At 37.5% G+C, this 221,993-nt stretch overlaps 1 protein-coding gene across 7 annotated transcripts; it reads left to right on the top strand.

Annotated features, from left to right (window-relative positions):
* Positions 1-10,588: 10,588 nt before the first annotated feature.
* Positions 10,589-189,637, top strand: RAPGEF2 (Rap guanine nucleotide exchange factor 2). 7 transcript variants are annotated; one of them, XM_027747966.2, is made up of 30 exons: positions 10,589-10,991; positions 61,771-61,841; positions 65,435-65,491; positions 79,989-80,072; positions 98,228-98,303; positions 99,448-99,615; positions 102,323-102,340; positions 142,695-142,826; positions 151,706-151,883; positions 153,595-153,731; positions 154,255-154,413; positions 156,082-156,234; positions 156,601-156,765; positions 159,733-159,840; positions 159,927-160,130; positions 160,229-160,337; positions 162,524-162,770; positions 167,176-167,333; positions 171,825-172,065; positions 172,311-172,694; positions 174,256-174,467; positions 174,548-174,671; positions 175,267-175,290; positions 176,346-176,569; positions 177,229-177,417; positions 179,143-179,295; positions 181,293-181,518; positions 183,106-183,665; positions 186,046-186,351; positions 187,529-189,637. In XM_027747966.2, exons 1-30 carry the CDS (start codon positions 10,923-10,925, stop codon positions 187,552-187,554), a joined length of 4,962 nt encoding a protein of 1,653 aa, XP_027603767.1. In that variant the 5' UTR covers positions 10,589-10,922; the 3' UTR covers positions 187,555-189,637. The 7 variants fall into 7 exon arrangements, with proteins under 7 accessions (XP_027603767.1, XP_027603768.1, XP_039244066.1 ...); XM_027747967.2 differs by lacking the exon at positions 102,323-102,340; XM_039388131.1 differs by lacking the exons at positions 10,589-10,991; positions 61,771-61,841; positions 65,435-65,491; ... (2 more) ...; positions 99,448-99,615; positions 102,323-102,340 and adding exons at positions 118,729-118,902; positions 119,410-119,789.
* Positions 189,638-221,993: the final 32,356 nt, after the last annotated feature.

The raw sequence follows: 221,993 nt of genomic DNA, 5'->3' as shown, positions 1-221,993 counted from the left end.
AGGAACTCCCTTCCACTGAAAGTTCTTGTAATATTGTAACTCATCTGAGTGAGGGGGCTGAAATAAGCTGTAGCTATAAATTACTTCTTTATAATTATATATTTGCACTGAGCTTTTACTGGCATGACCACATTGACATGCTTTACCTTGCACAGACAAGCCAGTGGAAGTTTCAAGTGCTGAGCAGCACACATGATCTGGCTAGGGCCAAGATCACTCTGTGAAATGTGGTTTCTAAACTAGGTTGGCAAGACCTTGAAAGCTGTGTAAAAATCAGTTTTAAAGGTCTTTGTAAACCTTGGTGAGCCTTAGGGCCCACATAGGTAGCTGGAAAAATTGGCTTGGAAAACAGTAGCCAACTTGGCCCCATAAAGAATAGTTAATAGCGCTGTGAGATGGTGAGGCACTTCTGAATAAACCAGCAGGGGCTGACTGGTGGGAGACTACAGACACGAGGGTTTGCTTCATAGACATACACCTACTTTATGCTTTCTGGGGAAATAGATTGAGAATAGCCTGTCTAGCTCAAGTCGTGAGAAGGGTAAAGCTTGATAGGCTAAAGCAAGTGTATATTTTAATTGCGTTCCATCTTCCCTATTTTTGAGTTAGCTTTGCTTTCTTTCAGATTATTTTTTTCATTGAGTAAATAATTGGATAGTTATGTCCATTGAATGAAGGACTATGCAGCATCTCAGGAAAGAGGTTGAAAGTTAGTAACTGAAGTCTCTGGTGCGTCAGAAAGAATCACACACTTGTGCTGCATAGAGGAGACTGAAAGAGTGGAATGGTATAAACTAGTCATGCTTTTTTAACCCCAGAAAGGGTGTCTTACTTGTTTTTCAGAATAATTCTACATGCGATATTATCTCTCTCTTGTTTTTCTGCTAAAGGTATCTGGCCCCACAAATTTCTTTGGAGGAAAGGGAAATGTGAGTTATTTTCTAGTTTTATGATCTCTATACAGTGCTTCAGGTAAATTCAGGGAAATGATGGGCAGATAAATTAATCAAAGTTATTTTATGGGGAATTACAACTGGAACAAGTTATCACAGCCTGCAGTGTCAGCTATCCTATTTCACTTTATAATTGTGCAAGCGAGTACATCTAGACCAATTAAGCATTTTCAGTTGCGTACAAAAGAGTTGCAAATGTCTGCTAGAGGATGGAGATATGATATAATTTAACTTTAAACATTTGGGTTTAAGGTTAAGAGATGCTTTTGGAGGGCTATGACATACCTGCATGGTTTTGAAGATAAGACATACATACGCACATTGCAAAACCACGAGGTATTTAAGTTAATAGCTCAAACCTACGTCATGCTTTGAATATCTTCAGTACTTTTATTTCTCTTTAAAATTTACAAAAACAAAGATCTGCAAGTACTGCAGAATGGTTTCAGGCCACTTGTGGTCCAGTTTTTGTCAAATGCCATCACATCTCCTTCCACCTACAAACCCCTTTCTATTTCCCACAAGATTACCCTTGGAACCATTGTGTTTGAGGCTCCCACAAAGCAAAGTGCAACTTGATTCCCATGTGCACAGATCTTTTAAAATCTAACCGCAGTAGGAAAATACTTTGCCTAAGCTTCAGTGTTGGACTTCTACTTGAAATGAACTGAATATCTGTACCATTATTGATGGTTTCAAAAAAAAATGTGGTATTTTTGCTTGAAAGGCCCCTCTTTGCACTTTGAAAATGTGCTGATGTGTGTTTTTAATCAATTGTACTTACATTGCCCAGGAGTATCAACCGAGTATCTCACTCAGAGATTTACATATCAGGTGAGCAGGACCCTCACTGAAAGTGTATTCATGATGAGTATGGGTTAAAGACTACAGGTACTTCAAATAAAACTTCGGAAAATCTATTTGAAAATAAAAAATATCCATGCAAATACTTAACTTCTGGACCATTGGTAGTATTTTTGGAACACAAGGGACCCAGAAAAATTAATTAAAGATAAAATTTTCTCTTGTACTCTTCTGCTCGATAGCAAGAATAATCTAACTTCATACCCGAATGTAATAGTAATGTGAAGGCTTGAGGCAAAATTGTTAGCTACTCACATCAATGGAATGAAGTTATACAGCTCACTTCCACCTGAGAGAAGAACTATTTTAACAGTTTGTGCTTCACTAACAAGACACAGATGTCACCATCGGGCAAACAGGGGCAAGATTGTTTTGTGGTTCGTCATGCGCCTCTTCCCAAGGGCACAGCTGAGTGCAAGTTAGAGCCGTCTCTCTCTTCTGGGAGTCTCAAACAGGGCATCATTTTTTTTTTGCTAGAGACCATCCTCTGCTGCAGCACTCTGAGAACTCCCTGCAAGCCCATCAAGGATCAGAGACAAGGAGAGGGTCTTTAGCAGTTTTAAACTAGCAGGATTTTGTTGGTTTCACTGAAATACAGGGACTTTAATCAGATGAGGACCTGGACTGTAAAATGAAGGTATGCTGAAGCAGGAGAAATGATCTACCCTAGATTTTCTCCCGCTGCAGAATCTGCTTCCTCATGTGAATACTACTCGTGCACAAACAAGAGCATGTGGATGCCAATCTCCACCCTCCAGTTTATTTGCAGGAGGGTACTTCTGAAGTATTTCAAGACTTCCTTATCACAAGGACTAAATACACAGAACAGTCTCCATGCCAGATAGCTTGAACTGAAGGAAGAAAAAATTAAGTATGGATAGCAGGAGTGTGCTTACTGTGGCAATGCACAGGGCTCTCATCATGCCAGTCAGGTGCCAGCATATGTCAGCAGACCTCTAGGTGGCTAATAGCACACACACACAAAAAAATATTCCTGGCAAAGAGCTTCTCCTGACAAAATCCTTAAATGTTCATGTGTTTTTCGAAAGTTTACATATTCCAGAGGGTCACTTGATTTGCCACAAATCATTAATTTCAACTACCTCTTTTTTACAATTACTTCCCACATTTCAGTTTCTCTTCCTGACCTAGAAAACACATTTACAAGATATACTTGGTTGGTTACAGATCTTCATCAGCCACTTCCCTCTGCTAGTTGCTCTGCTAAGCACAGCAACAACGACAAAGGCTTTTTCTTTTTCTTTTAAAAATATGTTTTAGAAAGGAAAAGTGAACCAGACATTGTGTTCTTATGTTTTTCCAGCAGTGATACAAGAAGGCAATGGTGGATGTTCTCAGCACGAATCAGTTGTTACAGGAGTAGGAAGATAGTGTTTATCACAGCTAGCTGCTGAATGTTTGAAGAGTATTATGAGTATCTATTGCATAAATGAAACAAATAGCAAAATTAACACAAAAACCCTGGGGAAAAGTGATAATTTGTTGCTCTGTGTCTTAGATCCAGGTAACACAAGGAATATATTGTGTAAACTTCTACCTCAGACTGCTTATGAGCGCAGTAATGCTTATTTTTGTCTATTCCTTCATGTCTCTATTTTTGTATTACTGGAGGATTTCTTGCTCCAACTGAATTTAATGCTTGAATTTATCATTATGTATTTGTACAGAAGCTGAAGTTTATGGTGGAAATAGGGATCTCTTTGTATTAAATTCATTACAAAAATAAAGAAATAGTCTTAATTTTCACTGCTGACATTAACAGTGATTGTAGAGCCTATGTGAAAAAAAAATTGGTCATTACAGTGTTTTGAACCTGAACTATTTATTTTTTCCTATGATCTGTTTATTAAGAGTATTCTTTGACTACAAGTGCAGTGCAGAGCTCTGCACATACAAGGTCAGGCATATTGTTATTAAATTGTCCAGAATTATCAGGAAAATTCCATGATAAGCTTAGATCACCTTGGCAGCTTAACTGAGTGTCCATCTACATGGAATATGCTTTCTTTGGATAAGGTAAAATTAGATTTTAAAGCTCTTTTATTCCAGATACTGGATGATTTCTTCTTGGAAGAATAGATGGAACATAAATCAATGGAGTGTGGTATTAGTGATTTGTAAGTAAAAAAACTATCAACTTTTATAGAATTCACTGAACTTAAAGCTGATCCTAACCATTTAAGTTGGTACCTAGTACTTGTCACATTATGATATAGGTGTGAATATGCTTTGCCAGGATATGTATGTACAGCAGAGGAACATTCAGTTAAGCACACACCCACACATCCCCATATGCTTTGAACAGATCTAAACGGTGACTGAAAGATGAAGAAGGCTGAGCCACATAAACATTATACACAATGACTATTAATTTCAAAGCAAGGCAGTAATTTATGGAGGTTGTTAGGAAGCAATGTAAATACAAATGCTCTTCTAATAAGCACCAGTAGCATCATGTTGGAACATATTTGTGATTCACTATATTGTATTAAAGCAAGCAGGAAAGAGTGTGGATGATCTCCATGGAAGATGGTGACAAGACTGAAGAGGAGAAAGCTGACAGGAATGCAGCATTCGGGGACTCAGTCCAAGGAATAGTTCTAGCATGGGCTGACTTAGCAGTGCAGTAAGCAGTGCTTGGTAGTTGAGCGAGGGCAGGCAATATCTGGAATAATTAATCAATAATTCATTATGGAAAAATGCTACCAGCTGTAAACTTAATTTGTAGAATAATGCCCTGCAGTAATGCCAAAAGTTATAAATATATTAATATTTTTTGAAACAGCTAGTACGAACTGAAGCCAAATGCTTTAATCATATTTAATATATAATAAAGCTGACCTAAAAAAAAAATAAAATAATAGGTTTCTGATGGCAGTCAGTGAAAACTAGGCAGTTAGTATAGAATCCTAATACTGAAAATAGCACATTTGGAGTGAAAGGTCTTAATAACAATCTTAACAATTTTGTCTCTTATAAATATTTAATATCTTTGTGCAGGAATAAAATTCCTACCTTGTATGTGTTTCATTTTCCTTGCAGAGTTTTACATATTTTATTTATTATTCTGCATGATCTATTAGATAACTTTATCATCTAGTGTTTTATGAGAAGCAATATGGTTGGATATTAATGATCATCTAGCTATATATCGTTAATATGTATGAGTCAAATTCTTTTAAAGACTTGGCCAGCTTTGAATAAATAGTAGTTCTGTGTAGATTTGACTTTTAGACAATTTCTCCTTTTGATAGTTTGGCACAATCATGTAATGTTTGGGTTGAAGAAACTTCAAAAGATTATTTTAAACAAGTCAAGTGCAGCCATTTCAGAAAGAGTAAGTTTGTATTTTCTTTTAGGAAATATATTGGTTTAAAAGCAAAACACTGAAATGTAAGCTTTGGCTTTAATTTGTTTAGTAATGAAAATTTCAAAGACAACAAATAAGAATGAAATTTTTTTTCCTTATTTGGGATGCCATTTACTGAAATATACTATGAGAAATATATGTGACACCAAATATTTAGATCACGAAACTCTTATAATATACATTCAACAGCTGAAATTGTTCCTATGTATATCCTGCCTATACTAGGTCATGGACGACTATTTGGAAAGGAGTAGAGTGCATTTTTTAACCCATATATAATTCAGAAAGTGTCATCTATCTAAAATGACACTGAGCTTAGTCTCTCTGATACCTTTGCCACTGTGTAGCAGCTGCAATTCGAGAACTCCCACAAGGCACCTTTCCATGCTGGCAGCCTGTTTCAGAGCACACCAGCACCTATGTGCCAACTTCCTGCTGTGTGCTTTGCATCTTCCCACTGAACCAGCCTCTCTACCACACGTCCCGATAATGACAAAAGATCCTATTTGACTATTTCCGTGTCTGTAGTTAATTTTCTGTTTAAAAAAAAAAAATGCTGCTACTGTTATTAGTAACAGCACTTTGCAGCACTTTCTCTGTCTCAGAATACTTTACCCGAGAAGTTTAGTTGCTACTTTTGTGTCTCTTTTCACAGAAGGAGAAGCTGGAGATGTTGACATGAGGCCTGGAGCCTAGCTTCCCAGTGGAAGTACCAGCATAGAAGACTCACAACCATCTCCTATCATCACTTTCACTCCTGAGAGACAAGGGCCAGACCTGTAGCATGGTCGCAAACACAAATGAAGCTTGTGTAGATGTACCTGAGCTTCAGAAATACAGGCTCAACCTTCAGGAGTTCCTGTTAATTTGCTCAGTGTTCACACAGGGTGTAGCATAGGGGCTACCATCAATTGCTATGCCTCCTGGGTGCTGCTGCAATACAGATATCAGCCACCTTTCTTTTTCTCAGGGTACCTTTATCAGTAAAGCTGAAGAGAACACTGTGTGGGCTGTGAATTCCTCTCCAAGATCATGTAAATACTTGGATGGTTTGTGCTGGTCCCTGAGCTGTTGATGCTAGTATTAAACTAACTAACTAAAGCCGGTTTGCATACATTTGCAGCTACAGCAGAAGTTAAATGATAAATATTCCCAAATGTAGCTATGCAAATAGTGCCAAATTCTGAATAAATACATGAAATGTATTATAGTAGTAAAAAAATCCTTCTCTTTTTCCTTTAAGAAAAAACAAAGGATGATTTTTCCTTTATGGCACAGACCAAGTTCTCTTTTATAAACTTTAGAATTTCATGCATCTTATGAGTACAAAAGGACTGTAAAACTATGTTAAACATTCAAGGATTATTTTAGTATGGACCGTGTTAAGCTACTGATATCTTTCTATTCTACCCTCTGATTCAGGGGCACACAGTAGTTGTAACTAGAGGATGTTGTGTAAAAAATTAACAGACAAAACCACCCACCCAAACAAACAAATCCACATGTCCTTCATCATACTGTAAAAGATGCTAAAAACTGGAATTGCAAATGGTAGCAATCCCATCCATGTATAAATCCCAAAAAGGAGAGAGATAGCATTCTTGAGTATACACCTTGAGTATTGTGTTCAGTTCTGGGCCCCTCAGTTCAGAAAGGATATTGAGGTGCTGGAGCGGGTCCAGAGAAGAGCAACAAGGCTGGTGAAGGGACTGGAGCATAAGTCCTATGGGGAGAGACTGAGGGAGCTGGGGTTGTTTAGCCTGGAGAAGAGGAGGCTCAGAGGTGACCTCATCACCGTCTATAACTACCTGAGGGAAGTCTTAGCCATGTGGGGGTTGGTCTCTTCTCTCAGGCACTCAGCAATAGGACAAGGGGGCACGGGCTTAAGCTCCGCCAGGGGGAATTTAAGTTGGATATCAGGAGAAAATTCTTTACAGAGAGCGTAATCAGGCATTGGAATGGGCTGCCCAGAGAGGTGGTGGATTCACCATCCCGGGAGATTTTTAAACGCAGATTGGACGTGGCACTGAGTGCCATGATCTAGTAAATGGACTGGATTTGGACCAAGGGTTGGACTCGATGATCTCGGAGGTCTTTTCCAACCCAATCGATTCTATGATTCTATGATTCTATGATTCTTGGAAATGGTGCCACCCCTAAAGACAGACCATAGAGGTTAATCTTGTTCAAAGGAAATTGTCTCCTCTTGGTAGTGGCCTTACTTGTGCCTAAAATAATTCATCTCTGACTTAAAAGCCAATAAAATTAGCTTCAGCCCAGGCTGAAGGGAATGGCTGCTGTTCTGGTCAGCTCCAGAGGGGTTCACTGGGCTGATACCTCCATTCCTCTATAACAGTCTACCTCCATGAATGGTTATGGAAGTATTTTTTTATGGTTGCTGAGAAGAGAGAGAGCTGGGAAGGAGACATGCAGCTCTGAGGGCTGGAGTTTGGCGGCATGAATCTGCTTCAGCTGCCATGCCGTCTCAAGAAGATAGATGAAAATGAGTACTTATCCAAAGAAAGGGGAGAAAAGGACATCTCGGGGCTTATAACCATGATGACTGTATATAATTTACTAAACTCTCTCAAAGAGGCAATGTTTTGTTTCCCTACCAAGGCAGAGAGGCCTGTCCTGAGAAAACCAAGTGTTTAACTGTGGGTGACTAATAACTGGTGTAATGAATTAAAACCTGTATGACTAAGTCAAGTGCAAGCCTTTCAAAGTGTATCTTCTTAAAAATGAGGTTTAGCAAATGAACGAAGAGCTCCCAGAAATACTGAATTTGTTTCCTTGGCATTTCAGTAATTGTTTGACCTGACCATTTCAAATTACCACTTGAAGGAAACAGAGATATTCAGGAAGGCAGGTACTCTGTATTTCCAAGAAAAAATACTTTTCTAAAATAACATAGTGCTTAGTTATAACTATCCAAAAGGATATTATGCTGAGCTGTCATATTTTGAGTTGCAGCCTTTTCATACTGCTGAAATATCAGTACTATATGTACTGCATGTATATATAGTTAACTCTTGGTTTCCTTGTGTAATATGGAGTCGAAAACCTGTATAATGTACTAACATGACCAGAAAAACACTGTCACATACTCCTACCCCTCGAGAAAAATCCATTGTTAATAAGGCTAGATATGTAGACTGAGGAATAACCAAAAAGAAAAATGAATGGTATGGCATGTCATGGTATATATATGTATTTTAAAACATACTGATTTATTGTTAAAATTGGAAAACAGGAGGACAGTGAGACTATGAGAATATTGAATTTGCAAAAACATTTGACACTGTAAATTATATTTTTTTGAGTATTTGCATGAAAAATAGGGTTTCCAGTGATAATTGGATATTTTCTCTAACATTTACTGTCCTTACTCTGTATCTTGATGATTATTTACTGATTTGTTTATTTTTTTTTTCTATTCTGAAAAAACTAGACTAATTTCAGCTAGGAAAAAACCAGCATAAAGGACAGACTAGTATCCACCATGGAGGATATGAATAATCAGAAGCATTTTCATTATACAAATTTGTTGCTTACAGACACTAAAAAGGTGCTAACGCAATGCATCTTTAAATATTATTAAGAAGTCGTTGAGTGTATTTGTACATAGTCCTCTAGCTTTCATTCATTTCCATTTATAACAATTCACGTACCATGTGATAAGCCTTTGACATACATCTATAACCATTGAGATTCGTCACACTGAGCTGAGTACTATCAGAACTCCCAGATCCCATTGGCTGAAGTTAAACATCCCTATGAATCACAGCTATTGTGTTACCAGACAGCACGGCAAAAAATTAACCAGAGCAAAACACTTCACTTGATGCTGTTACAGCTAATAGGTCTGAAATGAAAGATAATTGCATATTAAAATAGAGTGGGTAGCTCTGTTTTGATGTAGAGATATAAAGATGTCAGGCAAGCTAGTTTGTAGCAGGAGGGAATGGGTGCCCTGGAGTGATTGAGGATTGAAGCCCAGGAGAGCATTCCTCACATTCCTGTGGCACTCGCCCTATACATATGCCCCACAAAAAAAGGGAACTTCAGCACTCCGTGTTGGTAAACTCAGCTTTGGAAAAGCTGACACTTTTCTATAGCTGCAGGCTTGATTAATTTGAAGAAATTATACCCTCTGAATGATGAACACGAGGCATATTAAAACTGTTATTTTTTAGGGCAAAGGACATTACATTATCAATCTGTTAGTTAGGAAAAAAATCCCCCCAAAGGACTACTAATAAGCTCCAACAAGCAAGATGTAGAGAATGTGGAGCCCTCCTTAGTATTTTGCCATAATCTCCCCAGAATGATTGGTATTACTGCAAAAATATTTTGCTGACACATATGAGTGGGATTAGCCCGAAAAGCTATCTTTGTTAATGAGCCATATCTAGAAATTCAGTAGGTTTAGAAGATTAGTCTGAAGACAGAGCATTTTTGAGAGCCACGTATGTCTAAAAGTGTAAGATTTTGTCTCCTGAGACCAGCAGTGTATGTTTTATAAGGAAAAGATGGTTATCCCTGGGACTTTTCACAAATAAAAAAATCAAATAAAGATGACACTACCTTACTTGGGATTGAAATGTGACTGCTAGTGACTGGGAGTTAAACAGATTTATTAGTGTTGACATTATTTACATTGCGTGATCCGTATCAGTGAAGGGTACACATCGCTTGTGAAGGCAAATACATTAATAGTATTACCCTGCTGCTAATGGCACGTTAATAATACTTCCATGATTCGCGTTTGTCAAGCTGCTGCTGAGACGTGCTCAGTATCATGGTAAACAAAGAAAATCAGCCATGTTGCGAGACCCCTTATTCTTTAAAAACTTAAGTTCACGTGAGAAGAATCCGCTGCTAGATAATCCCCAGAAAATTGATAAAATAAAGATTTCACATCCCTTCCTCGTTTTTATCCCATATAACAATGACAGAGGGGACAGCCGGCTGGTACGGACTACTTTTGAGAAGTGTGACAACAGGTGGGCTCCCAGAAGTCACTAGATACAGCAGATCGAGTCTTTATTTATAGTTTTTGTTTCAGTGTCCAGCTTGCTCAGCACCAGGATCCATCTACAGGATGCACGGCCAAAGCTATGGTGATGTGCGTGTCTTAGGACGATGGCGGCAGCCGGTCAGACTTCTTTTTTTTTTTTTTTTTCCGGTTGTTAAAACCAGGAAGGATGTTTTCCCAGGGGGAGGATGCTGAACTACTGCCGCTGAATGAGACCCCGCCGGCCGCGACCCCCAGCACCCCGCCCCACCCTCCCTGCTCCGTCCCTGCTCCGTCCCGCCTCCACCCGCCCCCCGCCGCTCCGCCTCCCCGAGCCAGCAACTTCCCCGTCGCCGAGGCGGGCGCGGAGCCCCCAATCAGCCCGGATGGGAGGAGGAGGAAGAGGAGGGAGGCGGCGAGGACGGTGCCCAGGGGGATGCGGCGGAGCGGGCCGGCGGGAGGCGTAGAGCCGGGTCGAGAGGGAGCGCCGAGCCCTTGTCGCCGCCGCTGCCACCGGCGGGGCTCGGCCGCCGCCTCCAGCTCCGGGCGGCGGCGCTGCTGAGCCCGCGGTGCCTCCGCGCCGCCTCCCAGCTCCTCGCCCAGCGCCCCGGCTGCGCAGCGCCAGGCCCCGGCCGGCCCTCCCCCATCGCCTCCCCGGGCGGCGGCGGCGGCGGCGGCGGGAGGCAGGAGGGGCGCGATGGCGTCCTACGTGGATAACAGCTTCCGCCAGGCGGTGATGAAGAACCCGGCGGAGCGCAGCCCCCAGGTAGGCGCCCCTTCCCCGCAGACCCCGCGGACCCGCGCTCGGGGCGGTGGTGGCGGGGCCGCTCCGCCCGCCCCGCGCAGCCCCGGCCGGGCAGCCCGGGAGCGCCACGGCCGCGCTCCCCCAGGAGCGCAGCTGCTCCCGAGAGGGGTGCTCCCCCCGCCAGCCCCATTGAGCTCCCTAGCGCTGAATTCCCGGCCGGCAGCTCCCGGGAAGGGCGCGCGTTAACGCGACAACTTTCCTTCTACTCACTAATTTTGGGGGAAGAAGAGGGATAAACGCCAGCTGGGTTTGTTTTGAAGGTTGCTTCCGGTAAAAAGAAAAATGCACTTAGAGTATAATTTTTCGTTTGGCTTTTTCTTTTCGTGTGTGTTTTGTTATTGCCCCGGAGTACGCTGTGGCTCCGGATTTGAATTCAATCCCTACTTTTACATAGCTGGCTAGAGCTGGCAGCGCTGTTTCATAATGTAAGGGCTGAGGTCAGTGGTATTCTTGGCAAGTCCTTGCTCTCCAAAGTAGGGTGAAATCCTTACACAATGGCACCAGGCAGGAATTTTTTAGATACCTGCGCCGGGCTCCTGGAGCCCTCTTTGTCAGAGGAGTGTGTGAGTTTAAGCTGTTTGTAAGCGTAGTTGCACTTAGAGAGGCTGAGAAAGGTTAAGCTGGGGACCGGCGTGCGTACAGAAACATTTTGACTTAACATGACCTGAAAAACAAGTAAACTGAATGAGTTCCTTCTGCTGCCGAACGCTTGCTGCAGTGGCTGTTGCTGCCAACTGTCTAAAGACTAATAAGCTTTACACTGATCCCCACATCAAGCTGCGGTTCAATAGCTAATGATACAAGGAGTTACTTTGCTTGGAGTTGTAATGCCATCTGTCCTATTTTCTAAAGGCTTGTCCTGCTCTCTGAGCAGTCCCTGTATTCGGGTTTTGGGGAAGAAATGTTACTGATTGTTTTGGCAGGCGTCTCACTGGCTGGGGATGATTTCAAATTGGGGTCAAAGAGAAAACCTTGACTTTCGGTCACCACCCATAAGTCATTCCTCCTACTATAGATACGTCATTGTGGTAATGTTATTTTTATCCTCATGCTCGTGGAATATGTGTGAGAAAATAAAACTTCTCATGGAAAAACATACTGACTGCATAGGCATTGTATGTAGTGTGTCTTTGGCAAATCTTTTTTTTAAATTCTATTTTACAGGAAAAAAGAAAGCTGCTTCTGGAACTTGCTTTTGTGGTGCTAAAGTTGTTTCTCTGTCCTTGTTTGACCTTTCCAAAAATGTCTGTTTGCCTTCTGTGCTGGACCCAGCCCTTCAGTGTGTTGTGAAAGCTGAAGGAGGCCAAGTGTGCTCTCCTGGGGAAGACAGTCTCTGCAAACTTGAAGCGAGGTCACTTGTGTTGGTAGAGGTGTAAATTCCAGCTGGGGGAGCCTACCAGCAATGTCCAGCCTCAGGAGATGGTTATCAAAGGATGATTGGATGTTCAGGAGTAGTGAGGCTGGCAGATGCTCAGAAACTAGTTGATCAGGTTGTGGGGCCACCAGCCTGGGCTGGGGGGGCAGTGCTTTCCCTGTGGCATGGTCTGTGCCATGTGAACTGTTAAACTTTCTCGTGCCATTGCCAGTTGGCCTTGCTGTCTAGAAGGGATAATAAACAAACAAAAAAGGCAGAAAGTAAGAAATGACGCAGTGAAGAATCCAGCCTGAATGAAGGGATAAAGCCTATGTGAAGGGCACAGGGCAGAGAGCTAAATCGGGAACACCAGGGCTGCGTTAATGCTGTAAAACTTCCCGAATCAGCAGACTGGCAGCCTGCTGTGGCAATCACGGCAGGAAAAGAAGCCCACCCTTAAATCCATGAAACTGACACTGGCCCAAAATAATCCACAAATAATACCAAATTTGTGGGAAACATGATGTGTTTTTAGCACTGGAAATACTTGAAACTGGTAGTCAGGCGTGCCTTCCTGTTGCTGCTGGGGAGAGCAGGGCTTGCAGCAGAAAACTTGGTTGATATTTTTGTGAATAACTCATGTTGAATTGTGTATGTTAAAGAGTTTTCTGATGTTGGTTCTCTGTTCTGGAAGTTTGATTTTATTTTACAGTAGTATTGGAATTTGAAAGGAATATGCTTATGCATATCATCTTTCATTGTTAAGTAAAAGGAAAAAAAATATAGAAAGGTACCAAGACCTTGCTTCTCCTTCCTCCCTTAAAGTAACTTTTTATTGTCTCTTTACTTGTATTTTCCTGTCCTTGCAATGCTATCTCATAAAGATAGTTATTTAATTTTGGCTTTTGGGAAGTCATGAGGTTTCTTTAAAGTTGAGAGAGAGTTGGAAAGAAAAAATATATTTATCATATTCATGTCAGTACAGGAAATAGCAAGAGAAGTATGTTAGTAGCATATTTGCTGCTTACTTGCATTAACAAACTCTTTGGGGCTCAGCTTCTCCCAAATCACGATGAAGTAAATATCTGTTTGACATTACTATTCACCCTGGATTGTCAGGGTGCAAATTTGGCACAATGCCTTCACTGCAGGCTCAGAGGAAAGGAGTGACAGTACGATAGCCACTGTGTATGGCTTTGAGAACTACTAAGTCTGATACACATTGTTGGAGAAAGCAAACTTAACTTGGTATGAACTTCTGTAGTGCAAAAATCTCTTGGTAATTTTGGACTGGACTGATTTTTTTTTTTTTCCAAATAGGTAAACAGTGTATTCTGCAATTGCTTTGGTAAATTCTTAACTTTGTATCTCTTTGGTGTATCCTCCTTTACAGAGTTTTCCTGAATTTTGTGAATTGCAACTCAATATTCTGTTGGCTCAAGAAACTAATAAATAATTAAAAAAAAGAATATGTGTATGACCTACTCTTTAACATGCCTGTTGTGTAACAGAGCTCTCCTCTTTAATTGGTGTATTAAACTATTCATTTTCTCTTTGAAGCCGTGAACTAGGAAGTTAATTTAACTACTTTGGGGAATCTAACTTTTAAATGTTCATAAATTACAAATGGTTTTCTGCCCTTAAGCTGTGAGTAATAGCAATCTATTTTTTTTCTCCGAATGTTGTCTTACGTGGACTGTTATAGCTTTAAGTCTTTTCAAAACAAATTCTTATTGGCATCATAGGCCAACTTAGTAAGCATGCAGTTTTATACTGGTGTAGCTTAATCTGAAAAAATAGGGCTGCTTTTGTTTTCAAACAAGAGAAACCGAGCCCTAATCTTTCTTTATGCTAACAACTCATTTGCATGGTATGGTATGTGAACAGCTAGTTACTTCAGAAACTCTGCATACTAGTTCACTGTTTTTATGCCATGTCGTGACGTCTGCAGAAAAGAAAATTTTTTAATGTGTGACTTCATATATGTTAGATGCCTGAGGTTTTCCTCTGGAAACTGCCGGTGTGGTACATTGAGGCAATTCAGTACAGCAGTAACGAGTAGCAGAGATATAACAGCATCAGACCACATCTTGAGGGCAGACGGGAGAACTGTACAGTAGCCCTTAGTTTGATACTAGTGCGTCATTTAATGTCAGAAGACATCTAAACAGGATGCTGTTGTTAAGCAGATACTCCCTTCTTGAACACTTGAGAGGAACAATGGTTTAATTATAGGATGTACCTATGCGTTTTCCAAATAAACTTTCAGCTTGTTCCCCAGTTGTGTTATTTTTATACTTGTAACCAGTGATAGCATGATTGTGTGCAATCTTCAGATAAGCCAGAAATGAACATTTCCTTCTTGCTATAGTGATCTCTTAGCAAATGAATACAAGGCCTTGTAGTTTAATGGGATCATAGAAACTAAGCGTTTTATGTACGAGTCTAGCAAAAGAATTTAGTCTTTAAATTCAGGCCGATCATGGTCTTTATACCAAATACACCAGAAGACTAAAATGATCTTTTTTCAGAAGAGCTTGTTTGGGATTTCTTTCTTTTGGAAAACAAAAATATTTTGGAGCTTGAGCATTACTTTCAGATTTTCTTCACTGTCAGCATGCTAGCATGTTACCATCTTTTTGAGGCTAGCATTTGAAGAGGAGGGTAACCCCTGTTATCACGCTGCTAACAGCAGTATAATGCTGAGAACTGATTTTGTTGCTAAATTCTCCTGCTGGTTCTTGGAAGCCCTGAAGAGCGAAGGACTGTGACAGCTGATGCCTGGTATTTGGCTGCATTGCATTGTTATAATGTCTTTCCATAATACATCTCAGAGCTTTGTAATGTGGTTATTCAGGGGTAGCCTTAGCTTGCAAGGCTTGACATTCTGTTTCTTTGAGGGGAGCCCATTTGACCAACAGAATTAGATTTCTGACTGCACTTCCTGTGGTAACGTTCAGGCTTTCTGCTGTCTGCAGTGACTAGTTCTGAATTGGGGCATGAGCCTGTTACGTTTTGTGTTAACGTTGGGATCAATGTTAGTAATACAGCTTAATGAAGAAATGTTGCTAGTTCTTGGTCCAGGCTTCTCTCTTGCTTGGCAGTCAGTGGGCTTGAAGTAAAATTGCTGTCATAAAGTCATCTGTAAGGGTAGTTGACCTGACCAAAAAAAAAAAACACCAACCCTTTAGATGCTTGGAAACTTGTTCAAAATAGCTAACATCCCCTGAATGTGTCTGATGAACTTTAAGTTAAGTGATGTCTCTTGGGGTGTAAGTAGGGCAGGAGGATACTTGTGTCTGAAAAAGAAGTTATAACAGACACAAGTATCTAGAGACCTTTATCCTTGGGGTTTTTCTTGTTGTGTTTCAGCACTAAACTGGGAACATAAAATCCAAAGTAACTACTGGGAAAAAGTGATACCTTTCCCTGACAAAGCAAATAATGTATTTGTTTAGTACAGAAATAATATCACAGAATGTATTTTTGAAGTAAGTGTACTTTTTTTCCTCTTAATGTTTTTTCTCAAGCTAGTATTGCTATGCAGCATAATTTCATGTGCAACAAACTTAATTGTGTGAATATATCTTTTTGTGGCTGATAACGAAAACTGAAACCCTTTGCATAGCTCAGATTTTCTTGTGACCTCTCTAATCTCAGTCTGTTAAAACAGTCCTGGAATGTTTGATTCTGAACTTCCACTGTCAGTTTTCATGTCCTTCCCAAAAGTAAGGGTATGTGCTGCAATGGGCTGCTCAGTATCCTGTTTGTTTTGAAAGAAACTATGTTTATTTCCCAGTCTTTCTGATGGGAGGTGTGTGTGTGCATTTTCCCATAGCCATTCATATCTTTGTTGCCAAGAACTTTGAGAAGGGCAAGAGTATTGAATTTTTAATTTCTTTTGCAATAGTTCTTCCCTGTCATAGGGCTAGTACTTTCTGCATTTGTAGATTCTGTAGTGCTGTATCTTTTGCCAACACATGCAAAGACCTTGGTATGATCAGGAAGCCTTCACCTATAGCATAGAAATAGCCAATTTGAAGTCTTATCCTAAACACTTGTCTGCTTTCTCATTACATCATAAGATTGCAGCTCAGTTAGCTGTACGTATCTCAGCAAGTTTGAAACTTGGAAAGTGAGCGTTTAACTGTAGCACTGATAAGCTCTATGTAATTTCCTACTTGATTAATTATCTGCTTCATAGAGTTTGCTTATGATTTCTGCCCTGCTGTGGCTGCAGAAGTGTTTGCACTGGGTTTGGGCTGGGTATGTTCCTGTGAGCATGTTTTTGACAGCCTTTGTGGACAGAGTTACCTTCCTGCACTTAAAAATTGGGAGGCTTTCGTTTCCTAGGGAAGTTACTGAAGTGAGCAGTGCTGGGCCCAAAGCCCGGGGATCTTCTACTAAGCCCAGGCTTTTTTGTCCACTTGCCTCTTAACGTGCTGTTCAGACATAAGAGCACGTGTCTGTACCCTCTGTTATGCCAAAAGGCCAGTTCCCTCCCACCCATCCTCACCCACCCCTCTGGTGAGTCGGGCCCAGTGGTGCTGCTGGGGAGCCTACGGTGGAGGATGATTATTGTAAAGCGATATTGATTGGCATGGATAGGCTTGCTCTTCTGCCAAAAGTAGCAATAAGCAAAATCATCTATTGAACTTCTAAAACCAAAAAGGCTAATATATCTTTCTTGGGTGTAAAAGTGTAGGTCAGCAAAGGTAAGGAACACACAAGCATTTTCCCCAAATCGTGTTTTTCTTTAGTAGGAGGATAGAGTATTCTGTGGGTTATCAGGTTATTCACAAAGAACCATTAGGAAAAAAAAAGATAATTTAAATGTAATCTCCAAAGATGATTAATTTATTTTATGCTTATTACAATAGAGCTTAGCTAAGGTTTTTTTAAGAAGTTATTGTTTCTTGAACTCCATTGTTTTAAAAAAATCTGTATGTTTAGAAGTTTTTAAAGGTCTATGCTTATGCAAATTACTAGTAGCTACTAATTAATTCTGTTGAATAACTGATGTGATTTTAATAATTTTTTTAATCGGCATGTTACTACTTAATCTGTTAGCATGTTTCAAGAATAACTATATGTACACTGAACAGTCATTGTAAGAACTTCGACTTCCTCGTTGAGGGTTTTTTGTATCCTCATGAGAAAATGTATTTTGGCTTGTGTTTTGGGAACTTTCCCACAGTAGGAGATCTAATTTTTGTGAGGTATTGTTTGGGGATTCAAAAGGAGCGCTGGCAGAAAGATAGCTCCACAAAGATGCTTTGTGGAGGGCAGCTGAGCCTGCACGCCTTGTTTGCTGCAGCCAGTGTTGCAGATTTAATTTGCTGGATATATTTTGCGTGAAGGAGTGTATTTGAATAAGTCTCAAAATGGAAGTGGTTCTCTGCTTCCCTTTTCCTGAAGCTGGTGAAGTTAACCACTCTTCTTGAAAAGGGAGAGAGAAGAGCCCTACTGCAATGCTTTCCTTACAGCTTTGTTTTGCAGTTAAAATCAGCTGTTTCTTCTCTCTGGGTATCTCTGTTACGCCCATATAGCTGTAGATGTGTTTCTCTGTGTGTCTCTGTCTTCTCTGACCTGAGTAAGAGTGATTCAATATTTGATTTAGAACAGTTCTAAAGAATTCTAATCAACAATAATGAGCAGCATGTATATAATTACCTGAGCAAAACACTGAAGGCATAAGAAAAGGTTGAAATATTTAAATTGGGGGGAGGGAGAGTGGGAGGCACAAGTTTACTTTTCAGGATTGATAAAGGTTGAAGGAATATTCTTATATTAATATTTCTGTGGAAAGCATAACTTACCTATTTTTCTCTTATTTGTATGTATTCTGATAAACACCAACACAATGAAAATGCATTTGGTATCAGTGTAAATTACCTGGGAATGGGTAGTAAGTTTCATGAAAGACGCATTTCTGGAGATGCCTGTTGTTGACTGTCTTTACCAGGCTGTTTGTTTGCTTGCTTTTTGTATGTCTTAAAATAAACTTGTCTTAATAAATAAAAACTTTTATTACATAGTTTTTTGGTTTTTTTTCCCAGTTTGCATTTGCAGTTCTGTATTTTTAAGGATACTCTTGTATCCCATCCTTATTTTACTTTTATGGTCATTGGGGAAAAACTAAAAACTAAAAATGACTGAAAACTTAGAGGGGTGAGATAAAAAGTTGCACAAATGAGGTTTGTAAGCAGTTGATGGGATATACAAGGCTAAAACACCAATACAGATGGAAGAAGCTTCTGCTTGAGATTTGACTTGCTGAAACCAAAGGCTAAATCTTTCGTGGTACATCATACTTCTTTAGCAGAAAAGTTTGTTTAAGAGCTTTGTTTCCCATGCTGATGTTGTCAGCTGCCTCATTTGTGCCAATCCAACTGTTTCTGAGGCTATAATATACACCGAATAAGTGGTACAATCTTGTTAACTGAACAAAAGAGATGGTATGTGAGAGTTTTTGCTTTCTAAAATCTACATGACTCAGTCTGGTTTAGATTATGGCTTCAAATGTTTGTGTTGGTGCAGCTGAAGGTGTGAAGACTTATGCTACAAGATTGAGAATAAATGATTATGGTTGTGTGTAGGAACCTCTGAAATAGCTTAACCTTCTCCAGAGAGTATATGGTGCTCCATTTTCAAACACTGTCTAGAAGTATAAAACAAAAGTTAACCTGGATGGAATATTATGACATTATTTATTCTTGATGCGTTTACTAAAATGGGAATGTTTTTTTAACTTATTAGGCATATGGGCAAGATGCTTCTTGAGAGAGGTTTTCCCTTTTTGTTTGTTATGAGGATTAACGTAAAAGGAAACTTTTGTAAAATGTAAGGGCTTTTTCCCCATTAGAATATAGCAATGGTAAGAAATCTGGGTAGTGATGCTACCCTTGCATGCACTGAATTGGGTGGATGAATTGCTAAGGTAAGGCCTGATATATTTTTTTCGTATTGCTAATACTGAATCTTGGCTGTATTTACATTGCTTTGTTGTACGGTACCTGAAAATTGGATGCCGGTGGGCTCTCTTCCCATGCTGGGGGCAAAAAAAGTGACAATTTTATTGGCATGCAAGTTAAGAGGCATACACATTTTTCCATTTGGTATGTGAAATCTGTTGGGACATACTTAAAATATGTACTCTCTATTGTTTTTGTTTTGACTTTGAGGTAAGTGCTTAATCTTGAGAGGAAACCATTCCCTCGCCTGCACAAAACAGTTTCTCAAAATACATAACCTTGCTGAAATCAGTTACCTATTGCATGTGAGTAGCCAGTGCTCATTTGAATGGTTGTGTGGACCTCTGCTATTTGTCAAAAGGCACATCAGAATACACAGCATATATGTATGTGGCAGTAAATATTTAGATGCATTTTGAGCTGAGAGAAAGGGGCTTGTCTGTGCAATGTTACATCTTCTTTGTGTCCCTTGTCAGTGTTGCTGTGGGTGTTCCAAGTGTCTTCCTTCATCAGTGCTGCAGGACAAGCAGGCTGGCGCTGCCAGAACACAGGACCACATTGCTTACTCATACAGTTTTTGAAGGTGCCATAGGTATAGTAACAAAAAAGATGAACTTTTATTTAAATAGTGATGTCAATATTTGTAAGTGGTGGCATTTTACTGGTTTTATGTGTGATGGTACTTAGTGTTGAAATAGCTTTGAACTTTATAAGCTAGCAACTGCAAAATGATAATGTAGTTGTTCTTATCTCAACCTGTGATCTTTACCTTTTGTGTCTCCAATTCCCCTTCCAGTCCTGCCACGGTGGAAGGGAGAGGTGGAAGTGGGCAGTGAGCGAGTAGCGTGTGGTGGTTCGGAGTGTTTCACTGGGAACACTAAATCGGAAAATACTTTTGCTAAACCACGACAGAAGCTCTGCCTGCAGAATCATTCCTCAACTCTAGAGGAACCACAGTCTCCAAAAAGAGTCAAAAACTGGAAGAGAAAAGCAAGTGCTGGGTACTGCTGAAGCAGAATGTGAGGCAAAGGTGTTTTAAGTGGTTGGGGTTTTTATCCCAGTTGCTAAATTGATAACAAGATGCTGACAGCTGAAGTGATGTAGTTGATCTCGACACACATTGTGATTTCTAATGACCAACAGCTTCTCCAGTGGAGACAGTAAGTGGCCCATCGATTGAAATGATATTATCTTAAGAAAGACAATAAATGGGGGTGTAGTTCATGGAGGATGCTCTGAGTATGAAGCAAGAAATAAGATTTTGCACTGGTTAAGGATGAGTGCTGTTCAGGTGGTGTCTCTCTCTAAACTCTATTAGTGCAGTAGCTAAGTAGCTTGAATGTATTTGCTGCTAAGGAGGTAGCGAGCAGATGGTGAACACTCCCAGTGAGGCAGTTTTCACTCTGAGTTATGGGGAGGTAGTTGTGAGGGTTTCAGTCTGAGTTGCATTTCATGTTCTCCATTGATCCTATGGTACACATTGCTAGATAGTGCATCAAATTTGTTATGGGTCTTCAATGAATTTGTTATACAAAACACAAAAGATCAGACCCCATGTGAATAGCACACAGTGGTCTGATTTGAAGACTGAAGTATTTCACATGTGCCATAGATACAGAAACACAAGTGGCTCTGCCATCTACATGCTTACCAGGAAGAGGCGCCTGCTGGAATGAGGGTAATTGAGTTTCCGTCCTTGTCACAGCTTCTCCGTTACTGCTGAAAGCTGCTAATTAGCACCAATGACTTGTTTTAATTCCTGATGATTTAGCTGGAAAATGCCAACTCCTTGGTTGTAGGCCACTGAACAACTATCAGATGGCGACACAATTCCAGCTCAGCTGTTGAAAATGGTTTGAGGTAACAACGGCAGGGGAAGGATGATAGTTGTTGCAGTGTTGTGAGTATTTGTGGAGGTGGAAGAGAGGAGTATATTCCATTATTGCTGTATTTTAGACAGCCATCTATTTTAATGCTAGTAGCTTATATTTTACCAGACTGAGTATTGATGGATAGCTGATCTCCACTGTTCCTAAATCCTCTTTAAGAAGCTTGTATGACTCTTTAATTTAAGATGACTTTTAGAGGAATATATTGCTTTAGTAGTTGAAAACTTCTGGACTACTGCGTATTGCTGGAAAATATGATTGACATGATGCACAACATGATGGTGTAGAAATGCTTTGTTAGCTCTGTAAAGTAGTTCTAAGGACCCAGAGCAAAGAAAATTGAGTTTTGGGGTAGGATACTTCTTTTTGATCTGTGGGAGAAGATGGTATGTTTTTATATGTCCAGGCAAATTAGAGATCCTTTTTTAATTTCTCCCTTCTTGTACTCATTCTTTGTACCTAGTCTTGTGCTATGATTTAACCTGTCTTATTAATTTGTTGTCTTGTAGTTTTTCCCTTTCTAAACCCCCATTAGTAGTGCTTTGTTGAATTTTGTGCCTTAAAGTCATCACTTGAGGTACTTTTCTTCCAAGGAGAGCACTTAGGAAGAGCTGTGTGATTTCGTCTAACACTTTCTGTCACATGTATTTATTTCTGAGTGGGAAAGAAACTCCTTTTTATTTATGAATTGCAATACAGTGTACTTGATGCAAGTTATTTTTCACTTTTAAAACAAAACGTACAAATACTCCAAGTATGTCATCATCAGAATTGGCATATGCCTAATTTCTACTTTTCTTAGGTTGATAAATTAGCATTGCTGTTTAAGGTCTCATGTTCTTATGTAAATGAATATGCTGTGTGAATTCACAACTAAAGAGAAAATAATGGCACCTTCTTACAGTCTATCTTGGCTTGATATTAAATGAACATTTATTCATGACGAAAGTAACACAGTTTATAGTGACACAACCTCTATAAATCCAGTTGGATTTGCTGTTGACACTGGCCCACGTTCCAGTATGTGAGTTACCTTACATTTCTTTTGAACAAAGGGGGTTTGTTCGAAACAGGTGCTCTAATGGTTACCCTGGCCTTTATAAATAGCTTTTAGGTGAAGTATTACTTCTGCTAACCATGGGTAACTTCACAAGGCATCTTGGTTTATTGTGTGAGGTTTCCATTTTATAAAAAAAAAAACAAAACCCACAGCTACAGCTTTGTGATGTTTGCTGCCTCATACGTTGCTGTTTATTTTTAGAGCACGCTTATCGCAATTTGTCAGCCAAATATTGGCCTGTCACCTCTGCAGTTAGATAGCTGCTGAAATGCCATTCTCAGGATGACTTTACGTACTCTGGTTGTTCCAGTGTAATCTTAGGTTCAGTAGGAAATAACGTATCTAGAACTTGCCAACTTTGCGAAACACATAAAACAGTAGAAGACACGTTATGTTAAGTTTTGCAACCATACCATAATGTGTTAAACAAATCACTGTTATAAAATGGTTTGGAGAGTCTATAATAAGTTGCCTGAGTCTGTCGAAAGGTTTGAGTGTTGTTTATGAACACTAGAGAAGAGTATTTCTAAATCGTTTGTAAAATGAACCAGGAGATAACAAAGAAATAGCAGGGCCAGTATCTAGGCTGCTAAGACATAGCTACTTGCACACTGTGCATTGCTTTAGGAAAACTGTGTCACAATTTCTTTTAAGGAAAAAGGAAAGTTCTGCTTTATACAAGTGACATTTGATATCTTACTTGATTTCTTTTCCTGTTTCTTCTATTTATAGATGTCTTCAGTTTGGGATTTATCTGAAAGCTAAGGTCAGGAAGTGCCTTCCTCCAAAAATGCTACTTGTTGTGGTTTTCTGGCATGTCCTCTCTCCTCTCCTTCCCAAAAGGAACTGTACGGAAAGTATTCTTCCACAATGAAACACAGATCCTTAGCTCTGCAGTATCATGCTGTGACTGTGGCATATGCTGGTTCACCTCCAAAAATGAAACTATTTAAAATAATTTCTTGGTGTCCACATCAGTTATATGACTGATTAAAATGCAAAAGACAGTAATCACCTCAGTTTCAATTATTTCTTCTTTTAATAGAGTCTACACCTGGGTTGGAATGTGGAGGCAGAGGCACTTAGCCTGTATCCTATTTGGTAGGACTTACTTCCCACGTAGATTTTTTTTTTTTACATAAAGATACATATATACTTGGGGGAGATGCTTATCTGTTTCATGCTTCTACCAACCATGTGAGGTCATGGAGGATCTTAAGTGTGAAAGGTCTCTCCCACCTTGAAGGTGATGAGAATAACAAGTAAATGGTCATTAAATGCATAATAATTTTTGCTAGTTCTAGTGTATGGAAGAGGTTCTCCCCAATTTACAAACAAAAGGCTTACCCACTTAAACTAGTCCTCAGGGAATACAACAGTCCTGAGGGCAGCAAAGATGTGGGAATGCAATGAAGGCTTTTGACTAAATAACTGGTTTTGTCTTAGTCAGGGTTCAGTGGAAGGTCTTAAATCTAGGATTGATTTCTCACAAACAGCCCTGTTTAGTCATTAAAGTTTGTGCTATTGTTTATGCAGCAGTACAACTGAACTTGTATGCTTGTGGTATAACCACTTAGCAAGCACGTACCGTACAGTACATTTGAGGAATAACTATTGCTATAAGGAATTCAAAATGAAGTTTTATGTGAAGACATGATTAAAATCTATAACTTAACAACTCTAAAACATCAGAATGGACATTTGTCTTTCAAGATGGATATGTGGGTTTGTATTTTTTTTAAGAAGAAAATGACAAAATAGTGTCTGTAAGTAGTTAAAAGGGACAAAGTAGTGTTTGTAAAAGAAAGACCTTGTTGTCCTGTAGATGATCTATGATTGCCTGCAGTGACAGACCATCAAACGTGGTGATCTGCAGGCAGCACAACGGTGTTCAGCAGCAGCTTCTTGATGTTGAGTCATTTCAGCCAATTCCAACTCTAAGGATAGCGTGGCCCTGCAATACCTGCATTGCAGCTGCTCTGGAAGGATAACCTGCTCAGAGTATACTTACAAAACTTGGAGATGCTGCAATCATGAGTCATTTAGAAAATTTTAGTTAGGAGCCTGCTGCTTAGGGACAACCCCCCCTAGCTTTTAAAATAGATTCCAACTTAATTAAGTTAAAAATTCTTTACTTTGATAATATTAAAAGGAAATTATTCTTAGGGAATTAATTCGCTATTTCAGTTAATTTTCTCAGGAGAAGATAATCTTCTGTGAAGATCTTGTGTGTGTGTTTTTTTGTTTGTTTGGTTGGTTGGTTTGGTTTGGTTTCTTGTTTGTTTTTGGTTTATTCTTTTGGGGGGGGTTGTAATTAAACTAAACCCAAACTAACAAACCAACAAACAAACAAAAAAGGAAAAAAAAAAGAAAACCCACAAACCCACAAAAGGGATCTGTGTGTGTAAATAGGTGATGTGTGAAACAAGCTGGTAACCAGAAGATTGTCTTCAGATCTGAGACAGATAAAGAACATAGTGAGAAGCTTCCAGGTATGTGTAAGATAGTGACCTGATAAAAAGCCAGATAGAGAAAAAATGTTGCACTAGTTAATACAGCATCCCCCACATAGCGGGTTGTCTTTTGTGTGTTTCAGCTTGCATATTATACTACCATCACCTGATTCTGTTTCTTGAATGAGCAGAAGGCTTTCTTTCCTTTCTCCAACTGAGAATCTCCCAGTTACTGTCAACTGTAAATTTTTAAATTTTTTCCCCCTTGGTTACTCTTCTCATTCTACTGTTTATTCACTCTGCTCTTCTCATTCTCTTCACAGTTGCAGGCTTTCTGTGTGCGGAACTTTGTTTCTGATTGGTTTGTGCTGCTAGGATTCAGCTTTCTAAAATTCCGAAATTATTCACTTTGGTGTTGAACAATGCAAGAAAAATGCTTTAAGGGGTAAAAGGAATTCAGTGTGTCATAATCACTAAAGCATACTTGCTGCTTGTGGACAGATTCCTTCTCCAACCTAAAAAAACCACCTCTTTTATAAATCCCATATAGCGACAAAATCTGAAGGATGAGTTAGCAATTGCACTGACATCTCGTAGTATGGTGAAACTGAAAAAAAACCCCTAGGATTAATTTTTTCTTGGCTTGTTACTTATGACATTTCTATTTTAATCAATATGCTTTCTATTTAATCAATGTGGTTAACATTTGCTTTTTATTAAAAAATAAAGTTCCTGGTAACAACAACATGATACTGAAATGACACACTTTGGAAATGTTTTCTGACTGTATTTATGCTAAAAAATATTCTATTCAAACATCTGTTTACACTTGGATAAAATTAAGAAAATGACCTTTCTCTCCCATGGGGTGCATGTGGTTTGTTTGGTTTTGTCTTATTTTGTGTTATGAATAAATGCATTAAGGCAACTGAAACTAATATGGCTACACTGAAATGGTATCACTTGATAGCATGGAATGCTTGAAACAGTGGGAATATGCTTTATATGTTCAGTTGTGGAGGGTCTTCTGTTATTTAGTTCTCACGATGCTGTCTTTAGTTAGTGTGAGTTACAGTTACTATTAACACGGATCTAACATTTCATAGTCATTCTCAGTTTCAACAAATAAAGTATGGCTTTAAGAAAGGAAACAAAACTTCTCCACTTTGCGTAGGATAAATGACTGTAAGAATGAGGATGTACTTTCCAAATCAGTATTTCATATTTGGAGTTGTGGGTAGCAGTTTGCCAGTCTTTCCCCATGTTTGTTAAAGAGATAATTTGGAAAATCAACGGGCAAGTAAATTATTCAAATACTATGCCAGCTTTAAAAATATAGATGGCATGCAGAATTAAGTATTAATTAATATCTTTTAGTGGAACCCTGAAGGTATTTAGTTGGATTTCTAAGTAGTTCTAAGAAATAAAGCTTTATCTTTGCATTTTCTGTGAACTGCTGCTTGTTTGGCATTTGACAGAGTAGCAGTGGGAAAAATTGTGGATCTGGATACTAAGAAATGCTTTTATAGTCAATGTAAACCTAGAATGTGAGTTAAAGATATATTTTTACACGAGTAAGCAAATATTCTAATGCCAGACTGCTTTGCTGTCTGCTGTCATTAGAACTGGGACAGCAAGCAGAAGACTTGAGCGCTTTTTTCCAGATAATTTGGCTTTTTATAAATAAACTCTGGTGTGGATTTTTGTGTCCAGCTCCTTTGAGTATCTCTGGAAGTTATAGTACTTCCAGTGATAGCAGTGTTGAGAAAAAAACTTTTTTGATGTTTCTGCATTATGACTTCTGTAATTGCTATCCTGTGGACCACTGAAAGATATTGCCTGTTTCTTAAGGAAGATCTTAAGGCTTTTCAGGTGATGGGACTGCAGGCAGGCTGCTGTTTGTAGGAACCTTAGAGCCATTTATATTAGCTGAGTCATTAAAAAATTAATTTTAAAGTACTTCAGTAGCTTTATCTAACCCTGTCTCTCTGCCACCTATGTGCACTTACTTTTAACACTCTGGAGAAAATTACTTTTGCAGATCTTATAGCTCCTTGAGGGTGACAAAAGATGTTTCTGATGCCCTGCAGTTTGACTTGGTAGGTGAATGTGTAAGGATCACAGTCCTCAGGAGCTAATTCAGTTACAATGTATGTTTACATAGGTTATTGGGTCTCCATGGTTAGCCTATAAAAATATACAAAATTGTGAGGATGAGATAAAAACTTTCACCAGTCAACCTTTATAGTAAAGAAAATGATTACTGGTGAAACTGTCTTTGCAATCTGGAAGACTTAAGCAGACTTTCATTAGAGAGTCTACAGTTTCAGGTAACTTTGACCCTTTTTGCAGGTAGAGGAGGGGAGAGAATGTTTTGTCATAGTTATGCTGGTTGTATCAAGGTGTACATGTAGACATGGGTATTCCTCATGGAAGTGGATGTTTTTCTCTTGCCTAGATGATGTGCTGTGCACTGACCTGAGCACCACTGTGCTGCTGTCTATGGAAGGCTTTTATTGAAAGAACTATCTACAATTCCCCCCCCCCCCTTCAGAATGAAGAGAGCATCCTATAACTCTGTAAAATGTATTTTGTATACAATTACTGTTTTTTCATGTTAACGTGACCTTTTCTTCCTCCATTATCCAAACCCGAGAAAGATAATTTGGTATCAATATTTTGTGCCGTTTCTCTTAAGAGGAACTTAGTGTAGCTTATTTGGGGGGAATTTTGTATGCAAAATTAATATGATGTCCAGCCTGAAAGTGTGTGTTGGATTCTATAATATGAACAAGTGCTAATATTTAACAATAATATGGGCAGTAATTACTCTCTTGGATAACTTGGAAATATTAGCTGCAGGCATTTTAAAATGTTAATGACCTTCAGCCCACCAGTCCAGACAGTTTCTGAAGGCTGAGGAAGTTGTTGAATAATGAAGTGCAGTGATGTTCGCCAGAAGCAGCCTAGCAGCCAACAGAGTAGGTACTACTTTATGTGACATTTTAACATGTAGTAGATGAATATTAACCACTTTACCAGAACAATGTCTTTTTAAGAGGTTAGTGGTTTTTAAAGACTAAGCCCCAGGTGAGTAGTACAGGAAAAGGAATGAAATAGAAGAGGGTAGAAGGTCAGAGTATGTGGTGCATGTTTCCAGGTAGCTTCTTTTTCTCCCTCTGTTAACTGTCCCCTCCAGCACTTGGCACTTGATCTGTGGTTCTTTAGAAAGTCATATTGTTTCATTTACCGTAGTGGCAGAAGAAACTAACTTTCAGAGGAAGGTTATATAAGGAGAAGTAGTGGACTTGAGTTTATAGTGACTCAGCCTGTATTTTTGCTTAAATACAACTGAGATAAGTTTTAAAGTAACTTCATTAATTTTAATTTACAGAAACAAGTATGTGAATATCTTTTATTGAAAAAAAATATGTGAAGGGCTTCTTCAATGTGACCAGGCTTTTAGTTTATTTCTATTTTGTTGTTTGTTTTTTTTTCTCCACTCTTCATTCAGATTGAGGTAGAAATGTGCCTTAACTCTAATCGGATTTGAGCATCTCCTTGATTTAAATGAACTGTATTGGCAAGGCTGTTCATGCACTGATTTAATAGGCTCTAATGTCATATATAGATTGCATACTGTAGTTTGTGGAAGTTTCTTGTATGTGGACTGGGATCTCAGAAGGAAGAGCAATGTCAGTGATGTTCTCCTGTACAGTGGTACCAGTCTAACTTATGCTCTGATCAGTTTTTATACTAGCAAAAATGCTTTTGGTCGTGTCATATCACCAGATACTCATTTTGTTCTGAGAAGTGACATAAACTGTACTGGCAAAGCACCTTTTGTAGATGTCTCTGCTCGTGTCAGCTAGGTTTGACTGCTTTGCAGGCTGTTATTTTTGTAGACCTGTCTGGAGACAGAGAGGGTGTAGGTGTGATAATAACAGCTTTCATTTTAATAAAATTTAGTAAATTTTTTGTAGTCTCCTTGCTCTCTTTCTGTACAAGTACTACTTCACTAATGAATTAAATAACTCTTAAGCTAACTGATCTGCAGGTGTTTCTAAATTTTTGGATCCTGTGACGTCGATAGATGTTTCATCTCGCTGCTGCTGTTCATAAGGGAAACTGACACAATTCTCTAACTTTTTCCAGTAGACTACAAACACACAGTGCGACTCACTACTAACACTGTACAGAGAGAAAAAAGTGTAAGAGAAGTGTGCTAAGGTGACAAAAATTGCTGTATGAAACTACTAGGCAGGCTGACTTTAAAGTAAAGGTTGGACTAATGACTCTTTCAGGAGTATGAGCAGGAACGTGGGTTGACTGGGTCTTTTGTAGTATTATTTCTGATTTTACTAACCTGGCATATCTTTTAAAAATAAGTGCTCCTGTTGTAAGGGGAGAGAGGGGAACCCATAGATCTGTGATTGTATGGTTGAGGAGGATAAAATTTTCCTATGGGGATACCAGATACACTTCTAGTAAATTAATAAGGTAAGCAACCTTTCTGTACTTTTATGCTTGGCTACTAAACAGTTCTTGCAGAGAGAAAATTGGGGACTAGTTAACCTTTTTGTCCCTGTTTCATTGACAATATAGTATCTGTAAATACAGGTTTAAAGTATTTAAATACTTTAATTTTTTTGTTGCTTAAAACCTGGTTGTACTAATTTGAAATTGAAAACAACACTGCTAATGTTAAATTAAAGAAGCAAGAGCTTCCAATTTCAGAGAAGTGTCCTTACATGGATTGCCTACATTCTTTTTTTCTTGACTTAAAACTGGGCAAACCAAAAGAAAACTGAAGGAAATGATTGGTGCTGGCATTGGTGGATACACTGCTAGCACAACTTCAAAACAGAGGCAACATTCAAAATTAATACATGAAATAAGACTTTTAAGTTCAAAGTAGGAAGAAAGTAAATAACACTTCAAGATCTCCATTATCTCCGGTTTGTTCTTTTACAGTAAAGCTTATAGCTCTCTTATTTCTGCACAGAAGCATTCTAAAACCTGACAAAGACTCGACCTTTTGTTGCTATTGGAAATGCAATATATTTACTCCTTGGTATTTAAGACAGCCAAGCATTTATTTGACTTTAAATGATCTTGAAGTGTTAGGAGTAGCATCTGTATTTGTGTTTGGGGTGCTCTTGTTCTCTCAAAAGCTATATTGTATGCAAGAAACTGAAATAAAAATCATGGCACGATGTTGTTAAACACATAAATACCTTAAATAAACTTTTCTTTCTTAATTCTTGGTTCGACACTGTACTGGAGAGAGAGGTTTTATTTTGGTAATCTGAAAACAGATCCGTTTCCATCATAGCTAAATGGTAATTTGAGGGACAATACTGCCTGTGTAAACTATGGAGGCAAAAAATAGACTTCCAGTAGTCGTAAGACTTGCTTGTTTTTCACAGCTGCGTTGTTGCTCATAGGAAGGTTTGCAGTTTGTTTAATTAAAGCTTGCTCTGTAAACAGTGGAAAAAATATAACTTTTTTTAACCTGATGGTGCCTTTTTTTATGTGCTTTGAAAACTGACATGCCAAATTTCACAGGAAAAACATTTGCCTGTTTTCTACACCTGCAGTTAAGAAGCAACTCCTTCAAGTAGTCATAATCTAGATTTACCAGATTTAAAAGTGAATCATTTTAGCACTTTTGACAGCATGCATTTAACAGCACGTGTTGTGCGTAGCAAAGAGAGCAGCAAGTAGATGGAGTGGCCCATCAGCAGCTGCCAAAACTGTACATTGGATTTAAGCCATAGCTATTAATCATTTCTTCTATGAAAAGGAAAAAAATGCATCAAAAGCCTTCAGGGCATTGGGAGGGGACATTCCTCCCCTCTGCTAAGCAGAGAAATATACTTTATTTAGTCATACAGCAGCTGCTTAAGTAGTCTGAGCTAGTGGAGTTGACTTTGTGTTTCACTTCTGTGAATTTCATTTTTTGCAAATGTGCTTATAAAACGTTTTTTGGAAAATGCAACCGAGACCATCAGGATTAATTTATTGTCTTTTAAACAAAGCTGCAAAGATGTCATCTATTAAATTTTCTTTCTGTGTTTCCACAGAACAGAAAGGGAGGGCATGAACCCATGAACCAAAATTGCTTCTACTGCTTCTTTTTTTCTTTAGGACCCAAAAAAATCATAGGATTTGGAAGGGACCTTTAAAGGTCATCTAGTCCAGCCCCACTGCAGTGAGCAGGGACATCTTCAATTAGATCATGTTGCTCAGAGCCCCGTCCAACCTGACCTGGAATGTTTCCAGGGATGGGGCATCCACTACCTCTCTGGGCAACCTGTGCAGTGATTCACCTACCTCATAATAAAAAAAAATTCTTTTTGTATCCACAAGATAACGCTGTAGTATTTCTAAGTTATAAATTTTGCAACACTTGAAATTACTAGGACAACATCCTTTACTCATGTGCTGTTGCTAACAAAGCATAAGTTGTGCTGGACTGAAAGTAGAAACTCTAGAAATGGGCACGTTGGTAGAATCTGAAGAAAATGTTTTTGTTCAGATTTATGTCAGCTACCCATACCGCCTGACTTGCTCAGATTTAAAGGGATGTATCTTGCAAAACCCCCGCAGTGAGTCACAAACATTTTTATCTTAGGAAACTTTGAATTTCCATTTCAGGAAGCGGAATATAAATAACCTTCTGTAAGAAGACCAAAAATTCTTTAGATAATATAGAATTTTAATAGTAGATATTAGATGGCTGATATTTTCAAGACCAAGATCAGTCCAGTCTGAGTCAATGGTATTTATGCAGTTTTCAAAATAATTAAAAAAAAGTTAAATGTTTTTCTAGATCACTGATGCTAAAATAATCACAAAGCCTGAAGATGGATATAGCTATAGACAGTCTTTGCTTTGATTTTCTTCTTTAAAATTTTGAATTAGGGATTTTGAAAGGGGGATAGTGTTATTAAAAAAAATAATAAATGCCTTAATATGTACCAGTATTTCTCATTTATACTTGCATCGGTAGAAGCTGTACTTTCAGTCTGCGTAGACTGAAAATTAAAGCTACTTTTGGGTCCAGTAAGGAATGGCTGCCTCTCAGTAGTCAAAAATGTCACATCTGTTGCATCATGATTTAAAGAAATCTCTACATCTTCTGATACAGATCACAACTCCAGAAAAATTCCTGCTCTGCTGTAGTGTGTAGCTCTTAAATCACTTTTATGAACTTACATATTTGCTTGAGTGCTACAAGGGGTGGTATTTCACACAAGACAAGACACCTTAAAATTTTTCAAATAAATTTTACGGATAGAATACTGATTTGGCAGCAGCAAAATGAGAAGAGAGATGCCATTCCTTCAATGAGATGTAGTTTTGTTGGGCATCCGCAGATGAAAACATGCACATATATTCAGACTGAGGGAGGGGAGTGTCGACCAGGTAAGAAGTTGGAAAATGGAATCTTGGAGCTGGTGGCAGAGACAAACCTACTTCTGAGAGATCAGGCATCTGTTGGTAAATGATGCTACAGCTTGTTTTTGAAATGAGTAGGAGTGGTACAAACCCATTTTATTTGGCAGTGCTGGCTTTCAAGGCCTTTTCAGCCTTCTTCTACAGATTCCTTGTTTTGCTTTGACAGTGGCTGGAGAGGAATCTTAATGAGGAAGAATCCTAAATTAGTACTAAAGTGTGCAAGGAGGAATGTTGCTGGTATCTCTTTTGGTCCCAACCCTCCTCATGTTTTTTGTGTTCTGAACTGTTCAGCAATTATGCTGTCAGGGATGCTAACGGATTGACAGCTACGCTTTGCATATTGGACAAATGAATGACGGAAAAAAAATGGTCTTTGTGGCTTCAGGAGAGGCCTGATTTGTGTTGGGTGGAATATATGCAATTTTATGCTGTTACTTAAAATGCAGAATTTAATTGAAAGAAATAATGTCAGCTCACTTGTGTAGCAAGTAGGAAGGAAGTAAACACTGTAAAATAAGTATCCTTGTGTTCTAGGCTTATAAACTTCCCATAATATATTAATACTATTACCTCATAATAGCCATCTCATTGAGGTAGATTTTTTGTGATACTCCCATTGTCTCAACTCTTAAAGAAGCTAGAGTGTAATATTGTGGGAGAAAAATTTGTAAAACTTTAAGATTATACTATAATTGAACATCAAGTTAACACGTCTCCACAGAAGACAAAGTTCTTTTTGCCTGCTAGAGTGAAAGACTTAGCACTGTCCTTGTTGATACTGACCTGATGATAAAGGCCTTTCTTATTGCACCTTCCCTATATTTGAGAATTTTAGGAGGTTTACCTGAAATTTCTGTAGTATTGAAATGTTTTTTTGTATGTGTTTCATACTTCTGTCATTCTCCCAGATGCAAGAATTTCCAAGGGGAACCATCTGGGTAAACAGAGCTCTTGAAATGCCAGTGTCTCTTTGCACTGGAAAGCCTGTGCTACATCCTAAAAGTGCATTTTTGATGTGCACAACCTTGATACTCCATGTACATATGTTCAGAAATATTTTAAATACATTGAAGTACATAGACTCCCTTGCAATTTCTATGTATGTAAGCTTCAGGTTGACTAAAAACCTTTACTGGCTAATTAATTTGAAAGAATACTGAAGGATTTCTTCTAAGTACTTGTAAAAATGATTCTTAAGCTCTATGGTATGATTAGGCCACTGTGTTATAACACAGTGTTGTTAGGAAACAGGATTTGTATACGATTTTTGTGGGGTAATTAAATGAGGCATAAAAATATAGCCTTCTCCAGTCCTGACCTTGTGAATTCTTTTAGCTTGCAGTCCTGTTATTTTAGTTGAGATGTTGTAATGCTTAAACTTGGTGATATGAACTATATACTTTGCTCAGATGCTTTCCACCAGTAAAATAGTGGTTCCTGAGTATAGAAATTTTATATGTATTTGTTGGCATCTGCCATCTATCACCTTAATCTCTGAACTCCTTTTTCCCAAAAGCTGTCTTTTAAGGAATGTGTTTTCCCTCTGCTTTTGTAGTCCATTGTGGATTTTGTGGGCAATGACCTACAGGGATTTATAATAAGATGCCTTAAGTCTGTAGTTTGATTTCATGGCCTTGCTTTATACAAAATATTGTAAAAATAAATTCTTGATTTGAACTGAATGAGGAAGTAAGTTTTTTACCCCAGACAAAACATGTATGTAATGCATACTGTCCAAGGGAACTTAAGAGTTCATTAAAGGTCAGTAGTCAGATATCTTCACTTCTTGTCTTTCCTTGTCGTGAAAATATTTCCATGTTTCTGTGGCATGTCTAAAAATAGTGATTACATCCCCATATTTTTGTGCAATTCCAAACAAAAATGCATCCTGTTGATGATATAAAAGATATCCAGTGGAGATGTTTGCAAATGGGAACTCTTTCTGTTTTTTAGTGATAAAGACCTGTCTTTCAAGAAGGATGAATTCTTTTACTCTGTTCTTTCAGTTTAATTCTTTAAACCTTAGAATGCTGTATAATCCAAATGCCAAATGAAGAATAATATAATGGAAGACATTTTTCTGAATTGCTTCCTCTGGGAAAACAAATAATAATGATGCATGAGGAAGACTGGGGTGGTAAGAATGTTGGCAAAAGATGTAATCCTGAAACACTGGAAAGCTGACTGTAACATCAGGATGGGCACAAGTTTGTTATGAGGTATTAGGATTGCCCTGGAATCTTAGTGTTGCAAAACTGTTGATGTGTGTTGTAGTGTAGTAAGGAGGGTGAAACATCCTTCTAACAGCAACATTTCAGTATATCAGACCGTATCTGTTACAGATATATAGGTCTAACATGTATCTGTTACAGTATACGTGTTTCCAGCATACCTGTTGGAACAGCATGGGTGGAGAAAAATTAATTTTTATGGAGTAAACCGAAAATGACCACTGATTCCTGTTCTCACTGGAATGAGTTGCTGTCAAACACAGTTGTGCTGGTCTGTAACCCTTCCTGAAGGCAGCCTTCAACCCTAATGAGGGGAGTGGTGGAAGAAGGTGTTTAGAGAATTAATGAAAATGGGGAAGGAAGACAAATGGAATCAGAATATCCAGAAACCATGTTTCTAATGAGATATTGCACAGAGAATGTTTCCTGCAGGAGGACATATTAAACCACGGTGACTCACTAGTGGCTTGGTTGCACAAGGTGGCCAAGGCTGTGCTTGTACATGTGCTTGTGGAGGATGTGCCAGTTGATGCAGTGGGTAATTTCTCTGATTCAGTTTTACAGCACAGCTGCTGTGTGGGACCAACTCCTGTGTGCAATTATTGCTATATTTTTGAAGTGCAAATGCATGGGATTCATCTTTGATTGTGGAATCAAAGGAAGGTTAGAGATAATAAATGGTATTTGTTTGGTAATGAGAGAAGTGTTGTTTCCCAAATCAATTTAAGCTTTTCTTTTAAGCAATTGTAATCTTTTGTTTGTTACAGCAAATGACAACTTTTACATAACAGAAAAAGATAGTGTACAGAAATTATCCTAACACTAAATAAATATGTTCAAGTATGATCTCATTCAGTTTCCTAAATGCATTTTGTCCTTACCTAAAGGAGCAGCTAGTGGAGCTGGGGAGTGTGATACCACTGAACATTAACCTCCCAGAAAGTGCAACAGGGCAGGTTTCTCCCTGCCTGCACCTCTTGAAGCTTTTTTACCTGTAGCAGGAGTTACTGTTAAATGAACAAAAACATTTGGGATTTTTCAGATCACAGTGAAACTTGGGGAAAAAGTGGGGTAATATGTTTATTTTAGAAGTGCTAATTCCGGGTAATGGGACTCATCTTTCAGTAGCTATGCAAAGGATAAGCAATATGCTCTTAATGTAAATATTTTTAAAGCTGGGTTCACTGTGCACATGATTTAATGCTGAAAAATGAGTTTAATACAGGAAATCTTGTTTGGGTGACACTGGAAGGATAGCAAAGGAATGTATTTCAGTTTGTTTGTCAGAGCTCTTTTTGAGCCTCCTTGTCAGATATGGATAACTCTGACTGTCAGGATTTGGTTTTTTTTTTCTTGAAAGTGTTGTGACTGCTGTTTTCCCATTATGTTTTTGTATTGAGTTTCTTCTTTTTGAATACCATTTTAAATTGGTACTCCATGCCATAATTATGGAGTGCCCCTTTATATTCTAGATTCACAGATTCTTAGAATAATGTCATTGGAGAATTTTGAGTCAGCATTTTCCTTTCTGTACTCATACCAGGGTACGATTGTTTGGTGTATTAATTGGGCATATGAAGAAAACATATGGAGAAGGCTGAAGTTCTGTTGAAATGATGCTGGAGTATACTGCATGCCTGATATATAGGTCTAACAATGACTACTCAGAAGGCTTTCAGGGGAGCCACCTGAATGATTTGAACCCTGTTAGAGACTTGGATTTTGCTGTTTTTTCCCTTAGCGCTTACTTTGAGGGGGAGATCCCTAATTAGCATAAAAACACATACAAAGTGTTCTTTGTAGCACTGAATATGGGAAGACCACAAGTTAAACTGGAGAAATTTGTAATCTGAATAACTAGGAAAATGTTAGTTGTCAGTAAGTGCTTGAGGCAGGGGATTGTTGGTGTTCGAGCAGATTCCCTTGCTTGAAATCATAGATCTGTGCTATTCTAGTGGATGTAGAAGTTCTAAGTATGCTCCTGTACGTGGTGGTATGTGATCTGCTGCCTATGGGAGCCTGGGCTGGTGGTTCTGCATTTAAAACTGATGAATGGCACACTGCGAATGCTAGCTATTACTCTTTCTGGAGTGTGCTGAGGTATTTGGCATGATTTAGTTGCAGTCCAGCTTTTTGCCATTAAAACATTTAATGAAGATGAGAAACTGTGCTTGGTGTAGGTTATCTTTATGTTCTCCGGTTAAAAAAAAAATCTCATAAACTAGGAAGGTCTCTATACTTGCCTGGATAAGCTGGTGTCTGGACTTAGTGACTGACTCTGAGTTATATTTCTTCTGCATTTCTCACTTTGGATCAATAGGCTCAGTGCTTTTAACAAATCAGGGCCTTTATTAGCAGCTTTATTTTAAATGTGACTTTATCTATACTAGGTTTTCTAAGTTTTAAATTGTGTGTGTAGTCTCATTTGTAGGCACAGAACTTTGAATTTACAGCTTCCCGTTCTCCCTTCTTTCAAAGGAACCTGTTTATAATTCAACAAAGCAAACATCTTGCCAATGTTTTTTGAGTTGTATAACTGCTGTAGAGCATGAGAACTAAAGAGCTGAGGAAATAAAGTTGCTGTTCTCCTAACTCTATTTCGTTTTTCCCTTCACTCATTTCTTATGAATGAGAGAACTAAATTGAAGACTTAATTGACAGCAAATATATTCAATAGGAAAAAAAAATTAAAGGATACATTGGAGAAGTAATATTTTCATCTTTAAAGAAAATACTGAGGATTTTCCTTTCTCGTTGGTTGCTGTAAGTTTAATGAATGCTGAACGGTGCCAAAGTTACTTGTAAGGCAACCCTGCTTCCCCTGTGATCTCAGGTGCTTATCAAAAAGGATGCAGCTGAGTATATAACTTGGTTTTGCTTTAGTTGTGTTTAACCAAATGTTTCTAAGTAATGATTTAACCCAAGTTTATGAACAAATTGATACCTTTGTGCCTCTGTTCAGAAAGCTAGTTGTTATGTGGGTGGCTTAATTTTTTCTCAGTAGTGGAGGCCTGTGCAATACTGATCCATTCCTCTCTCTTTCATCTTTTTAACATAGCTTGATGCAAGCTGGAGATGCTCAGCTAGGAAACAGGAGTTTAACACAACTTTGACCATTTTAAGTTGTTCTGAGTCACCTTGAATAGCCCAGAGCTGGTGGGAGGAGGAGGGAAAGTGGGAGAAATAATACTTTGTACCACCCAAATTGTGCAATGAGTTATCGCTGCATGTGGTTTCTGAGAAATTCAAAGTTGTTGGTCTCCAGAAGATGAAGCTTTAATTATACCCTCTGAAATGTTGCTTGCCCTTATTCTTTTCAGAATTCTGGTCAAGGTTTTCTGTCCCGTATTATTCCAACTTTAGAACTCTTTTCACAATTGCAAATGAACTTTTATATGAAATGTCTTACAAAGTTGGTGTCAGTTAGAATTGCAGGAGAAGGAGAATAATATGCTTGGCACATAGAGTGAATCTTGACTCTGGCAGCTGATGAATAATGGGGAAAAAAAGGGCATTTTAACCTTGAAATATGCTTGTCGGAAGAGTCTTATAATAGGAATTATTAAGTGGAAGTGGAAAAAAACCGCTTACAGATAACAGATTCAGTCAAGATAGCTCTACTGCATGCAGTGAAGTTTTTGCTTCTCTTTCAACTGTTTTAATTCAGTAATCTGTGCAGTCTATGTAACTTTTCTTGCTGACAAACATCAGGTAGGCATGTTTATTATAATGCGGCATTTTGAAAGCTTTAATGGCAAGAAGAGTTCATTCACCTGTTTGTAACTCGTGGTATTCAGAATGTAGGTGAAGGCTGAAAAGGAACTCTGTCTCAGAGGTATGCAAGAGCTATAATTTTTCTGATTCAGCTCATGGAAGAAAATGATCTACGGTTAATCTTGTCACCTTCCTCCTCCTCCTCATTAGGGTGCCGAAAGATAGGCAGGATAATAGGGAAAGGATGTGTGCCAGACCTGGATGAGTATCAAAGATAGATTCAAGGGAACTCAACTTACTGGTTTGAGAGTCCTGAAACCAATTACCGTGCCTGGGCTGGTACTAAAGAATGAGGAACTGGAGATACCACTCTCCTTAGTAGTATGAACTTCATAAGTGTCAAATTGACACCTCAGTGTAATCCCAGGTGTCTGTCACTTATTCATCTGCATGCCTTGTTTCTTAAGGTGAAAACAAGTGGCTCATCTTGGGACAGATACTGGGCAGGGACTTGAGAGAAGTGAGTGATACCACTCACCAGTACCAGTATTGCCCTCGGTGAGTTACACAAACTTCCTAGCTAATCTGTTGAGTTACGTTTACTATTCCAAACAGCAAAGTATGCAACTATAACTCCTCTGTGCAAGGCAGGGCACCAGTCTGCCTCCTAATAGTAGGAAATTAATGACTTAATTTCCCCCCCCGCCCCCAAATTGCTCTTCTAAAGCAGGCTGGGATACTGAGCTTGAATGAAAAAACCCTTGTTAGTATTTCAGTCATGGTGTTTTTTGTGGGTGGTTGGTTTTTTTTTTTAAGCTTTTAAATAACTCCCAATACTACAAATAGTTGAATAACACTTCTTGGTAACCATAAAAGTTGAACTCTTTGACTTGGTAAACTGGGCACATACTCTCTTTATTCCTTTTTATTTTATGGCAAGGATAATCATCATCTTAAAAGCCTAACATCCTAATTATCAAGGTAATAAATGGTTGAAGTAGCTGTAACCCAATGATGCAAGCCATTGTATTGTCTCCTACAGGTGTTTTCTCATAAAGGGCAGATGGCTGATATGTTACTGACTCCTCAGGGACAGCAAATTAGGAGAAGGCAAATACAGTTTACTGCTTCTAGAAAATAAATTTAACTCCATGTAATTTCATTCTTTTAAAGATTTCTCCTTGTTTTTGTCCTTGACTTTTAAAAGGTTTGTGTAGCCTTCATTAAAGGCAAAATTAAAAAAGAATACAGAACTTTGGTCTTGCGTATTAAAATTATGGTTATTCTTAAAGAAATTGAATGTTCAAGTACATAATGTTGAAGATAGTGAACCAATTTTCATTTAATAAAATACATGTAATGTATCTGTCATTTTTAGGGTTCTAGGTTGAGTGCAAAACCTTGAATTAGTTGAGCAGTCAAGTTTCCTTTTTATGGAGGACGTTGAACATCTTTTTCAAATCACCATTTCTCAGAGTATACTCCTACAAAATAAGACTACGTAAACATTTGTGTAGCGAGTGCTTGGGGGTTGGACGTCGTGAAGAGGAGAGGTGGAAGGAAAGCTGTGGCTCCCTTAATTTGCTGGTATTGTGATACCTTTGGGATATAAAAAGTCAGGAGAACAGTATAGTTCATGATCTTTGCTATCTTTGCTGTGGCAGAAATGCTCAGATGGGTTGTACCACTATAGCTATCCTCCTGAAGAGTTTGTTTTGCTGTCAGGAAGGTGATATTTCCTTATGCAGTAAGGAAGACGCTTCCTTTATCCCCATTGATTTGTGTTTGTGCTGCAGCTGACTTGCTCCAATTATTCTCTCTGTTTTAAGTAGGTGTGGGGTTTTCTTGTTGTTGTTAATTTGTTTTTTTTTTTTTTTTTTTTTTTTGTTATTATGGTGATGCTTTCGTCATCAGTAACTCATACATAACAAGGCAACCTCAGTATGTATGATAGATGATTTTGCCTATTTTATGGAGATAGTGTTGGAGTATGAAAAAAAATCAAAACTGGAGGAGGAGGAGTTGCTTTGTACTGGAACACAAGAAATACCTATATTAAAAACTATCCAGAAGTCACCTGGCAGCTATAGATGTGGACAACTTGAAATATTTCTTTCTAATGAGAATGTTGTGCATGGCCTTGTTACAGAAAACAGTCTTACAAGAAGACTTCTAGATACTCAGTTCAGTCATGTTATGTATGGTACCTCATACAGATTATAAATGTAGTGCTGCTATGGCTTCTCTGGTATTCAGTTAAAATAGACTCAATATACTCTTGCTGTGCTTTGAGCATATGCTAAAGCAATAATGTTTTTTTCTTTAGTCTAATGCAACTTCTGTCAACTTGATCTGAAACTAGACAAATACCTCTTTGTTGTTTATGGTATATGAAGCTTCATAAGCATTGTAGTGTTCTCTTTTTACTATGGCATCTTTTTTTAATTGGTGAAATGTGTGCAGTGGGCAATTGGGAAGACAAACTAAATTATTAAAGAATGCACTTTTGAAATTTTGTCCAGGATTTTTTCCAAAAATAATAATACAGTTTTTCAGGAAAAAGATAAGTGTCGAATAAATATTATGTTAAGATAACTTTCTAATATCAAGACTCTTAACACATTGCTGTAAAAGTTAATGTGTTTGACTACAAGCTATCTGATGAGCTTGTATAGCTACTGCATGCTTTTGATACGTCTGCAGCTATTTCATCATTGAAATCCTTTAATTGATTGGTACTCCAATGTTATCTTTTTCGAGAAGAATTGGAAAAATACACTTGTTGCTGAAAAATGGCTTGAACTTAAATAAACCTGTGTTGTATCATGTACGTGTGTATAGCATGTCCTCTTGAAAGCCAGTAAGTGACTTAGCCTGGTTTCAAATGGGATTTTTTATTATAGTTTGAGATGTATGTAGATTGTGATTCAGCACAAAAATGATTTTTCCAAGGGTTTCGGCCACGACTAAAAGACCACTAGATCATCAGTAGTCTCGGGTTTTGTGAATTGCTGCAGAGTTTGATTTTGAATCTAGGCTTGTTCCTGTGTTTGAATTTTGTGGTAGGGATGAGTGTGTGTGGAGGCAGCACAATTTGCTGTTAACAGTCTCTAATGCTTTTCTTTAATAGAAATATGCAAGTTAGTTATCTGAAGAATAGTTTAAAGCGCTTGGTAAATACTGAGTTTCACTTTGTTACTGTTGATGGAACAGCAGTAAGTCACTAATTGATGATAGACAGAAAGAGTCTCTAATTGATGCTGGAAGCTTGTGGCACTATTGAGTGTAACAATAGGGGTTTCCTGATAGCAAGTACAAAAGAGAAAGTTTCCTCCAAAATAACTCATGGAAACTTTTGAGATTAAAAAGCAAAACAGAGTTGTGTTCAGAGCTGTTGTTCCTTTATTTATAATGACTTCACTAAATTATAAGTACATTCAGGGACTGTTGGATTGTGCTTTTAGTCAGTCAGAACTGCTTACTGTTTTCGTTCTGACTGCAACATGTTTCCTCCTCAAGTGGTTCTGACAATTATTCTCCTTACCCCTAGTTTTAGTTCCACGCTCCCCCCCACCGCCCCCATGTTTCTGAGGGCTTAAGTGTCTTTCAAATCCATGAAGAAAACCCAAAACTTAATTCAAATTTGCCACAGTGATATGAAGCTTAGTATAGAAAAACCACTGAAGACTGTATATGGCTCAAAGTACCTGCAGATTGGATTGGAGTGTGATATATGGTAAACCTGTCCTAAGGTCATGCTCCTAATAAAATGTACTCCCATATTGGTTGACTGGTAACACAGGCTTTTACACTATGCTTCTTCTACATCCTCCTTGAAAATTTGAGGTATGACTAAAATACAAGTCAATATGTACACATAGACCTTCCAGCTACAAGAATCTTAATGAAAACTCGGATTTACATCTTCCCGCAGATGTTTTTAAAGTATTACTGGATGTACAGTATGTGAAAGATCTGTAATCTGATAAATGAATGTTAAAACACTGAGCCAGTTCCACTGTTCAGTGGTTTCTGTCATTACATTTCGGGTTTGTCTTTTGTCAGTAAGCTGGAGGTGACTTGTATAAACTATTGTGTTTCTTTTCTGTTCATCTTTTTGGTCCTTTATTTTTTTTTAAGATAGTGGTCCTCTCAATTCAAAGAAAGGAAAAAAAATACACCTTGACCCTTGCTTCTAATCTTCTCATGTAACCGATGGACTGCTGAAACAATAGCAGTTACATCTGATACTACAACATCTTATTTATAGATGGAAGCAGCTGCATCCTCTGCCTTTGCATGCAAGAAGACCCATTGTTTTCAAGTCGCCAGGTTAATGAGACTGTGGGAAAATGGAGGCCTACTCTAAAAGCATTATTAAAGATAATTAGATAACAAAAAAGGAAGGGAAGATGTGGCTGGTGCGACTTGCTCTTAAACTTGAATTAGGTGTGATGTAAACACAGGAGTTGTCAGTGCTGACAACATAAGCTCTAGTATAGCCTTGAGTTTACTCATGATTCTTATATTGTACTTGGCTCATTAAAAATACCAATTTCCCCAGGCCTGAAATTTCTGGTGACTGACATTAAATAAGTTCAAATAAGTTCAGTTTGTAGGGAAAAGCCCATGCCCTGTTATACTTCTTTGCCACCACTGAAACCTTTCTACTTTCATGCTCCCCCTGGTGGGTTGTCTGCTTGGGTGTCGTTTATCTGCAGGTACCTCTTGTACAATCCTCGCTGGGTCACTGGGGCAGGGAATTGCTAAGGATGCAGCAGGGAGTGGGTGGCACTGTCTGGTGGTACAGTTTTCATCTAGGAAATGTTCCTCTGAGATCTGTGACCAGCTGGCTGACCTCTGAATCTGGATTTTGGGAGCTCTAATAGGTTGTTAATCCCTCTGTTGTCATCCTCGTTTTTCCCCCTCTGTTGGATGCCCTAAGTGGAAGGAATGACTTCCATCTTCATGGTAGAGCTCTCCCAGGGTGAGGAAAGCATCTGAGCTTCGTTATAGGTCCCTGGAAGTCTGTGGATGAGCAGCCAAGGTCCTCTTTTTCTGTCATGTTTCTGCCAGGTGTTCAGTGATGTCAGTTTAAAGGCTGCAACCTGTGAAGCACAGAATACAACTCAGGCCAGTGCTTTCTCCCCTCGTGCAGAACATGCTTTTAGAGGCTTTAAGGTGTTTCCCATCTAGTTCATGATGTGTGAATAATAAAAATATAAATTGCTAAATATAAAATATAGGATGATAGTAGCATTAGGGTTGAGCATTTTTCAGTGCAAGCTAAAGAGTGTTAAATTGGTTTAAAGTATTTCATGTGAAATATTCTTTTTCTAAAGCACATACCTTTAAAATTTGTGCAAGTGGCAGTCTCTGACTAAATAATGAAGTATGTGTTAAGTCCAATCAACATCCAGGAACTCTGGTGTCTTCTGTAGTATACTTGTAACGTATAGCTTTCATCTTTCGAAATCTATCTGGTTCTGGTGTAAGTGATAAGAGTTGCTGAATTCACTGGTAAGCGAACTGAATGTTTTTTTACCAATCTATAAGAAAACCAATAGCCCCTGAAATTTCCAGTTTGAATTGTCTTATTTCAGGTTCTGTGTTATTGAATTTCACTCTACCACCTTCTGTTGAACTGGGATTTGGGAGACTGACATGTGATGCTTGCTTGCAGGCGATCATCTAGTCTGGGTACCTCAAGACCTTTTCTCATCAGCTAACTTGATCTCATCAGCTTTTTTTTAAGCTTAATAAGTTTGTGTTCTAGAGTTGACACTAGTTGGTTTTCTTTCCCTATAAAGTGGTTATAAATTTTATTTATAATATCATTCAGTTTTGGCTTTAGTTTACTGATTGGTTATGCTGTGTACTGATATTATGCTGTTTATGTACTGATTAGTTATGCTGTTCCAAGAGAGAGGATTTTTTGTGGGGAGGGGGTGGGAGTTGGGTAAGACTTCTTTTTCTTTTGTCATCCATTCTTGAATTTTAAAGGTAGTTAAAAGCAAAGGACTTGTTTTACTGGTCAGCTTGTTACTTGGCTTATATTGTAATGAGTTTATAGTAATTTTTGCTCTTGATTTAAGTCATCTGGAGAGCTTAGTTTGTTAAATGAGACTTTTATTTTAAAAGTCAGCAAGGTAATATCTCTTTCCTCTGGAACATATTTTTATAAGAAATCATTATTAGGGAGATGTTTTGCAGTGTTTAGGTCTCTTGACCCTTCTTATCTTGTTGAAAATCTAGCTTCAGTAATCTTTTAGTATTAGACTGCTTTGTTGCACAGATTCTTTGGTAAATAGATTAATCTCTGGGTCTTGTGACTATTAATCTTGCTCTGCTGCTTAAGTTTGTTGAGGGATTTCTAGTAATTAGGACATCTTTGTGCTTGGTCTCAAAACAGTTACTGTTTTTTTTCTGGGATTCTAATGGTGAAGTAGGAAACAGTGGAGACAACCAGATGTATTAGCAGTTAAGAGATTATTTGGTTACTTTTGCTTTTCATGTTGCATAAAAAGCTTATAAATATTTAAGTAGTTTTTGCAAGACACTGACCTGAGACAGAACCTTCTAAAACCATATTAACTGTGGGATTCAGCGTTGGTATGTTCATGTAGGAGACATTAAAAGAATAAAATCATTTCTTTAAAGAAGTGCAGGCGCTTTATTGCCTTTTCTGATACTTCATTATGGTTGCTTGTAAACTGTGAACTACAGCAAGGCTAAATCAAGAATATTAATGTCAAAATGTATTTCTACAGTAATGTAATTCTTGTCGAATAGCGCCTAGGACTTCAGACAATCACATGGTCCCTTCTTGCTGGAAGTTCGTGCTTATCAATAGAGCTTTTTTGATTTACCTCCTCATAACTTTCATTAATAAAACATTCTGAAGAAAAATGTTGACACCGGGGCAGTGGAATACTTCTTGTGAAAAAATCTTGTGTATATTTTGTTGCAAGACTAACTTCAGTATATTGATTCCAGTTATTTAATTTTCAACATTTTACTGTTGATTCAGGCTATTTTGGGGTGCTTTCCAGTATTAAGTGAATAGAGAATACAGAAAAGTTGCGCATGATGTTGCTTAGTCAGGATATTTGTGTTCTTTGTGTAAATGCTCTACCTATAACCCTTTTTCCATATGTGATGCATGTTGTTGTTTTCAGTGAAGCATGCACTCAGCAACAAAGCACTTTCCGGGAGTTAAGCTGGACATATGTGAGCCATCTCAGTGTTACAAGTGCATTCTGAGGCTTTCCTCTTCTGGCTTGAGGTCAGAAATAAAACTTACTCTTGGTAATAGTCATATTAAGGACTCAAACAGCAGGCTGTTAAAGTGAATGGAATGAAATGAACCAGAAGGGCAATAAGAGCTTTTTTTTTTGTTATTTTAATTTGCTTAAGAGAATGAGATTACAACCAGAAAATCGTCTTGTCAGACAGCCAGATATTACTTCTTGGTCTTCTCTTGCCAAATGCTCCAGCTTCCCCCTCCCTGAACCCTCTGCCAGCTCACCATGAGAGCCAGCAGTGAAATCCTGGGCTAGTCCTTTTTGTTGTTTGTTGGGCAAAATGTCACCTAAGCATTGCTTTTTTACAAGATCTGAGAATTTGGATAAGCTGCGTTTACTTAAAAACTAGCAAAGCTCCATTTTTCTTGAGGTCACCTTTTGTTTGTAACATACGAGAGTATATTTATAACTTGAAAGTGAGCAGGATGCTCTGATTTGCTAACATAGAACTCACTTTTAGTTACTGAACTAAGGGAAACCTGGTATTAAATATTAACTTTAATTTAGAAAACCTGGAAAAGCTGATGTTTCAAGTCACTTGTGTTGGTATGAAGTACTTGACAGGTTTGTTTTTTTTTTAATTACATTTTTAAAGAGTTATTCTGTGAGTGTAAGAATCTGTGTAAATATTTGTTTCCAAGTGTTTGTTCCCAACTTGTGCCTTCCTTGTGCTTCCCAGCCCTTAATCTTGTTGCTTCCAGTTAATTTGCATTTCTTCATTATTTCTCTCTGTTGTAAACCTTTCCAGCTATCAAGTAAGTTTAAAACTAGCCAATGGGCTTGTAAGTGATGAAAATTGAGATATATACAGGTTGTGTACAAAGGCAGTATTTGTTTCTCTTGCCCTGACCCTCGAGAATTCTAAATCACAGCAAAAATAAGACCAGTTGGCCTTAGATAAATTCCCATAATTATCAAGTGAGGGCATACCAATGCCAAAAGATGATCAGCTATTGCCAAAGTCTCAAAAGGAGAAATGTTTAAGGATCTATTATACAACATTGCTGCTCAGAAAATCCTTTATTCCAATGTTTAAAATAGAAAAATGATGTAATTAATTCCCAAAGCACTTCAAAGTAACTCCAGAAAACCAATTCCAGAAAGCACAGAGCAAAGTTAACCTGTCTTTCTTGCAGTAGCCTGAGTGTAGCATTGTCCTGTCACCTCCCTGCACCCTCACTGTTGTGACCATTCTCCCAAATGCCAAAGGAACACCTTGCCTGACACCCCCAGCATCCTCATGATACAGTTAAGGATATGTTGTTGACCCTAAACTGCCTGGAATTATCAGCTGGTTCACTGAAGGGCAAATGGTCTTTTCACATATTTTGTGGCTAACTGTGCTCCATATGTGTCCTGTAGCTAATCTCAAGTAGCCACCCTCTTACTTCTTACTCAGCTTGTACCTTCTGTAAGTTCACAGTGCAAGTTAATAATTTCAGAGAGTATGTGTTCTTGCATTAAATCTTGAGCTTAGAGTCTTTTCACGTGCCGTTGGAAAGAAAATTAAGATATCCTTGGAAGGAAAGTGCTCTGTAATTTCAGGTTATTTGGGTAGAAATTTATGATTTCCTGATACTCTGAAATGAAAATGGAGTTTTAAATGCTTAAACCCTTGCCCTAAACCAAAAGCATCAAAACACAAACCAAGGAATTTGCTGTTCTTGACTTTTAAATTACCTTGTAAGTCTTAAAAAAAAAAAAAAAGGACAACACAAAGGGAAAAGGGAAGTGCAAGTCACTGGCACAAAAGTGCAGAACTTGACCCCTGGGTGAGACAACTGTTCAGAACCAGCTAAATCATCACTGTAACATTGGGAAATCTCCTCTGGCAAAACTCGGTGTGGAAACTTGAGGAGCAACTGTCTTTGTCTGTCAGCGTGGTCTTTCATCTGTACAGTTACCCACCCGAGCAGAGCTGGCAGAAGGGAGGACACAGTACATGTGCTGCGTCAGTAAATAGCTTGCAATTGTAAAACAGTCTCTGGGAGGTTGCAAAAAGGTCTTCCCAATCCTCTGGGACAGAATTTCAGTTTAGCAGGGTACTTGTGAGTGTAGGTTTCCCCACGCTGCATGTAAGTGACCAATTAGTATTTGGCCATGGTGGAATCAAATTGCAGATAGCTGAAATCTGTTGCTTGTGACAGTGACCCACAGCCAAATCTTGCCTTATTTTTAGTCTGTTCAATTGAGGGAGGATAAATATAAAACACAAGCAGTGCAGTCTTGGTGTTCTGCACTCAAAGAAGGAAAGGAAGCTGCAAGGTCCCCTATTTGAGAACAGACTTAAAGTATTTACAAAATTTTCAAGAAGATTATTGCGTTGCTGATTGTTTTCATATATGCAGCCAGCTTATGCTCTTGTTCTAGAGTGCTTGGCTGCTTCTTGTAACTTCACAAGTGCCAAAAAGCTTTAGTTAAAAGTGCAGCTGGAAACTACGTAGAACTTTTACCAGATTTTGCAGGATTTGGCTCGCCGTTAAATGTGTGGGGTCTTGGAGCTGCTGCTGCATTCATTCAGACTTTTTCTAGTATCTGAGACTGCCAAGGGAGGTGACAAGTTCTTTCCTCCCCTGGTAGGTTCTTTTAGAGCTGTTTTTCCTCTAGCAACTGCTTCGAGACCTCTGATTCATTTCTCTGCTGACCAGCAATCCTGTGTCTCCCAGCTGGGGCTAAATGCTGGTATTAGTGAAACTGTAGAAGGGAATGCAGTAGAAATGTAATGAATTAATTTCTTTGAATTAAGAATGAAGAAAAAAGCATATGTATTTGCCAGTCTACAGCAATTGATAGGTTCACAAAGGAGCAAAACCCCTCAGTTTTGAAAAAGTCAAACTTTTGAAATGGGTTAAAAATACTGCTGAGAGAGGTAAGGTGGAGGGGTTAATGTGACAAGGTAGAACCTTATGTTGTCAGAAGCCCTCAGCTGTAATGCATGGGTCTTGTATGTAGAAACAATAACTTTATAATCTGAAAACACTTTAGTTGTATTGTGTTGTGGATGAAAAGTTTACGGTCTGATTACTGTTTTTCAAACTGGACAATTTGCTGAGACTACTGACCACTTGTAGATTAAATAGATAAAATCTGACACACAAGCCACTCTTTGTGTTGGACACTAGAAATAATAATCATGATCTGTGTTAAATGTAACTTAGAATGTTGTTTTAAAAGGAAAGAGTCTCAACCCTTACAGGCTTCCCTGTTGGTTGTTATCTGGATCACCCAGGCTGTGATGATCTTTCAAAGAGAGGTCAGGTCCTGCAGGCACACTCTGAGGAAACCTAGTGATGATGCAGAGATAGTGTAACTACTGGGCTTTATTTCTTGAGGGCAGTGAACAGGATCCAGAGACACCTTGGATTTCCACAGAGCTAGTTTTGATCCAGTTCTGTTGCTCCTGAGACAATTTCCTGGGGATCTACCTTCTGCATCTCACTCTCCAGAGTTACTGTGGGTTATTTCATTGGCAGAGAAATGCCGTCTAAATGTAGTGGAGACTGTTGTGGGTATTGCCTGACTCCTGACTTAATGAGCCCTTCCCAGTGGGGTTGGAGAGCAGAAACAGTGATTAGCTCTATTGGTACCAGCAGACAGCCACTGAAGACCAGAGCTAATAGCAAGCCTGCCTGTTCCTTGTGCTGAACAGCGCAGGTGTGGTGTCCTGGTGCCTCACCCTCCCAGCCCTCTGCAGCTCGGGAGCCAGTTGACTTCAGTCACCATTACCAGCTTTTCTAGGACTCTTCTTGTTTTAGTCATACTGTCATTAATGATCCCTCTGCCTCTTTGCCTAAAGCTTAGGAGTACTGATGTGCGTAGTGTGCATCCACATATCCCAACAGATGCTACTGGAAGCTCCTGGCTACCACCTGGCTGGCTCCTGGAGGAGGTGGCAGTGCTTCTGCATGGGTCTCCCATTTTTTTTGTCATCAAACATCACTATAGACCATTGTATCTTTAAGAAACATCCACTGCTGTTTAAAATCACGTTTGTTGCTCCTATATTCTTGTGTCATACTAGGAAAAAGAAGTGGAAAGGTGTTGTCTCTTCCATGTTTTAGGACATTTGAGGACTGTGCAAGCAACTGATTAACAGTGGTCATATTAGTACAATCTTAGGAATGCTTAGATACCGATGTGGTGTTTAAACCTGCTTAGAGTTGGGTTTCTAATTGCAAGGGCTTCTGTGGGACACTGAAAGTGGCACTCTGATGGCAGGGATTGCACCTATTGTCCACCTGGGTGCTTTTGGGAGGGGTGTGATATTTCACTGCCATTCTTTACCTGAGTTCTTTTTGGAGTTGCTTTTAATGTTAAAAGTGAGTTGTCAGACTCAGTAGGAAGTTACTAACTCAGAAGATAAGCAGTAATCTCTGATGAGAAATGTGCATACTTTTCGTGTCTGAATTTGGAGACAACACATGATTTTAAGCTGCTGTGAAGGTATGCATTCAGTGTTTAAGAACAAATGTTTGCTTGTGAGTTGATAAGCAGTATCTTGTTAAGGTTTGGTAAATTGATGGCTGTCATATGCTTAGTTTAAGTTAGTTTGCAAATCAACTGGTAGGTTTTCCCATATTAAGAATTGCTTTAAAAGTTTATCAACAGTGATGCTTAAGATCTAGGCAAAAATACTCTCTTATGAAACCAATGGTATGTATTTTATTATACATGAGGAATGCAATGTTATATCTCTAACTCTTTTTTAACTTGCACTGAGCAAAGCACGTGACATATGGTCCTACTCTGGAAAGACTATAGAAAAACCTGTTTCTCTTTAATACAGGTTGGATTAAGATTCTGAGAGACTGCCTGATGTTGTCCTGTGGACAGGGTTTTCATGTGTTGATGTGTTTGGTTTCTCAATCTCACAGCACTTGCTGTTGGTCCTCTGGCAACTGTACCACCTGCTAACTTGTAAATGTCCGTCCTTGTTGGGGCTGGTAGCAGGGAGGAACCAGGATAACAAATGGAGGGACATTCTTGAATGTCAGTAAAAAAAAAAGAAGTCAGTTGTGACATGACAGCCAGATATCTCACTCCTAGTTATTAGAAATTAAACTCTAGTTCAGTAGACAGTTTGTAGGCCAGCTGTGAGCTGTCACTGCTATTGTGATGCCTTGTGTTCTTAACTAGCAAACCCCTGGTCACAAAGAAATAACTGTCAGTATCTCTATCTCTTTATGGTTATTGGTAAAGTTACTGAACAAAAAATACAGAACCAACCAAGCAGGAAATGGAGTCAGTGTCAGATCAGTTTTATTCACAGCCTCTAGCCTCAACTTCACATGCTCGTGTGTGTGATACTGAGTGAAAATCATGTCCGTATGACCAGCTCTGTAACTTGTGATACAAATGCAGTATTTTAAGGTATGCAGTTGGCAATTTGACAAACAATATAGGTGTTGGGTCTTGGTGTTGAGCTGTCTGATGCGTGGAACTGGAATTAGATCTGATGGATGGCTTCAGCAGGCGTGATGAGATAAAAAGGATTTCAGAGTGCTGAGAAAGAGCTATCCGGAGCTGCTAATGACAAATATTAGAGAAGGGTGTTTCCAGATTTGCTCCTATGGTTTAACAGTACAGCCAAACCAGTTGAATGGCTTGTTCCCTCCTGAAGGGATTTTCAGGGGCTGGCAGAGCATTCCAGCAAAGTTTCGCCATGTGACTTCTCTTGTATTCTTTAAACTTGTGTGCTCTTCCTGATGGTTTTCCTTTGTGGATGTAGTGCCAGGTAAGACTGAATCAAGACACTCAAGTCCTTTCCTGTAAGGGCAGTGGTCTTTTACTTAAGTTGAAGCTGCTCTGTGTCACTTCACCTTAATAGGCAGAGCAGATGGGCTGAACCCAGCTCATCTGTCTGCTTTGCCACCCAGCCAGGGTGGTCCCACGTGCCCTTTGTCATGTGGGCTGGCTGTGGGTGTGTACATGACTTCTGCTTGTTGGACTTGGACCATTAAAGAGTCAGAGCATTAGCCTGAGCCACAGAGGAGGCAGCTTTGGCAAGTGGAGTTTGCTCACTAAGGCGTCAGATGCTCCCCCAGTGCCCAAGAGAAAGGCCAACCCATTCAGTAATGGAAGGACTTGCTTGCTTTTTCCCTCCAGTTTTCTGGTCCTCAGAGCTGCATTTAGGTTGCAGGGTGGTAACCTGAGAGGGGCTGTGCTTTACCACCACCACGATGCTACAGAAGCTTGAACTCTGTGGATGTTTGCTCATTTGATGTGCAAATTTCTTAGGTGGTTGGTGTTCTGCTTCTTAGAGTGCAAAAAACTGAAGTCAGATCAGAGCAGCATCCCCAAAAAGCCTATCTGAAATATGGAAATTGATTCATCCTCAAGTAGTATTTAAAAAAACAAACCCCAAACTTGTGTTGCCTTCAGAATCCTACCATTGCTCATAGGAAGTAAAAAAAACCCACTACAACAAAACCTAAACAAACAAAAAAAAACAAACCCAAAAGATATTAATTTGGAGTTATTAAATGCACTCTGTTTCAGGAAATACTGGAGCTAATAAATAAATTCAGGCTTGGAGATTTTTCTGTTTGACTCCTTTTCAAAGAGAAGTAATCCCAGCACTAGGAGGATGTGACCACCAGCAGCGTTTGAGATGAATTTTTGGGTGAGGAATGATTTGACATGCAAATATGTTCTTCAGTATGATCATTTGCCTGATAGTCTGGGAATAATTTTCATGTGACCTACTGTTGTTGTTTCAAATAAAATTAATATCTGTTGGAATAAATGCTCAGAAATATGCTAGAAATTCAGCTGCTCAAAAAAATCATCTTGTGTGTTTAACTGTTGGGAAAATTGTATCTGCCTAAATGAATCTTAATGCTTTCTTTAAGCACATGAATATAAAATATATATATTGGGGTATTAACCTTTGGAATTAGTTATGGTATAATATTTTCTTTCCCTTCCTCATGGTTTTATTGTATCTACCTTTATTCATAAATATGAAGAAACTGAGCAACATTATTCCTCCTAACCCCCCCTCCAAAACTGTTGAAAGCAGAAAGAAGCGGTGCAGTTTTACTTCAGCAAATACGGGCTGTTGCCTTGGTGGTTGGAAAGATGAACTTTATTTTTTTGCTTTGTGTTTTTGCTTTGGTTGGTTATAAGCCAGCAATATAAAATGATTGTAAGCCAGCCACAGAAAACAAGTCACTGTATTTTCTGTTGATTATAGTACTACTGAGATATTTCTGTAGTAAGATCTGGCAGAGCTCAGCTTCCAACGCGTGCTGGTTCCTTTTGTTTCTGGATGTGAGTTGTCATGGTAATAAGCCAGGAGCTGCAATGTGGAGCTCCTCATCTGCTCAACCCTGGCTCAATGGTGACTGTTTGTGACAAGTAACCTCTGGAGGGATGGTCAGGGACTCCTCTGGCAGGGGCTTCTAGAAAATCCCAGTTTACAAAAGTGGAGGTGTCTCTGATACTCTGAGTGGTTCTGTAAATCAGGGTATTGCTAGCTAGGTTGGGATTGAATTGTGTCTGGGAACTGATTTTTTTTGACCAGAAAGTGGGGTCAAACATACTCAGTATGTTTCTGGGTAGTTTTGGGGTTTAGTTTTGGTTGACAAGGGGAAAAAGTGCATAAAGCAGAGAGTGGAGCATGGTGACATTCAGCACTTGGGACAGTGCTGAAATGCCCAATTCATTGCTGGGCTGCACCCTCCCAACAGCACAAGGATGTCTGTTTCAAGGTCTTGCTTTAAAAGCAAGGTATAATACAATTATATCCGAGAAGTTAGATGAAATACAAGCAGTCAGGACTGTTAGAGCTTCAGATGCAGACAGATGATCACAGGTGATTTGTGCAGAGGTGGCTTACTGGGTTACCCCTTCATTAGCTCAGGAACACTGATGCCTTATCCTGTTACTGAATTTATGGTTTGTTTGCTTTGAAATCTGTAGAGTAAAAAAAAAAATTGTAAAAATTGTAAAAAAACAAACAAACAAACAAACAAACCAGGAAAAATATCTGAGAATTGTCATACCTTAATCTTGCCCTCACAGCTCTCGAGGAATCCTCTAAGCACAGCTAACTACTCACCCTATTTTTGGAAGGCAACCTTACCTGATATACTGTGGTCTCCTTTTCCTGGCCACCTTGTTTACTCTTTCTGATGTTACTCTCTAGGCTGAGGTCCTGTAAAATGCTTCTGCTATCACAACTTGGTACCAAGTAAGAATTTTTCGCTGTTTACTACAGGACATTTGTGTATCACTTTCATTTTCCCCTGTTTTATTCTTTGTTCCTTATTTTGTCTACTACAAGTAGTTGTTTAAAAATAAGCACCACTGTATTAGTAGCTGATACATTTGTTAGTGCAAGATTGATTTTCTTTTAGTAGGATATTTGGTCTTATTTCATATAGCTAATGAAAAATGTGGGAAAAATAACCCTGGCTCAAAAGAATTAGAGACTCTTCTTAGCATTAAAAAAAGAAAAAAAGGAAACTCCTGTAGGAACTGGCATAACTCTCCAACAAAAGATATGAATATTTGTGCAATGAATGTGCAAATGAACAGATACGATACAAGCCTCCAACTGTTGGCTGTAAATATTGAAAAGGTGCAAAAAGGTAATTACCTATATTTTTAATGGTAAATAACTTAAGTACCTTTCATAATTATGAAATGCGCAGCCAGTAGGAGATTTTTTTGTAGTGAAACCGTTTTGTTTGCTTTTGGACATGCAGCCAAGATTTGGATTTTTGACTACAGAATATCAGTTTTTGTGTTAAGCATTCAATTGTCTGACTTCTGAGAGTCTGGAAAGCAGAAAAGAAAGGCATTGCACTACCCTGTAATTTCATATGCTCATTAGTTTGTTTGTGGATTTCTATGACATGGCAGGCTTTAATTTCCCATCTACCCTTTCCATGTTCATCCCCTTCTTATGAGATGATTATAATAATGAGTGTCTTAATTTTTTTTTGCTTTATTCTGCTAAAAGCTTATGAACAGCAGGATAGGTTGAATCAAGTGTACTACTCTTGAGACTGTTAAAAGTTGGGTAGTGTGGGTGGGTCATTGCACCTTCCAACTCATTGTTGTCCACTTCCAATTAGGAAAAATTCTAAAATGCAAAAATGAATATATGTAATAAAATTATATTTTGAGGAAAACTCTTTAAAAAGAAAATAATTCACAAAAGAAAAAAAGTATATTTGAAAGACAGGAAGACTGATTTCAAGACTCCATTGAAACAACTTATTTCTCTGCAACTATTTTACTGTGATCCCACCCACAACCCATAACAAATGTCCCCACCCTCCCCATGGTAGAGCTAAAAATAGCAATTTTTGTGTGCCAGCGAGTCTTAACAAGATGACTACAATATTCCTTTCCTACTGCCTAGAGGAAGTGAAGACTTGGGTAGGCTTGATGGGCCTGTAAGCTGCTCTTCTGATGAAGGCCAGTTCTCAAGCTTAATCATGCCTGATTGCTGTGGAGTGATGTTCTGTCATGAATTTCCTGAAATATAATGCATGAGACAAATGCATACAGGTTTAACATGGTAACATTTTTCAGAACTTGATCGACCACTAACACGTTTGGCTGCGGTTCAGATAACTAATTTGGCATTTGATGACTCTAACAGACCTCTAAATTTCAAAGTTGTTTTGAAATCCCAGTCAGCTGTTTGGGGCATGAGTAAGAAGGTATTTGTTTTTAGACGCTCCTCAGTTTCAAATGGTCTAATAATTGTCTTGGAGAGCTGTGGTTTTGAGGTAAATCAAGCTGTTGCCTGAAATGGGCAGTTATGGAAAGGTGGACTAGGCTGGTGGCTGACAAACTGGGGACAGCAGAGCTACTCTACTACAATAGGTTGTCTTCTTACCTGTGTACCTAGCTTTGCACCTGTGTACAATGCATGTCGTTTTTGCTTCTCATCCCTCCACTACATTTTTCATATGCCAAGCAAAAGAAAAGGAAGAAATTATAATGGCAGTGTGATGTGGTGGATGGTACTTATCAGAGCAGTTCTGCTGAGCTGAGTGCCCTGTGTCTGTGTTGTGAACAATGAGTTTCCATTCTTGCAGCTTGTCTGGGAGCTAATGGTGCTGCTCCTTGGTAAGGGGAGGGCTGTACTATGCTGAATGGTGACTGGATAGGTCTGGTTTGCTCTTGGCAGGAAAACAGAAGCTCCACAGGTGTAGATAAGGACAAATAGGATTTGAAACTGTGCTTAAAACTGATTCTTCTTCAACCCTACTGTGAGATCATTGAAAAGGTAGCATCACCCACTGCTGTAGGTTTTCTGTTTGAAGAATCAGCCTGCAGTATTAAAAATGTCAAGTTTGACAAAAGGGAGTGCTAATTGACTGTTATACGAAACTGATAGACCAAGCTTTGCACCCTAGATTATGCTTAAACACTGAATGTATTAAGAAGGCATACTTTTTTCCTACATTTGGGAGTTTCATTAGTCTTGATAGCTTGCAGTTTCAAAATAGGCTCCTATAAAGGAAAGTGGTTGTTTCAGGTAGATTTTTCAAAAGTAAAGTACATAACCTGTATTTATCCTTAAAATGTGGCCCATGGGATTTCATTCACGGAAGTACCGATTTGGGCCATTAAACATATATATTTTCACTTAAATATTTCATTTCTTTCTGTGTAGCTGCCAAGTCAGTATCAAGTCAAAAAGTTGTTTCCAATAACTTTGGCTTTAGGGTTTTTCTAAGCCACAGATCTCTATGTACAATAGTAAGAATGGCTTGCAGAGATATGTTGTTGTACCTTACAGTGAAATAAAAAAGAACAATTTATCTTGAATTGGTAATGTAATAGGTTGTATCCTGGCAGACTTCCTGTGTGGCAGCTCCCACTCCCACCTGTATTTGAAGGTCCTGATGTAAGAAAAAGAATGTAAAAAATTTGTAGCATGTGACAAACACTTCATTTTAATCTCTTCAGCAAATTTGTCTTGGTATGGCTCAGTGATAAGTGCATATGTACCTGGGCATGCTCCTGCACAGCAGTTAGGATTCTGTTCAGGTTTTTTTCCACTGCTGGGACACTGGAGGTGAAGATGAAGTTTTCATCTTGATTGTGTGTATGGCAATGATTTTGATATCATCCATACTGGATTTTTGTGTCACAGTGTAGGTCAGTTATTGTGGTTTTGCTCCTGTCTTTTGGCAGGTTAGTATTTCCAAATGTGATCTCACCCTTAGGTAACCATTTAGTCACCCTTAGGTCTTGCCTTCAGAGAGGGTTTTGGCTGGGGTAACTGACATACTCCCCCAATGCTGCCCTGCCTTGCCTGCAGGGCTTGCTGACTCTGGAGGCAGTAACTTGTGTCATCTTCTGAGCTGCTGTTAGTGAGAGCCTGGCATTTTAGTGTGAACCAGATGTGAACAAACATACTTGGGAGTGGCCATGTCTCTTCTGTGGAAATGGAAACTTTTGTTTAAGCCAGATGGGGTTGATGCTGCTGTAGTCCAGTCTTCCTTTTGGTGATGCCGGCACTGCTTTGGCCTCAGTGAACCAGTACAGGCAGGCAGACAGGCCAGTGCTAAATCAATGCTAGAAGAAAAAAAGAAAATATAAGTGCTTGGTATAGCTACCTGAGTGGCTGAGAGTCAAATGGTTTCAGGTACTGAGTGTGTGAAGAAAAGGGGAAAAGACAGGATCCTATCACTGCAAGGAAAGATAGACAGGACTTCAGCAACTTGGGTTTGGATTGTGGCTTCATTGCTCAAGAAGAAGGAAAAAACTTGACATTGCTGCCTTGTTAGGACATCACAATTTGGGGAGTTCCCACTTTGAGCTAAAATAAGTGTTTAGTCAACCATATAGAAATGACAAATGCCTCTCTTTTTGTGAGCAGTTTCATGGTCTGTTTAAACCCATCGAAGACTTTGAGGTCCCACCTTTTCCCCGCTGCATGAGTGGTTGCCTTCAAGACAATGAATTAAGGAATTAGCTTTTGTTTTATTTTTGCCCTTTGATATAAAAGAAACCAAACTATTAAAAGATGAAAGCTGCTGTCTTATTTGCCACTTCACAGAAATGAGTGGATTTCTTACTCACAGAGCAATGAATTTCTCAGCATTTTGCTTAACTGTGGCAAGGATGAATAACTGAGTTGGGCCTGTAGTTTCACACCTTCATGCAAACCAAGACTGAAACCAGTGTTTAAGTTTTTCAGTCCAAAATAGAAATTTTTCACATCTCTATTATCTTACTAAAGTAAAAATTTCTTCCTTTAGCCATTCTGGTTTTTTTGCCAAAATAGGTTTGAAGCACAAATCAAATGGATAGAAATGACTGGGCATAAACATATGCAGACTTTTATTAGAATGGAGAGCAGAGGTAAGGTTGCAGACCAATATGTTTCTACCGATCTAATTGAAGTTGAGCTGTGTTAAAACTTGAGTCTCTGTTTTGTTTCAAAGTACAGTCAGAACTTTAAAGTGAGCCATCTGACACCACGGAAACAAGCAAATTAAGAAATGACACTGAATTAAACAAATTTTGTGCTGCTCCACACACAGCAACCAAAGCATATGACTTTGGCTGTAGTACAGATTTAAGTGGAGGTTATATTTCATGAAGTCTTTTATCTTTCATTTAAATAAAACCTTGCTTTAAAAGCTGTACTAATTTGTGCTATTCGTTTTGGTTTTGGAGTTTGCATTGAGCTGTTTTTTCAAACTGTTGCCTCAATCTTTGTATAGAACTTGATTCTTGTAGCAACATCAGCTGAGCCCTTGCATGGCTTTTGCTGTTTTTTTTTTCCTTTCAATTCTGCTGGCTGGATAGAACTAGAACTAGATCCTGTGTGCTTTTGTGTAAGTAGTCTTTACTGTAGCAGAATATTCAGCCAGTTGTAGTGGAGATGATTATCTTTGCTCCTCTTGACATTTTAAAACTCTTATAAAGTTATATTTTAAAAAAATGAGGGGAGAAACTGTAGAGAATGACTTTCTCTGAGGTTCGGTCTGCCACCTTGTGGTCATTTGAGTACGTGGCTTGTAAAAGCGGCGTCCAGAAAAGTATCAGCCTGCTGCTGTCACCTGCCTGTTTTTATATATCCTGCTAGAGGCAGGTTTCAGGGACACTGTGAGCTAGCGGGAATGTTTGTGTAAGTCACAGTGGGGCTGAATTTAACTGCTGCTTTAAGGGTTTTGCTCAACTAGCCGGCATAAATCACATAGGCAGGTTACATCCTTGAAAGACAAAGTTCTTTGCCTGAGAGTTTTAGACGTTTAGCTTTTGTCAAGTGTCTAGTATATAAAAATCAAAAACTTTCATAGCTTACATGCCTAATTTTATGTGTGTGTGTGTTTTTTGTGAAATGATCTTCAGGCATTTAGAATCTGCTTAGGACATTACAACGCTTGGCACAAATATTTTTGAAGGACTCTTGAATTCTGTCAGTTCACTTTTAATTAAGAAGTTAAAGCAGCTGTCTGTGTTTGATATTGAGTATTTTTGCTAAGTAAACAAAGCATATTTTTTTCTGAGATAAATGGAAAGCTGAGGTGTCCTAATGACAATAACTCGATATTCTGATTTTATTTTTTCTTAAATTGCTTTCCTGCTCTTTAATGCTGCAGACTGATTGGAAGCATGCAGTGCCTTCTGACAATATATGGATATATATTTGCTGTTTTGACTCTACTGCAGTTTTCCCTACCTTGCACTGTTATGGAGAAGTTGACTGAAAGGAGTGTTCCTGGTTATTTTTTACTTCAGTTTCAATGCCAAACCTTTGGTGCTAGAGGGAGCTGTTACCTGACAGACACCCTCTGGAAAGATACAGCTTAATGAATGAGCAGCAGCTCGCTTTGCCATTTTTTGAAACAGCCAGTGCATGTCAGCCGAGATGTTATAATGGCTATTTACTTTGATACGACCCAACTGCTGAAGCTACTGGACTGTTTTCTTGCTGCTTTTTTTGCAAATTAAAAAAAAAAGCCTCTCACCTTAGTTCTCTCAGTGATGAGATATCTCTAACCAGCAACCAAGATTTTTTTAGTTGTGGTTTCCCCTACCCCCCTTGCCCCTCCTATTTATTAAAGATCTTTAGGTGTTTAGATCTTTAATGTCCCTTTCAACCCAAACCATTCTATGGTTCTCTGACTCCCTTCAATGATTTAATTAGTTCCCTCTGCATTGAGTCACTTCAGCTGCATTTATCTAGGAACATAACCTACATTCATTAGTGCTTTATATATTTGTAGGGTCTCTAGGTTTGTGTCATCCATCAGTTTTGGAAACCAAATGTCTTTTAGGTCTGTGGATCCTGTAAGCTACATCTGTTCTGGGAATACTTTACAGCGGATAAAATCTCTGCCACTTCTGAGAAACCTTAGTGCAAGCGGGTGGCAGAAAGGTTACTCTCCTGTCTCATCTTGTTGTTAGACAGACTTGCAGGAAATGAGTTAAAGTAACACCTTCTGGCCAGACTCTTTTCCATCTAATGTGCTGCTACGAGCATCTAATCCTCAGTGCTCCACTCCCAACTTGCCATGGTAGCTGGTGCCTTGTGCTGCACAGTCCACACGTCTGGATGAGCAGCAGTGGTGCCATGGAGACTGTCTGGCTTGCATCTTGCCCTGCTGCCTGCACAGGGCTCCTGGGAGCTTCTACTCACCTTCAGCCTGTCTAGCAAGTGAGCAGGTCACTGACTACAGCACACATGTCTTTTCACACACTTCTATTAATACTAAAAAAAAAACAAAAACAAAAAAACCAAAAAAAACCAAAAAAAAACCCAAGAAGGCAAGCAATGACTGTATTTTCTTTTCAAAGCCTTCTATGTGCAAGGTCCCTCCATCCCAAACCATGCATAATTACTTGTGTCTTTTTTGTGCCCTTTGCTCCTCACAGGACCAAGGCCTCTAGAGAGCAAGGGAACAGAAGGACCAGAATAGAAGTGAAATTGCAGTATTTTGGCTTGTGTGTTTCTTCTTCTTTTTCAAACTGAATATTTGCCTTTTCATTGTGAGAAAAAGTGTTTGATACCGAATGAGAGACATCTATTTAGCCTTAACCATTGAGTGTAACTCCTGGTATCCTTTCTGACATGTTACCATGGTTTTAACAAGTACAGCAACATTTCTACACTTAATGTGTTTAAATGGATTTTATTTTTATTTTTCTTTCTTAAATTCAAGTTCTCTGTGTGACTTCAGTCCTAACATCTTGGCTCAAATACCACATCTAGCATTCTGTCATTGTATCTGAAAACAAGTATTTCTTGCACTTTGTGGTCAGTTTTAAATACACAAATATTTCACAGTGATCAAATATTTCATAAATTTCTAGCTTAGTTATATTCCATTACTTGAAAACATCTTCTTAGAGTAAATTATGAGAGTTGTATTGGTGTTAGTTTATTCTGAACTTTGTCAACCTCAGCAAGTGGTTGTGAACCATTACTCTTGATTTTCAGTGAGTAATGGATAATACTTTGTCTCTCAACTAGCAAATTCAAGAAAAGAAAAAGGATGATGAAACAGTATGAAATCCATGGTCTAAAGTTAAATCACTCTAGAGGTTGTGGGCTGTACTGAAGTTTTCTCATAAGTCCTGTAGTTATTTTAAATATAAATTGAGCAAAGCCTCTAGCCTGACATTGGTGTTTCCCTTGTTGCATCTTAGGAAGTTTTAGTCTTTGATGCTCTTTTTATCTCTTTGTTAATGTTTTGTGAGCTGGGTATTGGAGGTCCACAACAGTGAAAGTAACATTTTACCATGTAACTGGGATTGCATTTTTGATTTTTTTTTTTATTATTATCTCGTGCCAATAATTTTCTGCTCATGCCAGTTTTTTTCATGTCTAAGATTATGACACATCTTCCATTTGAAGAAGATACAATTTTAAAATATCTCTGTACAATGGAGTATTTTGTTAGGCTGTTTTGTACTTTTTTCTTTTCCCCTGAACAGGAAAAGACCTATTTCTTATGACCTTGCTTTATGAAATAAATGAAGGTTTTTGGGTATATTGGCCTTGGAAAGCAGAACAGTGGTAGTTGCAAAGTAGCTCTCTTGTAATTCTGGATTAGACTTGTTTTCTAGACAATGAATAATGACAGTAGAAGCAGAAAGGTTTCTGTATTTGGTATGGATGTGGTATGATTCTCCCCCATGTCAGGTTCCAACATGTAATCAAAGGTTTTCCTGCAATTTGCCTTTAACCTCCTGAAAATGTTCCTATTACCCCAGCAGGAGAGCTTTGGATGTTTTCAAAAAATTTTGAAGAGGTATTTTAATAGCTTGTACTGAACTGAAAATCCTAATAATGTTTTCCTTATGTTTGTAGGACTTGGAGATTGTTTATTCGTATTTACATGGAATGGAAGCTTTGTCGAATCTGAGAGAGCATCAGCTAAGGTATGATACTTTGTCATTAAAAAACACATGTTAATGCACTAAGAAAGCAAAGGAACAGTAATTTTGCTAACTGTGTATTACCTCTTGTGCACCCTACCTCAAACTGAAAAGCTGACTTTCACTGCATCCATTTCTTCCCCTCTTTATTGTCCTAACACTTTCCCCTTGTATGTGTGCATATACATCTCTATTTGTTCCTTCCTATTTATGTCTATTGTGGATGCATTTGTTTTCTTTTCAAATTTTCAGACTAGAAGTAAATGCTTTACGTACAGAGTATAAGGTCCAGTTCTGATTGAAAGGTTATATATAGACGAAATTATTTATGTAATATAATAATCACGAGAGTGGAGTCTGTTATTCATCTTCTGTTTCAGTGTGTGCTTGCTTTTGCATGGAAGTTTTAGACAAATTGGGTACAGCGCGTGCTGTACCCAATGATACTTAGTAAAAATATCTAATAAAGGTCATCCACATTTTTTTTACTAAAATGCTTCATGAAGCAAATGACCTCAAGTAAAAACTTTCACATGAACTCCTGATTTTTTTTTTTTTGTAAAGACTTGAGTTTGTTTGATTTTTATGTAATTGTTTCAGTTGTCCTCACATAAACATCTTACAGCAGAGGTTTCTAAGAGTATTTAGGTAGGCATTGATGTGAAGCTGACAGAATGCAGAAGGAGGCCAACACATCTTCTGTATGCTCTGTGAGGTGAGAGGGTGAATTACTGCTGTTTTGCATCCTGGTGTATGCCAACATTTGCCACCTCTGAAAATGCTGATGCAGCTTTGACTTGATTAACGCTGGTTTAGGTTCTAATTTCTGGCCTTTTGCTTTGTCATTCTGTGAGCCCACGTTCCCAAGCCAATATTCTGTAATTTGGAAAAAATAGAAGGCGGGGTTTTCTTTCTTCCAAAATGATCAAGACACATTTTGCAATATGAATGTTGACTTCAAAGAAGTCTCTGTAATTACTTTGCTTTGAAAGGAGTCCGTGGTCATATTCAGCTAAAGTATTTTGTGTTATGTTATTATGTGCAAGACTTTTAGCACATGAGGTTTTACATAGCTGGAGTTGAACTGGTGTTGTTTACAAAGATCAAAGTGTGCACATATGGTTGCGTGGTATGTTGGTATGTGCTTCTTGGCTTCCTGTGCAGAATGAGGTTCCTGCTGAGGAATGTGTGGAACTCGCTCTCCCAGCATAGTGAATTCCTCAGAGAGAGCTTCTGTTTACAGTACCATACATGGAAAAGGCTGGGCTCCTGGCAGATGTTGAACTGAAAGCTTTTATAGTATCCTTTAGGATACAACTCTTCTTTTGGCAGTGGAATGCCATAAAACCCTCTGAGATTCTTTAAAACCTAGTGTGTTAAATGTGGCCTCTAGTAGTAAATAACTTACCACATGGCTTGCTGGTGATCTCATATTGAATTTATTATATTTATTTAGGAAGCGGACAAAGATCACATTTGAGCGATTGAGCAAGAATTGGCCACCAGTATTGACCAGAACTAATTCAATTTTTCAAATACTTGAGGAAGCATTCTAGTCTGTGCTACTTGGTGACTGTAATTTCTAACTGTACCACTGTAACACAAGAATTGAAACGCTTGGCTACCTTCTGTAAGAGGCATTTTTTTCCTCTATTACTGTACTAATAATGGGACCAAAATGCTGTAATACTCAGTGGCAGTGGTGAACTTGCGTGACTTTATCAAGAATGTGCTTCCTTCTGTCCCAATTCAGAGGGGAACAAAACTTGCTTGTTAAAGTGATTCTGTTTCCTCTAACTCCTACTCTTAGATGGCCCATTGCCTTGCATCATTTCAGACCAGTAGGGCACGGACTATCCTTGAGCAGTATTTTAATTTTTAAATCTGACTCCTAACAATGACTCTTTTTTTGGTATCTTCTCACCAGTAACTTCATGTCTGTACTCCCCTTCCCTCTTAAAACAGAGGATCAGAGAGAAGATGAGGGCTCAGGAGGTAGAAGCAGACAGTAGCTTTTCAGTGTCTGTAAAAGATTTTGACAAGACCCAATTTTATGGTGGAGAGCAGTGTCTGAAAAGAGGTGGTTCTGTGGTTCAAAAAGTTTTTTGCTGTGCCAGGAAGCAGGAAGATTTTTCATTAGCTGAAATTGATATGCAATACATAATACTTAATTATATACAGTACAGACATTGCCTGGAAGAAAAGTTCTCAAAGATGGCCCAAAGAGTAGATCTAAAATAATGGGGTTGGAAGAAAGGCTGTGGTAATAAAACTTGATTCCTAATTTGTATCTATACCTATATAGATATTTTATTAGCAAACAGAATTACAATCTCAATTTTCTGTTAACAATTTATGAATAGTCAGGATACCACTATAAGCCTGCCAGTTCTGGACAGAAAAAGCATTATTTCTTTGTGGGCTGAATTAATATATAAAAATCCTGCAAGAGGTGAGTGCTAAGGTGACTTTTGTAGCAGTCTGTTGCCTATTGAAATGAATGATCTAGGAAGTGGCAAAGAGATGCCTTTTTTAAATGTTACATCAAGCCCAGACTAACTCTTCCAGGCCTCAAATCAACTTTTTTGAGAGTTTTTGCCTTAGCAGTAATTTTTGAGTGCTTTTGTCTGCTTACAACATCATTGCATTGGTACACTGAGATTCTGAGGATGAATTGTGTGAGGAAAGAAAATTTACTTCCAAAATTTAAATATAGTTACTTGTTTGAATGTTCACATGAGCCTCTTAGGCAAATCTCTGTCTGACTGTCTGTCAAATAGCCTTGGGGTTTGCAGTCTGCCAAGGCCAAGGGAGGCAGAGGGATTTGTTTCCTTCCCCTTCCCACCCTGTCTCCCAAGTAATTTGCAGGGCTGTTTCCTTAAGACAATAGACAGAAATGGCATATTGATTTTTTTTTTTACACCAAATTAACATTAGATTTCCTAATATGTGGTAAGTTCTATTATAGTTTCCCTCTATTATGCCACATTTGTCAGGGAGACAGTGAATGCAAAAGTACTTTAATCCTCCCCTCTAGACAGAGGATTTCTCTGCAGGAAATTCTCTCTACTTTGAGCCCTCTGGGATTTCAGCATTAAAATCTCATGGTAATTTTCAAGTTGCTCAATTTTAGCAAAATGAGAAGCATTGATTTACCATGCAATATAATTTCTTGTTTTATCTATTGAGCCTGTCTTGAAAATGGGAGCAGTTTTTATATTGTTTTATTTCTGATGAGTGTTGCATATAATACATTTCCATCCACTTCTAAAATTCAGAATTGTTTTTTATAAAGCAACTTTATCACATCGCTTTATAAAATGAGATCAGTATAATTTTATCCATTTTTATAGAATTTTTTTAATAGGAACAGTTACATCTAATGTCCTAAATCAAATCTGATCTTGGATGAACTAATAACTTTAATGCTTATATTTAACAATTTGTTTTCTTAAATTATGAATCAGCTTAGCTTTAAATTGATGGTTAGTTTCTGCTAGTGGTGGAGGCACATGGAAATGCTGAGTAACTTCAGAAAGTGAAGTCTTTGTGACATTGATAAGAATTGTAACTACAAGTGACTTCTTCTCTTTCAGAATGATGTGTGAAACTGTTAGATATGAAAGGCATGAAGCGAATGAAGTTCTGTACTAGTAAGTATTTCTGCTTCCTTTTGTAGAATATTTAAAGAATTAATTAATTTTAAAGTGAGTTGAGGACAGTGATTGATGCCAAATCCCTTGCCCAGTGCACAGTGTGTAAATATAAATAATCCACTTCATTTTCATCATCAAAGAGTGGAGAAATTTGCTGGTGCCAGGGAGAGAGCTAACAGTGGCTCTTGCTCAGTGGTGCATGTTGTATTAAATTTATATAAAATTAGAGGGTGTGGGATGTCTTCTCATTAGTTGTCATTTTGTTTTACTTCAGTTTTGTGAAAGTAGTAGTGATCAGCTTTTTGTGCTAGAGGTGCCAAATTGACACATATAATGTGGTTTATAATTAGCAGGGATGTGCTCTAATGTCAACTCAGATTTGCTGTAGAGATCTGAGAATTGCGATTGCTTCATTTATGCAAACAATTTATTTATTGTATTTTAACTTACTGCCCTCTAAACCAGACTCTAAATGCATATTGTTTCTGGGTTATCTGGTGTTATTTGAATATTTAAGCATACAAAAACCCTGTATGGTTTCTTTAATATATGTGTAATTTTTCCTGTATTGACCATCATGAAGATGATGTGATTGAACAAACTTTAATACTAAACCTTGACAATTCAGCAAAGTTAAATTAAGGTCTAATGAAACCCAGTAATGTTATGTATGGGAAATGCACAAGGTAAAAATCCATAGGTGGATAGATAAAATCTATAGGTGGATAGATAAGTTTAATTAGACCAGTACAATCTTTATTCATTTTACAGACTAATTTGCTAGAGACCGTTGTGCTGGTGATTTGTCCTTTTCTAGGCAGTCTCTTATGTGTAACAGAGTTTCTGTTTAGACCCAGTATATTTTGGCTCATTCTAACCACTGACTTAAATTTAAATTTAAATTATATGCTGAATTAATCAATACTGCTAGTTAACCATATACTTAATACAAGCAAAAGTTACAGGAAATATGTGCCTGAAAAAAGAAAATTCACAAACAGAACTAACTGTGAAATCTAGGTTAACTTGAAGTGCTTTTTGCACTTCTTTTGGACTGATTTCCTTTGTCACTCCTTTCATGTGACTTCATCTTCACTTTGGTTGTTTGCCTGTCATTCATATTTACTTGCTTCTTGACATTTTTTCCCCATGACTTATTCAGTAGATTTAATAGGCAGTTTGGCAGTTTCTGGATAGAGATGCTAATGTAAAATGTGCTTGCACTAGTGTTTTACATTTCTCATTTAATCTTTAATGGGCTAAACCTGAAAGTTAACACTGAATATTTTGTATTTAAAAAAAATTAAAAATTCAATATTTTGAAGCCAGAAATATACGTTCTGTTACTCTGAGTAACAGAACGTACAGGTTTTTTTTAATAAACGATTTGAGATCTACCTGGTAAGAAAATCCCATGGAACCTGCAGTCTTTTTTCAGTGTTCTATTTTTAGAATAATAAACTTGGAGGAATCCTTTTTTTGTTTCTCAAACTCAACCTATGTGTTGAAGATGTATTCTTCTAAAAAACAGAATTCCAATTTTACAGGGTACATGTTTGGAAAAATTCTTTGAGTACTGCGGGAGATAAGCAAACTGATAGCCAGGCCAGAATCAACCCACTCTGTTATGAGCTATACGAAATGAGTTTGAAACATGGAACCTGGCCACGTTTTGTTGAACATACCAGAATTTATTATTTGAAGCTCTTATTTTGATCATGAAGGCTGAAGTTTTAAAAAAGCATTATATTTGAACTTTTTAAATTGTTTGTTAAATTACAACCTTATTTTTCTCCCAGTGATGGTATGTTTGCAGTGAAATCTGAATTGGGTGCTACATCTATTAAAATAGCTGCGACTGTTGGAGTTGTTAATTGACCTGTGTGTGTGACCTCCCTGAGGCACAACTTAATGTCTCAATGTAGAAAAGCTAAATCTTTATCCCTAAGTGCTAACATGCAAACTAATACTGTTGCTTTGTTTATTTGATCAAAACTTTCTCATTGTAAAAATTGTTTTTGTCTGCATTGTTAGCTGTATGTATAAAGAGGTAAGTTTCTATTGCGTGTATACAATGCTGAAAATAATTATCTGCATTCCTTACAAACACAGTAATTATTTTATCCTACATTAAAAAAAAGTAGTTAATTTTCATGCTATCTCTATAGATTTTTTTTTTTTGACCAAAGGGGTAAAATAGGGCACGTTGTTTAAAATTGGCTCATCTCATCTGCATTTACTTTACTATACATGGTAGTGACAAATTCTCAAACCCTACGGCCATCTCACTGTTTAAATGGAAACTGGGTTATTAGAAGTGGCAGTTCAGCTTGAGTTATTCTTCATTTGCCAGTCATCCTACTACTTGCATTTGATGGGAAGTTAATGATAAAAGGGCTCAAAAACCTGCAAAGCAAAATTTCAGAGTTGGGGTTTGCTTGACACGCATATTTGTTCTGATTTTTTTTTAATCTACTTCTCATTAAAAAAATATTTATTTTGGTCATTTGATACATATTTTCTCAGTAGTTCAAAAGAAAAAAAGTTCTATTTTCATGTCTGCAGGATAGTAATTGTAGATGTCTCCAACAGTAAGTTTCCAATTAGCTTTTTCTTTGGGAAGCAAAGTTTTAGCAGATTTGTAGAGGGTGTTTATACCTCTTGACAGTTGAACAAAATTTTTCAGATCAAAATTTAAATGTTTGGTATGATGGCAGAGAGCAGTCTTTGGCAGTAGATGCTTTTCCCTTAAGGAAATGAATGGGTCTCTAATAAATGCAGTACCTCTTTTTCCTCCTCATTTTTCATGAAAGAGCTGTATGTGTTTTTCAGCCCTGCTTTTTGATATTTGTCTGTATGCATCAGTGGTGTTTGGCTTACTCTTTCCATAAGGAAGTAGTATATGTCTTTAGACTTTACTTATTTTCTTCCCTAAGGATATTGAATTAGCAGAAAATATTTCAAGGTTTGATGACCTGCAGTCCAAAGTCATTCAATAATAAAACCTCATGTGTTTCTGAATTTCCGGGCTGTAGTACATGTTTTTGTGATCACATTCCCTGTAATTTCTGAGCAATTGAACCTGGAATTAACTTAGGTACTGCTTGTATTGTTTTTTAAAAATACAGAGGAAACTCCAATCCCAGGTTATCGTAAAGTTGTCCTAGTTTAAGAGATCCTTCAGAGGAAAGCCTGATAGAATATATGCTCCTACCTTCCACATGTCCCTAGTTAGAAAATATGTATTTTGGATTTAAGCTCTGATCAGTAAAAAATTTCTCACTCTGCCGCATTTTAGTAGTAGGCTATTGGTTTTGATTGTGTTGATTCTTAGAAAAGGACAAGTGTTTAAAGAAGAGTAGTTATCTCTTGGATATCTTGAGCTGAATTTCAGTGTTAATTTCTATGGCTAAAAAAAGCTCTTGTCTAATGCCAACGTGTTTGTGTGCTTTTATGTCATTCAGTTGTGCAGCCTTTAATGAAATTCAGCGTGGGGAATAAAAAAGTAAAAGTTGTACATGTAAACTGGAGATTGGAGAGAAAAAATCTTCTGTAAAACTGAGTAATTACTACAGAGAGTGTCCACAGCTGAAACAAGAAATAACAAGTTTGTTAATTTCTAAATTACTAACAATGGTAGGCAAGTGTGTGGCAAAAAGCTGTATTCGTACAATTCTGTTTTGTCTTGCTTTTTTCCTCATTCTTCACTTGTCATACGATCTGGGATGAAAAACATCCACTTCTGTTAAGACTGTAGTGAATATATGGGAGGTGGAGTGCGGAGACAAAAGGGGATGAGAATTAAAGAATGCTCATCTTTTTTGATATTTCCATGACTAGAACTAAATTCTCAGGCCCAGTAGCAGTAATATCACCATCCAGTCTTAGCCAAGTTTTCTGAATTACATCACCATGGCAAATCACAAGACCCAAACACATTGGGTTTGGGTTAGCCATACTTGGCCCAACTATCAAAACCTGAAACAAATGAAATATGGAAAGGAAATAAAAGAGCACAACTTTTTAGTAGCTGCTCAAATACCTATTGTTTTTTTAGATGAAAATGTTAGTCTCTTTCATGAGGTAGAGCATGAAAATGCTGGAGGGCATGAACTTTGTGTAGCTTAGGGACAGGTTGTGTTAGATCATCTCCCGAGGGCACGTGGGTGAGATGCCCTCAGGGCAGTTACTGGCAGGGAACTTGCAGAATTTGCTCAGGAGGATGCTCTTCCCAGGGAAGAGACATGCTGTCATCCATCCAGGTATCGTGCATTACACAGAAAGTCGTGGGGATTTTGGATGTATCTATAAAATATCTGTGTGTGCCTTAGCTAAGCAGCTGTAGGTCTGTGTAATCAACATAGAGTAGTTCTGTGCAAGGACAGTTGAGAAATAGATCTATGAGTAGTCTTTAAGAGTGTGAATCTAGGAGTCAGACTTTAAGTCTGACAATAAAAGTGACATTTATTGAATTCATAGTTCTTTCACAGTAGCATATTGTCCTGAAGACCCTCAAGAGGATAGAAACAGTGCATATAAACCAACAGAAAGTTATGCCAATGTTGCTGTACATTTCTGCGTAGCCCGACTTAATTGTACAACGATGTGACAAAAATGAGTTTAAAGCACCTTCTTTAGCTATTACTGCATGATTTTTAAACAGAACAGCTTTGCTGAGACCACCACCTTACTGAAATTGTATTGAGTGCTTGTATGTTCTGTAGGTGTTCAAGAAATTTTATGATGTTAGTATCATAAAAACTAGTTATTCTATACAGATATAATGTATGTGGTCTATAGCTATATATGTTTATATCTTACAGGTATAAAGCTTAAGTCCTAAAAGACTGCAGAAAGTAATTGCTAGAGAAATGTATGAGGATTAATCTGGTGTTTCCACTAGTGGTATTCCAAATTGTCAGTAAAATTAATACCAGTAAAATTAATTCCTTAATACTTTAACCAGAATTTCTGAGTTTTGGACAGAATGCACCTTTTTGTGGGGGCTTGTGTCATATTTCTGCAGTTGCTGTCCTTGTTTACTGAATATTCTTGACTTCACAGAACCCCTATGAAAGATTTCTTCCTTGGTCTTATTTAAAATGCACTGAATAGACGTAGTAAACTCAGAGTATGTCTTCTTCAGAGAAGCAGAAATAAAACAGAGCTGAGAGTGTGGAGTTTGTTTGGTCATAGATTGGACTCAATCTCGGAGGTCTTTTCCAGCCTGATTGATTCTGTGATACAGGTACCCAAGAAGGCCAATGGCATCCTGGCTTGGATCAGCAATAGTGTGGCTGGAAGGACCAGGGCAGTGATGGCTTCCCTGTACTCAACACTGGTGAGGCCGCGCCTTGAAGCCTGGAGAAAAGGAGGTTCAAGTAGATCTTATTGTTCTCTACAGCTACCCGAAAGGATGTTGTAGCAGAGTGGAGATCGGTCTCTTCCATGTAAGAAGTGATAGGACAAGAGGAAATGGCCTCAAGTTGTGCTGGGGAGGTTTACATTGGCTATCAGGAAAGATTTCTTTACAGAAATGGTTGTCAAGCACTCACACAGTCTGCCCAGGGAAGTGGTTGGGTCACCATCTGTGAAGGTATTTAAAAGACATTGTAGATGTGGTGCTTGGTGACATGATTTAACGGTGAATATAACAGTCCTGGGTTAATGGTTGGACTTCATCATTGTAAAGGTCTTTTCCAACCTAAATTATTCTAGAGTTGCTGGGTCAGTATCTGAATTTTCAGGTATATATATGTATAAAATATATTCATATATTCATACTGCTTGTACATCCATAGGTTTCTGTGGAAATCCTGCAGCACTATATTTAATAATGCAAAGAACTGCTGCAGCAGGGCTGGTCTCTTCTTCCTTTTTTTTTTCTTCTTTGTCCTGAAAGTATTCCTAAAGGTGTATTGCACCTTCTGCTAGTTGGACAGTTGCCAAAGTAGCATTGGGATACTGCCAGTTCTGCACTGCAGTAAATCAGGAACCTGAATTCATATGTTGTATTGTGAATGAATTTTCTGTGGGAAATTTCTTAGGCAATGTGTATCATTAAAACAAACACATTCAAGGACCTGACAGTTGTCTCTGTATAAACAGACACTGAATCAAGGCTTCTTAGTAGTGTCAGTGATCAATGTTAATCTGTTGGCTTTGCATAGCCAGTTCCAAATTTCTGTTACTGTTTGACCTGATTTTGAGACTTCTTTGAATGACACCTGAAGTAATGTTTTTGCACCTTCTTCACTGTAAATGCTTCACTAAAACCTATCGTATTTTTGTTGTTGCTGTAATTCTGAGAATAAAAGCTTTGATTTTGGAGAAATACTAGGAGGCGGTAAGATATAAGAACAGATTTGTCTGTCTTGACCACAGAGTATTTTAGATCCAAGATCATTTTATTTTACTACTTCCGTAATTTTTTTTTCTTATAATTTAGGAGACTATAATTTTGTTTTCAATTTCTCTTCTGCTATCAAGGGATAATTCACTGTACAAGTTTAGGATCAAGATTTCAGTGACAGTAGGTCAATTAGCTTGTGTGTGTTTGTTTGCATAATATATTTATTGATTGCCTGTTTAATCACCTGTCTTAGACTGACAGGCATTACTGACACTGCAATAATCTTTAATTTGACTGAATTTTCTGTTTTATTTTTATTGATTTTATAAGTGGAAAAGAATACAAATAAATTTAATATTCTAAAGAAAAATATACTTCTGATTATTTGTTTTCAGAATACTGAGTAATTGCTTTCCGTGGTTCATTCTTTTTCATTTCCCATTCTTTCTACCAGGAGACGAGACACCAGTTTTCATCTTGTGTCCACTAATAAAAGATAATCATGGACATCAGTTGAAATATGCACTTTAAGATGCTTGTTTAGTGAAAATCAGAAGTTCTAAATTCTTAGTTAGCAGTTTTATTACTGAATATATTTTAACTTCGTCTTATATTTATTCTAATAATATTCTAATCTTCACTCTAATTATGACTTCAATGTGTTCGTATAACAAAAAAGTATTTGAAAATTGTGGCTGATGCATCAAGTACCAATCTCTTTTATTTCAGTGTTTGGGATATACCTGCTAATGTCATCAAGAGCATCTAAAGTGCTCTGACAGATGTCAGGTAACTGCTTAACTGGCTTAATAAGGAGGATTATAAGGATTATAGACAGTGCTGACAATGTTAATAAATGGTTCTCTGGCTGTTCTGGGTGTTAAAATACTACAGTGCTAGTGGGCAGGATCTTGAGGCAATGAGAAATCTACCTGAAAGAATGGTTCAATTTAGGCATGCTTGACGTTCCAAGGCACTTCAGGGCTAATGTTTAATTGTGGCAATGGTTATTCAATTAAAATGATAAACTACCTGTAGCTTTCAGCAGGCAGAAGTTAACCAAAATGAGCAAAGAGAAACAGACAGATTAATCTGCTGGAACAATATCCTGTGGAACATAAGCTTGCAGAGCAATGTTCTTTGTGATTTCTTCTTGTGTTGTGCTTAAATGCCTGAAAGAGGTCCCAGTTCTGACATGTCAAGTTTTCATTGTTTCTCCCTCTCACAGGTGGAGATCTGGGAGCATGAATAATGTCTTTGGAATTACTCTGTGCTTACTTTCTGAAATTTATTCAACTTTGAACAGCATTGAGTATGATTACATGATAATGTAATCTTCTTGGTACATCTTGCTTTGTAATATATGTTCTTTTGTCAGAACAGTACAAATGTTGTAGTTTGTAGCATGACGGTACTATATCCAGTTTAAATATAAGTCTTGAATGAATCCTTTAGTGGTTGGAATTTTAAAGAATTATTGTCTCCATAAATCAAACCAGCTCTTTCACAACCAAGAAATTGTTCTTGCTGATTTCATGACCTTTTTATGAAGTAGCTTGAAAAATAGCTCTGAATGGAAAGTAATTCTGGATGCTGATGTTCGAGTTATGTTAGGGGTCCTTCCAGCATCTGGTGTTGCTGGACCATTCAGTCCAGCGTTGGAGGGAGAATGGCACCTCCATTGTTTTAAGTCTCAGGATAGACACAACCCCTGTAAAAGGAATATTAAGCAGTAATTATATGGAAGTAATTTCCATGCTTGTTTCCATTGAGACCTGCATGCTGCTTAGCTTTTTTCAAGTACTGTTTTAAAGGAGGTGGCTGAAAAAACAATGAACAGAAGGTGGTCGGAGCAGCAAAGACTTCTGTTCAGCATATGCTTTTAAGTCCAGGTACTGAATTTTGCACTGAAGAGAGGTCTTATTTTACTGAATTAAAGCATGCCTGACAACAGTCATCACAAAGACCTGCAAATTCTTGCCACTGTGCTTACTTACGATGTTCATTATCTAGTTGAAGTAAAGGCACATGGTAAGCATGTGCTGAATGATTAGTTATTCCAGAGGTTTTAGTAGTTCTGCGTCTCATTTTGGTGGAGAATGAGAATTAAATGGATTGCATTTGTTAAAATCTAACTACTTCTAAAGAAATTTTAAAGGAAAGTGATGCATCAGGACTTGTTAGGGTAGAGTAAGACACTACAGATGGTGTAGATATTTGAGATTTATTTGGCCTTTCAACAGGTTGACTTAAATCTTTACTGTAGCTGACTATTTTGGAGGGTCTTTCTGCATCTTATGGGATCAGGAAATCTGAAAGCTAAAACTGGAACATCTGTCCTACTGTAGAGAGATGCCTTATAGAATCCATAAGTGTAAGGAACACGTGTTGAAACAAGTTATTTCATGTGCATAATTTCTTTGATATACTGTTAATATTTAATTCAGATACATAGTTTAAAATGTATAGTTACAAATGTGCAAGCGCTGCTGATTGCTTTATATTGAAATAAAATAATTAGAATTAGAAAATAAAGCTTTGGTTTTAAGTAGTATATATGTACCTAATTGGGGATCTGGGAATAACAAGCTACCCCTTCTAGTGGAATGAATAGATCATAGCATGAAGAGTTTGATACAAGTGCTGAAGACTTTGAGAAAACCTGCAAGCTTTGTGAGTCTTGGAAGTCTGGAGGTTTATAACTACTTCGTGATTTTTGAACTTTGAGTGCCTCTGAGGTCTCACAGAACAGTCATATGCTAGCAAATGTGAAGACCTAAGTCTAAAAAGACTGTCTAACCTTATTAGTGGTGACAACCTAGTGATGTCATCAGCTGTTGCATAATTATGTAATTGATGTTTCCAGACAGAACAGTTAGTGACAGCTATGAAATTATTTTGCATAGTTCTGTCTTCAGGTTTTTGTGTCATTTTCAAAGCACAGAGGTGTGCTGTCTGGCTGGAGGCTGTAGTTTCATTAAAGGACTACATCAGGGAAGCTGGGGAGGGAAACACAATGGGAAGACATTGCAATCCGGTTTATGGGTTTCTGTTTCTAGCTCCTGAATTACTGTAAATCAAATTCTCTGACATTCTGGGAAATTATATATAGATTTCCCAGGAAATCCACTGCTCTCAAAAGTGCTATAATACAAGAGTCAAGATTTCAGGTCAAGCTTCATTCAGATTTCATACAGCTGAAGTGCACATTATGAATAAAACCTGCATATTGGTGAGTATTTGGTATTGGCTTTCAGTTGCTACTAGAACCTGAGTATTCTGAAAACTTTATCAGTAGGTAGCTCTATCATATTACTTATAAGAGAAGAATACTCTTGGTACTCGAGTACTTTTTTTGTTGTCTTCACAGAGCACGGATCTTATTTTCAGGACAGAATGACTACATGTATTGATTTAATTCTTCTTACTACCCCTTAATGTGTGACTTTTGGGTTAACTTCATTCTGATTCTCTGCAGGATAAATTGCCTGTGTCATCTTACTTTCTCGGTAATAAATCTTGTTTTCTGTAACTTGGGAAAGTGGATAGCTTTGCTACATTCAGTAGGCAACTTTTAACAGTCCTAGGTTTCATCCCAATGAATATCCAGAACAGTAATTGAGCTGAAACCCCCCCAAACAAACAACGAAAACCAAACAACCCAACTCCCTCTACCCCCCAAAGAGCAACCCCCCCCCCCCCTTCCCACAGTCTTAGGTACTTGAAGGAGTGTATTCTGTCACTTAAGCCCAACAGGTGAAGTAAAATCTTGCCTGCAAAGAAGAACTCTGATTGCCTGCTTGGAAATGTGCATGTGTCAGTAATTCCTGATTTCAGTTATTTCCACTCCTCCTGTGCATGTAACTCTACAAAACTGGAGGGAGGATGGGGAGACAAATTCAAAGCTAGGTAGAGGTGCTACTTATCTGGGTTGGATGAGCTTTGCTTTCAGCCTGATGTGAATCACAGAATCATTTAGATTGGAAAAGAGCTCTTAGATCATTGAGTCCAACCATTAACCCAACACTGCACGGTCTACCACTAAATTACATCCACATCTGGGTGTTTTTCAAATACCTGCAGGGATGACAACTCAACTACTTCACTGGGAAGCTTGTTCCAGTGCTTGACAACCCTTTCAATATCCAATCTAAACCTTTCCTAGCACAACTTAAAGCTGACTCTTGTCCTGTGGCTTGTTGCCTGGGAGAAGAGGTCAACCCACACCTTGCTACAACCTCCCTTCAGATAGTTGTAGAGAGTGATAAGGTCCCAGGTAGTTGTAGAGAGTGATAAGGTCCCTTTTGAGCCTCCTTTTCTCCAGGCTGAACGACCCCAGCTCTCTCAGCCACTCTTCATAAGACTTGTGTTCCAGACCCCTCATCAGCTTTGTTGCTTTTGTGGAGCTTTCACTGCTCTTCCAGTGAGAGCTGCTGCTTCAGTGGTTGCGGTGATGATGGACAGCAGTGGTGTCCTTACTAAACTAGTCATTAGAAAGATCTTACCTGATCAGATGTCTTTCCTTTCTACATCAACCTGACTGATAGATGCTACTGGACCCTCCCCTCAACTGTACTAGGCTGAAAAACCCCCAGTGTCCCTATAAGGATGCCTTTGGGGGAAAGTCATCAGCATCTATCCTGCTTCAGCTAATTCTGGATCAAATGAAGTTAATACCGTCTTGCAAATCCAGTCAGGGATGTGTCCTGTCCACGATAAAAGCCTTTTAAGCACAATTTGCTGTTTTCTCTATGACAGAAGAAGTATCTATAGGACAAAAATAGTTTCTAAATTCTTCTGTGGGCTGCCATGGGTAGGCAGTATTCTGGCACTGGAAGAAAACTTTATAATTGCGCTTATTCTCTAGAGTTTTGATGTTTAAAACAAAATGTGAAATGTGATTCCAAAGAAAACTTTTCAAATGTGAGTGTTCTCTATTGGGTAAAATGATATTTGCATGAGTCCTCAGGTGGATTGAAGAAGTGCTTTTGTAATTCAGCATCCCCTTCTATAGTTTCTTCTGTCTTTCATTACAGGCACAAAAGTCTTGTAGAATGCAAATGCGTTGTTAATGAACAAATGTCAAGCATAGTACAGAAAACATAGAAGCTTGATTGAAAGCTACACGATATTTGAATAAGATTGTAGAAAGCCCAGAATCCTTAAAATGAAAGAACTGCATGTGTTTCTTGTAACAGTACTGTCTAGCAAAAGCTGGCTGCCAAATGGCTTTTTTGAGGCTTAATTGTAATCAACTGCGAGTGTAGCAAGTGTTGAAAAGTGCAGGAGTTATATATTGTTTTCATATGAAAGGAATAGATCAGTGTTTAATTTACCTTTTTTTTTTTTTTTTTTTTTTTTGAGGGAAGCATGTGTGTTCTGGAGGAAGGAAAGTGTTTGCTATACGTGTGCGATTTTTTCAGATGTTTTGCTCGAGACTATATAAAGACACTACTGGTTGTAAAAATGAAGAGAATTAAAACCCTCTCAGTGTTCTTTGCTCTTAAAGACTGTCTTGGAAATATTTATGATGTTTTGGCTGGCAGTGAAAGTTTTAAAAGAATACAGTGTATTTCAGGGAAGATACCTTGAATATAGACACTTTATGTACTAATCTTCCACAGTTGTGACACAGCAATATTGAAGATTGTTTTTTCTGTTTAGATAATTAAAGGGTTGAGTTCAGGAGATATGCATGATGCAAATTCCTTAGAGCTTATAAGTTCTCAAATGTCACTGTAAAAATAAAAACATTTTTGAAGCACATATAAAACAAAGGGAAAATAAATTCCATCAGGTGGTATTCCTAAGGTTTTATTTATTGTTTTATTCAGTGCTTTCAGCTGTCAAATGAGGAGATGCTTCTTTTGGTTCTGTATAAAGTAGATAAAGTATGATGCTCATGATAGATAAGTGAGGAGCAAAAACTTTTGAAGAGCCAGCTTGCAGAGAAAGAAAATTAACCTGTGAACTGAGAAAAAAAAAATAAAACTGAGTTGGATGATTAACTGAATGAAATGTCATGCTGTGTGTGATCAAATAAGAAAAAATTAAACCACTTCAGTTAAATGTATAATAATTCTGGCTGTTTGTTAAATGATTCAAAGGTAGGTTCAAAAGTAGCATTAAGAATTTGAATATTGAACATATTGCCTGGTGCTTGTGAAAGCCAGTAGCTTTGAAGTAAAAAGATTTCCTATGAGAAGAGATAACTAAAGCCCCTTACATGTAGGTGTTTATTATTACAAATAATAAGAAGTTAATCAACTCTTAAAAGGAGGGAAATAAAAGATTATATATTAGTAGATTTCTACAAAAGTGAAAATATTTTCTGTTGGCTTAATTTTTTTTTCTGCTTCAGTTCTTTTATAATTGGAAATGGCTTTCTGGAAGTATAAACAGATCTTCTAGATGACTTTTGCTTTAGAGTTATAAAGCCTGTGACCCCAGGTTCTTATCTATCAGACTATGCTTTTATACTTGGTCCTATGTGGGGCATACTTCAGAAAAGGCAGCTTGGAGCACTTCAACTATATGGAACAAAATGTTGTTTCAACTGTGGGACTATGATATTGCTTGATTTTCTGTTGTCTGTCGGTATAAAGAAGTATTCCTGAAATCATCATTTTAAAGATGTTAAGTTTTCACTGATCTGGTGTGTGTAGCTGACCAGTGTGGCATCACTGGTCGGGTTATTGTCTGGTAGAAAAGAAATACGAGCTCCATCATCTTATTTAGCTCTTTTGTTCTTGACCATAGATTGTGTCCTTAATTTCCTCTGTTAATTCTGTGTGTTTCTGATGTTTGTCCTTTCCCTCATGCTTTTATTATACAGTGCAAGATGAAAATGGAGCCCATTTTTAGACTGGATGGTTTGCTGGTTTGCTGTCAGCTGTTTTAGACCGGCTTCCTCCCTCTCTTGTTTTCAGGACTGCTTTATATGTACTTCTTAAATTGAAGTTCTTCAACTGAAAAGCACACTGCTAACATGTACATTGCGTACTTAGATTTAAGATTAGGTTTAATACTAGGCTGTCATCATCATTACAAGATGTGGGCTGTTCTTTCTTGAAGTTAGGCCTAATTGTTTCTAAAGACTTGAGACATGTAATTTAAAAAAAATGAAGGTATTACAAATTAATTAAGTAATCTGCATCTCTTAGTGGCACTAGGGTGGTTTTCAGATAAGAATGCTCACGCAGTTCATAATGACATACTTGAATTCAATTAATGAGTTTCTCTGGAAGAAGCAGGAGTGTTAAAAACTGAAGTAAAGTAGAGAGATTCTCAGTATTGACTATTAAAATGGACCAAGACTTCTACTGCAGCTATTTCTAGTAACCTTAATCTATTTTATTTTCCTGTCCAAACATTATTTGAATTTATCCAAGAAGAGTCTAAGCATATAAAAAGGGTTTTGTATTACTCAAGGAGCAAGATCTGAATCTACAGTAGAATGAACTGGCCTGGATGATGAAGTTCTCGTCCAGTTCTTCTATGTCATGAAGAGAGGGGAAAAGAAATTTTTTGTCCCTTTAATTGGGAATTTAGTGTTGTGCCAGGAAGAGACATTAAAGGGACAGTGCATAGTAGTAGCAGATAATGATGACTAACAAATCTAATACAAGTTTATCATCTGTGAATGTTTCCACTGGTCTCTTATATTGTGGGAAGGTAAGCTGATGTCAAAAGGCAAATTTCTGTCTTGAAGAAAGGTTTTAAGAGGAGATGGCTAGGATTGGGAAAGGAAGTCTTATTTATAGAGAGAAAGAGGCTACAGTTCTTTTCAGCAAGAGGAAAGTAATACATTCAACAGAATACAGTACAATATGTTTACTGTAGCTTGACTTAATTTTAAACACTTTGTTATATTTAATTGGACTTCTGCTGTTATCAAATGGATAGATATATGCTTTTAAAAAGTGAAGTAAATGAAATGAGACATTCTTATAATGTATATATTTGCAGATGGAAATTAGAATAATTTTACGGAATTGTTTTATAAATGATTGAACTGGGGCTTCCATAGTTTTGAGCATTTTTGCCTCTTAGTTCTTTGTAGTGCAAATTTGGTACTGCTTGCTGAGAGTAATTTAAATCAAGTGTTTTGAACTGTGTCTTTTTTTTTTTTTTTCCTTCCAGCCCTGATGATATTGGTAGCTGTTGGTATATCCTGCTGTCTGGTTCAGTCTTCATTAAAGAATCTATGTTTCTTCCAAGGAGCAGGTATGTCAGCTATGAATGTACTGCATTCTATATTTTAAACATAAATCATGAGATGTGGAAAATTTTTAGAATTAAAAGGCAGTATCTTATTCTTAATAACACACAGAAGAACACACATAAGCACACTTTTCCTGCCTTTACTGACTGTGGTAACTGTTTTATGCCCATATTTAAAATTGAAAGCATTGTGGACAGAGTACAACCATGCAAAAATGTTGTACAGATGCTGTCAATTTAAAAAGTAAAACAACTGTTTTTAAAAAGTAAAAAAATGATAAAATGGAGTGAAGTACTGAGGAGTCTGTTCCTGTGAGTAGTCAAAGTAATAATAGGATGCACTAGAACTTGTGATGTTTTCCTGAGGCTTTACTTACTGTGCACAAGTCTTTGGTGCATGTTTTAGTATATGCTTAGATCATGTTACTGCAGGTTAGTTGCTTCTTTTTAAGACTGTGCTTCATGCAAATGGATTTGCCATGAAGAGTGGTATTTTACATGGAAAAAAAAGTTTGAGTGTCAGACTCTCAAATGTATATTGCTTCAGTAAAAAAAATTAATTATTTTGAGCTATGGGAAAAATGCAAGTGATTGCAAGGATTTTACACTAACGAAGCTGAACTTGATCATTTTAGCAGAAGCAGAGCAGAATCACTTTAAGATCCTGGTTATGTGCATATTCATTTAGACTGCTCTAAAAGGCTTCTTTGAAGCAAGTGGCATGTAGTAAAATTTGTGAAAGGCAGAATGAAAGAATGACCTGTCTCTATATGGTATCATGATAATGAAAGTACTGGAAACTTTTTAACCATTTTAAACAGTGGAAAACCACTTTAGAGCTAGTATTGGTTGGCACATGAAAAATTAGATCTTGGTATCTGCCTTTCAGTGGATGAGCAGTGCTAGTCTTGGGACTTCCATTTGGTAATGGTAGTTCTTGGTGCAGTCAAGTGCCTTGCGTTTGTAAAAGGAGAGCAGCACTGCTGATAAAATGGTATATGTGATGTGCCATCAAATAGATGATGTTAAAATTGCAAAACTGGTTATTATAAAAAGTATCACAACAGATTAGAGGATCCCTGCTGCTGGCAGAGTGAAAGTGTCATCCATAAACAGGCACTGCCAGAAACAAAGCTGCTACCTTTAGGTATCAGGAGAAAGGATATATAATAGCTGAATTAAGGTAGGGTGATTGTATATAGTCTGTGGCAAGAATCTTCCTTTGAAATACAGCAATGTTTGTGCCTCCACACACTTCTGGACACTTGCAGAGAGGTGAGATGAACAATGAGCTTAAGATTCTTCCTGGAAGAATGAACGGAAAATTTCAGATCCTCTGACACTAAGCAGAGCATTTAAGGGCTGTTCACAGAGAGAAATTCAGAAATTACATCTGGTGGAACAGTGTCTGAGATCTTTGTGAAGTACAAGCATGGAATTTGACATTAGGATAAGTTTCTTAGTTGTGGATGAAGTCAAGTAGATGTCAAAGTTAGTGTCTTGGGAAGTGAATGCAAGAGAGACAATTTGTTAATTAAGCAAGCTAACATAAATCTCTGAAAGCAAAATTAAGTAACTTTAATTACAAAGATAGAAAGTATTTCTGGAGAGTAAAATCAGAGTTATTCTAGTGAGGGGCTTTGTGCTCAGAAGCTTTAGTCATCAAAGGGTAGGTGAGGGCCTTTAAATTTAGGACAAGGTTAATCAGGATTTTTTCTTTGTAAATGAGTAAATTGGAATATCAGGGCCTTAGGCTAATCCATGAATAAGAAATTTGGGAAAAGTGAGAGGGCACTTAGGTTAAATTTCTGATTTGGAATACTGGTGGGTAATAAGTGATTTATTGATTTATTTATTTAATAAAGCAAAGCTTGAGAAGGAAACTAAGTTTTTCAGCTTTACTTACGCTACCAGTGAGTTGCTCAGACAGAAATAGTAAACTGCTCAGATATACATACTTGGCAGAAGAGACAGATTAGCAGGAATGCTAAAGTAAAATTTTCTGTGCTCTAGAAAAAAGGGAGAGACCTACTGAAAAGGCTGCTGTCCAGAAGGAATTGATAGAGTGGTATTTTGAAATCTGAAGAGTAGTGTTAAAAGTGGGCAAAAGACAGTTACTGGATAACTTCTTAAGCTGACTGTTTACATATACAAGGAGCAACAATTTCAAGAGCCTTTTTGAGCATTGCATAATTTGTGAGTCTTGCTGTCATCTTGTTACAACGAACTGGCAATGCTTTAGCAAATGGAGCACATCCTCATTCATCACTGACATCAAGTAATAGGAAGAGACTTAAACATTGCAAAGTAGAGATCATCTAATTTTGATCTTGTTTGGCTAAAACATTGTCATTTGAGTAAACTAAATTTGCAGTAGTAAATTCATATGTGCACTATTTTAGTGTGTTTTTTTTGCAGATTAATCCATTTTGTCTTTGCCCATCTAAAAAGCCACTAGGAAATTATTTTGCAACATGTGAAGCTTGTGAGATATTAGGATGGAGCTGAGCTGTCTGTGTAGGAGCAAGGAAATATCTAGAAAGCAAAAAATGTATTCCTATCTCCAGATCTGATTGACACAGAAAATTCTCATTTCTCTAACTTTTTTTTTCCCTGAGCTAAGAGTTCATGCCTAAGCATCACCATCCAAAACTCATAATTTTTTTCCCCATTTTAAAAATATTCTCTTTTTTTTGACAGCCTGCCCCATGCACCTGTAGTAAATCCCTTTGGACAAGTTCTCTGGGCTGCGTCCTGCCAATCCTGCTCAGTTTGTGAGCTTCTCCTTGCCTGTCCTCCTGACTCTCTCAAGCTTGACTTCATTAAATGGTGGCTGGGCAGTAGCTGACCAAATTTAAAACAAGATACATGTTGTCGTCCCCCCTGTCCCAGCCCCCGAAGCTGTCTAAAAGCATAAGAAATGACAGCCCCCCTGCTTTCCCAGTGTCATGGTTTAGGAATGCCACTCCCTAATTTGATGCCTCTCCCCCCTGAGACTCTCCCAAACCAGACTCTGCTAATTCCCCTCCCCTTCTGGTGGGAGACACAAAGGGTAGAGATTCTGAGATGAGATAAGAACAATTTACTGGAAACAGCAATGAGATACCCCCCCCAGCAGTAACAGCAACAATACTAATAACAGTGTGTAAAAGAGAGAGGGTGATTTACATGCAAAATGCTTACCAAGCATTGAACAATGGCAGGTGGACCCCATGCCCACCATGTTTTTTAGGACTGTAGGAGAGAGTCCCTTCCCCCACCCATGAAGTAAGATGGTGTTGCATAACACAATGTCTTGGCCATGCCCACACAGCTCCAGGCTCTGCCCCCTCACAACTAATGTGAAAGGTTCACCCTGTCCTTGGCCGAAACTAGGACACCCACTCAAACCAGGAATAAAAAATAGTATAGCAATCCAAAATTAAGCAGTTTTGTAATGTATGATATATGGTCAAATAGCTGCTAGTTGAAATAGTTTGAAATCAGTGTCAGAGCTGCCAATTTTTGCCAAAATTTTATAATGTACTAGGTGACTTGTAAAATTACTTGTGACTAGCTACTTGACAAGTCTTTAATTTCAAATAAAAAAAAAAAGAGTTTCAAAATGGAATATTGGAATACCCGAAGTCTTAATTTGAGTAACTTGCTTTGGAAACTTTAGCATCTGAACCATGTCTGTTTTTTGAAAATAACATGAGTTGAATTTTATTTCTCTGTTGCCATATAGCTTAACTTGTATTTGTTCAAATGCCAAACCATCTGTTAGCAAATAGTGTTCATAAGATAAGGCTGGATTTTATTATCTTAACATATTATTTTGGGAAAATATGCAATCTACAGTTTTCAAGAATTTTGACCTGAACAATTAAAGCTGTCATATTTTTGGTGACATAAAGTAAAGCTTAATCTTGCTCTCCTGTTTAATTTCTGTAAATTGCAACAATGACATTTATTTGGATAGGGAAAATTATCCTTCTCCCTCCCCTCCCCCAATTTTACTATTAACATTTTTCAGACTTATTCCTTTACTTTAACATATCAGACACATTATGGTTAAACTAAACATTCTATAATGCTTCCCTCCCACCATGACCACCAAACTAGCACACATTAACACTCAGTCCCCTCAGCATTTCCCCATAGCATCTGTACCCTGAAGCAGTTCACGTGGTAGAATGAGGTTTGTGTATAAAGTCCAGAAAATAAATGAACAGAAAATACCATTCACTGAGGGTTGTCCTGGCTCTTCTGTGTTTTCACATGGCCACTGACAGCAACAATGTGACAGTTCCTCAAAATATCTTTTTGAATGGCCTCCCGCATCCCTTGGCCTGCTCCATGCTCTCACCACATTTGGTCATCTGCTTGGATTTTCTGTGTGGTTTTTGTACCAGAACTTTGCTTCTAATGTAAATTCTACTGGGTTTTTTTATATTACTTAAATGGGACCTGCAGTACAAAAAGGTCTCCTAGATCTCCCACAGCTAACCTCATGCTTGCCCTTGGCCTCCATGACCAGAGGATGCAACTAACTCTTTGCAGCAGCAAAATACAGAATTGCTGGGCATTCTTTCTCAAACCAATAGGCTCTGGTACTTGGGTTTTTCTGCTTTTTTCCTAAAATGGTTCTGAGACCATCTGGGTAGTGTGTGCTGTGCTGCTGAGGCATACTGCAATGCTGACTTGACCTGTGCAAACCTGGCTTTACACTTGTCTTTAATGACTCGCTCATCTACACTGTTCCCTTGCTGTAGCCTCTTCTTTTTTTTCTTTGCCTCCATACCCAGTCATTTCTCCCCTCACCGCTTCCTATGGCAATTGAGAACTGCTTTCCTTTCAGCAAGTTCAAAAATTTTATGTACAAGAGCAATTATTTAAGCTTTTTTTCTCTAATTAAAAGATTAAGTTTTGAAGGTGAGAGAACATCTGGTTTTTACTATTCTCAAAATAAAAAGGGATGTATCTGTATAAATATTGATTATTTAGCCCTCTGGTCTTTCCTATGCTAAAACAACTTATAAAATGGATTGGAATATTTAATTGTACTGGAGACTCATTGAAGAAATTATGGACTTGTTCTGAATGTGTGTAAAGCAATATCAAAACTCAGTTTGTGCAGAAATTTTTTGTCTTCATCCAAGTGTATCCTGATTAACTTATGAAAATAACCTTCCAGAAGAAATTTTGTTGGGGATTTTGGCAGGTTTTTTTGACAGGTGATGAATGTGAGTGTAATGGTACTGGAGCAGAGCCCTTGATTATCTACATACATTTTTATGGCTTTATGTATCTGGAACCTACTTCCTAATTTTTGTGATGTCTGGGTCATACTGTTTTGTGTGGTTTACGTACATCTTATGGGGTGTTTATATTTTGAATACACAACTGCCTTTGATCAGTCTTTTCAGTGAATAAAATTACACTGGTAGCTTTAATCATTGCGATAAAATCCTTCCCTTGGTAAATGATTAATCTATTTGAAACTTAGTGTTTTTTAAAATGGCTGTTGCTGATGGAAACCTATGAGATAGCAGAACGACTGGGATTTTAACTGAAAGAGGGTGATGAATGTACACAAATATGATCTGACCATCCGCCTTGAATTTGTTGATCTCCTGTTGGTATCATGGTCGTTGTTATCAGTGAAGCACAACGCTTGCTCATATGTGTCACTGTAGCCTTCCTCATGAGCAGCTGGAACTGCCATGGTTCTGTCCTTGAACTAAGCTCCCTGAGGGCTGGCCAGAAGGGAGGGCATGCAGGGAGTATTTCAAACTCTCTGAATCTGATTTCATCACTTAAAACACAGTCAACTCTGACTGTAGCTGAATTAGCTGAGCCATAAATTGATGGACCTTTGTCTTGTGATGTCACCTGCTATTTCAGCGATGTTTGTGATGCAGCACACAGGCTACTTGTACCAGTCATGTCACCTGAAATTGTCCTTACAGTTTGAAAAAATTTGTGTACTTTTTTTTTTTTAAATATGAATACTTAAAATTATTTTTACAGTTAATTTTTCTTTTATCCCATCCATCTGCTGTTCTGCTGAGTTATTGAAGAATTCATTGAGATTTGAAACTGGTTATTTTCCAAGTGTACTGCCAGTATCTGAAGTGCTGGGAAATAGGAGACAGTTCCTAAATGATGAGATTACCTGGTATCTGGCATTGTTCCTGTCATATTTCAGTGCTACTGGAATTTTGGTTTTGCAGAGCTGATAAAATATGAGAGACTTAATCTATTACGCTGGCAACTTTTGAAAATAAAAATAGAAATTTAGTGTAGTGTGTCCAGCGCTACCAGGCTTTCTTCCAAGTTTGTAATGAGGAGATGAGAAGGTAACAATGAAGCAGAAAGTGTCAAATGACCCGAATAAGTTTTAAGTGAGCCTTAGTAATTCTGATTCCTCTTAAAGTGAGGGAGGCTTTTAGGAAGGGAAATGCTCATGGTAGGAGAAAAGCCAGTTTCAGAAGCTCTCACAAATGCAAACCTTATACTAGTTTCTAGATGTATATACTAGAGCTACAGACTTCTATCTCTTTCCACACAAAAGACATGATGATGGACTCGAGATGACCTGGATCACCTGCTGGTGCTCAGGTGCATTTGTGGAATGTTCAGTACAATTTCTTAGGTTTTCTATAGGAGAGACACCGTGAATTGATAGTGCAGAGCTTGTAGATTCAAGAATTCTTTTTCTGGTTGTTTTTTCATTGTTCCGCACATGGTAATTGTAAGCTCAGTCAAGACGGCATTTCTTGCCACTGTTGCCACTTTTAAAATAAGTAAATAAGGTAGACTTTTCTTATGTTGTACTTTATTCATATCAATGGAATTTATCTTTCCTATTGAAACTGAGGTTGTGTAAAAGTACTTAGTTAAAGGTATCTACTTTAATGACAAAATTACACTTATGAATTTGTGATGTGGAACATAAAAACAAAGTACGTTACATTGTAAATCCAGACCACTGCTTTTATGGGGAGTTTTGCCTGTGAACCAATTTAGGTTATTTTTGCATTTGCTACACAGAATAAGTATAATGAAAATTTTTCAGTGGGGTATAGCTAATGCCAACGAAAAGCAAAAACTGAGATAGATTTTTTTCTGTGTAAGCATGAATGTATCTTAATAGCTCAGAGTAACTGAAAAGAACCTTAAGGAAAAATTAAGGAGAAGGGTTTAACAAACTAGATTTATGGGGGATAGTCTTTGAGCGGAAAGAAAGCAGAGGAAAGGAGAGAATCCTTTAAGGTAGCTGATAGAGGCAATACAAAGTTTGTCATCTATGAATGATACCAACTCTCACATCCCATTTCTTTAAATGTTAGAAAGTTGGCTAATTATGGCTAAAAATTGAGAGTTCTTTTTGAGAAACTAAGGAGGGGAAAATTCTCTGTGTAATAAAGTAAGTGGTTATTAAATGTGAGACCTGTTATAGTGGGATATTCACTACTGCTTACATTGCTAATTAAAGGTATCTATCAGAAGAAAGTTGTTGCTTTCAGAATTGATATGGCAACTGGTAAGATGACCTGTTATGTAATCTGTTCCTTCTGATTGAAGGTTACCTCTGATTCAATTTAATAATATTTAAGGTTTTGAATTTTAGTACAAACCTGCGAAACATCCACTCCCTCCTCAGTTACTTGAGAAAACTGCATTATAAGGTTCTTGCTGAGGTCAAAAGGAAGTCCATGTTAGTTTTATGTGCTCTCGGAGTCTCCGGACAAGTTTTATAAGTGTAATGAACTGAAGTAATCTGGTCATTGCTTACCTCAAAATAACAAAATGAACAGTGTGCAAAAATAGCATAAAGAATACCAAAAAGAGAGAAGTACCACCATGTGGAGAAAGGGGACAGAGAGCATTGCTTTTTCTTTACCTCTTGTGAAACTCAGATGATTTTCGGTGAAGGACAATCTTGGTAAGCTGAAGTAATGACCTTTACTTATGTACTTGGAGGACTGTGGAAAAAGTGGAAGGAATCAGAAGTATTGTTTTTGTTTTTAGGTTGATTCCGCTACAAATGATCTTTTCTACAGTATTGAATAACATTTTATTAAAGACTTGAAAATGTCTCAGTTTCAAGTGATGCTAAAATTTTCAAATGTTTCTGAAAAACAAATTCAGGGATACAAGACATAAAGTCAAGTGAGGGAGAATTTATTTTCAAATTATAATATAAATAGCTAAAACAAAATTGTCAGTACTACTCCACTGTTTTACTTTGTTTATTCATTTACAAACTTACAAATTTGTCTTTAATATATCTGTTTTGTTCTAATAGATTTATATAAACTACTAATTGAGGTCATGTGTTTAACTCTCCATGTGAGTGAATTGGTTGTATTGACTGAGTTCAGCATATAAATGCATGTGGAAAATGTCAATATACATGGTCTTATTTCACTACTAAAAATCTAGATGACATGCCAGGTTGTTTTATTTTATTTATGTAAAGAAGCTAAAAATTTGTAATATCTTAGTTATGAAGGTCTATAGGGGGACTTAAAAATGCCTATTCTATATTTTTCAATGTAAAAAACCCCTCATTTAGAATCTAACATCTGAAGTCTTTGTATGACATTGGAAAAATACTCCTCTGTTTTAGTGAATTTCATGAATGTTAATAAGCCAAACTGTGTTCACACGAGGTCTTGCCTCTTAAGTAATGTTTTCCAACAACTTCTTATTCTTTGAGACCATTATGTAGCTCTTGTGATGTCACAGTAATCTCCATGGCAACACAGACGTCATTAGCAAGAAGCATAAGCAAAGCTGTCTTTATTCAAACCATTTATTTATTTATTTTTTTAAGGAACAACAAAAAAAAGTAGGTTAGGAAAAAACCTTTCATCTTTGAATGTTTTCTGAGATAAAATAATACGAGAACTTCTAATTTAAAAATAAGTATAATTTTTCCCAAAGAAAGACCTTTTTTCAGCTGTTCTGATGAAGTACCTGCCTTCTGTCTTTCTGTGCTAGAGATGAAGCAAAACAGAACTGCTGCAACAAGCTAAATTTTGTTGTTGCCTCTACTAGGAGGTTCCAGTTGTCCAGTTTTGTTTCTTTATTTTGTGTATATAGTTTATGAATACAGATCTTGAATTCAACAGGAGAATGTCATCAACTCATTTATTTTTTTTATATATGAAGATTTCATATGTCTAAATGAAAGGGTCCTAGAAGAATTTTAAGTGGTATTCTAGTCTAAAAAGTATTCAGGATCACCTCTTGATATAAAGGCTCTGAGCATCTACCTTTGTTACAGTAAATTTGCAAAACAATTTTTTATTCTTAACAGTACTTTTTCAGATTGGGTTTTTAACCGTGTTTCAGCTTAATGTTTTAGTTTTAATGTTGCATTATGAGAAGATAAAGTGAGAAGGAACAAATGTGAATCTTTACACAATTATTTAATTTTTTTTAACCTAAACTGGTCAAACTTGCTACCATACTCAGTCTTATAACCAGGTAAAATTTTAAAATTAACCACACTTCTCAAAACTTTCCCTTTTCTAAAAGGAAAACTGTATGAAGATCATAAGGCATATGTTTCAGGGGTTGAATGAAGGGATTTTCTGGAGGTTTACTTCCAGAGAATCTCACTAATTTCAAATTATTCACTGTGGGTTTTCAGGAACTTCTTTTGAAGTGCTTGCAGTAGTCAACTCTAAATTAACAGATTAATGCAACCTCTGATCTGTGTTGCATTTGCATAAGAAATAAATCCCTATGAGTATTATGTAGATACAGCACTATAGTCTGTCATCTCTAAGGATGCTAACTAAATGTGTTCAAAATACTAAAGAAGTTTACTAAAGCTTTCAGCTGGAGTTCAGATGAGCTTTCACACACTTTTAGTGGTTTTTTCACACACAAAATTTAAAACATTAATTTACTATAAATGTGCTTATTCTATGATTTTAGTATGGTCTGGTTAGTCGTCAGGCATTCTCTCTGTCTGGCTTGCTGGGTTCTTCCCACCTGTACACCCTCCTGCTGCAGCACCAGGGTTATTGCCCTATGAGAGATTCCTCTTCTCCCAGAGGCAGCAGGCGGTTTGGGTCCCAAGTCAAGCAAGGATCTACAGTGATGTTTGAGGCTTTTGTCTCTTGTGAAACACTCCTCCCAAAGTATTATTAAGTGGTGTGTACTTAGCTGTGATGTTGCAAGTGAGTCCCTTCGCTGACACATGAACTGTTGTATCTGAGACTGTAAACATCTACGCTATCATGTGACACTGGATAAGTCTAATCATCCTTATCCGTGGTATGCAGTGAGCTCATGTCTCCAGGATTTGCAAGTAGTGACAGGTCTGAAAATGCCTCTTCAACTTATATTCCACTTGCCAGCATTTCAGTTTTCCTTTTAGCTGAAAAGCATTTCTGTGCAGCAGCTTTTTGCTCTTGTTGGAAAAACCTGCTATAAATAATATGTAGAAAAAATAATATGTAGAAAAAATAATATGTAGAAAAAATAATATGTAGAAAAATAATATGGAGAAAAATAATATGTAGAGAAAAATAATATGTAGACAAAATATGTAGAAAATACGTAGAGAAAATACGTAGAGAAAATACGTAGAGAAAATACGTAGAGAAAATACGTAGAGAAAATACGTAGAGAAAATACGTAGAGAAAATACGTAGAGAAAATACGTAGAGAAAATACGTAGAGAAAATACGTAGAGAAAATACGTAGAGAAAATACGTAGAGAAAATACGTAGAGAAAATACGTAGAGAAAATACGTAGAGAAAATACAATAACATTGAGAATCTAGTGATTATTGTGATATGAAGATGACCACCACATTTGAATTAAGAATGTTAGTTATTACAAATCAAAAGCAGTTTGGGTTTCACTTGCATCTTTACTTGCTTTTTCTAAAAGACAGACGCTAGTTCACATGAGAATTGGAGAAGTCAGCCTATATTATCAGCTAATTTCATGTTCCGTATAATGATCTCCCGTTTTTAGTTGACAAACTCTTGATTTCATAGTTTCCAGTGTGCAGTTTTAAGTGTGGGGAAACCCGCTGCTGCCTTCCCTCCTCGCATCATCCCCAGTGGAGAGCTGTTTGCATTGAAGTGGCTCTGCGTGCATGAAAGGCTCTGCCTTTTTTTCTGAGGGGTCAGGAAATGGCCATGCCAAATTTAGTTTTCGTCAGAACGCTTAAGCATTCCTCTGGGAATGTCTTATGCATGTATACGAGCTTTTAAATTGTTACTTTCTTCTTTTTCATCCCTGGCAAGGATGAGTTGGGTGGAGGTCAGCACACTGATGTGAAACCCATCTAAACCCAACTTGGCTAGAAAAAACCATATTGAGGTACTCATGTTTTTCGTTCTAATCTGGACATACCAAAGTGAAATGTGATGTTTTTTAATAAAAAACCATACATGAGAAGGAACTTGACTGAAACCCCTATTATCTCCCTAAATGGCAAATAGAAAATAGTCCCCATTTTTTCCCCCATCCAGACATCTACTAAATACTGCTCTATATTTCATCCAAGAATTCGGTGTGACTAGTTTGCTTTAGAACTAAATCTAACACATTTTGATGTTGTTCTAAGTTAAATGTTGATTATTACATTAGACTTGATTTTGGGATTTGTCAGAGACCAGACATTCTCCTTATGTTTGCTTCTCAGTCATCAGAAAATGCAGTGATGGAAAGCAAGTGCCTGTCATGGCTGAGGTCATGGCACTGCTGTGGCAAGTGGTGTGTGCAGGTGGGACATGCAGCAAATGATCCATCTGAAGGAACGGAGACTCCTCTCTGCTCTGAGATTGAGAAGTGGAGGGTAGAGGGAAGATGGGAAATGCAGTAGAGAGTACTTGTATGTAAACGGTGATGGTAGTAATAGCATTTTTAGGATGAGGGCTACCTAAAAGCAAATGAAGACACTTCAGCTTACATAACTTCAAATTCTAAATATGCTTCATGCAATACCTCTGTATTTCACTTTGGTAGTTTTCTATGATTCTCCTAAATGTAGATGTCAACTGAAGCAATGTCATTTTCACAAAAAGAGCTTGGATGTATTGGGTTTATATAACTTAAGATTTGGTTTTATCATGAATTTATTAAAATCTTGAGAAAGTGAACTCAACTATGCACAGACTTGTGCTTACAGATATATTTATATATAGTCTTGAAGAGATAAGGATTGATTTTAGTGAAGATGGGAGAGGGATAATGTTTACTTTAATCTCCATGTATGTTTAGATGTTCTGCATTGGCAAATATTGCACAGCAGTAATCTTAAACCCATTGGATATACCATTTGAAAACTTCAGAACAAAGAAAGTTTTTGAATATCTGTTTTCTAGGGTTTTGGCATAAATCATTACAATATTCATGCATTACATTTCTACTTTAATTAGATTGTAAATTTTTTTATCAAAAAAATCAAAATCTCTATAGAACTTATTTCCTTGCATACAGGTACTCTAGAAAATTCTAAGAACTTGAGTAACAAGAAAAATGTGTTACTTGTATTTTTCCTTTTGTTAGAACATGTCTAAATAGAACATGCTTTTTGATTGAGAGGAACTGCCAATTAAATAGGTTTTATTTTCAACCAGCAACTTTGTTCAAAATATTGCATTTACATGGACATGAAACTATAACAATATTTTGCACTTAAAAATGTGTTGAAGTATGTGTATGATAGAGATGACCATACTTTGTGGAACTTTCTTTTTGGGACTTAAATGTGGTTTTACTAAAACTTTAAGCTAATGCAACATGGTGAATATCAAAAGAAATCAAAGTGAAGACTACATTATAGAGGAAACCCTAAATTTTTGTACGTCCTTTTTGCAAAATAGTTGTCACTAGTGAAATTGAGTTTTCTCTGAGTGATCTTTGATTTTTAAGAGGAAGGAGGTAAAGGACTTCACACTGAAAACCTGTTTCTTGATGTTCATTGTCAGTGGAGTTTTCTTCAGATTCTACATCACTTTTGGTGAATATGTTTGCATTCCAGTGCTGAGAAATAACTTTCCATTTGGGAACTGGATTGATGTGAAAGCAGGAATGTGGAGGCCCAGGTTGAGGGGACAGGGTAGAATGCTGATAGGGAAATGTTCCCTCTTCAGTAGCTGCTGCCTTCCCTGCGAGCTTTGAAAAGAGCATCTGTATGTGTGTGTACAAGTATGTCTGGGGACCTGGGGGAATGGATGGGTCGTGTCTGGAGAAAACTGCCTTGTCCTCCAGTATCATGATGATAATAGAAAGAATTGAACGAGTTGCCCTCAATATCTGCAAGTTTTTGGCTGACTCTATTTGTAGGTGCTTATAAAAATTCGTGTGTTGCCTGTGACCGTAGATGTTTAATTTAATTGAAGTACTTTATTGTTTTGTTTTATTAGTAAATTTATTAAATTTGAAGGGGAATAAATGCAGACAGTGATCCTAAATTATTCTCATGGTTTTTGTTAACCACTGACATATTTGTACTATTGTATTTTTATAATAGTAAAGTGGTTTGTTTTAATAAAAACTGAAAGTGTAAACTTGGGAAACATGGAAACCCTTAACTTTCACTTAAAACTCGTCTTCTGTTAACAAGAATGTTGAAAACTGTAATGCATCTGTTCTTTAGCTAGCTGTGTATGTTTTGAGTATAATGAGTTATAAGCTGAGATACAGATGTAGTAAAGTATACTTATGGAGAAGGGAACTGTCATCTATGGTCAATGTAAATTCAATTTAAAAATGCTTTAGAATTGAAATTGTGAATGACTGATATGAATTAAAATATCTGCTTTTAATACACAGAGTGAGAAAAAGGGTTTTTTTTAGTATTAATGAACTTCTTTGGAAATAATGCTTTTGAATAATCAAGTGGAAAATTAGACTTGTCAATCGTTTAAGGGAATAGTGTAGTTAGGGAGCAGTTGCTTGGGGAAAACACCTGTCTACTCTAAAATGGATTCCTGTAAATAACATTGTTTTGTATATCATTGTTAGGGGTTTTTGTTGTTGTTGTTGTTTGTTTTTGTTTTATTTGCAGTAGATTTATAGTCACATCATACAATTCAATATGTAATACAAGTATTGTGATAGAAAAGGACTCCAGAAGTGAATTTACCTCTAGGACAGGTACTGAGGAGAGCATCTGTGAAGTTTAATACTTGGGGAACCTCAAGTCAGAGCTTATGTGGTAGCAGGGAAGAAAAGTGTTAGAAAAGCTGCTGCAAAACAAGGTTCTTTGGGAAATTTAGGTGAGGCAGCAATGCCCTGACCAGGGAACCCTTCTGACTTTCTAAATTACTGTTATAACCTGTGCATCCCATATTGACAGCTACAATTGGAAAGATAACTTTAAACTGCTTTAACCTCCTTTGGTGAAATTCTCTTATGCACATCACTGATCTAGAGAAAATAGTTGCAAATCTAGGATTCTTTCAGGTATATCACAGACTTAGTTGAAACAAGCTATATTTAGAAGTTGAAATTAATAAGGTTTAGGTAGGAAGATGTATTAAGACAATTCTGATTTAAGTGACACAACTAAATGTGAAGTGTATATTATGTAAAATTCTTTACTGCATTTTAAAAACAAAAATGGGGTTTAAACTTAAGCTTTAGAGTGGGGTCATATATCCACAAGCTTATCTCACTCTACAGTAAGGGAAGGAGTAAATTTGTCAAATCCCTGGTCCATTGAAACTTGCTAATAAAGGCTTTCTACACTGTATTTTGGCTAACCAGTACTCATGTAGACTATGTGTTTTGTGAGAAATCTGGGTAGTCATACTCACTTCCTATGGGAAGTCTGGCATCAAAATTTTGTAAAGAACATTGTCTATTCAAAGTTACTGAAATAGAGCTGATATTATAAAGATAATGTCAGCCCTTCCACTGAAACTTTATTTGGTGCTACTGTTCCTGTGTGATACCTAACATCCCTCAAGCCAGCTTGCATGGTGGCTTGTGGTCCCTTGAATGAAGTTCTTCTCCTGGTATTTCAAGGAATCACAGAATGATTTGGGTTGGAAGGGACCCTAAAGATCAGCTGGTTCTAAATCCCTTGCCATGGACAGGGACATCTTCTACTAGACCAGGCTTCTCAGAGCCCCATCCAACCTGGTCTGGAACACTTCAAGGGACGGGAGTCCACAACTTCTGTGGGCAGCCTGTTCCAGTGCCTCAGTGTTCTGATCATGAAGAATTTTATAAAAGGCTTTTCAGCTTGGGCTTTTTTATCGACTCAGTAAACAGACTGTATTAGGTGTTGGGTATTTGCTTCTTCTTACTGCTTGCTGATGTGTTAAATAACTTGTTTTCAATAAAATCAAGTTTGTTTAGTGGCTTCCTCTACTGAGTGGCTAGTTACCACAGCTGGGGATTTCAGGTAGAATGCCACTGAAGTCCTTTTTTGTTGGTCTTTTATTTTTGCTCATGTGAAACTCTGACAAATTAATTCAGTTATGATGTTTGTCATCAGTCTTAGGAATTGAAACGGCAGGATTGGCAATGCTTTAAGATCCCAGTAGTTTCTCAGGGTTTCTCAGAGTTGCGTGTCACACAAAAACCTGTATTGAAGTGTGATTCTGCAGCAGATGGCATGCAATACTGTGATGGATGTTCTACCACAGTCAGAGATGGACACTTCCGAAGTTTCCAGGTATAGTGGACAATGACAAGAGAGTTCCCTAATTTTCACTGATTAGGTGAATTCCTCACTGGTGATGAATTTTCAACAGAGATTGGAAATCAGGAGGTTTAGCTGGTGTGGCAGTCTGAGAACTGCAACACTTGAAAGGTCATTTAACTTTCTTATGCCTTGATTTATTTGTCTTCTTTCCTACAATACTTCACAAAGATTAGAGAGTTTATTTGCAGCCTGAAGTGCCTTGTGATCTTTGGTCAAAGATAATATATACATGTGATGCACTGTCTGCTCTGATAAATTTCATGCTGTCATAGGAATCTGAGCAGTACAACAATGACATGGTTATTTGCTGTGAGAACCATCGTGTTACTGGGGACAGAAATCGAGAATTTTTTTTTATACTAACTGAATGCATGCCTTCTATCTTAATATGTTGACTGCCTGTTCCCTGGTGCTGAAGAGTAAAATCCAAACAAGTTATTCAAGAATAGAGAAGCACATCCAAAACACAGCTTTTTGTTTTTACTGTGTTTTCTAAAGCTTGAAACTTTTGCATGTCAGCAGTGATTAGCAACAAGCAGAAGTTTTAAAGTTGATACTTACAGTCAGCAATAGAGGAAGAAGAAATGGTGGAGTGTTTATATGTTTTTTTTGTTGAAATGAGTACTTGCTGTGAGACTAGAAAAATGGGTCGGCAAAAAAAAATACAGCAATAAGTGTTTTCTAAGTGGTAAGAATATTTGTGTTTGTTTCCAATTAGAATATCAAATAAATTGACTTCCTAATCACCATTTTTTGCATTGCTGTTTTTTGCTTTCTCTCCTTCTCCTTTCTGTTTTTAAGGAAAAACTGTGTGTATGGATCCAGTTATTGACCAAAATATAAGTTTTCCACTTTTGCAAAAGTCTAATGAGTCAATATAATGGCTTCATTTTCTCATGTCCTTAAGAGGAGTTGAAATTGTATAAAATTCAAGATGATATTGTAGAGTAAAGAACCCTGTGTTTTGTTGCTGGACTATAGGAGAAAGCATGTGTTTGCCTCTAGGAAAATAAGCATTTTGTCCAGAGACTTCTTTATTGAATGTTTCTTTTCAAGAAGCTTAGTATTCTGGAAAATTTTTTCTATTGTAGAAGTCCCATGTACCATTAAATGCGATTATTATTTTGATGAATAAGCACAGCTGGCATTTCTTTTCAATATCTGACTGCCTTCTTTTTGAGCCTATAAATGTGCTGTTGTCAAGAGATTAGCCTTTGGGGTAGCGAGTTAAGTTGTTCATTTCTACTAATCGCCAGGCGGGGCAGGAGCATAGATATGAACTGGCTAGATATACTGTTCTGAATGGGATGTGAAATAAAGCTTAAAAAAGTTACCTCTCACAAACATTGTTGCTTCATTGTGTTACCATGACTGTGCATTACAGGATCTGTTAAAATTCAGATTTTACCATTTTACTGAGTCTGGTTTGTTTTTCAAACTGTTGCCCTGTGGACTTCAGATAGGAAGGTTTCCCATGTCTGTTGCACGGTGCCAATTGAAGAAAGGGAGAGGCTAAATAGTTATATTGGCCTCTTTGCAAACTGTAGCGTAGGTTGGTTACAGCAAACTACAAGCTGGGTCCTGAAGTTCCACTCATTTTGTTGTCTATCCTGCCCTCCAGTCTGCGATGGGAAAGGTCTGGCATTGACCTGGCATTCCTACCCAGAGGAGGAATCACATATCCCATAAACAAACTTTAACTGGCTGCCTTTCTTTTACTCCGATGGTGTAGGATTAAGGATCTAACTCTAAAGGTTCTGTATTTCACTGAATTATGTACTGGTTCTCTGCACTCCACCTTTATATCTGCATTTTGAGGATTCTTTGCAGTGAAACCTGCAGGTGCACACATTCATTAATACAGGCAGGGTACTCCAGAAACTAAAATTAAAAAACCTTTCTGTTTTATCCTGCAGGAAACAAAATAGTATCATGTTTAATTATTGCATTGCAGTGGGAATGTGTCATGAAAGGGCAAAACAACCTTTTGTCCTCATCTATGCAGTTTGGGAATACACTCATGTTCCTTATTTTATTATTTTAAGTGGAAAAGAGTTAATTGAAGTTGATCAACCTTTTAATTATTTTCTTGGTCTTCCAGCTAGCTTTCGTTATAGAAATGCAGATAGCTTAGGTAACTTAATACTGTAATGTCAGAAGATACGAGATCAAACTCTGTAATGTAGTTCAGAATCAACTATGCCTCTTCAGTAGACAGCTCTTGATTGACACTTGTTTTAGTGTTAATAGACTTATTTAGCAAATACTCTTAGGGAACTATGTAAATACAAAATAGTTCTTAATTAACTAATTAAGAACCCAAAGACACTGTCGAAGGACATACGCATGAAACTTGTATTGTACAGAGGTATGTACATTTTTTCTCTGCTTTGCAATATCTGGATAAGATGTAAATATGCTTATGAATTGTGCTATAGCTCAGATCTCTTTTATAATTGAAATATTTATGTTCTTCAGTTTTGGCAAGCGTTCTGCTGGGAGCATGAGGCGTGGATGTGAATGCATTGTTCTAGAGCCCTCTGAAATGATTGTGGTAAGAACGTTTTCACTCAGTTGCTTTCAAATTGTATAGACTAGCTTTAGTAACACTTCAGTTTCCAATACAACTTAGAGTTTTCTCTTTCGCATGTGATCATTTAATAAATATAAGATTTCATACGTAACTTTCTTGCCATTCTTTGCTTACATGCTTACATTGTTTGAGTGATAAAAGCAGCCATTCACACAGCTACAACCAACTAAATTGTATGCTTTTAGAGAACGAAACTGGGACAACAAACTGTTCCCTGTACTTGTGAGTTACACAAACTGGTAACAAACAAGTAACCTAATCCCTTCTACAGCCCTCAAGTTATACCACGTTTCCTGACCTTCTGCAAGTTTTACAGAAACTGTCATTTTTTAGGAAAAAGTGTTTAATATCACAGTCTATATTTAAGCCATCTCTATAAGGCTTAGATAATTGTCATACCTGTATTATGAACTGATCTGTTAATAAAAAATTTAGCCTGTTGATTCTGTATTTGTTCAGATACAAATACAGATGAGGCATCCTGAGCTGGCAGGAGCCTCAAAGATGATGCTGTTCTGCCACTGGACTACAGCAGATGTTGCTAGCAAAATAACCTTCCCTTCACCCAGTAAAGTTGGCAGAATTGAAAAATGTTCAAATTTAGTCTGAGAATATATTTAATTCAATCAAACATTAATTACTTAAACTAATGTGCAATTAATACTTTAAAGCATCTCTGCTTATCTATAATAATAAAGCAGCGCAAAAACCCTGACAAACCTACAAACTCTTCTGGTATTTTGCTAGCACAAGAAAACTATAGTTTTACAAGAAATCTGTAAAAGTAAATATAACAACAATATTAATGGTTTTCTTTCTGCAAGATATTGAGTGGTGAAATGTTTGTATTTGTGCAAGTGTAAGAAGAGGGTGAGAAAGGGAGAATTTTTCTTCTGCCCTTTTAGAAAAGTGTTCATACTCAGTGATGCTGTTCATACTCATGTTGATATATTTATTTTTTTTTAGTAGTGGTTTCACTCTTAGTGCTGAAAATGCAGGAAATTCAAAACTAGCTGCTGTTTTTTGGAAGTAGGATTTGTTGTTTCAAACAAGAAACATTTTTATTTTTTGTGGAAAATGACACCCCCTCTTGCATCTACTGTAGGTTGATTATATGGAAGAAAGCGAGGCATATTTTCAGCGTCAAGCATCTCACAGGCAGTCTCGAAGAAGGTTTAGGAAAATCAACCAGAAAGGGGAACGACAAACAATTATTGATACTGTTGACCCTTATCCTGTGGGGAAGCCACCTTTACCTAGAGGTTACCATACGGTAAGCTATCTGTATTTATTGTTCACAAAAGAATAGAAACATGAAAATTACTGAAAATAACACAATCAAAATGGCTAAACTTGCTGGTATCTTTAAAGTGTGCTTCTGTAGGGAGCTTTCCCCTTAAAATAATGTGTTTGGCTCCATCAGTAATGAACATGTGTGGAGCTTGCATCTTAGTTCAGAGGTGAACGTGTGTTTCTGACCGTGAATGTCATGTATTGTTTTTTCCAGTCATTATGGGAAACTGTGAAAGCAATTCTGTTCTCATTTCCTTTTTCTCTTAAGTTACAGTAGCATTAGTTTAATGTACTATGTTAAAAGGTCAGTTAGTGAAGCACTCATTGTATATGATAACAGGTGTTGCCTGAAAAGGGCTGTGCTGCATTGCAGTACACCAAATCCTTTGATTAGATCTCTCATTTCTTTTTGGTATCCAGAACTTAAATGTTAAATTTAAATTAACTTATGCTGGTGTCAGCCCTTTATACTTGGGTTTTAGTGAGCTACAGAGTTGGCCTGTCATCAAAGAAATAATTTGGTCATTTTACTTGATTGCTTTTTTTGGGGGGGGGAAATCTGTACATGTTGAAAGTTTCCAGACTTTCTCTTGAGATGAAAATAAACTAATAATTAAAACTTATTCTATAAAATTTTTTATATGGGTTTTAAACTGAGAAAAACTCTATTAGATTAATATGTTTGCTTGGTATTGATTTCAACTGTGAGGAAAATACTGGAAAAGCTGTTTGTCTTTGACTATTATTTATTTCTTTAAGACTCTAAATCTGCTAGAACCGTAAAGGCATGGGAATAAATAAATTTGTGCATATTTAATCTCATTGAGTTCGCTGGGCTGAATTTTTCACAATGTAACCATATACATATAAATTTGTAGTATTAGAGCTTTAGTTTTTAAATACTTCAGTTTTTAAAATACTGTCTTTGATACAGGGCAGTTGTAGGCGTTTTCAATTTTTCCTTCATCCTTATTCCTTGACTTGTTTGCCAGTTCACTGTATATTCAGTGTGTGTCTGTAAGCGTGTAGATGTTTGATTACATCTGCTAATTATACAGGCTTTTCTTCATGAGTTGAATAATTACATTTTATGCCAACAATTTGGTTTTGTTTATACAACAGCTTTTAATGGTTTAATTTTCAGTGCAGTTTTAATTGCCTCCAAATTTAATGTGGATTAAGCCAGTTCATTTGGTTTGAAGATAAAACATTTTACTGACCTGTTATTTGCAAAAAAAAAAAAATAAAAATAATTGCGGTATTGTACTTTATAGGAGTTACAGGAAGAATTGCTTTTGTCCATATTATTTAGATGTGTATATTGTGCTTAGCAAGCAGTTGTAGTGTGATCTGTACCTACCTCTAGAAGGGCAATGTTTAGATTACACAGTGCCATTTGCATTCACAGGAGCTTGCCTGTTGTATAAATTTCACTTTAGGTACGCCTGATGAGTTTTTGTAAGCTTAACTGGTACTAAGAGCAAAAGTCCATCATGTGCCGTTCTGTTGTGCAAGTTCATAATGGCTTTGTGTATGTGTTTGGAAATTCATTGCGAGCAAGATTTCATGTTGAGTTGGAAGAGATTGCCAAATAAACTCTGAAATTTTCAGCAGTTACAGTCAAATGTTGCTTTTCAAAGTGTAATATGATGCATATGACCGATCTTATTATTTTTTTTCAAAGCAAATTGAGTCAAATAAGCTCAAATGAGTTTTAAAATGTAGTCAAGACTCTTCACGCTGGTCCATTTCCTCCTATTTTTACAGTATTTGGTGATCTTGTAGACGTTATTCTCTCATTCACTTCTACTAGCAATGTTATTTCTGTTGTTTTATCCATACATTTACAGGCTACATTGTTTTTTCTCCATTGTTATTTTATGTCCCTTGACCTTGGTTTTTTTTGGTCTTAATTTCTTGAAAAATTGACTGAGAAAAGCAGGATTTTTTTCGAAACACATAGTAATTTGAAACATAGCACATATCCTGTGGACTTATTGCCTATACATTCTTTCACCAACATCTGTCAGGGTGTCATCTTTGTTACTACTTCTTAATTTTGGATAAATAAAGAAAGAAGTATTTAAAAAACCCCCAGAGGTTCAGATATTGTAGTAAATAATGTGTTAAAGTCAAATTGAAAGAGGCTTAATATGATGCATTTGTTTTCAGGTTTGCTCTTCCACGTGGGTGTGTTCTAGTTTAGGTGTTATGTACATAAGATTCAAAGTAATAAAACCATTTTGATAACATCCTCAAAGTCTTCACAATGTATAATTTTCTTATATTTTGTTTTACCCTAAATCCATAGTTAGCATGTGGAATTATTGTTTTTATTGTTGATAAATTATTATGCTTTATTTGCAGTAATCTCTGAATGCTTTTCTTCAGAAATTTCAAACAGTATTTTCTGAAGAAAGTTTTCTATATCTTCATGAAAACATAGAGCAAAATGTAAACCTTAAATGCAGATGCATGGCTGTACTTTCCAAGAATTAAAAATGAAATGCAGTGCTCTCAGTTGTGGCATGGCTTTCTGCAATAGAAACAACTTGTGGAGGATGGTGGACCCTCTTTAACAGAATTTTAACATTATCTTCATAGTGGTGGAATGTACTATGGCATGTCTGATAATGTTCATCTTTTCCTTTCCTCCTATATGGCATTCATTTCATTTTGGCTCACAGGAATGCACTAAACCTCAGGTATTGTAACTTACTGTGTATGGTCCACTAACAATTTACTTGTGGGTTTGCAGTGTGGTATCATAATACTGATGCTACGTTATGACTAAAATTGCCTCATAGCCTTTGCTTTGTTAGTTCAACAATCTCGCTATCATATAAAAATACAAATGTAAACACGAAATTTACTGACAGCACAATGTCTCTTGCCCAGCTTGATCGACCTTCCTTGCTTTGATGTCCTGTGATTTGTAGGAAATGAGAAGTATAAGCAAAGGGTATATATAAAATATTTAGTGTTTGACAGACATTTTACTTAAGTATCTCTTTCATGATACAGAGGACTTAAAAAATTGGCCCCCATAACACTTCAGTATGTCAGTTGAGGGAAATGGAGTGTGACAAGATGAGCACTAAAGAAGCAACAAAAAGGATTTGTCATGGTTTTTCTTGCTTGTCTTCCGTTCTGATGTGTACTGACTCAGTAAGAAGAGGCTGGATTTTGTAGACTCCTAGCAAAGTATGCATAAATGGCTATTATTTGAAAGACGACCTTGCCAAGCTAGGGAGAAGAATGTGCCTGAATAAATCAAGCATCTTGGAATGGTACCAAACCAAACAAAATATAGAAGCTTTTCCTGATATCAGACCTCAAATACACTCAAAGTAATATGAAGATCTGAGTGGCATCTTTTAAACTTAACTGGCATTTGCAGTTGCATTTGTCAATGCCAAAGGGAATAAATAGTGAGCATCCATTAAACACAATGTTTGATAAGAATGTGTCTTGTCAAACTGTTAAATGTCCCCACTGTTATGCTTGAGAAATCTCTTGTGATAGAGCTGAAAGCAAATTAAAACTACTTTTTAGCTTAAAAATTCTCCCTTTCCTCAAACATTGCTTTGGTCAATTCTTCTGCTATTTTATCAGGAAATGTGTTTAATTTAAAAGGTCCTCCTGTGTCACATTGTCAGATTCCTTTATCTAAAACACTTAAGAGGGTTCAAATTTCAATATGTTTCCAGTATCATAGACGAGTGATTTCTAGGCTGAAATTTGCTCTTTCTTCAATATGTATATTACCATCAGTGCTCCCCAGTTTTTCAGTGGCACGATCCGAAGTAACCTGTGGTTAGTGAAATACTGTGTTTAGGAGTGATATTGTACTACTTAGATTATGATAGGCATTTGAAATACTTCATAGTGTTTTAATAACTTACTGTAATTTTTGAAGGATCATTTGAAGTGAAATCTGACGCTGAATATCATACTTAGGCATGTTACTTTTGGAACAAGCATTGCTGATTTCTAGGGTAAGGAAAACAGAAACTTCATAGTATATGGAAATAAAAATGTGTTTTATCAGCCTGATAAAATTGCATCCTTTTTACCACCTTTTGTAGTTTGGTAAAATTTATCAGTTCTTTTTAAGGAAAGAAAAAAATACTGACGAGTTTGAGTTGCTCTCACTTGAATCTAGAAAATTTTTCCTGGTGCTTCTCAAGTGTGAGAAATTGTCTTTAACTAGATTAGTATTAACACCTCCTTACTTAATAGTAGAAATTGGATTTTAACTTCTGAGTGTGGATTTTATTTCTGTGTGTATCTTTACTTCAGGCTACTTCATTTTTTCATACAAAGCCCTTGTTTAAAGCAACTTGACTGAATCGAGTGTAGACCCATTCTCCTGAGGACCTACATGGCTTTTTTCCTGCCTTTAGACTGTTTGTTGTTTGTTTTGTTTTGATTTTAAAACTTTAAAATTAAATAGTCATCTGAGGAGTGAATTTAAAAAAGGGCAGATTTCCTTGTAATATCTTACTACCAGTAAACTTTGTGGCTGCTTCAGTACATCTGTGAAAAATTAGTCATGCTCGGTCTGAGTGTTGCTAAGCTGGTTATTCTGTATATAATGCATGACATATTCAGTGTAAATTAATACAAGTTCATAAAGGAAAAATAACTTTGTCCAAAATAAGATGCTGTTCTTCAGTGGTGTAGAGTAGTAATTTGTAACTCCCTGGTTTGTGATAGTCTATGTCTGTCTAAACTTGGTATGTAAACTGTGATGTGGGCTTTAGTCTGTACTGTAGTCTTTACTTTGCTAAAGGCAAAGTATCAAAGCTTACTGGTGTATAGTTAAAGATACGCAGGTAGACCTGCAAGTATAATGCTGAAGCACCTGCAGAGAGCGCTGAACAGTAGGATTATGTGTGGTGTTTTACTCTGTGATAATCTGTCTAGATTTGAATTAGTTAACAGGCTTATGAAATTTGCTGCTAGTGCATTCTCAGCCAGGCTTGCTAAAGCCAGCTGCTGAAATCCCTGCAAAAGGGATCTCTGCCTTTAGTAGCCTTTCTTATCCCATTCAGCTTGAGATTCACGTGAGGTGACAATCCGTTTATCCGGTGTCGGAAAGAAAAGAGTGGTAGGCATGGAGCCATCAATAACCCTGGCTTCCACTCCAGTTACAAGGATGTAACAATTTTATCCTCATGCACTGTTTTGAGACAGCTGTCGTGAGATGTGTTTAGGGCAGACAAGTCTTCCTTCTGGATTTTATTTGAAGGAGTTGACTGAAAATGTAAATGAGAAGAGGTCTGGAAATGAAACCATGTCTAATGTTACTGAGTCAAGTCTTGTCTGCAGCCATGACTCCCTGAAAAATTAAGTGTAAGGGTTTTCCTAGCTTTTTTTTTTTTGATGTGTGTTATTTTAAAAAAACATTAGAGCCTGCTCATTTAGTAGCAAATTGCAGAAAACTTCCTGCCCCTATCTTCTTTTAAAATTAATAGTGCAAAGCATTGACAAAGTAGCCTTTTTTCCTGATACCATTTCGATTCATATTGTCTGCCAAGAGTCTAAAGTTCCTGGGTTGAAAATTTATGTTCAGATTGTTCTATGAAACAAATTTGCCTTTTCCTTTGTCTGCAAAATTACATTACAAAGCTACTGTGTATCATGTCACATTTAGGAAGGATTTAAAAACTCATGAATTTTAATTTTTTTGGCTGAATTTGATGCAAAACTGTGTTTGTTTCCCTTTCTTCACTGTGTTTGGCTGCTGAAGTCATGTGGAAGTTTCCAAAATGACAAGCAGTGTTTTTTGGTGGTTAACATAGTAGATGAGAATTCAAAAAAGCTGATTCAATTTTACCCCTTGGTTATAGATGTCCAGTATAATTTGGGATGAGGCTTAATGTTAAAAAATAGCCTAATACCATTGCTTCTCTACATGGTTTTTTTATGTTGCATGTTGTAAAATACATACTGCTGGATGTCTTTCCATGGTCCACACTACATATGATCATCAAATACCTTATATGTGCTTGCTTCTCAAGAGTATGGTCTTTGCAGTAGTTTGATATAGTGTTTTCTTGTTAAGGCATTATAAATTGATAATAAGTTCAATAGTACATTGATGCCAATGTAATAGTGTACTTAGTCATATTTATTACATGTAGAATTTCAGTTGTTTTAGTTTGAATCAGTAGGAACAGTTGTCAGATACCCAGTCACAAGAAATCAGTTTAAAGGAACACTGTCAGTCTTTTAAGCCTGTAAATAGCTGCAACTTTTAATGTTCCTGATGATTTTTGGGATCATCTAGAACTTTCATTCTAATACAAGATCACTTAATAAAACAAAAAGCAAAGAACAGACTCAGTCATGAGTATTCACATTAACAAGAAGAAGAGCTTTCTTTTAGTAAAAAAAAAATCAAACCACATCTAAGAAAATTATTTGATAGGGCAGCGAACAAGAAGGTGTGGACACATTGAAAACTTGACTTCGTAAAAAGGTATAAAGGATATGGAAAGGTTGGAGGGAAAAACAATTTTCTAAGCATCCTTGACCTTGGAAGTATTACATTTATCAAGTCTGTTTACAAAGGCAAAAAAATGCACAGAGAAACAAATTACTGAGGTCAGGTACGCTTGGTCGTCAGAAATGTTTGGAGCACAGGATGTTTGAAGGTTTTGGCTTTAGAGACTCATATGAGTTATGGCAGCTGAATCAATTTAAATAGATTCAATTTTTGAACTTGCTGGTAACCGAGTTTCCTCAAGATAGAGGAAGAATGTGAAGAGCAAGGAGGAAGGAAGTTGAATAGATTCTGCTGTGTGCCTTATGCAAAATCAAAGCAAAAAGGTTACCTGACTTCAATAGAAATCGAACTGAACTCATTCTGTTCTTTGTTATAAAACAAATTAATTTAAGTAATGTCAAGAGAAAAATGATAATTCAAAACATAATTGTATGCATACCTAAATTTGCAGTGTACTGCTGATGGGAAGTAGCATGGTATGCAAAGGTGTTTTAAACATGTTAGCATCATTAATGTGTGCTTGTTTGCTCAAACAAATTTGTCTCTATTAATAACAAAATAGTATAAAATAATTTATTTAATATTTCTAATGTTTATCATGAAAATAAATTATATAGTGTATTGATTGTTCCGTTAATGAAAGAAAGGGCCTAGTTCTTAACATTGCCAAGCGCAAGTGTCCTTTTACCAGACGGATATTTGTTTAGTTGCTTTTCATCTACAAAATTCAGTGTGCAATTTCAAAAACACACAAATTATTCTGTGATGGTGATAATCTAGTCCTGATTTGGAGTGAAGTCAATGTGTGCATCATACTAGGAAGTAATACAAAATTACTGTATTTGTAGTATTTGAACACATCTAGTACCATTAATTCCTGAAGTGTGTGACTGTGTTATATATGTAGGTGTATTTTGAAGTGAGACACTACAAAAATTGTGGGGTAATTTTATCTGAAATGTGAAATGTCTGAGATGATTTGGATGGTTCCCATTAACCATTTTTTTGTATGGAAGTTGGATGTTTCTTTATGGGAACATCCACTGGTAATGCTGTAAGGACAATAAGTAATTCCCATCCCTGTGTTCTGTGTCTTATGGCAAAGCACAACCTTTTTAGCTGCACAGCTTCCTTCCTTCATCCATGCTCTGAGGGACTATTACTGTTTCAAATTATATGTTGTGTATTATTGTTAATATATGAGCAATGCTATAGTTTTATTTTGTGTAGCACCTGAAGCAAAACAAAATTGTTAGTTCATCATCCTTCTAGTAATGACTACTGGCAAGCTAATGCAAAATTAATGACATGCAGTGTGTTATTTACTCAACTTGCAGCTTCTGTTAGAGTTGTCTATTTTTATATATTACATCATCCTTGCTGCAGAACTCTTAGATCCATTGGGATTTACTGTTCTTCCATTCCCTTTGGAAGGGTTCACATTGATGTCATAACTGGATTTGTAATTGTGATTAGATTTGAAAACTCAGAGAAACATTGAAGCTATGCAGTATTTTCTGGAACTGAAGTGTCAGTAATATTTCTTTCTTTTTTTTAGACACATTAATGACACTGGGTCCTATTTACAGCTTGTAGAGTTGCCAGTACTTTATGACCACACACACATGAAATTTTGGTTAATAATAGCATAGGTTTTCCAGAGTAGCATGCTTTTATTGCTGTTACTGACTTTATATTATATAAAAGGTTGTTTGTCTGAGATGTAGATTATAAAACTAAATATGAGGTTTATTGTCAAAGCAGAAAGTTGTTCATGCAGCACAAAAATTGATTTTTCATAGCTTTTCTAAACTGATCATTGCATAATGTAACTAAATACAAATGTTGATTTTTCCACCACTTAAACTTGATTAGAGCTGAGGAAAATTATAAAAACTAACATATATGTGTGTTCTTAAATATTTTTAAAAGGAATATTCTCCTTAGGATAAGGTTGTTCAGGTAGGAACAATGTCTGCATATAAAGTACATATGGGGAAATGGGATCTACCTATGCATTATATTTGTAGAATACCAAATACAGATCCTTTCAAGTCTGGTATTTGTATACAGATAGACATCATGAGTGATAGTCCTAATGTGGATATTTGCCCACTAAAGGATGGAAAGAAGCTGTCAAGCAATTTCTTTTCCCGAGCATCTGAGCCACTGCTATGTGAACTGAGCTTTACATAGTGACTTCAAGATAAAATTATTAGTATTAGGTGTCAGTCTTTCCAGAAAAGGTTCTGTTTCTGAGTACTTTTAATAATGCCTTGTATTTGACTTGACTAATTTCAAATTATCAGTTTGCTGAGTGACTTTCAAAGCTCTAAAAAGCTAAAAAAATTAGTAGTTAAAATATCCTGAGCAACTAACAAAGTATGTGCAGAATTGAAACATGGGAAAAATAAAATGTCCAAGTTTCAAGAAGGCCAATGGCATCCTGGCTTGTATCAGAAATAGTGTTGCCAGCAGGACCAGGGCAGTGATCATCCCCCTGTACTGGGCACTGGTGAGGCCACACCTCAAATTCTGTGTTCTGTTTTGGGTCTCTCGCTACAAAGAGGACATTGAGGCGCTGGAGCACATCCAGTGTGTGATGTGTAAACCCTTTTTTACTGAATTGAGTAGATGTGTGTATTACAGTGCCCTAGCTACATCCTACTGAGTGTAAATGCTATTATCCATGCTTGCATCTTTTGTTAGGTGACAGTTCAGTTCAGGAGAGCTAACAAGTCCTAAGTAAAGCAGAGTACACACAAGGTTTTGTGTGTAAGTTCTTTACCTCTTCTTCACCTTTTTTTGTTTGTTTGTTTTTGTTGTTGTTGGGGAGTTTTTTGTTGGTTTTTTTTTGTTTTGTTTTGTTTTGTTTTATGAAAAAAAACTTCTCTTGTTTTATGTTAAGTGTAGTTAAAGTGTTAGTATTCTGTTGTGTGAGTAATGGTGTCATGGTTTGAGACCCCCAAAAATCCAATTTCCGAGTCCAAACCCCCCCCTCCCACAACTCACTCCAGTGTGAGGGGGTCTTCCAGACACAACACAAGACTCAGTATGGGGGAAAGGGAATTATATTACAATTATTACACAAAAAATATTATAATACATTTATAGACATAATCCTAACTATCTCTCCTATGATAAAGCAATATTTACATTGGATCTAATCTCTCCCTCCAATAAAAGTCCAGAAGGGAAGAAGGAAAGATCCTTTCCACTTTCAGGGCAGAAGTCGTAGTTGGAGTTGTAGCTGGATCTCTCTCTCCATTACACACAAAGGGGTCTCCTCTCACCCCTCTCAACCTTTCGACTCCAAACGAAGGTCTCTCTCCCCCGTGGACTGCGATAACCGTGACAAGGGTTCACTTCACCACGTCATATCGTGAAGTGCAGGATTCTTCATGACAGTCCCTTCCTCAGGGGATTTAAGCTCCCCCTGAGTCAGAACATTTAGGGCAGCTTTCAGTTCAGTCCTTGCCCTAAGTGTTCTATCAGAACTCCTCTGCTCTGTCTCGAAACTGCCAGCCTGGCAGCAGCGGGAGCGCAGAACAAGGCCACTTCCCCCGCATTCTGTCCGGACGTCCTGGTCCAGCTTCCAGGATGTCTTGAGCTTCTCAGCTCCTCTCTCCGGTGCTGCTGCATCACAAGACTCCCCTCAAGTAGGAGTCCACCCCCTCCTCCTAGGAGGGGTCTCAAAGGGGTTTTGATTCTTACCCCAAAACTGTCTCTGAGCTTTCTTTTTCTCTCTCTCTCTCTCTCTCTCTCTCTCTCTCTCTCTCTCTCTCTCTCTCTCTCTCTCTCTTTCTCCATCAGACATCTCTGTGTCTCTCTGCTTAGCTGCATGCCATCTTTGCTGCTTGTTTCTTATCTTCTTGGCCTTCTGCTCACTGCTCCTCCACCGCTGCTTTCAGTATCTCTGGCTGTCCACTCACAGCAAGGAAACTTCCCCCAGCTCTTAGTTACAGAGCTCGGTCCAGTTTTACACTGTTTCCGAGTTTCTGCAACCCCAGTCAGGGGGCTGGGGGGCCGTGGCCCCCAGCGGGGCTCCTGGCCCCTCTCTCTCTCCTCATGGCTTCAGAACGTGGCTACTTCTCCTCCAACTACATCATCATCCTTCTTTTCCCCTCTGGTGTGATATGTTTAAATTTTGCAGGGGCGCTGATTGGGTCAACATCAAGACACCACCCCCTCGGGGATTACCATTTTTTTAACTCCAGGGGGAAAACCAATTTTTTTCCCCACCACAAATGAGTACTGGGAGCTGGGCTTTGGGTTTGAGTGGTTAGTCTTAATTCTGAATTTTCAGACAGTAAAGTTTTGACATGTATCTGGAACAGCTGGCAAAGACCATCTTAAAAGTAAGCATTCTGACACCAATCTTGGAATATAAAACAGTGTAGAACCAAATTGTCAGGGAGAGTCAATCTGGTAGGTGCACTTCTACCTGTTTTTATTTAGCACTTCTGTATCTAGGTAACTGATCTTGTAATTGCAAGGAAAAAGTGTAAAACATTTGCAAAATGGGATGTCCATTAGGTGGTGGTAGTTGGCTTCCTGATTGATTTGGGAAGAGGAGAGAGAAAGGCATTTCTTAGAACTTTATGTTAGGTTCTCTTTATTTTAAGGATATAATATCATGGTTTGACTTTTTTCCTATATAAAAACAAATTGGCTCATTTTGCTTGATAATTATTTTTAAAATAAAGGGCAACTGAAATTACATGGGGTTTGTTACTTATGAAAGTGAAAAGTCTGGATAGATTATTTCTGTACAGTTGCCATAGGCCCTACACAAAACTTTCAGGATATGTTAGTGTATTGTGCATTACACAAGAGAGGATATGCAGGGGCACGAGAAGAGAGTTCTCCCAAAAGAAAATGATCTTTCACTGGTAAACTGTCTTCAGTGTTGATTTTAATTGGAAACCCCTGGAGTAGGCTCTTTGGAGAGTCTCCTTGCATGCGACTGTGACTGGAGACTAAAGCACAAGTTATTTCCTTCCAACAGATAATTGAAGTGAATGAAAATTTTCTGTAACTACTACCAACCCTTTCAAAATTAAACTTCCTCATAACACGAGAGATAAATAATAAGTTGCTCTAGGAGATGTCCAAGTAAACATTAAAGCAGATGGCAGAAAGGACTTAACAACAGATAAGGTATAAAAAAGACACATAATGTCCACCATTATGTGGGGCACTGAGAAACCTATGGTGGTTTTCTGCTGGTCCCATCTATGTCTGCACCTTGAACACAGTGATGAGAATTTCAGATTCTCCCTTAAAGCTTCTAAGTGAGTTCAAGGATAACTCTTAGAAACCATATCATGTTAACTTAGAACAGAAATATTGCCCCTCCGCTACCACTGAAGTCACCCAATGAATAAACAACAAAACCCAACAGAAGACCAGCTAGCATTTATAGAAGATTGAAAAAGATGTTTGTTTTTAATTCATTAATATTTCACATTGAAACATTAAATAATGATTCCCCTGCCTGGGCTGGTCTCAGGTATGTTCAGTTCTGTGCCAGAACTATCATCCTTGTGATTCAAACATGTCAGCATATTTCAGGAACAGTGGTTTCAATGGTGGTACTAATGACCATAACAATATAGAATTTGTATGGTTGATTAACCTCAGAAAAGTCCCTGAGATTTATTCTTACATTTTAACAGTGCAGTAGTAGGACACACATGAAAGAGGTATATGTTTATCCAGCTTCCATGAAATTTTCCTACGCTATTACACAGCAAAGAACGTGAAATCTTAGGGTTGCCTCACATGAGTGAAGAACTTGTGTCCCTGGATTCCTGCTGTGAAATTGGTATGGGCACAATGATATGTGAGGTTTTTTGTGGGCAATTTTTCTGTTTGTTTTTCCTCCAAGATAGTTGGCTGATTTGTATCTCAGTAGTAAACCTTGTCCCCAGGAGGTATGGATGACAAAGTGTTGTTTGGATGTGATAGAGAACTTGCTTGTCCTGAATGCCTGATATCATGATTCTTGACCTTACAAATGTGTTTTCTTTTTTATTTTCTTGTGTTTTTTCACAGTTTAAAAACAGAAAGCACTTCTGCATGTTCTCCAATTTAATTAACACACACATTAAATCTCGTCCTTACACCAAAGTGAGAAAATTTTGTGAGTGTTGGGAAAAACTTCCATCTATCCTCACAGAATGCATTTTTTCCACTGCTGAAGTACTGAAACTATTAAGACAATGAAACTAATCTGTGACCATTCTGCAAATTGAAATCATTAATACCTCAAATTTCAATGTCTAATTTTCAACATTTAATAATGATAATTTATAGTTTTAAAGCCATGTTAATATGCATTAAACTTTGTTTGTGTAAGTAAAAATGCTTTACTTTGTGTAAAAACCACATCACATAAAATGACTTCACAAACATACATATTATATATGATTTTGATCTAGCCTGTAAAATATGCTATGCAAGACCTTATAAGTGTTTCAGGAACACAAAAGATACAGTTATCTTTTTCTTTTTTCTTTTTTTCTTCCTAAAAACATTGTTAGAGTTAAAGCATAAATAAATATGGAGAGAGAAAAGTTTGTGCTCTGGTACTGTGGTGAGCCTTTGCTCAAGTCAGTTTTGTAAGCTAATTTAGATATTCTGGAAATGGGAGATCTTGTCACATTTGGGATGAGTATCTATCAGTAATAGGTTTTCTTCATGTCTGTTTCAACATAATTGTCGTACATAAGAGAATTCAATGGCAACTATTTTAGATGAATGCTACAACTTGCTCCCATTTTAAGATGGATGGCATGCAAACAGTTTGCTGTACTGAAAACAGAGCTAGACACAGAAGGTGTCAAATGAGTCTGCTGTCAAAGGGATGATTGGCAGTCTATGGCACATCCACCCAGCTGAGGCACCAGCCTGACTGCTCTGGGCTTGTCATTATTTTAAAGATCCGGATTATAGATTCATCTGCAGCAGCAGCAGCTCAACAGAAGGGCATTTGTTCAAATGGTCTGTAACATTAGTAAATGTGTTACCAAAGCTGCATACACTACTGCATTGTAACTGTTGCTTTGGTGTTGCCAGTTGTGCAGTGAACATCGCTAGAATGATGTTAATACCGCAGCTTTATGAATAAAGAAAATAACTTGGTGAATACTATTACTTTATCTGGGTGTTTTGACCAAAGTGGTGTTTTAGTACCTTGGAGAACATATTTAGTAATTTTCTTTTATTCAACAGTTTTATTTAAAGTTCTCAAAGTTCTTGAGAAAATACCGATAGGACAGGTGTGCCTAGACCATCCCATGTCTGCATTATGCTGATAAATATGAACTTGCTTGCATGAAATTGGGTCATGTGGCCAGAGATTTAAATTGTTGGCAGTAAATTTGTCTGAATACATTAGAATAAGACTTATATATTGTACGGGGCATTTAAATGTATCATGGCATTTTGAATGAATTATTATTCTGGGTTTTTAGTGGTTTCAGTTGGTGTTTCTAAATCTGATGGGATCATGAGATTGCTAAATAACAATCTCTCTCATAAAGTTGATGGGAGGGAGAGAACATCAGCATTATAAAATTCAGAACATGCCCCTGGGAGCTTAACAGTTTTGTGTCCAATAGCCTTGAGCTTAAATTTAAGTTTTAAGCCCCCACTTCTTTCCAAGTGAGGAGGGTGGGGGAAAGAGAAGATAGTTCTGCCTTATTTTCCTAAAATTATGTACTCCATTCTTGCACTCTGCAATTTAGCTGTCTGTTAGTCCACCTACACAGCTGTGTAATATCTGTGTAATTGTCCCTTCACTGTAAGTGTTTTTTCTAGCTACTGGAGTCATGGACTGGCAGTAAATTTGGTGACCTTAGAGTGCACTGTTGGTGTTTGCCCAAGTTTTTTAACATGAAGGAAATGATACTTTACATTGTGTTTAAGGGGAAGGGGAAAATGTGCTGATAATTACTGGTTTTGAGGTACTTCGGGAAAAGAATGGAGGATGGTTTCTGTGTATGTAATCTGTATTAAAAATTAAGTACTCCTGTAAATAGTTGTGAGTTAAGATGACTGCCCGAAACTGAAGAATTGAGGTAATCTGTTATTGCAGCATTTGTCATTAACCTAAAAAGGTTTAATACTCCAAGCATTGTTGACACTGCTTAGGAGAATAATATCCATTTGAGATTATGTCCCAGAATGTAAAATATTTGAGAGCCATTACAGTCAGATGATACATGCTGTTGAGATCTCTACCAATTTTTACCTTGAATTCAGAACTACTGTTTATGAATCCCAAAACCTATGGGTAGTCCAAGGATGTCCAAACATCTGTAGCTACCTTTGAAAGGTTTTTCAGTGTTCTTGTCTGGAACTCCTAAAGAGATACTAGATTTCTTTATATAAATACAGTATTTTGAAAGCAGCAGGGATAGCTCAACTTGTGCAATTTTTCCACATCAGGTTTATTAACATCTCACTTTAATAGTGTAGAAGTGTTTGCAAAAATGTCTTGCTTTTTTTCAAACTTTTAAGTCTAAGCAAGGAGTTCTTACATGGGTTTTGAAAAACACATGAACCCAAAGTTGCACATAGGTTTTTTATGAAGTATGGGATCCATCCTAAGGTGATGAGGAAGCTGGTGAAAGAGCTCGCCAAGCCACTGTCCATCATTTACCAACAGTCCTGGCTCACTGGGGAGGTCCCAGATGACTGGAAGTTGGTGAATGTCACACCAGTCCACAAAAAGGAGGACCCGGGAAACTACAGGCCTGCCAGCCTGACCTCAGTGCCTAGCAAGGTTATGAAGCAGATCATCCTTAGTGCAATCACACAACACCTGCAGGATGGACAAGGGATCAGACCCAGTCAGCATGGGTTTAGGAAGGGCAGGTCCTGTCTGACCAACCTGATCTCCTTTTATGACCAGGTGACCCACCTGCTGGATGAGGGGAAGGCTGCAGATGTGTCTATCTGGACTTCAGCAAAGCCTTTGACACCGTCTCCCACAGCATACTCCTGGAAAAGCTGGCAGCCCAGGGCTTGGACAGGGGCACCCTGTGCTGGGTTAGGAACTGACTGGAGGGCCGGGCCCAGAGAGTGGTGGTGAACGGGGCTGCGTCCAGATGGCGGCCGGTCACTAGTGGTGTCCCCCAGGGATCAGTGTTGGGCCCAGTCCTGTTTAATATCTTTATTGATGATCTGGATAGGGGGATTGAGTGTACCACTAGCAAATTTGCAGATGACACCCGAGCTGGGGGGGAGTGTTGATCTGCTGGAAGGCAGGAGGGCTCTTCAGAAGGACCTGGACAAGCTGGAGAGATGGTCTGATTCCAACGGGATGAGGTTCAACAAGGCCAAGTGCTGGGTCCTGCACTTTGGCCACAACAACCCCATGGGGACAGAGTGGCTGGAGAGCAACCAGGCAGAAAGGGACCTGGGAGTTTGGATTAACAGCAGCTGAACATGAGCCAGCAGTGTGCCCAGGTGGCCAAGAGGGCCAATGGCATCCTGGCCTGTATCAGGAACAGTGTGGCCAGCAGGACCAGGGAAGTGATTCTTCCCCTGTACTCAGCACTGATGAGGCCACACCTGGAGTACTGTGTCCGGTTCTGGGCCCCTCAGTTCAGGAAGGATATTGAGGTGCTGGAGCAGGTCCAGAGAAGAGCAACAAGGCTGCTGAAGGGACTCAAGCACAAGTCCTATGAGGAGAGGCTGAGGGAGCTGGGGTTGTTTAGCCTGGAGAAGAGGAATCTCAGGAGAGACCTCATCACTCTCTGCAACTACCTAAAAGGAGGTTGTAGACAGGTGGGGCTTGGTCTCTTCTCCCAGATAACCAGCAGTAGGACAAGAGGGCATGGTCTTAAGCTCTGACAGGGGAGGTTTAGGTTGGATATTAGGAAAAAATTTTTTACAGAGAGAGTAATCAGACATTGGAATGGGCTGCCCAAGGAGGTGTTGGATTCACTGTCCCTGGAGGTTTTTAAGCTGAGATTGGATGTGGCACGGAGTGCCATGGTCTAGTAACCACAGTGGTGTTGGATCAAGGGTTGAACTTGATGATCTCGGAGGTCTTTTCCAACCCAGTTGATTCTATGAGTGTGATTTATACGTGTTCGTGAAATTTTCCAGGATATATTGTTCTGATTTAAATACCATTAATTCTTCCCTGTAACCTATAACAATTCACTGTACTTCTGCTTTAATTATTTCTTATGAAATTTAATTTGTATCTAATTATTTTGTGAACTGATAATGGACAGTACATATGATTACACTACACCACTCTACTTGGAAATGGTGGTATTGAGGAGGAAGGAGTTGGGAAATGGAATTGACCATTAGTTTATTGAAATTGTTTTGACTTACAAATTGTTTGTGAGTGGTGTTTTCTTCACCTAATTACATAAATGTCACTTTTCACATTTTGAATGTAAAGTAAAGTAGCTTTTCTTCTATTTTGGAAACCACAAAGTTTTTGTCACTCTTGATGCATGTGAATATCAATTAGGCTTTGTCAAGTTGATAAAAATTTTTGCAATCATGTACAAAGTACTGACTTGATTTACTAACAGATGAGTAAAGGTGTTATAGTATTGACCAGCATAAGTAGTAAGAAAGTGTTTCATATGAAATGGATTCAGTCGTGTTTTCATGTTACTCTTGAAGGCTTATGCCACAGAAACCTGGACTAGATTCTGGTTGGAAATATCAACTGATACAGAGTGGGATGCATGTTGATAGTTATGTGTGTGATGAAGTTCAGAAAGTGGTGTGCTGCCTTCCTGTGCTGGGAAGACATTTCACTTTTGGCAGAACTTAATTTTTTTTCCTGACATGAGTATGAAATACCACACTCAAATTCTGCTCATGGTGTTAACTGCAAGGCCACTGAATCAGACTCAAGAGGTTTTTAATTACTTTGTCAACAAGTAGTATTTTTTAATTTTGTACTAGAGAGGGTTTGCCATAGCTTCCTAGAATGCATAACTTCTGTTACTTCTGATCAACACTTTATCAGAAAATTGATTGTACTCACCAGTAAACTGTTTTACAAGGTTTAAGCATAATTTAGCAATTTAAAATCATCTGTTAGTTTCAGTGGCACATTGCAAAGACTTTTTAAAATCCTAAACTAATTGTTATAATTGAATAATTTAAAGAATAACTTATCTTTTAGAATATACTACAAGACCAAGAGTACAAGTGTCATAAAACTCTCCTAAATGTAAATATATTCAATTTAAAATGTATGCTGTGTATGAAACAATTTTCATAGAATAACTGTGCAAAAAATAGATTAGAATATTTCAGGGTGTTTTCTGGCTTTACTAAAATTAATTTCCACTAATTTTTATAGCTTCATTTACTAGCAGTCATTGTCAGGAGTGAAAGAAATCAATGTGTAATCAACTAAACTCATTATTAGTGGACATGTAATTTGATGGAAGGCAGCTGCAGATTTTATGACATAGTATTCTGTAGTATCCATTTTTTTCCCCTGTGTATTTATACCTGTGTAACAACTGTTAAGTCTTTTTTCTTTTGTTGTCCTTGTTAAAAACAGACAACAACAACTTTGAAGTTATTTTTAGGCCAGGTGGTCTCTGCTTTTAAAGAATGTGTTGTGAAGGTGTTATAGAGAACTTTACTAAAGATGAAGCCTGATGGAAGAGTACCATGTTCCTGGCTTGGTCAGTCCTCTGTCAAGTGGTACAAACTCATGACTCTCAAGAGGTACATTGTATAGTACTAAGTTTGTTTATTGCTTGAGCATGGTCCCTGATTGCGTTTCATTTTGGCTCCTCTGTAGTGTGATTTTGCTTGTATAATATGAGAAGTGGTGTAGTGTAAATGGGAGTGACTGGGGAAATTTCTAAGTTTAAGACATAGTTACAGTCTGAGTGGAGAATTATAAACGCCATATGTGTGTCAATCTCTTCCACAACCTGTATCCCCATGTGTTTTCAGTGGAAACTTTATATTCACTGTGCAAGGAGAAGCAGGTGCTGTATTCAGAAAGACATGAAATGGTGTGTTAAAAGGTTCTGGATATTTACCTCCCAAAGCCCGTGAATGGATGTCTGTGGCCTGTGTAGTAGCGAAGCTGCTGAAAATCTGAGAGAGCTCATCAAGTGCACTGTTTATAAATACGTGATAACAATGTTTACAGCTCTGCAGGAGCACTCTTTTGCAGGGGGTGGAAAGGGAGGTGATGTCTCTGCTTTAGCATTGTCTTCTTGAAAAGTCGTGTTCAGTTCAGGATTTGGCGAGGTAAACGTGGGTCCTCATTCCCACCCTGACTTCAGTGATATTCTTAGGAGCCAGCAGCAAACGGATCCCTCCCCTCTGGGGATGCCTTGATCTTCCGAGGCTGATACCAGACACAGGCAGGAGCTTGCTGTTTTATCTGCATTGTCCATCTCTACCTTAATGAGTGAAACAGTTAAGTATCGGAGGGGGCGAGCCTCAAGGAATGTGTCTTCCATTTAACTGGAATATTTCGGTGGATAAAAGGAGAGGGAGGGAGAGGAAGAGAGAGAGAGAGAGAAATGCACTTACATCACTCGAACTGCATTGAGTGTGTGCCTGTGTGCAGGTTAAGAGACAGACTTCAGTGTCTTTGCTTTCTGCAGGAAGCAGCAATGCCGTTTGTATCCTAAGAGGAATTTTTTATTTAGAAAAGGAAGCATTCTTTCTACCCAGGAAATGGCTTTCCTTGTGCGTTGCTATGCCAACTGCCTGCAGCCATGGTCTTCCAAAGTAAGCACAATAACGTAATTATATTGGCGTATTGCATTCAGACTCATGATTCTCTGGGTTTTTGTGTGTAATTGTGTTGTATTTTAGTTGCTGACTCTTTGGGCGGTAGAAGTGCTTGTCTTGATTGCGAGGAACAGGCATCATAGAATTAAATGTCCATCAATGTCATGCTGCTGAGATTAATTGTGCAAACTTGGTTAGCTGAGTGAACAGAGATCACTGGTCACTACTCTGTCAGCATCATTAGCAGTCAGGGGAGGAGGTCCCTATTCGTGTGCGCTGCCCTGATTTTGGGGGAGTGGAGGGTAGTGGTGGTGGGGAGGGGGGGAGGCTGCATGTGTGAGTGTGTGTGATTGCAAATGAAACAGGAGTATTAACAATGCTTGGCTGAGTGCTGGAGGCTGATTCCTGCACCCTGACTAATATAATACTGTATTAAGCCTTTTTGAGGGAGCCTCTGTGCAGTCAGCCATTTTAGCTTTTTTCCTCTTTTTTTTTTTTTTTTAGCTTCCCATTCCTCAGGCTCAGGGAATGATTTTCTTCCTCTGAATGGATACTGGATATGTAGGGTTTCATCAGGCTCTGTACATCCTGACATGCTTAGACTTTCAGTGTTACAAAAATGGAGACTAACGCTGTCATTCGGGTTGCTGCTCTGCACTACAAGTGCGAGGAGGGGTTTGAGCTTACCAGTGGTGACACTTTTAGCTCCAGCTTGGCTTCACCCCCTCCGCCTCTTTTTAATTTAATGCTGTAGAGGGTGACTTGCCATCCATAAGAAATTGGTACATGATGTGTAAATTCAGTTCAGCTTATGTTTCTTCATTATGAAACCACTTGCAATCCCAGCTAACCATGGAGTTATGGGCCAGCAGGAGAAACACTCAGTAAGTATTGCAAATTCTGTTTGTTCTATCAATAACCTGTCACAGGCAAACTGCATGGAGATTGAAACTGCTTGTCGTCCTGCTCATGGGCTTTCTTGCTTGTGAATTTAACAGTGGGTTTGGAGGGAAAGCTGTACCTGTGGCATTAGGGTCGGTGGCTGTATTTAAAATTGTTTTTAGCTTTGAAAAGACAACTCTGTAGGTTCTTTTTGAATGTTAAATGTACTGAAAAAATGCTGACATACTTTCATTGGGCAGGAAGCTGTGAGCATTCAGTTAAAATCCCTATGCATTTGTTAAAACTTTAAAGAAATATGTAAGCTGTATAACAAGTGATATAACTGTAGGTGTTGATAAGAATAGATTTATTCTGTCTAGTGTATGGTACTAGTGCACTGTTGCCTTGTAGCATGGCGTTTAACATCTGTGATACACTTATGCTGAAATTGCAGAAACTGTTAGTAAAACATGGAATGAACAAAAGGCATAAGTACTGATGCTTTCTAATTGATCCCATGAGTCAGCTACACCTTTGTCATGCTTTAATCCCATAGGCTGCCTGTGTTTATTGTTTGGGAAAAATGCATTCATAAGCAGAAGAGCAGACATTATTTAAGAAGGCCTCAGGTGTCAGGAATTAGAAATTTAGGTTTTGCATGACAAAAAGGTTCTGTAAGTTTTATAAGAATCTATAGATTCTTATTGCTCAGTTAAAATGTTTAAATCTTCATGCTGGATTTTATATGGCTCACTATAATTTTAATCTTACAATTTGTTTCTTGAAAATATATTTATATATATATATGTTCTGTGCATACTCTGTGTTAGAATGTGCATGGGCATGTGTACAGTGTGTTCTGAATATACAGCTAAGAATTGGAAATATTGGGAAGAGGTGATAGCAGAAACTTTTTGAAGGAGGAACATTTTTTCCAAGAATTCAGTTCTAATGGTGTAGAAATACAGAAAGTAATCTAGCAATGTTTCAGAATGTGTCCACTGGATTTTTCTTATGCAAGTATCAAACATATCACAGTTTCTTGTTGTAGACTTTTGTTCCTTTCCCTTTTTAATTACATTCTAAGTATAAGGGAGTTCATGTTACCAAACCATTTGGTGTTCATGAAATATTTAGAACTGAATCTAAAAAAAGAAAAAAAAATCTCCTTCTGAAACTCAAGTACCGAAAAAGGGGAAATAGAATAGTATATCTTGAATTTGCAAATAGGAATAAAATGAGAAAACTGCATGTGTATTGATTTTTCCTGATCTTTCTACTCTTGAAAGAATGTTGATGAAAAGTTCTGGATTGACTAGGGTAACACAGCAAGTCTAAGTGATATGAAATAACTGCTTATATACAAAGGAAAAAATTAAACTAGCACAAGCTGTCATATTTTAGTTGTATTACTTTGAATTACTTAAATCACAGAGATGGACCAAAATTTAGGAGTAGTAAAATGGAAAAGGTCAAGGTATTGCTTTACAAAAAGTTAGTTTACCTTAAGAAATGTCCCCATCTATGCAAGAGAAAGAAATCATGCTTTGACATAGGGCTGGCATGCAGTTGCAGATTTTGCAATAAGCAAAAAACATAGTTTAGAGATTATATAGAAGTTTAAACTGTTAGTACACAATGTAGCTCAACAAAACCCACCATTTTGGCAATGAAACTTTTCATGCTTGTTCATCAGGTAGATGTTATTTCCCTTGGAAAGTGGAACTGAAATTGTTGGTAGAGAGGGAAGGGAAGCTTGGAGTTTCAAGGTATACAGACTTTGTCTTGCTTTGCCTAAATGGAAAACTTACTGAATTCATTATTTCTGGTAACTAGTTATTTTCATGTTATTATGTTCCCAGAATCCTAAATATTTTATTGATATCTGACTCAATCTTTTTTCAAGGAAAGAGGCTTAATTACTTCTCTGACATCCCCACGGTTTGATTTGCTGGGACAATCTAAAACTGAATGCAAAAATCTCCTGTGCAAGGTTTCACAAAGTTCTGTGAATTAGTTTTAGTTAATGCTGTTATATCTTAATTTCACACTATTTTAGTCAGGGAATGAGGTATAAGGTTTAAATCTACTGTTCTGCGAAAATGGTATGCAAACTGACCATTATGTTAATCATGGTGAAAACGGAGAGAGGAGGAGTAAAAAAACTCTCTTGCATTTCCTATATTGTTTAATATAAAAAATAAAATCAGTGGCATCAATCAATTGTACTGGTCTTACATGCCTCATATTTCGTAAATTGAAAGAGTTTGAAGCTACAGATACCTGTCTGAAAGTGAAGCGGATCTGTGGGTGATGTTCCTTGATACACAACTGTTGTCATCTGTTTAACAGGGAGGAAAGATATGCTCTGGGTGAAAGATGGCAGAAAAATGAAAGCTAGATTGTTGCAAAAATAGTTCTGCTTAGTTCTTTTATTTAATGTACTTAACCAGATTTCATGTAATTCATGGAATCTTAGAATGGTTTGGGTTGGAAGGGATGTTAAAGATCATCTAATTCCAACTCCCCTGCCATGTGGGCAGGGACACCTTCCACTAGACCAGGTTGCTGAAAGCCCCATCCAACCTGTCCTTGAACACTTCAAGGGATGGGGCATCCAGCACTTCTCTGGGCTTCTTCAGTAGGTTCATTCTGTTTGGCTGTGTCCTTGTTGGTTATAAGAGTCCTCTCAACTAGTTTTGTAGTGCTTTTGCTATAATTTTCCTAATCTTAAATTTTAGGAAGATGAATGATGTATCAATAAACGTTGCTTTGTGGATGTTGAAACAACAATCTCTTGAAAAGCTTTACACATTCCATCTTATATCTACTTTATTATGTGAAAACAATCACATGAAGGTCTAGAGCGTAAAGGTTCCTGTGATAGGCTTGGACCTTTTAAAGTGTTAGCTTTCTATCTAATTTCTCCTTTTCATCTTTGTACATGTTGTTTGTAGGAACTTTTCTCAAGGTCAACTAAAAACAAAATTAAAAAATTGACAGGTATAATGGCTTTTAAAAATGTGACTTGAGATACATAGTTCTTTTATGACTGTTTAATGATTAACAACTCATGAATTGCAGAGTACATTGGAGTGACTTATGGACAATCTGTAAGAAAGTGTAAGTTCTATTTTTACTTTGGCTGTAATAGAAATAAAGTCTGCTCATAAAGGATAAGTTTCACTTCCAACCCAGTGACTCTTCTTTAGTGATCATGAAGGTACTGCAGTCTTTTGATGTGCTTGACCTGTCTTGAATTACTGAAAAATATTGAAAGCAATATCTCAAATTTTTGGGTTGTTCTTACCATATTTTAGTTCACAAAAATTTGTGACTCTCACTCCTAGAAAAGAGAGGGAAATAAGTGGTATTTTGAGGAAAAGTCTTGAGTGAGAATTGTTCAAATATGGTTATTTTAGTTTGATGTATAGTAAGTGTGCTGGTTGGCGTACTTTCCTAAGAAGTGTAGACCTATACAAAATAAATATAATTTTCTATTACTGGAAGAGATCATCGGTATTTTTTTATAAAAAATGTAACCTGATACAGTTATTTGTCCTTTGAGTTAGCATCACACATCACTAATAAGACATGGGAAAGAGACGTGGTGTTGTGATCAGGTGGCTACAGTTGGTAAGCTTTTATAAATTTGTATAAATATATCTGAAAAAAAATAGATTTATGAAAAAACTCTGGCTAGGTAGTAGTAACCTGTTAGCTGCTGTAGCTGCTGGTGGGTTGTGATTTTGTTCATCTTAATGGATTATGTTGCACTGGGACTTGATACAGGCTTTCTTCTTTTGTTGTTAGGCACCTTTATTTTTAGCAGAAACCAGATTTCTAGTTTGGCCCTTTCTGATTATTCCTTTCCTTTTAATTTGTGTATTTTGAAGAAAAGTTATCTTCTCTGAAGACCAATAAGGGGTGACTGCAAGATTCATCTCAAGATGGATAGCTCTAATCTAATGAGCAGCTGTTTGATATTTTGGGCTAGTTTCATTGCTCAAAAGGCTAGTTTGTGTTTATGGTGTAGTATTCGAGTTTTACTTAGAAAACAAAAGCATAAATATTTTTCTTTTCTGTGATTTTTTAAGATGCTTGTAACTACAGCGTTCATGCAATTCATTAAAGGATTGTGGGGGAGGCATCTTAATTTTTCAGGTAGGTCTGCTGAAGGAAATCTTTGGCAAAACATAAGGACAGAATTTTGAGAACTTAAGATGCTTATTTCTCAGCATAGGTAGATCTTACAAAATCCATTCTTTGAATTCTTACTTACTTGAATTTTTGTGTATTGTCGCAGTTCAGGCACCCGCACCCTAATGATCATATAAAACATTGGTTTTAAGGGACTTGTCTGGCATACTACCTGAGATCTGTGGTATACCCTGGCTAAATTCCTATTCTCCAGGATAACATTTAACTGCAAATTTTTCCAAAAGCTTATAAATGGCAGAATTTAGGTCATTTCATAGGAATGACAGTGTGACTGCATTTAGAGACCTGGAGAGATGGCAATGAAAGTATCCTTGGCAAATAGAAGATATCCTGCTATCTTTCTGTTATGGTTTCAAGGCCTGGGGATTGCACAACATATTTAAAGGTGAGAAAGAAAAGAAAAAAAAAAAAAGAAAACCCTCTAAACCACAACCAAAAAGGCTACCATCTATATGTATATTCTGCGTGTGTGCAAAATATTGTTTTCTCTACCTTCTCAAGAAGTAGCTAAAATTTCTTCAGGTCAGCATGGACAGTTGGTAAAGAAGATTGCACGGTAGGGCATTTTTTAGCAAATTTATGGGGTAGGAGAGTTTCAGGCCTCACAATGAGAACTGGGAAATTAACATGATCGGTATTACGGCTCTGGTTTGTGTTCTGAAGTGGCCAAATCTGTTGGAGTGTTTGCACAGTGCTATTTATGATGGTACATACTGAAATGTGGTATTTATAGTCACAATGCAGATGTGAACCTGAAAAGGAAAGTCAGCTTCTTCCAAAATGCTATTTCGAGACCGACAGACTAAAGCTATTTATTATTCCTGAGTTGTTGGCACTCCTGCCTGATCTTCAGATGTACTGAAATCTAGCTGAAATTGAGTGCTGCTGATATGCAACAATTAAAAAAAAAGAGAAAATCATCCAAGCAACCAAAAATCCCAAACATCAAAAGAAGCAAAAAATCCTAAATCCCTTAAGTTACAGTTGGTTTGCTCCCAATTCTATGAGTTAATAAAGACATAGGAATAAGAGAAACTTTAAAAAGCAGAAGATAATGTGTTGTTGTTAAGTAGCATAAGTTAAAAATACCATGGAATTCATATGCATGTTGAGTAGCATGAAGTTCATTGTAACTAGAAACAAGCACTAAGGGAATCCTATGCCTCAGTATCTCAAGTTGATTATTCCACCTGCAAAATAATTGCACTCCCTTGCTAAATACTGGCTCAAGGGTTTTATATACTTATGCTGGTACTTAAACAATTTCCAAGTGATGTAAACTTAACAGTTTACCAAATGAGACTGTAAAAATATTCCAGTACAATGAAGTAAATTAGGTTTTTGGAAACTTCATTTTTAATTATCTAAGGCAGGGGATCTCAGATAGTGATATGCAAAGAAATATGTAGTTTATAAGAGGATTAGAAAATGCTGTCAGATGTGCTGATTGTTTTTACAGTCATGATTGTCGCTGCTGCTGGTACTACCAGTATGCAAAAGTGAGGGGAAGTGTCTCAAGTTCTGTATCTGCTGCTGAGATGACCTGAAGCTTATCTGCAAAATACTTGATAACTTCACAGGTGGTCTGTAAAATCAATGAAATATCAAGAGATAACCAAAATGATTTGAGAATTTTATAAACATTTAGGCTATATTCAGACCATCAGCAATCTGGAACAATGATGCTGATGCTGAAAACTCTTAAATATAATTTTTTTAAGGTTATTTAAAGTTTGTTTTTCTTCAACTATCTTATATATTTTTTATTTCTTGTTGTATTCTAGGCTTTAAATTGTTACAAATTAGCCCTTAATAGCATCCTTGATGTTTGAAACACTGAACTAATTTTACTAACCCCCTTCAGGAATACACAGTAGTGTGATTTTTGTTTGACTGAAAAAGAGATAAGATTTTCAAGTTCTCAGGATTATTTTATTAAAGTCTGATTTTTGTTTTTGATATCTTAGTTGCAACAGCAGATCTGCTGCCAGACTAGTAATTCTTTTCACTTACTATTCTGATGAATTCTTGTTAGCATTTTCTAAACTTCAAAATTAATAGAAATAATACTACTAGAAAGAAAAAACCCAAACCCTTTGATAGGGTATTTCAGGAGTTTGTGCAGGTGAGTGTAATACTAAACCATTTTTTCCCAATATTCTTTATTGCCAATGGATGAGAAATAGAGTTAATATTAAGTATTTGAGAAACATGAAATATTAATGTCTTGAGATTTACCCTTGACCAAAGAACCTTGTACATGTCACATTTCATTTTCAATATTGTATTTAAGAATCTGGTAGCTGTAGTGCAACAGAGGTGTGGGATGACCCCTGCAGGTCTGCAGTGTTTTTAGGATTCTAACCTCTGCATCCTAAACCTATCAATCTGTTACTGAAATGTTACTGGCTCTTGTATGGTATCCCAGAATTGAATGGTTGGTGGTTATTCCAGTTTTGTCAGGTTGCCAGTAGTCTTTGCTGTTCATTTTGAGGTGGTGATGATTCAGCTGAAAACCATGGGATGCATAAACTGTGCTGAAGGGGTCTCTGCTCAGTGGGTTACTTGTGAAAGCTGAACCTGTGCCCAGAAGCTGGAAATTTATAGGAGTGTTTATCATTCCTTCCAAACCCCTTGTTTGTATGGGGATATGAGAAGGGCGGATCAAGGACAACAGATTGCAATGCTTTTACGTGAGTGATGTTGAAGGCAAATAGCTTTACATTATAATAGCACCTGACACAAATAGTGCTGCTACTTAGTCCCTAATACATCTGAGATGTACAGGTAGAGCTATTGCCTTATTTTATGTTATTTTTTGCTTGGGAAGGATTGAGAATCACAACATTTGGTGAAATAACTGGAAGATAGGAAATTTTGTGTATATGTTGGTTCTAATTTACTCTTGTGATGCTGGACTTGGTTATTAGACTAGCAAGATTCTGGTAATTCTGGTAGCAAGAGTGTGGTCCTTTTGGGCAAAAGGCTGCATCTGTCTTTTTGGGTTGCTCTTGCTGCAAATGTGAAGCTTGCTACCATGAACCAGTGTTACAGTGTTTAGCTAACCTGGCATTCTCTACTTGACCTAAACCTTAAGCTGCTCAAAAAGCTAAAAATAAGGGCATCAGTCTTTTTTTTGATCACTGGTCTCCATTGCAAATGTTGGAACAGAAAATCCTGGCATATTTAGTTCCATTTTCGTGAAAAGTGAAAAAGGATTTTCCTGAATGGGGAGTAACCTGCTAAACCTCCCAGCTTGGGGTGGGTAGTTTTCTAGCCTGAGTTACAGGCAGTCAAGTTGATGTTTCCTGTAATGTGCTGTTCCTACCGACGCCTGTCTGGAACACCTTAAAAAGGCATCAAATAATTTGATCTGCTACAAATTTCAATAGTTCCAGTCCTTTATAGTGTATGCAGTGTGACTACCCTTCCTTAAATTCATATGGACTTTCTAATTTTCCTTATATTTCTTCTGAGTTCCAGTTTAGTGACTACTGTAATTGACAACAGAAAGCTCTGAACCATTTGACAAAATGTGAAGATTTTTACTTTGAATGTGAAGATGGTTGTGACTCCCTACACTCAAATGTATCCATATCTCCATGGTATTTGCATCTCTTAAACGGAGGTGACAATTCTCCTTTGGTCTGGGAATATGCAAACTGGTTTAACACTAACCTTCTCTTTCAGTCCCAGTTTCTCAGTTGGATCAAGAGCCAGTTGCTTTTCAAAACAGAGGAAAAGAAGGCTTGTGAGTTAGAATACAAAGAAGTGCGAAGTATTACATTATAGCTATGTTTAGTATCTTAATAACCTAACAAATGCTGTGGCAATCATAAAATATAGCTTCATGTAGCCCATGTAACTTTCTACATGTAGGTTACTTATTTCAGCTCTCCTGGTCTGGTGACCAAATGCCAACTTTTAGTAACTGTAATGCATCCTCTTGGTAACTGCAGTTACCTGATCTTCAGAGGTATAGGGACAGCCAGCAACGATGTTGTAAACCCAGACAATAACACAGTGGTCAAATTCCTCAACCTGTGATTTCTTTAACTCAATCTATAAATATTGCCTTGTTTTATCTGACTGCAGCCTGTCAGCTTGCTTGCTTACAGCAGTAGATGCTGTCTGCTGGGTCATTTGGACAAACAGACCAGGTAGGATTTATTAGTTTATGGCTTGACTCCAAACTATGACCTTGAAAGTAAGAAAAATGGATTCAAGCTTTCTTCTTTTTTTCCTCTTCTGAAGAATGATTTCATAAAAATGATGTTTTGCTATTTTGTAGGTCTCCCTTTGTGTGTGTAGTCATGTTGGCTTGTTTTATAGTTAAAAATAGGCTTTTACTGTTCTGTGCTGCCGTTATTCCTGCAGAGGCAGGAGAATGGGAGCTGGGTTGTGCTCTTAGGACTTCATCCATAGTATTGTTTCCTCAATGCCCTTCTGCTGCTGTGTGCATGCCAGCCTGCTGAATGCTGTAGGAGTTGCATGAGTGTCAGGAAGGTCTAACACGGGATGATTTGAAAGAGAATAGGAATGCCTGAAAAAGACAATATGGCTGTAGAACTGGACTATAAATTTGATATTGGTAGTGGGATCAATGGCTTGAAAATGAGGTGATGAAGGACATTGTACCTGAATGTATTTGGCCATGGTTGGAAAAAAAAATATTTTTGGAAATCTAAACTGATTTTTGGGAATTATTTCTTAGTCAGCTAAGAAATATCCTAGGTTTGCTGAACCATCAGCCCTGTTCTCAACCCAATTGCATTTTTTGGGTTCTGGATTTGTTGGGGTTTTTTTTATTTTGTTTTTCTTACATGTAAGGAGCTAAAGGTTCTTCAAAACATGCACTGTACACTCTTTGCCTTTGCTGCTTCACTGATCAAGGTACAGCTTGACCTCTAAAACTTAATGTATTCCTGATAACAAGCTAGGAAAAAAAGCAGCCCATATTTTCCAAATACTTGGCAGGCTCTTTAGTTTTCTAGATTGCTCAGGAAAGAGCCAGATGTTAGACTTGGATGTGCCTTCCTGGCGTCTTTGCATTTCAGTCTTGACCCACATCACCAGTGGATTTTCAGCTAGGTTTTTTGACCTTTGAATAAGAAGCTGGCTGTAGAGGGGTTTTGTTTGAAATACACATAAATAATGTAGAAGGATCTTTTTTATATTGTCCTTGCTTTTAACAAACCAAGAGGAAAATGAAAATGCATGGATTTATGGATTTTGAAGCCTTTGTAAAATGTGGTACTTAAATAATTAACTCTGTCTGGAAATGGTGGTTCCCTGGATTTTTTCCTTTTTAAGGCAACAGAGAAGACTCATACTAATTCCTTTAAAAGTGAAACTGTTCACAGCTGTACATGCAGACTAAAAACCAAACTAAAATGAAAACAGTATTAGTTTCTTTTAATAACTGTGAAAGTCTGTATGCTAGTGTACCTCTCTTTGCCTGCTGATGTTTGACTTCTGCAGACATTTTCTGTTGTCTGACTCCAGGAGTTTCTGTCCTGTTCAGTCTTGCTTGTTTTTAAATTAGTAGGTTCTTACAGTTGATAAAATTGTTGTCGTTGTTGTTGGGATTTTTTCCAGTTTTGTGAGAAGATTAGAGACTTCTTGCATTTCAGGGCAAAGGATTTTGGAAATTTCCATTTAGCAGAGATTTTCCAAGGTCCCTGAATACAGCTACTTTTCCTATAAATGAGTACTAAAGTGTAATTTCACAAACAGTGGCATGCATCTCAGCAGCAGGATACAGAAAATCTAGTTATTTACTTCTTTCCTGTTAAAGGAAGAGGTTGTTTAGACACTTAAATGTCACTCCTACACCTGCAACTTCCAGTAGTATTGTACATTACTATTCTTTCTGTGATGATGGTACCCAGGGAAAACTAAATTTAGGAATACCTGAATTAGAGTAATATGATTTTTTTTTTTTAATTTTAAGTGGAGGCTCAGTGTTCCAACTGGGATTTTATTCAGTTAAGTATCCAGAGATAACATGTTTAATGCAGTAATGACTAAAATGTCTACCACTTTTATGAAAGAAAGTAACTTTCTAAATCTCTTGCACCATGTGTTATAGCAAAGTCCACTGTAATGCTGCCGTGAATCTGTGGTTGATTTGACTCAGATTATCTGGTTATTGCAAGGTGACCTAATGCAGTAGGTGATGTAAATGCACACATCCTGAGTCTCTAAAGCTTATCTTCTGTTAGGTGGGAGAAAAAAGATGAATGTCACTAATTGTATCTATAGAATCAGCTTCAGTTATTGGCCCTAGTATTTCAAGCTGATTTCTGTATTGCTTATTTTTCTGCAGCTTGTCAATCTGTAATGTAAAATCTTTTCCTAAATAAACACCACTGAAATATTTCATGGTGCCAGTAGAATATATAAGTTGCTACATGGATTGTGTTTTTAGTATGCTGTTGACTCAAGGCAGGAATATAAGGGATGCTTTAAACTCTGTTTGCACATCTGCACAGACACAAATAGATAAATTTCTGGAAGTGACATCTGAATGTCAGCATTTTGAACAGAATAACATGGGGCTTCAATTGACAATGCCTCCTTACTCTAAAGCAGCCCTGATTTTAGCAGGTTCCATATGGAACCTTCTTGTTTTGCTTGTCTTGTATGTTGTTGTGGACATTTGTAAAAATTAGGTGATTAAAAAAAAAAAAAGGTGGGAGGCTAGTGGAACTTGACATTAGATGTTATAGTTTTGAGTAAGTGCCACTGGGACTACAAAGAAAAGGTCTACAGGTTGTTTCAAAATTCAGTGGAGATACTATTAATATAAAAGATTCTTCTATGTTGATATTTGTAAATAATTTTAAATGGCTTTGCACAGTGGTTGCTGCACTGTGCTCCAGAATTCAGAGAACATCTTAGCATTTCCTAAAAGGTCCTTAACAAAAAAGAAGAAAAATGGTCCTTTACTTTTTCCCTTCCTATGATCACAGTGAGCACAACTAGTAGGTCTTTTGCCCCAACTAGTAAATATTTATACTAGTTCAAAGAAGTTGGGATCTTGTTCTGTGTGACAGAATAGAAACTATGAAGGTATTAGAAATGCACGATGGCACATACAGTTTTAAAAGCTTGTGTCAGTGTGAAAAATTTTCATTAGTTTTCTTTGACTACCATGTGAGGAAAAGTGTAAAATAATGTAGCAAGCAAAGCCAGGGCTGTTACAGCAACATTCACTGCTGCTGTATTGCCATTGCATGAGTACAGTTGCACTTTCAAAACTCATAAAGTACTAAAGCTGTTTGACTAGTAGTCATGTTAGTATAGTGTTAAAATATCATAGATATGGTAAAATCATACTATTTGAAGATTTTGCGACATTAATCATGTATAAAGGGAAATGCTTGTCATTTAAAAATATTTTGAGTTCTTGTTGCTGTGCTATTTTTACATTATCCAGAAAATTAGCAAGACTACCTATATTGCTCTGTAGTGCAAATATGAAACCTTTTTACTCTCTGTGTGAAGTATTATCTGTAAAGATCTTTTTAAGTAATATTTTTTTTAATTCACCTTACTTTGAAATTTACATCATCCCCATTTTTAAGCAAAATCAATTGCCTCTTATTTGCCCAACTTTTTTTTTTAATTTTGTGTCGTTGCTTTAAAATGCTCACTATTATGCAATTAGCAATCTCAAAACATTGATTATGGTAATACATTTTTGCTTTATATTAAAGAATGCTACAATCAGATTATTCTTGAAAACAAGATTTAGCAAGTGCTTTGTCAACTTGTGTGTTGAGATATTCATCTTGTAATGTTGCAGTTCTTTTTTTGTTGTTGTTGTTTTTTGGTTGGTTGGTTTGTTTTGTGGGGTTTTTTTGTTTGTTTGTTTGAGGTGAAGCAAAATATGCACCTTTCATTGTCAGACAGGGAAAACAGAGGAAACTTACACCCACTTTTCTCCTAAACTACTCCTTGATGCTATAAAGCAAAGATAATGCTTTAGTTAAAACTCCAAGGGTGGCATTGACATGGCTGCAACCATCAGACTTCAAACAAAATTTTCATTTAATTCCTTGTTAATAGTCCTGTCTCTCTTTAAATTTTCATCACATATTCCTTCGGTTAATCTGGTATTTTATAGAGACAAGACTCAGTCTACAAATGGAAATCTCCAATTTTTGCATCTGTACAGAGTAGCTCCCTATATATCTATATCTTTAAAAAATTTGCCTTGGAAGTGTACAGAATACTTAAGTGTCTACAAAGAAGCAACCGAGAAGAAAATGTTGTTATGTTGATCATGTTGATTTTTGTCTTTTTTCCTCCTTTAGTTAGTCTACTTCTGAATGATAAGTATATAAAAGAACAGACACACTTCAGATTCTTTTGCTTGAAGGAGTGACATGGATCTGGAAGGGAGTTTCTGGGTCACTGCTGTTACACACTGTTGTGCAGCACACTCATAACTTGGCCCAGCTTCAGTTTGAAAGCCGCCTCTGCCACAGATCCTGTGGAGTCTGGTTTCTAGAATCTCTGTGGTTCATTAGAAAGCAACCTTTTTTCGGCTTCCTGCTCATTAGGCTTCACACCTGTATTGCCTTTTACTGGAGATATTTCTTTTCCCTCCTTTCTATTTCTGGATAGTGCTCATACCCGCTCTCAGTGGGGGCTGAAAAAGCCCTGCTCTTCCTGCACTTTCTCAAATATTGTTTTTTCTTCTTATAGTCCTGATAGTTCTTCTCTCACTCTATGTGAGAGAAGCCCATCTTTATTTAAAACATACAGCTGGGACTGTGTGCAACTTTTCCAAATAAGGTCCCTGCTGGGGTCATGGAAAAGAGCCCAGAACTGTATTTCTGAAGGATTCATGCTGTGATCTCATTGGGTTCTCCTTCTGCTGCATCACCTGAACAATTCAGTCACCTTCTAATCAGCTGATACATGGAAACCTTTTCACAGTCATTTCTGACAGGGAAGTTCCCAGGCTCTTTGTTTTTGTCTTAAGTACATGCTTTCATATCATCATCTACTGCATTGTGTTTCTTTTACTCCAAGTAGGAGTCATCATATGCTCACAGAAGTGTCCTGCTTATCTCTTCTATCAACAGTGTTTTATTGCACTGTGACACCAGCAGGTTTTATCAGCACCTTTGGTTTTTTCCCTCCACTTGGAAAGAGGGGAGTTCTAAGATATTTTCTATATCCATAATTTTTCATATCCCATCTTTAAAAAAATAACACTTACTTGAGTAGCCCTTAAATTAATTTATTCTAGAATCAGTTCACTTTGGTTTCTTTTACTGTTGTAAGTTAGTTCAGTGCAGTAAAATTCAGTGCTGTAGTTCAGTAGTAAACTGCAGTAGTTCACATTGACTGTTCATTACAGTTCAAAATTGAGCTATCACTTCGTGAATGTTTGAAAAACTTAATCAAGTTTTGGTAGATTGGCTAGAATGCTGTAATCATGAAGTATTCTGTGATCAGGTATAAAAAAAAAACCCAACAGCAACACATGATGTAAGAATGCTCTACTGATGGGAGAGCTTCAACGGTTGGAATTGTAGACATATCATAGATCTTTGCTTTAAACCATTTAAGATATGCCCAGAATATATGTTTTCACCTTTAGGTTAAACTCTCTACTTCTTTGTAGTGGTTTCCAATTCTGAGTGCTGCCTTAAAGCTGAAAATAAAATCTTTCTGCAGCTGCCATAGTTTTACCCCTGCTGATGTAATTGCTTTTTATCATCTCTTGTGTCCACTTGTGAGACTGCTACATAAGAAACACCAAATGAGTCTATATGTGGGGTATACATGAGCATTCTGTTATTTATTTAAAATATTCTGTAGGATTGAGAACATCTTGCTTGAAAATGTTTGAATTAACATTTCCTGTAAACATATGTGCCTACATAAAGTGTTCTTGAACTTTTTTTGCTTTTACATCCTTAGGCGTAAATCTTTTGTCTGGTTTCCTGTGGAAACAAAGTTTGTTACAAAGTTCTCTGTTCCTTCCTCTCCCACAGTTACTTGTAACAGGCCAAAGAGTTCAAAATGTAACCTTACAAGCCTCCAGAAGCCCTGAAAACGGGCCATTTCGTTTCAACCCAGCAGCAGTTCTCAGCATATTAAGCACCCAAACAGCCACAAGAGGAAGTATTTAGAAATATTTAGCTGTGGGAAAAACATCAACTGGAGCATGCATTTTGTTAGTATGAAAATCAGTTATTCCCAGGAGAGAGATCTCTGCAAAGCCAGGCTCTATTATTTTTTTCGTCCATGTCTATTGCTATTAAATAATATGGAACTTTTACTGAAGTTCAGTGATCAAACTGTGTTTTGTACCCTCCTACCCTAGAGATATTGAAATGCCTCAGAACAGCCTTTCCTTCATTCCAAACAGCAGTCATCAGTGAGTGCCTGTCCCTACTTGTCAGTTTTAATTATGTAGATTTCCACAGGATGAATTCCCTTCCCAACCTTATTCAGTGTTTTTGGGAAGCTATTAGTTTGTGTGAGGGTGTGGGCTGTGCAGGCTCTGTTGGGGCTCTTAAATGCAAGTGCTTGGTGAGACAGTGGGATGCTACCAAGAGTGGTAGGGTATGTCTTTGGACATGTGCAGACATAATACACCAGAATAGAGATTCTGCTATTCACAGTAGTTCAAAGAATGGGATCTGATCTAAATCTGGAATAAATTTATTTATTTATGAAATAAAATAATACAAAATACCAGATACTTAATGAAAAATAGGAAGCAAATCTGAGAATCCTACATAATCCCTTCTGCAAAGTGTCACCATGTTTCTCCATGTGATTGAGGTTGTCAAAGAGTTGTCGGTATTTAAATGTATATCTGCAGTCAAAAGTTGTAGAGATCTTTCTAGCTCGATCCCTGTAGCAGAACTGCTGTGACTTTAAAACCACCACAGAGTCCATATTTTAAAATTACTGAATTATCTATCCTTTGTTGCCCAGTTAAGAAGTTACATTTTTACAAAGCATTTTTTTGACTGACATAGACTTCTGAGTAAAGTTCTAAATAAAAATATTTTGATCATGCAGATTTGTTCCATTCATTGTAAATGTGTTATAATAGTTTGAGTTCAGAATTTCAGAAACCTGAGAAAAACTTTGGAAAATCGTTCAGTATGATTTAGTTCCATCCTGTAGTTTTTTCCTTTGTATTTATGATTCAGTGGCACTGTAAATACCTGGATGATACAATTTTTCTTTTTTTATTTTCCCCACATGTTGTCAATAAATTGACATTTGTGTTTGCTGAAGGAATAATGTTTGTCAGATTCCCTGAAGTAAGACACTTGAATATAAAATGCTACATTAAATCTCCAATTCAAACACTGTCGAAAGAACAAATACTAACATATTTGGTCATACAACAGAGAAGGTAGTTAAATTAGGTAAGAATGGGTGCGTTTCACTGATGCATTTCTTTTCCTTTAAAAAGTGTTGTCCCTGGGAGCTTTTTCATTCCCCAGGCACCCATTTAAATTTCACCACCTCTGTCCCTCTGCAGAAGTCAATAATCCTTCAAGCAAAGGATTCAATGCATTAAGTGCTCATAGGATTAGCTGCTGAGAGCTATGAGTAAGTGGCAGTCGGTGTGTGTTTTGTAAGGGGAAACAAAATGAAGTTCCTGTGCCTTCACTCTGTCTTGCTCTCTCCCTGAGACCAGCAGCTCACGTTGCATTAGCTTGAACCTCTGAATAATTTTCTTTTTTTGGGGTGGAGGGAGGGTGGCTAGCCCTAGCAAAGTATCAGTGGAGGAAAGTATTAAGAAATTACCAGAAAAGATCCTTATAATACCTTCTTTTATTACTTTTAGAGGTGTTCTGCTTGGGCTTTGTATATAAACAACTGCTAAACAGCAATAGTATCAAAATGCAATATTTTCAGAACGTGGGTTGTGCCTTGTGTTGTACTCAAGATGAAGAAAATATTTAAGAGTAGATCTTCATGAAGTTTGAACCACAGCTTCACAGAAAGATGTCTGAGGAAAATGTAGAGATTTGAAATACAAGGTATTATTGTCTAAAGTGAACAGTTATACAGAAGACATAATTCAAGTCAGTAGGTTTTTATTTAAGTCTTACAGAAGTTTTTGTAGAATATATATAGAAGCTTCTTAATCTTTTACACCCCTAGGTACAAGGAAATCCTTCTTCTGCGTGAATTGCATCCTAATTTGAACTGTATATAGATTACACTTTTATTTTAAATTTAATTCTCCACTGGACACGTCAGCCTGCATCATGTCTGCAGACAGAATTGATAAAAATCACTTTATTATTCAGTAATTACTTACATTGACTGCTGTGTTTAAAATCACTCAACCTTAAAAATGTTTTCCTTGATGTCTCCCTTGGTTAGTGAAAGAATTACGTTTAAATAGTATGTTGGTGAATAGCCACCATAATTAGAAATATTTCTTCTTTCAATCATTAAATACCATAAAAAATATATATGTATATATATATAAACGTGTATAGCTTTAAAATACAGACAACAGACTTACAAACATTTAATATAAAAATGTACATCTATATAAAACAGTGAAATAAAATGTTAATAATTTGATAGGATACTGAAGAATACTGCCTTGGTGATCTACACTTTTGTAGTGCAATAAAAATTTTAGAACTTCTGTCTTGGTGGGGAAAAAAAATGAGAAAGACTAAGGCACAGTATTGATTTTATTTGTCTGCTGTTCTTCTTCCTTCACAAAAAGATACAGAATCCCAAAATAACTTCGTTGTAATTTACTTAGTTATATTTAGGGGACTAAGTGTGTCATCTGTAGAATGAAAATACTTTTTTATTATGGTGGCTTTTGTTTTATTAGTAAAGAGTTACTACAAAATAAGTGCTCATGTGCTTTGAGGTTAAAGAGTCAGTGTTTGCTTGTGTTTCTTTAATTTCAGAAAGTGGAAATAGAGGCTATAAAGGTGATATTTTGTGTTGTATTATGTCTACTGTACTTGCTTAGCCTGTCTCAGTGGCACTTAATTACCTATAAGAGCATTCATTGGGAATTGCATAACAGAATGTTACACCTTTGCTCTCTTTAATCTCGTCTTTTTGCAGATCTACTTCAGTCACTTTGCAGGCTTTATAAATTTTTCATGAAGTGCTGAGCAGCCTTCAATAGAGGACCTTGTTTATAAAATGGTTACTGATATGTTTGCTGTAAAAGGAGTAGTATATTGAAGCTCTCTAACCAGAATTCTTCTGGTAATTGAAAATTACATTCTTGTGTCTGTCTCTCACATTGTTGCATTTATACTTGTTTTCACTGCATTTAAAAAACAAAACACCAAATGAAAAGAAAACCAACCAAAACCCAAAACCACAAACCCCAAAACAAAACAAAAAACCCCAAGAAGTAGGAATACTATTTAAATAAAGAAAGGGGTTTGGTATAGTTTCACTTAATTTTTGTCTGTTCTCATTACTTTTTATGCTATACCAAGGATTTTGATTTCTTGTCCAGTAAATATTCTGAAAATGTATTTAATTTTTTTAAAATACTGTATCATTAGGATAAGCCCAGTGATTTCTGAGTAGAAGGTGCGATAGAGGTTGCCTTTTGTTATACAGAAAGGCATGCTGTAGGGTAGGAGAAAATCATGACGTTCTTAAAATAGAAGGAACATATTCAGAGCAAAGTAATTGTTAGTTTTGCATGCATAAAGTGATGACTCACTTTGAGGGTGGAAGTAATAAAATGCTGCTTTTAAGATAGGAAGATATGATAGGGTTTAAGGTATTGTAGAGTTCAAAAGCAATATACGTCTTTGTCCTTAAGATAGTTTCACATAATTGTTCAAGTTTTCATTTGTTTTAGGGTTTTCAAGAAGTAAAAACGTGGAGTTCCCAGAGGTACTGTTTTTCCTCTGGTTTCTATCCATGTGTGTAAACTGTATGGATGTGCGTATGTACATGCTTATGCTTGCTTTTATGTTTACAAAATACCGTTTTGACTACTCTCAAATTAAGATTAGTGCTTTGGTGGAAACTATTTTATCAGTTCTTGTTTTGTATTAACAACTTTTGTCCCCTGTTACACTTGATTAGATCTACATATATCACCTTAATGTTTGTCTCTTATGAAGGTTGTCCTGAGAGTAGGTCATCAGGACAGTTTTCTGACCCTTTTAATGACTATTAATTATTTAATGTAGGGTACATTTAATGTCTTTTGAAACTATATTTACTGAAAAATAATCATGCCCTAATTTTTCTAAATTACCCTGTCATGTTTTTACTCTATCTGCTAGTTCCTTCTGATGCTGTGACTCCGAGTGTTCAGTAATGAAGTTAAATATTGTATGTGTTGGCTTCAGCAAAGCTGTAGTTTAGTGTGGTCGCAGAAAAATAAGCGCTTGTTATGTAAAATAGACAAGTTGCTTTTGATCCTTGTTACTTTGAATGACTCCTTAAATCTAGCCATCATTTAATGAAAATGGAAGACAAGATAAAAATGAGTATTCAGTTTTGATGCCATTTGTGGTGTTGTCAGTCTGTAATAGGTGATGTTTCTGAGGCAAAGGGTGTGTCATGCTTCCTCATATTGCTCATGGTCTGGTTGATAAAGCCTGTGCTAGATCTAGCCAGTATGTGCTTCAAAACATTGCAAGAAAACCTTTAGCTTTCTTGTTATACTAAATACTAAACGGTAGAATAGAGTGATAGCTGAATACAAGGACAGGAGTGACAGGTGTAGCTGGTATTGGTTTAATGTGGTAGGGTTTTGGATAGCAGGGGGCTACAGGGGTGACTTTTGTGAGAAGCTGCCAGAAGCTTCCCCTATTCCTGAAGGAGTCAATGCCAGCCGGCTCCAAGATGGACTTGTCACTGGCCATGGCTGAGCTCATCAGCAACAGTGGTAGTTCCTCTGGGATAACATAGTTCCAAAAAGTAGGAAAAGAAAAACAGTGCAATTGCAACCAGAGAAGGCAGGAGTGAGAATGTGTGATAGAAACACCCTGCAGACACCAAGGCCAGTGCAGAAGGAGAAAGAGGAGGTGTGCCAGGTACCTCAACAGAGATTTCCCTACAGCCCATGGTGCAGACCAGGGTGAGGCAGCTGTGCCCCTGCAGCCCACAGAGGTCCTGCAGACATCCACCTGCACCCCATGAAGGAGCCTCATGCCAAAGCTGGTGGATGCCTGAAGGAGGCTGTGACCCTGTGGGAAACACGTACTGAAGCAGGCTCCTGGCAGGACTTGTGACCCCACAGGGGACCCATGCTGGGGCAGTTTATTCCTGAAGGACTGCACTCCATGCAAGGGACCCACGATGAAGCGGAACATAAAGAACTGCAGCATGTGGGAAGGGCTCACCTTGGAGAAGTTCATGGAGGACTGCCTCCTTTGGAAGGGGAAGAGTGTGAGGAGTCCTCCCTGCAAGGAGGAAGGAGCAGCAGAGACAACTTTTGATGGTAACCTGATGTTACCGGGGACTGTAACCCCATTCCCTGTTCCTTTGCACCACTGTGGGGGGAGGATGTAGAGAATTTGTGAGTGAAGTTGAGCCCAGGAAGAAGGGTAGGGTGAGGGGAAGGTGTTAAGATTTGGTTTTATTTCTCATTATCCTACTGTGATTTGATTACTAATAAATTCAATTAATTTGTCCCCAGATTGAGTTTGTTTTGCCCGTGACAGTAAGTGGTGGGTGATCTCTTCCTTCCTTATCTAGACCCACGAGCCTTTTGTTGTATTTTCTCTCCCCTGTCCAGCTGAGGAGGGGAGTGACAGAGCAACTTTGGTGGGAGCCTAGTGTCCAGCCAGGGTCAACCCTCCACACTTTAGTAGAAGACTTAAGCACATGTGGGTTTTCATTGTCATCAGTGCTTTACTTTTTCCCCCCATTGTGTTCAATGCAAGTATTAAATATTTTAAATAGCAGTATGTCAATAAGATAGAAATGCATGTATTTCTCACACCATATCTCATTGAGTTTACAGTTTAAATGTATCAGCTTATTTAATTTTTGTATTTATTTTTTTCCTCATGCAGCCTTTTGCCTTAACTTTGGGGGTAGGGCAGTCAAAGTGGATGCCGCTTTCGGGCATGTAGCAGAGAGATGTAGTATTCTGCAAAGATGTGAGCATGTGCTTTCTGCTTGTAAATAGTCCTATTTGATTAGGATCAAAGTGATGAGTTAGGTTGCCTAAAGTAAAATGCCTGCTTCTGATCTTCTGTCACCACTTGGCAAGTCCAGCTCGTGCAGCATGGCTTTGACTTGAGGAGTTACTCTGAAACCAGTAATCACCAAGCTTTCAGCTGATTGTCTACAGCCAAAAAAATTCTGAAGGCTTGCTTTTATTAGCAACGTATTCCATCAGTTATTGTGCAATCCCTGCTTCTTCCTTTTGCCTGTGCAGTAACAAAACATAAATTCTTGCTGTTCATTTAAAACACTAAGTGCAGTCATTATATTAAACATAGCTTGATTTTATTTTTTAACATACTAAGTGGATTTGCTTTGATGTGAGGTTCTTTTAAAATTTTTAGTGCATTGATAAAAAATAAATGTCATTGTTAATGACATGAAGATATTTGCAGGGCACTATGAAAAATTGAATGAGTTTGGCTGGATGTAAGACTGTATTCATATACAGCTCTCTGTGGAGTTAATATTTATTTGGGACTGAACTACTTTGTTGTAAAAAGTAAAACTCTCAAAATATTATATTTTTAAGTTATTAAATGTGTGAATTTGAGATAATTGGTGCATGTATCTTAAAATAATGTGTAGGATTTCTACTTGGAAATAAACCTAGACTGCTTTAATTATGAGAGATTGTACTTTTGAAGTAGGCATCGACACATTGCAGAAGCTATGGCAGCTCATTTCCTATGCATTCTACCTATGGAATGTATAGTTATTTGTAGAATGGCTCAAATAATGAGAAAAAACAGATGCATAGTGGCCTGAGTATCAATATATATGGTTCAGTTTTGTGATAATGCAAACTTACAGACTGCAAAGTGAAGTAGCAAAGACAACAGATACTATAATGCACTCCCTTAGTGCCCTGTTTTCTCCTTCTGGTACATCATCAAAAGTGGTGAGCATAACTAGATTTTTCTGGAGGCAGCATCCATGGCTGTATGTATTAGGGTATTGCTTTTGTTAATTGCCCTCTCTTTGTTGATGAAGATCAACTCCAGCTCTGGGCTTACTGAAGCATTTTAGTATTATTAGTGTCTGGTTTCTGGTTTTAACCCCTCTTTCAGGTAAAATACTAAGAAAGAATGTTTAAAATGTAGCCATTTTTATTATCATTGATATAGTCATGCCGTGATAAGGAAGAAATCCGTTTCAGATATATTAGAGTAGGAAATGCCAGTCAGTCTAAATAAGACTAAGGTTTTCAGTTGTCTGTACTTTTCATGGCAAATCTTAAAGCCAGGGTTCTTTCAGGTCATGCTCCATGAACAAACTTAAGGCAAATAGCAGTATCTTTGGCTGTCATGCTCCATGAACAAACTTAAGGCAAATCGTTCAGTATCTTTGGCTGTACAGAGCTAATAATTTTCTCAAACACGCTCTCTTGTGACTTGGAGATGACTTTTTTCATAACCTTTTATCCTGATCATCTTATTCTTCCTTAACGCTGAATGAACTCTTATTTCCATTTCCATCCAGGAAGAACGGTAATAGCACCAAGGTAGCATTCATAATTGACATGGATGGACATACTGCATATGACATTTTTCATACAAACACAATTCCTTAAGATGAAAGTATCTACCTTGTCTGAGTTGAAACAAATTAATGAGCAAAGCTGGTTTTTTTTAATTATTGAAGAATTTATTGCACAGCAAAACTGATACATTGACATACTTTTATTAACTAGCTGTGGGATGCAGGCTTCTTGGGGAGAGGAGTGATTTGCCCCTGAAATAGCATTTAAATATTTCTTCAGACAGCAGATATTTTCCTTTGTCATTTCTGCAATCTGGCAGTGTTTGCAGTTCTTAAAGATCTTCATGGGAGCTGTGTGCCTAAAGCAATAGTGAAAATACACATCACAAATCTTGATGAATGATTGTTCAGTGATCAAATACACAGTCTTGATTCATTCTTCAGCACTGCATGTGAGCAAACTCACTTCAGGATTGTAGCTCTTTATAATTGTATCAGTCTTCCCGCATTTCCTATTTGCTGTCATATTATTTGGCTCAAAGTATAATGGATAGCTCAGTGACTTGGATTTTACTTGTCTCTAATGTACTTTGTCAACATGAGAAACAAAATATACCAAATCCAGAGCAGTGCTTTTTTATTTTTTTTAAAGTATGTGACTTAACTGTTAATTTTAATTCTACAGGAAACTATTGATATTGTAAGTTGCACAATATTCATATGCATTTTAATTCTACTCAAACCCTATAGCAAGATACGGAAGAGTTTTGGCATATTGCTTCACTAGTGTTTGTCCTCAGATACATTTTTCTTAAATCTCTTATATTTGCAACAATTTGCTGACCTCTGCATGAGTTTAAAAAGCTGCAAACCTCAAAATTTTTATGCTGCATTCTCAAGCCCCAGTGTTTTTCTTAATACACTTGGTACTGGCAGAGGGTAAAGTGACATATATGATTTGAATTAATTTTACTGTGTATCTCCTTCAAATTGTAATGATGCTTTTTTTACTCCACCTGTAGCTTCCTGCAGATTTCACAAAGCTGCACCTTACTGACAGTCTCCACCCACAGGTGACCCACGTTTCATCTAGTCACTCAGGATGTAGCATCACTAGTGATTCAGGAAGCAGCAGCCTTTCTGATATCTACCAGGTAAGACTGAAATGGATGCTGATTGGTGCAATTACCAACAGTTTTGCTGTTAATAGCTAAATGCCCATGCTGTTGCCTATTGTCAGTTTTTGTCTGAAGAAGTACTTGGTAGACTTCAAAAAACTAACTTTTGTTTGAATTGTAGTAATTTCAGGGGTTTATCCACCATGTATTAGTCTGATGTTTGAAAACTCCTCGAGTAATCTGCAGCACAGCAACATGACATGTCACTGTAGTTTGTTAGGATCTGAGTCAGCCACGTAGAGATTTAGTGTTTCGCATATCAGGATTGTGCTTCATGAATTTGTTAGTAATTTGAGTGGAGGAAATCTTCCTGAACTTCAGCATGGAGAACCAGTATGGCTTCTCCAGCAGATGTCCATAAAGGGACCTAAAAAGGGACCTAAAAGGCAAAGGAATTCTGTTCCTGACTCCAGCACTTCACCTCCTCTTTTTGTCTGTCTGATTGGCTAAATTTTTAACAGCAGCTGTGATGTCTACAGATCAAAACTATAGATGTAGGGCCTTGTGAAGTGAGCGATTTTCTTCTTGATCCTGTATTTTGTATTTCTTAGATGTGTTGGCTTCATAGTGTAGAACTATTCAGTGATGGGGAAAAATAAACACACAGTGAGCAACCTGTGCTGACCTGACTTCAGGGGCATATTTCAGTTTCTCCGCCTTGTACAAACCTGATGGCAACATCTTAGCAGTGCATTCTCTCCTGGCCATCCTCAGAAAGATGGGTAGGTTGAACTGGTGACACTTTATTTAAAGTTACACTTCTAAGAGGTAAAGCTTAGGTAGAGGTAGAGCTCATTGTGAAGCTCTGTGCTATTTTTTTGGAACAACTTGATTTTGAAGAGATTTACTGTGAAACTGATCCAGAGTTTAAATTTAAATTGGAAAATAAAATCTAAAGTGAAATAAAATGAGGAAGTCTGCATTTTTCACTTGATGTTTACTGTTCTTGAAATGTTATAGCAGGATCTGTCTTGATAAGGAGAGTATACCAATTTGTTATTCTGAAAATAAGGCATCAAGTCCAATTAAAATATATTTCTATCAAAATAATAATAAATTAATGAGACCACTTCTACATGAAGTACTGTTTACTAGAAGAGGAATAATGATTGTTTGGGATGCTTCTATAATTGCCAGTATAGTCATTTAAATGATGGGAAATGCATCTATACAAATACATACAAATTCAGTTGTGATCATAGTTGTAGGATGTAGTCTGCTTCAGGTGAATAAGCTTATAGGTTTTTTTTTGTGGAAGAAGATAAGCTATAAAAAGGTCCCAGTTCAATTTAGACAGTTAATTGCAATAATGCAATGGTTTATTTTTGTGAAAAGTGTCAAATTAACTGCACTTCAGGCATAGCATATGTCAGTCAAGTAGGTTTGTCAGAATTTCTTCTGAAGACAGGATTACTTAGAGACAGGATTTATGTTTATACTGTGAGAGTGAAGATGATGTAAAATCAGCTTTTTTCTTCCAGTCTTTTATAGAGTTTCATCCCTTTCATTGCAAAGATTTTCACTTTAACATAAAAATAACAAGTACCTCTAGAGACACAGTCGTAGGTGGCATGTAGTTACAGCCATACTTTAGATAAGTTGGAAGTAAATTTTTTGCAAAGACTTTTAGCAAAACTTTCATAACTGTGAAAAGGATCATTGAATTTCTGTGCAATTAAAGAACCCCAACCAAACAGTATAATAAACAACTATAGAAACTTCAGAGAAATACTGGTCAATGACTCCTGTAAGTTTTATTGGCAATAATGGAATCAACAGAATGGTTGATGTTTGGAGGGAGTTAATGAATTACTGAAATATTTACACAGAGAAAATTTACTTCTTAAACATTCTTTTAAACTTAATTTACAAACATAATCCATTCTTGGTGATCTTCAAAATATTATCCAGTTTCTTCAATGAATTACAATTAATACCTCATTTAAAGGTGTCTTGGCACAGATGTATTGAGAACCATGTAATTGCACAATGTCAAAGTAAGTTTTAAAATAACCTATGTCCATATCAACATCAAGAAATATGACCATACATGTTTTTGTCTTAATACACATACTTGAGGAAACGTTTATTAAGAAAATTGTAAGTTCAGGTGTGGAAAGTGATAAGGTTCTTAAATTCTTGAATTTAACTTAATGGTACCACGTATTGTTTGACTTGATTTCTCGAATTGTGGTAAATCATTAATTTCTGGCCTCGATTTCAGTCATAATGAATGTAATGTAGCAATGTTAAGGTATGTTTAAGTATTGCCAAAAAAACCCCAATCCCAAAACAAAATAAAATGGCTGTAATTTGAGTTCTCTAGGTCAGGTTAAGGATTAAATAAGCAGAAATTATTTTTTTTTTAAACTAAGAGATTGGATCAGTCATTCTCTCTCAGTTGTTTGCCTTTTAATTCTCTCCCAAGTGTTTATTCAAAAAGAGCAAACCATAACCACGTCATCAACGTGGTTTTTTTTTTTTTGCTTCAAATTCAGTAGATCTTAGGCAAAGCTCATGATCATTGTTCCTCTGATTCTTATGTTCTGTATCTAATGGCATTTTTCTGTTCAGTGGAGTGGACTTCTGTTCATTATGGCTAAGTAGAAGCAATGATTTAGAAAGATTACCGTCTTGCCTTCCAACTGTTAAATAAATGTGGGGTTCTTTAAAATTTACTGTTATTTAGATCTTTACTGTTGAAATCCGAGGTAATGATATGTCATGTTTTGCATCCTAGTAAGTTTTAGTTCTGTAGCCTTAAGAGCAGCTGCTTGCAGTGAAAACACGTTCATGGCCTCTTAAGATTTTTTTTTTTTAATAAATCATGATGCTGAATCTTCAGATGCTTTCAACATTGAACTGAGAATACTTCCTTTTAAATATTAATGCGGTATCTAAATTTGTTTGTCAAACGTTGCACATGAAAGAACTTCTTTTAGGATAAGAAGCACTTACCAAAATAAAATAAACCTTTATGTTTACCCCACCCAAGTCTCAAAAACATTTCAGGTGCCAACTAATAAGGTCCTTAAATATTGTTACTTTTATTTTAGGAAATAAGTTCATTAAGTGACAAACTCTATAGGGTGACTTGAGAGGAAGGGGATGCTGAATGTTTGTAGATTGTGTGCTGGCTTGTACTTGCCAAGAACAATACTTTGATTCTGTCTTGTATTGACTTGGCAAAGTGAATCATTCACTGCTGCTTCTCAGGTATGGCTGCTCCCTCTTGACTCTCAGGCTTAGGTAATACTTCCTATATGAAAGCATATACCTGTTCCTATATGCTCCTAAATGGTTCCTATACCTGTTCCTATGTTCCTGGTTGGAGAGGGAGGAGATTTAAGCTCATGAACTTGTGTTATTCCCCCCACCCTGTTTTGGAAAGGCGTTGCTGTGTTGGCTCAGCTCTTTGCCAGCCTTTCTTTGCCTTATCCTGTCCTCAGACCAGTGGCTTCCTGCCACCTCTGTGTGCCCTCTGGCATCTGCTTAGATACCACTGGCAGTACAGGAAACCAGGAACATCCTTTCTGAGACCCTCCCAGGATATGTGTATTGCTTAGAAATTTTCAAGATGTCAGCTTTGCTTTCTCATGAGTCTGATAAGGTAGCTCCTAGAAGAAAGGTCCACTCTCCAGAAAGTCTTCCTGAGGGAGCCCAGACTTTTTTCTCTCTCAAACCAGAGTGTCCATGGAGCCTGCCCCTGAGTCACTGTATGCAAAATAAAGAGATTTTACCTGAAGATAAAGTCAGTCTTTCTGACTGTATCAGCCTCTGAAATGCAGCTTGGGTAAATTATGTCCTGTGAGCTGCCTCCTCCTGCCCCCACCGTTTCAACTAAGTCCTCTCCAGTACCTTATCGCTCCTGGTAAATTTAGGTCCTCTTAATCTATCCTGCAGCTCATAGCCAAGGAGTACCTTTCAGAGTCCTTGTTGTGTATGCCTGTGGTCTTGGCGAACAATGCCCCGTTCTGAGAAAGCAGCAATTAGTTGGTGATAGGGTAGGATGCTGTTCCTGGTGTGCATTGTCTGGATTGTTACACCTTTTCATCTTTAGTGAAGAAAACTGCTCAGGCTGACTTCTATGACAGATGTGGGCTGCTGTGTTGTAATTTTTTGGTAGACATTGAAAGAACATTCATGGAGAGTGCTGTAAAAATCTTGGACTAAAGGAGTTTTAAGGTATTTCATGGCCATTTGCACTCATGTCAACAGAGTATGAAAAAATCATTACCTTAGATTTATGTATGATTTGTGTATATGTAATAATTATAGTTGACTGTAGTACATATAAGTATTTAATAAATACATATTATAATTACATGAATTGAATTCCATCTTAATTTCTTGATATTGTAAACTTTTACTCAGCCTTCTGAAAAGTAATATAAAGCAAAACCCCAGCCATGGTTTCTCTCTGTGGAGAAGCTGGATCCAATGTGTCTGTGTGACAGGAGGGAATGTTTCAAGCTAATGAGACTTTTACAAGTGATTTCATGAGACAGACAGAGACAGTGTTCTTGGTGTTTTGTATCAGTACAGGCTTAAAAATTAGAAAGTAAAAAATGTTTTTCCTAATAAACATTCTTAATTTCATTTTTTAGTTTATTTTTTAGCCCTTAAACTACAATGGTTTAAAAGTAATGAAGAAGTGGATTTTTTGAGCTAAGCATGGCTGCTTTCTCTGTTAGCTTCATGAGACTGAAGTACTGCACCAGGCAATGAACATATTTCTGGTTTGTGCAAGAAGTTTCTTCTATTCTTGCTTTTTAAATTTTTAAATTGTTTTAGGTCTCTGGTGTTTTGCGTAGTTGGAGATTTTGGATTGTTAATTTAGGTGGTAACAGTAGTCACAAAGGGAATTTATTCTTCAAAATGATGCGATGTTTCCTAAAGAAAGTAGTTAAAATAAAAATAAAAAAGGTTGAAATAGTCTGTTTAAAATACTAAGAAATCAGTAGTTAGTGTGGTTATTTTACTTCTTTTCTAGGTTTTTTTCTTTATATTATTATCATCTAGAAACTTTTTCCCCAAAGTGAAAAGAAAACTATGAAGGCCGCCTAAAACAGAGCCAGTCATCTTGTAAGCACTTCTCCAAGTCTCCTCGCTTTCTTTCCCCTACTAAGGGTGATGTGTGTGTGCTAAAACAGTTGTTACACTGGGGTGAGAGTTACTTAATTGTGTAAAGGTATGGATCCCCCTTGACCTCTTCTAATCTATTTCTCAAGAAACCCAAAAATTCATTGGAGAAAGAAATGAGCAGTAAATTAGGTCATCTTCTTTAGCTGCTCACGTAGTCCATCACCTCTCTCATTATGCCCATCTTCATGACGCCTCTGAAAAATGAAAGACCAGCAGAGTTGGGATTAATCAGTTTCCTCTCACGCCAGTCTAAAGGGACCAGCAGAGTCCCTGTTTCCCCCGTCTGCCCAGTTTGACCTAGGAGAAATGAATACGAGTTCTCTTTTTTTTTTAATCCTCCTCCCCTCCACCCCAGTCAGTTAAGGAACCAAAGGCTAACCGAGAACTTATACAGGGCTCCTTTATTTTACATATTTTCCCAGTTATTTCACAGTATTTGTTTAATTAATTATCACTCAAATCTGGAGGTGTGTTTGGACTTCAAGAACCTTAGCAGTTAGAGCAACCATTTTTTTATTGTTGCAATATTAGCCTTTATAGACACTACTTAATATTGGGCAGATTGTCCTTGGGTATCAAATGTGAAATAGCCCTTCAACTCAAGCTTGAAAATGTCTGTCTTAGTCTCTTGATCTCTCGTTGGTGATGTGACAAATAAAATATTAGGCTGTCACTATTGTGAGATTCCTTTGAAGCTTCAGAAATTTTCTTCGCAGTTGGAAAGATGACGTGAGAAATTTACTATCACAGTTGGTATTCAGACTTTGGAGAAACATTGTTTTGTACTTCAAGCTGCAACCAGCATTTTTCTTGCATGCTATCTCTTTAGATTTATTAAAGTGAAGCTAATTTCTCTTATTTCCCAAGAAACAAAGTACAACATGCATCCAGGAAAGGAAATTCTGAGGTGTACTTCATCCATGATTAAATGCTCTGAAAAACTCTAAGTCTCATGATTGACTGTAGTACAAATTCTGTTGGATGTTCATCTCGTTGTTCTGGTTTTCGGCTGCTGAGCTAATAAGGAGCTAATTGAGGTTTCCCCTTTAGTCTTAGATAGATGCAAGGCTATTGCTTCTTAACTAAGGGTTCCTGTGCAGACATACTTGATTTTTCTCACACATGAGGGAGTGCAGAAATACTCAGAGCAGACCGGTTATGAAGTTTCACGTGTCAGCAAGAGGACCTTGAATACTTAATGTCATATGTGATGCTACTAAGCAAAATAAAAACTATTTGTGGTGGTTTTGTAACAAAACTGATACAAAACTTTTTGCGTGTATAAACACAAGGAGTCCTTGTGGAATGAGGGTTTTTTGTTTTGGGTTGGTTTGGGGGTTTTTTACTGCTGTGAAAACATATTGCCTATGAGAAAAGGCTAAGTTTATCTTCCTTTGCTAACTTTTGGGTAATCATAGCATTTTCAGAAAGGTGCTTGAAAAAAGGTAATTTTTTTTTTTCAAAAGATATTTATAAAGGTGTCTTAAATTAATAAACTCCATTACTTTGTAGATTGTTACATTCAATACTGAGCTGCTTTGTTGGAATGGTTTGTATTTTTTGATAGCTAGTAGGTTAGAAATAGTTGCTTCTCATTCACCAATAGCTTTAGTTGTCAAAAAAAGAAAAAAAAGCTCTGTAAAAGGTGATCATCTTCAGGAAATGCTTGTAGCCTTTAGTAGTATTTTCAATATTATTCTGAGTACAAAGTTACATTTAATTCGGTGTGAGGATTTGTTTTAAATAGCATCAACTTTTCTTGATAAAAGAGCTTCAACTTTTTTTATTTTTGTTGCTCTAAGACAGTGAAATAACTTGTCTTTTAATTATCAAATTTTGTACAATATGTGGAAATTTCTCATGTATGTTAGCATTGTGTGACTAAATTGAGTTCTGCATTCATTTTACTAATGTGCTTTTGAGAGAGCTTAACCTGGGCAGGTAGGAGGGGCACTTATTAGTAATGGGAAGGTTTGCAAAATTGACTGTGAATCAGTCCCACTGTCACTGGAATTTTCACTATTGGAAACTTCACATTCTGACAGATTGGTGTCATAAGCTGTGTATCTACTGACTCATCACCACTAACTTTTCCACCAGTCACTTTTGATGAAGGCTATTTTGAAAGAGTAGTTACAGCAACTGTTTCAAATGTATCATAGGGAACATGCATGTTAAACAGAGTAAGACTGCTAATGAAAATACTGCTTTTGGTGCTATCATTTTGCTGATTTGTTTGTATGCCAGTAGTATCTTTCCTTATTCTGCTTAAAAAATGAGCATTTTTCTTAACAACAGCAAAAAAAAAAAAAAAAGCTAAACCAAAAAAGCCACAAAAAAACCCCAAACCACCACCAACAAAAGAAACCAAACCCGAAACCACAAAGTGAGAATAATTTGAATATTGTGTAGATATTGTTATCATGCTTGTTCCATTAACAAGGCCCCGTTACAAAGCCGGTGTTGTGCTGTAGGACAGAAGCATTTAAGACTCTCAGTAGCAGCCCTGATCCATCTCCAGCCATATGTTACCATTCATAAGGTGGCTGTTTTAGTGGCATTAAAGTAACAGATGTCAGCCACAGCTAGTGAGGCAGGGATAGGGAAGATGATTCTACGAAATTACCAATGCAATTTGTCTTACCTTCTCTGTATTTGAGAGTGACCTAGTTTTGTGGGTTGTCTTTTTTACAAGAGTGAGAGACAGATCGATCAAACAAGCTTCAGTAACCGTGTTTGTCCCATGTATTATTTTTAAAGCAGTCGTGAATGCATCATGTGTGTCTCAGAAACAAACCATCCCTTCAAGGCCTGTGAAAATGGATTTCTCAAGCCTTGGTTTAAAACTTGCTCATTAGAAGCTTGCATTTCCTTAAAAATTGTGATAGCTGAGCCTCGGCAGCTGCCATGGTATTAAATCAGGTTCTGAGAAAAAGCAGCTTTATCAGCTGTGACAGACAAATGTTTGTGGGATTTATTAAGTGTTTGGTCTTCAAACTGAGTCATTAAAGTATATTTACCTTTAGGTGCTATACTAACGACCTCAGGCTATATCTGGACTATGTTTTCATTCATTTTAATACAATATAAAGGAGGTTAAATCTGTGTAGTCCATCTGTGGTGTTTAAGCAATGATTTTGCATTTTTTTCTGCATCTGTAAATTCTTAGGCAGTTTATCAGCAAATGAAAGCCATATTTAACTATGTTCAACTGGAATTGTAAAAGAAAAATATGGTCCTACATTACTGGGAGGTAACAAAATTCCTGTAGCATTTCGATGCTGTACTTATTTCCCAAAGCTGTCTGTTTAAAATTACATCGTGTTGGGGTGGGGACAGAAACTGTCTAATGAACTGTTTATTGAAAAAATTATGTTCAACTAATATTTCAAGAAATTGTTGGTTGAAATATGTCATCCATCCCCCCCAAGTCCTCCTGATTAAATAACGTCTGTTGAATTCTTTTTATGTGTGACTGATTGAAACGAATGTTAAAAGCTCTGTTTAAACACCGTGAGTTTGGTAGATTAATCTTTAGTTGTTCTAAAAAAAGATATGTGAAGAAAAAAGTAATATAAAAAATATTGGATGAATTTGAGTGATCTGTTGGATGGCAGATTTCTGTACATTTAACTATAAATCTGTAACAGAACACATTTGAATTTTTTTTGGTGTTTGTTTTTTTTTTTAATTGTTTATACATGTATTAGGCTACAGAAAGTGAAGCAGGTGATATGGATCTCAGTGGATTGCCAGAGACAGCAGTGGATTCTGAAGATGATGATGATGAAGAAGACATTGAAAGGGCATCGGATCCTTTGATGAGTAGGGATATTGTTAGAGACTGCTTGGAGAAAGACCCAATAGACAGGACAGATGATGATATTGGTAAGTATTGCAATGTGTGAAATACTGTTAAACATATTCTCCTTCACCCCCAAAAGAATTAGTTTTTGAGCTTGAGGTTTTATTTTTATAATTGGCTTTTGTAGTTGGTAAGTTTAGTGTTTATTATTATTATATATTATTACAGTTATTATCTGTAAGGAGATTCATAAATGCCATAATTTCAGCTAGTGAACAAAGAAGAAGAGGAAAATGCACATAATATGGGTGAAGCCTATTACTTGCTTGCCCTTTTGATCTCAAGCATCAGCTTCTAATTGATATCAGAACAGGTTTATGAAATAAACATCATTGTGAACTGGAAAATAGTTAGACAGAACCTTGGCAAAGTCAACATTAACATCAACACTGCTTATCAGGGTGTATTTTGTAACTGTAAGTTGTGGTGATGTGATTGGACATTTGTGATAAACATTGGAACTGTTAAGACCTGAGCATAAATATGCCTCTAATCAAACTAATTTGCTATGTTAGCATACAGGTAAATACATTGAAAGCAAAGCAGAACTAGAATTTAAATTCAAATCTAATCTGTTTCACTGGGGAGATTTGATTTTTTTCTTTTATTGAAGTATGACTAAATGATGATTAAGGTTGATTATCAGATGATTAAGGGACTAGAGCGTCTTCTATATGAGGAAGATCTAAGAGAGCTGGGACTGTTCAGCTTGGAGAAGACTCAGAGATCTCATTAATGCATACAAATACCTGGAGTGAGGGTGTAAATATGACAGCCAGACTCTTCTCAGTGGTGCCTAGTGAGAAGACAAGAGGCACAAATGGGAACACAGGAGGCTCTATTTGAATACAAGGAAATGCTTTTTTTAGCTGTGACTGAGCACTGGCAGAGGTTGCCTGGAGAGGTGTTAGTGTTCCTCCGTAAAGATATTCAAAAGATATTCGGAAACGTTCCTGTGCAAGTGGCTGTAGGTGGCTCTGCTTGAGCAGGCAGGTTTGACCAGATGATCTTCAGAGATCCCTTCTAACTGCAAACTTTCTGTGATTTAGGAAAAAGATGGGGTCCTATTGAACCCTTTTAGTAGATGTTTTAGATCAAACTGGATGCAAAAATGTTCTTAGGGCATATACTCATTCAGCAGGACTGCTAAGTAAAATTGAGTACTGTAGTTATGAACAATATAAAAAATGAAAATGCAAGAAGTATGTTGTTGAATACAAGTGCAACTCAATGGCATGCAGAAGTCAGAGCAGCAGTAGTCACCTTTAAGACAGTAATCCTATCTGGTCCGTCTGAGAGGAACTTTGTGAAACCACCAGATAATGATCAAGTACAATTTACTGTTAGGTCTAACCTAGGAGGGGATGGCTTTACCAAACAACTTGCTCAGTTTGTCTTACTGTGTTTTATATAGTCCTGTCCTAGTCTTAAGGGAGTTATTATGCTGACTGGAGTATTACAAATATCATTGGTTGTATTCAGAGCTCTTGGTTACATTACAATTCTTCCATTATGCTTTTACTTTGCAGGGCTTCTACTGATGATATGACCAGCCAGTCTGTGTCTACAAAATACCCAGTAATTAAAACAGGCCACTGTACATGATTTATTAGGATACAGAAACGATTGTGCAGCATTTTAGCTTAAGTAGCCTCAGGCATCTTGCTGAAGAACTATCTTTACAGTGCTTTGTTGTTTTGACATGCACGACTCAGTGGGCTTTTTCTCCTTCAGAACAACTACTGGAATTCATGCATCAATTGCCTGCTTTTGCCAACATGACAATGTCAGTGAGGAGAGAGCTCTGTGCTGTAATGGTGTTTGCAGTTGTGGAGAGAGCAGGAACTATTGTACTAAACGATGGAGAAGAGGTCAGTAGAAGTTGCTTTTGACTCTCCTATTATACCAAACATCCCAGATTCCACAGGGTTAAAGTCCTCCTTTGTTGCTTTAAAAAAAAAAAAAGGTAACATTGATCAGGTAAATCAAGCCTCTTTTTGTTGTGGATTAGTCTGAAAGCTTTTGTTTAAGCACTCACACATTTCTTATGCAATAAAAACATAATAAAACATTCTCAATACTGTACAAAATGCTTCCTGCCTATCTGAGCTGATCTGGGAAGTTTATTTCAGTGTTTAAGTGGTGTTTTAAAACCTTCTTTCTTTTTTTCCCCACATTCTTACATTGCTTCTTAATATTAAAGATAAACTTAAGACCTCAGGTTTCTTGAGCTTGAAATACTGTACATTTAAGGCAAACTAGGTTATAATTTTTTCAATAGGTGCTAAAAATAACTTTTGCTTTAGAAAAGTTGTGAATCTTGTATTTATAGAGTATGATAATACAATATTAAGTGACTTGGTCTTCATGTATCCTGCAACGTTTGATTTGTAGCTGGATTCCTGGTCAGTCATTTTGAATGGCTCTGTGGAGGTTACGTATCCTGATGGAAGAACAGAGATACTGTGCATGGGGAACAGTTTTGGTGTTTCCCCTACCATGGAAAAGGAATATATGAAAGGAGTGATGAGAACCAAAGTGGATGACTGCCAGGTAGAGTGTCGGACTGTAATACATGCAAATTCACAAACATTTGGGTGTGATGCAACTCAGTAAAGAGACAGAGTTTTATTTTAAAATGAATATATATAAAATCTCCAGTGGGTAACCCTGGACACTAGTTGGGTGATATGGCTCCTGCATTTCCCCACCATCTGGGAAATTGAGTTATCTTCTTCTGGATAGGGATCATTTTGGGTGAGGAGGTTTGCCTACATGCTTTCTTCAGAACTTGAGGCCCATCAACCCGTTCCACGCATTGCTTCCAGTGTTCCCATAGTAGGATCTTAAGGTCTGTTAGCCATTTACAGGCTCTTTTACTTCTACAGCTAATAACTCTTCCTTACTCGACTCAGCTACTGAATATTAGGTAATACAAATTCTCCCATGGTTTGAGTGAAAAATCTACTTTCAGCTAATCTGGCCTTTCAAGGAAAAAGCCTTGATGTTTGCTATAATAGTAGCAGTCAGATGTAAGGAATGCTTCTCATGGCATACTGGCCCTAATCTGGGTATGTGGTATGGGTATGCTATTTGCTTATTCCCATCCAGAAAATAATAGCTGAGCCTTGGCCAAATTAAGCATTCTACTTGGTCCTGATGGCTAATTAACTTCAAGAAGATGACCTTTGGAATGGGTGTAAATGTATTAATGAAGTCACTTGGTTTGGTTTGCCCATCTAACTTACAAAATGTGCGTAAATGGTTTCTTGTTAGGATAATGTTTTCAACAAATCCAAACCATGGGACTTGTTTCAGCTACTACTACGTGCTGGAAAAAAGAAATGGTGTGTAAATGAGTTTAAAGAATGCAGGAGAAAATACTGTCTCTGATTCTCATGCCTTTGTCTTAAGCACATGCATGATGATTTAACAACTTTTTAATCAGAAGAAATGCTTATTTCCTCTCAGTTAAGATACCCAACTTCATATATGAAGACAGCTTAATCTTGCCTCCAGAAAGAGACAAAGGCATAAAAATTTTAACAAGTTATAGAAGGTAATTCATACTGTGTACAAGTGTTGTCTTTCTAAGTTTTGTAGTTGTTCTTAATTATATTTGCACAGTGTAGGAATATTCTTAAGATAGTTATTCTTGCACATATTCTTGGCTGAACAGGTGATTGTAGAAAATAATTTTCCTGCTGTATGCTTTAATCCAGAAATAATTTGTTTCTGTGTGCCTGCACTCATTAATTGAATAAACGTTTGTTTTCTTAAAGATAGACCTTAATAGTAATAATAGCTATGAAAAATGAAAATAATTTACCATAGCAATAGGAACAAAAAATAAAAGCTAAGTTTTCACTTCACTCTTTAAACCCTTCTAAACACAAAACCTTTCATGGGAGAAAAAAATACTGGCTAGGGCACTGAACTATATCTCCAGCAGTGAGGAGGTCAAAGCAAAAATGGCTGATAATGCTAAATCATGTTGCTCTAATGGATCTTGGTCTCCCCTAACTGCAAGATTGTAGTGAAAGTACTGTGCTTATGTATTCATCTGCTTACTACAGCTGAACTGCTGGAAAGACAAATTTGACTCACTGCAGGTGGAGAAACTTCTTTATCTTTTCTATTAATAGAGTACTTGCAGCTTAAGTCTACATGCTTTTCTGAAGATTTTACCTTTTAATATTGGTGCGTGATGATTCTTTCCAGTTTGTTTGTATAGCCCAGCAAGATTATTGCCGCATCCTCAATCAAGTGGAAAAGAACATGCAGAAGGTGGAAGAGGAAGGGGAGATTGTGATGGTGAAGGAACACAGAGAGCTTGATCGCACTGGAACAAGAAAAGGTCACATTGTCATCAAGGTAAAAGCAAAAGAAAGAGTCTCTTGCAAAAGTCTATGTTCTATAAACTTCTTAACTTGGCAAGTTAGATCCCGGATTAGTTGAGAGCATTAAAAATATATATTTGAAAATAGACTGTTACTATTTCTAGATTTTCTTTATAAATATGCACATTGACAACTAGGTGATTTCTGTAGAAATTAATTACATAAATTTTTAACATTTCTTATCACAGTGTTTAAGGCATTATGTTTGCTTAGTTTATCAGTTAATGGATGGCAGTATTCTTTCTAGTGTAATACATCTTCATTAAGAAAACACATTTGCATGTGTTGAAAATTTATTTTAATAACTAAGATTTATTTTCATTGTTTTGTTTTTTAATAGGGAACAGCTGAAAGGTTAACAATGCATTTGGTGGAAGAGCACTCTGTGGTAGACCCAACATTTATAGAAGACTTCCTGTTGACGTATCGGACCTTTCTTTCCAGCCCAATGGAAGTGGGCAAGAAATTGTTGGAGTGGTTCAATGACCCCAGCCTCAGGGATAAGGTTAAAATCTCCTGAATTATGCACCTGTTACCATTTGAATTGAAACATAAGCTGTTAAATAAAATATGTTTTAGAGAGAATGATTAAACTGAATGAGACACGAATAGCTAGGGACATATTTTAATGGCAGAATATATGGCTAAAACTAAGAACATGTTATCCTCATTTTATTTAAATATTAATGTGTTCAGGAAAGGTAAATTAGCCATGTTTTTACCTTGCTGTGTTTTTACAACATAACTTAGTTGTTTGCAAGTATACAGAAAGGTTTTTTCCAATAATCAGTATTTTTATTTCATGTGATTGAATAGAATTTTATTGTGTCTCCAGATTTGAGTATATAACTGAGTTCTGTTTTTCTGTACACAACTTGGCAAACTTTCTTGTTTTTTGTTGTGTTTTTTTTTTTTTTTTTTTGTGAAGAGACTAGAAAATGCATGCATTAAGAATCTGTTGAGCTTTATGTGGCATTAAAAAAACCCCACTAAACCCAACCCAAACACAAGAAAGCAATCAAATATCCTCTTCCCTAAATAAAATTTCCATGGTGGAAGAATAAGGTTTATGCACTTTTGGCACACTGTCTATTGAGGATATATTGTACTTCACACTATATTGCTTTATTTTCACTTGTATGCAACTTTTTCATATGTAAAATAAGTAGTAAAAATTTCCAGACTTTTTTTTTTTTAAATTTGAAAACAAGAGAATTTTATTATTAAGGCTAAAGAGAAATTTGGTTTTCAACTTTTATTTAAATCTAGATATTTCTTCTAGAAATGCTAGTATAGCTATGCCTCGGAGGAAGGATCATACATCTGGCAGAGGATAGGCTTTGCAGCTAATACTGTTACAGCTTCAGAGCTATAATATTGGAGTTCGTCTTTAAACTCACTTTGCTTGTCCTCCAGTGGATAATCCCCTCAGCCTCTGTAAAAGCATGAGCCAGCACAGTTGCTGATATCAGGTCTGAACACAGAGCAGCTCTTTGTTCTGCTGCCTCAATGACCAACCTTTTCTGACATCCAGTAGCACTGACAGAAAGGCAAGAGGCAGAGAACAGCTTGAGACAAGTGGAGATAAGCAAGTAGGGAATAAGGAATCTGCAAGATTTTGACCCTTTCATACTGGGGGCTGATAGTCTGTGAGGAGACTGAAAGGAGTGAGTAAAATTTCCTGGGCATGACTAGTACTCAGGAGTAATCATACTGGGACTCTTGAGATCCAGCCTTACTGATGATTTTGCTGAGCAGCAGGGTACTTGATTTTACAGCTTTAATTGTCTTTTAATGATGTTCCTGATTGTGACACGAGTAGTGGCATTCCTTTGGAAGTCACCATTCAAATCTTCCCAGCATGATGTCCTTTGGGTATAGATTAGTAAGTCCTAACTTGGAAAGCAGCACTGAAGTGAGGCTGTTACTGTAGAAGTTTATAGTATGTTATGTGGTATGGTTTGCAACTTCCCAGCCAATTTAGAAAATCTGCAATTAGCCTAAATTTATCCAGACGTTGTCTAGATCTTCCAGTGTCAACCACAGTATTGAAAAATATCAGAACTTTTTAACAGGAATGAAGTTCATCTTCAATTTCAAAGGTGGAAAAATCTCAAGTATGTCCCTGTGGCTGGGAGCTGCAGCACATAGTGCTGTGCAGTTGCCTTCTGTTAGAACTCTTGAGGACTTCTGAAGTACCTTATTAGTTTGGTCATTAATTTCAGCAATTCTTCTGAATTCATTTGCTTTTCTGAGGTAAAAGGAAAACTACTTAGAAACTGTATGTGAAGGTGGCAGTGTTTGGTTTTACATGCCTGGTGTCAGCCCTTTAGCATATGAGGCTGCAGATGTTTAGATTTTGTGCAGACACGAAGAATGGACAGAGGTTAGCACTAGGTGATTAAAATTTTTATGAGACTTTGTTCTTAAGCTCTAGGTTTTGAAATTTTTGGAGATTTATCCCTACTAATTTACTTTCCCAACATAAAAGAAGAAATGCAGCTGTATTTTTAGAGGTAGTGTTGAGTGGCACAACCATTTTGGATTAAACAACTTTTTAAAAAAGTGTGAATAAATATTAATTCAAGACATCAAAACTCTTTATTTCATCATCAGTGCTGCTGATGTTCCAAATCAAATCACATGCTAAAAGAGAATATTATAGTGGAAGCATATAGTTTTAAAAAATGAAGCTCTTATTTTGTGGCGTTACCTTCATTAGTATTAATTAGCAGTATTCCTTTAGGGTTTTTTTCCTAACAAACTGTAAAATACCAGCTAAGATTCTTCTAAACTTGAAGAATTGTAGTTGCTTCTGGGGAGTAGTGGTGGAAAGAAAGAAGGAGGAGTAAACAGAAAGATTGACTCTAAGGAAAGAAATTGTAGGATTTTGCTGTTAAAACTCTTTTTCTGCATCGTGCAAGAGCTCCTTTTTCCTGCCTCTCTAAACATACAATAACTCTTTTACACAGATAAGTGGCAAATGAAGTTAATGGTGGCACATCTAAAGACATGAGATTCAAGAACCAATATAAAGCTGTCTCGTAAGCTTTATGATCATGTGCTTGAAGAATTAAGCAGATTTGGAAATGTACATGAACAGGAAATTGTTGTTATAGGTCAGAAATGGATCTATGTCATTGGCTTTTTCCTGTGTGCACTATTCCCTACTTAGTCAAATTTCATACAGCCAGTGTTAATTTTCTGACTCTTAGTATTCATTATGCAATACAGCATACAGTTGCTTATACAAGTGAAAACAATTTTAATACTTAATTTGTTCTATCCTCCTGATAAATGATCACATATTAGTAAAGTTTGCTTTGGAGATATATATATATATGTATGTATAATATTTAGGATTCCAGTGGAAATTTACAGGGCCTTTAAGGAACAGGATTTTTAAAGGATTTAGCAGTAGTGTTGGTCTGAGTATTCCTAGAAAATATTTATATCCCTCATTAATTTTCAGGTTACACGGGTAGTACTGTTGTGGGTGAACAATCACTTCAATGATTTTGAAGGAGATCCTGCTATGACTCGATTTCTGGAAGAATTTGAGAACAATTTGGAGAGGGAGGTAAGAGTGAGTATTTTTTTTCTGATAATTTGGGATGACAGGGAGTAACCAGGCTGTTATGTATAACTTATGCTTTTCTCTTGTAGAAAATGGGTGGACATTTGAGGCTGTTAAATATTGCTTGTGCTGCTAAAGCTAAACGAAGATTGATAACCTTAACAAAGCCATCTCGAGAAGCCCCTTTGCCTTTTATCTTACTGGGAGGGTCTGAAAAGGGATTTGGAATCTTCGTTGACAGTGTAGATTTTGGTAGCAAAGCTACGGAAGCAGGCTTGAAACGTGGAGACCAGGTATCTAATTTTAAAATGTGTTCCCCATTCCCCCCTCCCTTTTTTTGTTTCCTTTCTCTTTACTACATGAAAATAACATTACTTCTTTGAATTTTTAGATACTGGAAGTGAATGGTCAAAATTTTGAAAACATTCAGCTGACAAAAGCCATGGAAATCCTTAGAAATAACACTCATTTGTCTATCACTGTGAAAACCAATTTATTTGGTAAGTTTGCATGCACTGTTTGTTCAAATTTCTGTTCTAATTTTGATGGAGACTTAAATTATTTTTTTAACAGTTTAAAACAGTTTTGTTCGAATCTCTTTTGTACTAGAGAAAATAAAAAAAGGAAGCTTGCAGGTCCTAAAATACCTTAGTTCATAATTGCAAACAAAAATTTATTAATAGAGTCTGTTACAAAGTGATTTCACTCTCAGAATTAAGAGGAACTGTATTAAGAGGAACTATCGTGACCACGTAGTTCAAACTTATAAAATGTGTTTGTATGTATAATATTTAGTTTTTTCTCAAGAAAAAACCTCTTATGGCGTTTCAGTTGATCAGTGGTCTTTTTCTGTGTGCTGAATTTGATTGTAGTTTTTCAACCCACTATGAGTGTAACAAGCACAAGGCTAATACAAACTTTCTTGCCAGCTAGGTGAAAAGAATTTTGCTAGCCTCTGTATTTATTCTCTACATTTTTCCCTCTAACAAATACTTAAGTAGGCATGAAGGAATCTTTAAGCAGCTCAGGGCCTTGGTTAGCATAAAAAATAATTAATAGCTTGGAGGTTTGGTTTGATTTTTACCACTGGATACTTGGATTGCTTATACAATTTAGTGGTGTGTTTCCTGGATATCTCTTTCAGGATCAGGTTCTTCATCACAAACAGGGCAGAATATTATCACAGCATGTCACTGCACTAACTGATAATTAAATATGCCTAGGTTGTCTCCAAAAGTTATTCGTCAAATCTGTTTCCTGGGGATTTTTTTGCTTTGCAGTAAAGATTCTACTATTTCAAATGTTTCTAATAATTAAGATATTTCTTACATTTCTTAAGATATTTCTTTCAGCACTATGTACTTGTTACTCCATGTGTAAGTTCTGTGTAACCATTCTTCACACACTAGGTGTTTGAATCTCATGTTGTTTTAGCATATTAAAGATTAAACCTTTTCTTTAGAAATTGTGGTTTTTTCCTATCTTGTTGCTCCTGTGCAAATATTGAAATCAGATTACAGTAGAGTCTCAGAGCAGTTACTTTCTGTGTATTGCATGCACAATTCCTTCTCCACAAATCCCAGAGGGATTTCTTTTTTCAACACCATCTTCTTATCTGTATCTAATTTTTCTCTCCAACCTCCAATCCCTATTCAACAGTACAGTTATTGGCTGGGATTACTTTCCTTCACTTTTATTTGTGTGTCTTATTTGAAGCTTTTGAAGTCTCTTGGTGATTTTTTATGTATCTCTGTAGATAAAGATGAACATTAAGGCCAAAGTTAATAAATAACAGTAAAACCTAACCCCTAATACTTATTCTGAGCTGGTTGCCCTTGTTCCCATGTTTTCCTACAAGTCCTTAATTTTAATTATCAGTTTTCATTTACTATTACAAATTAATTCATCAGATGATTTTTTCATTTATGTATGGGGAGTTCCTGTCATACTGAGAATATGTGACTTGGTCTCCACATCAGTTTTGTTTGATTTTTTTAAATATATCAGCATTGTTGTGAGACTGAAAATTGCAGTAGAAGAACTAATTTACAAATTTATCAGGTATTTCTGCCTTAGAGATGACTCTTTGCTAGGGACCTGAGGGAGAATGAGAGGTTTTTTGTTATCTCTGGCAGATGGATGCAACAGCCCTGTCGAACATCCAAAGTGTCTCAGTAATCTCCTATGTTGTTATATTTTCTTTCTGACTTTGTTGCAGTTTCCCCTGTGATTTTTTTTGGTCCTGTTGCTAGTAATTTCTTGTCCATCTGACAGCTTTTGTTGCTGCCTGTCTATTTAAACCTTCCTTCTCATTTGCATTTTTCAATCTCAACTTTGTCTAGTGTACTTTTTTTATGCACGTTACTATTCTGCGGAAGCCTTTGTCCTTAGGCTGAAAAGTCAGATTCCTTCTGTTGAATCTGTGCAACCATGTGGGCACGAGTGGATTTCTATTCTAGGCTGGACCGATTTATGTTTTTTCTGATTCTTACTATGGAAAATTAATGCCCTTTTTAAAATAGAAAATGTTTTTAAAGTCTTATATCTAAATTCATTTAATACTGGAATTGACAGAATATGCTAATCACTTTTTAATAATGATTAATATTAAACTGGTCTGGTGCACTGAGTTTTCTTTTACATTTTTGTTTTTTTTTTCTTTTCTTCCTTTTCCTGTCTTGCGCAGTTTTTAAAGAACTCTTAACACGATTGTCAGAGGAAAAAAGAAATGGTGCTCCCCACCTGCCTAAAATTGGTGATATTAAAAAGGCGAGTCGTTATTCCATCCCTGACCTTGCTGTTGATGTGGAGCAGGTAATAGGATTAGAAAAAGTAAATAAGAAAAGTAAAGCCAACACAGTTGGGGGAAGAAATAAGTTAAAGAAGATACTTGACAAGACTCGAATCAGTATTCTGCCTCAGAAACCATACAAGTGAGTTTATTTCCTCTTAAATATTTACCTTATGTTAAATTTTTGTAATTCCTAAGAAACTTATATTTTATGATGATACTTTTTTATTTATTAATGCAAATCATGCTTATATCTGAAAAAATATACTAAAAAATACTACTCTGAATGAACATAGACTGTTAACAATGCAGCTTGGATGTATTTTGCTTCTTGTAGATGAAGTGATGACACAAATACTTCTTTGTCATTTACTGTTTTCTTTTAAGAGGACTTTTAACTGAAAGCATCCCAGGCAATTAGTTTCAGAATAACTGCAGGCAAGTTTGCTTGCAGAGAGTTGTTATGAGCAATGATTTCAATGTATCCACATTCCAGTGGTCTATAAAAATTTCTGTGTACTGCTATAAGGGAGACTGAGATTAAAATTGTAACTTGTCCTTGAAAGAATTGTGTATTTTTTAATGAAAGCTAAATACGCTATCTAGTAGCTTTTATTCAATGAACACATTTTAGAAATACAGTTCTGAGAAGAATTGTTGGAAACAATAGAAGAGTGATTTTTATATGATATTATGGGAATCTGGTTCTTGGCCAAGGCAGATGATATCGATGGGGGGGAAATGAATTGTAGAGGGCAGTTGATGTGTGATCAGTGTTTGCTCTTGCACTTTTCTGTCCTGTGACCCACTAAAGAAGAAACTATTCCATACAAATTTGTAAAAAAGGCACTTGTGCTGAAAATCTAGGATTTTTTTCCTGCTGTTACTTAAAAAAAATGTTTGCTTAACTAATGTTAGGTATTCTCTACTAAATGAAAACTGTTCTGAAACATATATAGAATGTTAGTAATAGAAAGACTAAATTAATGTAAATTATTATATCCAAATACTGGATGTTTCTTAAGTTGATGGCAATACATTTCAGTAGAGGAGAATCAGTAAATCCTCTTTTTTATGTTGTTTGTCTTTAGAATGTTTTCCTTTATTTCACTAGTCTTGCATGTTTGTTCCTCTGATGACCTCTGCATACTGTTAGGCCTGATTTTCTGCACTGTTCACTATTGTTCATAGTATTTGCATAAAATTTTCATGTTTCTTTTCCTTCTTTTTCATTTTTTTTTTTTTTTTTTTTTTTTTTTTTACACTTTTTCTGTGCAGGGACCTCTTTGGGTAAGATCCAGAAAAACAATACATTTGACTTATTTTCTTTTTGCTAGCTTTACTTTGTGTGTTATATATAGAATTGGTCTGCAAAACCTGTTGACATGCAGTTGTTTGTGTCTGCACAGTTCCTGCATAGGCATCTGTAACTGTAGACTATTATTTGTGCTTTTCTTTTCCCTATTGCATCAAAGGATCTATCTTGTTCTTCCTAATAATTGCATATATTCAGGGAATTTACCTAATCTCACGTATTTTTACGTACCAAAAATCAAGAGGGATGAAAAAACTGATTTACTCATTAATTAAAATAGGCATTTAAAGACTTTATGAGTCAGCTAGCTTGCGAGGTTAAACTGTCCACCTTTTTTTGAATATGAAGACTGCAGAAGTCTGCAGTGCCTCCAGGATGTATCCAGACAAAAGCAATCTTTAAGCTAGAATGAGGTCACTCTTAGAGGGAGCTTGTCTGCTTCATGAGACATTAAATCAGCATCAAAGATGAATCAGTTTGAGCAGGAGATAATGCCTTCCTTCAGTCTTGCAGTTTAGTCCAATAATGTCAAGTAACTTCCCAAACTGAGCAAACAGCACCATTTCCTCTGCTCCTACTGGGAAATCTTCACTGGCTATAAGGCATCTCTTGTAGTTTGCTTCTGGCTACAGCCTCCACTCGAGCTCTTTGTTTACTTGTCTAATGCAGGCTGGTTTTGTGGTCTGTAGGCTTAGTTGCTCCAAATAAGGGTTAAACACCATCCCCACCTCCCTCTCTAGTAAAGTTCTGCCTGGTCCACAGTGCAGCATCCCAGACAAAGAAACAGCCTCCAACTCTCTTCTCTGCAGCCCTGCAGTACCATGCAGAGGATGTTGTGTTTTGAAGGAGGAAGCATTCAGACAGCTCTGCCATTCCATTGTCGCTTCTACCCTGTTTGTTGTTCAGCAGGAAAGTTATTTCTTAGTTAATGTGCTGTCTCCCTGCATGGCAAACGCGTACAGAAAGCAATAGAAATGCCATTTCCTTAAAACGACAGTCTCATCTCATCAGCATAATAAAATATTTTATCTAACAGTAGGACAGTTGATCTTCTGGCATCTGGATTTTTTAGCGTTGCTCTTTGTGTCTGGAGTTTCTGGCATTCATTTCTTTTTTGCATAAGTTAGAACTCACTCAGATTCTGATTTAAGTTTTAAAAATAGACAAAACTGAGTGTAAAGTAAGTACTTTCCAATTTTTTATATGAATGCTTAAAACTGAGCAGAATTTTAGATGCTTCCTTTTTTCTTTTAAACGTAACATTTGTCAGTTGATCCACTTTACTGAAGCCGCTTTGGTCATGACGCACAGGATTGGTATAAGAATATATGAAACTGACAAACTGCAAAAGGAATGCATCATTAAAATGAAACTATTCGTATAAATGTGAGAGTCACATTGTCTTCATTTGATGTGAATTTAGAGAAAATACTGGTGTTGGGAGACTTATAGTAGTTTAGAACCATCAGAAAGCATTATGAGGTTCAAGGGCTTTGAGTTTTTTTGTTTACTGAGGATTTTTTTTATGTGAAGTCGTTCCTACTTGAAAGAAAAGACATTGATGGCTGGCAATTTTTTTAGTTGTACTGAAAGGCTTATTTGCTTGTGGCTTAGCATAAAAATGTTGTGTGCTGAATTGAACGTCACTGCTTGTCACAGTATTTTGTGCTTGATATGGAAGTACAAAAATACAAATGTTCAGATTTCAGCTTAACTTCTGATTGGGAGAGAATCCAATAACTTTTAGTTATTTTGTTTTTTAAAAACAAAACAATGAGAAAACCCAAACACATCATACAGAAGTATCCCTCCAAACTTTTTCGACTTGCATTGCATTCTAAAAAACAATTGCTGTGTCCATGTAATTAAAATTTTCTTAATTGCCCAGAGATACTGTTCCAGCTTTCCGGAGTACTGTTTTATTCATAGCACTTAAAGAAGTGGTACAAGAGTGTACTGGGTAAACTAATTCATTGGTAAGCACAAAAGGATATTGGTGCTGTAACAGCTATTGGAGATAATTATCTGACCCTATATTACTTCTGTTTAGGTTTTCTGAGGAAAACTGGAACACTAGTCACAGGCTTAAGTGCCCAACATTAGGGTACAAGTGGTCATTTGTGTTGCATCATTTAATTTACTAGACTGACTTTTCAGAGTTGTAGCAGTTTGCAATGAAGTGTAAGTTCTGGCTTATGCTTTATTTACACATGTAGATACAGATTTAGATGTGCTTGGCTTTTAAAAGGGCTTTGCCTAGGTTTTCTACATTTTTAGTTGTTTTCACTTTCTATAATGACTGCTATTCAACATTTTATACCCTCTGAGTATTTTAATAAAAATTTTAATCAATGTATTTAGAGAAAAGTTCAATGGCTGTCTCCAACTCTGCATCCTATAGCAGTTGTTCTGCTTCACTTGATAATTATGAACTCAAAAGCAATAAACAAGTCAGTGCCTACTATAATGTGATGATAATTCTGATCCATCTAGCACTACTGACCTCCTTTGGGACCCTGCCTTACACAATTTAACAGACAAAAACCTTCACCTTTATCCAGAATACTTTATTTACAGCTGTCTGGCACTTTGGAGGGTATACCAATAACACACAAGTCCAGCTGTTTAGCTTACCCTTCCAAGTTAACTGGCATCACTTCAGTCACATTGAATGAAAAGAAACTCAGAGAGGGGATATAGGGTAGGAAAATGAATGATCTCAATGGTCCTCTCTTGTCTGTCTGTTGAAAGATATATGGCTATAACATGTCAAAAAGTATAGTTGCAAATCTGATCTCTGGTGGGGTGAAAAATCTGTGAAATTCAGGTCTTGTAATAAAACGGTGCTGAGGGGACAGCAGTATTAGACAAAGTTTGAGTGATGGGATGGTGCAGGAGTGATGAGGTATTCAAAGGTACCACGTTTTGAATGAAGATCTTCGTCATTGTGAAAAAATGAGCCTAGCAGCTTCTCAGAACTTAGTGGTAAACATGAGGATCTTCTGGCAGTGTGAGCAGGCATATCTAATCACTCTGAGTGGACATTTGGGTGCTGTTGACAAAGCTAGACATCAAGTACTGTTTTCTGGAGAACTTTGACTACTAAATAGCAATTGCTGTACTAACAATAGAAAGTGTGAAAAGGTAATGATAGGGACATCCCTGAATCTCCCTAGTATAGCCCCAGCTCTGAATGTCTGTAAGCCATGATTTCATTTCTCTCTGGATGCAGTGACATTGGAATTGGCCAGTCTCAGGATGACAGCATTGTGGGACTGAGGCAAACAAAGCACATTCCTCCTGCTTTACCTGTCAGCGGAACCCTGTCATCCAGTAATCCTGACCTACTGCAGTCTCATCACCGCATCTTAGACTTTAATACTACTCCAGGTAAGGATCCTTTTTTGTTGTTGTTCTTGACCTTTTAATTTCCTTTAATAGATCAATTTTTTTGTCTGCACCTGGAGAGACTGAACAAGGCATGTGAGTTTTTATTAACTATATGGTGTTACACACAGATTACCCACATATAAATGCTTTAGGATTTATTACATTTGCTCCAATATACTTTACCCTAATATAATAGATGTCTGTTTTTTCAGGTGTACTGTATATAGAGTACCTCTTACTGATGGAATATTCTTGGTCAGGAAAAACCTATTTTGCTTGGTACTTTATAATTTGCTCCAATGGATCGTTATTTACAGGACTGCAGTGTTTTGAAATAGCACAGTAGGTCATTAGCTTATAGTAAAGGGAAAGGGTGTTGGACTGGGTCCAGGACATGCTTTTCAGTCTTTTTCTGAACAGAGTTATATAATCTTGTACTACATCTGTAAGGGACAGTTTCAAAGTTTCCTGTTTAGTCACCCTGCCCTACAGCTGTATGCCAAATTCTTTGAATATAAAATCCCTTTCTGAGATAGATAAAAAATGAACACATTTAGAGAGGATCAAAGCACAGGGGTAAGTGAGGGAGAAATAGGGGGAGAATATGAGAAACTTGAGAACCTTATCTTATGAGAAGGGTTTAGCTTGAGCTCCTGGTGAGGCTGGGATTTGGGCTTTTATCTGGCTGCAAGAAGATTCTTAGTGGGAAACCTTCACTGAGTTAAGTATCCAAATCTTTGCTATTAAAATATAGCTGCTGGAGGAGGATATGGTGGTGGTAGCTGTGCAGACACTTGGTTATTTTAGTCTAATCTTTAGAGTATTTCTCAAAAGTAGAACTGAAAATTCAGTGCCCTCCTAAACCTGAGGGATTCAGACATTACCTAAAGGGATGGTGCTTAAATATCAGCCTACACATTGGCCATGTTGGTGCAATCATTGCACTTGAAACTGTGATACTGAGCTTAACTTACTTCAGCAGGGGCTTTTTAGGGCTAGAGAAGACTGCAAGAAGGTGCTTTGTGTTTTTTATCCCAGTGTCTGAGATTGATTCTGAGAGAGTTGGAAGATAGATTTTTTTTTTTGCATTTTATCTGATGACTAGTGTCTGACACCTTAAAGATATACTTTATCAATAAGAGTCTAACTTTTCATCAGCACTTTTTCTATAACTGGCGGAAGATTCCATTCTCTAGCTTCTTGCTTACCCAGACCAGTCAGTTCTAGGTAATTAATGTGCCCCTATTGCCAAGCACAGCAACTGGCTAACTTCCAGAGCTGTGGGCATTGCTGACTTACACAGCTCCAACAAACCCCATGAATTGAGAAGGGCAGCCGTTGCAGGCCTGACAACCCTTCCATCACAGATGGAGTTCAGAGAAGCTTAATAAACAAATAAGGTTCTACTGTTTGCCTTTTACTTTGAGGAAAGGACATAAATACGATGTAATGCCATTGCTCCAGTGTTTTAGCAGCTTTTCCATTATCTTTGTAGTAAGTGTGGTTTTTTTATCATTAAAAAAAAAAAGTTGGGTTTTTTCTTTGCTTAAAATTTGCCCAAATGTCCACACACTGAATATACTTAAAGTAATTCACAGGTAAAATTTTTTTCCTGTATAGGAAGGAAGGGAAAGAGGGATTGAAATAAAAAACATATACCTTAAGGACTTCAGAGATGGTTGCAGTGTAGATAGAAGAGGTGAATTATTCCTCTATATATTTTAAGACTTGGACAAAATTAAACCCTGCAGTTTTAATTCCTTTTACTACCTTGGTCTAAATTAAAGATGGAAACGGAGGCAGACTGCAAGAAATTGAATGCACTGGAGAGAAGAAAGAGAAAAGTGGTAGAGCAGCTGTCCTTTGAGGCTTTGGTGTATATCCCTTAGGACAGAAAATAAAACAACTTACTGTTTTGGAAGGATAGTCTTTGAGGAGAAAGTGTGAACAGCTTGAAATCTGCAAGAAGTCATTTTAGTTTCTGTTCTGATTGGCTCAGGCTGTTTCAAACATACTTTAAAAGGTTTATTTTTAAATGTTCGATAGCACTTTGATTTCTCTTTTCTTGTGCTGTCTTTGTTATATGATTGGAAGTCAAAATAACATAGTAATGATGCGCTGCCAGTCACCAGTACATTTTTTGTCCCCTCAAAATCTTTCTAAGGGCCTAGACTCCTATCGTACAGCATTGCATTCTTCATCCTGCCACTCCAGTTTCCTTTATGAAAAGGAGGGAAGTGGGGTGATTACGATTCTCTTCAAGCGGTGTTTTATTTAAAAATTATTGGGCTGAATTACTTGCTACCATTGTTATAGCTGTAATAATTTCACTTGCTGGCAGACTTCTCTGTATTCTGGGTTAGAGCTTTTGCTACCAGCTCTGACAGGTAAGCAGCCTGAGAAATTGAGTGGTAAAATGCAGCACTAAAATGGGACTTTCCTATTTGCTGATCTCTGCGTTTCTTCCTATTGGCTTCAGTGATCCAACAGTGCAGATTATTTTCTCCTTGCATAAAATACTTGTTTCTTGGGAGTCTTAAACAATTTCTAACCTTTGTATTGTCTACAGTAGCTTCCCAACTTTGTAGCATTTCTTTGAGTGGCAAGTATTTCTCTAATAGCAAGAGGCAACAAGATCTAGGGCATGGTCTGTTTTTCAGTAACATCTCTGAAAGGCTGTGTCTTTGGCATCTGCCTTCCTCAAGATGTCAAAAAATGTAGAAAATATTTCAGGCACTCCTCTGTATCCCTCTTCAACTAATTACTGAAGGAAGATCGGTCAATATAGAGTTGGTGATAAAAGGCAAAATCGGCTTGCTAGTTATAAAGTATTTGTAGATTTGACTCAAGTGCTTAGGAAGGGCCGAAAAATGGCCTGTAATATTCTATATGTGTAATTGATGATGTAATCACTCAGTTCTAGTGTGTTTTGGTATTAGTGCTTCTCAAGCTACGAAAAAACTATTGTGAGCTTGAAAGTTATGGGCTTAGTTGCATGAAATTTGTAAACTGATATATTTAAGCCTAAACAGCCTTTGTGGCATGTAAATCAACTCATATCAGACAGATTTATCTTAATGCTTTCTCAGTCACTATTATGGAAACATGCAGCAGCAGTGGGGAGATTTAATTTCTGTTCTTTTGTCACAAGATTTCTGCTGCTGAATAGATCTTTCTGTAGTAACTTTGGTACGTGTTATGCACATTCAGGACTTGTCAGAAAAGATTGTGGTTGTATCAAAGTAAATGTTTTCATCTAGCAGCTGTTTTTTCAGTATTTTTTTTAATGATGGTCATTTTGTGGCTGCAGATTCAGAAGGCTTTCTATTATTAAATATTTTCTTGCTTGTATGACCTCTGGGATCTAAAAAAATTTATTTTTTTTAAAACCCTGTATTAATTAAAGAAAGAAAAATTACTAGATGTCATTTCTCACAAAACTAGAAAAGCTTATTTATACCAGAGGGAAGAAGTTAAATTAATTGAAAGTACTTGCCAGTTAAAAATACCTGATGTTAAAAAACCCATGGTGGATAGCTGTACAATTTCATCTTTTTTTTTTTTTTCTTTTTATAATACAGTGATAACAACCAAATGTCAGTTCATTAATGGGTCTGGATTTCAATCCATTCATCAAAATATGAAAATATGCATGGATTTGGTATCTCCATATACCTTATGGAAATCCCAAATCCAACATTAGGCAGGTAGTTTTCCATATTTCCTAAAAATCAGTCACCTTGTAGGTGTTCACTGTAAGTTTTGTGTCACCAATCACTTGAAACAGTAATATATTTAGAACTTGAATATTTTTGATGGTTTGTTTTATGTCTGGCTGCTGTAGTTCTTAGTTACTAAAACATTGGCACAGAGAACTAAAGAGCAAAGTTTTCAGTATGTTACTCACACATTTATCATTATGATCTAAATGTATAAAGGATAGAGTATTTTTGATAATTGAGTACTTGGGTGCATTAATACTACTGCACTTTTATTGTGTACACATGCATGCTGGGCACTATACGAGCATCTTCCTAGCCACTTATATGTATACATCTTCCCTTTGTGTGTGGCACTATAGTTGAGTGTCAGAGTTAAGTAAATGTGTCTATTTTCTTTAAAACATCCTTAGGAAGATTGACACTCCTATCACCAAATTGTTTAAGCTTCTTATATGTCATTGTATAGAATAGCGTAGCTTATGTCCTGGATTTTTCTCAGACTTAAACAGAATTTTCCAACACCTGTGAAAATCAGACTGCTCGTTAGTTTGTCTGTCCAAACTTTGAAAATGTTAACATATTTTTGTGGCTTGCTCCATCTATAGCCTAACTAACTTCTTTTCCTGGGTGTTATTAGAACTAGTCTTTATGGAAGTAAAAACTTAGCACTAGTAGTTAAACTCAATGTAACTTGCTTATTCTTATACCATTAAGTTTTTATTTTTTATTGCTTACTAAAGTGCGTAACTTGCATGTAATTTTTTTCCAGACTTGCCAGATCAAGTTCTGCGGGTTTTCAAGGCAGACCAGCAAAGTCGCTACATAATGATCAGTAAGGACACAACAGCAAAAGAAGTGGTCATCCAGGCTATCAGGGAGTTTGCTCTCACTGCGACCCCTGATGCATATTCACTATGCGAAGTATCTGTCACACCCGAGGGTGTAATCAAGCAAAGAAGGCTTCCTGATCAGCTATCCAAGCTTGCTGACAGGATACAGCTGAGTGGCAGGTAAGACTGGAGACTGAGCTAAAGCTGATGATGCCAGTTTATTGTCAAAATCCTGTTAAAGGAGTGTTATTTAATTATTAATGTTCTGTTTCTTTGCAACAAGTTGCTGCTTATGCAGCTTTTCATTAATACCTACGTGTGGTAAAATTAGTTTTATTGTAAGATTCCAACTGGATCATTGCTGTAACTTTCAGCATTAATCAAGTATATTGTATCTAGTATCTTTTTGAATTTTGTTTTTACAGGTATTACCTGAAGAACAACATGGAAACAGAAACTCTTTGTTCGGATGAAGATGCTCAAGAGTTACTAAGGGAAAGTCAAATTTCCCTACTACAGCTCAGTACTGTTGAGGTGGCTACCCAACTCTCCATGAGAAACTTTGAGCTGTTCCGTAATATTGAACCCACGGAATACATAGATGACTTGTTTAAACTCAAATCAAAAACAGGTTGCGCTAATCTAAAAAGGTTTGAAGAGGTGATAAATCAAGAAACATTCTGGGTGGCTTCTGAGATTCTAAGAGAAACCAACCAACTGAAAAGGATGAAGATCATTAAGCATTTCATTAAGATAGCACTACACTGCAGAGAATGCAAGAACTTCAACTCGATGTTTGCCATCATTAGGTATGGCCAGTAATAATTTTACTTCTAAGTAAAAAGCAAAGTCTTACTTATGTTAGTTAAAAAAAAAAGTAATTAACAGAGTAAACCTAACATCAACACTTGGCAATCCAATAAGGAGGGCATTTTCCAGTAATCTGAACTTGCCATTGAAATGTTTGCTGAAATATTATTTAGAATGCTGCTATTATGTACTTACTGCTTAAGACAGCATGGCAAGAGTCATTGGTGAACATGGCACTAGAGAAACTACTGCACTTACTTAAAAACAGACCAAGAGAAACAGTAGTTATAAATAGAAAAATTAAAGCATTGTCATAAATGAATGTGTTAATTTCCTAAAGGCAGCTTATTTTATATGTAGTTCTCAGTATCTTGAATTCATTCAGCCTTTGTTTTTCTTTGTATCAGCAGTTTCTTGCATGGATCTCTGCTAACAGTCAATACCAGACTGTGATATTATACCATATTGTAGGCTGTAAATAAAGGTCTTTCAATAAGAATTTTAAAAAGTACTGAAAATCTCGGACAGAAAACCTTTTTTACTTTTGGAATGAAAAAGAAGAGAGGAAACTCTAATGTGTGTGTTTATACAGATTTTTTAAAAGCCAACAAACAAAAACCCCCAAATATTTTCTGTTACGAAAAAGCTTGAATAAGTTGCATTAAAATGACAATTTTATCACTGTCTCTGACAAAAGCTCTTGTCACGTTCAGTCAACAGATTGAATGTAACACTTTTTCTGGTTTTGAATGTCGTTCGATCAAATGTGGCAAATTCTAAAGTCAAGGATCCACACTGATAATCGGTCAACATCTCTGAGACCTAAAAATATTGAGATTTTGTTCAGCTATTTCAGCTGATCTCAATGAGAAATAAAAGCAGCCTTCCTGCTAGGAAAAACTTGAGTGAAGGAAAGATTCCAGATACCAAACTTTCCCATAGGTAGAAATTAACAGCGAGACAGGCGGTGTCATTACAGGGAGCAAAACCAGTGTTTTTACCAGGTACAGCTTCCATATAACCTCAAATATAGAAAGTGTTACAAAATTTGATCTAGACAGAAAAAAGTCAGATGGATTATTGCAGAAAGAAGGCATGTCACTTTGCTATCACCACCTGAACATCATCATGTGGGTGAAAGATGTTTTTTCCTCCAGTTTGATAATCTAGAAATAAGGGGTGATCCTGAGGTACTCTAAGATTAAAATATTATTATCAAATTCAGACACTGTTCCACAGCAGCAAGTACATAGTCTGTATAAAGTTTAATTACTCATCCAAGTGTAATTTTATCTGTTTATAGTTACATCGTTCACATATCTCCAGTTTTTATGGCTTTTATAAAAATGACCTGAATTATTCTGTAATAATAGTTATTAGCGTAATAATTCTGTGCTGGTGAAAAGAAATTTTCACTTTCTGTTACTTTATTGACATTGTTGTGCTATACTGTTCTAGCTATATGGTATTTCTCCCATACAAGATTTAACATGGTCTTTTACAGGATTTTTTCTTTCTTTCTCTTGTTCTTGAACTTTTTTGCACTTTTTTTGTTTCAAGTGGCCTGAATTTGGCACCAGTTGCAAGGCTCCGAACTACTTGGGAAAAGCTTCCAAGCAAGTATGAAAAACTGTTTCAAGATCTACAGGACTTGTTTGATCCATCTAGGAATATGGCAAAATATCGTAATGTCCTTAACAGCCAAAACCTACAGCCCCCTATTATCCCCCTGTTTCCTGTTATCAAAAAAGACCTTACATTCCTTCATGAAGGTAAAAGCAGAAGTACATCATCTTTTACCAGCTAAGAAAAACTAACTTTCCTACCTAATTACTGATATTGTTGATTGTAGGAAATGATTCTAAAGTGGAGGGCTTGGTCAATTTTGAGAAGCTGAGAATGATTGCAAAGGAGATACGCCATGTCGGTCGCATGGCGTCTGTGAACATGGATCCTTCTTTAATGTTTAGAACAAGGTAAGTGTGTTGTATCAGGCAAAGCTTTTCCCAGCTGAGAGAAGCCTAGGTGTCAGCAAGAGGGGCTTTGGAGTGGTATGAGATTCTTGTTGTTAACAATTTGCCAAAATAATGTGGTAGTCTAAAACTGGAGAAACCATTACGTTTTGTGCTTACTGATACATACTAGAAATGTTTCTTGTTCTTCTTTAGCTGACAGTTACTTCATAAAAATGAGATTCTATCAGTGGGAGGGAGGGGGAAAAACTGTCTCAAAAACATATGTATTGGTCTGTTTGAAACATTGACATATGCCAGTTTATAATTTTGTAGACATAGTAATGTATCTGAAGCAGTGTCAGCTAGTAGTCTTAGAAAACATGGAGTGAATGCTCTTTGGCTTCATGTTAGACCAGCTTATTGCATACTCTTTTTCTTAATTTGAGGTAGAAGAGTTTGTAATATCTGACTGTGTGTTCAAGTCAAGGCTCTTTTTAATATTTGTGAGCTTCCAGAACTGCTTGTTGTGAGGTCTGGTCTTTTTCTTTCTGAGCTTGTGATCTTTCTCTGTCTCTCCTTAAACCCGTGCTTTACTCTTCCTGACTCTCACTTGCAGGAAGAAGAAATGGAGGAGTTTGGGGTAAGTGGTTGGACACAACACACACAGACATTCATTCTTCCTTTACCATTTGCATTGTTTCCTACTTGCTATCTTTAATTTTCTGGTGTTTTGACATTTTTTTTCTTTTGTTAACCCTTTTTACTGACAATACATTTACATTTTCATCTAGGAGTGCTTTTGCTTTTGAGGCTATAACACAAAAATTTTAAATTATTTTTAAGTGGTTGTAGATAGAAAAGGGATGTTCTCCTCCCACCTCCAATTTAAATCGCTAAAGGAAGTGACTTTGCATCAAAGAGAATTATAAAATGACAAGGTTGCAACAGCTGAAAATAGCTGTTAACTTTGTTATGCCTATTAAGCAATTATCACAATCAAATACAAAAGTTAAAACTTAAAGTATCTGCTAGACTAACTTATTTTCATATTACAATTCAGCCATCATTTTTGCCTTAACAATTCAAGACCGATGCATAGCTTTCATATAGATACACATACATTGAAATGTGCATGACACTTTTTATTTCATCATGAACAAGCTGATCATTTTATTTAACAAAAAGCTGTCTTCAACCTCACAAGTTACAAAGAAGTTCTGTTCTGTAAAACTGAGCTGTACATTTTGTATACAGTCTGATTTAAAACGTAGAGGACTTTCAAAATGCCTTCTGTATATGTATTTGAATTTGAACCTCAACTGTAGTCTTCTGTCAGCATTCCCTTATTGCATGAGCTTTTCCTAATGCTCCAATCTTCTCAGTAGTTGGCTTATGTGAGAGAGCTACCATGAATGCTTTCTAGATGTGTGAAGTGATGTTGCCTAGATGGAGCAGAATAGGTTAAAATATATGTGTAATTAAAATAGCGCCTGTAACCAAGTAAAAAGATTTCCTGGCCCTCATCTTTCTGTCTGTTACAGCTGTTTGATTTACTGGAATGAGGCATGTAAGCTTTGACTGTAGACTGACATTCATGCAATATTTTGCATGTTTCATGTTTATCAGGTGATACTGTGTTGGACTAAGTCATACCTTTCCCCTCTTTCCTCTTCCTCCTGCCCCCCTTCACTTCAGGTCTCTCAGCCAGGGCAGTACCAATGCAGCTGTGCTGGATGTGGCGCAAACAGGGGGCCATAAAAAGCGGGTCCGTCGCAGCTCCTTTCTTAATGCTAAAAAACTGTACGAAGATGCTCAGATGGCACGGAAGGTAAAGCAGTACCTCTCAAACTTGGATCTGGAAATGGATGAAGAGAGCCTCCAGACACTGTCTCTGCAGTGTGAGCCAGCCACCAACACATGTGAGCATTGTCATTTGCTATGGATTTCAAGGAAGCTGTTAAATATACCTCTGTTTCTAGTCCAGAGAGGCAATTTGGAACAGTAACTAGACAATGAGGTGGAAAATTAGGTGTGTGGTCATTTTCAAGTACTGAATGTCTATGAATCTTAAGAAAATAATCCTGTAGGTTAACAGGATAGAGACATAGTATTTATACAGGTGATAAGGCTTTAAGATGATGTCACACTGAAGTGTACAAGGGCTTTTTAACTTTGTCTGTACAAAGGATCTGGAGGATCAGAAGTTTTTCTATGTGCTCAGGTTATTGGTGTGAATAGGGATACGGTTATTCTGAGGGAATAGGGGTTTTCCTTATGTCCAGGTGTTTCAGAGATACTTGGAGGGCTGTATCTGGAGGCGGCAGAGGAGGACCTTATCCTGGATATATCAGTTTCATTTTGATTTGAGAGAATGCTATATGTTGTGCCCTTCCCTTGCTTCAGGGTAGCAAGAAGTAATAATTATATATCCATTCTGAATCAGTTTGTAGTCCTTAATTGTACAAGTATTTGAGCGCCTTTTAGTTATTAATTGGAGAGCTTCGTACTGCTAAGACTAAAACACCCACCAAGTTTTTAGCTAGTAGTCATTCTGTATTTTCTCCCCTTTCTTGCAAAGTGCCGAAGAATACAGGAGACAAGCGACCTGGAAAATCTGAAACATCACCAGTGGCTCCCCGGGCAGGCATCCAGCAGAAAGTGCAGCAGCAGCAGCAGCAACATAAAGTAAACCAAGCATTGCAGGTCCCTGCCGTATCTCTTTATCCCTCTCGCAAGAAAGTGCCAGTCAAAGACCTCCCACCATTTGGTAAGTGAAACAAGGAAGCATTTGGTTTAATACTCTGAAGTTTGTTCACTCATGTCAGGGAGATATTTTGAATCATATAAGGTTCAGGCATTTATTTCTGGTAGTATGATATGCAGGTTATGCCAATTCATGCGGTATCTATCCATAATTTTATTCTCTAAAAAAGGGAAGAAAGAAATCTAGGAAAGCATCCTGTCAATTTAATCAGTACAAGTATTTACTTGTTACTAGCAGCTGGAAAGAAGAAATGGTTCTGATCGTTTGCCCTGGGATCTTAGCTTAACTTTTCTAAAGGGCTCAGGGACATGAAGTTCTTGAATGATCCATCTGAGATGTCTCCAAAGTTTTGGTGTCTCTTCAGAAGTTGAACTTTTAATGTGAAATTCAGGCCCACTCAGGTTGGTGGTCCTGTTAGAAATGTAGGTCTGGAGTTTCACATTGACAATTGTCCCTTTGGCTTCTGCTCCCTTCTGCTTTTTTATCGTTGTTATTCAGTTGTTGCTGCCTCCGTGTTGCTCAGAAAGGCACCAGACTATAGCAATTTCTACTACTCTGATTTCTGAATCTGTGTCCCAGAATGTATACATAACATATATGCATTATTAAAGAACTTCTTAAATCACTTAAAGTGTGGTAATTATCCTAATAAGTATATGTAGCATAACTGGCCCTTCCTATTGCACGATGGTAATTTCACAAGAGCTTAATTCTGATTTCACTCTTTATCAGTTTTTCTCATGCACTGCTTAGGCTGCCATAAAGCATTAGAAGCAGCAAAATGAGCAAGAAACAATTCATTATTTATCTATATCTTGTTGATTTTACCATTAATTTTAAATCTTAAAAGGACTTTGAAGCTCCATAGACTGCATTTTTGCTCAATGGTGGCAAAGTTTCTGAAAACTGAGTAGATTATGCTGATGGAGCAGCTATAAATTATTGATAGCAGGACTGTGATCCAACAGATCAAAGATAAATTCTGTGAATGCTTGAAAATAACCTCTATCAAAAGCATTGGCAAAACTGTCAGAGAAGCTCTGATTTCACTGTCCTAGAGTGGATTTTTGAGGGGAGGGGAAGAGAAAAAAGGATAAATGTGGCCTAGGAAAAGCAATTCGTGGTGCCCTAGATCTTTACATCATACATCATCTTCAGGATGTTTTTACTCTTTAGTTTCCCAAAATAAATGGGTGCAGAGATAGTTCTCAAAAATGAAAGGGAGAAAGGCAGCTGCAGGATGACCTTGTTTCATAAGCCTAATCTTATTAATGTCCTTTCCAGCTTTCTTTGACCTTCTAGGCTACTCTGAATAGAAAAAAAACCAGAACAGTTTCAATTCTTACTATATAAATCTTCACTAACCGGTGAGATTGATTTGTGTCTGTATTCAACATAATTTTAGTTCAAGTTTTTCAGTAGCCATTCCTATGCATATCCTCAATTTAAGTATTGTATAGGCAGTATTCTGCAACATCAAATCTTCATTGTGTTTTCTGTGGCAAAGTATTTATTTTAAGTGGCCAGAATGAAAGACCATCTGCACTAATATGTGGAAATAAAGCTCTACATTTTAAACAGGAATAGGTTTAAACATTTTGCTTAATTTAAACTGGTATCAGAAAAGTTAGGGTTTTTTCCTGTATGGTGTCTGCTCTATAAATGCATTGTAAAGCATGAAGATGTATTTATACTGGACTTTACATCTATATTAATTCTTACTTAAAGGCATTAACTCCCCACAAGCTTTAAAGAAAATTCTTTCATTATCGGAAGAAGGAAGTTTGGATCGTCACAAGAAACAATCTGAAGACACAGTCTCAAGTGCATCTTCACAGCTGTCTTCTCCTCCTACTTCACCACAGAGCTCTCCAAGGAAAGGTATTAGATGTTCAATATTTCTCATCCTGTTTCCTGAAACTCATGGACTTAGGAAGCTTCTAAGAAAGAATTTGGACAGTTGATAAACTACTGCTGCTCTTATTTTTGTCACATACGGTCAACAAGAGGGCAGGAAATGTAGCACAGTGTGGGATACCTAAAAGGATAACTGTGAATCTGATTTCTAGGGTACTTGAAAGCCCTGTGGTTATCAAAAGCCAGGAAAAATAGCCTGGTATGATACAGGATTTGATGCAGTAGGTCGCTCTCACTGCAGCTGCTTTTGACAAAAAATATTTCTATCATCAGTGCTTCCTGCCAGTATAACGATGTGTGGTTGAAAACTTAAAATCTTTGTACAGCATTGACCACACTGGCCTATTAGAGGAATTTATTTGCTGTGTCATGTATGTGGATGGGATGTGACTAATGTATGACCGAAGGGCTTAAGATATTTAGGATTCAGATCACTACTACAGAATATTTTAATAACAGCCTGATTATTCAAGCCATGTGTATGACTATTTGAGGAATGGTATTACACATTGGAGCTTCCTTGACCAGGGTCTTTTTAAGTGATTTCATAGAGCTATTTTTTTATAGTGAATTTAGGACTTTAAAGGGATTTTTTTAAAGCCTGGTTTTTTTTTTCCTGGTAGATGTTCTGGTTATGAATTGACAAAACAGAAGATGGAGGCACTGTGCTGTAGTTTAAACAGAAAAAAAGCCCCTTTGAAAGTATGATAGCCTAGATGTATTGCAGGCAAAGTTATTCTCTTTTCAGAATATCATAAAAGTTCAGTTTAACAGTTACATAAAATAATGTTATGGTAAAATATACATTGGGGTTGAAGTGACTTCTGTTGAAGTATTATTTACTAAAGTCAGATGGAGGAGGATATTAAGTAGAGAATATATCATCTCAAGTCCTTGTAAGCTGTCATCACGACTTCTCCCAAATATTACATTAGCAAACAGTGAATTTATATAAATATGGGCAGACCTATGCATTTCTTGAAAAAGGACTTGGAATTCTGTACTTGACTCATAGTGGGAAAAGCACTTTATTTTTGCAAAAAGCAAATCAAACATGATTTAAAAAAAACCCTTGGTTTGATGGTGACATGAAGCTAATGGTAGATTCTTTCAGACAAAAATGACAACATTAATTTCATGTTCTCAGCAAGTGAATTGGGATAGATTGGTTGAAGTAATTTTGACACTTATGTGTAGACTGAAAGCAAAAAATGAAAACGGCAGTTACTTGTGGATTTACGTTGTTTAATGATCTTTAACTTAGCTGGCAAGAACATTCAACACAACTTTGTTTAATACTACAGCAAAAACTGAATTTGCTTCTGTGACATGGTATGCAGATTTTATCTCAGTCTGGCTGTGTCAATGCTGCCTCCAAATTTCATTATAATTCTGGTAATATATACTATTTGGTATAACAAAGAAAGCTTGAAAACCTGGCCCTCTCTCAGCCAAGATATGTAGTAAGCAGTCAGCCCAGACATCTGGGCTTCATGTTGTATCTGCTGTTCATCTGTGAAGCGTAGCTTTGCAAACAGAAAAGTGGTATGGGAAGGTCTCTTGGAGTACTTTAAGCAATAGACTCATCCTGAACATCTCTTTCATTCCAGTCTTGGAGACAGTGTTTATGCATAGGCAGTTTGTTGAGAAGTAAGATTTCATAATGTGAGGATATGAGTATGATGATGAATTTGAAAAGAATTTGAGGTAGGAGGGCAGAGAAGAAGGAAGATGAGCAGTTGGTTTGTAAATGAATAGTGTGTGTTCCCACAATCTTAGACCTCTGATTAAGAGACCAAATACACAGTGTTACGCAGTTTTGCTGTGTATCTTTGTCTTTTGCAATGCTGTGTAAATGTAATCGTAGCTTTGCTCTACAATGGTAGCAGTATGGCCAACTGCCTGACAATAACTTAGCAGGTGTCTTGGAGAGTCCTATTAATATGATGTTCCCTTTGCAGGCTATACTTTGGCTCCTAGCAGCACGGTGGATAACTTTTCAGATTCTGGTCACAGTGAAATTTCTTCTAGATCTAGTATTGTCAGCAATTCATCTTTTGACTCTATGCCAGTCTCCCTGCATGACGAGAGGAGACAGAGGCATTCTGTCAGCATCGTGGAGACAAATCTTGGTGTGGGAAGGATTGATAGAAGAATCATGATTGAACCAGATCAATACAGCTTAGGGTAGGAATTTTATTTGTGCTTGCTTACATTATACTTTCATATAGTGTGTATGTGGCATGTGTATTTGTCCATGTAACTTTCTCTGCATCTCTCAAGTATTTTTTCTCCCCTGCTCTTAAAAATGACTCTTTCAATGCTGCGTATTGTGATAATGCTCAATTTCTGACAGGAAAAGGTTTTGCACTCCCGAGTGCATGATGAGGTCTACAGCAATAAGAGTTTACCTCGGAAGACTTACCATCTGAGCATTTCAGTGATACTGTAGATTATCCTCTTTGTGGCAGACTAGTATCCTAGCCTGCTTCCTACGTGGGGAATTAACTGAATTAGATGAAATATTATTCGTACAATTATTCAGTGATCAAACTGAGAACAGAAATAGCTAGTGATTTTCCAGTCTGTTTCATGGAAAAGTGCATATTTGTCTAACTCCAAAATATTTTGCCCCAAATATCTCTTCTATTCAACAATAATTGGAAGCTAAAATTCACATTATGCAGCTGGTTTTCTAGGTAATTAACTTCTGTAATGGTGGGGAAGCTAGTGCTGTGAGGAGTTCTCTAAATCTCTGGTAGCGAGCCTTGGTGTGAAAATAATTGGAGCTCTGGCTCCTATTATCTTCACTTACTTTTTTTTTTTTTTTTGAGCTGTTATTCGGATGCTTCAGTCCTCTGAATAGTTTCAAGGGCTTTAATCCTGCAGTGTCTGCAAATGGCAGACCTGTTCCAAAACTGATGTATTTCAACTCTGGGAATCCCAGGCTATGCAAACTCTTTAATCAGATGTCTTAATATTTGGAAGAACAGGATTTCAGTCTGCATAGCAAGCTGCCCTGGAAGAACAAATCCCAGGAGCCTGGATAGCTGCTAAGCAAAAGTGACACTTTGTCGGTTTTCTCTGCTGCTATGTAAGTGATAGTGTCAGGCTCACTTAATTGCTGAGAGGCTACAGAGAACATGTTTGCTCTAGGAAGTAGCACATGTTTCCAAAATTAAGGTTGAAATACATTTCCATTTGCAGGAAATGTTGAAAATTGAGCTTTCAGAGTTTCCTTGGCAAAAAAAAAATAATCTGAAAAGTGAAACCTAAATCTGAATATCAACCACTTCCTTCTAAAACTCTAGCTTTTGAACCTTTGCTTTGCATGGCTGGAAAAGCAGTAGGATAACCCTGTCTATCAATCTGTTCGCCTTTATGTGTGTCAATGTGGTTTGCCTGTCTTAAAAGGCTGCTGCAAAGTTAAGATTTTATCTTTTGAAATAACTCTCTGAAGTGTAAAGTTTTATCAGGTTTTTGTTGTTGTTTTTCCTTTATTGAGGATGAGCTTGAAAGCAAAGTGTCCTGTTCTCAAAATTGAATTAGTCATTATTGCAAGCAAAAGATACTATAAGGCGCATCAAACCTTCAATCATAGAATCATAGAATGTTTTTTGTGGAAAGGGACCTTTTAAATGTTATAAAGGTCATCTAGTCCAACCCCCAGATATGTTTGTTTTTCTCTTGATTGTTGAATTGTGTGTCTTGTACATGATTTCCAATTCCAACACTGGATTTTATTTTTTTTCCCCATCATCACTGTGCATCTAGCTCATATGCACCACTCTCAGAGACCAGAGGCCTGTATGCTGGAGCAACTGTGCTTTCTTCTCCTAGTACAGAAGAACTGTCACAGGATCAGGGGGACAGAGCTTCGCTTGATGCAGCTGACAGTGGTCGTGGTAGCTGGACTTCTTGTTCGAGTGGTTCTCATGATAACATACAAACAATACAGCACCAGAGGAGCTGGGAGACTCTGCCTTTTGGACATGCTCATTTTGATAGTTCAGGCGATGGGGCAGGACTGTGGGCCTCAGGCAGCCATATGGACCAGTTGATGTTCCCCGATCATGGCACAAAATATGGCAGGCAAAATCAAGGCAGGGAGGGCCTTGATCAAGCACAGTCCAGAGCAAGCTGGGCATCCTCAACGGGATACTGGGGAGAGGACTCAGAAGGTGATACAGGTACCATAAAGCGGAGGGGTGGGAAGGATGTTTCGATTGAAGCTGAAACCATTAGCATAACATCTGTACCAGCAGAGGAGACTAAACCGACTCCTGTGCCCACTCATACAGCAGTGTCATCAAGTAGTTCAAAGGGGCATGTTGGTAAGTTAAGTTTTGTTTACCATGAAGTATTTTAATTCATTTGCTTATAGGTTTTTGTATTGTTCTAAAACTACATTTCTTTTGTCTAGTTTGATTTTTTTTTTTATTGTTTAAGTTTTAAAACAAAACTGAATATTTTGCAGTCTCTCTTAAATTTTTCCCTTTAACTATGCAAGGGAAAATAGCATTTATTGTTGATTCTCAGTTCTGGCAGTGCCTTTGTGTCTCTAGAGAGCCTGCCATACATCAAAAAAGTAGCTCAACTGCTGGACAGTGTTTTGAGAGGTTGATGTATTTAGATGTCTGTTCTGAAATGTGAATTTCTCATCACAGTAAGGCTCCATATACTATATTTAGAAGTCTTAATAAATGTGACCTGATTTTTGTAGAAGTGTTTTACTTTATACCTCTATGACATGTCTGATAATTGTGAATATTCTTTACTTCTGAAAATGGGATCACTTTGTGCTTAAATACCAACTGTAAAATATTTCTTTGGCCTGCTGAAACTGAGGAGGTTTCTAAGAAGCTAGAGGTGAAATACATTTATATGCATTCAATAATAGAAAGATCGTATAATCTGTAAATTAGTATGAAGGTGTCTTTGGCAGAACTTAACATTTTTCTCGTACTGTTCCTTCTGTACATCCCAATTTTTAGGCCATCCAAAACCTCTGCATTTTTTCCACTTTTCTTCCTTTCATTCCCCTTCACTTTGCCTTTTGTCAGGTTAATATGAAGAATTATCTAAGAGCCATTTTTTGCTGACACAGCTGAAAGTCTGCCAGGATGAGGTCATGCTGAGACCACTGTGATAAAATGACTTTTCCGTTTTCTGCTCAAGTATATTGCTTAGCAGTGATGCATTGCTTCAAAGCTTGGGTGCAGATCTGAATCCCTGGCCTATGAAGAGGAGGAACCTGTTCAGTTCAGGACTTCGGGTTCAGATTCATGCCCCTCTCCAATTTTTTTCTTTGATACGCTTGCTTTCCTCCAGAATGTGTAACAAGCGTGTTTCCAAACTTGCCTCTCAAGGCAGTGGTTACCACTATGTTTTTAGGGACTTGAAAGAACATGAAAGAGACTTGAAAATTCAAACCAACACACTACCACGAAATTCACTACTATTAACTAATTATCCTGCAAATATAACTCTGTGTATCACTGTCCAGCAGAACCCACTGTTTTGCGTAGTACTTCTGCACTGAATAGACATTGATCTCTTGCAGTATTTCAAGAGGATTTTTCTCCAGAATTTCTTCTCCTTTTCAGAAATATTTGAATAAAATTTCTCAGAAACCTCTTCTTGCTGCTTTGCTTAGTTAAAACAGTTTGTCCAAGAAAATACTTAGAATCTATTGGAAACTATTTGGTTTGGTTATAATACCGAGGATTTATTTTTAGTCTATAAAAACTCGTATCTGAATAGCACCGGTCCATTTTGAGCTTGTACTGCCCTTTCATTCCAATCATGCTGCCTAGTGCAGGGTGGTGGTGTCATCACCGCTTGTGCAAGAGTACACAGTGTATGACAAGCTGTGGAGACTAAATTGTCTGTGTCAGTGGTTTTCCCTGCTTTATTTGTAAGGTTTGTCAGTGAAGTGGTCACGTGTTAAAGGGCTAGATCCACAACAAGTGGATCTAGCGTCTCAAAGACGCAAGTGACTTTTCTAACTACATAACAACAGGGAGTCTTGCCTATCTGTTGTGTGTCTGCAGATGCTTAGAATTCTTAACTGCTGTTTTCTCCCTCGAAGTTCTCTCCAAGAGAGAGCTTCTCAGTATGCCCAGAGTTAAGTCTTGTTCAGGTAAACAGTTATGTCTCAGTGAGATCCACAACCTAGGTGGTGGTCTCTCGATCTCGTATATAAAATCATATTCAATCATGGGCATACTCTTATGGGCATACTTTCAGTTTTGCAGAGAATACAACCATGGGGCAGTGGACAGTTGTGCATTCAAAATATATGGAGATGAAGCCCACTTCCGTACCTTTTGGAATTGTTTGCTGCTTCTGTAGACTCTTGTGTCTTCCATGTTACTTTGATCACTGTACGTTTTATTCTATACAATTGATGGAACAGCTTCAGTTGTGAAGTTTGAACAAATTCCCCATGTAATTTGATGGATTTTGTTAGACTAATGCTTCACTACTGGAAGAATAGCTGCATCCTGTGTATGTTGTATATTCTGTACTTTCTTGATTGATTTATTTTTCGCAGGCTCATATGCTCATAGCATATGATGGTTAACTTTTGTCCTTCAGATTATTTCTTCCTGGGCTGTTGAGTTGGTTGATGTTTACTTAATAACTGTCTGTTTTCCTTTCAGCAATGTTTCTTTTCCTATCTCTTATAATCATCTGTTGTTTTCCCTGCAGCACGAAAAGAAGGTCGATATCGGGAACCACCTCCAACTCCGCCTGGTTATGTAGGAATACCTATTGCTGAGTTCGGAGAAGGTGGCTCCCATCCAACCAGAAAGCCTCCAGATTACAACATAGCACTTCAGAGGTCTAGAATGGTGGCACGGACATGTGAGACTCACGGAACATCAACTCCACAGCAGCAGTCTCATGGCCATTCAACCAGCAGGCCTGCGAACAAACCTCAGTGGCATAAACCAAATGAGTCAGATCCACGTCTTGCTCACTATCCGTCTCAAGGGTTTTCCACAGAGGAAGATGGTAAATTTCTAATTGGTAGATTTTGAGTGGGCTGCATGCAAAACTGGTCAATGCTTTCACAGACACAAAGCAAATTACACAAATGTATTCTGCCATAGAAATTCTTGCCATAATTTGAACTCTATTTCATTTTCAAAACTTGCTATTTGTTGACTTTTTGTAAGGGAAGGAATTCAGTTCATCCTAAATATGGTTTAAAATTTGGAACGTAGGTCCATGTATGTCTTGGACAGCCAAGTAGTTGGCTTAGACAACTTCTCTGGAGGTGCCTGTGTTCACCATGTACCTCCCCTAATTTTTTTGCACTAACCATGTATTTAATGATCAAAAAGTAGCCCGGTCTATAGAGTACCTGCCCATCCACCCCACAGAGCGTCATTGGTCAGGTTTATTTGGACAGTCACTCACATTCTACCTGAAACTCTTATGCTGTGGACACTGGATTTTCCACTCCAACTGTTTCACATAATGAGCCCACTGCTGTCTTGCTTTCTCACTGGCCCAATTGTGTCTGCATCTTTGTGCTTTAACTCAACTATAATGCTTTTCTGTGGAGTGTAGGTGTGGCTGGATTGAAGCTCTAGGCCTAGGTGCTCAATATTTAGGCAGGATGGTGCCCAAATCACGCATTCGAACTCTTTTTTTGCCTAATGATAGAAAGACTAACATTCCCCTTCTCCCTCTAACCGCTTAGTTGCTAAGGTTTTATGTGCAGGATGAACTCTGCAGTTAAATATGATGAGATTAAAAAAATGAAGTCTGCCTTAACTGAATTGCCTCAAACTTTAAGAGTTACCATGACAGAGAATGTTAATTGTTTTTACCAATGATGACTAAATTGAAGGTGTATTCAGGGAAAAATATAAGATGCCTTTCTGAAACTACTGGCCATCTAGGAGTAGCTGTTGTGTTCCTTGGGCTGAGGAACTGCACCTGGCTCAGTTAGGCAATTGTCTTATTTTCTTCAAGAGCAAAATTACAAAGAAGTACTTCCCACGAGATCTGAAATGCACTGAAATTTAGATCGTTTTAAAGTATATACCTAATAGAATGAAATGGAAAACACATGAGCACAGTACACATACTTGTTGTTGTATGCACAGGTTTGTTTCATTCAGTAGCAGTCTTGTTCTATATGAACTAAATTCTGTTTTCCCTTATCCTATTGTATTTGCAGAAGATGAACAAGTCTCTGCTGTCTAAGATTTGGACTTTTCTGGATCCAGAATGAACCACCTTAAAGGAGAGCACAAGAAGACGTCCCTAGAATAGGAGCCTTGGAACTACGATTAAAGGATGGTGGACCTATTTGCCTCCTTCCCTGCCTTAAAGCAGCATGGGGCTTCTTCCTCTGCCCCTCCCCCTTCTGTCCCCTCTCCCCTTGCATGTGAAATACTGTGAAGAAATCGCCCTGGCACTTTTCAAACTGTGTTGCTTGAAATGCACAGTGCAGCAATCTCCAAGCTACCACTGTCGCTGTCTGCCACATCACACAGTATCATTCCAAATTCCAAGATCATCACATCAGGATGATTAACTCTGGCTGCACTTCCCAATGCCTGGAAGGGTTTTTTTTTAAATCTTCCTTTTAGATTTTAATCACAATCCTAGCGCTTAGTCTCATTGGGATAATGAGATAAGTTAGTTGTCAAATTACATTTGGCCTTTAACCTATGAAGAGAAAAATGCTTTGAGATCCTTCAAGGAGGCAGTGCTTATTTGCTTGTTTACAATGCCTTTGTTACAATTTTGTATGTTTGCATTTGGAAGATCAAATACTGCATCTGCATAGTAATTACAGTATTATTTCACACCTCTAAGTAGGGTTGCCAGCCTGAACTCCTGGAGAGAATATTGCTATCATGTGGCTGAGCAGGGCAGAAGGGAAGGCAGAGGCTACAGTATGCAGCCTTTCCTTGACCATCTAGCTTCGCTCTTAATGTGCCCCACCCTGGAATCTTCACAAGTTTGTAAATGTTAGTGTTAATGCCATTCTCATTCGGGTCTGGTGTAAATGCAGAAACACAGTGCTTGCAACTGGTCGATGATGGAAGAGGACACTGTGTGTCTCATACCTGTGCCTTGTGGAATACAGGATGGCATACTAAAAAAGTGTCCCGTTCTAATAAGACAGATGGCAACCCCACCTTTAAGTTATGTACTTTTTTTTTTTTTGCTATATAGTAGTTTATATTAAAATAAAAATTAACTGGATAACGCTGCAGTGAAGCCAAGTTGGGATGTCACAGCTCGTGTCAGCTGTTAACACTAATATAATAACCTCCATCTGTTGACTTTGACATTAGGGGATAGACGAGCCTTTAAGTAAAAAAAATGACATGATTAGATTTGCCAGCCTTTGCAATGCAGAAATAGTCACAAGTGTTAATGGCTTCATGGAACACTGCATGTATAGAGAAGGCCAATGTGTAGCAACCACTTGCTCACAGCTGCTATTAACCCTAGAATGACTGAAATGACCCTCCCCTCTATTTTTGTGTTGTTTTTGCACAGACTCCGGAGAAGTGAAGGCTGCCAATCCGAGTAGTACTCAAATGTGAGGAACTGCTGGTCTTGGATTTTTTTTTTTTCCATTGAACTCAGCTGATCATATTGATCAGTAGATACACGTAAATAGCTTCAACTTTTAAAGATCAAATTGCAGTGTTTTTTCACTGTATCAAACAAATGTCAGTGCTTTATTTAATTCTCTCCTGTAATCATAGCTTTTGTCTATTTGCTTATATATCACATTGTCAATTATGCATCTGTAATTTTACCTGTTATATGCATTATTTGCCAGTTTTATTCTGAAGGCTATGGACCTCATGTGCATATAGAAATACAAAATCTTAGCTCTATCACAAGTTGCACAAATGTTATATAAGCATTAAGTAATTGTAGACCATAGGACTGCTAATCTCAGTTCGCTCTGTGATGTCAAGTGCAGAATGTACAATTAACTGGTGATTTCCTCATACTTTTGATACTACTTGTACCTGTATGTCTTTTAGAAAGACATTGGTGGAGTCTGTATCCTTTTGTATTTTTAATACAATAATTGTACATATTGGTTATATTTTTGTTGAAAATGGTAGAAATGTACTATGTTTATGCTTCTACATCCAGTTTGTATGAAGCTGGAAAATAAATAAATATAACATTAATGAAGTCCATATTGATTCTTATGCATTTTACATGTTCCACATACTTGAACAAATTTATGAAAAAATTTACTTCTCTGTGTATTAATATTAAAGGGACATTGCCAAGTGATGTGGGCAAACCATTGGTGTGGAGTTTTTCTTAATATACAGTTGTGCTGCTGATAATTTTTGAAAACTTTGGTGTGTGTACTGCTGAATGAGAATGACTGATATGTTGTGTGTTCCCAGCAGAAACATTTGAGATGCCAAAAAACGTATGGTCTTTGGTGTGTATAGAATGTAAACAGTTTTAAAGGTAAAATTATGTTGATTTTATATTCTTAGTGCTGTAAAAGTAAGAAATATATGTTTTAACATTTAGATAGGGAGAAGTATGGAAAGCAATCTATTTGAGTTTTTACTGAACAAGGCATTTCAAGTAATAAAAATCACCCAATAGCATTCCCAGTAATAAAAGCTGACGTTAATTCAATGTTAAATCTGTAGATTTTATTTTCTTCCCCCAGAGGTTAAATTCATTATTTTCAATGGTATGCAGAAGACTGGGTTAAAATGGCACTGCTAAAGCCATTAACCTCTGTATCCTATTTAGTTTTAAAATGCCTGGCAGATGATGTTTCCAAATCTAAAATTAATTCATTACAAAGAAAAGCAACAAAATGCTGTCGAGATTTAAGTCTTCCTAACACAACTCTAGAAATGATCTACATTCATAAGAACGTTAAAAATCACTGAAAATATAGGATTTGTAAACATAGTCTTTTAATTGCTGTAATCTCTAGCACTGCAGGGAAGGAAATTATGGAGACTGTTAGATTTGTGTGGTGTGAGTGTCAGTCTGTGGCTAATACTTCTTGGGTACATTTCAACAAACTAAAGACTACCGTTGGTTTCGACATTAGTCGAATGAACATACGTTTTTACGGGTCTTGCCTGCAAGTTTGTCCTTCAGTAACACTAAAGGTATGTTGATAGGGAAGTTATTCCTCTAACCAACTTGTGAGGTATTTGAACTGTTTGCACACTTGTCAGGTTTTTTCCATGTGCTTGATATAGTGTTGAATTGGGCAGCATTCCCTATCCTCCCATTTATGCTTCCGTTCTGTAATTAATGTTTTTAGAACACATTATGTAGAGATGTCCTCAACACTCTGCATCCAATACACATAGCTTAATTCATTGTGGATTGGGTGATAAAGAACACTTCACACAGCAACTGATCCAATAGAAATAAAGACCTTGATGTGACTTCTTATGAAGTGAATTCTTATGTTGTTTTAATATAAGTAATACAAATTTTGTACTTATTGTGTGGATGCAGAAAGATGCAGACAAAGACCAGTTGCTGGTATTTGGTGTTGCATTCACTGAAATCACATAAAACACGGAGATCTAAGGAAATTTTCTTTTTTGTTTGAAGAAATGTCATTCAATTATCTGTGCTTTTTTATGACTTTGTTTTTTTTACTGAAACTTACTGAGGCAGAGGCTACACCTTTATGCTGTGTGTTGCACGTTGGAGTCAGCACGAATTTGTGAAAGCTGGAGTATTGAGAGTGCTGCTTAAATGGATTAACCTTAGTATCTGGAGAAGCATGCAAGTTTTACATCTGTAAATCTGACTCAAATATTTAGGCCACCTAAGGTGAGGAACAGGTTTTGTTTTAAAATAACAATAAAAACAAAACCCCTCTATTTGCTTCAAGATTAGTAGGAAATGTCTCATATGGATTGTAGCATACTTGAAACAAAATCAACTCTGGAGAATCTGAGTAATGATTTAATTGCAAGTATTAATATTCATGTATTACTTGGTATGTGATGAAACATTACATCTGTGAACACAGGTAATGTAGCAGCAACAGCCTTTCTAACGTATGTTAAATAACACAGATCTATTGAAGAAGATATGAACATTGTTAAAACTACTCTGAAAATTGACCCCCTCTGGAGACAGCAACCATCTGAGATGATTAGTATAATATGATCAGCTATCTCTAGATTCCTTTAAGTAAGCTTTAAAGTCTTGTGTCTAAAAATTGCATGCTTTGAGAGAAGCCTGGTAGTGAAAGTAGGTTTATTACTGATGTAAGGTGGAATCTGTTACTTCCTGTTTTCCATTGGAAATGTGATAAATAAAATTTTTTTAGTTTTTACTAGAATATGAAAATCTTTAAAGCTCTGTCTTGCTTATATGTAGTGAGCATTTAGGAATGAGTTGAAGGTATTCAACTACTGGCAATCATCAACTGCATAATCTTAAACTATTCTCATTTGATTTTCATGGGATTAAATTTATACGGTAACACTCCACACATCTACACACACACTGCATTCCTTGTGGGACAGGTGAGAAATGAGTCTTGGCTCTCTGTGTCAAAACTCAAGTTTGTGTAAGGTAGAAGTGCTGGCTTCTCCTTAAGCACAGACTTGTCTCCCTCTGCCTTTTATTTGGTGGCACTCTCTCATGGCTTGACATGTTCAGTCTTCTCTATCAGTTTGGAGAATTTGCTTGGATTTTATTTCTTTATTTGGTGGATCTTTAAAGGTGTAGTTTTGTCCTCAGTAGTGTAACCTGTGAAAGGAGGATCATTTTCTTTGCAGCATTGTTGCCCTTGCAGGCAATGAAATCCTTTGTACGTGTATATCAAAACATGACATATATATATATAAACACTGTATATGTGTGTATATATAGGAAAAAACTCCCATTATATACCACTGCAGCACCTGCATTTTTAGCTAAGATGTCTGCACTGGCATTTGAGGGGTGAAGTTAGACAATCTTTTTTTCAGTGAAACTTACACTAGTGATTTTTCAAATGCTTTCTCAATCACTGCCAAACTGTTTGAACATGCAGTTGTTATCTTCTGATACAGTTTAAGAAAAAAATTGTCACTTGCCCCAGGGTCAGTAGCTGTGGCAGAGAGAAATTGCCTAGGTGGTGTGTTCAGTCTGTTTTGAGGCTTTTTTCATACCTAGAGAAATATGAGGGGTTTTTAACTAGTTTCTATTCCATTTTGTGTAACAAGTAAAATGATCTGAACTGTTGCTTTCTAACAGAAGTTAGTCTATGTGGATCAGGATGACTTTTCTTCCTTGGTGTCTTTGGTCAGAGTCCAAGTAAAACACAGGAATTTGCACTGAAAAAAAGGTAACCTTCCACACTGAGGCTTTGCTTTCAACAGTGTAGAACTGGAAGGTTGTTCTGATTTGATGGTCCAGAGAACCCTCATGCAACCTTGACACATTTTGCTCTTAAGAAGAGATAGCCTTTTTTGCTGCATTTCATAACTGGAAGACTGATCCATTGCCCTGGTAGTCAAAAGATAACAAACCTCCATGTACTGGTTTATGTGTGTATGAGATTTTTGCATTAAACATTCTTTAAGCTGAGTAGCTGTCTTCCTTTCTCTTTTTTTGTTCCTATACCTTACAGTGTCCGTATGTTGTTCCTGTCTGTCCTGGACAGACAGGAATAAGCCAGACTTCAGTGGGACAGGTAGAGTGGAAACTTCTGTAGGTACTCTGCACCTTGTGCAGTTTGGTTTTTTTGGTTTTGTTTTTTAACATAAATGTCCAAAACTACTGCTTGAAATGAAGCATGATCTGCATCTTGATCTGAATTTTATCCTACTTTTGTCACTGTGATTATCGTGTCATCATATCCTCCTCATACAGTATTCTGATCTATCTGTTGTCAGTGCCTTCCAACACTGTATTCCCAGCTAGTTGTGCTGTATTATTCGTAGTTATTAAATTAATAATCTGATCATTGAGAACTCCAGCAGTAGTCCTTCTCCAGACTGATGCTTCTATGTCTTACAGCACAGTTTAAGTATAATTTATTCTCATCTCCCAGTTGTGAGTAGGTGATTTATTTTACTTGATATTGTGTCTACCTTGCGTTTTATTCCTTTATGTGTTTTATCCAGGATCTATAAACAATCTTCTGTTTTGAGATATGTTCTCAAGGTTTTAATAGGCCAGACTAGTGACTTGTTTGTTCCCCCGACTTTTCTCATATGTTTATAATTCTTTGGTATATATTCAGTATATATATAGTATATTCTTCAGGGGTAGCTCCTCATGTGATCGCTTCGTCAGGTCTTGTTACTCAGTCTGTGATATCGAATACTAGTTCTTTAAAAACTAGTAAGTATAGTAGGTAGCTGTAGTTGGATTATTCCTGAACTCTGTTCTTTCTTGGTCATATAGTGGCCCTGAAGACTTATTTTTGGTTTTGAGGCATTTAAAAAAGTTGAAGAATCTTTTGCTTTTTATGTCAATGGAAAAGTCTAATTCAAATTGATTTCTGTCCATTTTGATTTTTGTCTTCATCCTCCAATATACTAGTTTATCAGTCTTTGTTTGCTTTGCTTGCTTTAGTTTGGGTTAGAGGATAGGTTTTCCTGGTTACTCTAAAAATTTGGTTTGGTTTCATTTTTCTTCCTCTTGCTGATGATACACATTCTGGACAGCTTTTGTGTCTTGGGTAACCTCTGAAATAAGTGAATCTTTCATTCTATGTAATGTTAGCAGAGAACTTGGCTGAAGAATTTTATTCAGGTTTTGATACTGTGCTTTGAGAATGTCTGTGCCTTCTTGAAAGAGGAGAACAAGAAAACTTAGAGGTCTGTGAAATGCAACTTTCAGGGAAAATTGGAGTCCTATTTACTATAGCTCCCTGAGTGGAGTTACTAGCACAGTGAAATGTTTAGGCTGAACAAACTTGAAACTGATGGAAGTCTTTCTGTGATTAAGGCTGAACATAAAAGTTTCTAAAGAATGTTGAGTTTTATGTTCAAATAATGTTGGCAAAATCACCAAGCTTCCTGAAATTTTGCATGCTGTGCCTTGGTCCCTACGAAGTTCATTTGACAAGTCAGTCATCATATTTGTGAAAAGCTCATAGCAAGGACTTCACTGAAATTCATGTTCATATGTATTATGTATTTATTGCTCTTGAATATGATTCAACAAATCATTCATGTTTAAATGCATTGTTGACTAAGAAAGGGTGTGCTTAGCTGCTTCTCCTCTTCCCAGCACATACATGGTTTTCCTTTCTTATGCCTCCTTTGTTGTTCTTTAGATGCATAATTCTTCCTCCCTGTTAACCTCTTCCTGTTGCTTATATTAGCAGCTTTCTCATGCAGCTTCTCTTTGCTCCTTTGTAGAACACAGCACCACCCAATTCCTTCCTCCCAAAGTGTGTTTTGTATGCAGTCCTCAGAAACAATAGAAGGAGGCAGCACTTTAGTGCTCAGAAAGCTTGAAAGGAGTGTACCCAGGCAGGGCAAATTCAGACTTCAGTCCTTTGTCTGCATGTACATAGCCCTTTTCTCAATTGTTGCCTGAAAGCTGGTTTACTCATGTTTCTTTGTAGTGCCCATATATATTCATAGCATAACTCTTACTTTGTGATCTGATGAATACAAAGCTTTTGGGTTTTTATGTGCTAAAGCCTTTGTCAGATAGAAATGGGTGTGGCTTAGTACCAATGGAGGGAACTGGGGGGGAGGGGAACCAAGGGAGGAGTTGTGGTTCTGGCCAGACTTCTGAAATGCAAACAGTAATCTTACAAGAGGGGTCTGTTATGTGATTAAAAGGGTTTAGTCTATCTGACTAATTTTTAAAATCACTGCTTTTAATCATGCTTGACCAAGATACATTCTGTATATAAACATGTTTCTTTACAAAATATTGTTGAAGACCTGTACAGAACTGAACTACCTCCACGTTGTGTATTAATGCTTCCCAGGGAAGTGGTTACAGCACTTGGGCAATACTCTCAGGCACATGGTGTCATTCTTGGGGCTGTTCTGTGCAGGGCCAGGAGCTGGACTTTGATGATCAGTGTGTCCATTCCAGCTCAATAGTCTTGTGATTCTGTGATTACATTTGGTTGGTTGGGATGTCTCCAGTCTGGCACTTGCACTTCAAGCAGCTGGCTTTCCAGAGTGGGCGTGCATTGGCACTCTTTTTCTGGTGTAGTTTTGTGTTTTGATGTTTTAATTTTCTTTATGGAAACTGATATGTCACAGGTTTATTTAGTGTCTTTGAAGTGTCCCTGGATCTTCTGTAATTCACTGAATATTGTTTGCAGTTCTTGGTTGCTTATGTTACAAAGCTACCTGTGTTAAGGAGTGAATTGGGTACATCCTACTTCTTTTCTTGTAACATGTAAGTGGGATGTAACATTGCAATTTCAGTTAGAATGCAGTAGTTTGCAAATTCTGATAGCTTCTGAATAGCTGAAGTAATGTCTTTAGGCAGTTAGTATCATCCTTTTTCCTTAGGGGATTGTACTAAGGCTTGCAGAGGTAAGCAAGTGTCCTGTAGGTACTATTGACAATTTTAATTACACTTCTCCAGATATTTCTGGCAGGTATTTGAAGGTTATGGCTATACCTTCCTTCATGTTATCTTTGCGTAAAAATGCCATCACTTGTGGGCAAAGCACCCTTAAAGGCCTATTTGCATATCTGGTGGAGTCACTGTGCACAAATACAATTTTCAAAATATCAATCCACTTGCAGAGAGCAAGTTACTCTATTCAGTCAAGTTATACTGTCTGTAACTATCACGAAGAGTATGAGTTGTTTTAGTGTTTGTTTAAATCACTTGGATCTGATGCAGACATTATTTTGGTGTCTTTGCAACTACTGGTCTGGAGTTTAAGTGTCTAATTTCAGCCTTTGTTTTGCAGAATTTGTTTTTTCTTTGAGTTCAGTGAGTTCTTCCTGAGGTAGGTGGGGCACACTACATCTTTTTAAATCTTTGCTGACCTCTAAGCTGCTCGGATGTCACACTACATTGTTCTTAGTTCTTTCCTGGTTTGTTTTTTGCTCACCTAAGTATTGCTTGAATTTTTTGTTTCAGCTTTAGGGTCATTGAGGTTTCTGAATTTGTTTTTTAACCGAAATCAGGAGTATGAGGTGTTTATGTAGCATCTGCAACATCAGCCTTTATTCCTTTCATAGATGTAAACTTGTCCTTGGTTTTAGTGTTGTCCTGATGTCCTCGTAATTTTAATAGCTTTGGCTGAAATTTCACTTTCCACTTCTGCATACTGCTAAAGAAATCTTTGCAGCTGAATGTACTTGCTGCCTGCTGATGTGCTGATACTGTTCCTCTTTGCGTTTGGTGCTAGTCCAAGAGTCACAAATGATTTCTTTTCCTTGTGTTGAGGTGCACTAGTGCTATATGCACAAGCTACACTTGACACTTAAGATGGACTTTTCTTGGGCATAGTTTCATTTGCAGCAGCTAGTGAAATGTCAGTTTTTCTTGTATCCTGTCCTAGCTTGTAATGTTAGAATTCTTAATTCCTCATACAATTCACAGGTGCCTGAAGAACCTTCTCATTGCAGTCTGTACTGTAATGTTGTCTTTGCCGATTATTTTCTTAAAACAAGCTGCCATATTGTGTATTGGTTGTCCTGATAAGATGTTCCTAAAGGAATCATTTTTGTGGCTGGAAAACTGAGTAACCCAGGTTTGCAACTGTTTCTGCTGCAGATAGATGCTAGGGCTTCCTTAGTCCATTTGGCAAAGACTGGAAGTAAGAAGTGCATAACTATCTAGATACGTAGTTGGAATTCTCAACACTTTATACTGTGGAGTGAATAAGCATGCTTATTTCTAATTAGTAGAAAAACAATAATGCTGTGGTTTTTTAACAAGATTTCTAAAAGCAAAAGATATACTCCTTTGTATTAAAATAATCCACCTTTAATTTCCTGCTCCCACTCCCTGATATTGCAACTATATTATCCAGTGTTTGTTCTAACACTATTTGATTATGATTTAGACCTCTATCGTATTTTCTTCTAGTGAGTCATCCCAATGGCTACATGGCTTGCTATGTAATTTCATCACAGCAGAAGTCCCAGTTCAGTTCACTCTGGAGTAACTGGTGCTCTGTAGCTGAGAGGGTCCTGCCTTCAGTCCTGATGAATATTTATGGGAGTTGCCATTTGGCATGGGTCACTACAAAATGGCATTGTGGTTGAAGCATGAACTTCTGCAGATTTCTGATGCTCTGAAAATGTGCATAAATAAAAAGCACACGTGAATGAATGGGAAGAATGCAAATTGCTGGCCTGCTGAAAGCGGTCATGTCCCCTATTCATCCAAATGAGCTGCTTGACAGTAGTTCAGGTTCCTGTGGCATGATGAGCTGAAGGCTTTCTTGTGGGCTGTCCCACTTTCAGTGCCTTGTTGAATCCCTGCCTGACTTGTGTCCTTGTGGAGACAACAGCATAAAGCTGACTTAGCTGAGTGATCAGTGGTGTTCTTTTGATTATTCACCTCGGATAGTCAAATAAATTGCTGTTGCTGCTGTTTGGAAATTTGGGGCTTGTAGGTTAATGTTTTATACATTATTTTACTTCTCTCTTCAGCTATATATCTTCCAGTCTTTGTCAGTTTAGTCTATACCAATATTTGTTTCATATACAAGATTTCACTGCATTGTATGTGCACAATCTGCCCTTCATTCCAGTCCCTCCCCACTGTTTACCTTCACTTACTACATCCAGTTTGTTTGCTTAGTTTAGACTGGAGACCCTTTGAGAAAGGCAGTATGCATTTTACCATTGGATAACTTTTGGATTTTTTTTTTCTCGAAGCATGCTCTGCATTGCCAAGGTTATGAAAAAAAAAAAAAAGCACCCAGTTGTCTGCAGATTTCTTAAATTATAGATGCACATTTAAATAGTTTAAAAAACTCTGCTTGCTCTGTGAAGGTCACCTTCTTTCTGAAATATTATTTTATAAATGAAATGTGCTGGGATTTTAGAAACATGGAATTGGCCAGATGTACCGAATCAATACCTTTCACAAAACTGCTAAAAATATGTACTTAAAGAATACTACATGTTGATGACATAGCATTTATTCTTATTACAATAAATGGGATTTTTCAAAGATGAGAGTTCAGTTAAACTTATTGACATTTTCATACACACTTAAGGAAGAAAAATAGTGATAGAATGACTAAGACTGCTATTGTTATAATGGTCTGGAGAATTTGAACAAATTTAATACTTATTTCAATCTTCAAATTTTGCTCAGCACAAAAAATTACCTTAGCACTTCCAAGTTTTTGTTACAAAATGGTTTATTTAATTCCAAGGAGAAAAATGTATAAGGAAGGTAATTACTCCAGACCACAGAATAGACATCATGCTAGTCTGACCTTCATACATCTTTATGTATACTTATATTCTGGGCAAACCACAAGCATGCAGAGCATGCATAATACATTTTAAAAAGTCTTGAATGCACTTAGTTTTGCAAGACAGGGTGGCAGCAATTCTTCTATTGGCCATCAGTCAGGTGAGATTAGATCTCTTTAGTTTACAGATCTCATTTCTTCTTCTCATATCACTCATAAATGAGTGATAAAGGTAATCCAGACTAATACTAAGAACAAAGTACAATTCAGAGAATAGAACATAAAATAATATGAGAAAATTACTACTCAAAATTATGTCATGAGAATTAATACACAAAGAAAACAGTTCTGAAATTTTAGGCTTTAAAATCCAATGGTCTTTATTCATAATGATAACTTATATTTGTAGGTTGACAGGCTGATTCTGCCTGCAGATCATTACTTTGAACTCTTTTTGAGTCTCCCTTTCATCTAAGTTATGGTAAGTAATAAGCTGTCTACACATGTTTACATATGAGTAGGGTGCTGGGGCAAACAAGGCTTGAGGCAAACACAGTATGTTTGGCATGTTTATAGTCTCCTTTGACAATAGTCTACAGTAGAGGTATTGCCAGGGTCAGAAAGGCCTACCCACCTCAGGACCTGGGTTAGGGACATCACTAGGAAACTTCCCAGCTGATATGGCCCTTGGGCTGCTACCTATTACTGCTGTTCTGTGTGGGTCATGATGAAGTTGCAATGTGTAGTCCAAGGGCAATCAAAAGAGGCTTCAGGGCCTTGGGTTGGTAATGGAATCCAGAGTACAGGCTGTATTTAACTCTAGCCTTCCACTTGCAGGCAGCGACATCAGATGTAACAGACAGGCCCAGATCCTTAAAACATTGTTCCACAGTTGGTGTCACTGACACAATTTTGGGGTTTTCGATAATGGGATGGCCTACACTGCACCCAGCCATCCCAGTGTCAGATGGAATTCACATTTCTCAAAGGAGGAAGAGGGTCTTTCCTCACAAGCTAGTGGAGCTCAGTGACAGAGCTTTAAATTAGATTTGAAGGAGGAAGGGGATAATACCAGGCTGCCATGACAAGTTGTGGGATGACACACCAAAGTTAGAGGGACAGGGTGCTGCTGAGGGCCCTCAGCCTGTTGCTCTGAGATGTGCTGGCTACACTGAAGCACACTTGAAATCTTACAGAGATGAACCATATATAGGATGAGCCAGAAAAGGAAGGTCAAAGAAATCATACTCCTTGTGCTAAGCAAAACTGGTAACAAGGGACAAGGAGAAGGATGAGATTCTCAACAGCTATTTTGCCTCAGTATTCACTGGCAGTCTCTCTTCCCATACTTCTTGAATGGATGGATTGCAAGACAGGGACTGCAGAAGCAAATTACATCCCTCTGTAAGGGAAGACCAGGTTTGTGACCACCTGAGGAACCTCAATATACATAAGTCTATGAGACCTGACAAGACACATCCCAGAGTCGAGTCCTGAGGGAATTGGCCGATGTAGTTACCAAGTCACTCTTCATGATATTCAAAAAGTCATGACAGTCATGTGAAGTCCCTAGTGACTGGAATATGGGAAACATTACACCCATTTTTAAAAAATGTAGAAAGGAGGACTCTGGGAACTACTGACTGGTCAGCATCACCTCTGTGCCTGGCAAGATCATGGAACAGATCCTCCTAGAAGCTATGCTAAGGCACATGGAGGGCACAGAGGTGATTTGAGACAACCAGCATGGCTTCACCAAGTGCAAGTCTTGCTTGACCCACCTGATGGAGAGATCAAAGGAGGTGATTCTGCCCCTCTGCTCTGCTCTCATGAGACCCCAGCAGCAGAGTCCTTGGTTCGGTTCTGGAGCCCTCAACACAGGGAAGACATGGACCTGTTGGAGCAGGTCCAGATGAGGGCCACAAAAATGTTCATAAGGATGGAACGCGTCTCCTATAAGGAAAGACAGAGAGTTGGAGTGGTTCAGACCAAAGAAGAGAAGGCTCTGAGGAGACCTTATTGTGACCTTTCAGTACGAAAACTTTTTAACAGGGCCTATAGTGCTAGGACTAGAGGTAATGGTTTTAAACTAAAAAAAGGTGGATTTAGACCAGAAATGAGGAAGAAAGTTCTTACAATGAGGGTGATGAAACCCTGGAACAAGTTACCCAGAGAGGTGGTAGGTGCCTCATCCCTGAAAACATTAAACTCAGGCTGGATGGTGCAACCTGATCTAGTTGATGTACCTGCTCATTGCAGGGGGGTTGGACTAGATGAACTTTAGAGGTCCCTTCCAACCCAGACTAGTCTATGATAGTCTCTATGTCAACAGAAGATCAGGATTTTACCTGCATCCAAAATATGTGCTAGGTTGTTAAGACACATGGAAAACATCTGGAGAATAATACGGATGGGATAAAAAAGCATAGAGATATTGTGTTTAAAAAAGTGACAAAGAGGAAGGGGGAAATCACAGCTGTATTCTTAAAATTCCTGATACCAGTTTGTGCCTGAGCATTGCAGTGGGCTTCAACAGGAGCATATAGATATTATAAATAGATTATGTAATTGCATACAACCAGAGTAGAAATTAAGGGAAGGAAAGGCAGGATGAAGAGGAGGGCAGCTGAAGAACTATAACCAATGAGAGCAGGACTGCCCTGAGGATATATCCCTGTGTGCCTGCAGATGAAGTGCAGCAATGCTTCCTGCATCTGTTTTGTCAGCTTTCCTTTTCTTTTCTGCAAGATTTGCAAATTAAGAGCTTGGTACCTTGCACATCTGGGCCTAGCTGTTTCGGGGAGAGGTCCCAGACTGACAAGCTAACCTGAAAATGCTGTATGAGCATTATATATGTATGTATTATGTATCATTCCTCATGTATGAGGCAAGGCTGAGAGATGAGTCTTGGTGTGTGCTGGAGACCTCGTGTGCTGGCTGTGCGGTACTGCACTGCTTCTGGGAAGGCCTGGAAAGCTTATTTGGGCTTTTCTGCAAAAGTGCAAAAATATCCTGAGATGATTACTTAGTTGTGAGAGAGGGTTGGTTTGTTTGTGTGTTTTGGGTTTTTTTTTTTCTGGTTTGGTTGGTTGGTTGGTTTTTTTCTTTCTCCTAAAGATGGTGCTGCAAAATTCTTCAATTTTCAAGTCCTAGCTTTGTAAAGAATATTGACTCTCCTCTGAAAGTAGGAACAAGACTAGAAAAAGCAGCTGTATTTTAGAAAATGGTATGGTATCCACACATGGTAACTACATGTATATTGAAGAGATATGTTTACTCTAGAGTAAATTTCAGAGATCCTGAAATTGCAGGAGATTTTTTTTCCTTGTTTTTGTTTTTGTTTGTTTTTTTGGGTTTGTTTGTTTGTTGTTGTTTGAGGGGTTGTTTTTGTTTTTTTTTCTTTGCTCTTGGTCATTTGGTTTTTTGGATTTTTTTTTTTTAAAGTACGTCGTGATCATGAGCCAACCCTGAGTTCTTGGAAATGGTTAGCATGTCCAAGGAGAATGGAAGAGTTGAGAATGTGGTGCTCTAAACTGTCTAATCCTACTTAAAGTGTTAAAAATAATTGAATTTTAGTATCTTTATTATTCAATTTCGAGTAGTCTGCCTTCAAGCACATGTGTCTTGTTTGCATTTGGAGATTGTTACTCTGAAGATAAAACATGTGAGATGAGATTAGTGAGTGAAACTGCTCTTTTCAGGATTTTACAGGAACCTCTGCATGTATGTCCAAACCTCATTGCATCAAAAACATAATGAATGGAATTAAATATCTGTCTCTCCAAACTTATTTCCGCTATATTGACTCTCCATTATAACTTCATTAATGTGCAACTTTTGATGTTTAAATGTTTGAACTTTTTGGTCACAGTAGGGATCTATGTCAGGTGCTGTTACTGCACCAGTATCAAAAGGCAACCTAAAAATGGGACAACAACAGAAGAGTGTGAAACAAAATACAGGTTGTTTGTTTGTGTTTTAATCCTTGTTTCCTGCATGGATTTTCTGATATTCGAAGCCCAATAACCTTTCTCCTACAACTTTTTATACATCAACAGAACACTAACTATACATCCCATGTATACTGTCACATTTCAAAGAGATGGAAACTATGTGAGTACAATATAGTGTAGAAAAGTTTTGTTATTCAGGAATAAAGAGTAATTTCTTAAGCACATTATTAGAGTTATCAAAATTTATGGATTTTCTTTAGTAGTGACTAAATCCTTGGGGGAGCGCTTGCCTTCTGCAAAACATGCTGTTAAGAAGCATGTTTCAAGCTGCTTTATTATATTAGAACTGGGAAGGAAAAGTCTGGGCACTGAAGCTTTTTGGAAAAAACATGCACCAAATGCTGTGAGCCTTGTTATAAAAAACAAAATAATGTGAGCTGACAGTAGGTGGCTATTTTTCAACTTGATCTAATGGCAACAAGTGTGTCACTGAATGTTTCTTGGCGGTCAGCAGGCCATCTTGGATGGGGACTGGTACACAGACACTTGGCAAACAGGCAAATGTTCCCACTAGCTTTGCTCCCAAGCTGGTGTTCTACTTGACTCCTTGGTTAATTGGAAGAAAAAACTTAATTTGCAAATATGTTTTGGTAGTGGAAGACACATAGGAAAAGTGACGTGTTAAGTGTTGCCAATAGCAAGATGAAAATCTTTGCTCTGGAAGGTAAAAACAGCTATGGCTAAACAGACAACTTCAAAATCTGTCAAAAAACTATAACTGCTCTGAAGATCTCAAAATCCATGGTGAATGCTACTCAGCAGAATGACTTTTGGAAAGCCTGAAGAGGAAACAAATTCAGTTCATGAGAGATTTTAACAAAAATTTCCTTGTCCAATAGTTTAAACTGTTTGCATTTACATTCATTGCTGAACATAGTAAGTAGCCTTTAAGCTACTTGATATTTGAAATGGTTTTCTGCGACTCTGCCTGCCAACTCTTCCTGCATGACGTTTAGCTTTGCCTGTGTGCGTGTTCTTGCCAGCTAGAAGTATGTAGCATTTGCAAGGCATAGCTTGTGGAAGTTTCACAGAATCACAGAATGGATGAGGTTGGAAGGGACCTTCAGAGGTCATCTGGTCAAACCTGCCTGCTCAAGCGTGGTCACCTATAGCCAGTTACCCAGAGCCATGTCCAGATGGCTTTTGAGTATCTCCACAGAGGAAGACTAATACCTCTTCTGGGCAACCTCTGCCAGTGCTCAGTCACCCTCACAGTTAAAAAGCATTTCCTTGTGTTCAGATGGAGCTTCCTCGTGTTCCAGTTTGTGCCCATTGCCTCTGGGCCTCTCACTGGGCACCACTGAAAAAAGCCTGGCTATGTCATATTTATGCTATCCCTTTAGATATTTGTACACATGTATAAGATCCATCTTGAACCTCCTCTTCTCCAGGCTGACCATAGAATCATAGAAAAAACAGCAAAAGTGCTCTCAACCTTTCCTCATAGGAAAGATGCCCAGTCCCTTATTTATCTTAGTGGCCCTTCACTGTACTTTCTCTGGTATGTTCATCTCTTTCTTGCGCTGGGAAGCCCAGAATTCAGTGTTGCCTCACAAGTGCTGAGGAGAGGGGAAGAATTGGCTCCCTCAGCCTGCTGGCACTACTCCTTCTAAAGCAACGCAGGAATCCATTACCCTTCTTTGCTGCAAGTGCACATTGCTGGTTCATGGTCAACTCGATGTCCACCAGGAGGACCCCGAGGTCCTTTTTCTCAAAGCTGCTTCCCACATGAGTAGCTGTTAGTGTATATTTGTGTCTGGGATTGTTGCTTCCAGATGCAGGACTTTACACTTACCCCTACTGAACTTCGTGAGGTTCTTGGCAGCCCGTTTCTCCAGACTGTCAAAGTTCCGCTGGATGGCAGCACAACCCTCTAGCACATTAACTGCTCCTTCCAGTTCTGTATCAACAGCAAATCTGCTGAGGGTATACTCTCTGCCCCATCATCCAAACCATTAATGAAAATGTTGCGCAGGACTGGACTTAGTGTTGACCCCTAGGATACACTGCTTATTACTGATCTTCAACTGGACTTCCATCAGTTTCCACCCCCTGGGCCAGGATGTTCAGCAAGTTTTCAATCCATCTTGCTGCTTATTCAGCCCATGCTTTAACAGCTTCTCTATGAGGTCCTAGTGTGAAAGAGTGTCAAAAGCCTTACTGAAGTCCAGGTAAACAATATCCACTGCTCTCCCATCATCTATCAGACTAGTCATTTTATTGTAGAAGTTTATCACATTTGCCAAGCGTTATTTCCCCTGAGTGGAGCCATGTGGACCACCCCTTTAATATTCTTTCGTATGCCTGGAAATAGTTTCTGAGATTAGCTGCTTCATCACCTTCCCAGGGACTGAGGTGAGCTGACTGAATTGTAGTTCCCTGAGTCCTCCTTGAAGACTGGAGAGACATTTGCTTTCCTCCAGTCTTCTAGTACTTTTCCCAATTGCCTTGATCAATTAAAGATTATCAGAAATGGCCTCATGATGACATTGCCCTGCTTCTTCAGCACTTGTGGGTGTATCCTGTCAGGGTCCGTGGACTTATGTAAATACAGTTTGCAGTATCCCCTGATCTGATCTTTTTCTACCAATCTCCTCGCTAGAGAATTTCCTCTTGATCTCTGGGAACTAGAGGTTCTGAAGACCATACTTGCTAGAATAGACTGAGGTGTAGAAGGCATTTGGTACATCAGCCTGTTCCAATATCCTATGTCCCCTGGGGGCCCTGCTTCATTCAGCAGTGGGCCCATATTTGCATGTAAGTGCATGTGTAATCAAGCTCCTAAAAATGTTCATGGGCAATATTTTTGGAGAATTCACCAATGAAATAATTTAGTACATTAGCATAAAGGCCTTGCTAGAAGCATTGTGTACTATCAAAACTCTCTTTTCTGTTACTGTATTAACATGAGGCCTTATTACCAGAGAAACCATCTCTTCTGTTTCACAATCTGTTACATTATAATCATGTTCTACATACTGTTACTGCTGTTGGGGATGAATCCAGCTGCTACTTATTATCTCAACAGATTCATTGTATGATAGGAAACTCCATGTAGTTGTATCAGTTGACTATAACCTACATTAGGGGTAGAAAAATACAGTCTATTTTAGTGGGAAGATACCCACTAAGATAAAAGAATAAAAGATGTTCTGAGAAAATTAGGTGAGTTTTCTGGATTTCCCTTTTTTTTTTTTTTTTTTCTTATCTAGGTTTTTCTCCTCATTGGTGTTCTGAGGATTTATTCAGGAATTTTATTATCATGCATTTTCTTTGAATTGTGAACTGGTAATTTTTCAGACATATATTTAAGGAATAGGTTTGTGGAATAATGTCAGCCAAATTTCAAGTGCCTTCCGTACACTGTATGTCTCTTTGTATGCACAGCTTGTGATGTACACATGGAAGCTAAGAATGTTTGCAGTGCAAAACTGTCATATGTAGGTTTAAAAATGCTGCAGTTATGTTTCAAAGTAATATTTATCAGCAGATCCATTCACAGGCCTGAGAAATACCTGCCTTCAAACAATGTACTTCCTATAGTCATTATCTTAATGTTGAATAGCCTAATAATAAATTTTCAATCCTAAAATATGAGGGTATTAAATAACTGAATAGAAATCGGTCTATTTTAAGAAGAAAAGACTTCTTAGGTGATAAGTTTTACACATCCAAAATAGGACTTAAGCAGTGCTCCCTTTCTGCAGAATTATTAGATTTTTTTAAAGGAAAATATTTGAGTTTGAATTTCTTTTTCATTAGCAAAATTAACTTTTTCTGCTTGTTCCTTTCTTCATGCTCCTTCTCACCCCTTAATATCCAGTGTTACTTAAACCAATCCAAGCATAAGCTGCCTATGAAATAGGCAGCCCCATCTTGGGCAAGCTGCCCTCACTTTGTGTTAGCACAGACATTTGATATGCCGGATACAGAAACTGATATGACTGGAAACAACTTCAGGGAAAAAAAGGTGTAGCTGATCAGTTTCCCATAGTGAGTGGTGACACAGAAGAGAAAAAAGCAACATGTGTCCAGAAAGGGAAATAATCCCATTTTAGCAACTTCAACCTTCACTCACCTTGTAATTCCTTATCACTCAGCTTCTGTTATCTTTGTGTGATGCTGGTTGACTCAATGTATGGAAATGTGCAACACTTGGCTGGTCCTGCCACCTCATGCAGTTTTCTGCCCTGTCCCCAGTCCCAGACAGGCAGTGCAGCCAGGTGTGCAAGGGAATGTAGGGGTTCTGCCTATATTGCAGAGTCTGCTTGCTTCTAAATCTTGTACAATGCTGCTTTAGATGATGCCACATTCCCATTGTAGCTAAGCTGTTTGTTACAACAGCTTTTTCTAGAAATGATGAGATGCTGCAAGTGAAACTTCAAAGAAGAGTGACAGAGGGAAAGGATAAGCTGGTACTGGATTAAACATGGTGTTTACTTTCTCCATTTAGACATTACATGCAAATGCAGGTGATATATGATAATATTAGTCTTGCTACTTTCCTTGTATTTTACATGTGCTATTTCCTTGCATTTTACTTAAGCTGCCTGCACGTACATATGGCAACATATACATTTGTACTCTGTATATGTATTCAGCAAGAGAGCCTCAGTGAATTTGTGATTCCATCCATGGTGTTTGTTGTAGACATAAATTGAAGTTATGTTGTTGATACAAAGGCAAATGGCTCATCTTGCTTTCAGCAGAGAGGAATTCCTGATACCACTTACATAAGAATCTGAAGGGGGTGAGCAAATGGCTTTTAAAAGTGACTCCCAACTCATTAAAATAAGATACAATTCCAACACAGATTGTGTGATGAAAGTAATGCTAAATTTAATTCAACTCCCCTAACCTACCACAAAAAATCAAACCAACAACAACAAAAAAAACAACAACGAAAAACCCCAACAAAACTCAACAGTCTCAAACTCAAGTTATGTCTTGGTCTGTAAAAAAAAATCTTCTAAATAAGTTTGTGATCTGTGTATTAAAATGATCAAGTTCATTTCTAACAGAGCAAACATTGTAAAATACTCCTGTTTCCCCCCTTGATTTAGAGATACTAAAGTATGCTCTTAGGAGAGTTTAAAGATTTCTTTGAACTTTGAGCAGCGCAATTTGGTTCTCAGCTCCAGGTAACTGGTTTTATACTGGTTAACTTCACTGTACTTTCTCAGAAGTTAAAAGCTAAACTCTGGTTCCCAAGAAAATAGAGGAATGCAGTCAATCATAGGATTTAATATCATGTCAAAACTTTGAGGTTTTGTCTGCAGTGTTATGAGGAAATGAAAGGAAATGTAGTCTAAGGAAATGGGTGTCTGTGATGAACATGCAGGCTGTCTTTAGTAAAAACCCTCCAATGTGAAAGAGGATGTTGGCATTCAAACTCATTCACTGCTCTATAACAGACTTTCTAAGCTTCTTGATACTGCAAGAAGTTCACTCAGGTGAAACTACATTTGTTGCCAGACTGGGCATAGTAACCTAATATGTCAGTGCTCTTTATCTTTACAGAATAGTTTACAGAGAGGGTCCACCTAAGGTCTGCAATGCTCAGTACTATACAACAGCTGTGACACTTGCTTTTTGGCCCTAACATAGCAGATCTGTACTGGGGCAGGTTAGCAGGTAATGTTCTGCAGGTACTTGGCAACTGAACCGACGGGGTCCTCGCAGTGCCTGTCTGAAAGTGAATATTTCTTGGGATAATTTCAAATGCAGGTTCATACCTTCTGAGGCCATGTGGGGTTTTTTGTGCGTGTGTGTGTTATCAAAGGTATTATTGACATTTCTGTTAGCAGGTTGAATACAAATGAAATAATTCTTGGTGCCCATCTAACCCTGCACAGAGAACTGCAGTGACAACAGCCACCTATGTGCCTTCAAGTCCTGAGTCGAGGATCTATGTTTTCTTTGGTTGGACCTAAAAAGATTCAGGTGGAGGATGTTTTTGCAGTCACACTACAGACAGGTAGATGATGACTAGACTTAGTATTTTACGGAAGTGCTATGGACAGAATAGGCTGCTTTCCTATGGTTGTTTGAACCGGGAAAGGAGAAGAAGAATTTAACACTTTTGAGCTGGTTTTCTCTACAGTTGAAATTTATTCCACTTCTCTAAGGCCTTTGAGTTTTCATAAGGTGAAGTAGCAATTGCTATTTTTGTGTCTCTGTGTACATACACGTATGTATGCAAACATACCTGTATGAGTTCCCAGTTTGATCTTAATTATCATGTCTCTTCTAATGTTACAGGTAATTCCATTCATCCCTAAGATACCTGGGGTTTTTTATCTTTATATAAATATATATATATTTTTAGGCAGAATGAGGTACCTTTTTTTTTTTTTTTTTTTTTTTTTTTTTTTTTACTGCAACACAAATGAGTTTCAAACTCACAAGCTCACTTTTAAGACCACTTAATACAGTGTTAACAATTCTCCTTGGAAGATGAAGCTTCGTAATATTTGTAGAATAAACATAGAGCTAGAATTCAAGTCTGAAAATAATTTTATTTGGCAACAGTTCTGGCCCATCGTTTTCTATTGTTTTTACTATCCCAAGGAGCGAGGGAAGGGTCCGCTTTTTCTTTCAGAATTTGAAACATAATGACCCGTTATAGGAATGCGACGATGATTTAGAAAGCTGGTTTATTTTTGTTTCGATTTCCCTAAGGCCTTCGTGGTTTTCTCCCCTGTAGCTGCTCTGACTGCCCAGCAGCCGCCTTGCCCGGCGTGACGCGGGAAGCAGGCGCCCCACCGCGGCGACTGGCGGGAACTGCAGAGCAGCTGTTCCAGGCGGACGGGGGGAACACGCGAGGAATTCACATGCAGAGGACGCTGCGATCCAAGGAGAGCTTAAGAATGTGTGTTCAAGGAGTGCACTGTTTTATATATTAATACTTATGCAATCTAAACTTTTCTTCTTTCCATAAGCCTTCAAATGTACACTCTGCAGATAATTCACATATTAATAACTTAGCGCTGTAAAGTGGTCTAGAGAACATGAAGCATATAGTCCAGTGGTACCTTCCCTAGTTCCTTCTGTACTTAATTTAAAAAAAAACAAACAACAGAACACTCAACCTTGTATAATTCTGAACTACTTGTGATCTCTATTATCTAGTAGGGTAATAATATCACAGGCTCATAGGCTCACATCCTACATAGCGGTGGTTTCTATGTATTGTGCAGTTTTACTACAAAACACTGATATAGCTAAACTCCAAATAATTAGCCAGGGAGATTAAGTTATTAAAAATTAATATTATTGTTTACCAAGTAATTGTCTGTGTCTGATTTCCATTCAGATTGTTGATTCAAGCCCCAGTTTTCTACGATGTAAGGTTAGGCTACTTTTAGATACCTACGTTCAGGATCTCTGTCTGGAAGAGATCTCACTCTTGGAGCTAAGTTCAGTTGTTCCCACATCAGTATTTATTGGAGGTGCCACAGGGTATCCCGTCTGTTCTCTGAGAGGGTATGGAGAAGTGTCTGGCAGTGAGCATGTGTATACTATCCTTGGACAGGAGCTAGGGACAACTAAACTGAGTTCCAAAATTTTTACCATCCAAAATAGCTACCTCAAATACCAACTGTTCTGTGAAATGAACCCGTTTCTTTCTTATCCCCTTTTCTTAAGTTCTTCATAGCAACCAAGAAACATTTTCTGACTGCTTCTTTGTTGTGTCTGATATTCTAAATCAAGTTTTGATTTTGGAATATCAAAATACCGAATGCTGCATTAGCTGAGCTTTGTTGCTATGATATTGCAACAACAAAAGTTCCATTGTTTTCACAAGCTTTATGGCTTAAATGTGTCCAAGGCGACCCAGAAGACTCTGACAACTGAACTAACTAACTGATTTGAACAGCCTAGGCCTTGCTGTGTTGGAAGTAATGATTGATTGCAGGGATCCAGTGTTTCTGCAGACAGAGTTGACTGCATATGTAGACAATTATTATAAGGATATATTTTCCTGAGTTATGTAAGCATAATGTTCTGTTGGAAAATGTATTTACAATGAAAATGGCATAAGTATCCTTATGCTGTCATGAATCAGCATGGACTGGCAGGGATGTAACTTAGATTTCCCTTTTGAAAAAGGGTCTGTAGTGTGAGACTGCTAAATGTTTATTATCTAGTATTTTTCTGTAGCAACTTCCAAAAGATCCAATTCAGAGCAGACTCTTTTGTAGCTTGAATGGTTATAAAAATATCTACATAAAAAGAGAATGCCTGGCTGAAAAGAAATCCGATATTAAGGTCTGGATTTAAACAAAAGTTAATGATCAGAAGCGCAAATGCATCTGAATAGGAGGGACTTCGGTGTTCCAGGGTTGAGCTGATGTCAGTGTGCTAGTGCATATGGGGTGTGCCTTTTAAGTCTGCTGACTATCCCCACCTAGTGTACTTTAGATGCTCCAGCATCCTGGAGCAGTTAGAGACATGGATTCCTCTTGGATGAAACACTGGCAGCAATGCTCCAGGAACCACCTAGTGTTCTCCAGCCACAGATGGGTGTTCTGTTCACAAGGAAAAGTCCAAAATGAATAGACAGACAGACAAACCCTAACCATGTCTGGTGTGGATGTCAGGTCCTCAGGACTAAGTAGTTTTCATTATAAATTTTCTCCTATTTTTCCACAGTGCCTCCTGGTAGTCTACAATGTCATGTTGCCACATGCTGTCATGCTCCATTGGTAAATTGTGACTCCACAAAACGTTGTCATGGCTGACAGGGAGTTACAGCAGTGCTTGGTAAGATGTGAACGCAACTGGAACTAGTTTTGGGTAAGTAGCCTGAAGCTTGAAGTTGGAATGAAAAGTCAAGGAGTTATGGTGAATGGGACAGGAAACCCTTTTCAAACACTCTTTTCTAATTCACCTCTGCCTCCTTGTCCCAAATGAAAACAATGTTATTGATTCAAAGTAGCGTGTACAATTTGGACAGAACTTTTCCCTCAGGAACTCATGTCAGGTAAAAGAAGCTTATAAATAATTGAAATAGAGCCTCCAAGAAAAAGAAAGATTTCTTCATCCTGAGCTAGAGCAATATATTTTCAGTAATATGTCTGCAGTTAATCAGCCTCTGCTCTTTCCACAAACAAATTAGCTATTGATTTTTTTTGGGAAAAGGTCTTGTGTATACATTCAACCTTAAATTAGTGCTGTTTCAACCCTAAATGTTTTTTTACTGGATTCAAGCAAATTGATTTGCACATGAATCATGTTCTGTGACACAATTACAATGTATTAATAGTATCTTCTGTGTTACTAGCAACAATGTCATTAGTGTAATAGGAAATTGTAGTTAGGACTGAAGGCATATATCTACCATGGGTTTAGTTATTATATGAAAAATGAACTGAGAGATGTGTTACACTCCTTTTATTAAAGTTTAATATTGTATCAAAAATAACTAATATTACAGGAGAACTTCATGGTCTTGCACTGTAAATTTTCTGCTCACAATTATCAAAAGGAAGATGATTATTCTTTTTTGTTTCTTCTTGGCTGATAGTCTTTAACGACATAAAATAACAATGTTAAGGACACATGTTTCTACAGTATGGTAAAGTTTTCTGCAGTGTTTCAGTATAGTATACAATACTTATTTCCACAGGTGCCTAAAATGGAGGATCAACATGCTGTAATTCTAGAAAAATAAGAATTAAAGCTTACAAGAGTGGTTGCTGTTGAATTCTGTTGTAACAGTGAAAATGAGATCAGATGTTAGATACCTGTATTTGCGTGAAATCTAGCTCTCAGACCTTAGAGAGATGACAGGGAGGAGAAGTACTCTGTTGGTATTTGCATAGGCAAGTCACTGTACCTAAATGTTGCTGCTATTCTGTCATCTCTGGACCTACCTGGAACACACAGAGTCATTCTCAAACTTTCAGTGCTTGCAAAATCATGAGAGGCCAGCCATATGCATTTGGGTTCTTCGACGTGATGTAAAAATACAGCAGTGGTAGGGACAATTCCCTGTATGTGCCACCAATGAGGCTGGTGGTGTAGAGCAATCTGTACTTTACAGACATGAGGAAGTCTTTTAAATGTCCAGTAGCATCACCTCAAGCATCCTTAATTTGTAATTCTTGTTCCACCACTGAATTCCACAATCCTCCTCCTCTTCAGTATGTATCCTTACAGTTGAAGCAAAGGATGTCGCACCACTAGCAGCTGTTGACAGCTAAATTAACCAACTAGTAACACCATTCTCTCTGTCTTCACTGAGCAGAAAAAGGCTATTTGGAGGTGATTTTTGGTGTCTCGCTTAAATGCCCTTAATTGCACAAGGAAAGACCTTTACTACTCTTTACTACAGAAAGTCTTTAGATCAGCTAAATTAAGTTGTTCACTTAGGTGAATATGAACTATTTTCTGTGGTGATAATGCTGCATTTCTGATACCTACTAATTAATTTCATATTTTCACATAGTTAAATTTTTTTGTCTTTATTTCCAGTAGCTCCCTCCCCTACATGGAAAGATTGTTTTTCTAGCCTCACCAGAGAAAGCTGATCTCCACTGACTGAGCACTGAGTGACACTGGAACATGAAAGGAATAAACAAGGAAAGTCCAAAGATGAGAAAATGGAGCAAATAGAACTTCTGCTGTTGTGGAGATTCACTAGAACCTGGTGGGGAACAAAAGAATGATGAGTTGTAAGTAATTGTGGACAATTTTTTTCCAGTTGCAGGATGTGATCTGTAAGGGGAATGAGCCCTAGAGAGAATAGGTGGTTGCAAGGAGTTAACAGAAGGCCACTGGAACAAGATTCAGAGCTAGATTAGGTACCTGTGAATCTGACAAGAGAAAACCCCAACAAAACAACACACAAGGTGGCCTGTGATTGATAAGGTAATAGCTGAGGAATTACATGAAATGATTAAGAGAAACACAAGATAAGGTGTGTATTTACAGAAAATGGAACTGTGGTTTTACCATCAAACAATGCTGAATGCAAGTGTTCCTGCTTGCTTGTTTGGTTGAAGGCAGCCATGTATCTGTACAGGCTGTCTGTCTGCCAAGCATAGCGTGGTGAGTGGTATAGAAATTTGGGAATTGGAAAATCTAGTTGAAAGGCCAGAATTATGTTAAGATCTAGATAATTATGGCATTGCAAAAATTCTTAAGACTTTCACACAAGCCAAAAATACCGACTAAATCTAACAATAAACGTTTGTTTCTACAGGAAAAAATTGCTGCCAGCAATAAGGTAGACAGAGATTTTTTTCTTATATGGAAGGTAAAAAAGATCACAAATAACTTACTTGTTGTGATAGTGGGTTTATTTCCTTGAGATAAACTCATCAGAGACTCTTACAACTACATAAGTCGTCATGCTTAAAAATTTTTTTTCTTGCCATATGTTACTTATTTTTCAGATGCAACAATCTTTGACAATGGGACAAAATTTGCTGAGACTGAATGCATTAAACTGGTGGAACAGTGTAGTGGTTTGAACCTTGTTCTCCCCAGAGGCTAAGAGAAGTGGTAGACCCCAAGGGGTGGAAACCCCTGGAAGTTTTGAAATTCTGCCCAATGGGCGCTCCTGCAGAAATGTAAACATATCACAACCAGACCGGAAAAGAAGAGTTGTAGTTTTGGTTGTTGTAGGAGAGGTGGCCATGTTGTAGAGCCACGAGGTAGGGGCTCTGAGCCCCTTGGGGCCTCTGGCCCCCTCCCAGCCCCTGGCTGGGGGCTGCAGGGACCTGGAACAGCATAAAGCTGGGCTAGGTGCCTGTAGTTATGCCGGGAGATGTTTTCTCCATGGGCGCAGAGCAGCAGCCTACGCTGACCAGAGAAACAGTGGCAGAGAGCCAGAGATAAGAACCTGAACTGAAGAAGCAGCAGAAGCAACATGCAGCACTGCAGAGGAGACTCCTGGAAGGAGAGTCGAGGAAAGGAGAGCCAGCAGCTGAGAGCTACAGAGTTCTTGGGGGTAAGACTGATACCAGATCCCCAAAACTCCTTTGAGACCTCCTGGAAGGAGGAAGATGATGGACTCTTACTTGAAAGAGCCTTGAAGTGTGACATGCACTGTAGAAAGGAGCTAGAGAGCTCCGAGAGGAATGCAGGGGGAGTTGACCTTGGCTTCCCCCCCTCGCACTGCTGCCACGGTGGCAGCCTGAGAGACAGGGCACAGAGGCCCTGCAAGAGATACCAGACCGTCATGAAGACCCCCCTGTGTCTTCGTGATATGACGTGGTGATACGACCTTGTCTGGGGTTACGAAGACCACGGAAGACCCCTCGGTTGTGAGGCGATGGGGCCGAGAGAGAGGCTTGGATACCTCTCGTGACGGTCTGGTATCTCCAGGAGATTCAAGCTCCTTGCAGAGGAGTCATTACAATGACTTTGTACAGTCATTGTAATATATTCCCTTTTCCCCACTTTGAGTCTGGTGTGTTTTGTCTGGAAAAACCCATCTCGCATTAGGTTGAGATGTGGGAGGGGGGATGGAGCTAGGGAATTGGATGTTGGGGCTATCTCAAACCATGACATAAAGTGAGGATTTAGACATGAAGTTGTTAGAGCCAATTATCTCCAGTATAACAGGGTATGGGAATTGGTATCAGTGTAATTAAGGTCATGCTAGCTGGAAAATACAAGAGAATCACTCTGATCCATATTTAACATTGTTAAATTATGGAGTAATGTTATTGATGCATAAGTTGTTATGTGCTAATAATTTGGTTGCTATTTATAAAGATGTCTATTGGGGCATGCAGGCGTATGAAGGCCCAGATAAGGAAATCATCCCCAAACACCTCTACCCTGTAAACCTAACAAAGCTTGACATGATTTAGTGTGCAGGGAGTTCTCCCTATGTCATGAAAAGAATGATGTGAATGAATCTACATTGTGCAATGAAGCACTGTGCAATTGCCAGGACAGTTATAGAGACACGAGCTCCCGCAATTATGAAAATTTTCATCCCCAGGCTAGAAATATCAAGTGCATTTACTGACCCTCACAGAAAGAGGTAAGAATAAAAGGTTATGAGTCTTCTGTTTATCTGAGACAGGAGCAGTTACTGCAGAGGCTATATCTTTACCCTAGTCTTCTCTGCAGCCAGACAGGATCGGGAAAGACAAACTTACTCTGAGTAAAATGGTGTCTACCTGACACTGCGAAGATACTCACTTGATTTCTGGAAGCATTGTACACGCATTTTGGTGGCTATTCCTGTGCTGCTTAGCCATCAAGACAAAGCTAGTTAGTGTGGGAGCATGCTGTGAAGATGTTACTGCATTGCTCTTGATGATGGGGCTGGCTCAGGGATGCATGCGCTGCTATCTTTTGCGCAGTGTAGGCATGTCTTGTGTATAAGTGCTGGGAAAGAAAGGCCAGGGCTGCCACAAGAAATAACCTTTAAAGCCATGTGACTTTGACATCCAAAATACTACATGCTTTGCAGAAATAAGCAATGCTTATTGAACTTGAGATAGGAGGGAGCAAAGCGGGTCAGATTTGAACATTTTGCCCCAGAGGGCACCCCCTTTGTCTGTGCAGTATTGACAGAGACAGATTAGAGCCAGTTCAGTTACTGAACCAGAGAATGCTGCAGCCAATGTCTGGGGGAATTGTCCCTGCTGAGACAGCCAAGTCTACTGTATTTCAAAGTGATATGGAAAAAGCACTCACCGTTCTTGGGTAATTCAAAAACTCACACGATAAGGATTGCGGAATGAAGGCTCACATTCTGCAATCTCAAACAATGCTATACCTATGATGTAGTTTTGGACCAGTGATGTTTGTCAGCACTGCTATGTTGTAGATTTGCAGATGTGTTTAGCCTCACAGTCATTTAGCATTCTTCTAATGGTGTCTTTGGAATAGCTGCATATATCCATCCATTTGTATATTCTTCTGTATATGGACATGCAATTATCTCAACCCTATTCATATATTTGACTCTAGCTTTCTGGGGCATATATCTAAAGGAGTATGAAGTGGTACTGAAACGTGAGATAGCATCATAAAGAGAAACTCCAAACTATTACTGCAATGAGTTTGTGTGTGGTATGAAATAATTTTCTCTACAGTTGGAAGGGATGACTTTACTGTACCTACAGTTTTGGTGCAAAGACACAGCTATAATTTGAAGGTATTTTATTCTTAGCTGAGTGTCACACTTTCTAGAAATGTATTGGGAAAAGGTCAATAGAGCCACTGTTCAATTTCAAAGAGAGGTTCTTTTTACAATGCATTTCTGAGGAGACACTGAAATAAATATTTGCAATCCAGCTTGGTAATTCTAAGCACCACTGTGTCATTCAACAAAATCTTCAGTTGTGTAAGGCGTTTGTAACAGAGTGCATGTTACTGAAGGTTACTTATAGAGCAAACAATAGCAGTGTCAATATACAGTACTGCACACTAAATCAATGACAGCTGCTTTTGACTTCAGGTTTGCTTGTGTTCACAAAGAATTTGTTCACTTCAGTCTCAGCAGTCCACTGTGAGACGTTAGCTTTCTGGTGAAAGCATTCTCATTTCTTTGTTCTAGGACCTGTAGGTGACTTGCTGACAGAGGATGCTATTGATTAAAATAACTGCATTTTTTTTCTTTGTTTTGCTTTCTCTCTTCTTGTCAAGCATTGTACGGGTACATTACTGAGCTGGTGTCATCACTGAAAGCCTTCAAATAATTCCAGTCTGCTGTATGAAGAAATACAGTTGATTTGACATAGTGTGCCCTGTTCCTTTATCTAATATTTTTTATAATGAGAAAGCACACTATTACTGATGAAAATAATTGTTTGGTTTTGAAAAGTTGTAGCACGTTTTATGAGGATAAAGTTAAACTGAAGTTACCCTGGGCAATACCAAATTTGGTACTGATGTCCCCAAAAGGCCGTATTCCCTCTTAAAAAGTAATAGTGTGAAATGTGGGGGGAAAAAACCCTTGGAAGATAGAAATTAAGAAAAGTAATTTGGATAGCAAAGCTCCATACTTTTCGCCTTGGAAATGCATGAAGAATATTCCCACTCCATCAGTACCTACCGGAAACATACGGAATGCCATACAAACACCCTAACTCCTTCCCTCCCGCCCTGCAGGTGGGTGCGAGACGAGTGTCTCTGAAGCCGTATCCTGACACCCTCCTGCTGTAGGGAGTGACTGGCTCGTGTCAGGAGATGTGGTGACAAGCAGATCGATGCAGGAGGGTGTCTGAGCTGCACAAGGAAATAATCAGAGGAATTTTGAATTAATGACATTCGTCCAGGGTACTGGTGCTTGGATGGCTCATTTTAAAAAGCCCATCTTGTGGCGGCTGTGCTGGTGTGCTGCAGAGGACCGGTGCCGTGGCTAGGTGGCAATGTGCCCTCAGGAACGGCGGGCAGCGCTGGGGCTGGAAGCAGCCTCAGTACGGCCCCCCCGCCGCCCTCGGAGATCGGCCCCGCAGGTCCTGTCTGTGGTGGTGCTGGGCGGCATCTGCATCAAACTATACACACGGGTGTATAAAAATATATACTATTATTTGTACATATTTTTTTTAAACTGATCAAACTAAATGACAGTAGGTTTAGATTAGATATTAGGAGAAAGGTTTCTGCTGTGAGGGTGGTGAGGCACTGGAACAGGCTGCCCAGAGAACTCGTGGATGCCTCATCCATGAATTGTTCAAGGCCAGGTTGGATGTAGTTTTGAACAACCTGGTCTAGTGAAAGGTGTCCCTGCCCATGTCAGGAGGGCTGGAATTAGATGGTCTTTAAGGTCCCTTCTCACCTAAACCATTCTATGATTCTATGAAACCCTTTTTTATTATATAATTAATTGATGCAGTGAGGTGAACAGAACCCAAATCCCTGTTCTGCCTTAAGTTAACACACAGAGCACAATATAACTATGTGTACCTCTGAAGCCAAGGTGCTGCCAAGCCACCCAATCCTGCCCCGGCCTGGGGCTGATCAGTGCCAGCCTCTCTGTGCAGGTGGTGCCACATGTCATTGTTTGGGAGCTGGCAGGAAGGGACTTGAGGACAAACTTTGATGTTAAACTTTTTATGACTTAAAACAGCTATTGGCAGGCATAGCCTACTACTTTAAAGGCTGATGAGTATTCCTATGTTTTGTGTGTTGCCTTTGGTTTTGTGCTTTTTTTTTTTTTTTTTTTTTTTTTTTTTTTTTTTTTTTTTTTTTTTTTTTTAAATTGAAATAGGATCATGCTGCAAGATGTAAACCAAAGATATCTCCATATCTGCCTGCAACTTTTGCACGTCAACGAGTGAGTTACCTGCATAGTGCCTTTCAGTCTGGCTATCCTCTTTGTGACAAACCTTATGTTACTTGGCCGAATGTAAATTACCCTGTGCTAATTGGTGTGCTGGAAATAGCTTTCTTCAAGAATGAGACAGAGTCCTGGATTCAGAAAGCTTTGCTCTGTATAAACAAATGCTGTTTGTTATAGATGGTAAAATGCGTTCCAACTTTTTGTTCTGAGCAAGATGTGCCAAGGCTACATTCAATATTTTTTTTACACTGGTAATTGGGGGTGGTAGGGAAAATTCTTTTCATCCATCTGATCCTGATTGTTATTTACTCAGAAATAACAATTACTTTAAAGAGAATTAATTATGAGCCAGTCACAGAACTCTAGCTCAGTGCAGCTGGCTGGCAATGACTGATTCAAAAGCAGTAATTATTACAGGTTTGAGAAGAGAGCTGAAATGACCCAGATAGTTAGCTCGATTAAACTGATCCAAAAGTCATCAGAAGTAGTGCTAATCTTCAATTTCTACTGGGTGTAGCAGTGCACAAGTACCTGTGATAGCAGGGGACAGGTGCTAGTGAATCAGGTTCAGGTAACAGAGCTACACCATAGACATCCTACTGTAAGCCAGCTGGGTACACTTTTGAAGCACAGAGGCCCTGGTGGTGAAAAGCTGAGAGGTTAACACACACTGAATGAAATAGATCCCCTCTCCCAATCTCTGGCTGAGTGGTTATTGGCCCATACACAGTAAAGGGATAAAACAAACTAAGAAAATAATCTGCAAAGAAGAATGAGGGCAAGAAGAGCCCCGTTCAGAGCTGAAGCTCTCTGGAAAATAATCAGGACAGAGTTTAAGCAGTGTTTTGTTTTCTATCGTGTCTGCAAGCATTATATTCCAGCAAGCACCAAGATTGTCTGGCAGTAGTCTTATATGTGACTAGTTTTGGAGCACTTGATGTACTCTGGCAGTAGTAACTGTACAAATGTGTTAGTGGAAGCTGCTTCTCTATGATAAAAAGAAACACGTGACAGAAATGTTTAAAAGAAGTGAGGAAAAAAGTGTGTTGATGTGAAAATGTATTCATGACTGCTAAATCTGGTAATGCTGAGGTGCAAAAGAATGCAGGGAGGACCCTTAAGACTGAAAAAAATATGACCGAGTTATCATAGATGCTGTAACCTTTCTCCAGCTAAAGAATAACATTAAAGAAGATTTTAAAGTTTGCCAAGTTGTTTCCAAAAAACTGGGCCTGTCACGGGAGAGAGCTTTAGTAGTATCAAAGAATGCATCACTCAGGAGGCTATGAGGTGTCAAGGAAGTAGTGGTGCAGCATGTGTAATCTACAAGTTCATACATAATAATTTGGTGGAAAAGGACATCAAAATATTTGAGTGCCTACTGAAGAAGTATGTAGGTTCAGCCTATGATCTCTTCTCAGCTCTGCTAAATTACATGATGGATACAGTGAAGTGTGGTTTATCATCTTTAACATTTGTTCAAATAGAAATTGAAAACAAAAAGTGGTTCCATAATAAAAATAAAAAATCCCACCCAAACCCCAAAACAATGAATGTCTGGGGCAGTAGGGAATTGCAGGTGTATATTGAGGTAACTAAGGCAGATCAAACCAAACCCTGGTATGCTTTGGGATCCTGGTTGTTACTGTTAATTCATAAAAAGAGGCTGGAAGTGCCTGGAATAGAAAAGAAAGGCTATGAACAGCAGGAGTGTCTTGAGAGGTCTCCATTGGGTTGAGTGAGGTTGTCATTCCAGACAGTTTCATATTCTAAAGTAACAGTTTCTGCACGTTCCAGAAGGAAACAAGATAGGGAATTTGAACTAGCTGGCCTGACCAAGGAATAAGCAACAGACAAAGCAGTGTTAATTTGTGGAACTAATTATCTTAGTATCACTTGATAACTGTGACACCTTTGTGACAGGGAGATCACAAGAAAATGGAAGGATCCACAAAGACACCTTAAACATTGCTTTTGAGCTTACATACATATATGTATATTTCTGGTGTTCTGAAATACACATGGTATATACTGGTGGGTATTCATTGTTACACTTGCATGGGAAGGTAGGACAAAGGCAACTGTTCCCCTAGGAGTTTCTGGAACAAGCTGCTGATTGTTGTGTGACTACTTATGTTGAGCAGAGTTGTGTTGGAAATCTGACACCAAACGAGGCAGATCTCTCCTTGAATTAGATTTCTAAATTCTACAGTGTGCACAAAACAGACACATATGTGACTGATAAAGGTATCTTACCAATCTGTCCTCTTTCAGGAAGACTAAAAAAACCACTTGATGTGATTTAGATGAGGCCGTCCAGTAAATTGCAATATACTTTAACAATGACATTGGCCAGTCTTTCTTCAAATAAACTAATCTCATCCTTGTCCTCTACATTCATTGCTTTAGAGCTTAAAAAATGAGAAATTACACTATGCTGTTAATTCCATTTATTTCTCTGTATACTTTGCATTATAAATATTAAAAAAAGCATAATTACCTCAAAAGTCAAAGCGAACAGGTCTTTTTTGACAGTCTGTAATGACTTAAATTAGCATCTTGTCTGCAGCATTATCCTTGAAATGAAAGCAGTTACAAAAGCATAATTTTGCCTAACCACTGTACAAATATTTTAGAAAATAAGCTCTTTACACCAAGAAATATCTGTTAAACAGATGCTGGGCCAGCAAAGACACCAAATCAAATGGAAGAGATAGGGAAGGCAGTTAAGAGAAAGGATTAAGTTATTCATCTCTGAATGGCGTTTCCATTACTGTGAAACTACTTGGAATGAAATGGGCAAATAGCTTTGTCTGAAGAAAAAATAGCTGCAGTGTGGTGGTATCATTTGCTGAGGTTATTATGAGATGACTTTGATTTGGAGGAAGGGTGAAGAAGAGTTGGAAAGGAATTTTAATCAGTGCTAGCAGCAGAAGAGAAAGGACAGAATGTGATTCATGCAGAGGAGCATACCCTGGGCAACAAGCACTTAGATAGCTGAGCAGACTGAAGTATTTTC

The sequence above is a fragment of the Pipra filicauda genome, unplaced genomic scaffold (assembly GCF_003945595.2).
Source record: "Pipra filicauda isolate LSUMZ 115617 unplaced genomic scaffold, ASM394559v2 scaffold610_size221990_pilon, whole genome shotgun sequence".
Classification (NCBI taxonomy): domain Eukaryota; kingdom Metazoa; phylum Chordata; class Aves; order Passeriformes; family Pipridae; genus Pipra; species Pipra filicauda.
The sequence above is the reverse complement of the archived record's forward strand: the minus strand, read 5'-3'. Positions and strand labels throughout refer to the sequence as shown.

Bases quoted from the DNA above. Each gene is read 5' to 3' on its own strand.
- RAPGEF2 (XM_027747966.2), top strand. From the start codon at position 10,923: ATGGCGTCCTACGTGGATAACAGCTTCCGCCAGGCGGTGATGAAGAAC. The intron at 10,992-61,770 runs GTAGGCGCCCCT...TTATGTTTGTAG, and splicing joins CGGCGGAGCGCAGCCCCCAG to GACTTGGAGATTGTTTATTC. The intron at 160,338-162,523 runs GTAAGTTTGCAT...TGTCTTGCGCAG, and splicing joins TGTGAAAACCAATTTATTTG to TTTTTAAAGAACTCTTAACA.